The sequence below is a fragment of the Corvus hawaiiensis genome, chromosome 23 (genome assembly GCF_020740725.1).
Source record: "Corvus hawaiiensis isolate bCorHaw1 chromosome 23, bCorHaw1.pri.cur, whole genome shotgun sequence".
In the NCBI taxonomy this organism is placed as follows: domain Eukaryota; kingdom Metazoa; phylum Chordata; class Aves; order Passeriformes; family Corvidae; genus Corvus; species Corvus hawaiiensis.
In genome coordinates this window covers 4416000-4640768 of record NC_063235.1, presented here as the reverse complement: position 1 = coordinate 4640768, position 224769 = coordinate 4416000, and the positions used below count along the sequence as shown (strand labels likewise).

The 224769-nt window shown below is 55.2% G+C and overlaps 14 protein-coding genes across 39 annotated transcripts; 6 read left to right on the top strand and 8 right to left on the bottom strand.

Annotated features, from left to right (window-relative positions):
* The first annotated feature begins 8578 nt into the window (after positions 1-8578).
* Positions 8579-14943, top strand: TEKT2 (tektin 2). 2 transcript variants are annotated; one of them, XM_048326895.1, is made up of 10 exons: positions 8579-8652; positions 9843-10014; positions 10400-10525; positions 11169-11374; positions 11856-11999; positions 12487-12601; positions 12928-13035; positions 13414-13557; positions 13762-13841; positions 14521-14943. In XM_048326895.1, exons 2-10 carry the CDS (start codon positions 9859-9861, stop codon positions 14720-14722), a joined length of 1281 nt encoding a protein of 426 aa, XP_048182852.1. In that variant the 5' UTR covers positions 8579-8652; positions 9843-9858; the 3' UTR covers positions 14723-14943. The 2 variants fall into 2 exon arrangements, with proteins under 2 accessions (XP_048182852.1, XP_048182851.1); XM_048326894.1 differs by lacking the exon at positions 8579-8652 and adding an exon at positions 8728-8846.
* Positions 14944-15074: 131 nt separating this feature from the next.
* ADPRS (ADP-ribosylserine hydrolase) lies at positions 15075-20560 on the top strand. The gene is made up of 6 exons (XM_048327009.1): positions 15075-15322; positions 16707-16803; positions 17557-17764; positions 17854-18038; positions 18129-18229; positions 18730-20560. The coding sequence occupies exons 1-6, from the start codon at positions 15094-15096 to the stop codon at positions 19020-19022; spliced, it is 1113 nt and encodes a 370-aa protein (XP_048182966.1). The 5' UTR covers positions 15075-15093; the 3' UTR covers positions 19023-20560.
* A 1027-nt stretch (positions 20561-21587) lies between these two features.
* On the bottom strand, positions 21588-56329 carry COL8A2 (collagen type VIII alpha 2 chain). Of its 3 annotated transcripts, none has more exons than XM_048327008.1 (3): positions 56307-56329; positions 30793-30977; positions 21588-26346 (listed from the first exon to the last, which is right to left on the bottom strand). In XM_048327008.1, exons 2-3 carry the CDS (start codon positions 30959-30961, stop codon positions 24425-24427), a joined length of 2091 nt encoding a protein of 696 aa, XP_048182965.1. In that variant the 5' UTR covers positions 30962-30977; positions 56307-56329; the 3' UTR covers positions 21588-24424. The 3 variants fall into 3 exon arrangements, with proteins under 3 accessions (XP_048182965.1, XP_048182964.1, XP_048182963.1); XM_048327007.1 differs by lacking the exon at positions 56307-56329 and adding an exon at positions 52164-52217; XM_048327006.1 differs by lacking the exon at positions 56307-56329 and adding an exon at positions 52169-52191.
* A 10289-nt stretch (positions 56330-66618) lies between these two features.
* TRAPPC3 (trafficking protein particle complex subunit 3) lies at positions 66619-72181 on the bottom strand. Of its 2 annotated transcripts, XM_048327286.1 has the most exons (6): positions 72072-72177; positions 70504-70551; positions 69449-69546; positions 69128-69227; positions 68689-68871; positions 66619-68222 (listed from the first exon to the last, which is right to left on the bottom strand). In XM_048327286.1, exons 1-6 carry the CDS (start codon positions 72111-72113, stop codon positions 68103-68105), a joined length of 591 nt encoding a protein of 196 aa, XP_048183243.1. In that variant the 5' UTR covers positions 72114-72177; the 3' UTR covers positions 66619-68102. The 2 variants fall into 2 exon arrangements, with proteins under 2 accessions (XP_048183243.1, XP_048183244.1); XM_048327287.1 differs by lacking the exon at positions 70504-70551 and having other exon boundaries at positions 72072-72181.
* Positions 72182-74476: 2295 nt separating this feature from the next.
* On the top strand, positions 74477-78456 carry LOC125337520 (probable beta-D-xylosidase 2). Of its 2 annotated transcripts, none has more exons than XM_048327360.1 (14): positions 74477-74788; positions 74857-75017; positions 75122-75164; positions 75414-75584; positions 75665-75756; positions 75848-76005; positions 76090-76193; positions 76286-76510; positions 76619-76704; positions 76893-77029; positions 77189-77278; positions 77392-77600; positions 77734-77940; positions 78058-78456. In XM_048327360.1, the coding sequence occupies exons 1-14, from the start codon at positions 74570-74572 to the stop codon at positions 78343-78345; spliced, it is 2190 nt and encodes a 729-aa protein (XP_048183317.1). In that variant the 5' UTR covers positions 74477-74569; the 3' UTR covers positions 78346-78456. The 2 variants fall into 2 exon arrangements, with proteins under 2 accessions (XP_048183317.1, XP_048183316.1); XM_048327359.1 differs by having other exon boundaries at positions 74479-74788; positions 75122-75281.
* A 2735-nt stretch (positions 78457-81191) lies between these two features.
* On the top strand, positions 81192-96503 carry MAP7D1 (MAP7 domain containing 1). 8 transcript variants are annotated; one of them, XM_048327221.1, is made up of 18 exons: positions 81192-81275; positions 87634-88293; positions 88399-88467; positions 89122-89285; positions 89642-89756; positions 91620-91730; positions 93171-93293; positions 93423-93565; positions 93685-93818; positions 93911-94260; positions 94337-94511; positions 94577-94736; positions 95005-95109; positions 95233-95286; positions 95362-95446; positions 95531-95648; positions 95721-95911; positions 95985-96503. In XM_048327221.1, the coding sequence occupies exons 2-18, from the start codon at positions 87651-87653 to the stop codon at positions 95993-95995; spliced, it is 2751 nt and encodes a 916-aa protein (XP_048183178.1). In that variant the 5' UTR covers positions 81192-81275; positions 87634-87650; the 3' UTR covers positions 95996-96503. The 8 variants fall into 8 exon arrangements, with proteins under 8 accessions (XP_048183178.1, XP_048183180.1, XP_048183176.1 ...); XM_048327223.1 differs by lacking the exon at positions 81192-81275 and adding an exon at positions 81283-81431; XM_048327219.1 differs by lacking the exon at positions 81192-81275 and adding an exon at positions 81685-81795 and having other exon boundaries at positions 93688-93818; positions 95389-95446.
* Positions 96504-97113: 610 nt separating this feature from the next.
* Positions 97114-123520, top strand: THRAP3 (thyroid hormone receptor associated protein 3). Of its 8 annotated transcripts, none has more exons than XM_048327213.1 (13): positions 97114-97214; positions 102313-102371; positions 106406-106488; positions 110021-110181; positions 113097-114002; positions 115373-116113; positions 116666-116838; positions 117282-117393; positions 117642-117726; positions 120039-120223; positions 120825-121017; positions 121624-121770; positions 122032-123520. In XM_048327213.1, the coding sequence occupies exons 4-13, from the start codon at positions 110045-110047 to the stop codon at positions 122251-122253; spliced, it is 2901 nt and encodes a 966-aa protein (XP_048183170.1). In that variant the 5' UTR covers positions 97114-97214; positions 102313-102371; positions 106406-106488; positions 110021-110044; the 3' UTR covers positions 122254-123520. The 8 variants fall into 8 exon arrangements, with proteins under 8 accessions (XP_048183170.1, XP_048183171.1, XP_048183172.1 ...); XM_048327214.1 differs by having other exon boundaries at positions 121621-121770; positions 122400-123520; XM_048327215.1 differs by lacking the exon at positions 122032-123520 and adding an exon at positions 121934-122025 and having other exon boundaries at positions 121621-121770.
* Positions 123521-124808: 1288 nt separating this feature from the next.
* On the top strand, positions 124809-127112 carry LOC125337468 (SH3 domain-containing kinase-binding protein 1-like). 2 transcript variants are annotated; one of them, XM_048327226.1, is made up of 5 exons: positions 124809-126059; positions 126184-126245; positions 126332-126659; positions 126754-126817; positions 126891-127112. In XM_048327226.1, the coding sequence occupies exons 1-5, from the start codon at positions 125827-125829 to the stop codon at positions 126927-126929; spliced, it is 726 nt and encodes a 241-aa protein (XP_048183183.1). In that variant the 5' UTR covers positions 124809-125826; the 3' UTR covers positions 126930-127112. The 2 variants fall into 2 exon arrangements, with proteins under 2 accessions (XP_048183183.1, XP_048183182.1); XM_048327225.1 differs by having other exon boundaries at positions 126754-127112.
* A 640-nt stretch (positions 127113-127752) lies between these two features.
* Positions 127753-130309, bottom strand: EVA1B (eva-1 homolog B). The gene is made up of 3 exons (XM_048327227.1): positions 130100-130309; positions 128664-128780; positions 127753-128571 (listed from the first exon to the last, which is right to left on the bottom strand). The coding sequence occupies exons 1-3, from the start codon at positions 130176-130178 to the stop codon at positions 128159-128161; spliced, it is 609 nt and encodes a 202-aa protein (XP_048183184.1). The 5' UTR covers positions 130179-130309; the 3' UTR covers positions 127753-128158.
* A 580-nt stretch (positions 130310-130889) lies between these two features.
* Positions 130890-152611, bottom strand: STK40 (serine/threonine kinase 40). 4 transcript variants are annotated; one of them, XM_048327193.1, is made up of 12 exons: positions 152528-152611; positions 146275-146387; positions 144199-144318; positions 143134-143219; positions 142517-142660; positions 141119-141346; positions 140255-140307; positions 137234-137349; positions 134543-134687; positions 134137-134256; positions 133782-133866; positions 130890-133124 (listed from the first exon to the last, which is right to left on the bottom strand). In XM_048327193.1, exons 3-12 carry the CDS (start codon positions 144308-144310, stop codon positions 132906-132908), a joined length of 1308 nt encoding a protein of 435 aa, XP_048183150.1. In that variant the 5' UTR covers positions 144311-144318; positions 146275-146387; positions 152528-152611; the 3' UTR covers positions 130890-132905. The 4 variants fall into 4 exon arrangements, with proteins under 4 accessions (XP_048183150.1, XP_048183151.1, XP_048183153.1 ...); XM_048327194.1 differs by lacking the exon at positions 152528-152611 and adding an exon at positions 151741-151765; XM_048327196.1 differs by lacking the exon at positions 152528-152611 and adding an exon at positions 149473-149535 and having other exon boundaries at positions 146263-146387.
* Positions 152612-153802: 1191 nt separating this feature from the next.
* LSM10 (LSM10, U7 small nuclear RNA associated) lies at positions 153803-155794 on the bottom strand. Its single transcript, XM_048327353.1, has 2 exons — positions 155757-155794; positions 153803-154390 (listed from the first exon to the last, which is right to left on the bottom strand). Exon 2 carries the CDS (start codon positions 154383-154385, stop codon positions 154014-154016), a length of 372 nt encoding a protein of 123 aa, XP_048183310.1. The 5' UTR covers positions 154386-154390; positions 155757-155794; the 3' UTR covers positions 153803-154013.
* An 83-nt stretch (positions 155795-155877) lies between these two features.
* On the bottom strand, positions 155878-167084 carry OSCP1 (organic solute carrier partner 1). Of its 2 annotated transcripts, XM_048327357.1 has the most exons (11): positions 166662-167084; positions 165066-165095; positions 161474-161628; positions 160158-160325; positions 159686-159766; positions 159019-159122; positions 158548-158676; positions 157937-158006; positions 157341-157480; positions 156693-156756; positions 155878-156379 (listed from the first exon to the last, which is right to left on the bottom strand). In XM_048327357.1, the coding sequence occupies exons 1-11, from the start codon at positions 166885-166887 to the stop codon at positions 156263-156265; spliced, it is 1284 nt and encodes a 427-aa protein (XP_048183314.1). In that variant the 5' UTR covers positions 166888-167084; the 3' UTR covers positions 155878-156262. The 2 variants fall into 2 exon arrangements, with proteins under 2 accessions (XP_048183314.1, XP_048183315.1); XM_048327358.1 differs by lacking the exon at positions 165066-165095 and having other exon boundaries at positions 166662-166852.
* A 1107-nt stretch (positions 167085-168191) lies between these two features.
* MRPS15 (mitochondrial ribosomal protein S15) lies at positions 168192-174627 on the bottom strand. The gene is made up of 8 exons (XM_048327361.1): positions 174498-174627; positions 173567-173629; positions 172884-172959; positions 172110-172158; positions 171481-171565; positions 170491-170549; positions 169138-169329; positions 168192-168390 (listed from the first exon to the last, which is right to left on the bottom strand). The coding sequence occupies exons 1-8, from the start codon at positions 174571-174573 to the stop codon at positions 168250-168252; spliced, it is 741 nt and encodes a 246-aa protein (XP_048183318.1). The 5' UTR covers positions 174574-174627; the 3' UTR covers positions 168192-168249.
* A 474-nt stretch (positions 174628-175101) lies between these two features.
* CSF3R (colony stimulating factor 3 receptor) lies at positions 175102-181539 on the bottom strand. Of its 2 annotated transcripts, XM_048327377.1 has the most exons (16): positions 181422-181539; positions 180489-180584; positions 179893-180192; positions 179685-179808; positions 179422-179591; positions 178556-178710; positions 178230-178389; positions 178020-178102; positions 177706-177919; positions 177345-177533; positions 177007-177108; positions 176593-176739; positions 176251-176391; positions 176026-176116; positions 175786-175867; positions 175102-175660 (listed from the first exon to the last, which is right to left on the bottom strand). In XM_048327377.1, the coding sequence occupies exons 2-16, from the start codon at positions 180556-180558 to the stop codon at positions 175277-175279; spliced, it is 2412 nt and encodes an 803-aa protein (XP_048183334.1). In that variant the 5' UTR covers positions 180559-180584; positions 181422-181539; the 3' UTR covers positions 175102-175276. The 2 variants fall into 2 exon arrangements, with proteins under 2 accessions (XP_048183334.1, XP_048183335.1); XM_048327378.1 differs by lacking the exon at positions 175102-175660 and having other exon boundaries at positions 175813-175904.
* Positions 181540-224769: the final 43230 nt, after the last annotated feature.

Sequence of the window (224769 nt, the reverse complement as noted above, 5' to 3'; positions counted from 1 at the left end):
AACTGAGATTAAATAGCCAGATATTCTTCTTTTGTTTAAAAACATATATATTTTGATGTTTGCAGTTTGGGGGTGGGGGGTCGGGATAAATGGTACCTCATCTGTGGTGGCAGTTTCCAGTATATTTTCAGAGTATATGGATTTCTTTTATTTTTGTACCTGCTCTCCTTGAAAAAGAAAAAAAAAATCTCAAATTTTATGTGCTGTTTGAGGAAATCTTGGGTGGCACAGCAGATCCCCCTCTCTGGCTGGGAGCTGGCTGTGGATAGTCCAAAGAGGGATGTGGGCACAGGCTGATGGCTCTCCTTGCTTTGCAGACACTGGCCTCGGGTTTCTGCCTGTGGAGAAAAGCAGTTCCTGTCTCCTCAGACACTGCACCGAGACTTCACTTGTACTGAACAAGTGCCACTAAGTGCTCCCGTGGTGGGCGCAGGGCCAGGAGCAGCCCCAGGGTATCTCTGGCTGTGGGGACAGACCCCAGGGCTGCTGGCCGAGCCCCTTCTCACCCAGCCAGCCCTGCCCAAACCTCCCACCTGGCCACTGCTAGATCCAGAGCTGGAGAGAATCGTAGAATGTTTGTGGTTGAGGCATTAAACTCGCGACATTTGCCAACAGGAGAAGTGACTCCACTGTAAGTCGCCTTTTTCCCTTTCTAGGGACTTGAGCCGTGGCCATTTGACTCAGGATCGCTGTGTCACTGTTCAATGTGTCATCTGGTTACACGTGTCCAAAAGTTATTTTTATAGGATTCATTCTGGTATTCTTTTGGAAGTTTGGCCACAGAAATGTTTTTCAGGAGTAAAATGGGTTTCTGGAAGTTGTCAGTCAAATTATTTCAAGATGCTCTTGGTCCTAAATGATTTTCACTTCTTCATGTACAAATACTTGTCCTATAAAATGCTCAACATGAGATACCATATAGTCTGCTGTAAAAATTCCAGCTACAAATACTGGTTTTCTACTAGTCTTAAAGTTCACTCTGGTGAAATTCCAAGCTCAAGCTTGAGGCTTTTTTTTTTTTTTCCCTTTTCTTACACTTTCTTCATATCTTGTCCACTTTTGATATTTTCCCTGTTTTGTGAACTGAGCGTTTAGAACCTTACTCAAAGCACTTTTATAACCAAGGAATCAAAAGCTCAGATTATGTATGTTGGACCTGTAAATTCAGTTTTCAAAGGTGGTTGTTTCTAAGTGGCCATCGTGGTCTCTAGTCAGGCTGGGCAGATGCTCTGTCCCTTTCAGTGCTGTGGAGTTTCGTGGCTGCTACTGGCAGGTTGATTGGATCTAGTGAAAAATTCCGTAGGGGTGTCAAAGGGAAAGATTTCTGTCAGTCTTTTCTACCCAAAGATGGTACTTTAGGTTGATGCTGCATGTTCAGAATATCATTTTTGGTTTGACACATGTTGAAATCAGACTTAACGTAGCCAATTCACTCCTTGTTTTTGTAAAGTATTGTGGTTAGAGCTTGAGCTCGTTGATGCTTTCTGCTGGTAGAAGATTTTGTACTTTCTGTAGTTGAGGTATGAGCAAGATGGATACAGGATCCTACATTTTACCTCCCAAGCAGAATCTTAAAAATCCTGATCTCCGTGACACTAAAACCCGAATTGTTGTCCCTTGAGTAGGCAAAGGTGCATATGGAGGGGAAGGAATTGTAAGGGAGAGGCGTGCGAGGGAAAATATCAAAGCATTGGTTTGGCAGGAATGAGGGTGTTGGGGAGACTCCATCCACTTTCCATCCTATGTGCCCTGGCCTTTCACGTCCTGTCTGAGGTACCCCCTCACCTGACATGGGTTGTTACCGTAGGGTCCTTTTCAAACAAAGCAGTTCCACTGTTTAAAACTTGGAGTGACTTTTTTTTTTTTTTAAGCAAGACAGTCCTCAGAAAGTGCCTTTTTAGAAGATGGTGCTGTAGATTTTTATTTTCCAGTTGTACGTGGCTGCAAATTTAAGATAAATTATTGAAAATGCCAAGTGTTTGATGGTATCTTTTAGGTACTTTCAAGCATCAGCTTCTCTGAGTCAGGACCAAGAATAACCAGGAAGGTGTTTTCCTTTGGAGGGAGAGGCATTGAGGAACGATCACCAAATTCAGCTGGTAGGCTGGGGTTGGTTTTGGTTAATGTGATTTACCTCTTCATATTGAGGGGGCTGGGGGTTTGGGGTGTGGGAGAAGCCGTGGGGACACGATTGGTGCCGAAAGGAATCCGTAGCTACCAAAGGATGTCTTTTTTAGGGGAAGCACATTCCCAGAGATGGAGACAAACTGAAAGGTGTCTTAGGAGGGTGTCTTAAGGATGGCCTGGGAGATGGTTGGTCCTCACATGGCTTGCGTGTGTTCAGTATGGATCAGTGGGTCTTCTGATTCCCAGCTGGGAGCTGGATGCCCTGGATGGGAGCAGCTCGGTGGGTAGGCGATGCCACGGAGGGGGTGGGTCCATGGTGAATTTGGTGAGCGTTCCTGCAGTCAGGAAAAGCTGTAGACTAGACTATTAAACACTGCACCTCAGTAACCTTGTAATGCTGCATAAAGTAATAATAATAGCAAAGTTTTGCTTTGATGACACTGTAATGTGCTTGCACATGCCTGCAAAAAACACTTCCCTTTCCTTTGGTATCGGTCTGAGTAGCAGTTATGGGACTTTTCTTTTATGATGAGCCTTGTCCTTTGTTGTGGTGTTTCTGTATATTTATTGGTGGTCTGTGTGCAGCTCATAGGTCTGTGTGTCTGCTCTGTGTGTTGCTTTTAACACTTATTTTTAGGCAGGAGAAGTTTCTGAATGTTTTGGTTTTCTTCTCCAAAGAAAGTTGGCTTAACCAGTCGTGTTTGAGAGGAGACAATTAACCCGCTCGCCATAGGCAAGTGCTTCATTGGTACCTTGTTTCTCTACAACTAAAATGATTTTGTGCATTTTATTACTGTTTATAGTGTTGGGCATTTAAGATGTGAAATAACTTGATGTCAGGATATTTTTGAATATCAGGAGCTTAACCACAGAACTCACTGAATAACTCCAAGTGGTCTCTTTGCAGGAATATGTTCACGTCCAGACTTTTTCTAGTAGTAAGCAGAGCTTCTGGACATCGTCAATGAAATATGTGGGGTTCAGAGTCCCACCACTGGGCAGTGCCCTTGCTGAGTTGCCCACACCTCGTTGTTGAGGGGATGCTGCAGCTCCCTCAGGCACGAGTTGACTCTCTTTGCTCTATAATTTCTTCTGATTCAAGTTCAAGACATGATTCAATGTCTCTTGTAGCTTGTACCAACTTTCTGGTCTTATTACAGTGCCCAATGCCACTGTGTTGGTATTTAAGCTTGCCATGATGTTCAATTATTTTATATTTCCAATTTCTCAGTGTTACTAGGCTGGGGTTTAGAAAGCATTTTTCAGTCTGAATTCTGAGCCAAAACTGTGTCTCCTGACCCTTTTAGTAGTAGCTGTTTCTATCTTTTAGACTAAAAAGGGCCAAAAATCTTGCACCATCAGCTTGCTTGCAGCAATACTCTCTATCTCCTCCCTTGCCTGTCAACCACCCGCTTTGTCTCTCTCCACATTTAGTTCATACTGAACCTGTTGAGATTTAGAAGGAAGTTGCTGCCTCTTCTTTCTATCAAAGGGAATGAACTTGCACCTGATGAAGCAGTTTTCTGTTGGACACAAATCTCTTGCCTTGCTGTCCATGAGCTGCCACATGCGAGGTTTAATTCCCGTAGAAATGTTTCTGTTGCAGTCATTGGAGGGTGCACGATGGTTTAAGGTATCCAAATTAAATAAGAGCTAACAAACCATTAAAAATAGACATTATTAAAATACTTTAAATTGGAAAAAAACCCAGCAAACTAAAACACCTCAAGGAGCAGCTGCAGATGGACAGGGAGGACCTCCTCAAGGAGATGGAGAACTTGTGGGACATCAAGATTCTGTGGCTTTTGGAGCAGCTCTGCAAGGGAAAGAATAAAGGTGTGGGAAGAAGCAGCAAGGGCAGACTCAAAGTAACAGAGCCCAGTAGGAGTTATTCAAACTCCTTTAAAAACTATCAGGTGGGAAAATCAAAACAGAATATTGAAGCTAATGAAGAAGCAGCAGAGCCTCCTTTGCCTCCTGTAGCAAATAAAAAAGCAAAACTTGACAGCTGGTGTTTTTCTTCAGTACCTTTCAGTACTTGAAGAGGCCTGTAAGAATGATGGGGGTGAACTTTTAGGGAGGGCCTGTTGCCACAGGATGAGGGGTGATGGTTTTAAACGGAGGGAGGTCGGTTTAAATTAGATTTAAGAAGTCTTTTACAATGTGTGTGATGAAACACTGGCACAGGTTGCCCACAGAAGCTCTCACTGCCCCATCCCTGGAAACATCCAAGGTGTCAGGTTGGACGAGGCTTGGAGCAACCTGGTCTAGAGGTCCCAGGTCACGGCAGCGGAGTTGGACTGGATGAGCTTTAAGAGGTTCCTTCCCAGACCCAGACTGTTCTGTCATCCTGTGATTGCTAATTCAAAAACTAACACATGAGGGAAAAAGCATGTTCCTGTATATTTTTAGGGGTGCCTGTTCTCCTTCTCCAGGACCGTGCTGCGAGCAGGTGGCAGTGCCTGTGATAGCTGCCCCCTGAAATCAAACTGGTTTTATCCAAACCTTAGAATCCCTTACTTGGGTCAAACAGATGCAGCTTCCAGTGGATCCACTGGTTCAGATAGCACCGACCCAAGCAGTTTTGTGAGCAATATGTGATCCTTCTGTACAACACAGAAGCCCTGAGAGATTCCTGGTTGTCCTGAGGTGTGCCTGGCTCCCAGGAACAGAAGCAGGCAGGTGTAGAGGTCATTTTGCTGTAACACTGCAGTTGCTCTGCTCTTACTCAGCTCTTACCTACCTCCCCATTCCCTGACCAGGGTTTCTCTCCCTCCACTGCCTGTATGGAATTAGCCATGTTGAGGATGCTGTGGCTGTGTGGAGCACAGATCAGCTCTGGATGTGAGGGTGGGGGTGGGATGGTGACAAAAGCCTGTATAAACAAAGGACTGGGTAGGAGGTGGGTGGGTGTCAGATGAGCTGTGATCAGCTCAAGCCTTTCAGGGACATTGATGGGCGCATCAGACATGAGCTTGGGTGTCCTGAACTGTTTGTGTTGGACTTGAACTCACTGAGAGCAAGTATGTGCCTTTTTCTGACCAGGAACAGAGCTGGAAAAACCTGTATTTGCATTGGTAGGATGGTTAGTATTTTTCTTGAACTGTTTTTAAAGCTCGAAGTCCTTGTTCAGAGTAGAGTTGGTTTTGTGTTGAATTGCTTCATCAAAGTGAGCCCTGAATTATTTGTGAATTAGAACTACCCAGAGAGGAGAAGCTTTTATAATAAGTGGTTTCTGGAGAGTAATGTCATCAAATAAACCTACTTTCTGGTAGACTTGCAATTTTTTAAAATAAAATTTAACCTTGATATGTTTATCTAATGAGAACCATTAATTCTGCCTTTATTTGAATGTTGCCTGTCCAGTGATGTCCTCTCTCTTTACTGTGCTCCTGCAGCTTTCCATACACTCCATTGCCTCTCCCCTCTCCACCCATTTGGAGGTTGCAGGGACATGGGGAATGTTGCCCAGTGAATGTCAGGGAGCAGCGCAAAGCTCTGGCTCAGTGGGAACGTGGAGGTGAGGATTAAATGTCACAGATAAGTTCAAAAAGCAGTTTGCCAGTAGCAAGGGGTGGCGATGTCTGAGAACAGAATCGTGTGGTCACTTGGGTGTGGAAAGAGGAACAATCCCCCATCCTCTGACACCAGGTCCCTGTTGTAGACACTGCACTGTGCAGAAGTAGGCACCTGTGTGCTTAGATGCCAGTTTGGGCTTTCAGCTGCTAAAAAAAGTGGATTTTCAGACCAAAATTGAAGAGCTTTTCCAACAGGTTCTATTTGAAGCTGTTTTGAGATACTGGTGAGTTGTCCAGCCAGGAGCTCTGGAACCAGCTGGCTCTGAAGCAGGTTCCCTTTCTGACCTGGGGGAAGCGATTCTGCCTCATTTTTCATCTAGAAGATGTTTGTGAGGATTCACATTACCTTACGAGGGTGAGTTACTGGGTGATCTGAGGGTGAACCATGTTGTGACAGTGGTAGCCTCGTGATACAAACCCGTGCAATTTGCACGTTTGCATCTTCAGTGAATCCAGTTGTTTGGAGCCCATCCCTGCTGGGAGCCGGAGCTCTTCCCTCCCATCCCATTGCAGCTCTTGGGGTCAGTCCCATGTTTGCCATCTTGCTTTCTTTAAACTAATCCATTTGTTGTAAAACAGACGCTCAGAGGGCAAGTTTATTTAAATGAAAGGGGTTTTTTTCATTGCTGAGAATTACACAGGTCTTTCAAACACATTTGGCAGTTGGGAAATTAATGCTGTAACACTATCTAGCAACACAAAAATATGGCTGTATGTTGAGTTTAGGGCCATGCTTGCCCATAAATCATAGATCCACAACCTATTTCAGTACAGGTGTGCAAAAGTTAGCTTTTGAAATAGTTACTAGTAAACTTTCATTTTGCTTACACTTGCAAATCTCTTAAATATCTTCAAAACCAGTTTCTTTGATAGAAAATACATGTCTTGGTAGGTAGTGTCCACTCAGATGTAGTAGTGAAGTGATGCCCCCTGGAGCAATGCTGAACTTAAAGAATTTTTGGATGTTTTGGATCCTGATGGTGTGCCAGCAGAGTGAAAACTTGAGTATTGCTCCTGAAGTAGTGAGGATAATTGAACACCAACAAAACTTGGTGAGAGGAAGAATGCCAGAGATGGAGTTTGGCTTCTGGCAACTTTGCAGCGCAGAATGGCTTCTTCTGGGTACTCGCTTTTGTGCATCACTTCTCTCCTGTGGATGTAGTATTTACTTTTTTTTGAACTTGATTTCTGTTTTTTCAGTGAAATCTTCTCATTTTTGCAGTTTTCAGTGTTCAATCTCACCTTGAGACAGCTACATGTTGTTTTCCTGTAGAAAAACCTGCTTCTAGCTCATTGTGTTTGTTGTCTGTTTGCAGGCAGGTGTGAAAATCAAGCTGCAGCACAGCAGTGGGGCTGGCAGAGCAAGTTTTGGGTTGGAAATGTTGTTTTTACAGACACTGGTGTACAGATCAGGGTTCCAGGGGAGTGATGACACTTTGGGCTCATAGGGTACAGACCCTTCTGCCTGTTGTTCTTGTCTCCTCCCTTGGTATAAGCAGTTCAGCTCTCCAGGTAGCCTCATGGTGGATAAATAGCACTTGGTGTAGGGAAAAACAGCTGTTCACCTGGCTGGAGGTGTGTGATTGTGGACGAGGACATTGTCTGTCAGCAGGTGTTACTTCAGAGCTTTCACATTAATTGGTAGCGTTTGGTTATGAGCCAATATTAAAGGATTTTTGGAAGAAGGTGGCTCAGGTGGCATTGTGTGTGCCATAAACATCACTGGCCAGTGAGCTGTGTTAATTTTGGAGACTGCTGCAAGCAATGTCACGCAGAGAAATTTTGCATATTTAAGTTTTTAAAAAAAAAAAAATGCTGTTTGGGATTCGTTTTCTGAATAAAATTCTTATAAACCAGTCCAGTGGATTGATCCCCTCCCATGTGTCTGCTCTTTCTCATATGCTGGCAACTGCTCCCCTGTTTTGGTCTCCCATTGCTTCGGCAGGAGCGTGAATGTGTTCCCACCGTGAAGGTCCTGGGGGCTTTCGAAGCAAAAGGGAAATGTTTCAAGAATAAAGTAGAGCTGTGACTTGAGACGTTGCACAAATAGATTGTAGATGGATGGCAAACAAACTGGTAAAAGCCTTTATTTTTACTTAACCATCTTGACCATGTGTGCCTCTTTGTACCGTGGGCTGCAGCCGTGCGGGGTGGGAGGGAACGTGTCGGTGTTTGAGACGTACTTGCTAAGCAGAAGCCGTGTCCTCTGCCCCTTCTCCCTTTCCGGACAAATTGTTCTTGCCAAAATTTTCTACCTGTTGCAAGAGTTGCTTTCCTTCCAGCACAGTAAAATGTCGACTTCTTTCACTGTTCCTTCCCTCTCGTAGGCATCTGTAACCTCTGTACGACTGTGTATAGGACACAGCAGTCATCGATCTCTGCTGGCTATAGATACCATCAACTTGAGTGTATTGTAAACGAACTGTATTCATTTGAAAAATAAATTTTTTTTGAAATGCACATGTGTGAAACTTTATTTGTACTTGCATCATTTTGATTTATTCCCAAAGCAAGGAGCAGATGGAGGTGTTGGTCTGGGTCCTGGGATGCGAAGGGAGGCACCAGGCACATCCAAGGAGCGAAAACCATTTACTTTCGATCTTTTTTAAAATTTTATTTTAATGCCATTTAAATAATTTTAAAAAAAAAGGCAAGAGCTTGCTGCAGTGCCCACAGCCGTCCTGGGGCAGGATGGCTGCTGTGGAAATGGGAAAGGGCTCTGGAAGTGGACACCCCCGGCTCCCTCCTGCTTTCTGGGTCATTTTGTGGGATTTTTTTAAACAATATTATTTGTCCCTGATTTGGGCGCTGCTTTGCTGCTGTTTGCGGTGTCCCTGACACCGCTACCTGCCCAAGAGCGGCCGCCGCACCCGCCGGGGCCGCCCGGCAACGGCCCCGCGTGAGAGCGGGGAACGGTGAGGGGAGAGGGGGGAACCGGCCGGGAACGGTGAGGGGAGAGGGGGGAACCGGCCGGGAACGGTGAGGGGACAGCGAGGACCGGCCGGGAAGGGTGAGGGGACGGCGGGGGAAACCGGCCGGGAACGCTGAGGGGAGAGGGAGGAAACCGGCCGGGAACGCTGAGGGGAGAGAGCGGGGATGGGCACTGAATGGTGAAGGGAGAGCCGAGGTCGGCCGGGAACGGTGAGGGGAAGGGGAGGGGGGGCGGAGGAATCGACAGGAAAAGGTGAGGGGAGAGCGGAGGTCGGCTGGGAACGGTGAGGGGAGAGGGGGGGGGGAAATCTGCTGGTAACGGTGAGGGGAGAGAGCGGCCCCGGCCTGGCCCGGCCCTGAGGCGGGACGGGAGCACGGTCGGTCCGGAGGAGCTGAGTGCCCTCACACCACCCGGGGTGAGGTCCCTTCCGAGCTAGCGGCTGAGCCCTTTCCCTCTTTCTCCCCTTTCCCTCTTTCCCCTCCACCTGTGGTCGGGCCCCTGTGCCCCGCGGCCCTTTGTGCCCTCGCTCCGGGTTTCCTTTCCTTCAGAAATTCCTGGGCTGCACATGCCGTCAGCCCTTGGTGTCGGTGGCTGTGCTCGAGGAGCCCCGGCTCAGTGCCCTGTGCCCGCGGGAGCTGGGACAGCCATGGCATATCCCACTGCCAAGGGGGTCCGTCCCAGGACTGCCCCTGACCGTGGGTTTGGGAAGCTGCAGCCCCCTCGGGAGCTCCTCGGACCTTCTGGAGTGGGGTCTGCAGTTTCTGCCTGTTGTATGAGATGTGCTGGGTAAAAAAGAAGCCTAAAAACTGCTGTTCCTGCAAAGCCTTGGAGTCTCCTGGGATCACAGCCCTGGGCTGAGCCTTCAGCGGTAGCACAACAGAATCAGTCACGTCCTCAACCATTTTGTCCAAGCTCAGTAAATACCATATGGGAGCTGGTGCTGTGAGCAGCTCCTTGTCCCTGCAAACAGCTCTGTTCCTAGGGAGGGACAGGTGGACAGGGTTTTCCCCCTGGCCCAGGGCAGAGGATGGCTCCCATCACCTGCCCTTGTGCTTCCCCATTTTAAAGACGTGTCTGCATTAGGCCAGGTGCCGAGTTGCAGCTTGGTGCTGCTTTTCTCCTGAAGAGCTCAGTAGTTTTTGGCTGCAGCTCCATTCCAGGTGTATTTCCATGAATAAACACATAAATCTTCCGCTCCCTTTCAGTCACCTGTTCGGCAAGATGGCCTCGCTGAGTGTAAAGCCGGGCCAGCGCTTCACCATGCCGGACTGGCAGAACAACTCCCTCCTCATCTCGGCCGACGCTGAACAGCAGCGTTATAATTCCCATCATATCCGGCAGGAAGGACGAGCTCTCCGCAATGAAACTGGCAACCAGGTGGGCCCTCTGGCAGGGGGGCTGCTGCCGCTTTGTCAGGATATTGGGCTGAGGAGCTGGGGAGGGTGTCTAGATTTGGGTGTATGGATGAGGGAATAAAGGGCTTTACCTGTACAGAACATGCTAAATATGGACATTTACTCCCTGTAAAACCACCTGCAATGATGTATCTGTACTGTCACGAAATCCCCCTGTGTGTTTCTCACATTCATTGCCACTCGTGTTGTTCTCTGTGCTCTCCATTTGTGTAAATGACTGTGAGACCAAATGGCAATATGTTGTATTCCTGTGAGAGGCTCAGTCAGTCCTGAAAACAGGGAAAGGCTTCAGCAAGATTCACAACTACAATTTTAAAAAGAGTAATGGCATTTCTCTCTAATTCCAGGCAAGATGGGATGAGCACAACACCCGAACCTGCCTCAACGATCGTATCACCAGCGTGGACAGATGGAGAGAGGCCCTGGCCAGATGCCTCACAGACACAGATTTGGAAATTGATGCCTTAACCAAAGTATGTTGGGAAGGCAGATGGCTGGAAGTGAACTTGCACTCTCAACATGGGATGTGAAATAATTGAGGCTTGTCTTGTGCAATGGGCAAGCCCATCTGGAGTTCAAGGGGGGCTTCTCACTAGATATATTTTTATATATTATATGTATATTTTATACTGAGATCCATACTTGATGGAATGACTTCTGGAAAACAAACCACTGTGTTCTTGGCTGAGCCAAGCTATGTCATGCAGCTGTGTATTGCATGCTCCTGTTTGGATTTCTGGGTGGATTTTGTTGTTTGGACTTTTTATAAAGCTCTGAAGGATAATAAGAAATATGTTAACACCATCCTTCAAAAATGTTTGGGTTTAAATACAGAGTAGCAGTAGGAGATCTCTGATACTGTGAGTTCTAAACCCAGAGGCTGCTGCTGCTTCTGGAGTTGTTAATGGCCAGCAAGGTGTGATTCCCAATGCAAATGGCAGGTGTAGAGGACTAAGGTGTTTGGCTCTGGCAATTTTTATTCCAGACTTAATAAAAGGTTTCAGAACTGCAAAGACAGTGTGAGTCCCTCTTAATGATGGTATGGGGGGGTTCCCCTTCCTTTTTCTCTCCCATCCCTAAAAGATCCCCTCCACACTGGTTGACTGCTTCTTCCAGGTGAAGGAGGCAGCAGAAAATGCCCTCCAGGCAAAGAACTTGTGTTTGGATGTTGCCATTGAGTGCCTGACGTTCCGTGAGAGCCGTCGTAACATCGACGTGGTGAGGGATCCTGTGGAAGATGAGCTACTCAGAGAGGTGAAGGTGATTGAGAAAACCAAGAAAGAGCTGCAGCAGCGAGTGGACGAAGCCTTCAAACAGCTCTGGTGAGGAGTGACAGCTTTTGGCCAGTGACTCTGCTCTCCTTGCTTGGCCCCAGATACTTAATGTGCTTCTAATGCCATGCTGAGATGGGCAGGCAGGCAGGGAACCACACAGGAACCTTGGATGATTTTCATGGTCTGGGGTTTTGCAGGGGAGGGTGTGTCAAGGGAGACTTCACAAGCACCCTTTGGAAATTTTGTCCCAGATCTCTTGTGCCACCTGCCTTGGTTTAGGAATCAGTGGCCACGAGGTGCTAAAGCTCCCAGGCCCTGATACTCTGTGGGAATCTGTCGCAGCTCCGTTCTCCAGGGTGACACCAGCCAGGCAGGCAGTGCTAGGCAGGTCGGGCCCAGTTCCCAGGGAGGGTGGGAGCTCATCATTCATTTCACAAAGATGACTGACATGGCGATGAAGGCTTTGGGAATTGGGAGCTGCCCCTGCCCTGGGCCTGCTCCCTACTGACTCCAGCCTGGCTCTCCACAGCCTCTTAAAGGAAGCTCGTCAGCAGCTGAACTGTGACCACCGGCACAAGGTGGAAACATTGGAACTTGATCGGCAGTGCATGTCCTTCAATGTCACTTCTGGCAACATCTCCTTCAAGGTCAAGCCAACACGGATCCCAGACGGGTAAGGAAACAATCTGTCCCTGTGTGGCCAAAACTGCAGCGAGCCCTGGGATGCTTTTTCCTTCTATGCTCTGTCCAGGCTTGATGGGTACGGTTTTGGAGAGAGCTCAGAACAGAAGTTGGCTGTGGCATGGGGAAGCCACAGACTTTTGGGAGATAGCTAAATTGTCACCCCAAACCCAGCGGGGTCCAGGTGCCCTGCCTCCCTCTCACCTGGCTGTAGGTGAGGTGTGGTGTCACCTCTGGCACAGCTCAGGGGGACCTGCTGCACATTTTCACTTGCCTGGCACTCCCTTCCATGGTTTGGATGTGTCCCTGGGTGGAGCAGGTGTTGGGCCCAGTGGGGCTCAGTCTCTGAGGAGATCAGGCAAGATGTGACCTCCAGCTTTCCAGAATCATTTTGTGCTGCCATCCTGGCCTGCAGCAGGTGGTTCCTTTAAAATGTCTTGCAAACACTCAATTTATTTTCATAACTGATTTGTTCACAGAACAACTGCACTTCGTGAGTGGGAACTGAACAGCCAGTGCAACAAGGACCATGCTGAGGCAGAAATGAGAGCCTCAGTTGATCTCCGAGGAGCAATCACACTTAGCATTGCCCAGGTAAACTGCTCCCTTGGCCAGGAATCTGTGGTGTCATTCTGGATCTGGTGTGGGAGTGTGGCAGGCACGTCTCTGGGTCTGTCTGGGGGCAGCTGCCCTCCTGGTTTAAGCAGGAGCTTGGTTATGCTGCAGAGCTTGCAGCAGTCTCAGCAGGCTGGAGGACACGTCCCTGTCCATCGATCCCTGCCTTTTGGGTACGGGGAGAGTGTGACCTGCACACATGTGGCAGCAGCCAAACCTGGCTGGTTTTGCTCCTGGGCTTGTCCCCACCTTCCAGGACACAGACACCTTGTAGCCATGTGTGACTGGAGCTGTTCTCTCCTCAGACAAACAATGAGCTGGATGCTCAGCGTATAGCTACAGAGTTTGCGCTGAGGAAGAGGATTAGAGACATGGAAGGGGCCCTTAGTGAGCTGAGATGGCAGGAGCAGAACGTAAGTGTTGTTTCTTTGGTCATCGACTACAACCTTGGTTGGGAATGGAATCCCAAAGGCTGTTGGTTACATGGAAAGCAACTCAGCCTGAGCAAAGTTTCCACATGTTTGCTGTTCAGTGGCTCACGTGATCCCAACAGTATCCCACCTCTCACAAGTGTTTCTCTGGTGCTGCTTGGCAGCACTGCCAGGTTTGGGCCTTTTTATTTCACCTCTTGTCTCAGCAGCACCATCCTCGTCCTTGTGGAAGCAGAGGATTCAGTCTTCAGAAGCCCTTGAGTAAAATCTATCCCCAGCACAGCAAAATTCCCGGAGACATGGGGGCTGTTTCCCTGTCGGCGTCCCTGGCTGTTGCTTATGACACATGTCTGTCCTTAGACCTTGGAAGAAATTGCTGAAATGGAGGAGGAGATCCGACAGTTGGAGGAAGATCTCCGGAAGAGAACGCTGGATCTGAAAGTGGCTCACACCCGCCTGGAGACCCGCACGTACCGGCCCCACGTTGAGCTCTGCCGGGATCAGGTACCTCACCTGGCATGGTCCCTGCAGGGAACTGACCGGGAAGGGGGCTCTGAAAAACATGGATGAATTTTGGAGCAGCTGAGCAATGGATCCTACAGTGACATATCAAAGCAAGGAAATAATGTCACAGCTGGGGGAGAGGGAAACGATGGAACTGTGGCCTTTGTCAAAGCCCTGTCAAGTGCTGTCCCCTCCTCCCTGCAGGCTCAGTACGGACTGACAGACGAGGTCCAGCAGCTGGAGGGGACAATCCGTGCGCTCCAGCAGAAGCGGACAGAGTCGCAGTGAGTGTCCTGCCCTCCAGGAACAGCAGTGCCCAGCGCTGCCCTGAGGGGATGTGGCTCTGGGTGCTCTGGGCACACCTCCAGCACCTGCCTTTTGGTGCTTGTGGTTCTTGGGCTCGCAAGGGGCAGCACTGTTTGGGCTTGGTGGGTGCGGGGTGCAGGCACAAGGGGTCTGTGCTGAGAGGGGAATGGGACTCCCACGGCCCCTGCTTGACTCTGACCTCGTCCAGGCTCTGACTGTTCCAAAAGGGACAAAAAGGAGAGTGACAAGGAAGGAACAGAAATGCTGCTGTGGCCTGGCAGCTCTCTGGGTGCACATCTCTGCTGCCCTCCCAGAGCAGTGTGTGGGCTCGCTATTCACTGCCCCAAACAATGAGTATCTGATGAGTTTGCTCTTTGTACAGGGCCAAATGCTGCCAGAAAGTGGGAAGCTGGGTGTTTCCTGTCCAGTTTAGAATCATGGAATATCTTGAGTTGGGAGAGACACACAAGAATCACTGAGACCAACTCTTGGCCCTGCACAGGACACCCCAACAATCCCACCCTGTGCTTGAGAGCGGTTTCCAAATGTTCCTTGAGCTCTGGCAGGGTTAGGGCTGCGACCGCTCCCTGGGGAGCCTGTTCCTGGGAAGCAATGCAGCATTTGATCCCAACTCCTGTCCCTTCTGCTCATTCCCAGGGATGCCTTGGACGCTCTTTACCGACAACTTCACCGCATTCAGACCGATACTGGCTACAAAACCAATTCTCTGCAGCTGGACAACAAGTGCATGGACACCCGGAGAAAACTCGTGATCCCTGTGGAGAAGTTGGAGCCAGAAGTTGACGCTGTCAACCGCACCAGGAACCTGCCGAGGAACAGTCAGCTGGAGCTGGCTTAGCGCGCCGGGAATTGTGCAAGCGTGGGGGGAAAACTCCCGGTGATTCAGTTCTGTAGCGAGGAAAAGCGACATCTGCGTCGTGTTTGGGGAAGAATGGAATCCTCCTCCTAGTTTGTTTTATAACTGTCTGGCCCTTGGATGATGTTTATAGCCTCCCGCGCTCCGAGGAGATTTATAAACAATAAAGGGCCTGTCCCCAGTTGTCATCCGCGGTGATTAAATTCATCTGGATTCCAGGAGGGATTAAGGGAACAGGCGGGTGTGCTGTAGGCACCTCGGTCCTCCGGGCCGCCAGGGGGCAGTGTGCGCGGGCGCTGCCGCGCACACTGCCCCCTGGCGGCCCGGAGGAAGAAGGCGCCGCGCGCGGCAAGATGGCGGCGGCGGGTCCGGCCTCAGGCTCCGGGCGGGTGCCGGCTCGTCCCCGGCCCGGCCTCACTCGGTTCCGGGGCTGCTTGGCCGGGGCGTTGTTGGGGGATTGTCTGGGAGCTGTTTTCGAAGGCAGGAGCGTCGTGAAGCTGCCGGAGCTGCTGAGTTTCCTCAAAGGGCTGGAACCTGCGCCGCCTGAGGAGGGAGGGGAGGCGGCGGGGAGCGCACGTGGAGGTGCGTGAGGGAGAGCGGGGAGGGGGGCGGGGGACATCCCCCGGTTCCCCCTTCACGCACCCCGCTGTGCACGGCACTCGGCACCCCAGAGATTCGGGTTAGACCCCAGCATCCCCAGGGCTGACCTTTGGGGTGCGTGTGTCCCCTCCTCCCTCAGCACCTCCAGGACTGGGCTTTGGGGTTTGCGTGTGTCCCTCCCTCCTCAGCACCTCCAGGACTCGGTTTTGGGGTGTGCCCAATCTGCAGAATCCCCAGCCTCACTGCCCCCCCCCCCCCCGAAACATGGGTGCCCCCAGTCCTTACCCCTCCCCTGGTTGTGGGGCATCTCCGCTCTGACTGCCCTGGTTGTCCCCTGCCCTGCTCTGTCCTGTGCCCTGTGCTGTAGGGGTTCAACACCCCTGGCCATTCCTGATCCCCTGGGGATTCCTTAGGGACACCGCTGATGCAAAGGGACCCGTGGTTTGCTGTGCTCGCCCCGTGCTGCTCCTACTCCAGGGAAGCTGAGGTGGAGTGTGCTTGGAACGGGTGTCAGCAGGGAGCAGAGGTGCCAAAACTTGAGGAGGAGAAGAGTGAGAGAAGCACAGAGTTGTTATTTAACTGTTAGGAAGCGATTGCAGCCTTCCAGTGCCTGAGGGGAGTCTGCAGGAAAGATGGAGGTTATTGACAAGGGCCTGGAGTGACAGGACAAGGGGGAATGGCTTCCCACTGCCAGAGAGCAGGGTTAGATGGGATACTGGCAAGAAATTCTTCCCTGTGAGGGTGGTGAGGCCCTGGCACAGGGTGCCCAGAGAAGCTGTGACTGCCCAATCCCTTGAAGTATTCCAGGCCAGCTTGGCCAGGGCTTGGAGCAACCTGGGATAGTGGAAAGTGTCCCTGCCCATGTCAGGGGGTGGAACACTGTGGTCTTTAAGGTCTCTTCCAACCCAAACCATCCTGGAAATCTGTGATTCTGTATTGGCCTGACTCTCTTGTCCATATATGCCTCTGGATGTCAGACATTTTCTCCTGACTTACTAATCTTGAAGTACATTCTGTGTCATTATAGCTGTGGATGCAGCTCCCTGGCTGTGTCTCCTTACTCTGACAACCATGGCAGTGTCGAGCTCAGAGTGCCGGGGAACTTAAATTCCAGACAGGTTTGGATTGGAAGGGACCTTAAATCCCATCCAGTGCCACCCCCTGCAATGGACAGGGACACCTTCCGCTGTCCCAGGTTGCTCCAAGTCTCGTCCAACCTGGCCTTGGACACTACCAGGGATGGGGCAGCCACAGCTGTTCCAGGCAACTTGTGACAGTCAGGCCTTGGAGATGAGGGTGGTGCTGGCAAAAGGCAGGCACAGTTTGTCCCTGGCTGGAGGTGTCACTCTCTGCCCTCCCATTGCAGAGTCGCTGCCGTACACGGACGACACGGCCATGAGCAGGTCAGTGGTGCAGTCACTGCTGGCCAAGCGGGAGTTCGACGAGGTCGACATGGCCAAGAGGTGAGGATGAGGCTTCCTGAAGGTGAAACCATCACTGTGACTGACTGTGGGAGGGGATGGGGGCTGAGGCAGAGTCATTACTAATTTGTGGAGGGGAAAAAATTAGGAAAGAGGTGGTTAATCCTTTAGTTTGTTGTTGCTTTGCCGTTGCCTTGGACTGTGCACCAGCGTCAGCTTCAGTGTGGAGTCTGAAGCTGCCTTGACAGGACAGCGCTGCTGTATGTCAGCCCTGTGTGTGTTCACCTTTGGGGAGGAGAATGCTTGGAGATTCCAGAAACATTTCGTTTCATGTTTATTTGTAGCTATTTATGTTTGTACTGCCCTTAATTTAGTGAGGGCATAGGAGTGAGCTCAGCTTGACTCTGTTTATGATCTGTTTCCTTGTTGAATCCCCAGCCCTGGGAGCATTTGGTTCCACTTAAGGGAAAGCATTTCTTTGTTTAGAAAACTCTTCAATTGAACTTGAACAAAAGACTTTCCTTGTGGTTGTGACCCACGGAAATGTTTCTAGTTTGGTTCTATTTTGAGGCAGAGTTGAGAGGGAAACAAGTGGGTTATGGAAGGTGATGTTTATACATCCTGCTTTCACACTGTTCTTTGGGAATTGTTTCTCTGCCGAACTGAATCACTGAACCCTGACTGTCACAGATTTACGTGTGTGTTACTAATTCACTGTAGCAAGAGGCTTCATCCAATCACAAACCTCAGTAACAGACCAAACCCTCCGGGTGTTTTCCCCCCTGCCCACACCAGGTTTGCGGAGGAGTTCAAGAAGGAGCCCAACAGGGGTTATGGGATGGCCGTGGTCAACGTCTTCAAGAAGCTCCTGAGCCCCAAGTGCAATGATGTGTTTGAGCCTGCGAGAGCCCAGTTCAATGGGAAGGGCTCCTATGGGAACGGCGGGGCCATGAGGGTGGCCGGCATCTCCCTCGTCTACTCCGATGTCCAGGATGTCAAGAAGGTAACAGAACATTCTGGGCTCCTCTGGGTGTCCCTGCTGCCAAGGGAGTGTCCCAGGAGGCTTTGCTGACATTGGGGTTTCTTCGGCAGTTTGCGAAGCTGAGCGCAGAGCTGACCCACTCCAACTCCCTGGGCTACAACGGGGCCATCCTGCAGGCCCTGGCCGTGCACCTGGCACTGCAGGAAGGGCTCAGCAGGGAAACCTTCCTGGAGCAGCTCATCAGCCACATGGAGCACGTGGAGGCGGATGACAAGTCTCTCAGTGATGCCCGAGCGTGAGTAGCTGGGGGAAGCCCCAACCCTGCTGTGGTGGTTTGTTCTGGCTCTTCACATTCTCTCCTCTTCACTGCACTCTCTGTTTGCAGGCTGGGATTTGAGGATTTACCGTTTTCCAGGCGTCTAAAGAAAATCAAGGAATTTTTGGAGCTCAGCAGCATTCCCAAAGCAGATGTATTGTTTGAGTTGGGTGAGTACCTTTCTTAGTACAAGCATTAGGAAAGCTGGAAGCAGGACTAACTCAGCAAGCCTGGTAGATGTGTCTTCCCTCAGATTCCTCTTCAGCCTGTCAGGCACAGAATGTGCTGGAAAAGCTGCCTGTGCTAACCCGACAGGAATTCTGAGTCTCAGCTCAGTGATTCCCTCTCTGTATTAACAGGAAAAAAAGGTCTTATTAAGGAAATGTTATCTTCATAATGTTTCTTAATATTCCAAGATCTCTTAAGTGCTCTTGGGTTGTCACATTGGATGGGGATGGGTATATGGGTATGCCAGACTATATTGGGGTAACTGGGAATTGTTCTGCAGGATGTGAGTGGTACTGGGGAACTGGGGGGTTTCTGAGGCACCAACTTGCACCTTTTCCTGGTAAAATCCATGATATCTTTATGGAAAGTCACTGGCAACAGGAAGTTGCAGTAGGAAGGGAAAAGGAAGGAAGCCAGAGGGTGATGACAGGGTGTGTTCCAGGCAATGGCATCGCTGCTCTGCGCTCTGTCCCCACTGCCATTTACTCCTTCCTGCGCTGCATGGATGCTGATCCCGACATTCCTGACCACTACAATGCCCTGCAGAGAACCATCATCTACTGCATCTCCCTGGGAGGGGACACGGACACCATCGCCACCATGGCGGGGGCCATTGCCGGCGCCTATTACGGGGAGGAGCAGGTGCCCCCGAGCTGGGAGCAGAGCTGTGAGGCTTTCCAGGAGACCCAGAGGATGGCCAAGAGCCTCCATGAACTCTACTGCCAGCGGCTCTGAGCTCCGGGGCAGCTCCAGGGCTTTCCTGAAGGCGAAGGGATGGTCAGCTCTGCTTCTCTGGTCAGACCCAGTGGTGGATCTGCACCATCGGCCAACGCCAGCGAGCCTCACCTGGGAAGGGTGCCTGCTGCTGTCAGCTGGGAGCTGGGAGCATGAGCCAGCTTGGAAAAGAGGGGACATCCCCTTCAGTCACGGATCATCTGGGAAGTGGCTGCACTTGGACAGTTGGTGCAGCTCCCCTGAGTGTACAGGAGTGTCTCATTTTCCATAGGATTTCTGCTTTGTCCACCGTTGTGCCATTTGTCATTGCAGTTACTGGCGGGTGTCTGAATCCGTGGACTTTCTCCCTGTTTTCCTCTGCTCCTGTGTCTATGGGCTGTGTTTTGGTGGTCAGTGGCTTGTCCAGTGGTTTTGGGAGTCTCCACACCCCTCGTACAGCAGCAGGTCGCTCTCAGCTGGCCAGATAAGAGATGTCACAGGAGTCACCAGAGAGACCTGGTGGCCCACGTTGTCACCTGTGCTGACTTAGGATCATGGAGCGCAGACTTCCCTGGGAGGTGTGTTGCCCTAAAGGCAGAATGAGAAGTGCCAGAGAAGGGAGAAGGGATTTCTTTGCATTGCTGATGGCTCTGTGAGAGACCTTTGATGCCTGCAGACGATCCCAGCTGGCTTGTTGTCCCTGCTGGGAGAGGGTGTCACTAATTGCTGCTCCTCCTGTGTCCTTGGCCCTGTGATCCTACAGGCACCTGCTGCACTTTGTGCCCCCTTGCACAGCTGCTCTCACACTGCTGCAGTGTGTTCCTAACCCATGCATCCTGTATTTTTGAAGTCCTGTGTATGCCCAGAGCACCAAGTGAGATTCCTGTTTAAATCACAGAATACCCTGAGTTGAAAGGGACTGCCAAGCATCATCAGAGTCCAGCTCCTGTAGAGTGCAAATCTGGGAGTGGAGGTAGTACAGGGATAGAATTCCTGGTTCAGCTGCAGTCAGTCACAAAAGTGACTTGAGCAGGATGCAGGAGTTAACTTACCACAGTCTAAGCCTTTGTACTTGGTAAGAATTGCCCCAAAATTAAAGGGAAAGGTGGATTAATTGGGGGCATCAATGTTTAAAAGAAGCTAGTGCTGGTGGCCAAGAACATTCTAGCACGGCTGTATTCCAGAATTTTACATTTAAAACCTTTTCTTAGTGGAGCTGATCAAAAAGGGAGAAACAGCTTGGGAATGGCACATCTAGAAAGGGTTGGAAGTTTTTTAATAATTGAAAACAAAATGTCATCATATGGAAATGTTTATAAACTTGAATGTGACAGTGTAACTTGTTATTTCTCCACTATGTCTTGTGACACCGGGAAGTGGCCGTTGTGCTCCCCGGTGGCGTCGGCACGTGGTGGCTGTGGCAGGTTGCATGCACATGTGGGAATCTGGCTGCCACGGGTCCTTCCAGTTTTCCCTGTAGTCTGCTTCCTTTAAGTGCCAGTCTTTTGTGTGATGCTTTAATGGGTTTTCCTTGTATAAATGGATTCTTGTCCTGGGAACGTGTGGAATTTTGGTCTGTTGTATATTTTTGTATTGTGCTGCAGATCTGAGCTGTGAAATATCAGGTTTTCCACATTATTCTGCCAGAGGGGCAACCAGATTCATGGAATTATTTAAAAGAAGATATTTTTCTTTTAAAGCAGCTTTATAATTTTAAATGTTTGGAACTCCTGACAAGCAAAGAGTTCCTGTTTAAAGACTAGAGCTCTTTGGGCCAAAATTTAGATGTGTGCTAAACCTTTCAGTTTCCTTGGAAAGTTATCTTTGTTAAGTCGCCACTGCTCCTGTGTTTTCACTCAAGTCATGAGGTTGTGCATCCTCAGTGCCAAGAGGACCAGGAGTGGTTCTTGGTACAAGGGTGAGTTGACACTGGGCATTGCAGGGAGAGCCTCTGGAAAGGCCCCTTTTCCTTCTCAGCCTGTGGAAGGAGTTCAGGTGCTGGAATCCAGCGTGTGATGATGGTGCAGAGACCAGGGAATTTGCTGGGAGCCCCATGGATGGCAGCAGGAGGATAGCTTGTTCCTTGGAATGAGCTTTTGAAGGTGCCCGTGTGTCAGCTAGGCGTCCCAGGAAATGTTTTGCCTCTGCTGGGTGAGATCAGGTGGGAAAATACATTTTCTTTTCTTTGGACTGTGAGCCTGTGAAGGTGCTTTGCAGGTGATTCACCAGTCCTGAGTGTTCCTGACTAGCTCAGGATGGAGGTTGGCTGTGCACAAGGTGTATGATATAGGATAAAAAAATGGAAAAAAACCACACAGAAGGGAAAGGGAATCCCTAAGACTTCAGCTTGAGTTCCTCAAATTAATAATCACCAGGCTGGAAGGATCTGGGTTTCAACCTTTTCTAAAACAGAATTTCTAGAGACAGGAGTCTTTTCCTTAATCATAAGAAACATGCAATAACTTTTTGCATAAGGATATTATTTAGTGAGGGAATCTGCTGGGAGTGAGGAGATTTGAGGTGAAAATAAAGGGTAAGAGAACTGCATGAGAGCAAGTCCCAGGACAAAGCACAGCTGAGCCCACCTCTATACAATAAGTTTTATTGATGTTTGTCAATACAATCAAGTACTGCAGTTTTAGTTGTGAAGAGCAGGTCAGTTTTGGGTCACAAAGAGTGCATTTTAAACCAGCTTTTACTAGGACAGTGCATGTAATAAGTATTTACAAAACTAAAAACCTCTATATACTAGGTTAGAAATGAAGATACTAGAGGCAAATTTAAAAAAAATAGTAAGAATTTGTATATAAAAATGCACATTGTAATGCAGTTTTCAGCATTAAAAATAGACATACCTCATCCAACCCAACCTTTTTTATTCTTGTGATTGAAACCAAAATCCCACGCGCTCACACACACGACAGAAAATAATCCTTTCTGCTGGCTAATATGTACTCAGTATTCCAGAAAAAAATCCTTCTGGAGAGTGAACAGCCTCCCTCATCCTGTGCATCGTTTTTTTAGCCTAACTATGTGCGTGTAATATCTTTGCTTTCCATTAGTGTGTAAATGTAAGAGGTTAAATAGCTGCGAGGGGTGATTATGGGTTCGCTCTGCACGTGAAGGGAAAGTGGAATTGCAAAACAGTATCTACAGCACGAACTTAATCTAGGGGTGGTTACAGTGAGGAGTTTGGTCGTTGCTTTTTGCCAGCTCGAACAAGAAGTTTGGAGTGAAACAGAACAGGAGATGGGCTGTAGATTAGGCACAGTATAAATAAGTCACTTTGAGGAGTAGGATGAAGCTCCCACCAGGCGTGGCAGCTCCTGGCCCTGTGCGGGTCATGCGCATGGTGGGGCTGGACCAGCTCAAATCCCTCTGTTCTCCACAGGAAAGGAGACAGGTCCCCTCCCAGCACCCTCCCCTACCAAACCTGGGCTTGGAAAAATCATCTGAGCTTCCACTTTTAATTTTAGGGACTGTTCCTGCTGGGAAATAACCTGTTAGGATCACAACCCAAATAGTCCTGACCCCGCCCTCAGGAGTTAAAAACATCCAGTGGGATCAGACACCTTTCAGCTTGAGGAGTTTCATCTCTGCCTAAGAAGAGAAATTCCCAGGGACAAGATCCCAGGGAGGGGACACAGCCCCAACAGGCAGTGCCCGGAGCACTGACCTTTCAACAGCAAACTCTTTATTTCAGGGATAGGTGAGTTTTTAAAAGGAAGGCCTGAATGGCAAGAGGCAGAAACACAGGACAGACTTGAGGAGAAAACAAACAAACAAAACAGAAATAGGAAAAGAAAAGTTGTTTAAATATCTCGTAGAGTCCATCTGGAAAACAAGCCCAGTCCCAGTCTCGCTACATTTCTTTGGCCATCAAACAGGCTTTAGGAAAATGCAAAGATCAGAGCTGGTGACCAAATTGTTGCTGTCTCTCAGGGATGTGCCTTTGCAGAGGGACATGCAGTGGGATATGCACATGGATTGACTTCAGCAGCATGCTCCTGCCCTGGGATGAGCAGCATCCCTGTCCTGGAAGTGGCAGTGACTGTTCTACTGTGAGAAAACCTGCAGAGCCACAGGATCTGTGTGGGCAGTGCTGTCACACCCGGCCCAGAGCCCTGCAGCTCATGCTCGGGTCAGTAATGCTCCAAGCATTAGAGAGACAAAGTGGTAACAACAGGCAAATGTTGATTTCTTTAACCTAAGTCACAGGGTGGCCCTGGGGCTGGTGCCCTGTCACAGGTACATATTGCACTACACTTGTAAGTCATGTTGTTAAATGGGTCATAGCACCGTGGTGAAATCACTGCGTGGAAAGTTAGAACCAGCACTATTTTTTCTTAATTCCAAGATCCCCAGAGAAAGGGGGGACACCAATGCAAGAGTTCACACATCCTGAAATAGACAGGAAAAGCAAGTTGTCCATCAGTGGCACTTCCTTATGTCACACCAGCTGGCAGCACCGTGAGCTAGGCTCGCACTGCCATCCTTGTGTGGGCAGAGATGCTCCTGAGGCCAAGCAAGTCTTTGGGCTGCAGAGACAGACGGGACAGGACCAGCCCTTGGATTTCCCAGCAGGTGAATGGAGAGAGTGGATCGTTGTTCATCGTGGGGGTCCCAGCTTCCCTCACTGCCTTTGGAACTGGTCGTGGCATCCTCCCAGGTACCAGTGCCTGGATGGTTTTATTCCTAAAGGTGCTGGGGGGGAGGGTTAAAAATAATATTTACTTCTTAGAAGAAGGTGCTTATGCAAAGTGTTCCACTTTTTAGGATTATAAATCCAACCACACTGAATCCAGAGTGAATCGGAGAGACTGCCCCAAAGCACAGTCTGGAAAAACAGGCGTCAGTGAGCCTGGAACTTGGGCATCTGGTGGTTTGGAAGGAAATTTCTCAATCCAGCGTGGATCCCTGCTGCTGTATGGGTTTGTGTAAGTGCCTGGGACCCTGTGTCGGTTACCAAACATGCCAGCCATGACACAGCTGGATTTATTTATCTAGCATTCCAAATGGGAAACGAGGGCACTTGATACAGGCCAGGGGGGGGTCTGGTCTTCCAGCTGACCCTCTCTGGATCACAGAGCCAGATCCTTGCCATCCCAAGCACGTTCCTGTGTTTGATGTCCAGTCACTGGGGTAAAACTTATTCCAAATATGCTTTGCTGAGGAAGTCGCTCCCCTCCCTCCCTTCTCCCTCCCCCAAAAAGAGAAAGATGGATAGATGTCTCCTTCCCGATTACCCTCTTGACTCATGGATCAAACAGCATGAAGCAAGGTCCCATGACAATGTCTTGCGCATTCTTCCCAGTGATTTTTCTTTTTTGTATTAATTTTAAAACACTTTTTTATCAAAAAAAAAAAAAAAAAAAGACAGTTTATGGCTAAAGTGGGTGTAAAGGAAAAGTGCCCAACAGCCGTTATGTGGGGCAGAGCAGGAACCCAGAGAAAGAGGAGTGGATGTATTCCGTGGAGTACAGCCCGTTGGCCTGGTCCGAGGGCATTTGTACCCAGACCTGGTCATTCTCCTTGAGTTCAAGCACGGCACTGCCCGAGGCCTGGTCCAGGTACCCCTTTTTGTACTCATCGTAGGTGTAGGTGGCTGGCACGTTGTTCTTATACAGGGCCACCCAAACGTTGGTCCCTTTGACGTGCACGTGGTAGGCAAAGTAGTAGATTCCGGATACGGGGCAGGTGAAGATCCCGGTGACCGGGTTGTAGCCATTGTGCCCGTTATACAAGGTCCGGTCAAACTTGACAGGCATGCCAGATGCGGGGAAGGGGGAGGTGAGGATGGCAGTGAAAGCCGGCGCAATGCGGGCAGCGAGCTCTCCTCGGCCATACTGTGGCTTGCCCGGCTTCCCGTTGCCCAGCACAGCCCCCTCCACGCCACCGTCCGGCAGGTGCAGCCCTGCGATGCCCGTCTCGTCCAGCACTCCTGGCGCTCCTGGTGGCCCGGGTGGCCCTGGTGGGCCTGGTGGTCCGTTCAGCCCTGGCGTTCCTGGCATTCCAGGTGGGCCGATGGGTCCGGCCATGCCAGGCTCACCGGTCTTCCCCTCGCCAGGAATGCCAGGGAGCCCGGGCTCCCCTTTCAGGCCTGGTAACCCCTGAGGCCCCATGGGACCAGCAGGTCCTTGCAATCCCGGGATGCCGGAGGGGCCCCGCAGCCCCGGCTGCCCCGGGATCCCACCATCCCCTTTGGGCCCGGGGCCACCCGTTAATCCAGGCACCCCCGGAAGGCCGATGAACCCTGGTTCACCTTTGGGGCCCGTTGGGCCGGGAGGTCCCAGTGACCCGGGCAGGCCCCTTTCCCCCGGCACCCCCGGCTTCCCCGCGAAGCCGTTCGGGCCCTGGTCGCCGCGCATCCCCGGCATTCCCGGGGGCCCGCTCGGCCCCACATCCCCCTTAGAGCCGGGCAGCCCGTGCTTGCCCGGCAGCCCCATGGACCCCGGTGGGCCCGGCGGGCCGATGATGCCGGCAGGGCCCGGCTCGCCCGGCTCCCCATCAACGCCGGGCTCCCCCTTATCGCCGATGGCTCCCTGCGCCCCGGGCTGCCCGCGGTCTCCTTTCAGGCCGGGCAAGCCCGGTTTCCCATAGCCCGTGGGGCCTGGCAGGCCAGGGAGGCCGCGGATCCCGGGCTCTCCCTTCGGTCCCATGGGGCCCTGTATCCCCGGCACCCCCGCGACGCCCGGGACACCGATCCCATCGATCCCCGGGGGTCCCCGCGGCCCCACAGGGCCTGGCTCCCCGGTGACACCCGGCCCGCCCGGGGGGCCCATGTCGCCCTTGTCCCCCGGCGCGCCCGGCAGCCCAGCGAGGCCGGGCTTCCCGACACCGGCGGGCCCTGGGGGCCCCGCGGGGCCGGGAGGGCCCCCGTTCCCCCGGGGCCCCGGTAACCCTGGCTTCCCCACGCCGTTTTCACCCTTCATCCCTCGTTCTCCGCGGGGACCCGGCTCTCCTTTCGGGCCAGGCTCGCCCCGAAACCCGGGCAGGCCGGGGCCGCCCTGGGGACCCGGCTTCCCATTGACAGAGAGGCCGGCTGGCCCGGGCAGGCCCGGCGGGCCGGGAAGTCCCCGCGGCCCTTGCTCCCCTCGCATGCCAGGCTCGCCCTTGGCTCCGGGCATCCCTTTCATACCCGCCTTTCCGGGGAGTCCTGGGATGCCGGGTTTCCCAATGCCCGAGAAGCCAGGGGGCCCAGCGGGCCCAGGCTGGCCGTGCATTCCTGGCTTCCCCGTGCCCGGTTTTCCTGGGTAGCCGGGGGGCCCGGGGGGTCCACGTGGGCCAGGCTTCCCTGGTGGTCCTGGCTCCCCTTTGAGGTCCATGGGCAGCAGCGGCGGCATGTCTGTGGAAAGAGGAGACACAGTGTCACTAGAGCTGGCGGTCAGCAAGGAGTGTGCAGGTGCAGGATGTCCTTGGGATGTTGGAGCCGGGGTCTCTGCATGGCCTGGGCAGGGCTTCAAGGGGGACCCTTCCACTTAAACATAGCCACAGCAGCTTCCTGGGCCCCCACATCAGCAGGGCTGTCCTGAGGCAAGGCTAAAGCCCAGGGTTCTCATTCCAGCCTCACATCCCTCCATGATGTCAGGTGACACCATGGAAGGTGCCAGCGCTTGCTGTCAGCTCAGGCAGAGCTGTTTTGTGATGAGTTACTGCAGGATGTTTTTGGAGCTGGATTCAAACCTCCTGCTGCCTCACTTCCCAGCAGCCTTGAAAGCACCGTGGGATTCAGTCGCTCCTGCCTGGGCTCAGCTGAGAGGATGGTGACAGAACAAGCCAAGACTGAGGATAATCCCTCACCCCGTCCTGCGAGTCCAGGGCCCTGGGAGACCTTTAATCCTTTTGGATTAAAAAGAAAACTCTTGGACATGTACTCGAGAGCCTGAGGAGGCGATGGGTGTATGGGTTAGGCCATGCCCACAGTGCTTGCTGGCTCAGCTCCCATGTCCAGCAAGGCAGAGAAAAACCAAAAAGGAAAAAAGCTCTGGGGATGGAGGAGAAGCCAAGAGCTGGGAGGGAAATGCAGCCTCAGCTCCATCCGAATGAGTCAGCCCAGCTGGGAATAGGCCGCAACCACTTGACATTTCAAGAATTTATTGAGGTCTTTTGCAAACGGATATAAGAAAGAAACTAATGGGCTGAGAGACTCCAAAGGCGAGGAGAGGCAGATGACATGCCCACCACAGCTCAGCATGGAAAGCACAGATGTAAGCATAAATAACTCCTCGAGGCTGACCCAGGCAGGGTGTCACCTCCCACGTGACACCGGGAAAGGGTGAGAAAGAATAAATCTGACAAACTCTTTTCTGGGCAGTTTGAAATGAAGGAAATACTCGACAGTCACACGTACACGGGACGATGATGAGAAGTGCAAAAGGCAGAGGAAAAGGCTGTGACATCTTGGGTGAATTTAAGTCAAATCTGCCCAGGGTAGATCATTCCAGTTGGGAAGAGATCTATATGAACAAGTTCCTGGGATGGGGATGGATCCTGCCTGGGGTGAGAGCAGGATACAAGGCTGCATGCCACAGTCCCCAGGGTCTGCCAGTCTGGCCCCCTCAGTGAGCCAAACTGGGCTTTGGGAGCATGGACACCAGTGGTGCTGGGATCCGCCAGCATGGAGATTTCCTCTGTCAACGGGAAGAGCTTATGGGAGATTTGAGACACGTGAAAAGAATAACTGTGGCAGCAGCAGGCACAGCTCCCGGAGCATCGGAGGTGGCTTTGCCTGCCCTAAACACAGCAATTAGCTCTGGCCCTTCCCAGCCTGGTGCTGCTGTGTTTTCCTTTGGGTAATGGAAACATTTTTAGAGCTTATCTATAAATCAAAGCCTGGCCCGCGTCCTCAGCTGTAGCTGCGGTCACTTGGCTCTCCTGATGAAGGAAATACTTGTCTGTCATGACACTGCCACTGGATTTCTGCAAACTCCTGCTCTTCACCCCGGAAAATGGTGTGGGAAAGAGGGCAAGGGAGCTGTGCAGTGCTGCACTATTTCTGGGGTTTGGATTCTGGAAAAAAATTTCTCCAGAAAATTATTTCAACGTGTTTTCTCCCCCTACTTTTTCTTTTTATTTTTTTTTCTTGCAATAGTTTGAAAAGAATTAGTTTTCTAGGTCATTTTGCATGGAATCAGAACAAGGATCTACAGCTGAGCCCACGAAGGAAGGAAAAAGCACACACACACTCCTCACACAAGGCAGTGGAGAGAAACGCCAGGCGGGAGCTGCCAGCTTGCAGGCGGCCAAAAAAGCAGACGGGAAAACCAAACCGGGGCCGTCAGCGGAGAGAAACTGGAACACTGCAGCCCCACTGGTGTCCGATTTCAAAAGCCCATGTCTTACCACAGACACATGTCTCGGAGCTCTGCGTTTCGCAGCACCAGCGTGGGGTTCTGTGTTCCCCTCGAAGCATGAACAGAGCTGCCGTGAGTGTTAACGCGGAGCCAGCTGGGGCAGCGGGAAGGGGACAGGACAGGAACCACCCTTGGGAGCTCCCCCCGGGCACCACGGAGCGTTCCACCTCCTGAGGAGCATGGACGTGGCCAGGTGGGTGCTGCAGCCCCTCTGGAGCTGTGTTCATCCCAGTAAGGACCCGTCCTGCCTGAAGGAGAGACCCAGCAGCGCAGACCGGCCAGCAGAGGAATAATCCAGCAGGATGGGAAGTGGTTCCCAGCCAGGAGCAGCCAGCAGCGGGTCTGGCCAGCGCGGCCAGATGACACTGCAGGAAGGAGAGGTTGGCTGCTCTGTGGCGGACCCCGGCCGAGCTTGTTCCAGAGCTGCTGCCAAGCCCTGTCTCGTGAGAGAGTTTCGCAGGCTCACAGGGATGTTGCGTGGGATCAGTGTTTTAGCACCTCTCATACCGTCTCCCCCAGCAGTGGGTGCCCCAGCACAGCACTCGCTCGTGGGTTTACCTGGCTGCAGGGCCATGGACATGGTTTAAATTAAGCCAAAATAAACCCCAATGTGCAAATGTCTGCTTCAATATTCTGAGCATTTCAGCGTTTAGCAGCATCTCCTTCCCTGAGCTCCCTCTGTGCTCTTCTGGGGCACTCATTTTTGGGTCAGAAAAGGTGTCTGGCACAAGAAAAGGTGTCTGGCACCCTGAGGAAACCTGTCGATAACCAGTTGGCACCTGGAGGCAGGAGGGAACCCCTCGCCCCCCAGCCGGGGGTCCCAGCCCCCCAGCCAGTCTGGGGGCCCCGCACAGCTCCCGCCGGGTCGGGGTAACCCGCAGGGGCACGGCACAGCCCTGCGCCGTCGCGGTGAGTCAGCTGAGCTCCCCGAGCAGGGCAGAAGGCCAGCAGGGATTTTCCTTGCCAAATTAGAGGTTAAGCAGAGATGGGAGCTCGGTGGGATCCAGGAGGCACCGGCTTCCCCAGCTGCCTCCGTGCGGCCCCACAGCCGGTGGGTCGGGCTGCAGCTGTCCCTGTGTCCCCCTCTCCTGTTCCCCACCTGTCTTCTCTTTCCCAAGGGTTTTAGAGGAGTAATGTCTAGGGGACTTCCATGCTCTGCCCTGCCTCAGTGTCCCCTCTGTGCCTGGTCTAGCCCCTCCTTGCCCCAGCCTGGCATACTCATTGCTCTCCCCACCATAGGCAGCGTTGCTCAGAGGCAATGCAAGCTGCTCCCATGCATAGGAAGAAAGGAAAAAAATAAGGGAAAACAGCAGAGAGAGATTTGAATCCAGTCCCACCAGCAGCTGAAGTGTTCCTGTGCTACGCTGGAAGGTTTTGGCTCTGGCTGGGATTCAGGGAGCAGCTTTACAACAGCTGGGAAGGGGCAGGGAGGGGGGGCTCATAGCACGCTTCGGCTCTAGGTTTTGCTGTGTGTTTTCTGACACATGTGCTGAACTCCTGATAAGCCATTCAGCCCTGCAGTAAATCAGCCACCGGCGGCCCAGCCTTCTCCAGTTTCTTCTCCCAGAGCCAGTTCTTCAGCTCCTGGGAGGGTCTGGGTCCATGACAACCCACAGGGAGGCTCCAGTGGCTCTTCCCAAGGGCCAAGCACCAACCTGGCAGGTCTGGATACTCGAGCCCAGCAGTGCCCCATCCCGTGGTGGTGGCAGCACTGGGGTGGGTGCAGGCAGGCGAGCTGAGGGCAGGGGGTTACAGAAGGCTGGAGGTGTGAGCCCTGGCTGTGAGGAGCAGTGACCCTGGTGCCTTGGCCCCTCCAGGTGCACATCACTCAGTGGGGAGCAATTTAACACGTGTGAAGTTTCTGGTCGCTGCTCTTCGAAGGAGGAAATGTCTCTCTCCTGCTCTTCCCTTGCCAGGCTGTGTCTCAGCTCCAGCCTTGGCACTCCTTCTATTCCCAGCTGGTGCAAAATGCAGACAGGGAAACGGAATAGGTGGAGGAGTGGAAAAAGCCTTGCCAGGACAGCTCAGGTTTAACAGCAGGGAGAGGCAGAGATGGTGAGTGCCGGGGTTTCTGTGCCTCACAGCTGCTGGGGTTGGGCAGGAGGGTGGGAGCCAGAGGCTGGAGGGTCCCCTGTGTCCCCTGGCTCCCAGACCAAGAGGCCCGGCAGTGCCCTCCCAGCCCCAGCAAAGGGCTTCACTTCTCTGCTGAGCCTCTACCAGTGTCCATCCTGTCCTTTTGCACTGGGTTAGAGACCCAAATGGTCCCTCCATGCTTGGCCAAAGTGTTTTGGACAGCAGCACCCTCAGCTGTGCCAGGCAGCTCCTGGGAGCTCTGACCCTCAGGATAGAGGGTGACAAGTGCCCAATGGCTGTGAAGTGCCATGTCCCCTTCCCACTGACCCGTGTCATCCCACAGCCCCGCAGAGTGCATCCCTTACCCAGGTACTGCCCTTTGCCTTCACGGAACGGGGGTCCCAGGGGTCCCTTCACCATGGGCTGCATGTACTTGACTTGAGCGTAGCCCCCCACGCCGCCTCCCGTGGCCGAGCGAGGGCCGATCACCATCACCGTCGTCACCATCAGCAGCGCCACGACGTCCGGTAGCATCCTGCTCCCACGGCTCCTGCAGGCAAAGCAACAGTGAGACTGGGTACACACCCCCCACCTCACGAGGACCAGCTGGGAGCCTGAGAATGATCCTTGTGGGAGCGGGACTCCCTCGAATTTGTCTTTGTGTGGATCAGAGATATCCCGAACATGTCGCCCTTCCCAACACACCACAGCTGGGAGATGCATGGTAAATACACACTTTATAGAAGAGAATCACAGAATCTCTGAGGTTGGAAAAGACCTCCAAGAGCATTGAGACCAACCTGTGACTGATCCCCACCTTGTCAACCAGCGCAGAGCACTGAGTACCACATCCAGTTGTTCCTTGGACACCACTGGGCTGGGACTCCACCACTTCCCTGGGCAGCCCCTTTCAATGCCTGACAGCCCTTTCCACAGAGAAATTCTTCCTGATGCCCAACCTGAACCTCCCCTGGCACAGCTTGAGGCTCTTCCCTCATCTTGCACTGTAACCAACCAGAGGGGTACCCAGTGGAGTCTTACAGAAGCTGCCCTGAGTGTCTGTGGTAACTCTCACATCCCTTATATATTTTTAACAAACGTAAGAGGGGGAAAAAAGGCAGATGAGATGTGCAGCCCACCGAGCCCAGCATTGCTGTCACGTCCCTCAAGTGAGCAGGGGATCCTCTCACAAGAGCCGTGGCTCCTGTGGCCATGGCTCCTGTGGGAGGCTCAGGCTGCCACCGCCAAGCCCTGCCTTCCTTGGGGGCAGCCGGTGGGTGCTGGATCTCCCAAGTGGGTGCTGAGCCAAACCCACGATGTGGGAGCCAGAGACTCACCACGTTTGTGGCTCAACTGCGGCGCTTCGCGGGCAATGCCGGGAGCTCACGCAGAGGACGAGGGATGGGACATGGGAGCAGCAGCCTCAGCCTTAAGTGCCTGTTTATTTAAAATAAACCCCCTTTATAAACACTCTCTTCCTCCAGCAACTCTCCCTGTCGACTCCACGTGTGGAGCTGCAAACAGATTGATTTGCAAAGAACATTTATTTTTGGAAGCTTAAACAACACGTGATGCCAAAGAGCTTTTTGCTGCTTTTCCTCCTTCTCACAATAATTGACCCATGGTGGTTATTAATGAGAATTAAGCTCCTGGCCTGTCCTGCCGGCAAGCAGGGGCAGGGCTGCTGCGTGCCGGGATTTCATCGGAATTTCCTGAATCGCTTTTGCTGAAGCAGCAGTGAAAAAAAAAACTCCTGCCTAGAGAAAAAACAACCCAAATTAAAACAAAATTAAAGCAAATTAAGTCAAGGGAGCAGGGAGCCCTGGCATGGGATTGTTCCTGATGCCACAAGGGCTTGGCAGGTTTTTGGAGTCTCCAGGGATGAGGCAGCCTTGACAGCTGCTCTCGTGCCTGGAAAATGGTCTTGGAGTCAGCTGAGGGCTGGAGAGGACAGGGATGGCCCTGCCATTAGCAGCACGATGCCTGTGAGGATGCAGGTGACTGTGGCAGATGCTGGAAGGGCAGCTCTGCTCTGCCCATCCCACCAGAGCCACGGGCCCGGAGCAGTGCCATTCCCACTGAGACCCCCAGAGCTGTGACTGTGGGTCGGGTGGCACTGCCAGGGACACGGGTGACAGCCACCCCCGGCCTCCTTGGCAGCATGGCCAGGGCCTCGTCGGCATTATTGTTTTTCTGTCTTCAGGGTCGAGGAGAGGAACGCTTCTTTTTATGAAGCATTATTTTAGAAGGATTTGTTTAAGGGGAAAAGAATCCCATTTTAAGGGATTGCAGCTGTAAAAATACAGTTTCTGTTAAATAAAAGAGGAGAACAAACCCCTGAATCAGCTATTTACTTGTTTTCCTTACCTGGTATGACCCCTGTGCCTCCATCTCTACCTCCCTCCCTTCCTAGCTCTCTCCTCTCCCACCTGGGCTGGATTCTCCCCTGCTCCTCCCATCCACTGGGCTTTTTTCTCGGGATGCTGCCATAGGAGCAGCACCCTGGGGTGGTTCAGCCCCTCGCTGCTGAGTGCTGCATCCCCCTGTCCTTCTGTGACACCTCAGTCCTTGGAGAGGTGTGAGATGCAGGGGAAACAGAGCCAGAGGGAAGGGAGAGGGAGGACAGGGGAATCTGACCAAGGTTTTGTTGTGTGTTGGATGTGAAACTGAGTTCCCTGCTCTGTGTCCTCTGTCACCCAGAGGCTCCAGCCACAGGCTTAATTCCTGCACACTCCTCCTTGATCCAGCTGGGTCATTCCAGCTGCCCCACTCTCTGCAGAGCGATGGGGGGAGCCTGGCCTGAGCCCCCCAGCTACATGTCCCTCAACAAAACGGGTCCCTGGTGCTGTGTGTCCCCCCCAGCAGTGCCTGGCATGGGGCAGGAGGCCTCCTGCTACCCGTGCTCTCCAGGCAGTGATTTAATAACAATAAAATGGAAACATCTGGAGTCTCATATGATGGATAAAGTGTGCACAACGTGCTTGTAGAGAGGCTCTTTCATGCTTGAAATCTCCTGTGTTATGAACCGATAATTAATCACACGGAGCAGCCACACTATGCTCCCATCTCGCCTGGCAGGTCGTGAAGAGTGGCCAGTCCATCATGTGTGTGGGGTGGCTACAGACACCTGGGGGTCAGCTGCTTATCCTCCTGGGGGTTACCTGCTGGTCTTCCTGGGGTCTGGGGTCAAGAACCCACTCTGGTATGGCCAACAGAAATCCCACAAGAGTCATTTTTTTCCCACCTGGAGCAGGGGAGATGCTTTAGGAGTCCTGATTGCAGCCCCTCCTGGCTCACCCCGCTCTGCCTGGGCACTGCAGCCACCAGGCTGGGCACTGTCCAGCCAGGCTGCTGTCCTTCAGAGGCAGCTCCAGCCCCCCCAGCACACTCATGTATGACCAAAACCATCCCTTGCTGCAAAGCCAAGCGCAGCAGGAGCTGCTGAGCCAGGAGGGTTCATACAGGGGCAGCGCTTGAGGGGTCCATGCTGTTCGCTGGGGATGCTGGAGCAGGATGGGGCCCGGCAGCACTGCACTGCTTGGCTCTGGAGGGAGCAGGGCCCCGACTCAGCACCGAGACCCCTGGCACAGCTTCAGAGCCGCCGCCGCCACGCTGACGGTGTGAGTGTCGGCTCCCCTGGCAGGCGGTGAGCAGACGTGTTAAAAACCCCTGGCACGCCATGAAAGCACTGGGAACAGGGAAAAAATCTCACACTTAGAGCATGAGAAAGGAGACAAGAAATGTCACCTTGTTCTCGCAGGAAAACAACCGGCCCGTGCTGCGTCCGTCGCTCCAGAACTGCCTGTGGCTTGTGCTGGGCAGCCTGGTGAGCTCCTAGCGTGTTCTTGGCATGCTCCTGGTCATTCCCAGTGCAAGAGGGCTGCTGCCCCCCGCACTGTCCCACTCTCCCCCCAGAGCCCATGTCAGCACTCCCGTGCCTGTGGACTGGGCAACGTTCCTGTGAACACCATGGCCCCACTTCCCCATGGACACGGCCAGGGCTGTTGGCTGAGCTGCAACTGATTTATGGCCCCTGTTACTTAAATATTAATGAAGGGCCTGGCCAGCCCCGCGCCTGCTCCCTTCAAGGCTAATTATTTTTAAAGTCAATATATGTGATCCACGGGGGATCTGCCATTGTGACTGAAGGTCGGCACAACGGGGAACTTGTTTAAACCCGGCGGTCAAAGCGTGGTCAGTTTGGGGCACAGCATGTGCCTGCTGGCCCTCACCCCAGCTCCATCCTAGGTCCATGCCAGCCTCATGGAAGGGCTCAGGTATGGGGCAGGATGGGAAGCTTGATGCACTTCACCTGCATGCCCAGGCTCACGAGGCCTCATCCCATCCTGGTCCCTGTCCCCATGCCCATTGCTGTCCCCATTCCCTTCCCCATGCCCATGCCTGTACCCATCCCAGTCCCCATTCCGTGCTCTGAGATCGCAAGGCCCAGCCACCACCTCTGGAAGCCATGGCAGAAGCTGGCCCCGGGCCGGGGGGAGCAGTGGGCAGCAGCTCGCACTCGCCCGGGGCGGGGGACGCAGCGAAGGGGAAGCACCGGGAGCAGCCGGCGCGTGTGGGTGGGCTGGAGCAGGCGGGCTTGGCCGCCGCCGTGTCCCATCGAGCCGCTCCATCCTCCGGTCATTTACAATAAAAAATAAAGCAGGGAGGATTTCCAAGCCCAACACGGGGCTGGCCCGGGTCCAGCGGGAGGTCGATGATTTGCTTTGCGCTACACATGCTTTAAAATAATAATAAACCGAGTCAAAACCGAAAAGTTGAGCTATGAAGAGGCAGAGCAGCACGTTGTTTCCGTAGGCCGGGCTGCGAAAGCCAAAGGCATCGGGGAGAAGCTCGGCTGAGCAGCGCCGGAGAGCGGGGGAGACTTGGCACCGGCCCGTCCTTAACTGCAGGACACCCGATCTGATCCAAGGCTGCTGTACGGAGCCGGAGCCGGAGCCGGAGCTGGAGCCGGAGCCTCGCCCGCCAGCAGCCCAGGGAACAAGAAAACATTTTCCTTGACGAAGAAAAAACACCCCACCCCATCTGCAGGGACCTGCTGCCCCCGCACAGCGCCCGCGCCTGGCCCTGAACGGAACGGGATAGGCACGGCACGGCATGGCACGGCACGGCACGGCATGGCACAGCATGGCATGGCACAGAATGGCATGGCATGGCACGGCACGGCAAGGCACAGAATGGCATGGCACAGAATGGCATGGCACGGCATGGCACGGCATGGCACGGCATGGCACGGCACGGCAAGGCACAGAATGGCATGGCATGGCATGGCACGGCATGGCATGGCATGGCATGGCACGGCACGGCATGGCACGGCACGGCACGGCACGGCATGGCATGGCATGGCACGGCATGGCACGGCACGGCATGGCACGGCATGGCATGGCACGGCACAGAATGGCATGGCACAGAATGGCATGGCATGGCACGGCATGGCACGGCACGGCACAGAATGGCATGGCATGGCACATAATGGCATGGCATGGCATGGCATGGCACGGCATGGCACGGCATGGCACGGCACGGCACGGCACGGCACGGCACAGAATGGCATGGCACAGAACGGCATGGCACGGCACGGCACGGCACGGCACGGCACGGCACGGCACGGCACAGAATGGCACGGCATGGCATGGCATGGCACGGCATGGCATGGCATGGCATGGCACAGCATGGCATGGCAAGGTGTGGCATGGCATGGCACAGAATGGCATGGCATGGCACACAGAATGGCATGGCATGGCACGGCACAGCATGGCATAGAATGGCATGGCATGGCATGGCACGGCATGGCATGGCACGGCACGGCATGGCGCGGCACAGAATGGCATGGCACGGCACAGAATGGCATGGCACGGCACGGCACGCGTGGCATGGCATGGCAGAGAATGGCACGGCACAGCATGGCACGGCATGGCATAGCATGGCATGGGACGGCATGGCATGGCATGGCACGGCATGCCGGCGGTGCAAGCTGCCCCGTGGCTCACGCCGCCTGGAGCTGGCGATCCAGGGGTCCGGCAGCGGTGCCAGCACCAGGGGCGGTGCCACCGCTTGATCCCGCGGCCGCCGGGTCAGGGCTCAGCTCAGGCGGATTAGGGAGCCCGGGCGTGTGTGCCGGGAGCGCAGCCGCAGGTCACGGCTCAGGGCTTAATCCTCACCTCCAGCTGTCAAAACTCCTCGGCAGCGCGGCAGAGCCCGGCGGTCGCTGCCGAGGGTGTGCGCGGGGCTGAGGCCATCCCTGAGGAAGGGTGGGCACCGCTGCACTGCGAGACCCAGACGGAGACCCCCGGGACAGTAGTGGCTGGGGCTCGGGGCTGGGTGGAAAACCCTGGCTCGGAGCTGCAGGAACACCAAGCTCCAGCCTGGGGGCAAGGCTCAGCCTGGCTCATGGCATCCCCGGTGTGCTGCAGTTCCCTCACCGAAACACAGCTGGGAAGTCACCCATGGAGGTGAGTGAGACCCAGGGGATATGTCCCCCCTTGCCCTGGCCCCAGCGGAGGGTTTCTGCACCCCAAATCGCCGGTCCCACCCCCCCGCCAGCCTCCACTCCACCGAAATAACAGAGCTGCAGCATTAATAGCAGGGTTCCCTGCCAGGTGCATAGTTTGACCAGTCGAATCACACATGCCAAACCACAGGTATTTTATGAGACGTTTCCTGTTATGAAGACATTTTTGTGGGGATTCATTTTTTTCTTCCCTTCTTCTTCCCCTCTCCTCCTCCTCCTCCTCTTCCCAGTGGGATGGTGGCCTGCCCAGGGGGCAGCTGTGATGCTGTCCCTGAGGGCTGAATGGAGCCCAGTGCCAGAGCTGGGCTGCAGTAGGGATGAAGGTACTGGAGGGTCGCATCCCCTCATCTGGAGCCCCTTCTCAGGGGACTGCACAGGGGCTGTGCAGGGTCCAAACTGCTGAGTGAACCCACGCTCATGCCATGACCTAGCACAGGCACTTGTGCCTACATCCTGGTGTAGGACATGGAGCATTTGCCCAGACACCACAGGGAGGGACAGGGGCTGCAAGCCCCAGTGAGCTGCTGGAGCATTGGGCATCGCTCTCCAGGGGTCCTGTGGTGGCCGGGCCAGCCCTGCTCCAGGGACACATAAATCCTGGTGGAGCAGTGGGAAGCAGCCGGAGTTTCCCCGAGGTCTGTTGGTCAGACCTACTTTGCTCTCGCAGCTCCTGTGCAGCAGTAACGTTTTCTAAGGCTACGGGTGTTTTGCAAAGAAATCTGCTAAGCCTGGAGGGACCCGCGGAGAGCGATTCCCGTCTCAGGGAATTTGCAGGCAAGTGGCCATCAACCGCAGACATTTAAACTTCCAGCCTCGTGCTGGGGTCACCAGCTTCATTATAATGAGCCTTCTGGGGCAGGGTGCTCCGGGCAGCTCCCTTTGTGGGGCTGGGACATGTGGGGCAGCAACATTGTGGCTGTTCCAGCCCTGCCCACCCATCCCACGGGAAGGGGACCCCTGCTCAGGGGGATGCAGTGGGAACCCATAACTGCACTTGGGGAGCCCACGGTGGCTCCGGGTGCAACAAGGAGCCTCAACAGCAGCATCTGTTCTCCCAAGGGAACGACCTGCTGGCCTCACACCATGGCAAATACAAGCTCCAGAGCAGTGGGACAACGTGGAGCCAGCAGTCTCCGAGCTGGCTCCCAGTGTCCCAGGACAGCTGGTGCTACTGGTCAGCAGCTCAGTCCCTGGCACAGCAACCCCACCGTGTCCCCCACATTGTGGTTTTCCCAGCTGAGCTCTCTGCTCCTCCCTCAGCACCTGCCCAGGTACGACAGCAAATGTGTGAATTGCTGTGAGAACATCCCCTCCTGTGTGAAACACCAGGAACATTCCCCATCTCTGCCCCAGCTGCCCGGACGGGAACCTGCCTTGCAGTGTTTATCCTAACAGTAATTTTATTTTAACATCAGAGTTTGAAATCCTGTCTCCTTGGTTTTGTTGGGTCCTTTGATCTCCATTTCCTCTCCTCTTCCAGCTTTTTAGCAACCCCCCAGGTGAGCCTGGCTGGTGCCAGCAGTGCTGCCTCTGCCTGCCCGCCCAGGCACCCCTCGCTCCGGCACATCCTCCCCGTGTCCATCATCCACAAAACCCACCTGGCAGAACACCCGGTGAGACCTGCTTCACCCTCGGAGCTGCATCTCCTTTGGGGAGACTCCAGAGCTCGGCTCCTGACCCCCAACAGGGCAAGACCGTGGTTGGGACACCCCCAACTACACCTCCCGCTCCCCCCCAACCACTGCAGACCCTCCCGGCGTGGCCACTCGCCGGCTGCCGCAGCGCCCTGTCCCGCCGGGTCGGTCACAGCCCTGAGGGACCGCGCTGGCCACGGGCACAACGCCGTGGCCGCAGGTGATGGGAGCTGCCAGGAGCGGTGCTGGGGTGCCCCTGCCTGGGGGCCAGCCTGGGCAGGAGCCGTGTGCCCGGGGGGGTCAGCGTCCCCTGCCGCCGTGTCGCCGAGCCCGCCGGCCCCTGCGCCGCTCCTGGGGTTAACGGGGAGAAAATACTGTTTATGCTTCTCTAATATCGGCCTTCTGTTTTGCATTTGCCGTTTCTTCAAAGATAGGGAGCCGCCTCTGCCAAGATTCCAGAGGAGATATCCTCAGCAATGCCGACCGCGCTCCCCACCGCACTCAAAGAAAACAAATGTCAGGCCAAGGATTGATATGAAATAGTTTAAAAATGAGAAAAAGCTGCCTTACAGCTAGGTTTACATTAAAATAAATTTCAGGAGCGGGAGCTTCGGCTGTGTCCCGCCCTGTCGGGCGGCGCTGGGGGGATGGGGTTACCTGCCGGGGCGGTGCCTCGGTCCTGCCCTCGCCTCGGTGACCCGCGGCCCCGCGCCAGCATCGCCTTCCCCATTCCCTCATCATCCTCACCCCTATCCCCATGCCTTTCCCATCCCCATCCCCATCCCCATCCCCTGCTGCCCCCAGGGCCATGCACCATAAAGGAGCACTCCTGGCACGGCAGCCGTGCGGAGCTGCTTCCCCATTTCCACACCCAGGGAAGGGGATGGAGCGCACGTTTCAGGCAGTATTTATGTTATTTAATTTAATTTAATTTCTGTGAGATGATGTGAGACCCCAGCCAGCCCGAGGTGTTCAGTGGAAACTCTGACAAGACACTCCCATATCCCATGCTCCTGTCCAGCACAGCCTCATGCTCCTGGCTGGATTTCAGGTTTCCCTTGTGCCCTGTAATGCCCATTTTGGGGGGCATCCTCTCTGCCAGGCTGCACTCCTGGAGCCCCACAGCACCGTGGGGCTCCATGCCCTCATCCCAATGGACAACCCCCACGTGCCTTTCCATTGGGACACTTGCGGGTTGTGCAAAATCAAGCTGATTTTTTTCCCAGAATTTTGTTTGGAAAAAATTTGCCTGATGCTGTCACAAGATGTTTCACCATCGCTGAATCAGCTGCTTTGATTTTTCAATTTGAAATTTCTATTTTTTTTTAGTTGTTTTTTTTTTTTTTTTTTTTTTTAGTTTCCACATTTCCTTTGTCTTGGAGCCGACAGCCTCACAGGGAATTCCAGCAGCCCCGCTTTCCTGGGGATTATGCCAAAGCCCCGTGCCCCAGGACCCCATGCAGAGGCAGCGGAGTCCCACAAGACAGCTCCACTCCCGGCCAGCTGGGTGCCGTGTCCTGGGGAACACGAGGTGTCACTCAGTGTCCCCAGGTGCACTCTCTGTTGTTAACCATCTTTCAGCTTCACTTAATGCCAACATGCCATGACCCACAGCCACACTCTCATTTCCAGGCTCCAAATTTCCAGTGCAATTGAGCATCCCATTGAATTTGCTTCAAAGGGTTCCAGACCACCCTCCTTGCCTGGACTCCTGCACCCACAGATGTGTTCATCTTCCACTGCTCTTCTCCTCCCAACGTGACACCATCGGGCAGATCCACCCTGCCCAGGGCACACAGCACCTGCAAAGCAACCAGACCCGGAATGGGTAGCCCAGAGGGAAATGGTATGGATTTCATGTGTCCCAGATCATCCCAGAGGAAAAACCACTTCTGGACCCAGGCTGGAGAAAGAAGCAGCTGGGACGGTGCCGGGAACTGGCTAAGAAAGGCCCAGAGGAGCCAGTGACCTTCACGGCTCCAGAGCATCTGCCTTGGGCGTCACTGTTACCATTGACCCTTTGCCAAGCAAAACTGGGGACTTGGAGCTCCAGCGCCAGTGGAAAGCAGTGCAGAATATATGGAATATTTTCTTAGTAGGACTCGTTTGTTTCTGTTAGAGACACTGGCCCGGGATGGACACGCAGCCGTGTCCCTGCAGTGTTCCAGAGGACTGAGAACGGGATGGAGTCCGGTCCCTCAGGGTCAGTCCCTGCTTTTGCACCCCTGTGCTCCCATCTGCTATATTCAAATGCTCCTGGGGAAGCACTGGGGTGCAAAACTGGACACTGAACCCAGGGACAGGGAGACGCTTATTACAAAACCTTTTGTTTAGGCTTCAAGCTGGAAAAACACTCAGCTCACTCCAAGTTCTCCTCCAGGCTGTGTCATGTGGGAACCTCCCTCGGTCTCCACTCGGGACCCACTGCCCAGAGGGTCTCCTCCTGCCAGTGGCACAGTGCTGAGCCCAGCCAGGACCCCCTGCTTTGGCAAGGGGGCACTCCCTTGTTTGGGCACAGGTTCCAGAGGCTGCTGGGGTGCTCAGGAGGGGGCTGGCATGGTTACTGCACCCAAGGGACCCCAACTGTTATGCCAATCACTTCCCCATGTTAGTAGCAGACCCAGATCCTGGGAACAGACCCAGGCCTGGGAATAGATCCAAACCCGGGGAGCAGACCCAACCTGGGGCACGTTGTTGCCTTCTAGGAAGTGGCGGGTGTGTGGCAGCCACAGTTTGAGCAGGCACTGGGCATCTGCTGCAGGTGCCACACTGCCACACTGGCCTGGCATTTCTGAGCAATGAAACATAGGGAGAAAATTAAATCGACCTACTCAGCCCATTTTTCTAGAGGACAATTATAAAAAAACCCCAAAAAACAGAAGAAAAAAGAAGCCTAAGGAACTCATCAGCCTTCAGTCTGGAGTTGGTGTGGGAAGAGGGTAGGGAAAAGCTCTGGAGGCAGGGCTGGCAGGAGGCAGTGCCCAGGGAGGGTGAGGTGACAGCCCCCTCTGTGCCCTGAGTGTCTGCAGAGGCCACCTGGGCAGCACCAGCCTCACCACTGCCACAGAAATAACCGCGATAAGCAGAGCTGGCTGCGGCTGCAGGGGTGTGTCGGGAGACGTGGGGCTCCATAGGATCCCACCCCATCCCAGCTGCCCTGGCAGGGCTCAGCCAGCGCCCGGCACGCCCACGGCGTGGCCGGCTCCCGGGAGCCTTCCTGCACAAGCCCACGGACATTTTCCACTGCTTTTACAGCGAGAGCATTAAAATGCTGTTTTCCGAAGGCTCGGCACGTTGAAATGTCAGGCCCTGGGTGGAATGTGGCGGGGGCGCGGTGGGAGGAGGGCTCTGGTCGCGGCTGGGCGCCAGGAACCCCCCGTCTGTGCTGGCCCTTGCCCCCAAGGGAGGCACCGGGGGCTGCGGCCGCCTGCATCCCCCGGCACACTGCGGGCGGAGGCGGCTGGTTCGAGGAGCCCTGGACGGGGTCCTGCCCCTGCTCTTGGCTCCTGGCACTGTCTCCTGCCCACTGCCGGGCTCCTTTTGTTGCGAAGTTACGGCTGCTCCTTCCCACGGCCCCCGCTGGGCTCTGCCAGGGCCGGACCATGGCCCTGATGAGCCAATGGAAAGCAAATGCCGTGCAAGGCCAGTGTCCCACGGCCTCCGGCCACTCCTGCCCGCACCGGGTCAGCGCCACGGCACCAGCACGGTGTGCGGCCGGGCAGTGCGGAAGGTGAAGTGGTAAGGCCAGCACTCTCCTCCCGGTTCTTCAGCAACCGGAGATGGCCAAGGGGCCACTTGGCGGTATCCAATGTCTCCTCTGTGCCGTGCCAGCACACACCGTGCCCTAGGGATGCTCCCGCACCCAGCTCCTGTGGCAAACTCATCCCCGGGCACGGCTGGTGTCTGCTGCCCACTTCTGGACATCGCTACTCACTGTGGGGCAGCCAGGTCTGGGAAACGTCCCGTTGGGAGGTTGGTGGGAGCAGGGGTAAATCCCGTCTGGCCAGGGCAGTGTGTCGCAGCACTTCAGGAGTGGTGGCTGCAAGTGGGGCAGGGGAGGGGGACACAGAGGCTGCTGTGCAAGAGCGGCCGGGATGGGGTCGGGGAGCGGGGAGAGCCCCCAGGTGTCTTCTGAGCACAGCGGCCACATGCCCTGTGTCAGGGCGGTGAGGCTAATTCAGGAGCTTTCAGCACCACCCGGAGAGGTGTCCGACGCTTTTATTTATAAACCCACTGGCTCCTGCCCAGCTCCAGCCTCTCACATGCAGGAAAAAGCCCATCGGAGCCAAGACAAACAGAGCCATCAGCATCCCTGCACAGCGGGAGGCAGCACCGAGCGGGCCAAGGATGCTCCGGCTGGACTGCCCGGCCGTGGTGGCCAGAGATGGCCGTGCCCTGGCATCACGGCCCCAGGGCCCGGCTCCAACAGCACAGGCTGCCATGGCATTCACGCAGCTGCCCTTCGTGTGCCGGCTGTGCAGGGGCACTTAGGAGCAAGTGGGGGGGATGCCAGTGGGATCCCGAATGCTGCCCCCAGTGCAGGGGACGCTGCTCATGCCCAAAGGCAGAGAGGGATGTGAATTCCCACAGCTCCTGTCAAGCATGAGGGTGAGGTCCAGCCCTGTCTGAGGGGCCAAAAGGGCTGCCCCTGGCTGGACTGCCCCAGCACTGGCTCCAGCCCCCAGCAGCGTGGCAACAACTGGGTTATTGTCAGCATATGCCAGGGACACGAGTGTGATGGGGAATTCAACAAACCCAGCACTTTTTGCTGGTCCCAGCCCAGGCTAATCCCATAAGATGCCCCGTCAGCACAGCCAGCAAGGACGGACAGCAGCTCCTGGCCCCCCCATCTACCCCAGGCACCATCCAGGGGCAGAGCAGAGCCATGGCCCCAGCGCTCCCAGTGGGCCCAAGGTGGACGCAGACAAAGGCACTGCAAGCGCCAGCTCCAGCTCCAGCTGCTCTGGGGACTCAGCTAATGGGGTCCATTTGCTGGGTAGTTCTTGGAATAGCAAATTGTATCATCCAGAAAAGCAAAACCACAAAAGGGGATCGGCTTGCAGCTCGGCTCACAAAAGCCCCTTGTCTGGAGGCCCCCTGCGCCCCCCAATCTCCCAGAGAAAACTCAATTTAACCAAAATAAACAGCACGCCCAGCCCTGTGCTCTCACGCTCCATGGCAAACTGCGGAGCAACGTGGGTCAACCCAACCCTGCGGTGGGCAAAGGCCATGAGCCGGGCACCTGGCAGTGCCACACAGTGCTGGAACTGCTGACCACTCCTCTGGAGTTCCATCCAGCCAAAACTGAGCTGGCTGGTGCTTGGAGGGCTCTGCACTGGGTGCAGACCCCAGTGCTGTTCCAAACTCCGTCTCCCAGTCCATCCCAGTTAGCAGCAAACACATGGAGGGAAAGGGCAGGACTTGTGCAGGAACAGGGAAGAGCAAGCCGTGGATTTCCCTGCAGCAGGATGAAAGATGAGGGTCAACACCTCCTGAACTCTTTAATCCCCCTACTCATCCCTGCCAGCTCCCTGGCAGGGTGGAGCCCACTGACCCGGTGGGAGGTGGAAGTTTGGGGCAAACAAGTTTCCCAGCATGGCAGGGATGATCCCAGCCTGCAGTGGGACCAGCTGGACTGATCCATTGGCTCCCTCTGGTTTCTAAGTCCCACAGGGATGTCCCCTGCCTGCTCTCATTGCCCCAGGGTCACCCAAGGTCACGAGCTCCTGTTTGCATCCTAAGAGGACACATTGGCTGAGATGCTCACCTGGGTCATGTCCTGGGAGGCTGCAAGAGAGGGAAGGCTGAAGGCAGGGGAGTTATGGCCCTTCCCAGTGAGTCGGGGGTCCAGAATTATGGGGTTTTTGAGCTATTTCTCCAGTTGGGATTGGACCCCAGGGACTAAGCTCTATCCCATGCCAAGAGCCCTCCAGCAGCAGCCCTGCAGAGGTCCTGCCTTTGGGAAGGTGCCCCTGCCATGCCCCAGCGGTAGTGGACGGAAGTTTGCTTCTCCCATGGCTCTGGTCTTCACGCCTTCTCATGCAGGGCAGGAGCACCAGCTCCCAACCCTTGTCCCCACACTGCTTCAGCCCCCAGACCCAGTCAGGTATCCCCAGCCCCAAAAATCACTTGAATTATTGGCAATCTGAGCAGTTCTGCTCAGGTTTTGGACCAGGTTCCACCCGTGGACCAGCTGCCACCAGCCAGGGGACTCAAGCAGACAATCTGTGATGCTCCATCCCACACATGCAGGGACAGCACCGGGCACTGGGATAGGAATGGTCACAGCCACAGCCTTCACAGAGCTTTGGGGACAAACACACCTGGACTCCCACATCCCCTGGGAGCACTGGACGGGATGGGACTGCCAGAGCCCCATGCCTGCATCCATGCTGCACTCCAGCAGCATCTCTTCCCAGCCGAATGCCCCCAGGAAGCCGAGGCAAGCGCAGCTTCAGACTGTGGGCAACCCCACCGTCACGGCCCATCTGCCGCGGGTAATTCGCCGCCTGCCCAGCAGCACTCTGGCTGCATTCCTGCCCTAAGTACCGCGGATTTGCTGTGCTTTATGAAAAATGAGAAGAATGTTTTAAATGAAATTAATTCTGACGAACCCAAGATTTCATAAAAGCACTGCCTGGGCACGGTTTGGCACAGGCCTGCTCTTGTTCACTCTAGTGCCTCCCTGAGGGGAGGAAAATACCAGGCTTGGCATAAAATAATTACAGACTCCTTGTACAGCTCAATTTATGGCTGCTCAAGGAGAGCTGGGGTCTTGTCCTGGCCCGTAGCTGACGGTTGGCAATGACACCACACATGGTCTTTAATGAATGGCTATGGGAGGTGTAATGGAAAAGAGCATCAGCACCAACCATGCCAGGCTGTCAGAGCAATGCTGGACACCTGAGTGTCCCACACCAGGCCCTGAGGAGTCATCTCACACTGTCACATGAGCTGGCACTTCCTAGCACGGCGCAGTGTTGGCACGGACAAGGTCCGTTCGTGGTGCAGACGTGTCTGTGCCGGCAGAGGGAAGGAGCAAGTGGAGGTTCGGGAAGCGGGCATGGAGCCACTGGTGCTCGGCACGGCCGCACCAGCTTCCTTTGGATGCAGACAGGGGAACTGCTGCGGCCCTGCCCGGCTCTCCCTTTCATCTTGACTTTAAAAAGCCACTAAATTAAAACCACAAAGGCACCCAAGCCCTGAAGCGACTCTGCTGTCCCGCCGGCCCCCGCGCCAGGGGATGCTCGGCAGGACGCGGCGCTCGCAGGAGCAGCTCGCGGGGCCCTGACCTTGTTATTTATGTAACATAAAGTTCTTGTCCTCTGTTCATGCACTGCCACGAGCCAGATGCTGGGACCCCCACAATGTGACCCTCAGGGGTCTGAGGGCCCATGGCAGTCACTGGGCTTTGGGATCCTTGAGCCGCTGTGAGGGGCAGGGGGCTGGCCTGGCTGCAACTGTGGAACAGGCTCCCCAGGGATGTGATGGAGTCAGAATCCCTGGAAGCTTTCAAAAAATAGATGTGGCACTTCACAGTATGGTTTAGTGAGAATGGGGTATTTAGCTGAAGGTTGGCCTTGATGATCTTGAAGGGCTTTTCCAACCTTAATGTGTGCCTGCAGTGCCTGGGCACGGGCCTGGTTTGGGGTCTGCCCTTGACCCAGGCTGCCCACCCTGGGGCTGTGGGCTCTGCCCTCCTGGGTTATCAGCTCAGCCCTGCGGGGCCCAAAGCATCTGAAATTAAAGGCCAAGCAAAGACGAAAGTATCGCCTCTGTAATCCAAACCCAGGCCCAGGTCAGGATCTGCCTGTGGGTTGTGAGTGCCAGACTGGCAATATCAGGAAATATGAAGAAATAGCAATAAAAGTCGTCTTGTTCTCGTCCGCTGGCTCACAGCACACGGAGCAGTGAGAAATACCTTTCTGCAGTCGTTGACAATGCATGTTTGAGGCTGGAAATATGCTTCTCTGGCAAAAGCCCACATATTTAACCCCGGTGGGCACCAGCAGCTCACCCTGTGAGTCCAGAGCAAGGCTTTGGGGACAGCAGTGGAACTTCCCAGCCTGCCTGGGCACAGCAGCTCAGGAGATGCTGCTCCAGCCGCTGACACGGAGCAGGATGTGAGGGCGATAAGCGCTGAGTGTTGAAATGAAAGCTACAGCGAGAGCAAAGGACCTGCTGCAGCTCCGTGCCGTGCCAAGCCTCCTGCCGCCTTATCGGTGCTTCCCTGAAAACGATGGCTGTGTTGTCCTGACATTAAATATTCTCCTTGTGGTGATCCATATCTCCTCCATTTCAGTCACAGCAGCCGAACGCTCCAGCCCTGATGCACGCCCTGGATTCACACTCTCGCCCCTGGAGCGAAGCCAAAATCTCCAAAGGAAAAATGCAGCCAGAGCTTCCAAGTTTCGTGGTGAAACCACATGATTTTGATGGGAAGCCATAAATCAGTCCCAGGCTCTCTCAGCCTCCGGTAACTTCTTAAAACAAACCTGGGCTGAATTCTGGGTCTTGTAATGAAATCTGAAAGCAGGTGAATTGGCCGCAGGGTTTGCGCATCACCACAAGTGAGTGCACAGAGCAGCCTTGGCTGCTCTGGACAGCCCTGACTCGTGTCTGAGTGGGTTCAACTATCCCACAATGATGAGGCACAACCAAAGCATCTTCCACCTTCTGTCGGTGTCCGAGGACAGAAGAGGCCTGAGTGCTGCCCAGTCCCTGCAGCACTGCTGAGACTTTCCCAGCTCTGGGGGCATGGACACCACTCTGACAATGGGGACAGGACAGGGAACACCCAGCAATGAGATGGGCAGGACCTGCTGCCCTGCCCTGCCAGGAAAATGGGCATCAGGGAAAGGGGTAAATCATCATGAGGCTGCAGGGACAGGGGGAGTTCCCTGAGGTGGTCTGGCCTCAAGGCCTTAGGTTTTGGCACAAAACAAAGTGAAGGCTCTATTTGGCTAATGTGCCTCCAAAGAAAGGCTCTATCCTTGTTTGCTCCCACTGCTGCATTGTCTGCGGATAAAGACAGGGATAGTTCTCATCTGATACGGCAATATCATCTCGCCCATCTGGACAGGGCTCTTTACAAGACCCTGCTTTAGAATTTAGATCCCTGGGAACTTGGAAGTCAGCAGTGAAACAAAACCCTCCGCCAGAACAATAAAGAGGCTCTCAGCGACAGCCAGAGCTCTGCGGGGCAGGCACAGGAGCGCTGCGAGGTCCCAGGGGTCCAGCATTGCCAGGCTGCTCCGGTGTGCAGCAGGTTTGCAGAAATCTGCTGGTTTGGGGCAATTCCTGGGGCCGCATCCTGCCTGGGGAAGGCAGAACTTGGGCTGGGAGTGCTGCAAGAAATAAGGACTCGGGTTTTTGGTGCAAAACAGCCAAGCTGGGCCAGGCATTACATCGGCCACTGCATCCACAGCAGGTGGACATTGATGTCATTGTCCTTCCTGACTGCTCCCTGCCAAGCCTTGTCCTGGATGGAGGTGCCTGGAAGAGCCTCTGAGGACAAACATCTCCAGATGGGCCAGTGGGATGGGCTCAGCCCCAAGGAAGTTTGCAGAGACCAGACCTGGCTGCTCTGCAGATTTTGGCTGCAGTTGCTGCCTGTGACCTGGAGCTTCGCTCTGTGAACTCAGCTGACACTGGGGCCAGAGGCCATGGGAGCACTCTGCAGCCACCGGGCTGAGGGGACAGCAGACACCCTCACACTGCCACCTTTGGCTCCTTTTGAATTTCATCCCATTTTTGGTAGGACCCATCTCCCACCTGCAGCCCCTGGCCAAGCTCGGGAGTCCTACAGGGAGGCAGCAGCCATCAGGAGCCGTGGGGTCCCTGGTGGGATGCTCCTGTGAGGACATGGGAGAACAGGGCAAGAGGTGGCTTTGGTGAAGGATCCAGCTCCTGCAGCTCTTTGGGGCAGCCGAGCAATGCCCAGGGGTGAGCCAGGCTTTTGGGCAGCGGAGCATCACATCCCACCAGCCGCGCCAGCCCCTGCACCCCCCCGGCCCCGCGCAGATGTTTCCCGAAGCGCTGCCATCCCTCCAGCCCTTCCCAGCCGGGATGGATCCCATTGCTTTGAAGTCTGCAGCCGATGCACAGGGTTACACAGCCAGAGCAGACAGCCCTGGGGAAGAGCCAGGCGGCCAGGGATGTGACTCAGGAACGGCTCCGGTGACAGGGGGAAAAGGAAAAGCGGTTTATTATGTCTGTGCCGGCGTCCAAGTCGCCAACGCAGGGAAGCAACGTGCAGCTGAGCCCTGAGCAGGAGGGGAGAGCTGGGGGGCCGGTGTTGTGGGGTATCCCCCCTGCCTCACCAGCCACCGTGAGGGTCTCAATCCCACTGGATTACTGCAAGACACAGCCAGGTTCCAGCAGCACCCTGCCCTGCTTCCCAAATGTTCAGAACAGGGAAGCCTGACTGCAAAGGAGGGAGTGGGCATGTGTCAGTGTCCCCCCTCCCTTTATTAAGGCAGTTAATTACCCTCTCTAATTAGCTGTGACAGGGTGCATGGGGGACTGGCGATGCTCAGAGCCTAGCTTGTGCCCAGCAGAGTCGATGGCCTGCACCCTCTCCCAGAGGGAAAAAGGTGGGAGTGAGAAACTGAGGGAAGACAAATGCAATTTGGTGCCATTTTATCCCTCCCCCTTCTGAACTATGAGATTTTATTGTAACAGCTATTTTCTTTAGTGCAGAGGAATGGAAACTCTGTTCCTTCCTGGGCTGTGGACAAGCTGAAATAGGAGAGAATGACAGAGGGGTGTGTGGGGACAGACAGGACCGGCCCCATGCCCTCCCCACCGGGTTAATGTCTTTTGCAGGTGCCACTGCCCAAATCCCCTTGATCCGCTGTTGTCGCGGAGTGTGAGGAGACTGGCTACTGCTGGCCGTGGAGTCCAGGGCCCGTGGAGGCGTTTTTGCCCTGACATCACGGATCCAGAGAGCAGACAAAACATTAAAACCAGGCAGTTTCATCTCCACCTTCCCAGGACAGGCTGCACCGCCCGCCAGCAGCCGAGCGCTTGGATGCACCACACAGCGCCGGCGTCCCGTGATGGATCAGCACTGAAAACAACACCCTGCTAATCTGCCTCCCCAACAGCCATAAAACTGTCTTCTCAGTTCCTTTGGAGAGGATTTACAGTGGTTCAAAGCATCCCAGAGCAGCCAGCAGAGGCAATAGCTCCCCGCGGGTGCTGGCCCCACACCTGGGGCACCTCGTGGCATTGGGGTGATGACCCCCACATCTCGGCCCCCAGCCACTCCGCTTTATTCCCCCAAACAAAAACGCTCCTCAACAGGAGCAGGTCAGTGACCCCAGGGTCATGCCTGACAATAAACATCTCTGGGACCTGACCCCTCGAGCCCCTTGCCAAGGTCCCAGCATCCCCAAAAAGGCCCCTCTCTGGGCTGTTCCTGTGCCCTGTGCTGAGGGCAAACACGGCATGCTCTGCCCCGATGGGGACAGCTGGTCAGTAGCTTTGGTCACAGCCTTGGTGACCATCACACGAGGGACAGCACCTCGCCCAGCCATGGGCTCACTAAGACGTGGCTGCTCACCAGCCCTGGGGCTTTCAGGGCATGTGGCCCCTGGGGTCTGAGCCATGACCCCCGGGCACAGCCCATGCCGGGCCCCTCTGGCACCAGGAAATGTTCCAGAACCGGGCAGGGGGAATGGGAGTGCTGCCCCTATGCTCCCCCCGCTCCATATCCAAGTGGGAAACCGAAAACCCAATGCAAGGCGAGCTGTGCTGAGCCCCTGCCAAGAGCCACGGACAGAAATATCCTTGATTTCACCAAGGTGTGAATAACTTTTGACACTTCTAGGGCTTATTGCCTTAAAAAAATCCCCCCGCAGTCCCCATTCACACTCGGCAGGGCTCTGTTTCATATGAATGGAATATATGAATCACTGCAAAGAATTTAAATGCTTCCCTGTACAAAGAAACGCTCCCTCCCCGCCTCTGTGGCCGGGCTCCGCACAGCTTAAAACAAAGGCATGGCAGGAGACGGGACAAATCCCGATCACCAAACTGCTGCCTCCTTGGGCAAGGGCAGCCTGGCCTCTCAGTTTGGCCCAGTGCAGTGCGGCAGAGCCTCCACCACCTACTTCAATGCACAACCAATTGTCCCGGCCACAGCACTTGTGGTTTCTGAAATCCCAATGAGCCCCTGACAGCTGCTGGGTTCACATATCCGTGTGCTGTTTGTGTTTCGGCTCTGCTCCTGCTTCTAAACCCCAGTTTTCAGATTGGAACAGGCAAAGAAAATTGTTTTATTGCCATTCCTCTGCCCAATCTGGGCTCTGGAACAATCCACCCGGGACAATCCACTGCTGCGGGATCGGGTCAGCGGGGCTGACGGAAACCAGGCGAGTCTTCCTGCAAGAACCTCTCCCATTTTTTAGCAGTTTGGATTTTGCTGCTTCTTTTCCCCTTGGACAACAGGGCAAGGAGGAAAAATGTAACTGGAAGCCTGGTGCAGCCCCGCTGCGTTTCCAGCTGTGATGTTTCCCCTGGCATCGCTGCCTCAGCTCCATGCACGCGGTCGTGTCCACAGCCCCAGCGGAGTGAGAGAAGCCAAGACGGGGCTTTCAGGCACCTGGGTTACGTTGGTCCCTAAAAGAGCAGGGACGGGACAGGCCTTGTGCCCCACCATGGCACTGCCCCTGCCCAGGGGGATTGCAGCCACCAGCTCTGCTGCCAGCTCTGTGTCCTAAATTCGTAGGATCCGGCTCTGAAAGGAGCCGCTTTGTTTCCCAGTATCCCTCGCAGACGGATCAAAACTGCATTTTTACAGAAGCAATAAAAATCCCAGGAATTCACCGGCCTTATGATTTATTAAACATGTTCCTTATAGCAAAGCTGCCCATGGATGAGAAATATCTCCGGTAGGTTATTGCCTGGCCTGGGGCTACCGTACAGGGGGGATCTTTCCTGACTTATTGGGAATGTTCAAAGCTGGAGAACCTGGTAGCTCGGGAGCCAATTAACAGCAACACTCTTAAAAAAATAAGCACCTTGTGTTTCCCAAGGTTTTTGTGGAAGGCGCCACAGTGCCAGGACCTGGGAATGGTGCCGGTACCCGGGCGCAGATGTTGGGAGCTGCGGGAGGGGACATGACTCCAGGCAGGGCTGGAGTGGTGAGTGCCAGCAGTGGCTGTCCCAAAGGTCACGGCACTTTCCCCAAAACAGTTTTGTTCTCACAAACGCATTTCCTAACAGCAGAAAGAAAGGGCTGGGCACTGGGAGACGGCCGAGGCTCTGGGGAGGATTCCCCGGGAAAGGAACGTGACCGAGGTAGGTCAGAGGAGGGAGAAGAGATGAGAAAAGGAAAAGTAGAGGAAATCGGGCTCAGACCTGCCCGACGAGGGATGGCTGGAGTGTTCTGCGGTGTTCGTCGGGGAAAAGGCACCAGAACAGCGGGACTCGTGACTGGGAAATCCACGGGATCAACTCCCGCCTGAGCCCGGCGCAACCCGCGGGATGCGCCGGCGAGCGGGGCCAGGAGCGGGACCGGGAGCGGCGGAGCCCTGACCCCATCCCGGCGGAGCAGCGCGGACCTTACCTCACCTCCCCTCGGCACGGCGGAGCGGAGCGGAGCGGCGGGCACGGGCGGCCGCTGGCGGGAGCGGCGGGCCGGGCCGGGCCGGGCCGGGCACCCCGCGGGGCGGAGCGGGGCGGGCGGGAGGGCGGAGCGGGGCCGGGGGTGCGGGAGGTGCGGGGGATGCGGAGCGGGGCCGGGGGTGCGGGGGGATGCGAAGCGGGACGGGGGGATGCGGAGAGAGGGATGCGGAGCGGGATCAGGGGTGCAGGGGATGCAGAGCGGAACCAGAGGTGCGGGGGGTGCGGAGCGGGGCCGCGCCGGGGCGGCTGCTGCGATTTTTCTCTTTTCCCTCTTTTTTCCTCTCTCCCCTCGGCGGTCCCAGCCCGGCCGCGCTGCTCGTTCCTCCGGCGCAGGAGGGAGACTGCGCGCACCGCACCCCCCCGAGAGCGCGGCCCCTGCCCCCGCCCCCTCGGCCCCTCCTCGCCACCCCACGCGGGACAGGGGGCCCGTGGGCACGGCCCCCCCAGGACCCGCCTGCCTTTTCCCGGAGCAGGGATGCCCTGTGCCCCGGGGATGCTGATCCCAGCAACACCAGTCACAGGGTGGGAAAAGAGCCCCCGCCATCTGCAGAGCACCCTGGGATGGGGCACAATGGGGCCCAACCTTCTTGCCAGTATAGCGGCCCAGGGCTGGAGCAGCGTTGCCCCTATGCTCCCCCCCAAACCATCGCCCATTTCCTTTGTGGACACAGGGCCACAGCGGGAGATGCTCCCCACTTCTGTGGTGGGGGAACTTTGCCACCCTGAAAATCCTGTCGCCCTGGGCAGAACAGTTTGGAAATGTGGTGCCAGTGCAGCCGGGTCCTGCTGCCTCGTGTCTCGGCACAGTTTTAAATCACACACCAGGACAGGGGTGCCCCAATCCCAGGGGAGCGGGGTGCCCGCAGGCCCCACCTCCCGCCTTTCCCAGCACGGTGTGCTGCCCATTCCCAAGGCGAAGGAGCCGCGGCGTCCCGCTGGCAGCCGCGTGCCAGGCACAGCCGGGACACCGCCGGCACTGCCGCGGCTGCCGGGGTGCACGGGCCCGGGGGTGCAGGGCCCCGGTGTGCCCCGGGAGGCAGATTAGGGTTGCTCAGGCAACGGGCACGGAGAAAACCCGTCGGGATGGAGGCCGCTGGGTGCACAAGGGTGTTTGTTTTCTGTATTAAGCGCCTGAGCAAGGGGGGCATCAGACGGCTAATCCCCCCTCAATGCCTTCCCCCGGCGAGCAGCCGCCGTGGGGCCGGACCCTGCTCCCAGGAATGCTGATGTGCTGTGCCCTGCGAGGGCGGACGGGGCTGGGGTCCCCTCCGTGCCCTGAGCAGGCAGGGCTGGGGGTCCACCCGCAGCTGGTGCCTTACCACAGTCCCCACCGAAGGCCACGGTGAGCAGCTTAGAGCAGCCCCAAGGCTGCTCCAGGACAGGGCTGAGCCCGGCCGAACCACGGCACATGGTGACCTGCTGCTCGGGGAGCGCGGCCCCAGCAGGATGGCTGCTGGCAGCAACTGCTCTGCCACCACCTGGGCACCACGGCCACAGTATCCCGGCAGTATCAGCTCTCCTGCCCCCGCCCTTGTCCCACCTGCAGCACCTGGGCGCAGGGCAGAGCATGGAGGGGCCTCCACTGGCACAGCAGCTCCCGCAGAAGTGAACCAGCCTTGTTTAACCAGAGCTCTCACTGGCAAAACATTTCCTCTGCTCAGAGACTTGTTTGCCAGCACAGACATTCCTCTGTCCCACAGAGCAAACCATCGGCTGCAGCCTCACTCCGTCCTGGCCTCTGCCGCCTGTCATCGCTCCTGTGCTGGCTCGTTCCTCCGCAGGCCTGTCCCTTCACCAGGATGGAGCCTGGGGTGCAGCCATGGCACCTTGGCTGTGCTGTGCCACTCTGGCTGCTCCTGGCCATGCACAGGCTTCTTCCTGCTACCCAGCAAGGGTCATTTTTGCTCTGGGGTCTTCTAAACCCTCACTGGGTTCTTTCTTTTCTTTTTCACCTTGTGGAGTTACAGCTGCTGCTGACTGCAGCCCCCTGATCCTCTGGTTTGGGTGCTGGTGCACCTGCTCACTGGCAAAGAACAGGGAACTGAAAAATATGTAGGACTTGAATAAACATTACCAAGCAACACCCAACGCATCAGTGTAAAGGCAAAACCCAGCTCTGTACCAGCTGTTGGGAAAATTACCATGAAATTAACTCTATTCCAGCCCAAAATGTATCCAGGCGAGAGCTCACAGCTTGCAGCCCAAGGCCACAGCAATCCCAGCTCCTTGTGCTGAGCAAGGAAAGCGAGCAACATCCCAACTCACCCAGTGCCATAACCCTGAGTAACTCATCCTACTTAAAATTTATTTATTTGAGCTAAACAACTGATACCTCTCAGCACTGTGCTGAGCCAATGCTGAGGGCTCTCCTTCCCGGTGGGAGAGGGAAGCCGGGCTTAGAGCGGGATTTAGAGGCTCCACTGCCTGTATCTCCTGGCAGCTCTGCACCCACTGCTGTGCCAGGGCTCCACGGTGTCCCAGCATTGCACTGGCCCTGCCAGGGCCACACGTGAACCAGCGAGAGCATCGGTGCCACAGCAGCCCCTGGCACTGCTGCACCTCAGGGTCCCAGGCTTACTGCCTCCCAAAATCCCCATCCCAGCCATCCCACTGCTCTGCACAGGAGGAACAAGAGAGAGGGAGGAGACATAATTCAATCTAGGGCTGAAAAATGCCTTAACTTAATTTCGGTGGGTCACGGACATAATCAAATCAGCCCCGTGCATTGGAATATCATTTCCATGTTTCCACAAAGACAGATAATTGTGCTAGGAAAACCAGCCCTTGGTGCTCAGCAGGAAAATGTGCCGTGGGGGTGGGAGGGGGCCAGGGGCTGGGCTGGCAGCACCAAGCAGAGCTGGGGTGTGCTGCTGTGCCTGCTCAGGGTACCAGCATGGGGTGACAAGGGCAGACAAGGGTCTGGGGGCACCTCCCCGGCTGTGCCAGCAGTGACATACAGGTGAGAGGTGGCCCAGGCAGGAGGACACTGGGCAGGGAGTCGGCACAGTGCGGGGCGAGCCACGGCTCCGTGTGGAGCATGGTGCCAGATCCCAGCCTTCGGGAACATTCAGTGATGGATTAAATGCAATCTGACTACCACTGTGGGAGGTTGGAGAGAATTACTTCATACAAATGCACTTCGGAAAGTATTTAGAGTCAAATTTTCAAAAGCCCCTGAACGATTTAAGAGCCAAAATCCCATTTTCCAAAGTCACTTAAATGAGCAGAAAAAGTTCAGTTAAGAAAACACGCGAGCAGCCGGGGCCTGGGGGGACGGGCTGCGGTGGCCACGGGTGCAGCACCACGTCACGATCAGCCGCTGCAGCCCTTGCCCAGGGAGGCATGAGGATGCATTGGCCTCAAAAAACATCCCTGGGTTTCTTCCTGGGGAATCAGCCCGGGATGGGTCCGTGGGTCAGATTGAAGGGAATGGTCCTGCTGGGGTCAGGGACAGCGCCTGGCTCAGCAGCTACGGGGCCACCACTGCCACCGCCAGCTCCGATCGAGGACCCCGCCGGGGCAGGAAGGGTCCCCGGCTGTAACGGGAGAAGGCAGGGCTGCAGCTGGGAACCGCAGGGCTCCTTCCCTTACCCCACAACCGCTGCAGCCTCCTAAAAGCATCTCCAGTTCCCCGCTCAGCATCCTAATGAACCGCAAGGGCAGCTGGGACCCTTTGAGGCAGCAACCATGGAGACTCGACCCCCCCAAAGAGCAAATCCCAAAGCAATTAGCTTTGCAAGGCTCGGCAGGGCTGGTGGAGGTTCCACATTCCTCGGTGGCTGTAAAGCTCTTTACTGGGATTGTTTTCCTGCATGAGCCCTGCCCGGGGTACACATGGTGGCTCCGGCTCCCAGTACCTTTGGTGCATGTCATAAAAAAACACTCTCACGTTGCCTCTGCTCCGGCTGAATCAGAGCGAGTTTATACACTTCCCCCAATAGAAAGCAAAGAGGATCTGAGACAGAATTCTTGCTCCAGGATCCTTTACAATTCCTGGAGGACATTTTTGGAAAGGGAAGGGTTGTATTTACTTTGGCAGCTGACTCTGCTCCTATATACATATGCATGGAAAAACTGCACTCACCTACGGTTTCCAGGGCTCCCTTGTCTGCAGAGCACCAGCCCAGGTGGTAGCTGGCGGCTCCCGGACCTCTGTTTGAAAACGGCACGTGGAATTGGAAGCTGAACTTTAAATCTCTTCCCAGGGCAGCCCTGGAGGCTGCTGGCCCTTCCCAGGAGCGCTGGAGGGGATGCGGCAGCCCCAGAGCTCATCACGGCTCAACACAACCAGAGGCAGGACCGTCCCTGTGATGCCCCAATGTGCCCCCACCACCGCCCTCTCTGGGCACCTCTCCCCACCTGCACCTCCAGCCTTCCCGTGGCTGCTGTGATTAATTCACTGACAGTGGGGTTGGAATAAATCCACTCGTTGGCACGTTGTAAATTCATCACGTGCTGGGGACGCACATTCCAGCCCACCATAAACACCCCTGGCTATGAGCTAGTAAATCTGCCTCCAGAGCTGGTGGATGAATGGAGTCCCTGGGTCCTGGGGGCTGCTCCAATCTGGAGCCAGGGTGACCCCGCAGCACCCAACTGTCTCTGAAGGGAGACAGAAAGGGGCTGTCAGGAGCAGGCTCGCCCAGCTGCTGTCACACCCCCCCCCCCCCCCCCCCCCCCCCCACACACACACTTTGATCCTTCCTCCCTGTGCCATTCCTGCACTGGTGACTGGGGTGGATGCTCCCATGAGTACTGGGGACCCATCCCATGGGATGAGGGCAGGGTCCTGCAGCCTGTCTGGGAGCTGCCTGGAGCACACAGAGGAAGTTTGCTGCCCTGGTGCTCTGCTGAGCTGCTGAAACGTTTAGGCAGTAAACTAGTTGTAAAACAGAAAAAACCCCAAAACATTTTATTATCCACCAAACAGCTGCTGATTCGTTTTATGGGGGTCATTCTCTGAGGAGGTCAGGCTGGCAGAGCAGAGACATTGGCCCGGGTCTTGGCAGGCTCCAGGCTTCTGGCACCCCCAGCTCAGCTCCTCTAGCCCCCATCCATCCCCCAGCACGAGGCTGGCACTGGGGCCATAGTGGACATGAACAGGGAAGGGCACACGTGGCTGTAGGGTTTTATCAGCTGCCCTATTGTTGGGGCTGTCAGCAAGTCGCCTTGGGGAGGGGGCGTGGAGGGCCCTGTTTGGTGGGTGCTGCATCCTGCGGCACCCTGAGATCCATCTGCACGGCCAGACATTGCGTGAGCAGCTCCAGAGGGGAGGGCAGGGACCGGGCAACAGGGCTGGTTCCCATCGCCTTCCCCGGGAGAGGAAGCAGGGCACAGGTCAGCATCCCTTTCCCAGAGGAAGCCGAGTGCTCAGGATGTGGCATTGCCACAGGATGCAGATGCCATCCTGGGGGGCTGGGGCTGCTGCAGGCCCAGCACTGCACGGAGCCTGCTCACCCTGGAGTGCTGAATGCAGGGCTGAGGGTCCCTGGGCACCACCAGGGATGGTGTCCCCATGGTGGGATGACCATCAACAGGGACAGGCAATCATGGGGACATGCCAGCCACTGCCCTGCTGTTCCCTTTTCTCCTTCTCCATCCCTCCTGCCCCCTTTGCCCGTGCTGGTGGGAGCTGTGTGCTCCACATGGGCGGGCCCATTTTGGAGATCCTGGGTCATTGCTTGTGCCAGCACTGGGGAGGGGGCCTGGGGGTCTGTGCCTGCCCCGGCGCAGCACCATGGCCCAAGAGTTCCCAGCAGCTCCAGCCTCTATGAAATAATTTGTTATTTTAGTTGTAAAACAGTAAGTGGCCCCTTTCCAGGCGGAGAAGGGAAAAGCCAAACGGCCCCACTCCTGCTAATGACTGAACCAGTCAGTCAGCACGGGCAGGATTGGCATGGGAGCAGGAGCCGCCTCCACTGTGCCTCCTCCAACATCCTTGTGCCCCCTCCACTACCCCTGTGCCCTCTCTTCCTTCCCTGTGCCCCCTCCACCACCCCTTGCCCCTTCCATTACCCCTGTGTCCCCCCCCCCCACCCCTGTGCCCTCTCCATTGCCCTGCCACAAGGGCTGAACTAATGATTAATTATGGGGGCTGCCACCTCTCAGAGGAGCTGTTGTTCAAGGCCACACTGCCACAGTGCTGCAGTGCCACGGGCTGCAGGGACACAGCCTGCCTCACCATGGTCTTCATCATGGGCTGCAGGAGATCCTCTGTTTCAGAGGTGACAGTGGAGCTCCAGTGTGTCCAGTACAGCACCAGTGCCCCAGCCATTCCCCAGCCATGGCTGTTACCAGGACGTTCCCAGGCACAGCAGTGAGGTGACAGCAGCACAGCATAAGCCAACCAAACCTGTCACAGTCTCAAACCCTTTATGCCCCATGTTGGGTGCTGGGACAAGTTTCCCCATCTGAGCTTCAAAGAGGATGGGAAATCGCAGGAGGGAGGCGGGGATGGATGGGACCGTGTCATTTCCTGGGGCAGGTGTGGGTGGCAGTTACTTCTTGGCATCTCCCCTGGCCCCAGCGATGGGGACACGTGGATTGCCCCCTCCAGTCACTGTAAGCAGGAGCCCCAGGGTGCAGCAGGGTCTCAGCAGGGCCCTGCTCAGGGATTTGACCCCCCAGCAGAAGCAGTGCCCACTCCGAGTGCTGGGTGCAGACAGAGGACCCAGCACCATTTCATCAGGGTAATTCCCAGGATCCCGGGGATCTTGTGGCGGTGCCAGGGCAGCCCAGGCGTCACTTCCAGAATCTGGCAGCACAGTGCCGAGGGCTCCAGGGCTGTGCAGGCAACACCCCTCCCGCTGTCAGGTTATAGACTCGAGTCCTCAAAAATGCAAAAAATGCACTGGGAATCAAGGTTGGCCTGAAGAGTTTTGATCTTTCCGCAATTGCTGCAGTATTGCTGTAAGTGCATCCAGATGGCTCAGACCACACAGACGCAGTGCCCACCGCTACCGTCACCTTTGGGCCACCTCATCCCAGCTCAACTGCCCTGCTGAGTCACCTCGGGTGCTGGTGGGATGTGCCAAGGGGCAGCGCTCGATCAGGTTGAGCTGTGTGTCATTAGGGTCAGCCCTAAGGGGTGGCAGTGGAGTGATCTGTCCCCTAGGGCTGGTGGCTTGTCACGTGGCTCCCAGGATGGCAGGGCCATCGCCCCAGTTTGTACCTGGGATGAGGGATGTGACCTCCAGTTGTTTTGCTAAATGCAACAGAGACCTGAGCACCCTGCAGCCAAACTTCAGAGCAGCTGCTGAGAAGTGATGCTGAACTGTGTCTCAAAACCACTGGCCTTGTCCCCTTGGCTCTGGTGCGATCCCTGCGCAGCCCTGATGGGCTCCTCAGTATGTGAGGTCCCTGCCCGGCTCTGTGACTTCACGGTCTATTTCAGTGAGCATTGTTACTGCCAAAACTTCCGAGAGGAGGGAAGATGGTTGTGGTAGTTTGTAGCTGGTGAGTGTTGTGCCTGCAGGAAGCTGGGGCAGGGCAGACCTGAGCTTATTTTTGTGCTTTTACTGCATCTCAGAGCTGAGGAGGAAGGGATGGAGGGATGGAAGGATGGAAGGATGGATGAAAGCTGGCAGATGCCCTGGCCTCGTGTTGTTCCCAAGAGATGCCCAGTCCCAGCTCAGTGCATCACTTCTGGCCCCATTGAGGGCACTGCTGCTCATCCTCCTCTTCCTGCTCCCCAAGATCTGATGAGCAGATGATGCTAAATCAGCCAAAGGCTCATTTTGACCCACCAGTCACGTTACTCATGCTCAGAGCCAGAGTGGGAACGGGGTTGGTGAGCCAATGCAGGTGCTTGGCCAGGGGTGCTGGAGTGGGCAGAGGGGCACAGGCAGCGTTGGGGGTCTCTCCTGCCCATGTGAGGTCCTCCAGAGCACCCTGGTGCTGCCAGTGCTGACTCCTGGTCTCTCTCCTTGCAGGAGTGGGAATGTATTTACCCAGAGCTTGCTCCTTAGAGAACAAACCCATGTTGGCTTTTGTCAAAAAGCAAGAGCATTTCTAGGGAGTTCAGAATTTCCTTTCCTAAGAGCCAGTTCCCAGGAAGGAAAACACTTTTTCACCAAAAACTGATGCCCAGGTCTGTGTGGTTTAGCCGAGAACAGAGGATACAGTGTCAGCAGTGAGAGTGCCTTGCCCAGCTCTGGTCCTCCCCACTGAGGACACCAGGTCCCCCCGTGCAGGGGACAAGGGGCTGCCAGCGTGGGGCTCATGTGGTACCTGGTGGGGATGCTCCCAGCATCCTGCACGCTCCCCTCCCATCACCTCCCATCACCTGGAGCAAGGTTCTGGTCCCGTCCCTGCTGGCCTCTTTGCCCCCAGTCTTGGCCGAGCACCCGCGGGCCGGTGGCCGTGCTCCCCCTCCCCTCCACTGCCCACCAGACCGAGGAAGTCGCAACCGCAGAGCTCTTGAAAGCGTTTTTTTGGTGGAGACCACCGGTACTGAGAGATTAAAATTGCTGTTGTTTCTTCCATTACTCAGCTTTCCTGAATTATGGGGTGTAATACTCAGGGAGTGGGAATAATTAGGGGAGAACAATGGCAGGCTTGAAGGCTTAACTACGCCTGTGTGGTACTGCCGGCCAGGCCAGCCTGCTGTCACATTTCTCTAGGCCTCCATTTTCCACAGCCTGTGCCAAGCCCTTTCCACTACGGTACCCGCTCCGGCTTCCTCATTCCTCGGGCTCCGCTCCCTGGCCCGGCTGTCCCAGTTAACGCTCTGCTCTCCAGCTCCCGGCCAGCCGGCACCCTCGGCATGGTGCTCCGTGCCCTGCCCAGCCGGGATGCGGGAGCCTGGGGGCTGCAGGAGTGTGGGACAGAGGGACGCTGAACCCTGGGGTAATGGGATGCGGGAGCTCAGGGGATGTGGGAGTGGGGGAGGCTGGGGTGATGCAGGAGCCCAGGACAGCCCCATTGCCTCTCTGTTCCCTCCAGGCTCCTCAGCGCTAGGCAAGCAGAGGTCCCACCGGGTCGTTTCAGTGTTCCATGCTCGAGGAAGCCGCTGGATTTCTCCCCTTGGCAGGGAACACCCTCCAGCTCCTCTGTGGCATCTTGCTCAAGCGCCTTCCCAGCAATGGCTCGGTGCTGAGGGGCCTGGGGAGCAGTGGTAGCCCTGGCCAAGAGCTTGGGCAAGAGGCCACAATGCTGGTCCCAGCCCCAGGCAGTCGCTGGCTCCAGCCGGGGCACGCGGGCAGCTGTGGGGGGCTCTGTGCCTGCCATGGGACGGGGACAAGGAGCCACAGCCCAGGGCAGAGCCAGCCCAGTGCCTGGCAACTTCTCCCTGAGCTCTTGGATGTCAGCACTAGCACTAATTAAAATAAAATCAGTATTTTTTTGCTGTAAAAAGAGACATTGTTCTGGCGAGCACTTTCCCCGAGTCAGCTCCTGTGTCTGTGTGACAGGCAGGGAGAAGCCAACGGGATCCTGGGGCTTGCAAGGAACGTCTGGGGCTTCACTTCATTCAGGGAGGGGATTGGTTTTAAATTTTCAAATTGTTTTCTTGTCTCTCTATTAACTGAACTGTTCGGAAGTCTTGACTGCAGCCGTCCCTGGTCATCCAGGCATCTGGTTCAGTCCTGCTTGTGGTGAGCCACTCGCCGTGGCAGGGATGGGACCGGGGTTGGGGGACAGGATGGGATCAGGGACATCCTGGCTCATTAGGTCTCCACTTTAAGTAATGTTTTCTGGGCAGGTGGCTCCCCTTGAGCTTATCAGAAATCCACTCTGCTCCCAGAATTCCTAGTCTCTCAGGAGCTTCTGTTTCCTCTTACAAACAGCCTCAAGGCTTTATTTTTCTGCCTGAAAAACATCCTGAGTGGAATCATATTTTAGTTACTGAGCACTTCGAGGAAAATTCCCATAGCTACCAACTGGGATTGTGGCTAAGATGGGAATTCACTGATGACTGAAGTCAATCGTCTCACAACCCTGTAACCAGTGGTCCTGAGTGACACCCTTTGAGCTCTCCTGGGCTGCAGCGGCTGCGCCAGGATCTCCCTCAGAGCAGAATTCCTCTTGGAGCTCATCCTGTTTGTGATACCCAGAGGACCAATGATGATGATGGAGCCTGGGCTGATACCCCCCACCCTGTGGGGTTCAACCCTTCACCGTTGAGAAGATGCATCAATGTGAGTATTTTGCTGGACTCAAAGATAATTTCTCACAGGTCTATTTCTTTGTGCAGGCTCTTTATGTCTGTGCTTGTGCACGTTATGGATGTTACTACTTTAGATGTATAATTCACTTAGAATTATGGTTATAGAAAATCCCATTTGAATAATTTTGTGTGAATTAAATTATTCAGTTGATCAAGTGCTGCTATTGCTGTGTTAATGAGGTATTGTTATGATTAAGTGTTGGTAAATCCTTTCGACTTAATCCACTGATCCAGTCTGAGGCTGAATTTAGTTAGGGGATCCTCTCTGCACCTGGTGACTCAGCTTGGGGAGTGTCCCTTACCTCCTTGCATACCTGACTTCTTCCTCCCTTCCTTTTTCTGTCCCCATTTCCACCTAAATCACTGGAGATTGTTTTTAATCCGATTTTCCTTGGTGTGATTTATCTACATCATAAGAAATAGAGTGACAAAATTATAGCAAACCTGCTTTTGCCAGCGATTCATGCCCAAACCTCTCATTCACGACAGGCTCAGGGATACAGCAACCACTCCAGAGGCTCCTTACTCAGAAGCCACAATTAAAATTATTTTAAAAGAAAACAAACATTTCTCATCAGAATTCCTGCCTGTTTCTGGCTCTCATTGTGGGCCAAGGCTGCTGAGCACCAGCAGCTTCCCAAGCTGCCTCTGGGCAAACCCACCATGCTGGGCTCTTGGAGTCCTGGCTGCAGCTGGGAAAATGGAATTTTCCTGTGGAAATTCGAGAAGGCTGGAGTGGCACTGCCCTGCTGCCCTGGGCTTCCTGGGGTCCAGTGAGCTCATGGATTCGGTGTTTATGGTGCAAAGCTGGGGCCTGAGCTGTACGCATCCCACGGGCACTCCAGCACAGTTTTGGGTGGATCCCGGCTCCACAGGACGCTGTGTCCCTGTGCCACATCCTGCACCACCAGCAGCTGAGGGCGGCTTCCAGAGGGGAATGGAGGTGCTGCTGGTGGGACAGCGGTGCTGTGGTTTGAATTCCTGGGCTTTGGGTGTGTGGGGTAGAATGAGATATGGGGGCCTGGACTGTCCCACCGCCGTCCTCACTGGGTGACGCCATGGGGTTGGGAATGGTGGCATGGCCCATGTCACCCTCCTTCCCTGCGACTGGATCATCTGTTCCCATTGCAGCTGGCACGAGCTGCCGCTGCCTGAATGGCCGCATAGAAGAACAAAGCACCACGGAGACCCGGGAGCACGGGCCTGACCAGGGACAGGGCAACACTGAGATGAGTCGTGTCCCTGCTGCAGCCACTCGTCAGCTCTACACGTGCTTCTGGTGGCCTGTCTGTGCTGGAAGCAGGGACGATTCTCCCTGCATTTCCCTTTGCCTAGCGCTCAGCAGACGCCTCCAGCGCAGCATTGGCTTTCACAGGGCTGGATCCGCTCCGCAGCCGGGCAGAGCGTGGGAGGAGGGTGCCGATCCCGCTTAGGAAACACAAAACAATAAAAGAGGAACAATGGAGCTTCCTTCCCATCGCCCCCAATACCAAACGCCACCAGAATGTGGCTCAGCTCCGAGCAGCGCCGCCGGGGCTGCTCCTGTGTCCCCTGACCCGAGGGAGGAACTGCAGACACCTCCTCCTCTTCCTTGCCCTGGCAAGGGATGCTGCGGGAGGGCGTGTGCCAAAGAGCATCGCCAAAGGGCTGCCCTGACCCGGCGCTGCTGCCAGAGGCATTCCCAGCTTTGGAAACTGCGTTTGGGCCAGGGCAGGCGGGGGTGCAGCGTGGCCGTGCCTGGGGAGAGGATTTTGTCAGCTGCCTGGGCTTCCAGGATAGCCAAACACGTGTTGCAGCCGGCCCAGGGGCCCAGGAAGGATTATAAAAACATCCAGACACCCAAACTTCCCAGATCATTATCAGGCAGAGAACACATTCTCATGGATTTGGTGCCTGTGTGGTGCCAAGCATGGGGAGATGCTCAGCCAGGTTGGCCACAAATGGGCATCTGGGGCAAGTTGGATCCGCACCTGAGTGGTACCCACGCCCCGAGTATCCCGTACCTGCATGTGGTGGGTGCTTAGGGACACGGGGCCAGAGCCCCCCGAGGGGCTGGTATCCACCCGCCCCAGCTGGCACCACCCGCACCTTGGCTGCTTGGGGCAACCAGCACCGTTCCAGCCCTGCCAACAAACCCTGTCCCCAGTGCACGAGCCCTCATGGGTGAAACATCTTTTGCATGGCCCCAGGGAGTGCCCGGCACCCTGGCCAAGCACATCTGGCTGAAAGCTGTGGGAGCTACCCCAGCAATGAGGACACCAGCCCGGAAACGCTTCTTTCCCAGAGAGATTCTCTTGTCCCATCCAGGATCCCGGCACTATCCCTCTGCCCCTTCAGCAAGTGCTGGACTATGGGGCCTGGACAGTGCCCAGGGCTGTCACCCACCCCGGTTTGGGTGACAGGAGTAGGGATGGGAGCTCTGCTTCCTGTGGGAGAGTAGAGGAGGGACCACCTGGCTCTGGGCAAGTGGAAAAGTGGGGAGTGTGGCTGGGGCTTGCCACAGCCAAGAACGGCAGCCAGGTTGTCCAGGTTTTCCAACACTGGCCAGGTTGTCCCCATGCTGGGGACATGAACTGGTTTAAACCCTCACCCTAGACCCTGTGAGTCCCGCACAGAACTACAACTCCTGCCAGTGTGCTCCATCAGGACACCAGCCAATGTCCCACTTTCCTGCAGGAGGGAACCATGCTGGAGGAGAACAAGGGCTGGAAAGCTCCTTCCGCCTCTGCAGGCACCGCCGCAACCAAAGCTCCTGCATCCTGTGGCTGCGGGAGCCTAGGATGTGGTTGGGACACGGTGCTGTGGCCGATGCCATCACAGGGCACACGGGGCTGGATGAGGGGCTGGCCCCAGGCACCGGGGTCCCACAGCATCACTCTCCGGCACCGCTCCCGCCCCATGTTCTGCATCGCCCCCTTGACCTGTTGCTATTGTCATCTCCAATATCACACAGGGATGTGAGAGGCTGGAAGTCGCCTCTTTTCCTGCCAGGTTAAATTGCTCACTAGGAATGTCTATTATTCCCACAAGTCAACTTTCCCCTCCGCGGTATGTGTCAGGGGTCAGGGCTGGCACCACATGAAAGCAACGGGTATTCAATAACCGAGAGCCGTGGAAAGGCTTCAGTCCAAGCCCAGCCACGTTGGGGTTTATTGATGCAGATGCCTTTCTCCATTTGTTTCCTATAAACAGCACATGGTAATATTTAGTAGGTTTCAAACAGAGCTTTTTGCATATTCTCCCTTGTCTGCAGTGAGCTGCTCAGTAGTAGACAGTTTTAATTTACTTAATGCAATTTCTGCTTTTTGTTCTTCCAGAAGGTCTGGGCTGGTTTTGACCCTGTCGTCCCAGCAAATTACTGTAATTCCCAAGGGAGCAGGAGTCTGGGATCCACTCTCTGCAGGGGTGAGGTCATGGGATCTCACTCCCCCCACATCCTCTGGGACACAGCCTCAGGAGCTGGGTGCGTGTTGGGGCTGTTTGGGGCTGCCCTGGCTGGTAAGGCCTGGCTCCTGCTCCTGGCCAGACAAAAAAAGCCACTTTATTGCAAAAGCTGCCACTTCCCCGTCCTCAGGGCTGGCAGAGGTCAGGGCAAAGCCCCGGGCGCTCAATGCCCAGGATGGCGCATGACCACAGGGTGACCCCTGGAGCAGGGAATGCCCACGAGCACGGAGCAGAGATCCCACCAGAGCAGGGCTCCTGGGGAGCACTTACACAAGAAAGGGAAGCAGGAACCCCTGCTCCTGGAGAGCAGCCTCTGCTGTTCCTTGTCTCCACACCCCTGGCAGCAGCACTACATAGCTGATACCAGCCATGGAGCAGCACCGAGCTGGCAGATAGAGGAGGCACAGATGGCCCTCCAGGTGATTTTTTGCCACTGTAAATGCCCACGGAGTCCTCCCTCTGCAGCAGCTACTTGGGCTGGTGGCAACAAGTCCCAGACACTGAGTACACAGCAGCATTCACAGACCCCAAACCACCCACACTGAGTGTCTGCCCCCAGTGCCACCGCAGTCCCTCCGTGTGTGGAATACTGGGCAGGTTTGTCCAGGCAGCAGCTTCCAGGCGTGCTGGCAGCCAGGAATTCTTGGTGCAGTGCTGCCGTCACCCTGCCAGCCCTGGGCACCCTGTCACGACTATCACCTTGCCAGCCTCAGGCAGCGGGTGAGCCCCTGCTGCTGCTCCCCAGCAGCACCTGCCAACAGAACACAGGCACGAGGAGACCAAAGAATTGACACCGCGACTCTTTTAATGCAATTGCTTCTAAAATGCAGCTTTAAAGTGACTTGGAATGGTCAACAATGAGAAATAAGGGATGGTTTTGAGCTCTGCAACGCGACCACGTGGCACCTCTGCCCTCAACACCCACTGCCACTGCCGGGCCACCGCCAGGCCTCCGACTGCTCTTGCAGCCACCCACTGTCCCTTCATAGGGCACATGTCACACAGGGCATCCAAAGGGACTCTCTGGGGCCAATAAAGGGACAGCGTGAACCATCCAGTGCCAAATGACCCAATATGCCTCCAAAAAAGCCAAAAAAGAGCAGCACAAGTAGCGGGTTGCTCCCTCTCACCTCACATTCGGGCATCAACCGACACAGATTCTGGAGCTCCCAAAGACCTCATGGGGCTGTGCCTTCATGCTATGTAAAGTGATTTGGGAACCTGATGCCTGACTGCGTTCTCTGGCTCTGGGTGGCAGAGGAAGCTGATGTTCCAATCTCTTGCTTTTTGTTATCTATTGCTTATGTATTTATTTTTCAGAGCAGCAAGTGCCACAGGTCAAGTAACTGGGAAATTCTGCTGCAGCCTGAACACCAGTGAGAATGAACCCCGGCACCGCACTGGTCACACCACGCAGCCTTTACACCCCCCAACAGCAGAACAGTGCCTGGAATGCCTTTAACACTTCCCAGGCCTCAGCCTGAGTTTGGTTCTCACTCCCGTGACTCCCCATGCAGCCCTGGGCAGTGCCCACTGTGGAGCACTGATGCCATTCTATCCACTCTTTCTCCACGTAAAATAGTTCCTACTGCTCCACTGGAGTTTGACTCCCAAGAGGGGAGTGGTGAGGCTTCTGGGGGAGGGACACTGGAAAGGCATGGGACTCTCAGATTTCTGTGGTGCCATGGCCCCCTGAGCAGAGCAGCCCCCACCCTGGTGCCAGCACTCCAACAGCTCTCCCCAGTCACCCCTTTGGATCAAGCCTGCATTTGCCAATGACTTCAGAATCAAGTGCAGGAAGCCAGTTTGCTCTACAGAAACACTACACACTTATCTCCAAACAGATTTTAAACACCTCGTTTAAGGAAGGACAGGGTTTAGCAGGGAATTAGTGGGCTCTTGTAGCTTGGTCTCCAATTCTGGCCATCCAACACCGATCCAGATGTGAAGAGACCGGAGCTCTCCTGGAGTGTGAGCAGCTGTTCTCACACAACTCAGGTCACAATTGGAAACTGAGCGTAGGAAGCCCCCGGAGGGAAAGTAAAGGACATCACCTGATGAAAAAGCTTCAGAATGAACCTGGGAAATAAACACCAACCAGACAATCGTCTTCTACAGAGGATGGAAGTGAGAGTAGAAGAAAATAACACCTGAAACAGTCAGTGAGTCAGTCTGAGTGTGCAGGGGCAGGAGATCCCTATGGATCTGTGAGGAAAACTAATGGCCAAACCCAGCTGGTCCCTCCAGTCCCCAGGGAGATGGGGCCGTGGTTCACTCCTCCCCAGCTGGAAGGTTGTCTTCAATCCTCCTGATGAACTTCATCCGTATTTCTGTGACGCTGTCGCCCTTCAGGGTATCCTGGACAAACTTCACGTCGACAGCCATCTGCACCTAAGTGAGGGAAGAGGAGAGAGGAGCTGCTAACTCCCTCCTCACAGCAGCTTCTCCAGGGACTGGACGATCCTGGAGCACCAGCTTAAGGGCTCTGAGGGCATGATATGACATACAGGATTCTACATAGTCCTAAATTTGAGACACAGCTGTTCTCTTGTCCTGGCCAATTCCCAGCTTGGGCTCACAGCAGCTGCAGAGTGAGGATTTTGAAGCTTCATACAAACTCAGGGAGATACAAGTGCTTGAACTTGGGTCATGAACTGAAGAGGTTCAGGCACCACCTCTGGGCCTCAGCTGCCACACATGACTGCAGCCAAGTGCTCCTGCAGCCCAGCCCTTCTCCTGGGAATGCATCTCAAGTCCAAAGCAAACCCAGAAGTCACGAACATGGACCAGAACTGAAGTATCTGCTGACACCTGGCTATCCATACACCCATCCCAAGGGAAGAGAGAGGTGGCTCACCATTTCCAGGGCACCTCGCAGCACCCCACAGAGCAGGTTGGAGTAGATGAGGGTTGAGTGGTTGTCAGGGAGCTCCACAAAGTCCACCAAGGGGTTGTTTTCCAAAATCAGGGAGAACTCGTCGCCCCCAGGACTCCAGTTGGTGATGCTCGGAGTGATGCCCAGGTACATCTTAAATGCAATCTGTTGTGTCAAACAGGAAGAACAAGAACAGGTGAGGCAGCAGCACATCTTTGGTCTTTGTAAAATTACTCAAGGAGTTTGCAAACACCTCTCCTTTCTTCCAGTTCCCACCAGCAAGCAGTACTTCGGCTAAAGCTTTTTTTTAACTCCCCAAAATCTCCATCAGACTCTCAGAACAGTCCTGTGAATAGCAAATATTCCATCCTCACATGCAAAACCCCGAAAAAACCTGACAAAGCTGTGCTTGGACACTTACCTTTGCAATAACATCCGCAGTTTCACGGAAATCGTGGCATCTCCCAACATTGGAACGGGCCAGGAAGTCCTCGATGAGCCGGACACCGATGTTGTAACCCCTGTAAAGGGACCAGAGCAGCAGCTTTAGAAAGACAACAAATATTTATAAAATAAGACAGCAGAGAAGCAAAGCCTAATCTGAGAAACGTCAACGTTAAATAACTTCAGCCTGCCAGGACTTTGCTCCCGGAGCAGCACGTATGGATGTGGCTGTGATCCCTGCCGTGATCCCACACGGCTCCAGCACAGCACATCCCCTCCCATTTGTGCATCCACTCACATTTTGTCCAGCTGCTTGTTGACGTCGTCGTCGTTCTCGTAGTCCTTGCAGAGCTGGGTGACCAGGGCGCCGTAGGTGAGCGTGAACAGCTCCGAGTTCTGCGCACAGGGAAAGAGATTCACACAACAGAACGCGCCCCAGCTCCGCTGCCTCCGTGTCCAGCGCCGCCACCCTCGGCACGCAGAGGGGAACAGGGACCTGCTGTCTCAAAGGAATCTGGTGCTTAATAAGGAGAGATCCCAGCTCCAATTCTGGCAACAACTTCATTCTCCTTGGAACAGGGCTTGGAGGAACCTGGTCTACTGGAAGGTTGTCCCTGCCCTTAGCAAGGGTGGAACTGGATGAGTTTTAAGATCCCTTCCAACCCAAACCATTCTGGGATTTTGGGAAAGAGACCAACACCTCCTGGATAGCTGGAGGTGCCATGCCAGGGCCCTGAATTTACCTCAACTACTGGCCTAGAGCTGAGATCTTACTCAAACTCTTCCCTCTGTTTTGTGAACATGCTACAAACGGGCAGTGCCTGTTAGGTTCCAGCTCTGGTCCTTCCAACAGGCCCAAAATGCTCCTCCAGTCAGGGATTTATGAAATTCTGTACCAAGAAAAAGGACTCGTCTGGTCCCTAGAAAGTTGTCCAGGCACAGAATTTGCTTCACAGATTGAAATCAGCTCCTCAGACCCAGAATAGGCTCAGGGAGGCCAAACCCAGGCCAGCTCAGCACACAGGTTCTGTGCACGTCCACTGGGACTGGCCACAACCAAAGTCACTCATGTTTTCTTTGTACGATTGTCAGATTTGCAGAAAATTTGTGAAAAAAGGGAAAAGTTCTCCTCTCCCAGCCACCACCTTCGATCCTCACCCTTAAATGATGTCAAAGAGCATTTTTGGGGAGCCTTAAGTCAGACCAGTGATTAATGAGGTCATTACAGGCTGCAGAACAAAACTCTGCAAAAGGAAGTATTTTGGGGAACAAACAAACCCCCAGCACTGCTTTCTGCTGTCAGTTTTGGCATGCAGAGGGATCACAGGGGCTGACCTGGGATCTGTCACCTACCATGAGCTGCAGAGAGGCAGAAGGTGAAATGAATGGCAAATACCAATACTAGAGAATGAAAGCAGCAGCAGGCAGAGAGGGAAAAGAGACAAGATCAGAGTTAAGTGACAACACAGATCACCACAAGTTCACACAAAGCCACAACAAACACACAGAGGAAACACCCCCAAACAAACAGAAATTGGGTTTGTAGAGGACACAGGGAATTCCACCTTGTCTTGTTCCTGGATTAGGAAAAAATTCTTCCCTGTGAGGGTGGGCAGGCCCTGGCACAGGGTGCCCAGAGCAGCTGGGGCTGCCCCTGGATCCCTGGCAGTGTCCAAGGCCAGGCTGGACAGTGGGGCTGGGAGCAGCCTGGGACAGTGGGAGGTGTCCCTGCCCATGGCAGGGGTGGGATGGGATGAGCTTTAAGGCCCCTTTCAATCCGTACCACTCTGTGATTCTGGGATTGCCATTCACAAGGACAACAGCAACCAAAAGGCTTCAGGTATGAAAACAACCAGTCAGGCTGCTTGGAGCTGTTGCCCCACTTTGGATCTAAAGAACTGAACACATTATTCAGGGGTTTTATTTAAAAACTTGCTCTCCTCTCAGAAAACTAAAGGTTGGGCAATTCGCATCACTGGAAGGACAAGGTGGAAGTTCCTTTGGCTCAGCTGGAGTCAGAGACTTGGCAGAGAATTTAACAGACATGCAGAAGAGGTTGTGTTGGTTTTAAGAGTTTCAGTCTTCTAGTAAAGACAGAGGTGAAGAGGGGATGGGGATGGATGGAGGGAATCCAGCTGTCCCCAGCCTGAGGTGCTGTCATGGTGTGAGGCCATGGAAGTGTCACCTGCCACCATCAGCCCCAACACACCCAGAGGTGATCTCAGTTATTGCTGAGACGTTGTTATTAAAGGCAACTTAAGCTGTTACAATAAGGCAAACTCCTACATTCAGATTTGGACAAATTTTTTTCATTTTCAGCCCATCTGATGCAATTAAAGTGCCCAAAACTTCTCCAGTATTTTTATTATTTGACACTGCAGAGCAGTGTACAGTCTCCACACGATGCATCTGTTCTATGGCTACGGAAGTGTCGGAACTCCAGTGAATTAACACCATTTTTTAAGCAATCATTGCATTTAAGGAGCTGAATCCCTAGAAAAGAATTCCCTGGGTGTGGAGAGGCAGGAGGGGGCAGCTAAGCCTGACCCAGCACCTCCTCACGGCCAAAGAGGGAGAAAAAACCCCAGGTTTTATTTTTTATTACTCCTTTTGCATTAAAAATTAATGAATTCGACCTGGTTTGACCCAGAATCCGAGCTCAGCTCCGGAGCTTTGGGCTTCATCTCTCAGTTCCTGACTCAGCTGGGCTGATAACGCGGAATGAGTTGGAGAGGGGAAGCGAGACACGCCAGGGAAGCATTTTGGGTGTGAACTTCCCACAAACGAGAGCGCCCGGTGCCGCTGATGGCTGCCCGGTCCCACCGCACCGAGCGCTCCGGGCCGGGCCCGATCACCCCCGCCCCGGGCCGGTCCCCCGGGTGCCCCGCGCCCTGCGCTCGCCGCGCCGGCCCCTCCGTTACCATTTTCTTGCTCTCGGTGCCGCGCCCGCCCTGCCGCGACATCGTGTCCGCCCGGCCCGGCCCGGCCCGGCCCAGCCGCTCCGTCCGCCGCGGGGCACCAAGGGACCCCCGGGCCACCGCAGGGCACCACGGGACACGCAGTCCCCGCCGCGCCGCCCTCCGCGCCCCGCCCGCACCACTGGACTACAAGTCCCAGAGCGCACCGCGCGCACGCTGGGTTCAATCTGCCCCGAGTCACGTGACTGGAGGACACCGACCAATCCCGGCACGTAGGGGAGGTCAGGTGACGGCAGCGGTCGCCGCCAGGGGGCGCTACTGCCCGCCGCCAGCGTGGTGCCGCCGCTGTCGAGGCCCCGTTGGGCCCGGCCGCTCCCGGGACCGCCGCTCCCGCTCCCCCGGCCTCACGTCCCGAGGTGTCCGCCGGGAGCGTGCGGCCCCTGCTCGGCCGGTGACGGGATGGTGGCCCTGGTGCTGCTCCCTGCGGTCGGTCCCGGCGCTGGCGGCCTGGTGCTGCCGGCTTCCTGCAGGCCTCCCCGCGGCCCCCCAGCCCCGGCTGACGTTGCTGGGTCAGTAACTCCTCACGGGCCGTCGGCAGAGCAAGGGTCTCGCCATGGGAAAGGGACTTTTCCCGGTGCACCTGGGCTGGGCTCCTGCTCCCACCTTGGTCCCACACTGCCACCTTGGAATCGGAATAGAATCATGGAATATCCCGAGCTGGAAGGGACCCACAAGGATCATCGAGTCCAACTCCTGGCCCTGCATGGGACACCCCAACAATCCCACCATATGCCTGGGAGCATTGTCCAAACGCTCCTTGAGCTCTGCCAGGGCCAGGCCCTGCGGAGCCTGTTTCTGTGCCTCCCTTGCCCAGCTCCAGGGGCTCAGCAGAGGCTGATTCCTGGGGAAAGGGTGACTGGTGTCCCTGGGTGGATGAAGTGAGGCCTGTGCTGGCAGGATTGGGCAGGCTCCGAGCCTCAGGCTGCGGCTCAGAACAGGAGCAGGTTTCCAGCCTGTGAGAACTGCAAATAGCCCCCAAGAACAGAGCAAAGGACAGGGTGTCACAGAAACCAGCCTGGCCTGGGGCTCCAGGAACTGCAGGGAATATTCCCTGGAACAACCCAGCTTCCCCTAACCCTCCTCAAGCCAGCATTGCCCCTAGAGCACCAGGTTCTGCTCCCAGACAGACTGTGCCTGCTGTTGTTACTTATTTATTTAATCTCCTGTAACTTATTTATTCCATTATGTCTCTGTCCCAGACCTGTCACTGAGCGAGTGCTGAGCCCTGACCCAGCTGGGTGGTGTGCCGGGGGCAGGACATGCTCTGGGCACAGGGGGTCTCCCCCCACTCCTGCGGGCTGCTCAGGAATTCAGCAGCTGGGAGCTGGCTCGCTGTCACCGCCGAGCAGGAGCGTGGGGACCGGCTGCAGTGACCCGCTGGCATTGCCTTACATGGCTGCATCCCTGGGACACTGCCGGCTGCGAGGTACCGGGCCTGGCACTGGAGTGTGGTGTGGTTGTCCCGGGCTGGGGAGCTGCCAGCGTCACCTCCATTGTGCCAGTAAGCTGATGAGATGTCTGTGCTCCCTGTCTCCAGCCCGGCAGTGCCAGGTCCCCTCCTGCTCCCAATCCCAAATGCCACCTTGTGCTCTCTGCCACAATGGCTCCACTGTGCTGGTGGCTACTGGAGATCATTGAATCCTAGAACACCCTGAGTTGGAAGGGACCCACAAGGACTATGGAGTTCAGCCCTTGGCCCTGCCCAGACACCCCAACAATCCCACCATGTGCCTGAGAGCGTCGTCCAAACGCTCCTGGAGCTCTGGCAGCCTCCGGGCCGCGCCCATTCCCTGGGGAGCCTGGGCAGTGCCCAGCAACCTCTGGGGGAAGAACGTTTTCCTAACATTCAACTAAGAAGGCACCATGTCCCCGGTCACTGCAGAGGTCCCTGGCAGTGTCCCCCCATGCTGAGCTGGAGGGCATGAGGGGCACATAGGCCCGCGCTGGCATCTCATTCCGTGTCTGGCCAAAACGCCCGGTGAGCACATGGAGATCCTTCCCAGGTGGAGCCGTTACTGCTCCCCGGCCCCGGGCAGGGGCCGAGCCGGCCCCGCTGCAGCCGAGGGCACCGAGAACCGGTCTGACGGCGCCGGGCGGCTCTGCCGGTTCCCGCCCGCAGACGGGAGATGCTCCGGAAGACGGGTGGAACCGAACGCCGCGACCTGTCACCGCGGCGGGGCCCGGCTGCGCGGAGCTCGGGGATACATATACAGACCCCGATGCACCGGGCGCATCTCGCAAATCGGCCCGGGGGGCGGCGGGGACCTGGCAGAGCCCCGTGCCCCCGACTCGTCCCGTCCCATCCCGCCGCGCTCCGCCCCGTCCGGTGGGCGCAGGACCGGCTGCAGCGCGCTCCGCCCCTCCGCGCCCATCGCCGGGGCCTCGGGGCGCGGGGACCGGGCCGAGCCGTGCTGTGCAGATCCCGGGAACCGGGCCGGGCCATGCCGTGCGGATCGCGGGGGCCGAGCCGTGCCGTGCGGCGCGGGGCTCGCCCGGGAGCGGCGCTGGGGCTGCGGGTCCTGGTGCTGAGCGCGGCGCTGGGCGCGGGGGCGGTCCGGGCTCAGCCGCCTCCCTTCCCTTTCTGGGACCCCTCGCTGCCCTGGCACCGCCGCCTCGACGACCTGCTGGGCCGGCTGAGCCCCGCCGAGCTGGTGCTGCAGGTGAGGGGGCGGCGGGACCCCCCCCCGGACCCCCGCGGGATTCCCCGCTCAACGCCGCTGCCCCGCAGGTGGCGAGGGGCGGAGCGATGGGGAACGGCCCCGCGCCCCCCATCCCGCGCTTGGGCATCTCGCCCTACAACTGGAACACGGAGTGCCTGCGGGGCGACGCCGAGGCACCCGGATGGGCCACGGCCTTCCCGCAAGCGTTGGGGCTCGCCGCCGCCTTCAGGTACCGGCAGCGGGCACCGGGCACCCTGGGGTGTGGCATGTGGCCTTGTGAGACAGGTCCCCCCTTGCCTACGCCACCCTGACACCCCTGTACTGTCCCCACAGCCCCGAGCTCATCTACCGTGTGGCTAACGCCACGGCCACCGAGGTGAGAGCCAAGCACAACAGCTTTGCTGCTGCTGGCCGCTACAGTGACCACACCGGGCTCAGCTGCTTCAGCCCTGTCCTGAACATCATGAGGCACCCACTGTGGGGGAGGAACCAGGTGCCAGCCTGGGAGGGTGTCCCCTGGCTGGGATTGGACCGTGGCTGACCAGCTGGACGTGGCCATGGCTTGCCAGGCTGTGGGGGTGTGGGGACGGGGCTCCCAGCGGTGACCCGCCTGTGCCTCGGACAGGAGACCTATGGGGAAGACCCGTTCCTGAGTGGGGAGCTGGCCCGCAGCTTCGTGCAGGGGCTGCAGGGGCAGCACCCCCGTTATGTCAAGGCCAGCGCTGGCTGCAAACACTTCAGTGTGCACGGAGGCCCTGAGAACATCCCCGTCTCCAGGCTCAGCTTCGACGCCAAGGTGAGCGCAGCAGGGCCAGGGGTGTTAGGAGGGCAGAGGACTCTCCAGGTGCTGACCCTGCTCTGCCGTGGCGCTTGCAGGTGCTGGAGCGGGACTGGCGCATGACCTTCCTGCCCCAGTTCCAGGCGTGTGTGCGTGCTGGCTCCTACAGCTTCATGTGCAGCTACAACAGGTGTGGAGCGTGGCAGGGGCCACGTGGGCTGGGCTGCCCTTGGCATGGCCAGTGCCCCGCTCTCCCGGCTGCCCCATCCCCTCTCCAACAGGATCAACGGCGTTCCTGCCTGTGCCAACAAGAAGCTGCTGACGGACATCCTGCGTGGCGAGTGGGGGTTTGATGGGTACGTGGTGAGCGACGAGGGGGCTGTGGAGCTCATCATGCTGGGGCACCACTACACGCGCACCTTCCTGGAGACAGCAGTTGGTGAGCTCGCGGGCTGGGCATGGGGTCAGTCCCCAGGCATTGTGCAGCCGTGATGGGAGTTCTCTCTTCTCCCTGGCACGGCAGCCTCAGTGAATGCTGGCTGCAACCTGGAGCTCTCCTATGGCATGAGGAACAACGTCTTCATGCGCATCCCTCAGGCTCTGGCCATGGGCAACATCACACTCCAGGTGAGTGAGGGGAGTGGGACCAGGGGCGTGGGCAGACAGCCTGGGCTGTTCCTACCGAGCACAACTGGGGCATTGGGTTGGGGTCCCCACAGATGCTGCGTGACCGGGTCCGGCCCCTCTTCTACACACGGATGCGGCTGGGCGAGTTTGACCCCCCAGCCATGAACCCCTACAGCTCCCTGGACCTGAGTGTGGTGCAGAGCCCTGAGCACCGCAACCTCTCGCTGGAAGCTGCTGTCAAGAGCTTTGTGCTGCTGAAGAATGTGCGGGGAACGCTGCCCCTGCGGGCCCAGGACCTGTCTGGCCAGCGCCTTGCGGTGAGCCCCTGCAAGGGGGTGGGCAGGGGGACGTGCTGGCTCCACACCCGTGGCACACAGGTGTCACAGGGCTGCTGGTGCCCACCCTCACCCCTCTGCCCTCTGCAGGTTGTGGGTCCCTTTGCTGACAATCCCCGGGTACTGTTTGGGGACTATGCACCAGTGCCAGAGCCTCAGTACATCTACACTCCCCGGTGAGATAGCGTGGTGCCACCTCATGTCCCCCTCTCCTGCTCACTGTCCCTCTCTTCTGGGCACTGTCCAGGGCTGCTGCTGGAGCTGCTTGGCCCTTGGCTGGTGGCCAGGGCAAGGGGCGTGTCCCCATTGTGCCCCTACCCTGGGGCACAGCTGCCCCTGTGTCCTCTGCTCTTCCCTGGTGCAGGAGGGGGCTGGAGATGCTGGGGGCCAATGTCAGCTTCACGGCGGGCTGCAGCGAGCCACGGTGCCAGCAGTACTCACGGGCAGAGCTGGTGAGGGTGGTGGGGGCGGCTGACGTGGTGCTGATCTGCCTGGGGACAGGTAGGTGGGAGCGGGAGGGCACTGGGTGGGCACTGCCAGGGGCAGGGGAGTGCTCTGGGAGAGGGGGGGTGCCCATGAGCCCCTCTGAGGCGGTCAGTGCCCCTCTGCCCTGTCTGCCCAGAGGGGTGTAAGAGGCTGTCCTTGGCTGTCCCCACCTAGGGGTAGATGTGGAGACAGAGGCAAAAGACCGGAGTGACCTGTCTCTGCCGGGGCACCAGCTGGAGCTACTGCAGGATGCTGTTCAGGCGGGTAGGGCCTCTGTGGGACCTCAACCTGCCCAGGTGTTTCCCATCCGTGGGACACCCCAGGGCCATCCCAGCAGTGCCAGTACAGGGCTCTCGGTGACGGCCACCTCCCTGCAGCCGCTGGGCGCCCCATCATTCTGCTGCTGTTCAATGCGGGGCCCCTGGATGTGAGCTGGGCACAGGCACATGACAGCGTGGGAGCCATCCTGGCCTGCTTCTTCCCTGCCCAGGCCACTGGCTTGGCCATAGCCAGGGTCCTGCTGGGCGAGGCAGGGGCCAGCCCGGCTGGCCGGCTGCCGGCCACTTGGCCTGCAGGCATGCACCAGGTAAGGGCAGGGCTGCTGGTGGCACTCATAGCCTTTCCCTGCCTCGGTGGCTGGAGCAGCTGTGGGATGCAGGGCTGGTGCTTGCTTGTGCCTGCCCAGCCCTGCCCTGTTCCACTGGCCCCTTGTCCCACAGGTGCCGCCAATGGAGAACTACACCATGGAGGGACGGACATACCGGTACTATGGGCAGGAGGCTCCGCTCTACCCTTTTGGGTATGGGCTGTCCTACACCACCTTCCGCTATCGGGACCTGGTGCTGAGCCCCCCAGTGCTGCCCGTCTGTGCCAACCTCTCTGTGTCTGTGGTGCTGGTGAACACGGGGCTGCGGGACAGCGAGGAGGTGGGCACAGCTGCTCTGCACTGAGCCGGCTGTGCGGGGTACAGACGTGCCCAAGCTTCTCCCTGCAAGGGGGCTGCTGTGAGGTCCCATTGTGCTGACTGCCATCCCTCTGTGCAGGTGGTGCAGCTGTACCTGCGCTGGGAGCAGTCATCTATGCCGGTGCCCCGCTGGCAGCTGGTGGCTTTCCGCCGTGTGGCCGTGCTGGCCGGCCGGGAGACCAAGCTGTCCTTCCAGGTGCTGGCCGAGCAGCGCGCGATCTGGGCGCAGGACTGGTGCCTGGAGCCCGGCACCTTCACCCTCTTTGCTGGTGGGCAGCAGCCGGGCCAGAAGACGCGGGCGCCCTCGGAGGTGCTGAGCGCGCGGTTCAGTGTCACCGGCACGGCCCGGCCCCTCCGTGGGTGTTAGCGGCGGCCGGTGGCCACGGGGTGCTGGCAGAGAGAAGGGACGCGAGGTACCCTGTGTGCCGCGGGCAGCGTGGTGGTTCTCTGCCCTGCAATAAAGTGCTGGTGCTCCGTGGCAGCTGTGTGGTGCCTCCCCTCCATCCTCCCGGCACGGCTCTGGGATCTCCCCGGAGCAGGACCGCACTGCTCTTGCCCTACCCAGTGCTTTCACCCTTCTCCCGTCGCTGTCGCACCCCGAGGTGCTGCTGCAGCCCCACACCCTGTCCGTGCCCCACACCGGCCACGGGGCAGCGGCCGCCCGGACCCGCGTGTGCTGCGGCCACACGTGCCTGCGCCTCCCGCTCTATTTATAGCTGCCGGGCTGCTCCAGCGCATTCCCTGGGCTGCGGGTGACTGGCAGCCCTGGGAGGCTCGGGAGGGCAGGGCCTGACCGTTCTTCCGAGGTAGGATCTACTTCCCAGGCAGCATCCAGGGAACGGGCAGGATGCTGCAGGGAAGGGGGCAGAGATGCAGCTGTTGGAGCGACCAAGCCCTGCGCTGGTCTGAGGGACAGGTCCAACCCTGCAGCAGCTCGGGGGCTGTGGAACAGCGCTGGGATGTGATTCTGGCAGCAATGCTGGCGGGGAGCCGGAGCCAGGCAGGAACTCCTCCGGATGGTGTTGGAAGACTGTGATCTCCTCCAGCCCCGAGGCCGGAGGCCAAGGTGGGGGTGGCAGGGAGCGCCTGGGGCTGCCCAGGCCTGACCCCATGACATCAGGACACTAATTACAGATGCGGCTTGGGATAATTACAGAGCAGGCACGAGCTGTGGCAGGGCAGGGCACAGCCTGCTGTGGCTCAGCCCATTGCTGGCCCATTTGTCACTGATACCCAGAGGGGATTGTCCTGCAGCAGCCGGGATTTGCCATGGACAGTGGCGTAGCCCCATGGCAAAATGCTGGGGGTCTGGTTGTAGCCCTGAAATGCTGCTGGTGATGGGTTTCTATTGCATCCATCTGCCCCAGGACAGGACACAGGCACTGACACTCGTCCCCAGGATCCTGTTGGGTCACTGCCCCATGGCTAGTGGGAATCAGCTGGAGTGTTTTGGGGACCAGGATTCAGATCAGCCCTTGTGGGCACCATGTCACAGAGCAGCAGGGTGGGAGCAGCCTGGGGCCAGTGCAAAGTCCTGGGGCTGAGGAGAGGTGGGAGCAGAGGGATGGGGAGCAGGTGGAAATGGGTGGGATGGGGTGTCCCACATGGAACTTTGCTCAGAGGTGCAGGCAGGGTTTGTTTGCCCTCCTTATCCCTGTTTGCTCCCAGAGTCCCACAGCGTCAGCTCATGCTGGCAGGGCTGAGCTGTGGCTGTAGTTGTCCTTTGACTTTGAGGTGCTGATCCCTTCGGGTCCCTACAATCAGTGTCAGGGCCAGGTGTTGGGCCTCGGGGTGCAGCCCCCTGCCCAGGCTGGCCTGAGGAATCCCACGCTGCAGGGCTGAGGAGCACAGGGAGTGCTGGGGCATGCAGCAGCTAGGGCTGGGTGCCGTGCTCATCATGAGCTCATCGGATTTTCCATCAGCTCAGGGAGGGCAGCTGTTCCCAGCACCACGGGAATGGGGGGGCTGGACCCAGGAACCCCAACACAGCAGGGCTCTGCCTGCAGCAGAGCAATTGATCAATCCCTGCTTGTATAAGCCCATCGACTTGAGCTGGTGTGGTGCTCACAAGCCCTCTCATGTTGCACTATTGGAGCACAGCCACAGGCCCTGTACACCCATGGTTGCCCCTTCCTCACCATGCCCCCTGCTCCAGACTGACCCCACAGTGGGGAGAAGGACCATGGACATGGCTGGACCCAGTGCCAGGCTGTCCCAGAGCCCTGAGATGCTCATCTGCTCTGGGTGATGCTGTGGGACCCACAGGCAAAGAGGCTTTGGAAGCCACCCACAGACACCCTTGGAGCATGTCATGGAGTGGCTCCAGTCCTGCTCTGCCGGATCCCTTGTGTGCCATGGAAATATGGGGTGGTAGGGCCACCGGAGCCCCTTGGAGGCTCAGCCATGCAACAGTGTGAGTGGGGCTGTTCCCCTTCCCTGTCCCAGGGCATATCCCAGCTTTGTGAGCTCACTGGGACTTTGCACTCCCTGCCATCCTCCTGGGGTACCCAGCTCCCAGAGCTGAGGCTTGGCCATGCAGCATTCCCTGGTGGGAAGTCAGCTGGCAGGTGAGGCTCTGGGAGTTTTGGGAAGCCTCTGCTCTGTCTGAGCCAGGTGAGAGGGTGCCGGCCTGGAGGCTGTAGGAGGGTAATGATTTTAGGGTGATTTGGGTGTAGGGCTACCCCTGCAGCATCACAGAGTGGGGCCACCCCATCCACTGAGGAACTCCCCATCCTTGAGTCAGGGGAATGCACTTCCAAAGGAAAGGGCTGGGATTTCGGTAAACCTGTTTGCCTGGTAGGTGAGGGAGAATGAGTGCCAGGGGATCTTCTGGCCTGTGGTGACATCATCCCCAAAACAGGCATCTGTGATGGGTGCTGCCCGCAGAAAACTAACTTTGCTCATATACACACCCAGAGCCGGGCACTCTGCGGGATGCCTGGAGCAGTCTGGCCCCGTGGTGGACAAGGACGTGTCCCTGGCTCCTGGTGCCCCTGAAGAGCCTGGAGCCGTGTTCCTCCCACTGCTGGTCCTGCCCACTAGTCCCCTACCCTGGCCGTGCCGCTACACTCCCGTCCTTGCAGGGCCGAGAGGGTTTTCAGCCCTGAGCCGGGCCGAGCCGGGGCAGCTGCTCCTGCCCGGGGAGAGGGAGAGGCCTCTGCTGTCTGCCGGTTACCGGGGCAGGGTGGGATGCGGTGGGGGAGCCCCGCGAGCGGGGGCGGCTGCTGGCGGTGACTAAGGCTCACGTGTGACGGGGAGTGGGGGAGAAGCAGCTCCAAGGCCTCTCGAACAGCTGAGGTGGGGCTCGGAAATGGGAAACCGGTGTCTTTTTGGGGTGCCTGAGGCTGGGGCAGCTCGTCCGGGTGGCGCTGGCTGTGCATCGAGGTGCTGCTCGGGGCGGGGCGTTTTTGCTGCGGAGCCAGCGCTTCGCGGGTGACTGGAGCATCGTAAAATGTGTGTGCGAGCCCCAAAATCTGGGAGAGCAGGGGCTGGAGGCGGGCGAGCGGCCGAGCAAAGCTGGGGGATGCTGAGCACTGCGGGGGCAGGCAGCGGGTGACGGACGCGGGGTCCCAGCCGCGGCTGCGGGAGGAGCGGCGCCGGGTCGGGGCTGCGGGGCCGCGTCTGGAGCCGGGGCGAGGCGGAGCATCCCCCGGCCGCTCCCCCCGGCCGGAGCCGCGGGGCCGGGGCGGGGAGCGCTGAGCGTCCTCCCCCGCGGGCCGGGGGGAGCGGGGCTGGGCCAGCCCCTGCGCCTGCCGCGCCATGGAGCGGAGCTGCGCCGGGCGGGAGCCGCAGCCCCGGCCCCAGCCCCAGCCCCTCGGTAAGGATCCGCGGCGGCACCGGGGCCGGTACCCGCTCCGGGGGGCGCCCGGGCCCCCTCCCTTGAGGCGGGGCCGCACGGAGTCGGGGTGCGGGATGCGGCCGAGGGGCTGCGGGATGGGGCCCGGGGGTGCGGGGTCTGCCGGGGGGTGCGGGATGCGGCCGGCGGTGCCGGCGGAGATGCGGCGGCCGGGTCCGCGGAATGCGGCGGAGCGGAGCGGGGCGGCGGCCCGGAGAGGCGGTGGAGGAGCCGGGGGGGGAGGGGGGGGGCAAACGCGCTGCCGGGGCCGGGGCGGCTTCCCGGGAGGGACAAAGCCCGGGCACGGCCCTTCCATCTTGGGGAGGGCCGTAGCGGCCCCGGCCCCGCCGCCGTGGGGGGTGCAAGGAGACTGCCCTTGGGGAGCCCCGAGGGTGGCGGCGCCGGCGCTGCCCCGGCTCGTCCCCGCCGGCCGGTGGGCGATGCCCCCTGTGGGAGGCACCCGCTGCCCCCCGCCCGGGGCCGCCCCCGCCCCGCCGCGTGGACTCGCGGCTCGTCCCGGCAGGGCCGGTCCCGCTGCCCCGGGATGAACCGGGGAGGGCGGCGGCGGCGGGGCCGTGCTCGGGGCCGGGGCCGGGGTTGGCGCTGCCTCCCGGGGCTCCAGCGCAGTGCTTGCTGTGACTAAGCAGAGCTCCGCGGCGAAGCCGCTTCCCACCGCGGGAGGAAGAGGAGAGGCGGCTCCCCTCCCCCTCGGCCCCAGTGCTCCATCGCCCACGGCCCGGGCCCGCGGAGAGGGAGGGATGGCTGCGGCTCCCGGCGGTGCTGAAAACCGGTGGCTCCTGCACCAACCGGCCGCGGGTCCTGGCATCACTGCCCGAACGACGCGTCCTGCGCCAGACATGTTGTCTGAGTCCCGCTCTCTGCCTGCGCCGCCTTCCCGCCCGCCGTGGCCTGCCCACTCGATGCTGTCGCTGCCCGGGGACCAGGGCTGGCTGCTCCCGCCTACCCTGGGCTCCCCGCACACCTGGGTGGGTCATTGGCTGCTCTACTGTGAGCACAGAATGGTGATGAAGGAGCGCGGGCAGCTTTGCACCATGTCCTCCTTCAGGGTCCATCCCTGACCTGTCCCATGTAGGTGACCTGCATGACCGGGCAGCGTGGGCTGCTCCCTGTCTTGCTGCCTAGAGCGGGTTGGATCCACCAGCAGGGATGGGATTTCAGTCTAGGGGCCAGGACCCACCATGGTGTGGGGCAGCCAGTGGCACCGGAGGCCAGAAACTCGTGAAGGGCAGCCAGGGCAGGGTGTGACCTGGGGAGCTGCCCAGGTGGGCAGAGGGATGCAGTGGACAGAGGGACAAGGGCCAAGGCAGGGAGCAGGTAGAGGTCTGTTTGTATCCAGGTTTCTCCCAGCTTCTCCAGCCCTTCTACCTTGGCACGGTGGAGAGGGAGGGTGAGCTGGTTGCCCGCCAGTGCCTGTGTTTGGGAGCAGCAGCTCGGGAGTTCTCCCAGTGCGGGAGCTGCTGCTGTGAAACCGTCAGAGCAACGTGATGCGACGTGCAGAGTGGTGATGTGACAGTCCCGTGGTGCCATGTCCAAAATAGTTAGCACAGCTCTCTCTCCTTGGAGGGCTCTGGGCAGGGTTGGGCAGCCCCACAGGCAGCCTGCTGGGAATGGACCTGGATCCTGCATGGCCCCAGCCCTGGTAGGTGCCACATCCATGTTGTGAGGCACAGGACCTGTTTTTTGGGGATACTGACCTGCTCCCCAAGGGGCTGGATGCTGGCAGGTGCAGAGCCCCATGCCCTGCCTTCCAGCCAGGTTTCTGTTTCCCAGCATGATGCTAGCAGACAGGTTTTCAGGAGCGTGGCTGGGCTGGCTGCCCTGGGCACTGGTGGACCGCCACATGGGTCGCCCCAAGGACGAGGGCACCTCCTGTCGCCACTGCCAGCGTGCCAGATGGATGGTGGGCAGGTGTTCCTGCCCCTGCCCTCGGGCTGTTTGGGGTTGCGCTGTGACCACAGCCACAGTTTGCTTTGGGGGTGCTGGGGCCAGCAGCAGCTCCAGCTCTTTCCTCTGCCTGTGTTTTAAACCCTGGAAACCCCCTGGCTCTGGCCTCACTCTCACCACGAGATCCCAAGTTCCCCTTGTTGCTCTCCAGCTCGGCATGTCACTGCTGGCTCGGAAGTGCTGCGGGAGCTCAATGATCTCTGACCTGGCCCAGGGGCTGGTGCAGTTCCCCCATGGCTGCCCCCCATATGCCTATCCCAGAGCCTTGGCAGGACACGAGCCCTGGGAAAGAGGGCTGGATATGCCTCTTTCTCCTGCCTGGCACCTGGTTATGTCCTCCCAGGGGCCCTGCTGCCTGCCCCCTCCTGCCTGCTCCAGCCTGTCCCCGGAGGCCTGTCCCCCAAAGCGGGGCTGTGGGCAGTGGTGGGGCACCGTGGGCTGAAGCCCAGCCAGCTGCCAGCTGTGTTTCACTGGCTCCAAGCTGGCGGGGAGAGGAGCCAGCCATGGGTGACAGTGCCCGTGTGCCTGGGGACAGGCTGCAGGTGGCTGTCCCCATTCTAGGCAGGGTGTCATTGCTGATGGCGGCTGCCAGGGTGGCACTGGCCACCCCCGAGGTGGGGGCTGCTGGCATTGCCCATGGCTCCCTGCCCAGGCATGTGAGCTGTCACTGAGGGTGCGTGTCAGTGCTGTGCCTGCAGACAGGACACAGTGGGGACGTGTTGGGAATGTGCTGTGGACGTGCCAGGGATGTGTCAGGAGCGCTTGCTCACTGTCCCTGTCATCCAGGTGTGAGTGTTGCTGCAGCACAGGGGAATCCCAGGAGCTGGGTGGGACAGGGCAGGGCTGAGCTCCAAGGCACATCTGAATGTTGAGGCGGGGGTGGGATCAGGGGCAGCACTGGGGCTTGGAGCACCTCCAGGGCTTGAAGCATCCCGGTGCATCCCACAGTGCTCTGGTGGCCTCAGAGTGGCCACCAGCACCCACAGAGCAATCCCTGCCCTGGAGCCACGGCTGATTTCCTGCTCTGCACCAGGACCTGCTGGGACAAGAGACCCAGGGACTCATTCCCGTGGGGCTGCTGTCAAGGCGGGGGAGGCAGCTGGGCACAACTGCACCAGGAAGGGCCCAAGGGTGTATTGTGCACATGGATGTCCCCACGGGCTGTGGGGAGCAGCCCTGCAGGGCCAGCAGTGGCTCTTGGGGCTGGCCTCAAGGTCTTGTCCTTGGCACAGCAGGGACTGGTGCAATGGCCAGGGTGGCTGGGCGCTGTGACACCAGCACCTTTGGGTGGTTTAGCAGTGGTCACCGATGACCTCCACTGCACCACCAGCCCTGCTCTCCTGGCCCTTGGGGCAGGGGTGGGCCCTGGCTGATGACCCCTGCCCTGCTGGGCGCTGCACGAGGAGCTGTGGAGCGGAAACACAAGGATACGGAGCTGGGGGGAGCTGAGGTGACATCAGGAGGGTGCCCCCCTGATCTTATGGGCAGTGCCCTGCAGGGGTGTACGGCAGACAGTTAATGAGGGCCGCTGGTCCGAGCAGTGCCCGTGGGCCTCGATGTGCTCTCGCTTCACGGCACCGGGGATCTGCCTCCGCCTGGCTGAGCATCCCTTGCCATGTGCTGGTCGAGGAACTGTGCTGTGCCGGGCACTGCCGGGCTGGAGGTGCCGCTGGTGCTCGGTGGCACAGGCACCAGTGCCAAAGGGACCCATAGGAGGAGCAGGATGAGCTGGGTGATGCGGCGTTGAGGGCAGCACCTCGCCCTGTGCTGGGCACGGCACCGTCCCGGTGGCAGCAGTGGGGCCGGTGCCATGCAGGCTCGCCCGGGCTGGGTGCTGCGGGGCAGCCGTGCTTGTGTGTCTGGGGGAACCAGAGCTAATCCTTGTGGAATGCCCTGGCTGGGGGAGAGGGGACGCCCGCGCCGCTTGGGCGCAGGCAGCGTTGGGTTTCAGGGCAGCTGCCGTGCTGGAGCAGCGACAGGGACAGATGGCGGCAGGGCTGGCCCTGCCCCACGTTGGGGGTCTTGGCTGGGCCTGGAGGTCTTGGCCGTGCCCACAGCCCTGCCCTGGCCACAGGTGTTGTTGTCTCTCTGGCCAGTGGGGCAGGGCAGATCCTGCCCAGGGCTCTGTGCCTGGCTGTGTGGGGTGGCAGGAGGCACCCACTGTCCCCTGCCAGTGCTCCCCACATGTCCAGGGCTCTCTGAGGTATTTCCATCTGCTCAGGGGATCAGCCTGGCCTTGATGCTTTCGCTCAGCCCTCTGGGCAGCACTTGGCTGTGCCACCACAGTGGTCCCAGGGTCACCCCTCCCAACTGGCACACACGTGGTGACACTGCAGGTGCCATCCTGGGACCTGGCACCTGGGAGCTGCCAAGCCCTGCTGCCTATGGATGCCCATCTGGGGCAGCCCTGGGGGGACAGAGCAGGGGACCCCCCAGTCCCAGCCCCTCATCAGACCGCTGGCTGCCTTGCAGGGTGCAGTGCTGGGGACATGGGATGTGCAGGATCAGGGCCAGGGGATGGGCCGGCTTCCTGCGGCAGAAAATACCCGGAAGGTCGGCGGGGCGGCCAGGGCTGGCTGTGTCCCGGGCTGGCTGTGTCCTCACAGAGTCCAGGGTGGAGGAACCCTGTTAACACAGTCCTGGCCTTGGGGGCTGCAGCAGCACCCCCAGCCCCTCTCTGGGGACCAGGGGACCAGGAGACCTGGGGTGTGCCCATGCTGTCAGTGCAGGGGGCTGGCAATGCCTCTCTGGGTAGCCTGGGCTGACCCTGGCTTGGAGTGCTCCAGCATGGGATGGGTAAGAAGCCATGGGGTGGGTGAGGAGCGGCGCCGGCTGTGTTTGCAGAGCCCACACTTTGCCCCTCGCTGAGGGTTGTGGAGAGCTCTGCAAACACGGCTGAGCCGGCGCGTGACATCAGCTGGTGGTGGGTGCTGCTCGCTGGGGTTCTGCCATCCCCCCTGCAGCTGGGGGCTCGCTCTGCAGTGGTGCCCAGCGGGCTGGAGCGGTGTGTCCTGGGATGGCTCTGGCATCATTCCGGCCAGGAGTGTTGGTGCCGCCGCTGCGTGGGGGTTGGAGTTGGGATCCTGGCAAGTACTGAAGGGTTTGTTTGCAAAGGGCTGATAATGGGGGCCGGGGGAGTCACCACCACTGTTGTCACTGCAGACACTTCCGTCACCACTTCTACAGAGGGCACGTGCTGTGGCATTGCCAGGCGCTGGCACCGTGTTGGGGTGTGCTCAGGGCTCCCTCGGGTTGCCTGGGGGGCATCCAGAACGGGGGTGATCCCCCGGGCTGCCCCACGGCCGGCCCCACGCGGGGAGGGGGCTCTGTCTGGCGGCCTCGTGTGCATTCCTGGGCCATGAGTTCATGGCTGCGGGTCCGTGGCTCGATGGGGGCCGTGGGCTGTCACGGTGACGCCACGGCCCGCGCCCATCCTGCCTCCGGCTGAGCTGTCTGTGCCGCGGAAGCGCTCGACGTCCTCGTCCCCCCGGGGAGAGCTGCAGGGGAATGTGGGGTCCCTGTGCCCATGGGAGGGTCTCTGGCCCCGTGTCCCCCCACGGCAGGGCCAGGCGGCAGCTGCCAGGGGATGAAGGGCAGCTTTGTGGTGGCAGTGCCTGGCGGAGCCCGGCTGTCCCTCTGTGCATTGTGTGCCCAGCGCCTGGCACCCGCCGCGGGTGCCCCCCAGGATCGGGGCAGCAGCAGCAGGGCTGAGGTGGGATCCCACTGCCCTCCCCGGCCTTGCTCCTGAGGGCTGTGTTTGGGGGGGACAGGGCTGTGCCCCTCTGAGGGCTGTGTTTTGGGGGGATGGGGCTGCCCAGTTTAGTGACCGCGTGTTCTGCTCTGCTCCTCTTGCAGGGAAGCCACCATCCCCGATGGGAGACAGCATCCCCCCACCCTCCGCACTGCCCCCTTCACCTGGGGATGCCCTGCAGGGAGACCGCAGCCCCCCTCAGCGTGACCGACGCGGCCCTCCAGATGTCATCCCCTCGGAAAAGACCGTCCCACCCATCCCTGCAGCCATCCCCCCCTCTGAAAAGATTGTCTCGCCCGTCCCTGCAGCCATGCCCCCCTCGCGGCGGCCCGGCTGCCCCCCGGCTGTGATGCCCCCCTCTGAGAGCAGCCCCCCTCAGCGTGACCGACCCAGCCCTCCAACTGCAGCACTGTCAGGACAGCCTGTACCTCCCAGCCCTGCAACTCTGGTTCCCTCAGCACAGAGTGTCCCCCCCCAGTGCGACTGGTCCCCCCCCGGGCCCCCCAAGCCCCCTGGGACAGAGCACCCCAAAGAAGAGGCACTGCCCCATGCCACTGGCCAGCCTGTCCCCGTCCACGCTGCCGCCCCTTGCTCGGCAGAGACACCGCCCCACGGGAGCCAGCCCCCAGCCCCAGCTGCCGCTGAAGGGGCTCCTCCTGATGCCAGGAGCTCCCTGGGTGCCGCAGCCGGGCCCTCGAAAGATGTGACCCCCCGCAGCAACCGCCCCTCACCGTCTCCTGCTGCCAGCCCCCGACCCAAGCAAGGTGGGTGCCAGGAGGTTGTGGTGCTCCAGTGATGCTGCACCCTGTGAGCACCACTGGATGCCTGGTGGAGCTGGGTGCTACCCTGACAGTGTTTCCCCTCTGCAGATGCCCAGAAAGCCCAGGCAAGGCACAAGCAGGCAAAAGAGCGGCGTGAGGAACGGGCCAAGTACCTGGGTATGGGGCTGGGAGGGAAAGTGGATGGGGGGGAGGCAGGGACTAAGGAGCTTTGCTGGGTCATGGGCAATCCCATTAGCTGTGATGAGCTGAGCCCAGGCGGACACGGTGGTGCTGGCAGCTTTGCCCACCAGGCACACCACTGATTCCCCAGCACACTGCTGACCCCTGGGCACACCACTGACCCCCCGGCACACCACTGACCCCCAGGCAGGCCACTGACCCACCAACACACTGTTGCTCCCTGCTCTGGATATTCCCCGGGTCTGTGCAGGTGCCACCAGCCTGGTGCCCAGCTCTGTCATGTGCAGGCAGCCCCAGGCAGCCCCACAGTGGCTGGGGGCAGCGGGCGAGTGGGGCCCCTGCGTCGCGCATGGGGCCTCCTTGTCCCTGCGCTCTTTCCACCCTCATTCCCCCATTGTTCACCGCGCGGCTCGGCGGGCTCCTGGCGGGCTCCCGGCCTCCCTTTTGTCCTGGCCCAAACCCCTCCCTCGCCGGCCGGCCAGCCGGCCGTGATGCTGCCTGCCCCGCAAGCCCGGCCGCGTGCCCTGGCCGCAGCCAGCCTGTGGCCCCACACCACCGGCATGGGCATGCGGTCCCATCACGGGGCTGCCCAAGGCTGTGCCTCCGGTGCGATCCCGCTGCCCCCCACAGCTGCCAAGCGGGTGCTATGGCTGGAGAAGGAGGAGAAGGCCCGACTGCTGCGGGAGAAGCAGCTGGAGGAGCGGCGCAAGCGGCTGGAGGAGCAGCGGCTGCGAGCGGAGAAGCGCCGGGCGGTCCTGGAGGAGCGGCAGAGGCAGAAGCTGGAGAAGAATAAGGTGGGGATGGGGATGGGTATCATGGGTGCAGTGGACAGAGGGCTGGGGCAGCACATGGATTGCAGTCCCTGAGGAGTCCTCATGGCTCCATCAGTCCTTTCAGGAGATGCTTCATGAGCCCTTCGGGAGCTGCCCACTGTGCCCATCCTCTGCTGCCCCTCCTTCATGGTGCAGAGCTTGCACCGTGCCCAGCTCCTTGGCACGTGTGCCCTGGCCAGGGCAGGCATCACCGTCCTGTCTCCCTCCAAGCACCAAGCATCCCCATTGCTGCAATGGCCTCATGCTGGGAGGCTCTGGCTGGCCCCAGCCCCACTCCTGCAGCCACCGGGCTCAGCCTGTCCCTCTCCCTCGGGCAGGAGCGCTATGAGGCAGCAATCCAGCGGTCGGTCAAGAAGACGTGGGCAGAGATCCGGCAGCAGCGGTGGTCCTGGGCTGGGGCCCTGCACCACGGCTCCCCTGCGCACAAGGACGGTGAGTGCCGGGCGGGGCACAGGCACCTGGGACCCTGTGGCTCTGACGGCAGTGAGGGCAGCTGGGCATCTCTCTGCCAACCCTCAAACCCAGCTCAGCCCCACTTGGTGGGGTCATGCTGCCATCACTCTGGGCTGTGCTGGGGACTGATGGGGTGCTGTGGCTGTTCCCTGCTCCTGTGGGGCTATGTGTAAGCTGGAGGCTGTGTGTCACAGTCCCTGTTCCACTCAGGGACCTGCGTGGGGACAGCCCTGGCTGCCTCAGCATGCCATGGCCATGCTGCCAGGTCTCCAGCAGCCATGAAGAGCCCCTGGCCCCAGGGGCTGTGGAGCTGCATAAGGCCTCTGCGAGCTCTGGTTGGGGTCTGTGCTGCGGCGTGTCCCCTTGTTCCCCAGCTGGGTGGGGGCAGTGTTTGGCCCCTCCAGGTCCAGTGTGGGGGTGACCGTGGCTGTATATGTGGCTGCAGAAGCTGGTCCTGCTCCTTGGGGGCTTCTCAGGGACACCCTGCACGATTCAGCACTTGGACATGTCTCCACTGTCCCCTGACTGCTGTGCTGTGCTGTGCTGGCAGGTGCTAGCACTCTCTGGTATGGATGGTGACATAGAGGGGAGCGCTGTGTATTTGGGAACTGTCTGGCCTTCATGTGCCATGGGGCAGCTGTTGTGGCCCCGGCTGTAGCTGGCCAGACTGTGTACAGGTGTTGTGTTCCTGGCTGTACCTGACCGGGCTGTGTACAGGTGTTGTGTGCCAGGTTGCGCGTACTGGCACGGTGTGCCCAGTGCCATGTGTGTGCAGGTGTTGCGTGCCCGGCTGTACCTGGCTGGGCTGTGCGTACAGGCTTCATGTTCTGAGTACACCTGTCTCGGTGCTGTGTGTGCCACTGTGGCTCATGGCACACTCGGGGGCAGCCCCTTGTGTCTGTGGTGCAGCACCTGGCAGGGTCTGGCAAGGGGACACCTTCCCCTGCCACCTCCCATTGGGATGTGCCGCTGGAGCTGCTGCCAGCTGTCACTCACCATCTCCCGCCTCCACCGCCCCTGAGCTTCCCTGACTGTTTTGTCCAGAGGAGCCCGGCCAGGGTGGGGAGATCCCAGCTACTTGTGGAGGTGCTGCCAGCCACCAGCACTGTCCTGGCAGTGCCGTAGTGACCCAGCACTGGTATGATGTTGTCTCGTGTCTGTCTGGACCTGCTGCCCTCACCCTGCTCCCCCAGGGTGGATGCTCGCCTGGTGCTGCCGAGGTCCCCGGCCACCCACTCCCGATTCCCAGGACTGTGTTTGGGAAGACTGTTGTAGCGGGGCCTGGGAGCCGCCCTGGCTCTCTGAGGATGAGATCCCTGCATGACCCCAGCATGACCCTGCAGGGTTCAGACACTGCCATACTGAATGCCAGTGCTGTGTGTTGTGTCCCCAGATGGCAGTATCTCCTCTGACCCCACTCTCTGCTGTGTCCCAGAGTCCAGCATCTCCTGCCCCAGTCTGTGCCATGTCACTGGATTCCAGCATCTCCTGTCCCAGTCTGTGCCATGTCCCCAGACTCCAGCATCTCCTGTCTCATTCTATGTCATGTTCCTGGATTCCAGCATCTCCTGCCCCAGTCTGTGCCATATCCCTGGATTCTAGCATCTCCTACCCCGTTCTATGCTGTGTCCCTGGACTCCAGCATCTCCTGCCCCAGTCTGTGCCATATCCCTGGATTCTAGCATCTCCTACCCCATTCTATGCTGTGTCCCCGGACTCCAGCATCTCCCCTGGTCCTTCCACTTCCGCCCCAGTGCCCTGGCACGGCCGTGCATGCTGCATGTGGGGGGCCTGGCCCCGGCCCCGGGACCTTAATGCCCTTGTGTCTTTTCCCTCCTCCAGGTGCGAGCCGGTGCTCGGTGTCCGCTGTAAACCTCCCCAAACACGTCGACTCTATAATCAACAAGCGGCTCTCCAAATCCTCCGCCACCCTCTGGAACTCTCCCAGTAGAAGTAAGAGCCCTTTGCGTTTGCCCCAGCGCAGGGGGCACAGCCCGGCCCCCGCCCAGCGCTGGGGACCCCCGAGGCCAGGGTCCCCCATCCCCAGGTGTCCGCGGAGAGAGGAGAAGCCGTTTGCTGTTTGCGGGAGGAGGCTGGAACCGGCCGGTGGCTCCTTGAGGCTGTGTGGGCTGGGAGGAGAAGAAAGAAGAGGAGGAGGAATGGCTGGGTGGTGGCAGCCCCGTGGGGCGCCAGGACGGGGATGGGAGCCTGGCTCCCTGCTTCAGGGCAGCTCCAGTGGGTGCCGGTGCACCCACAGAGGGGCTGCCTGTCACTGGCCCTGCTGGGGCTGGGCACAGTGCCGGTGTCCCCACAGGCTCCTGGGGCTGGGTGCCACAGAGCTCTGTGGCCATGGTGCTGCAAGGTCGTCCTGGCCCTGGGAGTGCTGCCCAGGGCTGCAGCCATGCCGGAGGGATGTGTCCAACAGAGGGATGTGTCCAGTGCCGGGGCTGCTGTTGTGTTTCGGGGTTGCCTGGCGATGGGCGCCTTCCCGGATGGGTATAAATAGCCAGAGCAGCTGACGCCGGTGGCTGCGGTGACGCAGGCAGCTCCCACCGCCCTGTGCTGGGGCTCAGCCCAGGGACAGGCACCTGGGGGCTGTCAGCAGTGCCCGGGTGGGAGCAGCATCTCCCTGGGCCGGTGCCAGACCTGCCATCCTGTCCCCCCGCAGCACCCATGGCTTTGTGCTCTCCCCTCCCGGCAGCCGGTGCTGCCCCTGGCATGATGCCCAGTGGAGAGGGGCAGAGGGGCCCTGTCTCCATGGGTGCTTCCCATGCGCCGTGGGGTGTTTGGTGACACGTGCTGCAGGGCAGCCGGTGGCAGCCCTGTGCCCATCTGAGCCAGCTGTGTGGTCGGGCATCGCCGTTCCGTGAGTGCTGTGAGCCTGGTCTGGCTCCTGGGGCATGCTTGGTGATTCAGCACAGCTCCCGCGGGATGAGGGCACACTGTGGGGCAGCTGGCACGTGCCAGAGCCTTGGTCACACAGGGCAGGAGCACAGAGGGATGCCATTGCTGGGCACAAGGAGAGGGCAGAGTGGAAGGGCTGCTGTCATCAGCGTGGCACCCAGCACCACTGGTACACGGTGACTGTGGTGTCCACAGGACACAGGGATCCCACTGTCATCATGCCACAGCGCCGTCGCACAGGTGCCCAGCCGCCCGCGCATGCTTGGGCCCGCATGACCCTTCATCCTGCTCAGCTGTGTGAGGCAGTGGGGACCCTTCCAGCTGCCTGGGGTCGTGGGGACCCCTCCCCAGCACGTCCAAGCTCTGGGCATTCCTGAAACTGTGCATGCGCCATGGTACTGCTGCAGACACATGGCTGCTCCCTCCCAGCGGTGGCAGGACTGGGGTCTGAAGGTTTGTGGCGCACTAATGGCCCCTGTTCCTCCCCAGACCGGAGCCTGCAGCTGAGCCCGTGGGAGAGCAGCATCGTGGACCGGCTGATGACGCCCACCCTGTCCTTCCTTGCGCGCAGCCGGAGCGCTGTGACGCTGGCTGGGAATGGCAAGGAGCAGGGTGAGCCCCCGGGGGTCAGGGACACCCGGGTCCTGGCACAGGCAGGGAACCGGGATGAGGGAGTCTGTAGTCAGTGGGGAGCTGGAATTGGTGCTGGCTCTGTCCTGACCATGGTCACTCCTCTCCCAGTGCCTGTGTGTCCCCGCTCAGCCTCTGCCAGCCCCCTCAGCCCCTGCCACAACCACCGCCTGCCACACCGCTGCTGGGAGCGCCGGAAGGCGGCCGCTGCCAGCCCTGATGTGACGCCGCGCCGCAGGACCGAGCCCTCGCCCGTGAGTGCCACCTCCCACGGGACCCTGGGTGCCAGGGCAGCTGTGGGACACAGCGTGGCTTCCGGCCGAGCCCAGCACCCAGCGCTGACACCATTTCTGTCTGTCCTTGGCCGGGGCAGAAGAAGAAGGAGAAGAAGGAGAAGGATCGGGACAACGCCAAGGAGCGCAGTGCCCTGTCCCGTGAGCGCAGCCTCAAGAAGCGGCAGGCACTGCCGGCAGCACAGCCCCGGCTCCTGCCTGCGGCTGACAGCAGGTCAGGACCTCCTACCCCGAGGCTTCCCAGCCCCTGACCCCACCCGGGGGCTGCCCCAGCCCCACTAACACGGTCTGTTGCTCTGTTTGCAGCCCTGGCCCCAAGAACCGTCCCTCATCCCCTGCCATTCCCAAGAACCGTCCCTCGTCGCCTGCCACCCCCAAGAACCGTCCCTCATCCCCTGCCACCCCCAAGAACCGTCCCTCGTCCCCTGCCACCCCCAAGGCCCGGCCGGCGTCCCCCAGCCCGGCCCTCAGCTCTCCCCACAAGCCACCCCTGCCTCGAAGTGCCCATTCCTCCCCCAAGGTGCGGGCCAGGGCCCGGGAGGAGCGGGGGGAGCAGGAGAGCCAGGCGAAGGTGCGGGAGAGGATGGAGGAGGAGCGGGGTCTGGCACCCGCGGCCCTTCCTGAGCCCCCCAAGGTGTCCGCAGAGCCGACAGCAGGTGGGTACAGTGTGGCCAGGGAAGCCGTGAGGCTGGGAGAAGCCAGAGCAGCCCTGACGCTGCCTGCCTCCCCCAGCACACCCAGTCCCTACGGCCCCCAGCCCTGTGCCGGCCAGCCCCCCAGCCAGACCCTCCGCCGGCACCACGGACCGGGAGGAGGCTGCCCGGCTGTTGGCAGAGAAGCGACGCCAGGCCCGGGAGCAGCGGGAGCGGGAGGAACGGGAGCGCCGGGAGCAGGAGGAGCAGGAGAGGTGGGTGTTATCCCCCTAGCCCCCAGCCCTGGCCTCCTGCCGTGCTAAGGGCTCCCTCCCCGCAGGCGGGCGCAGGAGGAGCGGGCGCAGCGGGCGGCCGAGGAGCAGAGCCGGCGGGGGGCCCTGGCACGGCAACGGGAGGAGGAGCGGCGGCTGCAGGAGGAACGAGAGGCCCAGGAGAGAGCCCGAGCAGAGCGAGAGGAGATGGAGCGGCTGCAGAGACAGGTTGGGGTGACAGGGTGTGGGGGAAAGGGGCTGCAGGGGATGGGGGGACAAAGGCAGGGATGGAGGGGGAAGGCAGGGATGTTCTTCTGGGGGATGAATGGGTGAGAACCAGCCCAGCGCCTCAAGGCCCAGCGTGGCAGGAGAGAACATGGGGCAGGGCTGTGCTGAGCTGTCCAGGCAGCACATCCCATCAGTCCCTGCCCTGGTCCTTGCCCCATCCCATCCCTCCCTGTCGCATCTCATCCATTCCCCCTCTGCTGTGACACAGAAGGAAGAGGCCGAGGCCAGGGCACGCGAAGAGGCTGAGCGGCAGCGCCTGGAGCGGGAGAAGCACTTCCAGCGTGAGGAGCAGGAGCGGCTGGAGAGGAAGAAGGTGAGGGTGGGGGGCTCCTCCAGGCAGGGGCACAGCAGGTTTTTCCCTGGAAGGGATCCTGCCTGGCACCAGGGGCAGATCTGGGTGGCCAGGGCCCCTCTGTGAGCCCCTCTGTGACTGCAGCGCCTGGAGGAGATCATGAAGAGGACGCGCAAGTCGGATGCAGCAGACACCAAGGTGGGAGCCTGTCAACTGTCCCGGGGCACAGGGAACTTGGGGCACTCTACAGAGCCCTCCTGCCCCTGCCCGCAGACCCTCACAGCTCTCCTGTCCCTGCAGAAGAAGGAGGACAAGAAGGTGGTGAATGGGAAAGCAGCTGAGCAGGAAGATATCCCAGGTGTGTGGGCACTCCAGGATCCTACTTCCCCCAGCCATGGTCTGGTCTGGGCCATGGCTGAGCCAGGTTCTGCCATGTCCTCAGGCCGCGAGAAGCACCTGGGGCCAATCCCGAAGGCAGAGGAGCTCCCGGAGACAGAGACCCCAAGTGCAGGGACACCAGGGGGAACGAAGGCCTTGGTGGGCGAGGGGCTGCAGCCAAGGTGAGCACGGGGACACTGGGGGTGCCGGGGGGCAGCGGGGCTGGGGCTGAGCCCAGCCCTCCCATCCCGCAGCTCCAAGGAGGCAGCGGCCCTGGTGAATGGCGTGCAGCCCAGCAAGCACGAGAACGGCTTCTCGGGCACCGAGGGCTCCAAGGAGCTGCGGGATCTCTCCCACAACGGTGGTAGCCCCGGCAGCATCATCCCCTTTGGTGACAAGGAGCCTTTCCTCAAGCAGGCCGTGGTGAAGCCCCCGCAGGTGACAGGTGAGCAGCGGGAGGGGTGTGGGGGGACGGCGCTGTGCGTACCTCAGGCTCACACTGCTCTCCCCACCCGCAGAGGTGCTGTGAGGGCCTGGCCGATGTTCCCAGGGGCCACTGCCCGTGCCGTGACCCCGGCGGCGGCCCATGCAGACCCGTAGCTGTCATCAGAACACGACCCTTGCTGCTCCTCCCGGGCGCCCGGGGGCTGTGGGACCCCGGCAAGGACGCCTGGCTCCTCTCTTTGTTCTCGTTTTTATTTCGTTTTGTTGGGTTTTTTATTTTAAATATGCACCTTATCAGACTGACAGCCCACCCTCGCAGCCTGCCGGAGCCGCCCCAGACGTGTGGTGTAATGATGTAGTTATTTAACTCGCTGGGTACAACGTCTGTGAATACTGTAAATAGAGCCGGCCGGGCGTGGGGATGCTCTGCGGGGCTCGGGGAGGTGGGGGTCACAGCTCCCTGTCCCCACATTCCCCCGCATGTCCGTGTGTCCGGTGTCCCCGGGCCCGGCCGGCACCACGCTGCTCTGTGCCCTTGTGACAGTGTTATGCATCCAGACAACCTTTGACAACAATTAAAAGTGGACAATGCCCTCGGCGTGCCTCTCTGAGTCCGGGGAGGGGACTGGGCGGGTCCGTGCCCGCGCCTCGGTGCTGGGCAGGGCAGGGCAGGGCAGAACAGGGCTGGGCGCTCTGCCGGCCCCCACAGCAGCGGGGCAGCTTCGCCCCCGCGCCCGGCCGAGCCCCCAGCGCTGCCCACTCCATCAGCTCCGTCCCGGCGATGGGCGTGAGCGGCCTCATCCCTGCGGTCCCACCTGCAAGCAGGGCCCTGTCCGAGGGCTGCCCCTCCCCTCCCGGGCCCTCAGGAGCCGCACGTGGGACAAACCGGGAGCCCGCACCGTTAGGGCTGGACGAGAGAGGCCCCGGAAGGCCCCTTCGGCGAGGAACCGCGCCGCGCCCGCCCACACGGCGGAGGACGCCAGGCCAGGCCAGGCCGGGCCGGGCCGGGCCGGGCCCCGTCACCACCCCCTCCGCCATTTCCCGCCCGCGGTCCCGCTCCCCGCCGGAAGGGCTGCGCGCATCGCCGCGCCATGGGCGGAGGCGGAAGTGACGGAACGGCGTGCGCGAAGCCCGCCGGGAGCTATAGTGCGGCGGAGCAGCCGGGCGGGGAGCGCGCAGAGTGGGCCGGACTACAGCTCCCGGCGGCCCCCGCGGATGGGCAGAGCGCGCGCGCGGGCCGGAAGTGCGTGAGGCGGAGGCGGAGGGGGCGCCTGGTGCGGAGGGGCCGCGGCGAAGCGGCGCCGGTGAGTGCAGGGACATCGGGGAGTCCGCGGGGTCCCTGCCCCGCCCCGCGCGCTGCCACCGGGAGCTTTCCTTACCCCCGTCCCCCTCCCCGAGCCATCAGCAGCCGCCTCGCCCCGCCTCTGCCCACTCCCCCCTCCCGCCCCTCCTGGGCCTCACCGCGGCGCTGCACCCCCCCCCCCCCCCCCCCCTTCCCCGGTGTCGTGGCCCCGCATGTCCCCGGGCGAGGCTCGTTCGCTGCTCCCGCGACCGCTCTGGCCCGGCCCCAGCGGCGCCTCGTGGTGGGCCTGGGCCCGGCCAGGCCTTGGCGCCTCCTCGCGGCCCCGGCGCCGGTTGGGCCCGCCCGGGCCTTTCCCGAGGTCGCTCGTGTTCCGCTGGGCTCTTCGCAGACTGTTCCTCTGTCCCATTCCCGGAGATCCCTGTCCTCCGCCTCTGGGCCGCGCCACCGGAGTTTCCTCCCTGCGTCGGTCTGTCCCGGAGGTCCCATCCCGATGTCCGGGGCTCCGCGTGCTGCCGGCGGCTCGGGAGGCGGGCGGGGCCGGGGCTGCGGGAGCGGCAGCTCGGGGAGGCCGCAGCCGTGACCTCGCGTCCCAGCCCCAGTTGGTGTGTGGCTCCCGCACCGGCGCTCGGCACCGCCCGTTTCCCGGTGCAGCAGGAGGGATGTGTACTCTTATGCTGCCTGCTCTGCGTCTTGCTTTAACGTGAAGTTCGGCTGAACTTCAGGCTATGTGGCAGAAGGGGCGTTGCAGTGGCTCAGACGCACATGTGGAGCCTGAGTCTTGATTTTACTTGGGCCGATAAAGGCTTTTTCTGCTAGTTCATGTTGTTTTGGGGAAATGAACGTGTTTGAGGTTTCTGCAAATGCATTTCAAAGCCAACCCAAGGTGATTGTAATTGTCCTCTTGGTTTCTGGGTGTTTGTGTAGAAAGTGACGTGATAAGTTTGGAATAAGCCGTGCTGCATAGAATCACAGAATCATGGAATGGTTTGGGTTGGAAGAGACCATAAAACTCATCCAGTGCCACCCCCTGCCATGGTTCCCAGGTTGCTCCAAGACCTGTCCAACCTGGCCTTGGGCATTTCCAGGGATGGGACAGCCACAGCTTCTCTGGGCAGCCTGTGCCAGGGCCTCACCACCCTCACAGGGAAGAATTTCTCCCTAATCTTTGATCCAAACCCACTTTCAGTGTGAAGCTATTCCCTATGCCCTGCCTTGGGAGGAGCAGGTGAACTCGTGTGTGTGGTGTGTATGCAACAGCATCCTCTCAGGACCTGTCAGAGGTGGGGGACTCCTTGATTTTTATGTGTACAGTGATGTGCCAGGTGCTGTGGCACAAGAACAGGTTTGTTCCTTGAAATAAGCAATTAAAAACCATTTGGAAGATGTTCTGGGTTGTCTTGTAGCAGGTGGTGGAAGAGAAGAGCCTTATTGCTTCAGCAGTGCAGAGGCTGCAGGGTCACGTCAGCAAATGGACGTTTTCAGGCTGCTTTTCCTGAGAGCACAATTAAATCATCCAGTTACTCTCTGGAAGGACTCCTGACAGTTCCCTCTCGTGGGGAGCTAAGGCAGATGCTGTGTCAGTGTGATATGCTGATGGTGTGTGACATTCTTGGTGGGCTTTACTGTGCCGTTGGTGGGTGCTGGGCTGGGAGAGCTGCTCCCAGCGATTGGGTGTCATAACCTTGGCTCCACTCACTCAAAAGGTGTTTCAAAGCTTTGCTTCTCAGGTTTCCTCAAAGGGAGTCAGCTGCAAGCACAGGAAAGCAAGTGCTAGGACACAGCAGTGCCTTCTCATGGAGTCTTCCATGGTTCCTCTGTGTCCTGCTCTGGAACTTCACAGGTGCCCAGCATAGAGCGAGGAAATGGCTGGCTTTGTGACCTCTCTTGTGAGTTGCACAATCTCACAGCAGATAAGAGGACAAAATAAGACAGTTGCTGTAGAGAGCTTTTGCAAATATACTTTTTTGTGTCCTAGGATCCTCTGGAGGGTCTAGGGCATTGTGATTTTTGTCTAACATTTCTTTGGGTGCTGCTGCATATTTTTGATTTGCATCCTTCCTTCTGGGAATATTGTCCCTACTTCAGCAGGAACAGGGAGGGCAAGTAAGAACTCAGTTTGAGCAGTTACCTCCAATGTCCTTAGGAAGCTGAAGGTTGGGAATATGCTGCTTCTGAGGCAGTGCTCCAGTGGATGGGCCTTGGTATCTGTTCCTCGTGAGAGATTTGGAAATGCTACAATCTGGTCACAGGGGTTTGCAGAGTTCTGGGGTCTGAACCCTTCCTCTCCAGTTGGGGGTCCTGTCCCTGGGATGAGGGAGGCCCAGGGCAGCTGAGGGCTTGCTGCCCCTTATCTCATTTTCACATGCTTTTTGTTCAGAGATCCAAAGAGGAAACCTTTTCCCTGTCAGGTTATTGCAAAGGGTGGTCAGGCATTGGAAGGGGCTGCCCAGGGCGGTTTGGAGTCCCCATCCCTGCAAGTGTCCAAGGAACACCTGGACGTGGCACTCAGTGCTCTGGGCTGGATGGCAAGGTGGGGATTGGTCACAGGCTGGGCTCGATGATCTTGGCAGTCTTTTCCAGCCTAAATGAATCTATAAAGAAATGACCTGGCCCTGGGAAGGAGATGCCTTTCCAAGGTGCTGTAAAGCCTGGGAGCAGCAGCAGCTCTGGCTGCAGCCGAGTGTCCGCCCAGACTGTGTTGGCAGCAGCAGGTGCGAGCAACAATGGATCCCTGCCCGTGTTCTTTGTCTGCAGGAGTCCTGTCTGTGTTTCTGCTGAGTTACACCCTGGTGACTTCCTGCTGTTTTCCATCCTTCCTAATTCCCTGCCTCTCCATGAGTTCTGGAAGACATAGTTCTGCTGTCAGTGCTTCAGCAAATGCTGTCTGGGAAGAGGCTTCCCTGGACACTGGGGTTTTGGAGCAGCCATGTGCCCTGACCTTCACTTCTAGTTCTTTTTCATGGAAGTAAGGCTTTATGTGTATTGTAAATAAGATGGGTATTCTGCTGTTGGGGTTATGATAATATAACTTAGCTGTCTGCTGCTCTCTCCAGCTCGTTTAAGTCAAGGAGTGTGTAAAGTATTAAAGAAAACAATCATTTGGGTCAGGCCAGGCATGTGGGCTCACCGTGAGATGTTTGAGGCTGCAGGAAAGCTGGTGAACACTGGCATGGGTGTTGCTATTAGAAAACAAAAAAGATACAGTTATAAAACTCCAGGATGTGACAATCTATGCACATCAGCTGATCTAAATGTGGTTTACCTGTTCCCACTTTCTCTGCTGTCAAAGAAATGTTGCTTTGGGAGGCCTAGGGAGGGCTGAGCCACACTGGATAAGCCTGAGGATGCTTTTCGTTGTAAGGCTGTGGTGTTCCATAGTTGTATCCCTGAAGGAATAGAGTGGTTTTGCCAGAAGTTTGAGTATTTTTCAGCTCACTTGGCTTTGTCTTTGGGAAATGACAGTTTGTCGTGTTGCAACTCGTTAATTGTTTGAGCAGCCACGGAGCCCTTGAACTTTTTCTCCATTTCTGGAAAAGTTTACAGTATCCTGAGCTGTGTTTGATGGCTGCACGTGGCAGGGCAGGAACATGGGGTTTGGGTCGTGTGGTTTCCTCAGAATTATGGCGGTACAGGGAGTTCTTTCGTGATGCAGGAATTTCAGGGTATTTAGCCACACAGTTCAGGCCACAGGCATTGGAAGAGAGAGGAATGGTGGTGGTGGTTGCAGAAGCTGTTCTGGCTCCCCGGGGAGCTTGTGCCAGGTGATGGTGCCAAGCTGTGTGACAGCTGCCAGTGGCAGCGGGGCTGTGGCAGTGCCCCTTGAGCTGCCTCTGTTCCTGGACACGGTGGTGCCTGTGCTGGATGGGCCTGGGAACAAGGCTTAAACTGCTCTGTGGGGTTCTGTAGTGGGTCCTAAGATGAGGAAGTTGTTAAATTTGGCCCTAGCAACTCAGTTTTTGTTCCCACTGGTGCCAGGCCGAATTGGTGCCTGGGAAGGAGCCGGTGCCATTTTGTTTCCGGATGACAGGCTGGGTGTGTGGGTCTGGAGTCTCCTACCGTAAAGGAAACATCCTTCCCCTCCTCACAGGGAAACTGTGTTAGCAGAGCCTGAGCGTGGGGGTAGTCACTGCTGGGAGCTTGGAGAAGTTAAGAGTTCCTGCTTAATTTAGCTTTATCATGTCAGAGCTATGAATAGTGAAATCACGGGATCACATTTCGTGCCAGCTGGGAATGGTGTTTGCGCTGCCTCACTCCATGGTAACCGGAAGCTGCCGGGCCATAAAAAAAAAAAAGTGAAGCTAATGGCACACAGAGGTGGCAGCCGGCTGCACTGGGGGTTGTTTCCTACCCAAGGAGGGCTTTTCTCTTCATGTTCTTGCTCCTGTCACACATGAACACAGCTAGTACCTCTGCGGTGTCCGAGAGTGAGGCCTATGCACAGCCCTGCTCGCGGCTCCAGTGATCCCAGAGCAAGTGCCCTGCTCACAATTTCACCTCCACATTCGTCACCCGGCCATTTTTAGCCTGCCATGATTTACAGGGTGAGGTGGGTGCGCACACCCCAAAGAGCCCCTGCTGGGACCACAGGGTGTGGAGCTGGCTCGGCCGGCCACTGCTCCCGCTGCTGCCTTGGGTCGCTCCTGCCTTTGGCTGAGTGAGAGCAGCAGAGGAAACCGGGGCAAGGAGCCCTCCGGGAGTGTCTGCTCTGGGAGCACTAAAGGTGATGGGGGAGTGTGGCGTGTCAGGCTGGAATTCTGTGCTCCAGGGACTGAGGCTCAGCATTAAGGATGTTAACTAACCTGTGCCTTAACAGGGGGCTGGACATGTGATACCAGGTGGCATCGTGTACGTTGTAATTTACACCTGAAATAATTACAGTAATTGCTCCTGTGGGGCTGTGGGTGAGGTTGGTTTCCCGAGTTAAGACCTGTGTATGCACTGTCTGATTAGATGATGTTATTTTGGTGGCCTTTTTTTACTGGGAATCGGTGCTGGGATGAATGGCTACAATCAGAATCCTTTCCTGTGCTGCTAAAATAGGAGGATTTGCCAGTGTCTGGTTTAGTTTAAATTTGATTTTCCTTTTTTTTTTTACTTAGGTCAATTGCTTCTAAGAAAGCAGCGTTTAGAACCAGATTTGATGGGACACTTGCACAAGGTACGTGAGCACAGCACGGAAAGTTGTTCAAATAAGTTTATTCCATATGTACAGGATTCCTGTGGACAGGCATTTCCCTCTGTTTCGAAGCCTGGCGGAGTGTAGAGATGGCCTGGTCTGGTGCCTTGTGCTTACAATAGTGCCACGATTAAAAAAAAATTTTAAGAACTTCAAATGTTATACCAGGTCATGGAAATCCTTTTCCTTGTTTACCCCCTGAGGTAGCGGGATTCCAGTTAAGGTAGAGATAAGTGAAGTGCTTGCTTGAGAATATGGGAGTAGTTTTGCTTTTTTCAGCTTATAAATGAAATTTGCTGGAGTTGGTATTTTCGTAGGTTAAATGTGTGGAGAGTTGTAATCCCTCAGGAGAGTCGGTTTTGGCTGTAACTGTACTGTGTGTTGCAGAAGAAATTCCAAAGAATCCCCAATCAAACAGTTTTTCTGTTACTTGCTGTTTATTTGGAAGCAGAACTTCCACGTTTTTTAAGTGTGTGTGGAGCCTGCTGCGCTCCAGCTGGCAGACACCTGAGAGGATGGAAATGTTCATCCTCTCTTTGCTGAGAACTTCACTTACACACAAGTTTGAATTGTTTGAGTTAACTGATTTGTGAACACTTTTCTTAAGAAAAGTAAATTGGACCACTTCTTGCTTCTTGTGGGGGTTCCAAAACTCCAGGCACAGATTCCCAGCCCCCCAGCAGTGTTGTCAGAGCTTCAGTTCACATCCAAAGCTGCTCCGAACAGTAGGGCTATGCTGTGAGAAAGCTATCAGTTTGGGGAAAGACCTGATCTTTCTGCTTTTCCCAAGCTGTGTAAATTTGGAAGGAAGAAGCTGATGAATATAGGTTTTTCCCTTTTTTTAAAAATTAAGGATGTTTTGTTCTGTGTTTAACAGAAATTCCAGCTGCCCAGCTTCTGTAACAAAACCACCCAGATTTCTAATCAGCTTTTTCTTGGATTGTTTCCTTGAGCTCCCTGTCACTAAACTGTCTGAATAACAGCATATGACTTTTTAAGCTCAAATATTTATAAAATAGTTTCTCTCAGGTAGCCAGTTTCGGAAAAGTGACTGACTGGGGTTTGTAGCTGGTCAAATTATTTGGAAAGGGATTGTTCAGCACTGCAGTCTGCAGAATCAGTCCTTTCCAGAAGAACCTGTAAATACTCTTCCAACCATTCCATAGAACCTGCTTCTAATTATCTGAACCCAGGAGCTCAGGGTTAAACTTCTTCAGGGATTAGTTTAATGGTGTGAAAACCCAATTGTGCTTGAAGGAAAATCTTAGTTTTGAAAGCACATAGACTAGAGAGAAATTGAAACTGCTGCTGACAAATTTGTGTTTCTCTTGCTGTGGCAAAATAATTCTGGATGTTTTCCCCCAAGTGTGTTTGGCAAATGTTAGAGTAGAACACTCTGTTTTGTGGTTGGGTTTTTGGTCATTTCTTTTAGCAGTTGTCTGGACATCTTTTGGTGAGGAGGTCGGTAGGTGTAGCTGTAGCTTTAGTTAATGTGCATCATAAATCTTCTGAAAACATACACTGAATCTGGGAATAGAAGTCTTTCTGCTTTTTGTTCCCCCAATGAGATTTGATTAGAAATAACATTTTAATTTGCTCTTCCCTGGCTGGCTGTAGGAGCTGTGCAGGTGGTTCTTCCCTTCCCCTCAAGTTGATATCAAGAACATGCTTGAGGTTAGCTTGAAGAGGAAGAATCCAGTAGAAAGTGAGGTGTTAAGCGTTGGGTTCTGAGCTAACAAAGATGAGTCTGCTCTCTGTACTTGCTGCTGCACTTCAGGGACATGGAGAGAGCTGCAGCTCTTTATGAGCTTATTTTTGCAGTGATTGTTGTTGCCTCATTGCACAGAGTGCACTTTGTAGGGTGTTTTGTGGCATTATTCCTTTTTTTTGGAATGAACTAATCTTGTTTGGGTTTTGGGGCTTGGGATTAGGAATTGTAGAGCTGGCAGAAGGAGAATTAATTTTTTTTCTTCCCCGATAATGGAGGGTGTTCAGCAATGAAGGAGCAGTTCAGCTGTTCCTCCTGAGCTGAATGTCTGTGCTGGTGACACCAAATGGATGCCAAGAGGCTCGGGCAGAAATGTGCTCTCTAATGAGGTGCCACCTCATTTACTTTGGGCCTCACAGCAAAATAAACCACAACAGCTTCACTCAAATGCTGGCCAGAAGAAAGCAAATTTTTGTTTACCTACCACGCTTCTATAGAGCTTTCTACAAATGCTTTTACAAGACATTTAATATTTATGAGCTGAGTGTTTGCAAACACCATGCGATAAATGGAAACCACTGTAAGGAATTTCACCACACTGTGCTCGTGTCTGAGGTATGTACACAAGCCATGTCACTTGTTTCCAGGTGTTTTGGGGTTTATGCTCAGATATGAACACATACAGCTGCCTTGGCAGGGAGGTGTGTGCTGTGTTTCCCTCTCCAAGCTGGCCAACAGCCGTGGTGCTCCGTGTGCAGGATCCTCACTGACACCTTGGGGTGGAGTGGGCTCAGCTGGAACTTGTGCCAGCTGGCTGCTCTGGGCAGGGCTGTTCTGCAGCAGCTGGGGAAGGGCTGAAATCCTGACATGTGCTGCCTGAAAGACCTTGAACAAAGGAGTGGAAGATGGAAAGAGTCATAAAGTAATACAGGCCAGTTGGAAACAGGGAACAAATTCCTGGAAAAAGGCTTTTTGACAACCAGCAATGTTCTTCATTTGACCCATGACTTGGCACATGGAAATGTTCTTTACAGTGTTCTGGAATAAGAAACTCCTGGACTATGATTTCTACTTCAGCAGAGAGCGTTGAGCACGTTTCCCAATTTCCTTTCCCTATCTGGAAGAAAGGTTTGCTACTCCTGCCTGTTGTGTGTTGACTTGGTTCCTTTTTCTGTAGTAGTGCTCTAAACACAAGAACAGTATTTTCCTCCAAAGGAGAATCCAGGTTTTGCTCTGTGTGTGGGATTGTACCGAAACTTGGTGGTAACAGTGGTATTTGGGATATAGGAAAAAAAACCCCAAAGCCCAAATGTTCTGTTACAAAGCAAGAAATAATGGGTATGGCAAACTCTTTCTGCCACTGTGAAAGGCTGGAAGTCAAAGGTGTTTGTAAGATATAAGGTGAGATTTCTTTTTATGGACATTTAGACAGATGGACAAGATAACAGTAAAAATAATAAAAAAAGGTCTGGGGCATGCTGTTCTTTGTGGCTTTTTCCCATGATTGGTAAGCAGCATTTAAAAATCACTAACTACACTTTGCAACACCGCCTTCCCTCTTAGGTGAGAACAGGACTTAATCACCAGTTCAGAAAAAGGTTTAAAAGCTACTTGAAAATTGTGCTTTTTCAGTGAAGTAAGAACAAAAAATTAATAGCTTTAAACAAGTCTATTTTATGGCTCAACAGAGAGTAAGTGACAGTCTTGCTGTTAGATCAGAGGTTTAATAACATGGAGTAATTTCTGAGGTTGTGTTTAATGTTGTTTTCTCTTCTAAAACCTCCACCCCTCTAGCAGTGCATGGAAGGATTCTGAAATGTAACTGTAGACCTGTCAGAAAAGCTCCCAGTGGACTGGTGGCTCCCTTGGATGATGGTGATATACTGATGGATGATTTGTCAGGAAAACAATTGTTTCTGTTGGCTTGTGGATTCCTTTAACAATATGGGAAAATCCTTAGTCCTGAGCCCAGTAAGACCATTCAAATGGGCTGAGAGAAATGGCTCCAGCACGGCTGTACAGGTGCACTGACAGATGTGTGTCACAGGAGGTGGGATGGGGCAGGGGAGGGTGGAGCAAGGAAGGAAGAGCACTTAGAATTTTGAAAGCATGAACAATCATTTTAAAAGCTACATTTTTCCATAGAAGTCCATGAAAAAAATTCCTGGTCAACTGCAGTGTATGTGCTCTCTGAAACACTGGGGATCTGATGAACATTTTGGGTGCAGCAGGAGCTTAGGGCAGCCAGTTCATCTCTGGTGGCAGTACAGCAATGCATGTACAAAGGTGTATTTTCTTCTCATTTCAGGTTTTCTTCCTGATTTCATAAGTGACAAAGCTGAGACAGTGAAATCTGACAGAAGGGTGCAAGGTGTGAGCCTGCTCAAGCAGGTAGGCAAAGGAAATAAAATCTTCACAAGAGGTAAAACTGCCTGTCTTGGGATTTGGAATAGATCTTCTTATATCCCTTCTCTTTTGGGCACACTGCAAGTTAAACTGATGGTAGAATTCTGCTTTCATTGATAATGTTGCTGTGCAAAAAATAAGGAGCAGGTTTAGAAGAAAAAACTCAGCCTTGTGTCTTGGAATGTTTGGGCTTGTCTTCCCAAGTAACTGCAAAATATAGGGGTAAAGTAGAACAATTCAGTGAAATAATCTTGGCTGTCCTGGAAGTATTACCTCTTTCTGTTTTTTTAATGCTATATTTACTAATCTTTGGATTTACACCCTGGTCATTTTTGGGAGAAGAGCACTGCTTCTCCAGATACCTTAACTGACCAGATTATTAAACATCACACTGATCTAAGTGTTAAATCCCATATTCTGCCATGTGCCCTCCTCCAGCTTTTGTTCTTTGCTTGAGCATTGCAGTGATTCCAGCAGTGACCTTAAAAGTATTCCTTAACTATTGTGAACATTTAAATTCCAAGGCTGTGGAAGCTCATGGAAGTGCATAGCAGTGAGAGACTCTCAATGGTGACTCTTTTTCATTGCTTTGGAGCAGAGTTGAGCTTCTCTTTTGAGCTTGTCAGGAGGTAAAACATTAACTTTCCTGCCACTGCTTACTGACAATAGTTTGCCTTCTGGGTAAAGTCCATCTGGCGCTTTAGTGGGAGCATTTGGTCCTCTATTGTTTCCATGAGTGGTGTGCTGGATTGCCCTGAGAATTAGGGAATGGAGAAGGCAAAGTTTGCTCTATACAGTGTGGTTTTATGACAGATGAACAAGCTGTCAGGTGTCTGTTTCCCAGGGTGTGATGCCTTACCAGAACTTTTAAACTCAGCACACAGATCACATCCAAAACCAGCGAATGTTTTTGGATGGGAGACTCCACTCCTTGGGAAGATCTGCTGGACAGCTTAGAACTGGGCCTGCAGAAGAAACAAATGGAAAAACAAAAGTAGAAAATCCCTGGCAATGCTTCCAGCAGGACATGCCCTCCAGATGTGTGTAGTCACGCTTGTCTGCTGGGAGAGGAGATGTGGATCAGGCAGCCGGATCAACCTTGTCCCTTCCCAGGTGCAGGTGGAGCTGGTGTTGGGGGGTTCTGTAGCTGTAGGAAGGAAATGGGACTCTGGCAGGGCAGATTGTTAAGGACAAGTCCCCATAGCACTGTGCAAGTGCTGCTGCTTGCAGTCTCTGCTCAGGGCCAGACACAGCATTTCTAGGAGCTGTGTGCTCTGGGCACAGCTCTGTGGGCAGGGGAAAAATGGGAATGGGAGGTCAGCAGCCGCTGCTGTTCTCAGTTTGCCTTTGCTTCACTTATGGGCACCTCTTTATTTAAAAAATATAAAATCCTTTTTATGTATAAGAACAGATGCTTTCAGAGCAGGGTATTTTGCTGAACATATTTTATATATTTCAGTCATTCTTAAAACTAAATGTGTATCACAGTAAGTTTACAACTGCAGTTAACTCAGGGGAGCTGACATGACTCCAGTGTGCAGTTTGTTTAACCTTTTGAGTGCTGATGGGGCGTAGCAACTTTGTTTCTATCCTAGTAGGAGTCACCTCATGTGTTAGGAATGAATCAACTTTAAAATGTTGGCAAAGATAAAGAATCCTTCCAAGACGCGAGCGTTTGGCACACATTGCACACACCAGGGTGATGTTTGGCTGGGAAGTGCTGTGGATCAAAGTGACAGACAAAAACTCTTAAACAGATCAAAGTGATATTTTTAAAATCTATTTTGGGGTCTTCTTGGGATATCCTGAGAGTTAGTGCCACATCTTCTGTATCTTGGAGTAGTTCCTGTTACCATTGCTTTCTTCTGCTCCTCTTCCGTGTTTTGCTTTCCAGTGCTCAGCGTTGGATTTTTTGGCCAACGGAGTAGGAAGTGTTGCTGGTTCAACAGACATACTCAGTAAATTAAAAGGAAATACTTAAAAATTATCCTTTCACACATTCTTTCCCTGAAAAATGACCAAGCACAAGAACAAACTTTGGTTCTTAGTGGCAGTGTATTTTGATTTTCATCCCTGGGGCAACAGGGATTAAAACAGCTATTGTTTCCTGATAGAACAGGAAGCATTAATTTTACTATTTTTTCTGCATGCCTTGTGATGTGGAATATATTGGAATATTTCAGTTGAATTGATCTAACATCTTTAATATAGTGAAAAGGAAGAACAGGAACACGTAATGTGATTTTTTAAAATAGAAGCCAACTTCCCATTTCTAGAAGGTCCCAGCTCTGGTGATGAACCACCACCCACTCTCCCAGCAGCTGCTCCAGTGCTGGGCATTGTGTTCTTCCTGGAAGTGCCTTGGCAGAAGTTGGAGCCTTTGGTAACCATATATGTAATTTTGGAGAGCAACTGGAAGTGAAGGCATTGCAAGTCAGTCCTCTGGAATTTCCTTAAAATGGATATAACAGCAGCAGCACTTGATCAGTTGTGTTTATGTACCTGAATGTCTCTATTTTTAATCAGTGGGTAAAAAGAAGATGAAGTTTGTACTAACATAGTTCATTTTTATTTCTGGCTCTTTCCCATTAGTCATTTTAGCTGGGAAGTTTGTTGATAACTTATTGAATGCGCAGTTAATGCAAATTTCACTCGTTGGTATAAGAGAACAGATCAGGGAGGGTGTAACTGAAAGATTTGTGTGGTCAAACTATGCCCTGAATCATCTTCTAAGCGACTCTCTAACCTTTACCTGGATACATGCCTGAAAATAGCCCAGGTAATTCATAATTATGGCTATTTTGAGTCATTTAGTGCTACAGTGTAATCTCTTCTGTCTCTGAATATTTGGAAGGACATCTGATTTATTTTGGCTGCAACAGAACTCCTGGCTGGGTGATCCATGCTGGTGACTGATCACAGCAACTGCGGGAACTGCACAAGCAGAGAGGACAGGATTGAACCTGAGCAGAGCTGTGCCAACAGGGTCACATTCCTGGGTCTTGGAGTATGAACTCTTTTTTTATTTCCTCTGCAAGTTTAGATAAAAGTTTATGGGTGGGTTTTTTGATGGTAAGCTTTTTTATTTCTTCCATGTCCTTTAAAGCAGTGGCAGCTGGCTGCACAGACAGGGATGTGGCTGCAATTACATGGAATTTTCACTTCCATGGGCTAGTTTGCCTCTAGAGGTGGCCTTGTCTCAGCCAGCAGCGTGGCCCTGCCTCTTCCCAGGTTTGTATTAACTTGGTGCTTTCAGCCGTCATGCTCTCATTTGTGATTACTCTGGGTTTAGAGCCTTTTATTCTTTTTGCAGTTTTCCTCCTTAGACTGAAATAAACCTTCTATTCTAAGCCCAGAACCATTCATCTGTTCCTAGCAGGCACTTCAAACGTTCCTATTTCCAGCCTTATCAAGCTCCGTGTCCCTGGAATCTGTCAGCCTGCCAGGTGCTGCCTGTTGTCTCCTATCAACCACATGCTTCATTTCTCAAATACTTCTATTTCCCTCTTTCCCTCAGGTGCACTGACAAGTGCTTGCAAAGATGTCTAAAACTAACAAATCCAAGTCTGGATCCCGTTCCTCCCGCTCGAGGTCTGGATCGAGGTCCCGCTCCCGTTCCTTCTCCAAATCCCGCTCCCGTTCCCGCTCTATCTCACGGTCAAGGAAGCGCAGACTGAGGTGAGTATGTGCAGCCCTGGAGCCAAAGGGTGGAACAGGGCTTTTCCTCCCTTGCAGGTGGTTTGTCACTTAACTCTTTTCCAGGGAAAGACTTTGATTAGATCCCAGGACAGATAATGTCCTGTGTCTCAGGCTGTTTCCTGCCAACCTCTGCTGTTTGGGTGTTTTCAATGACTTAAGAGAATAAATTGTGAATAAATAAATAAATTAGGAGAGTGAGATGTTTGTCAGCACAGTCAAGATCTTTCTTTTGAGACTCTGGCTTTTTTAAGGCTTTAATGTAATTGATCTCAGACTCAAGGGGCCTTTGCAGACGTTGTGTGCTTTTCCCCTCTTGACAAGTGAATTCAAGCAAGTTTTAATATCAATTTTAGACACTGCTGTGAAAGGTGGGGACAATTCTTGATATTCCTTTGCCCCTCCCCTCCACATGCAGGAGCCAGGTAACAGGAAAGATCCTTCTGGAGGGATAAAGTGGATAAAGATAATTTTGCTGCAGTTAATTTTAAGAAATTATTAATGTATTTAATAGTTGTTCCTGTCTCCCTGAATTGCTTCTGAGCAGGCCAGTTACAGGCTTGTGTCTTCCATGGATATCTGTTTTTTCCTTTTCTCTTGGCTAAGCATTCTGCATCTGGCAAAGCCATTCCAGTTGGATGGGGTATGATGGTGTTCTCCTGCCTTTTCACTCAGATGAATAGCACGTATTCTGAGAACTGCTGGGCTGTGAACGCATGCAAGTGTTACCAGTTAGAGATTCTTAAAGTACAGAGGTTCTAATGAATGTACAGTTGGAGAAAGAAGGACATGACAAAACTAAATTAGAGGCGGAGACTTGAGTCCAACCGGAGCCCTTTGCAGAAGGAAGCTGGAATGCTGGAAGATCAGTGCTCATTTGGGAATATCTCCTAGCTGTGAAGGAACTTTGGCAGTTGGGAAAAAGGCACTCTGTGCAAACATGATTGTTTCCTCTGTGCTGCTGCTGAAGCTACTCTTGCTTTATAAATAACTCTTTTTTAAAAAAAAAAAGTCCAAATGGAGCGAGTCAGCCCAGCCCAGCCCCCCTGCCTGGCCTTGGGATGTTCTCCGAGGTAGGTCTGGTGGGATCTTGGCATAAAAGGCCATTGCTGTGTACTTCAAGATGCACCACAAATTGTTTTATTCTTCCTTTGGTAGGTTTGCTGTTTCTTCTAAGTTACAGTGCTGTGTTGGAGTCTGCCTGATATCTCCTGCTTTCTTTATTACTTTGTTTCTCACTTCTTGTAAATGCTGGGGATTTAGCCCTGGAGCAGTGCAGTGCCAACAGTTCTGGGGGCTGGCAGAGTTGGGGGAATTATCACTTTTGGTGTTTCTTTTACTGTATAACTTTTACTGTATTTTTATAAAAAGATTTCTGGTAAATAGTGTCTGCAACTTTTGGAGTGAAATCTTCCTGCTGCAACCTCTCTAAAAGCACTAGAACAGATTTTGGAAGCATCATACAGGTCCTTGCTGATAATTGATCACAGATGCAGCACTTGTCTGAAAATTGAGCGTCTGTGTTCCTCATGCCTTGGACTAGAGTTTGTTATAACTGGTGCTTGCCTCCTGCCTCTCTGCTTTTCCTTCTGGTTGCTGTTGTTTGAATGAAGAAGTGTCACAGAGAAGTTTTTTGGTTGTTTGAAGGATTGAAAAATCTGTTAAAATGATTGTTAAGCTGTTTGTTAGCAATGATCGGAGTATGAACAAGAGTTTCCTGCTAAACTGTGACCTGTTTGGTAGGAGGAAGACATTAAAACAGAACTAAAGTTCATCTCTTGACTGCACGTGTGTGCTAAGTGTGCAGGAATTCTGACAGCAGGTTGTTCTCCCTTGGTTCTGGGGGTTGGGGTGTGAGAGGTGAGGGGCAGCACTGAGATCTGTGTGAGGACGTTCATGTCCATTGGAGTACAACCAATGTGTGTGTCAGAGCCAGAGCTCGGAAAGCGAGAAAGGGCTGTGGAAACTGTTCCAGTGAGTGTTATTTACTAAAATTCCATTCGGAAAAATCTCTTTTCTCTTTCAACTTCCTACTTTGGCCAGTCCTTCGTGTAGCTCTGGCATCTGAGCTCCAGTGGGACCTTTAAACAAGGTTACACAACGGCAGCAGTTTAACGGGGGAGGCTGTTGGGACGGTCAGCCCCTGGAATCTGCGTTTTTCCAGGGTTTGTGCGTTCCTGGGTGCGGGCGGGGGCGCCCACAGCGCCGCCTGGCGCCTCCCGGCGGAGGTGTCGCAGCGCGCTCCCTTCCCGGGAGCTCCGTGGGGCTGTGCTGTGGGATGCGCCTTTGGGAGCTTAAAACCATAGGGCAGCGTGCCCTTCGCCCCGCTGCTGCCCTTCTGCTGTGGAGGTGTAGCCGTTTGTTTAACTTGCGTGACAGAGAAGCGAGGTTTCATCTGGATTATCAGAATTTTAAAGTATGTGTGAAGTTGAGGCATGAGAGGAAGATTTGGGATCTGTTCCAGTAACAGTAGCATGATTTGCATGAAAAAATACTTCTTTGTGGATGAGTTATAACCATGACCTTGAGCTGTTAAGGGCTGGGTGCTTGAGATCTGTCACTTTTTCTGAATCTGGATAGCAGCCATTTTCATCCCAGCAAAATGGAGAGCAGTGTGTGCTTCTCATGGTCTCTGCAATGATCCTGAAATCAAATATTTGACAGTATCACAGGTACAAATTATTTCTACTGCAGTTTATTCACGGCAGAGTATAATACCTCAATCAGATAAGGGTAAACCAAAGAAATTTCTTTTAAAAGCTTAGAAGTGAGTTTTTCAAATTCTTTTTTTAATAAGTCTTCAAATAAAAAGTTGTGGCAGAAGAATAAACTACAAAAATAAATCATAAAAAGAAACTATAATATAAAATATTTGTGAAATTTTTTTCTTTTATCAGTTCTAGGTCTCGTTCAAGATCCTATTCTCCATCTCATAACAGAGAAAGGAACCATCCGAGAGTCTATCAGAACCGGGATTTCAGAGGCCATAACAGAGGATACCGGAGACCGTATTATTTCCGTGGCCGAAACCGAGGGTTTTATCCCTGGGGCCAGTACAACCGAGGAGGATATGGGAATTACAGGTCCAACTGGCAAAACTACCGCCAGGCCTACAGCCCTCGCAGGGGGAGGTCACGCTCCCGCTCGCCCAAGAGAAGGTCTCCTTCCCCACGGTCCAGAAGTCATTCCAGGAATTCTGATAAGTCATCTTCCGACCGGTCAAGGAGGTCTTCCTCTTCCCGCTCATCCTCGAATCACAGTCGAGTTGAGTCTTCTAAGCGTAAATCTGGAAAGGAGAAGAAATCATCCTCCAAGGATGCCCGGGCATCCCAGGCCACAGGAGATAACCAAGGAGACGAGTCTAAGGAGCAGCAGTTTTCAGGAGCTGGGGCTCAAGATGCCAAGGCATCCGAGGGATCAAAACCGTGGCAAGATGTGAGCAGTTATGGCACAGGCTCCACGTCCAGAGGGTCGGTGTCGGAGCTGAGCCCCCGGGAGCGCAGCCCTGCCCTCAAGAGCCCGCTGCAGTCGGTCGTGGTGCGCCGGCGCTCTCCCCGGCCCAGCCCTGTGCAGAAGCTGAGCCCGCCGCGCTCCAGCCCGTCCCCGATGGGCTCTGCCGCCCAGAGCGGCTCCACCTCCTTCCAGGGGGGCTCCCACCAGAGCCCCTTCGAGCACGGCTCGGCAGGAATGAGCCCCACGAGGAAGAGCCCGGTGTGCAAAAGCCCCACACCTGTCAGTTCGCTGTATGGTGCCACTCCGAAGGAGGAGGGCACAGCTCCCGGGGGAGGAGCCTTCTCCAAGAGGCAAGTGATGCGTTTTGTGGTGCTGGGTTATTTTTTGGGGTATTTTGGAGGAGCCAGCTGCACATGTGGATGCTCCCCATGAGCAGGGCGAGGGGCTGGGGCAGAGTCCAGCTGGGAAGTTGTGCCAGTGCACAGCTCTGGGCCTGTCTGAATTAGGAAAAAATACAGACAGCCCGGAGTTGTAGGAAGTTGGAACTGGTTTTCCAGCTTGGATAGTTCTAAAGATTGTATATGTTCCCTGCAAAAATGTTCATAGCCCATGAACACTTGAAGATTGCCCAAGGAGATGGAAGCTCACATTTCCTGGTTATTTACATGTTGGTTGTAGACATTCTTAGTGTTGCCTTCTGGAATTGTGTTAGGTAATGTAAATTGAAAGGAATTAATTAAATCCTACTGCATATCCTGCTGCAAGCAGCCCGAGGCAGGTGCAGCTGCAGTGCTTGTGCCTGTGTATGTGGATAGGATGAGAAACTAAAGCACCAAGTTCATCTCTAGAATGAAGACAGCCTTCCATGCAGAAGGCATCTGCTTCCATCATTCTCTTGGTTAGTTCACTGCAGATTGTGCCCAAAGGTGACACTTCGTTTTAAAAGATACAGCACCATTCATAAGTGGTTTCAAGTCTTTATTATTTTTAAAGATGTTTTGATCTGATTCTGTATCAAGGATGTCTGAAATTTCAAAAGAGAAAGGAAAAAACTCCTGTGACTCTTTGGGCCTTCCAAAGCACTGAGCTGGTGTCTGTGGGCTTTCCTGCTGTCCCACAGAGACAGGGTTTTGATTTGTGGATGCTTTAAAACTGTTCAGATGCTATAAACCAGCTGAATTGTTCTCACCAGAAGTGTTTTATCTTTCCCAGCAGCATATTCTCCTCTGTTAACCTGTTTGCTTTTATTTGTATTTGCAGTCTGTCATGAAATATTTAGCTTACCTATGAAACTTGCATCCCAAATTTGAAGTAGCTTTTGAGGCTTTTATTTCCAGTGTGTTGTTTAAAGCAGGACAGCCAATTTGAAAGGTTTGATGTGTTGTTCTCCTGAACCAGGTTTGTAAGTAAATAAACGGAGTGGGTAAGATGTTCCTCTTTTCCTTCCAATGCATCTGTGGGTCAGCTGGGTTTGTTTTGTTCTCGAGCCTCATTCCATCAGTTCTGCATATCCATCTCCTTGTACATTTGCTGAATTTAGTGAGAACAAAAGTCTGAATTCAGGCTGAGTAATCTGCTTGACATTTTAATTACTTTAGGGCCTAGAGGCAGCTTTCTGGACATGAATAGCTTGGTGTTCTCTGAAGTTTGACTCTGAACTGAACTATTGACCTTGTTGATCTCTAATAAGAAACCTCCTGTAATGTCTGTTTATGACCAGGTATCTGGAAGAGCAGAAGACTGAGAATGGAAAAGACAAAGACCAGAAAGTAACAAATGCTGAGAAAGAAAAAAGTAAAGAAAAAGGGAATTTCTCTGAGTTGGGATCAACAGATGGAAAGGCAAAGTCTGACTCATACGGATCAAAAGCTGACTCGGAGAAGGGATACCGCGGCAGCCAGTCGCCCAAGCGCTACAAGTTCAGGGATGACTTTGACAAGCTCAAGGTCCCGGAGTTCCACAAGGAAGGTCATTATGGGAAAGATGAAACAGATGAGCAGGACAAGAAAGACAAGGCAAAGGGCCGGAAAGATTCGGAATTTGATGATGAGCCCAAATTTATGTCTAAAGTCGTAGCCACTTCAGGTAAAAGTCAAGAAGAGGATAGGTCAGGAAAATGGGAAGGTGTGGTGTTCCTGCCACCTGGAAAAGAGAAGCAAAGGAAACCTGATGAAATGGATGAGGAAAGCTATTCTGAAAGATCCAAAAAAGAAGAGAGACCAGGATCCAAGAGAGCTGAACCTGGTCACAGGGGTTTTGTACCTGAAAAGAATTTTAGAGTGACCACTTACAAGTCAAGCCAGGAAAAAAGCTCTTCCCCTCCACCAAGGAAGGCTTCTGAGGTGAAGGAGAAGCCAAGCACCAAAGTAGAGGGGCTAACTCCTGGCAAATCCTCCTTTTCCATTACTCGTGAGGCCCAGGTCAATATTCGAATGGATTCCTTCGATGAGGATCTTGCACGGTAAGGATCTGCCAGCTTTTGAGCAGTCTCAGTAGTGATGTTTTTTCCTGTTTGTCTTCCTGAGATCCCCATGTGCTTGCCAAGTGTGAGGAAGGCTAAGCAATATTGCATCACAGTTTGTGGTTTGGGGAGCTGGAGATTTAACTTTTTCCTAACCTTTGCTATGACTGGATGTAAGATTAGTTTAGGATGCACCAGGCTCTGAGAAGAGTCCCAGATGGAGTCAGGTACTCAGTGGCTTTTGGCTGAGGGAAGCTGAGTTGTGCAGGGGAGTTACTGTGCTGCTTAAATCCATTTGATTCTCTGCCATGTGTTTTACTATGCTTATTCTCCATGCAGCAGTAGAACAGTGACCTGAATTATCACAGTAACCTGGAGCAGTGTGTTTAGGAATGTTTAAAGGAGCTCCTTGCTCATGCTTTTGAGTGTTCATGGGTGCCTCCCTAATAACAACATAAACCATCACTGGGCTCCCAGCTTCTGCAGAATTAAACACCTTAAACTGCTCCCCTTCACCCCATTCTTCTATTTCATGGGCTCTTCTTTTTCCAGTCCCAGTGGCATATTGGCTCAGGAGCGCAAGCTCTGCCGGGATCTCGTGCACAGCAACAAGAAAGAGCAGGAATTCCGTTCCATTTTCCATCATATCCAGTCGGCTCAGTCGCAGCGAAGCCCTTCTGAACTGTTTGCTCAGCACATAGTGACTATAGTCCATCATGTAAGAGGTGGGTCAGGAGTCCGTGTGTCCTCGGGGAAGGTTCACTCTTCCCTTGACCAAATAAGTGGGGTTTGTCCACTCGAAATGCCTGGAGTTGTTTTCCAGCAGATATTCCAGAGATGAGACCAGCAGCATGATCATGATCATCTTTATTTACATAAATACTGTTCTGTACAGGCAGAAGGTGTTCCTGCTTTTACCTGAGAAATATTCAGAGTCTGGGACTTAGAATTGTATGTTCTGATGAATTTGTGACTCACTCGAAGAAATTGTTCATTTCACTGAAACACCAAAAATTGAAACTGGAATTTGTCAGCAGCGTTAGAGCTCATCCCCACAGTGCTTCACTGTCCTGCACCTGGGTTTTAACAAGCTGTGCGATGGGTGGGCTTTGACTTTTTACAAAACTGGCACTAATATTTTGGCATTGTTTGTTTGAACCCCTGGCAGAGCATCACTTTGGATCCTCAGCAATGACACTGAATGAACGCTTTACCAAATATCTAAAGAAAGGAATGGAACAAGATGCAGCTAAAAACAAAAAGAGCCCTGAAATCCACAGGTCGGTGCTGTTAGACACTGTCTTAATATTGCAGAGGTATTCCAGATTTCATTTCTTAAACTCTGGAATAATTCCACAGTAATTCAAGTATATAACTAACTTCAGCCAAAAAACAAAAAAAGGAAAAATACAGGGAATTTTAAGTACATTTGGAAATACTGGTTTGCTTTGAATGACATTTGATCTAAAATCTTCAGATTCTTCTTATGAGCAAGGTTATATCTGTGTATTTTTTTTTTTTTCTTTAGGAGGATAGATATATCTCCCAGTACTTTTAGAAAACATGGATTCTCTCAAGAGGAATCGAAAAGCTCCAGAGATCCTGGCTTCAAGGTGAACTGTTACTCTGATTAGTTTAATTCAACAAAATGAGTGCATTGGGCATGAACTTAACAGTGATGTTTTTGTTTAAATTACTCTCTACTTAAGTTTGTGTTTTTCTTTTAAGGATGGGCATAATTCTAAAAATGAACTACAAAGGGTTAATTTTTATTAAAAATGTATCAACAACCTTTGTGAAGTGGTTAGACTATGGTAAATGACCCCAAAATCAATTGAGGTGAGCTTGAGAAAAAAGAGAGGATTTTTGGAACAAGTGCCCATGATGAGAGAAGAGACTTTTTGTGATATTTTTCTGCTTGTAAGTATGATTAACTCCATTGTTACATGCAATATTGCCAACCATGTTTTCAAAGACATGCATGTCAAAAAGAGGAAAGTAAAACTAAATGCTGAGCTAAAGCAGATACACTATTAAGCAGATGATAAATTTTGTTCTAACAACTGACTGTGCCATTTCTGTTGATTGCTGTTACTTTAACATTCAGCACTTGTCTTAGATCCAGAGCATTTGGGATTGAGTGTTTTAGCTTTGCTGAGTAGATGAATGTTAAGCCATTGCACTCACTGTAAACAATCATAAAAAAGGCTTAACGTAAAATGTTTGAGATTTTAACTTTTGTTTATTCACCTTCATACATATTTACATTGAAGAGATTTTAACCAGTCCTGCTGAAACCTTACTTGTTTCATATTTGTTTTCGATTTTTTCCAAACACACTTGTGGCTTGACATGGACGATGGTGAGATGGATTTGATGGGCCTGAACTCTGAGCATCAGCTTGGCAGAGTGTGTTATAAACGTGGTTTCCAAACAGCTCGCCAGCCTTCCGTGAAACAGACGTGCCCTCCCAAACCCAAATAGGTGTTTGCTGTGCCACATAAGGGAGCTGCTGCCGATTTTGTCACTTATCTGTCATCCATCGTGTTGGGAGCAGTTTTATTCTCAGAGTAGAAATTAAAGCTCTTTGCCTGGGGAAAGTAGAAGAGCAAAATACCAAAACAAAATGCCTGCTCTCACTCCTGCGTTATTTGACATATTTATTTAAACAAAAAAGTGGTTAGAAACTCATGTAAGTAAAAAATTTAACAGCTAGAGAATTACTAATCCTTTTGTATTTAATTGAAGATGATTAATTTGATGTATGTTGCATATCAAGTCATACAGTTCCCAGGATGAGTGTTGTGTAAATGCAGTAGCAATGGCTGAGGCTGGGTGTTGGTACCAACATGGTGTAAGGCTTCCTGCAGCCCTCCTGCTGCCCAGTTACCTGTTTGTCAAACCACAGCCACTGTCACTTCAGGCAGGCAGCAGAATCACACCCAGGTGCCACAGGGCTCAAAGGAGGCGCAGGGAAAACAACTACTCCTTTCCCAAAGAAGCTCCTAATCCCTTCTTGAAGTACCAATTTAAATACAGCTCAAAGCAAGCATTACCAGGTGTCTTTTGTGATTGTTTTTAATTAGCAGTGTAAATTCAGTTTTAATGTTTCATGCAGCTGGTGGGTTTTTGCTCTGTGAGACACCAGCTTGCTGTAGCAGACTTGGCAGGACGGTGGGAGACCCACAGTGTGTCTGTGGGGCTTTGTGGCACCTGTCACACGGTGCCCTCCGGCCCAGGGGAAGGAGCTGTAGGTGGCATCTGCATCGAGTAAATCTTCCTGACAGACGTAGTAATGCCTCCCTATCCATGGGATGTTGCCCTTCTCCCAGACCCCTTGGATGCTGCCTTTCATCTGGTTTTCTCCTGCCCCTTGGATCACTAATCTTGGGTATCTCCAAGCAGCAAAGAGCTTTTGCTTCTCCCAGAGTGTCACTTCTAGACCTGGGATTAAAATCCCTCTGGCCCCTGCCAGGTGAGGCTGTCAGCAGGACCTCAGGTGCTGCTGGGCGGGACCAAGCACCCACCGGCTGTCAGACAGCTCTGCCACACTGTACTTGTGATCCATAATCAGCTGGATGGGATTCCCAAGTTGTTCACATCCTCACTGGCTGTGGTGTACAATAAGTGTCAGCTTCCATGTCTCCCTCCCCTCTTCCAGACTGTTTATTTTAATGCTGTTTAAAGAGGAGATTAAAAATTTAAAAAGCAGTGATTTTAAGAGTAGGAAAATTGAATTCTGACAAAAGCAAACTTAATTTAATAGTGCATTATTTGACATCTTAAAGTGGAATATTGATTAGTGCTCAGTTAAAACTCCAGTTCTCCAGAAGTCTGTGCAGTCAGTAGCAAAGTAAATGGTGCTGAGCTGGGGCACTGCAGACCTTGTGTTCAACTCTGCCCTCCCTCTCCCCTGCGTTTGTAGGCTGAAGGGAAATATAAGGACGACCCTGTTGATCTGCGCCTTGATATTGAACGCCGTAAAAAACATAAGGAAAGAGATCTTAAACGCGATAAATCCAGGGAGTCGGTGGACTCAAGAGATTCAAGTCACTCAAGGGAAAGATCAGCTGAGAAAACGGAGAAAAGTCACAAAGGCTCAAAGAAAAAGTATGTAGGAAACCCAGTAGCCATTTCCTTGTGCTTCTCGTGTCTCTGCTGCTCAGGTTGGAGATGACATCGTGTACAACAGTTGTACACAGAGTTGTGCACCTGTGACATAACTCCTCCAGTGGCCTGAGCTACCCCCTCTGCGTGTCGTCTCGCTATCATTGTATCTCTCAGAAACACTAAATAATTGTAAAAGGTAGATGGGAAGGCTCCATGTGTCAGGATGGGTGAGTCACTTTTCCTTCTTGTTCCTGTTGTGTCAGAGAGAAACAGCCATGTTTAAATGAGTTGGCTTTGATGTTCATTTAATCCTTTTCTATTAGCTTAATTTTCCATTTGATTAAAAACTCCATGGATGCATGCTAAGCTGAGAGCAGATGGTGTAAACACCTTAGGAAGGAGCAACAAGTTCCTTCTGGAAAGATCTTGGGCCCTGTGTTAGAGCCTGAGCTCTTACTATGGCTTTTCCTCTTGTAGTAGGAAAAGGAGAGCGTGGCATTGATAAGGGAGTGATAATGAAGTGGTTTTGTATCAGATGGGTCACAGCTGAGTTACTAATGCTGTTGTGTCCCCCTCCCCTCCATTCCCATCACTGAAACAGGAAACACCGACGGGTGCGTGAGAGGTCCAGATCCAGCTCATCGTCTTCATGGTCCTCTCACTCAGTCAAAGCAGAGGAGTATCCTGAGGAGACTGAGGAGAGGGAGGAGAGCTCCACAGGCTTTGACAAGTCCCGGCTTGGAACTAAGGAATTCACTGGTCCAAATGAGAGAGGAAGAGCGAGAGGAACCTTTGTAAGTGTTCTCCACACCTGCCCCAAATGTTCTCCACGCCTGTCCCAAGGGCTGATTCCCAAAGTGGACAGGAATGGCTGTTTTGTTGTTGCTCCTTCAGTTAAAGCTGCCCGGGAGGAGAAGCCCCGAGGCAGTGGCTGGTTGTGGGTGATGAGCCCTAGCTGGATCACTCCATATCTGAGGCATGAACCAGGCTGCTGGGGATGTGCTGTGGGCGGCAAACTCCAGATGGGAGGAGCAGCACAAAGCCTGGAAGCTTCTTTGTGTTAGTGATGCTGAGCAGCCCGATGGGCACACGCCGTGCTTCTGTTGGGGCTTGGCCACACTCGTGTTTGCAGTCCATGTACAGAGGGGTCTCACCTGCTTGAGCTTGCCCTGGAAATGCCTCTACCTGATCTTCAGCAGCTTTATAGGGACTGTGATGTGCTGTGTGATCAGATGAACTAAAAACCCAAAAATGTGCTGTCCTGTTGCTTTAGTGATAGGTTTTAAAGATGTTTTGGATGGTCAGGGAAGGGAAGTTGGACCTCTGGAAGCTGGCTGGGGTGCAAGGGTGCTGCCTCTGCAGCCGTTCTATTTTTCTCCCCTGTGTTGCTGTTGCAGCAGTTCAGAGCTCGAGGGAGAGGATGGGGCAGAGGCAACTTTTCAGGCAACAACAACAGCAACAGCGGCGGCAACAATGACTTCCAGAAGCGGAGCAGGGAGGAGGAGTGGGATCCCGAGTACACGCCTAAGAGCAAGAAGTACTACTTGGTACGTACCTGGGTGCTGAGACACCCGCGTGCTCCAGGTGTGCCCGGTCTCAGGTGCTTTGGGGGCACCAGCTGTCACCGACACACCAGGTAGGGCTTCGGGTGGTGCTTCACAGGAAGCTGCTGGCTCCTGCCTAAAGAGAGCTTGTTCCTGCTCCCTGTAGAGTGGTTCCCATTAAGTGGATCCCAAAGGGCGGTTGCAGAGGCGCGGTGCAGGGCGGTGCCAGCCTGTCTCACCTGCTGTCCTTGGCTTCCCGTGCAGCACGACGACCGCGAGGGCGAGGGCACGGACAAATGGGTGAACAGGGGCCGCGGCCGCGGCGCCTTCCCCCGGGGAAGAGGCCGCTTCATGTTCCGCAAGTCCAGCACCAGCCCCAAGTGGGCTCATGACAAGTTCAGTGGGGAAGAGGGAGAAATCGAAGACGACGAAAGCGGAACGGAAAACCGGGAGGAAAAGGACGCCCTGCAGACGACGGCCGAGTAGCCGCGGGGTCTGCGCGGTTCTGGGAGCCCTGGCAGGAGGGGAGGGGTCAGGCTGGTGCTGGGGTGTCAGGGTGATCCCCACGTGCTGAGCAGAGCCCTGGAGAGCAGCTCGGAAACCATCCCGACGTTATTTAACTGCATTTCCAGAGTTCAGCCTCCCCAAGCACGGACTGGGACTGATCCATCATTTACGCTCGGATCCACTCCTGGAGTTTCTCTTCCCAAAGACTTCCCTTCTGGACTGGATACGGTCAAGCGCTGGGTGAGACCCCAGATTTTTCCCTTCTTTGTGACCTTATGGATGGTCGGTTATTTTTTGGTAACAGGCTTTGAGGACGATGTGGTTTCAATTTGTGCTCACCTGACCCCACCAGTCCTGACATTTTGTTTCTCTTTTATAATTTGACCCAGTGACAGTCGGGGTTCACTCGCCTGCTCAAATTTTCCTCCCCTATTGTATATTCAGTTTTCTAAATTCTGCTTATTTTAGGCCTTTACATACGTAGCAACATCAATTCAGAGATAATTTTGGAAACTATTTTTGGTTCTTATAAATAAGAAAACAATGAAGCATGTGAGTAAACATCTAAACGTTCACTTGTTGGGACCAAACTGCTATGACCTTTTTTTTTTTTTTTTAAACTTTTTTTTTATGTAACAGTTGAGTTTAGGGCCTTTTAAAAATGATTGTTTTCCTTTTCTGTTGGAAATTAACAAAATTAGCATGGTTTAAAAGAGAAAAAAAAATTACACCCTACTTCTGGCCACTGTTTGTGTTCACTATTAGGCCTGGTGTGTGCTGGACCCCAAACTGCTTGTAGCATTTGTGTCTCCTCCCTGCAGCTGGTTGTGACCCGAGTGCCCTTTCCAAGGTGACACAGTTTTCTAAGGAACTTCCGAATTCTTCTTGGGGAAAAATATAAACAGAGATGAGAATTTTTCAATATTTTTTATTAATCTTTTTATAAAACCGAAAGGCAGATTCCTCCTGAGCTGGTTGAGGATGGCCCTTAGGATGCATTTCTTTTTATCTTGTACTTAAAAGATATTCTGGAGCAGTTTGTGGAGGGTTCCCGGCCAGGTCGTGAGCCTGGGCGGGGAGTCACAGTCGTGCCCGTGCTCCCCCTGTCCCTCTCCCCAGGATTGCTGTGCTGTTCCCCACACACCAGCTAGAGTTTGGTTTGTTTTGACTTGAACAGTTCCTGTTTAGCAAAGCCCCGAAGTTTGTTTATGCAAATAAAATACAATAAAATAAGTCGTAGGTGTAACTCTGCTTGGTTTGTGTCCTGAGTTGCCGGGGGAGTCAGGGGCACAACTCCCTGTTGGGTTTTATGCATTAAAAGATCTTTCAGCCCCTGTTCTGGCAGTAATTGCCTGGGGCCAGGGGTGCCACAGCCATGGGCCCTTCCCCAGGCCGCGGCCAGCAGGGATTGTGTCACCTGTGCACAGGACCGGCTCCATCCTTCCCACACCCGGGCTCCTCCCAGGAGGAGCACTGTCCCTGTGTAGCTGCAGCCCCGTGTGCTGTCCTCACTGGTGCCCAGCAACAGCTGCTTTTCCATCGCTGCCCTGGCACGGGAGGCTGCTGTAGGGGCTCCTGGGTGTGCGGCCTTTGGGGGAGTTCAGGGGCTGCCCACAGGCGGAGCAGCTTTCCTGGCTGCTGTGGGGTAACGGTGTTGGCCAAGAGCTGTTGGGACAGTGCCGTGGGTTAACGACTGCTGCTTCCCTTCACACTCAGCCTTGAGCCAGCCTGAGGAAACCGGTGCCCAGTGTTCCCAGCTCCTTGGCCTGAGTGGCCACACGTGGGTAGCACAGCCTCCTGGTCTGCAACGCAACCTCTGTTCTGCCATCCTCTGCCCCAGGGCTGATTCCCAGCCCCACTCCCTGCTCCCCGTTCGGTATTGCTGGGTCAGTTGCCTTTGGCCAAAAGGAACATCCATGCTGTCTCCTGGACCAGGCACAGGCCGGGACCAGCCAGGATCCCTGTGTCACACTGACCCTTCAGGCCCTGCAGAGGGACAGCAGCAGCGTGGCCGCACCACCCCATGCACTCGCGGTCTGTGGGTTTCAGCCCTTCTGTGGTTGGGGTTTCACTTCCCCTCCGTGACAGAACCTCTGTGAGAGCCGGGTGAGTGTGAGCTGTCACCCCGAGCCGGCTGCGGTCCTGCCCTGGCGCCTCGCTCCGCACTGCGCTGGCCCCGGCTCCTCCCGCAGCCCTGGCGTGCAGGGCCAGCACCGAGACGCCGCGGGTGGCACAGATGGCCCAGCCCTGCCCAGGGCCGGAGAAGGTGGGTGGGGGCTCCAAGTTGGGGGTGTCCAGGGGAGACGCAGGGCTCTGTGGGGCTCTGCTGTGCCTGCGGTCCCAGGGCTCGGTGCCCTCCAGTCCCACCCTCACCCAAACCCTCTCCCGCAGCTGAAGCCGGCAATGCTATCCCAGCACACAGAGTCCTGTGAGTCCAGCCCTGGTGTCCATCCGGGGCCGGGAGCCTCGGTGTCCCGCCAGGACGGCCGGGCAGTCCCGCGGACGGGCGCGAGGTGGGTTCGGGGAGGCGGCTGGGCCGGGGAGCCGGAGTCCCCGGTGGGGCACAGGGATGTGGGGTGGACCAGCACCGAGGTGCTCTCTGCTTCAACTTCCTTCCCAGCGCCGAGCCGATTTCCTCCGGCATCACGTGTGCGGTGTGGGCCCGGGGGAGCCTGGCACAGCACGGCACCGCTCGGCCTCGGGGGCAGCCCCACAGCGGCAGGTAAGAGGAAGCAGCCGCAGCTCCGAGGGTGCGGCGCACGGGGATCATCCCAACGGCAGCACCTGCGTGTGATCGCGCTGCTCCAGGGCTGTGCCGTGCCCTGGGGCCCAGGAGGGCTGCCAGTGAGGGGCTGGCAGGATGCTGGGCACTTCTGGGCACCATCACCCTTGCGCCACTGGGAGCGAAGGAGCACTGGGGCCTTGGATAGGGGTGTCCTCATCCCCGCAGCCCTCGGGGCTTCAGCCGTATCTTTGGGTGGGTAATACCAGCACCGTTTTTGGTGTCTGCGAGGCCTCTGTGACAGGGGCTGTGCTGGTGGCAGCAGCAGGGACCAGGCAGCAGCAGGGCTGCTGGCCCACCCTAGGGACATGGTGACCCACCACAGTGACAGCGTGGCCAACCATGGGGGCAGAGAGGCCTGCCATGGGGATGGGGCGCCTGCCAGGAGAACAGGGTGGTCCATGGGCACATGCCCGTAGCCTGATGTCCTGTATCCCACCATGCCAGTGGGCTTGTCCTGGTGTGACCCCAGGGTTCAGTGGTACAGGGATGCTGCTGTGCTGTGGATAGTGGCGGGATGACATCCTGCCCGTGCCGCAGTGCTGGTGCTCAGGGGAGCTTTGCAGCCGCCTGCTCCACCACACACAGAGGAAGCGCCAACCACAGTGGGGCTGGTGCGGGGCTGATGTGGGGCGGGGAGAGGCTGTAACAAGGGTCCTTCCCCGAGCCCCTTCGCTCCTCAGCAGCTGCAACCACAGCGAAGGACAAGGAGGGTGAGGACAGGGAGCCCCCTGGGTGAGCCCTGGGCTGGAGGAGAGGGAAGGACAGGGATGTGCCTGGGACAGGCCCCCTGGGCCAGGGCATGTCCCCAGCAGGAAGCGCTTCCTGCCCCACTCTCGTCTGACAGTGTTATGTCCCAGCCCCAGCCCTGCTCCTGCCTCCTCTCCCCAGAGCTCCCAGCACCAGCGAGGATGGAGCCGACCAAGCTCCCACTCACCAAGAGGATGGCTCCTGCTCCCCCCGTTCCTGCCAAGACCAAACCAGCCCCCATGCTGGCCACCAAGTAAGAAACACGTGGCTGTGCTGGGCTGTCCAGGGCCACTGCGATGTCCCAGTGCCAGGGCCATGTTTGTGGCCATGGCTGGCAGCTCCCTGGCTGTGCCACTTCACACCTCTGCTGTCCCCAGGCCCAGTGACTCCCAGCCCAGCACCTCAGCTGACATGGAGCGGGGCAGAGCTGGTGACCCAGGTAGGAACCAGGGGCCACGCAGGGGGCTGCAGGGTGGCCAGGTCCTGCCTAGCACCAGATGCTGATTCCTGTTCTTTCTTTGGCAGATGCCAACGTCTTCAACATGGTGTCAGTTACCACAGCCAGGCTGAGCCACCCCACAGCCACACGGCCACGAGTACCTGGCCAGCGGCCACCCAGCATCGCCCTGGGGATTGGGGGGAGTCCCTGTGGCGGGGAGCAGCCCCGGGGGCTGCCACATGCTGGGCTCTGTGCCCCTGTTGCCAGCATGGGGCAGGCACCTGTCCTGCCATGGAGCATGGAAGGGCTGGTGGTGTCAGAGGGGTCGGAGGGGAGGTCACTGGCCCTGGAGGACCTGAAGGCCGAAGTCCGGACCCTGCACATCCTTGTGGACCTGATGCGAGTCCAGCACCTGTGAGTGGGGATGGGGGTGCCAGGGGGTCCCCAGTGGCTCCTGGCTGTTTGCTGCTTGTTCTGGCCCCAGCTGAGCCATGCTGGCATGTTGCAGGCGGGACCTGCTGGACCTGCGGCAGGAGCTGTGCCAGGAGCGGGCCCAGCGCCAGGCGCTGCAGGTGAGTCCCTGGCAGGGGTTGCCCCGTGCTGGGGTCCCCTGTGCCCCCCAACAACCACAGCCTCTCCCCACAGGTGGAGATCGAGCGGGTGAGGAAGGGGCTGCCCTGTTAGTGTGGGGGGGCTGTGGTGCCCACCCATGGCACGGGGCAGGTGGGTGGCACATGGTGCCCTGTGCCCCCCCGACCTTGCTGTGCCCAGCCTGGTTCTGCACCCATCGGGTACAAATGTTCACCCCACACCCAGGTACTGCTCCTTGAGGCATAACAGCCCCTGGACCTACAGAAATTGTTTAAAATAAACTATTTTGGGTACAGAGTGCTGTGTGGGGGCTGCTCAGGGCTCTGCTGTTGGCTGCCATGTCCCTGGAGGGCTGGGCTGGTCCTGCCGGGCACAAAGGGTCCCACCATGGCACCAGGGGTCCCACCAGGGCCCGCGGCGGGGCTGGGACAGGGCCTCCTCCTCCCCTTCCTCCCCCTCCACCCCCGCACAGTTTCCCAGGCCAAATCCAGTCCCAGCCCCAGCCCCGGCACATCCTGGCCTCCAGCCACTGCAGAACATCTGGAAAACATCTGGATGCTGCTGGCGCTGGCGGCGGCGGGGAACCAGCCTGGGAAGGAGCTATTTTTATAAAGCTGCCGGGGAGGGGGCAGCGGGGGCCCGCACCCCGCGGGGCTGGGCTGGGCTGGGAGGGGGGCAGGATGCGGCTCAGCCCGGCGGGAGCTGCAGCATCCCTGGGGAGCAGCGGCCGGCCCAGAGTCCAGCGGGAACATCCGCCCTGGTCCGGCCGGAGGGCGCTGGGTCACGGCGGGCGGTGCCGGAAAAGACCCGGCTAATTTTAGTGGGGGCCGGGAAGGGAATTGGCGCGGGGAGGGGCCGAGGCCGCCCCTGTGTCCAGGGCCCCCCAAAACGCCAGACCCGCCACGCTGGGCTCTAGTTCGTGTACAACAGCACCATGTTTGTGGGGCAGGAGCCCACGGCTCACACGGACGTACAGCCCGGCCCTGCCCCACGGGATGAACCCCCCGCCAGATCCCGGCTGAGCCGGGCAGCAAGGGCTGCCCTGTCCTTGTCCCTGTCCCCGCGTGTCCCGGGGCTGCTCGGCTGGTGCCAGCCGTCGTACCAATGGCTCAAAGTGCATCGTGTCCCACAGCGGCGGGGGCGAGTCCAGCCCCGGGGGTGCCCGTGACACCGGGGTCTGGCTCTCCGTGGTGCAGGGACAGTCCAGGGCAGCTCTGCCAGCTCAGGGGCAGTGAGCAGCCCCCCTGTCCTCCTGGTCCCTCCTGGCACGGTGTGGGATCAGCTGTGGGGGAGCAGACACCGTGCCAGGGCAGCTGCCGGGCTCAGTAGTAGTGGACGCGGCCCAGGGTGCCGATGGTGCCGGAGCCCAGGATGTCGGGCTGCCCGTTGCGCCAGATCTCGCGGATGATGCGCTCACGCTCCTCCAGCCGCTGCGCCCGCTCCAGCTCCTCGGCCGATGCGAACACATTCACGGCCAGCGCCCCGTCCCCGGGGCCGTGGCTCTCCAGCGGGATCTCGGTCACCGGCAGCAGCGACTCAGACGCTGCGCGGTCGACGGTGTCCTCTTCGTCCTCGTCCTCCTCGTCGTCCTCCTCGTCCTCGCTGAGGTCGCCGGGGCGCGCCGGGGGCCGCGGGGAGGGCCGGCAGGACAAGCGCAGCACCAGCAGGCACAGCGTGAGCACCAGCCCGAAGCAGACGCCCAGCACGAAGTAGAGCCCGAAGCTCTCGGGGTTGGCTGCGGGGGGAACAGAGGGGGTGAGGGACCTGCCCGCGCCTGCCGGGGGTCCGCGATGGCCCCGGGGGCCCTCCAGAAGCCTCCTGGCTCACCTCGGATGTGGGCGTACGCGGCCATGCTGTTGCTGAGCAGCTCCATGTCCCTCCGGCGACTCTCCATCCTGTGCCTGGCGGTTCTCAGCGGCTCCAAGGACGGCACATGCTTGGCATCTGCGGGACACGGGCTGAGCACGGCTCTACAGAGGACTGGGACCCTCCCCCCCAGTCTCCTGTCCCTTTCAAGGCCGCGCACCCAGGGGCTCCTCGCTGAGCTCCAGCCGAGCAGGGGTTCGTGCCTGGGCTGGGCTGCTCCATCCAGGGCTGGAACCCCACAGATGCAGAGCTGGAGCCGCCCCACTCCCGCCGCCCTCCGTCCTTCCTGAGGGAGCGGGACGGAACGGCTCCTCCTGGACACGGCATCGGGTGGATCTGTGGCACCGGGCCAGGCTTTCTGTCCCCTGCCCGGCCATGGTCACGGGGCAGAGCAGGGTCCCAGCACCAGGCTGCCGGTGCTGCCGGGAGCCGGAGCTGCCCGTGCTCATGTGCACACACGTGCTCCACACACGCTCTTGGGGCAGCGTCCCTGTCCCAGTCCCTGTCCCCCACACTGCTCCGGCCCAGCTCCAGCCTTGGCCTTTTGCCGTGGGGCCCTGCAGTGCAGGGACAAGGCCAGGCACAGTGCAATGGCCACCAGGACAAGACAGCGGTCAGGATGAGAGGCAGGACAGCGGGAAGGATGGGAGGCAGGACAGCGGGAAGGATGGGAGGCAGGACAGCGGGCAGGGCAGGGCGGGAGGAAATTCGGCCCTGGCAGGGGACGAGCTCATTCCCAGAAACGGCTCCAGGGAGGGAGGAATGAGGAAAGCAATGCAGAAAATGTGACACATCAGCAAAACCATCCCGGATAGTCCAGAGCTGAGGGGCCGCGGCACGACCCGGGGCTGGGCAGCCTCCCTAGTGGGACACCCCAAAACAAGGCCACCAGGGTCCCTTGGAGGGGCGGGTGCCCTTCCCGTGGAGCAGCTGCACGGCCAGCCCCTGCCCCGGCAAGGGGCTGCTGTGGGGCTGGAGGGGCACAGCCCCACCATGGGACCCCAGGGAGCCCCCGCCGGTGGCAGGGTGCTGATGAGGGCTAGGCTGGCTGTAGGGCCTTGCGGGTCCCCAAGCGTCCCCAAGAGCCGAGCCCCGAGTCGCTCAGTGCTGCGTCCCCGAGCACTACACCGTGTCCCCAAGCCGCCTGCTCCGCATCCTCAACCGCTACGTCCCCACAGCCCGAGCTGTGTGTCACCGAGCCCTGTGCCCTCAGCCCCCGTGTCCCCGCACTGCGCCCGCGTCCACCAGCCCCGCGTCCCCCAACGCCAGAGCACCTGAGCCGGGACGGGACCGAGCCACGACAGCCGCGGTGGCCGTCGGGGCTGGGTGGCCGCGGGTTGAGGTCCCTCAGGGTGCCCTGTGCTGCGCCCCACGCGGTACCCGGGGCTGGTACTCACCGGGGTGGGAAGGCGGCGGCGGCAGAGCCGCTGCACTTTGGCTGGAGCGAGGGAAGAGAGAGCAAGGTCTGTTTAGCATTAACGCTGCAGCAACAGGAAATAGTTCGGAGGCGGCTGGCGGTCAGCGCTCCTGCCGGAGCCAATGGCAGCTCCGGCCGGTGCTGAGCGGGGCGCGGGGCCGGGGCTCGTCCCGCTCCCCCGGGACGCCACGCTCGGCCCTGCAGTGGAACCGCCCCGGAGCGGGGCCACAGGCAGCTCCAGGCCCTGTCCCAGCCTTGTCCAGCGCCCATCCAGCCACGCCAGGCCTAGGCTGGGCTGGCGGTGCCGGACCTAAGGCAAGCCCCCCGGGCTGGGGAGGCTCGGCCTCAGCTCAGGCCCGGCAGTCGCGATGGGTTTGAGGAGGCTGCCGGGGTTGGTGCCAGCCCCACGGAGGGGGGGGACATGCAGGGTCCTGCCCTGATGGCCCCGAAGCAGCTGTGGCCACGGGCAGTGCCTGGTCCTGGCCGAGGTGTAGGACATGCCAGGGCTGGTGGGGCCAGACCTCGGGGACACGAGGCTCCACATCCCACCAGTCCCCAGTGGCCACTCCAGGCTGGACTGGGCGGGACAGGCTCAGTGGCTGACTCAGGGCACTGGGCCTTGGGGCAGGACAGGGTTTGGCGTCCCATGGGGCCACTCAGGGCCGCTGCTCCGTGGGCCTGGCCCCTCCCACTCCTGTACACCTCCCAGAGCACATCAGCACCCCAAAATCCCCCATCCCACCCATCCCTTCCCTGTGGGGTCGCTGGGCTGTCATATGAAGTTTTATTGCCGACATGCAGGAGTAGTTCCGATGTAGTACAAAAATAACGTCTTTATACAAATTTTTTTCCTCTTTTTTTTTTTTTCTTTTTTTTCCTTACAACAGGCTCTGTCCCGCCGCAGCCCTGTGCCCCCTGCACCACCCCCTTCCAGTTTGCCTTAGCACAAGTGGATTGACCAGTGCTGCCACTGCAGGATCCTGGTGTGATACAGCCTCAGGGAGTCCCAGAATATTGCTTTTTGCTTTAACATTGGGGAAAAACAGTAAAAATAAAGAGGTGGGGACAAGGCAGGAGAGAACCAGAAGGAGAGAGCAGGGCCCTAGTGGGGTGCTCAGGGGATCCCTGCCCTGCTGCTGGTGGCACAGGGGGTGATGGGTCCACATCAGAGGGTGCCGGGACAGACCCACCATCTTCAAAATAAATAAGGCAAAAGAGTTGGGGCTACTGGCTCAGCTGGGGCGGTGCAGGGAGCTGGTCTGTGTTAGTGTTCACGAGGCCCTGCCTGGCCACAGGGCCTTGGCGAGGCGCAGGCAGGACGTAATGCCCGACGTGGCCAGGGAGGTTCAGGTCTAGCCCCCTGTCCCCACAAAGCCACCGCTGGGGTGGCCCAGCTTAGACCCTGTCCCCTTCCCCAGCCCGGGGCAAGAGAAGGCAACAACACGCTACAAACATCTGCTACTCGCTCCCTGCCCATGCCCAGTGTGCTGCAAGAGCTGGGCCCAGAGAGCAGTGCAGCCCCAAAAAGCAGCCCCCAGCTCCAACCCTCCCTGCTCACAGGCCGGGCAGGAGGGTGATGCCAGGGCTGGGAACAGCCAGGAGCAGGGAAAGAGGCAGCTGAAGAAGCTGCTGCCTTGAGCAGGAGCCCTGGCCAGGGCACTGGGAGCCCTGGGAGCTCTGTGTGAGAACAGTTCATCTGGCAAGACAGGCATCCAGTTCATAAATGAGGCTCAGAAACAATCGTTCCTGTTCTCAGCACAGGCCAAAGCTCTTCCAGTGGCACCAGATGACAAGCCAGGATGTCCTTTTCCCCTGCCTTGGCATGAAGGCAGAGGCAGCCCCAGGTTTGGGCTGGGATGGCAAGAAAAGCTGGGAACAAATACAGTAGAGACTTCAGCCAGCCCCCTCCTACCTCTAGGCAGATTATTTTGGGAAGCTTTTCACATTATAACTCATATATTACATCTGTACCACAACTGAGAGGGGGAAATGCTAAATCAGAATTAATGCAACTGTAACTGCACCTGGGATATGCTACTGAAAAATAAGATTAAATCATAGATCCTTATAAACTAAAGGGATCAGTGAGAGGTGGGAAAGAGGGCAGGGGCCCTGGCAGGCCAAGTCCTGTGAAACCTTTGAACTGGGGACAGGATCCGATCCCTGCAGGCGGCACTGCCCAGACGACTCCTCAGCTCCTGCCTGAGGCGGTGGCCGGGCTCTCCGGTCACAATGGTGGCCACACAGGACTGGCCAGCATGGCCAGACCAGGTGGCATTTAAGGACAGAAACAGATTTGATGCAGATGAAGGGAAGTGGGAGGTTTCAAGAAATTCTTCCTTTCGAGAAACCCTGGTAAATCCAAGCTTATTCAAACCACACGGAGCAGGCGCCACGGGCCGGCTCCGCGCTGCACGGCCGTGGCTCTGTGCCAGCAGCTTCACCCTTGGAAGTCTCCTCCTTTCCCACGGGCTTTGCTCGATCCAGAGAACAGCATGGTTAAAAAGACAAGAGAGGTAGATTACAGTCATGATTAAAAGCAGATTAGTCATCTAGGCTTCGATTTTAAAAAACAGATTCCAGAAGATGCCAAGAAGTTGCTGCTTCCAAAACTAGCTTTTCCAAAAGTCTTCTCCCTCCGGAGTGGGTGTGAGTGTGTGTCCCTGGACAGAGCTTGGGATTGCTACATTATTCCCCGTCGTGGGACACCGGTATTGCTGTAGGCTGGAGCAGGCGAGGTGAGGGCAGGCTGCAGGGTGGTGCTCGTGCTCTCGGGGCGTGGGAAGCTACTTCCGGAGGTACCTCTGGGCCAGGATGGCCGCGTCCAAAGGGTTCATGGGCTGCGCGTCGTGGCCCAGGCGCCGCACCGGCGGGATGTTCCCGAACTGCCGCTTCTGCAGAAAGCTCTTGGCCTCATGCAAGGTGTTCTTCTCCTCAGCCAAGAGCAGCTGCTGTCTCATGTAGTTCTCGAACTCGTACTGGGAGCACTCCTCCGTCACCTTCACCTGCAGAGACCGACCTGTCAGAGCCATACCCAGCAGCCCCATGGCTACCACAGGATAACCGGGGTCCTAATGCAGGGATGGGACCTGCTTCTGGGCACGCAGGCAGGACTCCTTGTGAGCCAGCAGTGCCACCAGGATACAGCTCTGGCCACCACAGTAGCTCTGTCCTGACATGGCTCATCCCAACCCTGCCAGCATTGAGGCTGCAGCTGCCTGACCCCTGTCCCTATGGCACCGCCACAGATCCTGCACGGCTGTCCCCGGGCAGCCAGGCCACGGCCGGCACTTCTAGCATGAAACATGCCGGCAGGAAAACAGGATGTTTGCTCCCATGGCAGGACTCACTGGGAGCCAGAGCCAACACTGCTGCCTCCTCCCAGCATTCCCAGCTGTGTGTGAGGGAGTGAGCGCTGCTGGGAGCGGAGCGAGCTGCTCTCATCAGCTCTGGGGCCGAGCTCACTTCCTGGCAGCTCAGCCAGCTGGATGTGCCTCCTGGTCCCAGCAGCATCGGCCTTTCCTTCCGTTGCACAACATGAGGGACTCAGCTGCATCCTCCCCGCCCTCCCCTTCCCAGCTTAGAGACACAATGGGTGCCATCCATTCCCATTACAGACAGCGGCACGGAAAAGCAGTTCCGTGGAAAGCAGGGAAACCTACCTCCTGGGGGTTTTCGGGATTAGCCACTTGGTCATCTATGTCCGGCACCACTTGCAAAGGGCCGCTCAGTGAGGACATGGACTGCCTGGAGGAGAGCACAGCACTGGGATCCAGAGCATGGCACTGGCTCACCCACCCTCACCCAGCCCCAGGGTGATCCCACTGGCATGGCCATGGCTGCCATAAGCACTTGCACAGCCTCTCCAGCTGTATCCATCAGCACACAGTGGTGGACACATGGGATTTAAAGGCTTAGTGCAGTTCCCAGACCCTCTGGTGAGCTGAGCCAGCCACAGCTGGAACAACACAGCCTGTGGCCAGAGACAGCGTGTCCTGTCTCTCCCCTTGCACATACCAGGACGCTATGATGGAGCTGAGGGAATCCAGCACTTCAGAAGCCGTCAGCCGCTGCTGCGGATCCAGGACCAGCAGTTTCCGGATCAAGCACACAGTGTTTTCCGAGACCCGGCCATCCCTGGGAGAGACAACACGTGGTGAGCCTGGGGTGGGCAGAGTGGCAGCAGGATGACATGCTGGGAACACAGCCCAGGAGTTACAGGAGCCACCACTGCTCTGACCCTGCCTCACCTTCCCGCACGCTGTGCCAGCCCTGCTCCTGCTTCCTGGCGTCTACTGCACACAGCCTGTTGTGAGTACTGCTGTGACCCTTGGGGTGCTGAGGGGAGCCCCTCCAGTTCCAGCTGGCCCAGTAAGGCCAAGTAAGCCCCCCCAGCCAGGCAGGAAGGGCAGGCTGTACTCACTCGGGGATGGTGTACTCGGCAGCCTTGATTTTGCGGAAGAGCTCCTGAGGTATGCTGTCGTAGAAGGGGAACTGGCCGTAGAGCATGGTGAAGAGCACCACCCCCAACGCCCACATGTCGCTGGGCTTCCCACGGTATGGCCGGCCTGCAGGGAGAGGGCACACACAGCCTGAAAATCCTGGAAAGCACAGCCTTGGCAACCCCCTTCACCTCCCACAGCAGAGACACATGGGAGCCTTTTTCTAAGCATTAACCAAGACATTTGAGGCTTCCCTCAACATGACCAAAACTCCCTCCAAGGCTCATCCTCTGTGAATGAGCAAATTGTCCATCTCCACACAAGTGTCCTCCTGTTCCCTATGGAGCAGGAATATCCCTGCTGTGAACTAAGGGCATCAGGTAGCTGGAACTGCTGTGCTGGAGTTCCCGGGTCAGTGTCCCTTGCCATCCCATAGAGCCACCAGGCTGCAAGTCTGGGCCAGGGCAGAGGGAATTCAAGGGCCAGGGAGCACAGGGTCGGGAGAGGCAGGAGAGAAGCCCAGGAAAGGTAAGACTGAGCCCATGGAGATGGGACTCTGACTGGGCGATGGAGCTAGCACACAGCCTCTGAAGCCAGATGTAAAGCCATGGAGTGTGCAGGAAGGTGCTTTCCTGCACAAAGACGTTCCTAAGGCTGCTGCAGCCCCAGGATTCACCTGATGGAAATGCTGCTTCTAAGCCCCTTTGGTCACAATAACCAGCACACAGCAGCATGGACAGGGTCACAAAATTAAACCCCAGTGCTACAGCACAGCACAGGATCCAGGGAGAGACTTCCTCTGACTCATACAGTGAGTCACTGCTGCAGCATTTGGTATTTGTACTAATTATTCTTTGCTTTATATGCTCAGAAAAAGGCACCTCTTCCTACTCCTCCAACTTTTCCTTCTGTGACATTTCAGCAGCCATCCCTCAGCAGAGACAGCTTCTCCTGGAGACCCATAACAATGATTAATTCCTCAGGCGTTCCAGCTTCCTCCTGCATAGGAGCACCAGCAACACAGAGGGATGCTCCAAGCCTGAAGGTGGTGGTGATGCCTGGAATGCCCTCAAGTAACTTGTCCCCTGATACTTGGAGGGTAACTGCAGGCTGAGCAATTTTGGGAGAGTGTTTTGGAGAGCACAGGATGGGCCCCATGGGAAGGGCTGTTGGCAGACACCGGAGCTGGGGTGCAGCACAATGGCAGCGAGAGCCAGGCTGGGCAGAGTAGGATGAGTCCTGAGCTAAGGATGAGCCTTGCAGGATCTCAAGCAGCCTCAGCTGTCAGAGATCAGCCAAGACAGCCTGTTCAGTGCCCTGTGGCCAGTTACACTACAAGAGAGCCCTTACAAGAAACATGAGAAGGTAGTTGGAGGCCTGGACAGATCAGCACCCTGGAGCAGGAAGGAGCAGCTCCCTCTAGCCTCCTCCAGCCACTCGAGCCACAACTGCGCCAAGCTCCTGCAGAGCAGTTGACTTCTATCATCCATCTGGTCACAAAGGCCTCAGGATATCCTGCAGAACAGGAAAGGCTTGCAAAAACCCCAGGATCCACCTCCTCGCCTGCCTCTGCTCCCTTCCTGGCTGGGAGGGAAGCGCCTCAAACCTGCCTGGCAGATCACGACAGAAGAGCTCGGCTGCATTTACTGCTGCTGCCTGCAAACATGACAAAAAATCTCCTGAGGGGAGTCCACTGGGTCTGGATGTTCCAGGATGGGCTCCCTCTGAGGGCATTTCTGCAACACAGTTGCTTGGGATACCAGGAACAAGTAACTCATGTGTTAATGCCCAATACCTGGATCTACGAGAGGCTTTGTGTGCACAGTTGCACCTGTACGACATGGGCCCTTCAACACTAGTCCAGCTCACCTGTGTGAGAAGAAAAACGCCCCAAAATGATGCCTGGGTCACTACACTGACAACCAGGACCACCACTGCCTGCTCAAAGGCTGGTACAATAGCAGAGATGAGAGCTCATGGAGAGAAACCTACTGAAGCAACCGGACAGAAGCCACAGCTGTTCCCGATGGTCCCATGCACTGGGAACAGTTAAAGGCAGGAGGACACCAGGGAAAGCTGCTCTGTGCTAGAGCCAGATGCTGCTCAAAGCCTCTGCTGGAGACAATGCACAGGCCAGGCTGCTGGAGAGGGGATCCAGCCCAGACTGCTCTGGCCTGCTCTCATAATTCCTTTATTTTTAAGTAACTCCTCTCTGTTGGTCCAGAAGCTGCCCAGAGGGTCACTAGCTCCCTCCTGGAAGTGAGCAGCAACTGGAGGAACCGCTCCTCTTAGTGCACACAGCTGGAATACACTGACATCCTGGTGGGATCTGGACTGGCTGCCCCTCAGGCCCAGGGAATTATCTGCAGCTTATGGGAAGCCTCAGAACTGAATTCTGACACTGGAAACAGAAAATGTCTGCAGTCAGACTCATCCGGCAACAGCCAGATTTGAATTAGTTTTGAAGTTCAGACAAGCCTTAAGAAAAAAGTCAGGCTTGCTCCTTCCCTCCAGCTTTCCCAGCTGGAAAAGCGGACCAAGTCTCTAACTGGACCTTAATTAAGAGGCTCTCATGAAGGTTCATACGGGAACACAACAGGTGGTTTTATTTATTGTCAGGAGGCACAAAAGAGTGAAATGTGTGTTGAGGTGGGGCTGAGAGGAATTCCTACCGCTGAGCACGTCCGGGCTGATGTAGGCAGGGCTCCCGCGCTGGTCCTTCAGCAGGTCATCCTCGCTCACCAGGTGCTTCCCCAGGCAGAAGTTGGTGATGGTGATCCGGTGAGTCCTGGGCAGAAAGAAGCACAAGGTGTCAGGGAACACAGGGGCCATCCTGCACAGGCCACGCAGAACAGCCAGGAAGTTGACTCCAGAACAGGGACTGTGCCTGTGGGGCTTTCTGGGGAGCTTGAAGTGCTGGGAGAAGACACACAGAGACACAGAGAAGACACACAATCCATCCCAAAGGGGAGGGATTCCATGCCTGCCAGCAAGGCTTGCAAAGCACTCACAGGGGCAGTAAGAGGGTCTGCGACAGCTGTGACAATGTCTGGGTGGCCTGTGTCAGCACGGCTGCAAGCACAGGGTGTACCTGGCTCATCTTGCAGCCACACAGGTACCACAACGGATCACAATCTCCCAGGAGCATCCCAGCCTGCAGCACCAGAGCTGCAGGATCTGCCCCAGGAGGTGCCTGAGCACTGCAGGGCATGAGTGTCAACAAAGCTGAGGTTTATTTTAGCTGCTGATTCTGCCCTGCGCTTCCCCGCTGCCATCTTCTCCACACAGCATTTTCTGGGAGCCAAGGGAAAACACCCTGTGGAAGCTGCCCCGTGCCTAGCTCCTGAGCACTGTGTGTTTGCAGTCACCAGAGGAGCTGCAGGAGTTGTGATCAGACTCTGCACAACCACTTCTGTGTCACTCAAGAGTCTCACACAGGAGCCTGGTGGCAGTTCCACCTGATCCAGAGGACTGCTCTCCATACACAGGTGAGCAGAACACAAAGCCTGATCGACACCCAAAAACCTCCCACAGAAAAGGGAGAGCTGCAGGTACACAAAATTTCTTTATTAATTCATCCCTACTTCCCTACGGTACTGCCAACTCACATTAATGATTTTTTCCAGTGAAAGTGAGCTAATTACAAAACTATTGTTCCATTAATCTTCTCTGTCATTCAGATAATTTGGATTTTAACTTATAATGTAAAGGTGTGAGTACAAAAACACTGTCTGGAACATTTCTTGAAAAGTATTTCACAACTAGAGCCTGAGAGAATGGATTAAGTCAGTCACAATAACCAAGAAACATTTCCAGCCAGTCTCACAGGCAAATGAAATAGAACCAAGTGTGGGTTGGCCATGGAGAGCTGGTTATTAAAACAGACAGATTTGTGTTTAAGAAGTGTTAGCTTCAACTGTCAGGAGACTTCCCTGGCTGAATAACAAGCTGCAGGATTTGTTAAGGATTTAAAAGACTAAGTGCTCTATAGGACACTAAAATGTTCAGGATTGCTTGGTTCTATTTACTCCCTGAAATTTGATCTAATCTGTAATCACCCAACTCCTGCACTGGCTAATGGGGAAACCTGAGAGGCTTTAATGTCTGTGGGGGACAAGGTCTGAGGGAGCCCCAGGTGGGACATGCCTGCCAGGCCCTTGCAGTGCCACATTGTTACCTTCATTCCCTGCCGTGAGAAGGGACCTGGCTCTTTGCGAGCATGGCTGAAGCAGAACAAACGGTTCTGCTCAGCCCTACGGGCTGCTCCTCTCCATGGAGATTGTTCTTACGCCTCTCCCACCCTTCCCCGTGACTCACAGGCTGCAGCTTTCCCTCACCAACGCTGACGGGCTTGTTAGTAAAAAGCAAAAGCAGAGATGTAACACAAAGAGTGACTCTGGCAAGTGTGTTCAAAGCTTCAAATACCTCCCCCTGCTAGTGGGGCCCTGGGTGCAGCCCCATTTGTGGGGTGCTCCCCTGCACTCAGTGCCCAGAAAAGAAGGGAAGTTCAGCATGGATCCTTTAAAGCACAAACCTTTGTCTGCCTCTTCCAGCAAGGAGGAGAATCAAAGCAGCAAGCAGAAGAGATTTATCTTACAGCAGCTCTACAGAAACAACTTGAAACAACTTCGAGGTGGCCCTGAGAAGCAGCAGCTGCTGCGTGTGTGTGTGTGGGGGGAACCAAGAACTTCAAGCTCTGTAGATAAAACCCATTTCCTTTCAGTGTTAGGGAGGAGAAAGCAGCAAGCTGTGAGCCCAGCAAACCTGCAAGCTTTGTAGACTCAAAGCCTGCAAACTCCAGCCTTCCCGCTTTTTATTCATTCCACAGAAACCCAGACAGTGTGAAAAGGATGAATTCCACTCATTCTTCAAGTTAGTGCAAAATATTTAGTCAGTAATGTAATCCTGGAGGAGAGAGCAGAGGATCTGAGCTGAACTAGGCTGCCAGCTAAATAACACAGACCCCAAGGCACTGAGCAGCTCCAAGGAGCCACCAAGCAGAGCCAGGCCACCACCCCCTGCCCTGAGCTCCTGCTGAGCTCCTGCCCCTCTTCTCTGGGCTGGTCCCTCTGGGTCTGCACCAGCATCCAGCACCTGCCAGGCTCCAGAGGCTCCCGACAAACCAGCAAATGGAACAAGGGAGCCATTGCATACGCAAATACACACTGGACAGAAGTGCTTTTGTTTAGATAAGTCAATATTTCACTGCTAGCAAAAACACAGCAGTGCAGCAGTCAGATCTAACACTGCTGGGATTGTAGCACAGCCGGCAGGGCTGGGAATGCCTTCAGCACGATGGAGGGTGAATGATGGGAACAGAACCAACCACCATGCTTTCCTGTTTGTTTTTTTAGTATATATAAAATCAGTACTTCTCTTGCAGGTTACTAAATGACTATAAAATTCACTTTTCAGCAGTTAGAATCCAAAAAAACATCCTGACAAGGGGCCACTAAGCTGGGTGGGAAAAGTGAACTATCTAGGTGGGGCTAAATTCATTTTTGGAGATTAATTTATATAACTTTGAGCTGGATTTGTATTTTTGTACCGCCTGTTTCCCTTTCCCTCACCCTCCTTGAGGGCTGAGTGCACAAGGGCACTCAAGTGCTGCCTTTGGCTGTGCTTGTATTAGAAAACTGCTTCAGGGGAGAAAAAAGACCACTGCCAGGCCAGCAGCTCTCCAGCAGACTTACCTTTTGTTTAGCACCATGTTTCCTAGTTTCAAGTCTCTGTGCACAATATTTTTCTGCAAAAAATATAAGAATATTACATGAGCAAAAGCCTATTTCTTGTAGAAGTATAAATTTCATACTTGGACACTAAAAAGAGCACTAAAAACAAATCATGGCATCTGCACTCTCAGAAATAAGCGAGGTCAAGGTCCACCCTGGGTACTTTATGCCCTTCACTTTTGATTGTGATGAGGAAGAACAAACAAATTTGCTACTTTGAACACAAAGACAGACTTAGTGTACCTAAGAGACCTGAAACTGAAGTGTCCAGGCTTGGTTAGAGCAATGTGACGAGCATTTCTTTAACAGACCCATGCTGCACTGCCCTGCCAAGGCAGGACAAGTGCCCTGTGTCACAGGGAACAAGTCAAACATCAGCAGAATCCATTTTTATTACAATAGTTTCTAGTTTATTGATCTCAAAACTTGTACTTGGAGGTTCTGATCTCAAATCAATTCTTACACTGTGATTTATCTTGCTTCACAAGGAAACAGTTTCTGTTTCCTGTGTTTGATCAGGCTCTGCTCTCATCTTTGACTGCCCCTGTCTGAGGTTACCACACTGTGGTTCACCTGACCTGCCCTCAGCCCAGCTGGCCCCTCTCCACAGCCCACAAACACCACATTATCATCCAGAAACCTGAGGAGCAGGGAGGGAAAGGAATGCTCTTTAAAGCTTGGGGCACGAGGTGTTACACAGAACACTGTTAACACCCATGCCCTGTAACCTGGCCACTGCCCGCCCCAGGAAGTTTTGGAGCATCTACTGTTCTAAAGTGGGAAAACTCTGCCTCCCAGCACTGGAAGGGAGAACCAAGCCCTCACCTTGTGTAATGCTTCTACCACTCGTACCACATCATAAAATATCACCACGGTCTCCCGCTCGCTGAGTCTCTTCTCTTTAATGACATAATGCTGCAGATTGATCAGATCTGCTGTTTTGTCACTGAAATCATGAGCACAGAGACAGTCCAACACCAGGCAAATGCGCTTCTTCATCTTTCTGACCATCCTGTTGGCTTCGAGATCTTCTATGATTTCACAAGCTCGGTCCTGTGGGGAGGCAAACACAGGAGCAACCCCTCAGGGAAGCTCCAGGGCACATGCACAGAGCCTGGCAGAATAAGTAACTGGGTAACTGGGGGGTGATCCCAAAATAAGCAAATCCAATCACAGCGCTTGGTCTTTGCCCCAAGGTAGGATTTGAAAAAGATATAGGAGCTCTATTTAATGAATCACAGAATCCCAGACTGGTTTGGGTTGGAGGGAACTTAAAAGTTCATCTCATTCCATCCCCTGCCATGGGCAGGGACACCTTTCACTATCCCAGATTGTTTCAAGCCCTGTCCAACCTGGCCTTGGACACTTCCAGGGATCCAGGGGCAGCCACAGCTGCTCTGGGCAGCCTGTGCCAGGGCCTCCCGACCCTCACTGGGAAGAAATTTTCCTAGGAGGAGGAGAGCAGAAGGCAGAGGAAGTCTCTGCTATGTGGCTCTGTGTGCACATCAGCACTGATGCTCTTTATGCACACAGACACCTTGAGCTGAACCCAGGACAGCCCTGCAGTGGAGCAGCCTCTGGGAACAGTAGGGATCCAACACACCATTCATGAGAAGAACAGAAATCTCAAGGCACAATTAGCAGCTCTTCCATGACATTAAACAAGACACAGCTGAGCTGGACTATTGGCTTATTTAACATTTAGTACAGATGGTCTCAAATGAAAAGTGTGTCGACAAAATGTAACCAGCAAGTCAGGCAATACCAACACCCAAAGCAGTAATTGCTATCAGCCCCTCACATCAGTGAACAGCCCTCAAGGCACCAACAGCAACACAATTCACTCACACAAAAACTGATCAGCACACTGACTAGTTTAACTTGCTGAAACAATTTCTTGGCTATTTGTTCCCTCTTACAAGTTATAAGCAACACCAAAAAGCAGAAATTTAAAAGGTGCTAATTAATTTGCCAGTGAAACAGCTGTTGTCCTGTTTGAAGGGGGAGTGCTGAGTGCTTGTTCCATCCGTGAATGTTCTCACATTTCCCAAAATCCCCCTGTACTCTCCAGAGCTCCTGTTTGAAGCAGAAGTGGTTAACCTCAGAGTGCTGGAACTTGGACACACAAGTGCAGGGTCAGCACGAACTGTACATTAAACAAAAGCAGCTCAATCCATCAGCAATTCCTGGCATTGCCCCAGCCTGGATGGTGACCAAGTGTACCTGGAAGAGCCCGTGATGATGGACCACTCCTTCCTGGTTGTGGAGCAGGGAGAGAAGAGAATACTCCGTGTGCAGCAGCATCTTGCCCTGTCGCTCCTCCTGGGTTTCTATTCCTTTATCACCCCTTTCTTCTAAGGTGAGAATCTTCAGGAAAAGGGAAAAAGCCTTTACAGTTGCCAGAGACACCCAAATGCCCCCAGCCCTCTCTCATTTTTGGCATTCCCATGTGTTTAACAGCTGGTGTAATTGCTCTGATGGTTGTGTCCTTGCCACAGGCCTGTCTGAACTCAGCACCGTTCATGCAGAATGCACAGCAGCAGCTTCATTAACATGGAAAGGTGGCTGTTTGCAAATATCCCAGGTGCTTTTTTCCTCCTGGAGCTGCCCCATTCAGGCACAGATCCAAGGGCTCTGGGAAAGCAGCACAGCAGCAGAGGCCTTGTCTCAGGGCTGATATGGACACAGATCTGCGCCTGGCAGCACTGCCCTGCCAAGGGGAAGCTGCAGCAGCCGTGTCCGACTGCACTGCTTCAGCCCACACCACCCACTCATTGCCCAAGTGCTTCTGCACAAGAGCTGGAGAGCCCTGAAGGTCTGGGAGCCTGCAATTTGCTTACCTTCAGCTGATAAAAGTCATCTGTCCCGTCCTTTCTTGCCAAACACTGAACAATACTTGGCACAGGGGAGTTACCTAAACGTGGACCTACAGCACAAAGCAGAAACAGACATGTTTTCCCTCCAGCAGCAGTGACTAACCCGGGTTACATCAGCTGTCACCAGCTATGTTTGCTTGCACCAAGTTCCCGTTCCTGCAGGAGCTTGAGTGCACTTTCACAAATCTAAAGCCAAAAAAAAAAAAAAAGGGTCTTGAACTCTGAAACCTTTTGGGACAATATTTCAATTGTTCCCTAGAGAAACATTTATCAAAGCCCACACATGGCCCAGCTGTTTGCAGAAATCCTAATTTCTGCATGCCTGAACCACACAGCTCTTACATTCACAGCAACACCCATGGCAACTGTTACTGCCACACCTGGGAACACAGCTGCCACCTCTGCAGGGACGGCCCAGGGGTGTCCAAATTACCCCAGCTTTCAAGTTAACATACAGTCTCCACTCCTCACTTTAAATTAGTTAGCTCCAATTGATTACCCATTGGTTTCCAATGTAAAGTCTATGATTTCTGACAGTTTATATAACCAGTTCTGAACCAACAACTATTCTAGAAACTCTCCAGAGCTGGCAGAGTGGCCTTGCCTTGACACATACCACTTTGAGTGACCACTAGTGAATTAATAAGCTGTACCCACACTGATCTGACAATACATTCCAGATCAGCAGATTTAATGAAAAAGCCCCCCAATGAATTTGGTCTTTAACAAAGTTTAAGAACAGAGTTTAAAAAATAAAAAAAACTAACCAAAAAACCCCAAGGAGGTAAAATCAAGATCTCATATTTCTCTCCCAAGCCCTGCCTGCCTTGCTGCATTGGCAACCCATGTCTCCTCAGCTTGGCCAGCTGCAGGAGCTCTCAGGCTGCTGCTCTACACATCCAGTGACCCGCACTCTCAGGTAAGACACTGAGTTACACACCTGCTTTCCTCTCATTCCACAGTGCCTTTTGTTTTCAGTTTTGCCACCAGCAGCCACCTTGCCAACTGCAGAGCCCCCTCCCTGCTTACCCAGGATGAAAGGACCTGCTCTCTTGGCGTTATTCCCGGAAATCCCGGCGCACAGAGCCTTTGCCTTAGCGGATGTTTCCCCGGCTCCTCTGTCCGATGCTCGCCGCTTCATCCTCGGCTCTTGAAAGAGAAGAGAGATCCATCTGATGAGCCACCGAGTTATATTCTCCTGCTATCCCCAATTTGTACTGGAAGGCTCTCACCTACGGATGCACTGGTGGCTCTGCCTACTTGTGTGTCTACACACAGCCCTGGCTCCCTGCTGACAGACCAGGGGTGGGCTGCAGGCTCAGAGCAGTTCTCAAGGCATAAATCAGCCTCGTTATTCAGGGCAACATTTCCTACAACAGTTGTTTGAGAGACATAGTGGGAACAAGTCAAGATAATTAAAGCTTGTTTTACAGCAAAAACAAGTTTGCAAATTAACATATTCCAAAAGCTCTGAAAGAAGATGCCCAAGTTAGCCCTGTGTATGGGTGTCTGCTGCTGGAGCCCGGGGGATTTTGGGGGTTCCTCCACAGAGGATCCACACGAGGCATCGCAGCCACCCATTGAGTCCCTCAGAGGCTCAAGTCTGTTCCTCAAACAGCCAAGAATGCACAAAACTGACCACAAAAATTATCTTTCACCTTTCCCAACAAGGGCATAGAAAACAAGCACAATAGTTATTGTGAGATTCAGCTCAGTTCACAACGATTTTTCAAAAATGTATTTTTAGCCTTGAAAAAAGTCCCCTCTCTCCTTGTAGCTTGTTAGGCTCTGACTTTATTACATCTCCATCTATCTACACCTCGTGCAGCTGGAATTTGGAGTCCAGCACATAAAACCCTGTCACCTAAGCTTCCACGTGCAGGAATCAATGCTGTGTTCAGAACTAAAACACTATTAAATGCTCCAATGGACATTCCAGTGAAAGGCAACACTGGTGACAACACGTGTGTTTTCCTGCACAACCACTATGGGCAAAAAACCATTTGATCTATTGAATGTGAATCTCATGGTTTGCATCCAGGAATTTATTCAAGGTCTACACATCACCACTATTCAACACCAACAACTGAAAACTCAACTACCACCTCCTTACTCAGGTAGTGCAGAAAGTCTGATTCCAACATGCATTTTCTGCTGCTCAGAAATCTAAAGAGAATTTGGGTCAGAATTACACAACCAAGACCTAAAGGGCCAAATAGATTCAAGGTTTATGACTAAAACACTTCATTCTCTAAAGAAAAGTCTTGTTTCAGTGTAGCTGGAAAAGCACCTGTCAGGTGAGCTGCTGGGCTGCCCCCGGTGTGCTGTGAGCTCTCCACATCCATCAGCTCCAGCCAATGGAAGCTTTGCTCCCAGTACACCTCCTCTTCACCTAGCTTTTGGAAAATAGCTTCAAAGACTTTTATAAACATCTACACATTCAATGTCTGTGCTCTCACTTTTTAAAGAGACTTTGAGGCGTAGGTGAGAAGAGGAACCAAGCACAGCTCCATTTCCTTACTCAAACTCAATCCTGGAAAAAATCTTCCCTAAGAGGTTACTACAACAGACAGGGGAAAATATTTTTTGGGTTGTACATATTTGTTTCAGAAGAGCCCTGGTGTTTCACCACGTAAGAGACTGATAAATCATCTCCCTCCGAGTGAAGTTCACCCTCAGGCAGTCCCGCCCTTTCTGTGGACACAGGCTGATCTCACTGCATTGATTCATCCAGCAGCACTTGACCAGAATCAGCAACAGCCAGGAGATGAAGGGAGGAGTCTTGCAGCAGACTTTGCATCCTTGCACTCCCAACTGCCAGCACCTTCACACCTCCACAGAGCAGTGTCACCATCCCAGTGAGCTGAACAGGTTCTGAACCCCATGTTCTCCTTGCTCCGTTCATTCCGCATCCCTGACCCAACATCCTTAGAAACTCCTCCACCCCTTGTACATCACCACCTCTGCTGGAAACATGTGAGTAACATTTCCACTGGAGAAACCCCCTGCACAGGAACTCTGGGATTAACCCATTGTGCCATCCGGGCTGGACAGGCCTGCTGGTGCAAATGGTGTTCTAGTAAACAAAACAACCTGAGGACTCACGTAGTTCAGCATCAACTGTATCGTTACTCTTCTTCCAAACTAGGTTTTCCAACGTCTCAGGAGACAGGAGTCATCACCTTGGAGAAGGCTGGATGGGCAAAAGGTCGAGGACTCTATAATGTGAAATGAGACACACTTGATGCTGTGGTTCTGGATTACTCTGATTATGGTAACACAGGATGCACTGAACCTATATGGCCCCAAACATCTGTGTGTGTTTGGGCTTGGAAAAGGATTGAAGCTCCTGGCATCATGTGAGAGAATAAAAAGGCTCTGGAAGTTCAGTCCCTGCACTGCAGGACAAACTCCCACGTCACCAATCTCCAAAGTGGCACAGGACAGACCTTCGGAGCAGGGACAAACACAGGGACAAACACAGGCTCCACTTCAACCCCCACCATGCAGCACCTGCCTGGGCTTAACAGCATTTCAAACACACCCGAGTGAGCACCAAGACACTCCTCGCCACCACCAGCAGTTTTGTATCATGCTAGGAGTTAACAGAGTTCAGGTCAGATCAGTATCTGGTATCACTGTCCCTGGGATGGAGTGTTTTAAACGTGGGTTTATCCTGGTTCCTTGCAGAGATGTAGGAGGCTCTCTCTCAAGACTTACCCTGCTGATGTTAAAATGATTTTTTTTCTTTTCAGTCTCAAGAACTGGAAAGTCCCAGCTGTCTGTGGACAGAGTCATCCCCTCCCCCCAAATCCAAACTGAATCAAACCACCCTCTTCCCTTGTCCTGCCATCAGAACAAAAACAGTCCCTCACACAGACAAAGTTACAAGTCCAGCACAGAAATTCATACTTAGTTGAGATGTCACACACTGGATGTATCGAACATCTCACTGGAGAAGTGTCCAGAGCCTCTCACTGTGCTAGCTATGGCTTTAATAGAATTATGAATCAATTCATTTGGAGACCTAAACGTAATGTCTTTTAATTATGTAGCTTAAGGAAATTGTCTAATTCCTGAATTACTGCATGTCCCGGTGCCCAGTGTAACAACAAAAAACATCAGGTGAGGAAACTGCCCTTTTCATCCCAGAACAAGGAACAATCAGGTCCTGCAGTCCAGCAGCCACACCTCAGAGCTGGAGCTGGAAAAGGTACCTTTGGGGCATGAGCAGGATTACTCAGCAGCACAGAAACCACTCACGGCTCCAGATCCAGCACCCACCTCACTTTCGGGGGGTTCACCTTGCACCAAGGGCACAACACAAGCTCAGTGGTGGCGACACTTCTAGTGTGAGGACTGGGAACCCCAAAAGTGCTCGACCCCGCTGCTGTGATGAGCTGATCATGGTGAATAAGGCAGTGGATGAGCTGGGAACCAGCAGCACGTGACAGAGCCCAAGTGCACCTGCTGGAAGTTCAGGACTGCTGAGAAGAAGCTCCTTCAAGGAGCTCACACCATTCCAGGGACCTGCCTCTGGTGCCCACAGATGGGAGACATCCCGCCACCCAACGCAGCAGCATTCCTGTCCAGCGTTCTCTCCTGAAGCCAAAAGCTGTAGCATTTGGGATGAAGCTGGAGACGTGCTCCACAGGTTTTTGTCCCTCTCTGTGCAGCCTTCATGTTTGCAAAAATGAAGCTAAAAAAGGGAATCACATGAGCAGCATCAGGCTGCACCTTTTGCAACCCAAATACCACAGTGGGCAGTATTTATCAATGAGGGTTAATCCAAGTTCACATTTAAGCCTGGCTCACGGGAAGCTGTGTTGGACATGACCTAAAAAACCTTCATGAACAAAATATTAAATGGGTAAATGCTGGACCACGGCCCAGCTTCCCACATGGAACACCAGCAGGTCGGTGTCACTGCAAGGAGTGACGATCCCAGTGTTGCCTCACTCCTTCCCGGGCAAACCCGGCCAGGAACAGCTCAAACCCGAGTCATCAGCACTCCCAGGGCCAGAGCCTCGGTTCTCATTGGAAAAGCTTCCCTGAGAACAGGCGGAGTTTGGATCAGGCAGGCCTGCGGAGGAGTCACTGACTGGGGGATTAAAGGGAATGTTCACGGGCAGATCCCAAGGAAAGCAGGCTGCTGCATTAAGTGTATGAAATTTGGTCAGAAACACACCCCTTCTGTCCCAGCTGGTCCTCAGAGACCAGGAGCACACCAAGAAGGCATCATCCCACCCTGGGAGCAGGGAGAGGAGAGTTGTCCACCCAGTGCCTCCAAGGGTTTTATAGCTTTTCCTCCTCACCAGGTGAAATTCCTGCCCCCCTAATCTACAGCCCACCCTTATCCTCTTCCTCCCACATCACACACAGCATGATCTAGGGGGGATATTGAGCCATAAAGTCATGTGTGGCAGCATGCACTTCACTAGGCTTATGTGCATTTTAATATTTAAATGACCCTTAATCAGGCAAAAGTTACTTTCTGGACATAGTGTCCTTCAAAGTTTCAGTCACAGGACTTTTGTTTCGGTCTTCAGTGTCAAATCAGGCCCATTCTGTCTGTGCTGTCCCTCCTCCAGCAGCCAGCTCAGCCTTCCTGACATCAGCCAGGCACAATTTCATCCTCAAAGATAATGTGGAATGCACAGGGGAAGCCTCAGCCCTTCCCTGGCTCCTTGTTCATCATCCCACATGGGCATGTGGGGAGGAGGAGCGGGGGCAGCAGGGTGGGCTCCGCTCCCCTCCCTCTGCACAGCATGGGGGAGATTTCCTATGCAGGAATGTTAACATTACTGAAGGCTCTGGAAGCTGAACCGTTCTCTAAGAGAAGTAATAATATATATATATAAAAAAAGCCCATTGGATGAGTCAGTACTGCCTGTGTTCCGCTGCTCTGCCCTTCCGGGAAGGGAAGCCTGCTCCCGAAACGGAGCCCTGACTCACAGGGTTCTTGGAACTGAGCAGAGACTCATTCAACTTCTTCCCTAAGCAAGAAGTTCGCTCAAAACAGGGCACAGCGTTTCTCTGCCCAGAGAAATAGGAAGAATCCTGGGGCACTGGTGCAGCATGAGGGGCTGGGACAGCCCTGTGCTGCCAGAAGGTACCCAGAAAAGTATGGACTTGCTGAGCTCTACAAGCTGGGAGACAGAAACACCTCCAGCAGCCTCTGCTGAACCCCACCACTGGAGAACCTCCTTCCTCAGCCCAACCTGCGGATCAGCTGAATCCCAGGCACATGAACAAGGCACAGCCAGCACCTGGGAGCCCGTATGGGAGCCCAGCACACCTTACCTCCACCCACATCCAGCTGTGGTCAGTCTCCAGCTCCTCAGGGACAAAAAAGGCTTCCACAGGCCAAGTCACACATCAGGGAAAGCAAATTCCATCCTGCCCTCCCACCCCCCCACCACCGGCAGCCGGGGAAACTCTGAAGCACAGGGTTCCAGTGCGTAATTACGGTGCAAGCAACAAGCCAGGCTTTCTTCAAGCCCTTCTGATGCATCAACACATGAGATAGCCAAGGACTCATCTCTGGGAGTTCCCTCTTTGGTTACATAAACACCAGCCTCAGCTTAACCCTTTCGTGCTGAAGCACAGGCCACATCCACCAGGAAAAATCCCCATTCCAGCCCAACACCCTCACAGCAGAAGCCTGGAAATACAGCTGCAGCACTTGAGGCTGCACTGCTGCCCAAGCACACAAGTCCCTGACCCGGTCTGTGCCGGTGGTCAGGCCGTGCTCACCTTCCAAACCCCACCAGAGGTGAAGGGTGGGTTGTATTAGGAGGTTTTATTTCTCATTTATTGCTTATGACACTATCAATATGCCACAACCCCCTGCAGCAGGACCTCTGTGTGCACAGAGCGCAGCGTGACCCGCACACGTGCTGACACTTCCCAGCCAGGTGTGGCTGCAGTTTCTCACAGCGGTGACTCACCTGGCCCTACCTGGAGACAAAGGTGTTGAAGTTACCTGCACACACTGCCAGGCCTATGCTACTGGGGGTTGCAGCATGACAACACGCTGACAGGAACTGCACACTCACCAAAAAGTATTAACCAAAAAAGCCCGTTTCACACAGAAAATGACCACGGACACACAGAGCCTACTCTGTCCAGCAAGAGCTCCCAGCTGGAGCTCCCAGGCAGGAAGGAGACACACACTGTACCTGCCCGGAGCACCTTCACAGGTAACACCCCCCTGAGCTCAGTGGGCAGCTCAGGCACAATCCCCAGGGCTGTTCTTATTCATAGTCACAGACTGGTTTGGGTTGGGAGGTACCTTAAGGACCCTTCCAGCCCTCTGCCATGGGCAAAGAGACTTTTCACTATCCCAGGTTGCTCCAAGCCCCGTCCTACCTGGCCTGGAACACTTCCACAGATGGGACAGCCACAGCTTCTCTGGGCAACCTGTGCCAGGGCCTCACCATCCTCACAGGGAGGAGTTTCTCCCTAAAATCCCATCTAACCCTGCCCTCTGTCAGTGTAAAGCCATTCCCCCTTGTCCTGTCACTTGAGGTTCTTGTAAATAGCCTCTGCCCATCTTTCTTGTAGCCCATTCAGGTACTGGAAGGGGCAGTTACGTCACCCTGAAGGCTTTCTTCTCCAGGATGAACAACCCCAATTCTCTCATAGCAGAAGTGCTCCAGCTCTCTGATCAACTTGGTGCCTCCTCTGGACTCACTCTAACAGGTCAACGTCCTTTCTGTGCTGAATCATAGCACAGCTCGGTGCCTATGAGGCTTCCCTTGCCTGTTCCAAGTTCTATAACATCCTGAGGGTCACAACCCAGCTGAACTTTGCTTTTAAGGAACACAATTATGTGATCAAACCCTCAGCATGGATACCACAGAGAAACAATCAAAGGACGCAGCACAAGCCCTCCAGCAACGAGGAAGTATGTCCTGAACCCTGACTGCTGCCGGCCTGGGGCTCCATGGCAGCAGATGAGTGCTCCCATGCTGTCACTCAGGTCACGCCTCACCTGGGTGACAGGCACCTCACCTGTGCCCCACTGTGTCCCTGCTGCCTCAGAGGAGCCGGCTGTCCTGCAGCACAGGGCAGAGCAGTGGTGGCTCAGCCCCACCACACCAGGCCATGGCCTCTGCTCTGACTTCTTCAGCTCCCTCTGGACATGGGATTGCAGCCCGAGACCCCCAGCACACCTGTTCATACCAGTATATGTTAAGCCCATACATTAAGGCTCTAAGCTAGCAAAGAGCTGAATCCCCAACACCAGTGCAGCACATTCCAGCACAGCCTGGGCAGGAGGGAGCAGCTGGATGGGCACAGGAGGAACCCCAAACCCCCTGTGTCGGGGGGTGGAGATGCCATCCCATGAGGTTCCCGACAGCAGTGAGACCTTTCACACCCTCAGTACTGCACAGGCAGCAGGGCTCCCAAAGGCCACGACCAGAGAAGGACAGCACCCGGCTCTGGGTGAGGTCCCCCATCCCCCTCAACCCCTCGGGTGAGCTCCCACGGGAGTGCAGGGCAGTCCGTCCCTGGCTCCGACACCTGCTGATGTTACTCACCCTCACTCAGAGGCACAGCCCTCACCTACTCACTGCTGAGGCACACGAGGCTCCTCCTCGGCACAGAGGTCCCAAAAGCCTAAATTCAGAGGTTCCTGCCCAGACTGGAGGCAAAACCAGCCCCAATCACGGGTTGTGCTTCCCTCGGCCCCCTGGACCTGTCCCCGTGCTGGCAGCAGCGCCCCAGCCCCCCGAGCTCCTGCCAGGCAGAAAGGGACAAACGAGCGATTTACCAAGGGGCCTTTTCAAACCCAGCCCCGCACCCAGCCTGGAGAGCACCGGTGCACCGGCAGCACCGAGCCGAGCCGGGTGGCCGGGGTCCCCCCGAGCCGCCGGCAGCTGGGGGCTCGCCCGGCTCGGTCCCGGCGGACGATCGGTAACACCGGCGCGTCTCCCCGCAGCGCCCGGCCCAGCCCATCGCGGGGCTGCGGTGGCGCCTCCAGGACACGGTGCCCGACCGCCCCTCGCACAGTGGGAGCGGGACGGTGACGGGTCCCGGGGCTCAACCCCGATCCCGGTTTCCCCCCTCATTCACCGACGGCCCCAGTTTCCTCGTCTCTCAGCCATGGCCGCGGCCCCGATACCGCTTTTCCCCCCCCTCCGCCCCATCCTCCTCACTCAGCCACAGCCCCAGCCCCGGTACCGGATCCCCCCGCTCTCTCTCATCCCTCACTCACCCATGGCCCAGTTCCGGCTCCCCCCGCTCTCTCTGAGCTCTCACTCACCCACGGTTTGAGCCCGGTTCCCCCCCGCTCTCTCTCACCCCTCAGCTCGGCCCCGGTTCCCCATGCTCTCGCTGACCCCTCACTCACCCATGGCCCCGGGCCCGGCCCGGCCCGGCCTCGCTCCGCTCCGGCGGCCGCCTGGCACCGGAAGTGACGCGCCGCCACCGCCCCCCGCCGCCAGCCCGCCCCCTGCCGGCCGCCGCCGGGCCGGGGAAGCGGCGGCGCTGATTGGGCGAGGGCGACAGCGCGGGCGGTGATTGGAGGAGAGCGTGGGGGCCGGACCGGGTTTTGCGGCGGGCTCTGATAGGTTGAGGAGCGCGGCGGAGAGGCCGGCAAGCAGCGAAGGCTGATTGGCTGAGGTGGGATGAACCCGTCGCTGATTGGCTCGGGCCGGGGCCAGGAGCCCGGAGGATTGGTGAGCACGCGGGAGATTCGAACGCGCCGTGATTGGTGGAGGGGCGGGGCCAGCTGGACAGGCCCCGCCCACAGAGGCCCGCGGGCCCCGCCCGGCGGCACCGGGACCCTCGGGCCGGGATCCCCGGGCTGGGACACCCGGACTGGGACACCCCTGGCTTGGGGCCCCCGGACTGGGACACCCCGGGCTGGGACACCCCGGGCTGGGACACCCCTGGCTTGGGGACCCCGGACTGGGACACCCCGGGCTGGGACACCCCTGGCTTGGGGCCCCCGGGCTGGGACACCCCGGGCTGGGACACCCCGGACTGGAAAGTGCTGGGTGTGGACCCCCGCCACAGAACCCCCGCGCTCTGATGGGACCAGCTGGGTTGGAACCCTCCGGGCTCGGCCCACCGGTCTGCCCTGCCCTGCTGCCCAGCCCCAGGCCCTGCAAACAAGCATCCCCAGGGCAGAACCCCCAGCTCTGCTCGAAGAGGCCACACGGCTCCATGTCCCATGGGGTCCCTGTGGGAACAGGTTACAGTGGGCTGCACACTTTGGTAGTACCGCAGATTTTGCGGTGACAGAGGGGCAGGAAGCAGAGGAGCCAGCAGTACCAGCATTCCCTGTGCCCTGGGTGAAGCATGTTCCTGCTTTCTGAGGCAGACAGTGCTGCCCCTTCCCCTGCACATTCACTCCCCTTGATCTCGCTCTCTTCTCACTGAACACTTCCAGAACAGTGGCTCAGCAGGGAGCTGAGCACAGACCAGAACCAGCCCCTGCCCAGCTCAGCAGCAGCAGCTCCCACTCCCAGGGAAGCCACACTGGTGACAGCAGGTCCTGTGCTCTGTGGGCAGGGAAAGGCTGAGCCGGGGGCAGTGGGATGGCAGCTGGGGTCCTTTGGCCACTTGAGGAGGGACATGAGTAGCTGCCAATGAAACAGGAAATGAGCGGAGAGACCACAGAGCCTTTTAAATGGTGTTATTCCTTACAAAAACCAGCCCTGCTCCTCCGCAGACACTGGCGAGGGGAACAGCAGAGCCCCAAGTCCCTGGGCGAATATGTTCCTGGGGGGATGTCCTTGCGTGGGATGTCCGGCGTGGCGGGGGCTGGCAGTCCATCAAAGGGGCATGCCCATCCCAGGTCCACCCTGGCTGTTGTGGGCAGCACCAGGTGCTCACTTGTGCTTGGCATCAAGGAACTCCCTGCGGCCCTTGTCACGGCCCCCAAAGCACCGCACCCTGTGGATGGCCTGGAGCTGCTCCTCAATGGTGGCCTGGATGTCCACCTCGTCAGGGATGTGCACGTAGCGGATGTTCCTGCCAGTCAGAAAGAGCTCATCCAGGTGGGACACGGTGCCCTGCCTGTCCGTGAAGGTCACCTCAGCCAGGCGCACGTTCATGAAGGCGTCCACGCTGGTGACGCGCCCCGCGGCCGCGCTCTCATCACGCAGCTCCACGGTGGTTACGTGGCCGCGCAGGCCCTGCAGCAGGATGACCAGGCTGTTCTCGGAGATGGTGCGCTCCTTCACCGAGTGGCTCACCTCCATGGCGGCTGCGGCGGGACAGGGCACGCAGGGCTGGGGACACTCGCCTGCTGTGCCTCACACGGACCAGTCCCTTCCCATGGGCCAACCCCTGCACAGTCACCTGCCCACAGATCAACCCCTGCACGGGGAGCAACCCCCGCACACACACCTGCACACAGATCAACCCCCGCACACACACCTCCACATGGAGCAACTCCTGCACACGGAGCAACCCCTGCGCACGGAGCAACTCCCGCACACACACCTGCGCACGGAGCGACCCCCGCACACACACCTGCCCACAGATCAACCCCTGCACACGGAGCAACCCCTGCGCACGGAGCGACTCCCGCACACACACCTGCGCACGGAGCGACCCCCGCACACATACCTGCCCACAGATCAACCCCTGCACACGGAGCAACCCCCGCACACACACACCTGCACATGGAGCAACTCCTGCACACGGAGCAACTCCTGCACAAACACCTGCACACAGAGCAACTCCTGCACACGGAGCAACTCCTGCACACACACCTGCACATGGAGCAACTCCTGCACACGGAGCAACTCCTGCACACACACCTGCACATGGAGCAACTCCTGCACACGGAGCAACTCCTGCACAAACACCTGCACACAGAGCAACTCCTGCACACGGAGCAACTCCTGCACAAACACCTGCACATGGAGCAACTCCTGCACACGGAGCAACTCCTGCACACACACCTGCCCACAGATCAACCCCTGCACACGGAGCAACTCGGGCACAAACACCTGCCCACGGATCAACCCCCGCACACACACCTCCACATGGAGCAACCCCTGCACACGGAGCAACTCCCGCACACACACCTGCGCATGGAGCGACCCCCACACACGCACCTGCACATGGACCAACTCCTGCACGCCCACCTGCACAAGGAGCAGCTCTTGAACACTCCCCTGCACGCGGACCAAGCCCTGCACACACACCAAACCTCACACACTCGCCTGCACACACACATCACCCCTTGCACGCTCCCCTGCACATGTATCACCTGTCACACGCCCACCTGCACACGTACTACCCCTTTCACACTTACCCGCACGTTCATCTGCACTCATACCACTCCTTGCACTCCCCTACACACTCCTACCACCCCTCACACACCCACCGCACGCCGCCCCTCTCCCCAATCTCTCCCATTCTCCTCGCCCACCCCCCTGGCACACCGCCCCCGGCCCCCTGCACGCTGGGGCGCTTCGTGTCCCCCTCGCACTCTCCCTGCACCCTCCCCCTCCCCCCCCCCCCACTCGCTGTCCCTCTCCCAGCTCCCCCCATTGTCCCCGTGTCCCCTCCCCTCCGCACACCAGGGCCCCCCCCAGCGCGCGCGCCCCCCGCGCACTCACACGCCGGCGCCTTCCCGCGCGCCCGCTCGCGCCGCCCCGCCCCCCGCGCACGCGCGGCCCCGCCCCCCGCCCCGCCCACGGCTGGAAGAGGCGGGGCGGCCCCGCGCGCTCCCCCCGCGCGATGTCCCCATGTCCCCGTGTCCGCGTGTCCCGCTGTCCGCGTGTCCCGCTGTCCCGATGTCCCCATGTTCCGGTGTCCGCGTGTCCCGATAACCCCATGTCCCGCTGTCCGGCTGTCCCGATGTCCCCATGTTCCGGTGTCCGCGTGTCCCGGTGTCCCCATGTCCCGCTGTCCCCGTGTCCCGCTGTCCGCGTGTCCCGCTGTCCGGGTGTCCCGATGTCCCCATGTTCCGATGTCCGCGTGTCCCGATAACCCCATGTCCCACTGTCCCCGTGTCCCGCTGTCCCGGTGTCCGCGTGTCCCGATAACCCCATGTCCCGGTGTTCCCGTGTCCCGCTGTCTCCGTGTCCCGGTGTCCCGGTGTCCCGCTGTCCCCGTGTCCCGCTCAGAGCCCGTCCATCAGCGCCAGCAAGTCCTCGCCCTTCTCGGCGCTGCCCGGGCGCGGCTCCGCCACCTCCAGCTCCCCCAGGATGCGGGACAGCTCCGCCCGCCGCCCCGGCTCCTGCGGGACAGACACCGCGCTCAGCCACCGCCGGTGTCCCCACGCTGCTACCGCGGCCGGGACTGGGCTGGACTGGGACGTGCCCCTTCTACACCCAAGTCGGCTAAACACTTGCTCTGGTATTTGTCAGGATTCAAGTTTTCTTAGTAAATAATCACCAATTCCACTGTCTTGGCAGAAAGTTGGCCATTACTTAGTTATGAGCTTAAGTGAAATGGGAAAAAATGTATTTTTAAGTCCCTGCTCTGGGTGAAACACAGTCCTTAGCAAGGCAGGGATGGTGAGAACCAGTGATGTGAAACATGTAACATACCTGCGTGGCTTCAATGTTGATAACCTTGTAGGACAACTCCTCTGGTCTGGTCTGTGCCGCGTGTCTTGATTAAAAACATGAAAAGAGTGGTTAATCCCATGAAGATGTACAAGGAAGTGATAAAAATCAGACTTCATGAAGCTCCTGTAGGCACAAATGATGCTCAGAGGATGCTCATAGGGCCAGACTGGATGGGGCTTGCAGCAACCCGGTCTAGTGGAAGGCGTCCCTTCCCATGGCAGGGTGGAATCAGAGGACCCTTAAGGTCCCTTCCAACCCAAACCATTCTGTAATTCTATGAAGTCTGAACAATGCCGCTCTTCCTCCTTGGCAAATTAATGTGTTCACCCCAGTTTGGAGGCTTCTCCCCATCCTAAATTTTTTTGTTAAGTGTAGAAGAGCAGGAATATTTCTGTAGCTGAGATTAAAAGCAGGTAAAAACATCCTGCTAAAAGGGCTGAAGGTATGTTTCTGTCCCTCCAGACAGATCCCAGCCAGCGGCATTTGGAGCAAGGCTGCATCACAGGAGACATCTGGAGCAGGATAACAACCTGCTGGTCTGACCCTAAAGCTGTTGAGGGCCAGCTTTGGTCTCCAGGGCTCCCCACAGGGCACCCCAAACCCAAACCAAGAAGGACTCCAGCATACTCTTCCTCCTCGTCAGTCGTGAACAAGTTCAGCCGAAATCCCGTCTCACCACCAGCGGGTTTCTGGATGTCCAAACCTCCCAGCAGCCGGGCCAGAAAGTTCAGCTCTTCTTTAGCAAGAGGGTTGGGGACAATGTTCTCCTGCAGGAAACAGCAAGGGGCCCGCTGGGCAATTACCTGGGAGATGGGGCTGCAAGGAGCTTTGATATTCTATACATGTCCTTCAGAGGGATATAAACACATTTCCCTGTTGTTCCTGGGACAGATTGTGCAGATAACCAGTAATCACCAGCTCGATATTGGAAATGGTTGCTTGGATTTATAGATTCAGCACAAGATGCTTTTCCAGCTAAATTGGACAAATGAGAAATCTGTAAAGCAAACTTTCTGTTTTCTGAGATTAAAATGGAAGCAAGCACATCCTTGCACAAGCGTGTGGATTCTTTGGGAAAATGTGCCCTTCCCCTGGCTTCAAAGGACTGGGGAGGATTGCATGAGGCTCTGAAAACAACAGAAAAGCTTCCCTGAACTTATCCCGTATCGAGAGACTAAGAATTTGGCCAGTTTAAGCAGTGATAGGTACAGGATGACACTGACCTTCGCCTGGGATGCCAGCTTTTTGGATGATCCCGACATATGTGTCTCCACTGGCCGGGTCACACTGTACCTAGAGGGGAAAACACATGGGGAAGAACAGCCTGTTACTGGGACGAGGTACAGGAACCAGAGGGAGCAGCACAGGATGCAGGATTTTAGGATATTTTTCTGAAGACTGAACAATGGCAATGAGAAGTTACAGCTCAGTGTGGTGCCACAGTGAGGCATTAAGGCGTGTGAGGGACAAAGCTGCAAGAAGGAACATGGGTCTCTTTGGATGGAACATCTACATTAAGGCAAACGTGGAGAACAGAGAGGATTTCTTGACTGTGGTTACATTAAATCCTATTTCACATAAAATGTGGCACCACGTGAGAACATTCTTTCCTCAGCTCCACTGCGGACATAAATCAAAGTTTTACTGTTTTCCACAGCTCTTTAGACACTGTCCACACATGTCCTGGTGCAGGGCAGCACCTTGTAACAAAGTCAACCTGATAATTAATAGCAAAAGAGGCCAAAGATGTGCTTCAGAACAGGGCTGAAGATGTGCTTCAGAACAATCCATCAGCATTTGGTTCAGGTTTCTACATATAACAAAAATTACTTACATATTTGTTCCAAGTTTGAGGACTCTGTCTCCATAAAGCTCAAAAGATCCTTCCCTTTGTGGAGTAACGTAATTCCCAGCAGTGGTGAACTCAGCCCTTCTAACTTCCACTCCTTTGTGATTGAATATCCTTAAAAACAAGGCATTATTGAAACATTTAGTAGTTTTAGTCCTGATTTTCAGTACCTAGTTCCTCTGCTTCCTGCACAAGGGGAATAAAACTCTATTCTGTACATTGGTAAATGCCTGTTACAGGGTAAGTTACTAACAGCTAATTTACTGGGATAGAAAACTCCAGAAGCAGCTCAGCATTTCACTGCTGGGTGACTTAGTCCCAAATCCTGCCCTTTAAATAGTGTTTACTGGAGGTTCAGCTATCCATGCAACAGGAATGGCAGTTTGAGCTGAATTCCTGAGCCCTCTGGAATGAAATGCTCCTCCCTGAGCAGCCCCACACATGGCACCAGCTCACCTGATGAGCCCTGGGACCTCCGTGCCCCACGGGACAGGCCCTGAGATTGGCAGCACAAAGCGACCGTTCGAGTTTTGCACTTTATCCTTCAGAAAGATGGAGACCTGCAAAAGGACATCACAACATCACACCTTGGGGAAAACCTCTGCGGACCTTCCCATCCAAATTCCCTGAAATCTGAGCTTGAGCCTCTCTGCCCACACTGGAGAAGGTTTCCTAGAGCTCTTGATGTGTGTAAAGGGATGTATTTACAAAGCCAGTGATGCGGAATTGTGGTCCAGAGGATGGGCACACTGATCTAACATTAAAAAAACTGTATTAAAAACTACATCCGGTTTGTGCATGTGAGTGTGATCAATTTATTTAGAGAATATCAAGACTTCACGCTCAGGTTTCATATCAAGTTTCTTCTAAAAGGAAAAATGGATTTATCAATCAGCAAATCATACTAGTAGAGATTCCCTTTTTCATAGTATTGTGGAATTATTCAGCATTATTGTAGTAGATGTGCTCAATTTGTGAAATTTGAGTGTAATTACAAGCACATCAAGATGACTGAAAAGCACAATTAACAAACCCAAACCTGCAGTGTTTATAAGCAGATCCCTTTGTACTCCAGCCCCAAACTCCCTGTCATTCTCCCTGCCTAGCTGTATTGGGCTCTTACCCTGATGTGCATATCCTGGAAGAAAATGAGGAGTGTTTGCCTGATGAGCTGGAATTCACCATCAGAGAGACAGTTGTAGGTCTGGAAAAGGAAAATCATCATGCAACGGTTTACAGGTGTTCCATGTCCCACCCACGAAAAGGGGGAACAAGAATATCTGACTATTCTGATCCACAGTATATACAGCATATTCTGATCCACTTGCAGGGGGAGCAGAGATGCTCTAAGAGGGCTGCTGGTCATTATCAGTAATTACTGTCACTAAAACTCTGATTTAATTTCTGCTGAAATCAGTGGAGACTTAAATCAGGCTGAATAAGCAATATATTGATTTAAACTGGACCAGTAGAAAAATAGCACTTGACTCACAGCCCTCCCCAATGTAGTAATTCATCTCTAAGATGATGAAAGAGGTAAAAACCCCATAAAATCAAACCACAGTGTGTCCCACCCTTTTTCTGAGGATTCTTACTTCGATCAGCTGCCGGAAGGTCTCATCCACCTGGTTCAGAATGCCAGGGGAGTCGGAGATGAAATCCTTGATGGCATCCAGGTGGTTGAATGTGACCAGCAGAATGTCCCTGGGCCGAGGGCACAGCAGCACTTGGTATTTGAAGGCCATAGTCATGAGGTCGTACAGCTGCAAAGGAACACGGGAACGTTGGTCCTGTCACACAGGAAACTTCCCGGGGATGGAGAGAGGGATTCAAGCACTCAGGCCAGCACCTGCCTGCGGCACAAGGAACCATTTTAGCTCCGTTTCCTAAAAAGAACAAGACCTCTGCAGTCCCATCCCCAGCCTTCTTGCTGGGTCTCCAAAGTCACCAATGCTCAGGTGAGGTCACACCTCGAGTGCTGGGTCCAATTCTTGGCCCCTCAGGGCAAGAGAGATACTGAGGGGCTGGAGCGTGTCCAGAGAAAGGAGTGGAGCTGGGGAAGGGGCTGGAGCACCTGAAGCGACTGAGGAAGCTGGGGGGGTTCAGCCTGGAGCAAAGGAGGCTCAGGGGGGCCCTTGTGGCTCTGCACAAGTCCCTGACAGGAGGGGGCAGCCGGGGGGGTCGGGCTCTGCTGCCAGGGAACAGGGACAGGAGGAGAGGGAACGGCCTCAGGCTGGGCCAGGGGAGAGTCAGGGTGGACATCAGGAAAAATTTCTCCATGGAAATGTTTATTAAACATTGGAAGGGGCTGCCCAGGGAGGTGGTGAAGTCCCCATCCCTGGAAGTATCCAAGGAATGACTGGATGTGGCACTCATTGCTCTGGGCTGGGTGACAAGGTGGGGATTGGTCACAGGTTGGACTCGATGCTCTTGGAGAGCTTTTCCAACCTCAGCGATTCCATGAATTTCAGCAGCACTGACACCTGGGGGGAGGGCTCTCTGGTAATCCCATTCCTACCATTTTTTTCAGAATTGGCTGCGGATACACTGCTTGCAGGCAATAACTCTAACACCTGTGCCTGCAAGACAGTGGGTGTCAGTACAGAAATACAGATGTTTATCCACACCCACAGAAGTGTATATTTTTAATATATATGAAAACATCTGCTAAACTTAAGGAATGCTTAGTGAACTTGTTCAAATCAAAGATTTAGCTGTTCAGGCAGAAATACTCAGTTCTGAGGTAGCTGATGCCACCATGGATTTTCTTGGCTGAGAACCATTTTCACAAGGAAAGCTGTTCCAAAATGCTTCAACATGGTAAAGCCAAAGGTTAATTATTGCAACAGAAACTGCTGGAGCGCAGCTGGGAAGTGCAGCAGAGCCAGGCCAGGTGGCAGGTCTGTGTTACCTTGTCCATGCTGGCCTGGTTCAGTCTCATGATGGAGGTGTGAGCCAGCCGGTCGTACACAGTGCGCAGGGCTTTCTTGGAATAGAGATCCTGGGGTTTGAATAGCTCCTCCATGAAATTTTTCTTGAACATGGCAGAGATGATGTCGTTCATAACTGCAAAGACAAAGAGGCTCTGTGGTTTGCTGCAGAACAGCGCGTTCCTGGTCCACCCCAGCTGCAAGGTTCACACCAGGGTTACCTGTGCAGAGCAGGGACAGAGCACAACAGGAGAGGGGGAACAGCACCTCCGGATCCAGCACTTCCTCAGTCCCACCTGGGCTAAACCAGCTGATGTCCCCCAGGGCACAAATGCCACGTGAGCTGAAGGCAGCAGTCCCTGTTTCCCAGTGGGAGTAAGGCTGGCTTTGTTGTTCCGGTTTTACAGCTATGCCTGGCACTTTTAAATAATGCTGCTCTGATGTGCTGTTATCTAAAAAGGCTGCAGTTCTGCTTCCCAAGGAGACTGTTTTGCATTGTGGTAGATCTCTGCAGATTGCAGCTACATGGCTGTGCCTGTTCCTCGACACGCTCTGACACTATCAGTCTATTTTTTAACTTCTCAATGGAAGCTCCTGCAGGGCTCTCTGTAATCTTTATTCAAATGGATTAACACTGGCAGGTATTTAATAAAGCATTTATATCCCTGAGATCTCTATCAACCCATTTATGGCTCTCACAGCTGAAACTTCTGCAGGCCCTAGAGTTTCAAATGCAGAACTCCAAACTTCCTGACTTGTGGTTCATTTTTTTCTGTGTAAATTTAGCCATGGAACTGTTGTGTGACTTACTGAAGAGTTCTTAGAGCTCAGGAGTGTTGAGGGTGAGAGCTGTGCTCTGGTTATTGAGCTCTTAATACAAACAAGATGGAAAACACAGTGCAGTGGTTCAAGCAGATGCAGCATCTGAGCTTTTGTGCTGGATCTGCTCCTTTTATTATCTCCCTGATACTCTAGAGTTATCATCAATAAACATTTATTTCTCTAACAAAAAAAAAAAGGTAAATTAATACGTCAGGTCACAGACTACTGTACAAGTGTGGATTTTCCTAAGCAAATGACTGTTATGAAGCCTACAATGCCAGACAATTCTTGTGGATTTGAAAAATCTCAGAATAAATAATTAAAAAAAAAAGGAAAAGGAGAAAAAGTGAACATACAGAGAGTGGTAGTGACCAGTGCTTTGAATTATTGCCCCAGTGATTCCCTGGGGGGTCAGACACCTGGCTTTCCACACCTGTCCTACACCAACAGACAAAGGTAATTTCCCTGTCATTTCACCTCTTCCTAGAGGATTAACTCCCTGGGCACTGCTGGGAGCCTGGGCAGGGAGAGCTGTGTTCCAAGGGTAAGAGCCTCCTGAGGTGATTCTCTCTCCTCCCTAAACCTGCTGGTTACAGGTTCCTCATGCACTGGTCACACACAGCTCAGCAGCCCCTGCGCTGAACCTGACGGGGCTCCCTAGTCCTGGTTTAAACACCCCAAAACCACAGACAGATCTCAGCTCCTGAGCAGTTTGGATCATGAATACACCTAATTGCAAACAGGAAAAAAATTCCTCCTTCCTCCCTTCTTTTCAAATAAACTGGCCATAAAACAATCCCTACTTGCAATCCCAGGCAGAAATCCCCTATTTTTTTGTGGAGAAAATAAAATATATTAGTACTAGTAGATATTAGTATTTAGTTAATTTTGCAGGGAGTCAATTAGGACAAAAATAAGAACTTCTGCTTTATACTGCTATCAAGGAAAATATTTTTCAGCTGCTCGTGTGTGCTGCCCACACAAAGACTTCTCCTGTCTTTGGAGAGTCACAAAGAACTCAAGCCACCAGGAGACAAACATGTCCCAGTACACTGATTTCTCAACAGAATTGAAGGTCTGTGTGAACCATGGGCATAAATTATCTTCTTAAATTAAAACCTCTTGTGTGGGCTATAAAAAGAGCTGAGAAAGACATTAAAAAATCACAGTAAAGGGCAAATTTATAATAAATCTCTCACATGTTTGATAATGAAACAGCAAAGGTCTCAGGGGGGCCCTGGGGAGCTGCTGCTCACACCAGTGTGGCCATGGCAGGTGACACAGGAGCACTGGCCCAAGGACATGGCACAAGCAACACAGAAAAAGCAACTGAGCAGACGGGGGGGGTCATCAGCTGGGATGAGAGGAGGGACACCAGTATAGCCAGTGTGATGGACAGGACTGAAGCTGGGGGTGACGGTGCCTTTGGCCTCCCCACGCCAAGTCACTGGTGACAGGCAGCACGTGTCACCTGCTTGGCTGGGATGCATGGCACGAGACTGGAGCTACGCCTGGGTGATGCTGGTGCTTCCCAGAGGATGCTTGGGGCAGCAGAAGGAACATTCCGAGTTGTGGACAGTCACAGCCTGTGTGCCACAGGCTCGTGGCTCCTGAAGGAACCATGTCACGGCACCATCAGTGACAGCCCCAGGAGGTGACTCCAGGACCCTCCCGAGATCCTCCGGAGCACTGAGAACAGGCAAAGTGTTCTCTCTCACAGGAGAAGTGATGGATCAGCCTGGGACCTGCCCCTGAGCCACCCCTGTCTCGCTACGTCACGGCTCTGGGCGGCTCCTCGTTGTTTTGGATGGGATGGAATCTGTTCCTAGACTTCTGAGATGTTAAAGGCTGGGAAAAGGGTGTGCTTGGAAACAGGATGTAATGGTAGGAAAAAAGCTGGGGCAAGCTCCAGGACACCAGTGTTTACCGTCAACAAATATCAAAACCTACCAATGATGCTTATTTTGCAAAACTTCAATCACAACCTTGATCTCTCTTAAAAAAGGGCTGCTCAGAAGGACCCTGTAAATTCTGCTCATGCTCACAGAGCAAAAACCTGAGATTCAAGAGATTCATTTCTTCATTCCTTAGCACAGCCCTTGCTGGAGGCTCCTGTTCCAGGGCAGATTCCAGAGGGAAACGCGTTCACACCTCGGCTGCTCCCCTGCAACACCCGAGGGCTCAATCCCTCCCAGGATCACTCCAGTCAGGGTGAGCTTGGCTGAGGTGTGGGCATCTGCTCCTTGGGGATCACTCTTCCAGGTGACCACCAGCACAGGTGGGTAAAGCAGCTGGGATGGGAATGCCTTTGATCATCCCTGGAGTTCACCTGTCCAAACCTTGAGCAATGAATTAGACAAAACCTTAGAAAAATGGAATATACCCAATATTCCTGCATTTAAGCAGAAAAACGACCTGCACGATGCTCACACAATTACGTGCTTGCATGAAAATGACAGTAAAGAAATACAAATACCATTTTTGCAGGCAAGACCACCAGGATAAAAAGTTTTGATCCATTTATAGTCTTGGTTAAATTAACAGCTGATTTTTGAGGCCATACGATTTTAAGATATGGTCTGTTTTTTCACTGATTTACGGTCAAAAGTGCATTTAAGGACCAGGTGAGCATTACTGTTCATTTGTGACACTGACTGAAGGCTGCAGGAACAGCCTCAGGTGTTCAGGCACGATGAGCCCCAGGTGTGCACGTGGGGTTGGACTGGTGCATGCAGCCAGCAGTTACTGTACCTCGTTTCCTGTCCACATCTGTCCATTCATCTACACGAAGCATATAAAACAAAACAGCAGTTCAAGATGTAAGAACAAGAGTTGTAAGGAGAAGAAAAGAAATAAACTAAAAAAAAAATAAAAGAAAAGAAAAAATAAGCTAACTAATGGATTTTGTCACTTCTCATCAGCATTCAGCACTGAGCATTCAGCACTGAGCATTCAGAATGAGAACCTCACCCTCCCCTTGGACAAAATCCTGCTGCTTCAGTGCACATCAAATTTTACCCTTTGCACTGAGCTTGGGTAGTTTTCAGCTGTATTTTGCCTTACAAGTAACCAGTATTTGAGAGAACAGCTTTAAGCATCAACAAACACCTCAGTGTGGATGAACCACATCTCGGTGAAATTAACACAACAGTTTTTTGGAAGAAAAAACAATCCATGTGTGGACAAACTAAAACAGTCCAATTCTCCTGCTGAGATGCTCCAAGATTTAATTTAGCTAAAATCCTAAACTTGTCCCTGTATGAACAGCAGTAATCTTCCCTCAGATCATTCCCTCATCAGGACACACATGAATAATTACAAGTGCCCCCTCACAAACAATACAATAATTACACTGTGAACCCTTTATTGTTTAGCACTTCATAAAGGACAGGCAGAAGGGATAACAATACCAAGCTCATATCAAGTTGGTTCTTTATTAAAACATCCCAGAGCTTCCCGAGGCACATTCCCCATCCCCTGACAGAGAGATGCAAGGACTTGTAAAGTAAAGCTGTGGTAATTTGCAATGGTAAATACAGAGGTGCTTGGCTGTGAGCTGGAGTTTCGTGCCCCATGTGAAGGCACGAGGCTGTCTGTACAAGGATTTTGGCCAAATGGGATTGTATAAAAGCCAGACAAGGGTTTCAGGAGCCGTATTGGTATTTTAATTTCACAAAACTGCATGTGCTGTGTCTGCACAAGGTTTACAAATTTATTCCTGGAAACTCCTTCCCACTGCAAAGCAACCTGGTCTGCCCAAAAACAGTCCAGGACCTCGGCTGACAACCAAATCCTGAGTTATTTTGAGTCCAAAAGTGATTTCTGAAGCTTTAACTCCCGAATTTAGCACAGAAACACCGACACGGACTCCAGTTTCTTCTTCTGTGTCAGAAACTCCCAAACCAGCGTCAGCAACACCTTCGGGCTGTTCTTACCACAGGAACTTCACCGAGCCGATCAACGCAACGGGCTGCGCTTCCAAGGGGAGACCACAAACCACTGAGGGCTGATTACTGTGATAATTACCGTGGTAATTACTGCGATGGAGCCCTGAAATCGGGGTAAGGAAACTCCTGCCCCGGAGCGGCACTGACGCCGTTAGCTCGCAGCATCCTCCGCTGACAGCAGCGAGTGTCCCTGCGTGTCCCGGGGCGGCACCCCGGGAACCGGCACCGCCGGGCGGAGCAGCCCGAGCCGCTACCGGGGAGGCGGGAGCGGGGGCAAAGCCCTGCCCGGGGGCACGGGCGGTGCCGCCAGCCCGACACCGCCAGCGGCTCCCCGGCGCGCCGCTGGCACCGGGACACCGGGAGCGGAGGGACCCGTGACCGGCCCGCGCCCGCCGCTCACCTTTGCGCGCCTTCTCTCCGGGGATGCTCTGGGCGCGCAGCCGCTGGTCCAGGATGTAGAGCATCTCCCCGCCCAGGTTCAGGAACAGCAGCGGCAGCGTCCGCGTCGACATGGCCCCGGCACGGCCCCGGCACGGCCCCGCACCCGGAGCGCCGCCGCCGTTGCCCGGCAGCCGCGGGGCCAATCGGGGCGCGCCGTCTTGGCCGGCCGGGGCGCGCGTGCGCATCGTCCACGGTGCGTGTTCCCGTCAGCCCGGCCTGAGTGTGCGCAGCATCCCCGGTGTGTGTTCCCGTCATCCAGGCCTGAGTGTGCGCAGCATCCCCGGTGTGTGTTCCCGTCAGCCCGGCCTGAGTGTGCGCAGCATCCCCGGTGCGTGTTCCCGTCATCCAGGCCTGAGTGTGCGCAGCATCCCCGGTGCGTGTTCCCGTCATCCAGGCCTGAGTGTGCGCAGCATCCCCGGTGTGTGTTCCCGTCATCCAGGCCTGAGTGTGCGCAGCATCCCCGGTGTGTGTTCCCGTCAGCCCGGCCTGAGTGTGCGCAGCATCCCCGGTGTGTGTTCCCGTCATCCAGGCCTGAGTGTGCGCAGCATCCCCGGTGTGTGTTCCCGTCAGCCCGGCCTGAGTGTGCGCAGCATCCCCGGTGTGTGTTCCCGTCATCCAGGCCTGAGTGTGCGCAGCATCCCCGGTGTGTGTTCCCGTCAGCCCGGCCTGAGTGTGCGCAGCATCCCCGGTGTGTGTTCCCGTCAGCCCGGCCTGAGTGTGCGCAGCATCCCAGTCCGTGTGCGCACCGTCCGCGGTGCGTGTTCCCATTATCCCAGTCTGAGTGTGCGCAGCATCCCAGTCCGTGTGCGCACAGTCCGTGGTGCGCGTTCCCGTCATCCTGGTCTGAGTGTTCCCATCACCCCAGTCCCTGCACGCATCGTCCCAGTTCCTGTGTGCATCGTCCCTGGTCCGCATGTGCATCCTCCCCGTCTGTGTGGGCATCATCCCCACTGCGTGTGCAGAGCATCCCGATCCATGTGCACATTGTCCCAGACTATGTGTGGATCATCCTGGCACACAAGCACGATCCCTGTGCATGTACAGAATGATTTGGGTTGGAAGGGACATTAAAGCCCATCCAGTGCCACCCCTGCCCTGGCAGGGACACCTTCCACTGTCCCAGGTTGCTCCAAGCCCCAGTGTCCAGCCTGGCCTTGGGCACTTCCACGGATAGGGCAGCCACAGCTTCTCTGGGCACCCTGTGCTAGGGCCTCTCCACCCTCACAGGGAAAGATTTATTCATAATGTCCAATCTAAATGTCTTAAGCTTCAGTTTATAAATATCTAAGAAAATGTGACAGCACAAACTTCTGGGCTGGCTGTGCTGACAGGACACAGGCAGCCCTTGAGCTCTTCCCACTGACAGACCTGCCTCACAGAGTGACCTACCCAGCACCTGGCCTGAAATTAAACTTCTAAACCACTTAAACCACCCGCTACCCTTCCCAGGTGCTCAGAACGGCGCAGACCACATCACATGAGCAGAGGCTTGAGGTCTTTGGGCAGGTGTTTATTGTCAGCCTGGCTGTGCCAGCCTGGCTGTGCCACTACACAGGAGTCCCCTCCTGTGCCTGCTTCTCTTGCACCTGCTTCTCCTGCCGTGCCTGTGCTGCCCTTGCTCTCGCCTGCCACTCTCTCCTCTGCTTCAGCCTCTCTGCTGCTTTCAGCTTCTGCTTCTCCTGGAATACCTGTGGAAGCAGAAAGGAGAGATAGAGCTGCCTGCAGAGCTGCTCCCCAGGCTGTCTGCTGCAGGCAGAGCGGTTCCAGCAGGAGCCAGATCAAATCCTCCCTCTGTGCCTTCCTTGCTCCAGAGAACCATCTGGGATTACTCTGTTACAGCCACCCAGTCACAGAATCACTGAATCATTCAGGTTGGAAAAGACCTCTGAGACCAGAGTCCAACCTGTGACCGATCCCCACTTTGTCAACCAGACCAGAGCACTGAGTGCCATATCTAGTCATTCCTTGGACACCTTTGGTCCAGTCCTTTGGTTGTAATTTCACTGGACTGAAATTTAGCATTTACAAACCAAAGGCACGTCCAGCTTTTGGTTCTGCTCAGTTACACCAAGATCTACTGCACGCAGCAGTTACACCCATATATTCTGAGCAAATCAGGGCAGACAGTGGGTGCACCCACGCTTCTGTTCCAAACTGCCATCAAATTATCTCATATATCAGTTCCCATACCAGCATTTGAGAAAAAAGCTGGTTTGAATAAAACATTTTTGAGCAAACCAGTAGCCCATCCCAAAGTGCCTGAGTAAAGCATGTGTCAGTGCCCATGACATAAATGTCCCCCATGGAGCCCTTGGCTGAGCTCAGGCAGTTCTCTAGAGACAGGATCAAAGTCAAAGCCTGGCTTAGGAGGACTCAGCTATCAGTCACTTCTAACTTCTACAGAGGGGTTCTTCCCTGTCCAGCCTGCTCTGTACCTTGATGCAGAGAGCCTTCTTGACCAGCCAGCGCTTGGTGACACGGCGGATGTAGGGCTGGGGGGGGCTGTACTGGATGTCCAGCTGTTTGCAGGTGCTCTCGAAGGTGCTGTAGTTCACCCGGCGCAGGTACCCCAGCATCTTCCTCCGCCGGTCCAGATCCATCAGCATGCACCGACGGTTACTTTTGTCCTGCAAAGCACCCAACGTTCACTCCACTGCAGACAGACTGTCCTGCCATTCCAATAAATTACTGAGAACAGACCACATTTTGGCTGAAAGGGAACGATCAGGTTAAGGACAGAGTCTTAGAACAATTTCTGTTGGCAGATGCTGCGAGTACATCAGGTCAGCACAAGATGATCCAAGGAGATATCATTTACTTTGCACTGGAATTGCTTTCTCTGTTTCATGGCTCCACTTTCCCTGAAGACTGTTTTCAGCTTGTGTACAGTTTGTGCCAAAGCTGCAGGGAAGGTCTTCTGGCTAAAACCTACTTCCCCTGAAGTGTGCTGCTTCAGAATAACACAGAAGCATTTACCTTTGTTTCGCCAGAAATTAAATATGAAAATAATCTGTGACTTGGCTCTGACTGTCTGGTTGTTCTCTGGAAGGGCACAAGTGTAGCCTGAGCCACACCAGTCCGGGCAGGTCATGGGAGACGTCTCCCTGTCCTATATGAGTGATTTGTGTAAAGAACGGGCTTCAGCCAAGGAATTACAAAAGGTCTCTTTGCTGCAACTCCTGGTACAGCTTCTGGCTTGTCATAGAAAGCTTAATTCTATTCCCCTGTACCCTTCAAGTTTTCATGAGTAACAATTGTGCACTTCTTTCAGATGCAGTTATCAATCCATTTCCCACCTTTTGCCCTGCATAAAGAATCTTTAATATCTCTTGTTCATAAATTCAGTCGAGATGTCTCAAATTTGGGCCTGAACCCAGGCTGCTGCAGGCAGGGAAGTGGCACATTCACACAGCGTTGTCCACCAAACATTTCCATGAGCAGAACAAGCACGGACTTTGCTCTTTGCTTATTACTGCAGCTGCCTTCATTAATTAGTGAAAACTAAGTTGTGAAGCCACATCTGCAGTGATGAGAAACGGAGCTCAACTCTGCCCAAAGGAATTTGCTCAGCCATTTCCTCCACTACAGTAACAAACCGGAACACGGAGTCGGCGAAAATCCAGCTGTGCCTGAGCCTGCAGCTCCCCAAACTGGCACCATGGAACAGCTGTAACTATTTTATAAACCTCCTTAGGAATGCCATAATCCCCAGCATTAAAATCCTTTTGTTATAAACTGAGAAAACCACCTGAGCGGCTGCTGTGTGTGGACTCAGATCCACGAGTTACCTTGGGATGCCTCTGGAGGTGCTCCTCGAGCGTGCGTATCCTGGCAGTCAAAATAGCAACTGTAAAAGAACAGAGAGAGAGAGAAGCTGTGTGAGAGCAGCAGCTTTCCCAGCTGATCCACGTTCATCTGCCTTGCCTCAAGCTGCCAGCTGAGCACTGTTGCTCCTGCAGGTACCCACAGCAGCACAGCAGGGACTGCCCACGGCAGAACAGTGCCCACAGGAAACACTGTCCCCAACAAGCACTGCCCACACCAGCCACTCCCCACTGCCCACTGGACAGAGCACAACAACCCACAACACACAACCTGCAGAGCTGTGACTGTTATGAGGCTGCTTAATGAGAGGGTAAGATTTTAGCAACACATCATATAAATTTATCTGTGAATTTGTTCCTCTTGCACTGATTCAATTCCCAGTGATTTGACATCCATTTCACCTCACGGGATTTAAGCTCTGGGGAAGCAGACAGCACTAAAGGTTTTTTTTTCCAAGCGCAGCAGCCATGTCCCTCTGGAGGGAGGGGTTGGTGGCATCCTGCAGAACCAAAGGGCTTTACTGATGACAAAGGGGTGGTCAGCGTTGGTCAGTGCAACATGGCCTTTGTCCCTGCACTGTCCCCACTGTGCTTCAGTCACAGCTCTCCGATGCAGAGAAAAATCTGGGTTCCATGGCTGAATTTGGCTCATTTTGGTAACAGTTGCAGCTCAGTGCTTCATGTCACAGAAGCACTCCAAGCAGAATAATGCACACTCTGCCTTTGGAGGGTGGATGTGGAGCAGCAATTTGGAAGTACCCCAGCAGCCTCTGCAAGTCTTCCAGACCTGGAGCAGTCCTGCAGGGCATCCTGCAGGCTCCCTGCCTCCCAGGGGCTCTCCTGGAGGAGATTCTCCTGAATTATACAGCAAACTGGAAGTGCTGGGGTGGGAACAGCTGAACAGAAGCAGAGATGTTTCATCTGCCAACAACATCCTTCCCTTTTCAAACTTGCCTTGCACCTCAAAGGAGCCACTGTCATTGGGAGACCTCCTGACCTTCTCCACCAGCTGCTGTGTCTTTACCTTCATCTTCTCCTTCTGTGGGTCACAGAAAAGAGGTTGTCACTGTCTCAGGAACAGCAGAGGTCAGAGACACTCAGCTCTCTTCCCAAACACCCAGATAAAGGCTTTGTAATTCAGACCTTTACTCAGTGCTTTTGCATCTCTTCAAGCTCAAGTGGCAAGCATAGAAGAATGGTGAGATCTTTGTGCCACTTTCATACCTGTTTAATTTGTTTTCTGGGCATATGGAAAGTAAAAATAACTCGATGAGCATCTGCTGTCCCATGCAGTGGTTTCTAGAACAGAGGGGGTCGGCCACGAGCAGCTACAGAACAGCTCATTGCCCTGTCACCCCTGAGTACTTTCTTCTCTCATTTTCACATGCAATTGTTACCATAAAGAAGACTGTGTGATAAATTTTAAGAGCAAACCAGACTTATCACTGTAATGTATTTCATCACCCCAGATTTACAGTCACTTAAAAATACAGTAAGTGAAAGACATTTAACAACATAGACAAGTCTCACATAAAGGTGTTCATTAAATCTATTTTTTTTCAAGCAAGCAGAATGACACTGACCTGGCTTGCCATTTCCAGGGACAACAGCCGTTTCACTACATCATCCACACTGCAAGGAGATGGCAAATTAGCTTATAAACTAGAAACAAGTCTATTTAACAACAGAAATGAGCTCAGGTTCTCAGAACATACTCACTTTTCTCAGCTTTAATTTACTCTACAAATTTACAGGGACTCTCCTCCCCTCCCAAACCTGGCAGCCATAAACTGGTGCTCACACTCCTAAGCAAAATCATGGCTCAGATTACAGGAGTATGGAGCAGTTTTGCTGCAAAAATATTTCATTTTAAGACTGGCTCCTTCAGAGATCAGTGAAAGTCACAGTCGGGCCACTGGGGGCCCTCCCTGCACCACACAGGAGCAGCTCTGCATCAGAGCACAACAGTGCTGAGCCCCAGATCCCAAATTCAGCAGCAGTTGAGTTCATGTTGAGTTGTTTAATGACACTCTCCATCACCTGAGTTCAAGACAGGCACAGATTATTTGCAAGATGACTATTTCCAGTATTTCAAGATTATTTCCTTTTTTTTCCCCATGGACTACAAAGCCCACAGAGCACGTGGGCAACCAGCATTCGAGCTCACACGGAGTAAACAATCAAGCCCTGACCACTGACTGTGTCTGTAAATTTGACTTTCCAACTGACTTTGCAATTTTTGTGCCCACAGAGCATTAACAATTAATTAGTGAGCAGGTGACAACTTCCACATACCATGGTTATATGTAAGATACAAACCCCTGCAGTGAGCAGCCATTCCCTCTCCCTGTTCATACCTGTTCATTATCGGGAGATTGGCATAATCCTTCTTCAGCAAGGTGGGAGGGAGGTCATCCAGATGGCTGGGGATGTCTACAAAGAGAGAAACATTTGAGGAAGAGCAGGACAAAATCAGAGCTCTGACCTTGCAAATCAGATCAGAGGAAACATGTTCTGAAGGAAACTGACTGTGTGCTCCAAATAAGAACTGAGCAGATTCAGCCAAGATGGCAGGAACGGAGTGAGAAAAATAGGTTCAGTCTCTTCCCTTCAGCACTCTGGACTTACAATATGGTGTACATGTATTTACAACAATCCACCGAGCTCAGAGGCCACAGAATACCATAACAGTTTGTGCTGGAAGGGACATTAAAGCCCATCTGATTCCACCCCCTGCCATGAGCAGGGACACCTTCCACTGTCCCAGGTTGCTCCAAGCCCCATCCAGCCTGGCCTTGGACACTTGCAGGGATCCAGGGGCAGCCACAGCTTCTCTGGGCACCCTGTGCCAGGGCCTCCTGACCCTCACAGATCTCCTGCTACTGACAATCATTCATCTCCCCACATTCAGGAGGAGAGGAATCTTCTGAGTAACTTCTGAGCTTGCAAGGAACTATTTCTGGAATGATTTCTGTGCCATGAGGATACAACTCTGAGCATGTCAACAGTAAAACATTTGGTCCTGTGGATCTTGACGTACCTTTCCTCTTCCTTGTCACACGTCTGGCATAACCCCTGGCTGCCTGGAGCACAGGACTGCAGACTGAGTGGGAGAAACAGAGAGACATCAGCCTTGCGTGCACTTCTCCAGCTCTGTACGTGTCAGATGCTGCTCAGTCTGTCTGAGGTCAGAGCACTGAGCCTCTGAGGTGATCAGTGATCAGACACATCTTTAGTCCCAGAGCAGTGTGGGATAGTTCAGAGTGGCTCTCACAAGGTGCTAAAACAAACCAAGCTGTGCCGCTTGAGAGTGAGCAAATGCTGAGGCCGGAGCGGCAGAACAGACTGCACACACTGAGAGCTGTGAGGGCTCCCTGTGCAAATGTGCTCATTTAGAGGGTTTAAACTGCTCAATTAACTGCTCAATTAATTCAGTCTCATGAGCGACGTGGAGGGGCTGCTCTGGACCACCCCAGTGTCAGACCTCAGGGGCAGAGACACCTGGGGAAAGCCCGGGGACAACCTTTGTCTGACACAGCTCGGTACAGACGGGAATATCATCACCAGCCAGGACTTCCTCATTCTTTGACCTTTCAAGAACAAACTCTTCCAGCTGCTCTTCCAGGGCCCTGCTGCTGGAATCAGGACCTGCTTCTGGCCATTCACCTGTGCCCGGCTCGGCCACCGCCGCTCCAAGGGCGTTCCAAGGGACCGCCGGGACCCTGCCCGCACCCCGGGTACCCCCAAGGTCACCCGGTCCCCTGTCTCGTTTCAGCGGGGACAGACCACGGGGCCGGTGTGTGGTCCCCTGAGTGACCCCCGGCCACCCCCGACCCCGAGACCGCCCCTTTCCCCGCATCCTCAGCTCCCATCCCGGCCCCGACCCGGCTGCTCCCCAATTCCTCCAGCGGGTCTCGCTTTCCTTTCCACCCTCCCTCCCAGCGGCCTCCCGAGCCCCCCGCGTCCCTCACCGGGCTCTGCCCTGCCCAGCACGGCGGCCCCGGCACGGGCCGGCCCCGCCAGGCCGCGGCCCAGCAGCGCCAGCATGGCCCGCGCTCACCGGCACGCCGCCATGGGCGCCGCCATCTTGCCCAGGCGCGACTGGCGAGTGCCGAGACAGGGCGGAGGGAGCGAGCGCCGAGCGCGTCGATGGCTGTCCCGGATTCCGGTCCCCTCCCCGTCTTCGTCCCGGTCCCGGACCCCTCCCTGTCCCCGTCCTTGTCCCAGTCCCTGTCCTGTCCCCGTTCCCGTCCCCGTCCCGGTCCCGTCTCCATCTCATCTCCATCTCCATCTCCCATCTCCATCATCTCCATCTCCATCTCCATCTCCACCTCCGTTCCCGTCCCCGTCCCCGTCCCGATCCCGTCTCCATCTCCATCTCCGTCCCCGTCCCCGTCTCGGTTTCGTCCCCTACCTGTCCCCGTCCTCGTCCCGGTCCCGATACTCGTTCTGTCCCGGTCCCGGTTCCGGTCCCGTCCCAATCCCTATATCCCTGTCTCGGTCTCGTCCCGGTCCCGTTCCCGTCCCCGATCGCGTCCCCATCCCCATCCCCGGGCTCCCGCAGAGGCGCCCGGGTTGTTCTCAACACGTCTCCGTTTATTTCGGAGGGAAAGAGTCGGGAGGGGGCACACACACAGAACGGGGTGGAGCCGGGCAGCGCCCCGGGGTGCGGCTGGAACCCCGCGAGTGGTCCCCGCATCCCGGGGCTCCCTCTGGAGGACCCGGTGTCGCTGCCCGGCTCCATCCCGCGCTAGTCCGCCCGGCACTCGTGCAGCTCCTCGGCCCCGCCGATGCGGAGCCCCTGCAGCAGCGGGAAGGTGGCGGGGGGCTCCTCGGGGAACCCCCAGTCCCCCGCGCCGCCGCCGTCCCCGCGGCCCCGCAGGTTCTCGTAGAATCGAGGACCAGGCTCGGGGAGCAGCCGCTGCCCCCGGTACCCCGCGCCCCCCACCCGCGCATACTGCACGGGCTCCCCGGGACCCTCCTGCCGCACGTAGGGCCGGGTCACCGCCGGGAGGGCGACGAGCAGGGCGGGGGGTTCCTTCCCCGGCTGCTTCCCCGGTTCCCCTTCCAGCACGGTGACCGTGGAGATGGCGGCCGGGCCGGGCTCCCTCGCGGCGGGGACCTGGATCGGCTCCTGGGGACCAGAGGGAGGTCACAGCCGGTGCCATCTGCCCCTGCTGTCCCTCACCGTGGCCTCGCGCCCCGGGGCCATGTGCAGGGTGGGCACTGGGGGGCCAGGGAGCAGCCGGCCGGTCTCACCTGCGGCGCCGCTGCCGGCACCCACTTGCCCAGGCTGCTGTTGGCAGGGTCGGGGACACTGGGCCAGAGCTGCTCCTTCATCCTGGGGACCACGGGATGAGAGGACTCAGCGAGGCGGGCTGGAATGGGTGGCCTCAGTGCTGGACTGGCTCCCGCCAGGCTCCTGGAGGGATGTCAGCACTCCCGCAGACCACCCTGTCCCACCGGCAGCCCAGCCTGGGGCGGGGCTCTGCTACTCACCGCTCGTTCTTCTGGAAGCAGATGAGCAACACCATGAACAGGACAAAGATCAGCCCCAGGGTCAGGAAGAGGAACTGGATCTCAGTGTCATCTGGGAAGTGGGACAGGGTCACAGGGAACTGCAGTGGGCACTGCCAGCTGTGCTGTGCCATGAGGCCAGGGCAGGACCAGGGTCTGTGGGTCCCCTCCCATCTCCCCCCCGCCCCGAGTGGCTGCACCCCTCACCCAGCACTGTGGTCACCAGGGTCAGGCTGGTGCCATTGGTGCCGCCGGCGGCCGTGGATGCCATGATGTGCACCTTGTACAGGGTCGATGGCTTCAGCCCCCGGATGACAAAGGAGCTGAGGGAAGGATTCACGGTGGCACCTGGGGACACACGGGGCTGTTGGTGTGGTGGAATCCCCTCACCTGCACAGCCCCTTGGATCTCTGCTGGCCAGGGCCCTGTGAGACACCCATACAACTCCCTGACCCTCTCTGAGAAGGACACAGGGTCTGCTGATATCCCCACCCAACATGTCAACGTGGGACAGAGGGGAAGGTCACTGGTGCTGCAGGCAAAACTCACTGGCCACATCAGCAATGCTGTTGGCCCAGAAGATGGTGTAGCTGGTGACGAAGCCATTCTGCATATCCACTGGCAGTGGCTCCCAGCACAGCTCGGCCTCTGACTTGCTGATCCTCCTGAGGTGAAGCTTTGGGGCATAGGATGGTGCTGGAAAGAGCAGGACAAGGGGGACCAGGTGCTGAGCAGAGCCACTGCCTCGGGTGGGAACTGGTGGGGGGGTCCCACTCCCGAGGTGTGGGCATCAGGACCTGCCCACGCTGTGGGGGAGCTGAGAGCACCTTCAGAGACGAGACAGATCCAGCCCCTCAAGCTGAGCTCTTTGGCACAGCTCCTGGATTAGGGGTACATGGGGGAGGGGGTGTTCCTCCTTTTGGAAGGGCAAAGTCTTGGTGGTGGGGCACCCTTCCCACGTACCCTTCTGCTGCGAGTAGGCTGTGGTGTGGATGGGCACCCCGACAGTGTCCTCATAGAGGGGGTACAGTGAGATGTTGTACAGCTGGAAAGGCTTGATGCCATCTACAACAGAGAGCAGAGGGGGCTGGGAGTTCGGGGCACTGGCTGCTGAGACCCCTCAGCTGCCCCTGCCTGTGCCCCACGGCACCAGCCCACCTACCCTGGGGGTGGATCCAGAGGAAGGAGGGAGGGTGGGAGGTGGGCTGGGGCCAGGGCTTGGTCCTGGTTTGGTCAGGATGGGTGCCAGCCCCCTGGGACAGATGTCCGGGGGTCAGGGTCCCCTGGCAGCCCCCGCTTACCCTGGATAAGGGCTGTGGTGGCTGCCCCATCACGCTCCATCTGCCAGCACGCGCTGCAGTGCCCAGGCTCTGCTGTCACCCGCTGCCATTCCAGGACGTAGGCGATCACTGGGGCCAGCGGTGCCTCCCAGTGCACCCAGAGGCTGTGCTCGTCCCCGGGCACGGCCCGGAGCCCGGACAGGGGCTGACCTGCATGGAACAAGCAGCCGGGATGATGGGAGAGGGGAGCACCTCTCCCACATCACCCCCTGTGCGCCCCGGGTTGGAATCTGCCCTCTCCTTGCCTGTGCAGCCCACGGCAGTCTGCTCGAGGGAAGCACAGCCCCGGGGGACACGCGGAGGTTTCGGGCACTGCCCTCACCTTTCCTCTGTAGGAGGACGACCTCGGTTGGTGCCGATTCGCCGGCGGCGTTGTAGGCTGAGAGATAGACCCTCCTGGTCCTCGCGGGCACCGAGAAGTTGCACTGGGTGTGGGTGGTGTTGCAGATGGTGGAGGGGTCCCTGCCCCTCCTCCGGGGGCTCAGGGTGACGCGGTACCCCAGCACTCTCCCGTTGGCCTCCCGCTGCCGTGGGGCCTGGGTGGGGCAGGGGGTGCGGATGTCAGTCCCTGCGGGGATCTCAGGCCCCAGGGCAATGCCCCGGCAGCTCCCGCGCCCCTCGCCCGCCCCTGCTCACCTTCCAGCGCAGCTGCACCTCCAGCGGCTCCCCTGCCCCGGCCGGCTGAGCCTCCCACCACGCGTCCAGCTTTCCTGTGGGGGCTGCAACGGGGGGGGATGGCAGAAGCTGAGGGGCCAGCGTGGCTGTGCCCCCAGCGCTGTGCCGCCTGCCCTCAGTGCTGTGCCGCTTGCTCGGGCAGAGGGGACCCCCTGGGTGACTCACACGCACCTTTCTCGTGGGTGGTGTAGTTCCTGCCCGGGCTCCACTCGCTCCAGTAGGCCAGTGCCGACGCTGAGCTCCGCCGGCACCGCATCTGGAAGTGGTACTGTGTGCCAAAGAGGAAGCCGCAGCGCTGCGCGGTGCCGGCCCGGCCGATGATACCGGTGACCTGGTGGCAGCCAGAACGAGGGCTGTGCTGGCTCCTGCCTCGGGCAGGGGCTCTTGTGGGCGCGGGGGGACACTTTGCCGTCCCACTCCCACATGGCGCTCCCACTGCTTGGAGCAGAGGGAGGGTCCCGGCTGCTGCCCGGTCCCACTGCCCCAGCGGCACTCACCAGGACCCAGGCAGGGTCCTCGGGTGCCCGGTAGCGCAGCTCACATTGCAGCTCCATGTGCTCTGTGCCCCGCGCCACATCCCAGGCCAGGGCGATGCAGTCGGTCTGGAAGGGAATGGACTGGATGCTCTGCAGGGTTGGGGGGTCCAGCTTGGCTGTAGGAAGAGCAGGGGAGAGCTGGAGACGTGTGTGGTGGGCAGTGCCCAGAGCCACGTCCTCACATGTGCCTGTTATTAATGCCAGGAGCTGCAGCCAGGGTGCTGCAGTAATAAATGGGGGGAAACCACCCCAAAACATTTAGGAGAATGGCTGGTGGCAAGGGACAGGAGCTGGCATGTGCCACTGCTTGGGAATGGGTAATGGTAGTGAGTGCAATGCTGGCACTGCTCTGCATTAACACCTGTGCAGAGAAAACAGATTCCATGGGGCCTGGTGTCTGGAACACCCTACATTTGGGTCTGCTCGGGGGTGAGAGCGTGGCACAGCCATGGGAGGGCTCAGCTGGTTCCTGGGCAGTCTTTCCCCAGCCTCAGATCAGGGAGGATAAGTCTCTGCATCTGGGAAGGCTCCCTTTATAAATAGTTTATAGGCACTGGATCCATTATTAATAGACCTCCTGAATAAATGGGTAATCAATTGCTGGAGGAGCTGTGGAGTGCAGCAGGTCAACTGGCAGCTCGTAACCCGCCGCACGCACTGCTCTGTCTGTAACGCAGCGCTGGCACCGATTCATCCCGGCAGGACATTCATCATGGAACCTGCCCGTAAAATGTGACCTCAAAGCCCGACGTGCTTTAATGGCGCTTTAATACCCCTGTCACCGGTGATGAGCTTCCCTGGCCCCTGACCTCTGCACCGTCACTCACCCACGTCCATGGGGTCGATGCAGAGATGCTCTGACTCGGCTGTGCCCAGGGCGTTGGTGGCAGACACCCAGATCTCCATTTGCCGGTACAGCTGGAGCAGCCGGCGTGGCACCGTGCAGTGGCTGTGCCCTCCTTGCGGGGTGCAGCCCGTCACCACCTGGGCTCTGCTCCTGTGGCAGCCAGAGCAGTGGGCTCGGGGTCCCTCTGGCAGAGGACGAGGCTTGCTATGGGGTTTAGCAGGGGACCGTGGTCCCGGGACTTACCCGGCGCACTTCAGCACGATGCTGGTGGGGAGGTGGCTGTCGGTTCCCTGCTCCCACCGGCACGTCAGCCCGTAGTCACTGAGGTTCAGGACACAGCTGAGGTTGAGGGGCTTTGCAGGAGGGTCTGGGGGAGAACAGCAGGGAAGAGCCTGAGCAAGTGCCCGTCCCTTCTGGGGAGGAGGGTGACCCATGCTGGCAGCAGACTTACAGCCCGCCCTGATCTCGGCCATGCCAATGCGCTGCTTGGTCCCATTCCACTCCACACAGCACCACAGCCTGGCCTGTGTGTGGTTGAACCGGGGCAGGGTGAGGTTGGACACCTCCGTGCCCCCTGGACCTTGGCGCTGGCTCCCGGCCACAAGCTTGTTGTCCAGCATCCAGATGATCCGGACCTTCCCCTGCTCCAAGCCACGGCAGAGCTCTCTCTGGATGGTGCAGGACGCTGTGACAGCCGAGCCCAGGGGCACAATGGGCGAGCCCACAGCCACCGAGGCGCAGCCCAGTGTCCCTGCAGGCAAGAAAAGCGTGTCACATCCTGGGCACAGCTGTGACAAAGCCATCTCAGCTCCTCAGTGCCCAGGCGGGACACAGGGAGGAGCCTCTTCCCTTAGATGGGCCCCCCCAGCCCTGGAGAGGAAGAGCCGAGCGTTGGGCAAGCCACCGGCACATGCCAGGCCCCATCCTGCCCGCGCCTGCTGCGCTGCCGCCGCTCCTGCCTGCCCCGTGGCCCCGGCCAGCCCGGCTGGGGCGCAGGGTGCCGGGGATGGCGTGGCTGTGGGACAGGACAGGATGGACCGCACTCACCGCCCAGGTGGAGGAGCAGAAGCAGGGAGAGCTGCAGCAGGAAAGGTGTCCCAGCACCGCGTCTGGCCATGGTCTCCTCCGTGGCTTTGGCATCACCTGGAGCGGAGAAAGCGGCTTGTTCTGGGGGTCGGCAAGGGCTGGGGACGAGGTGGGCTGAAGGAGCCGGGCTCCATTGTCACCGGCGCTTCCTGGAGCAGAATGTCCTTTCGCTGTCAGCGTCAGCCCGGCCCCGCAGCCCTTCTGACACCTCCGCCCCCCGCTCGGCGCCCGCGCTGCCACAGCCGCCGGCGTGGGAAGCGCAGCGGAGAGACCCCGCAACGCGGGTCTCTCCACACCGCCGTCACCGTCCCGGCCCCGCACGCCATCCCGGGCACAGCACCCTGTGCCCGGCCGCAGGCACGGGCTGATTTTATCTCCACTATCTCCAGCCGCTGCCGGGCAGAGATTTGCGGTTTGAGGGCGGGTGAGCGCTGGGACGGCGGAGGGCGATAAGCTGGGAGAGGGAAGTGAGTGACCGACAGCAGCAGAGCGGGACTGGCCGGAGCTGCGGGGTCCTGCCCACGCCCGCCACGGCTGCCCCCGTCGGCTGCATCCCCCGCCTGCTGTTGGGAACGGCCCTAGGAGCGGTGGCTGCCTCTGCCCCTGCCCGGCCGCCTCTGCCCGCATCCTCTGCCCCGGGTGGGTCCCAGACACAGTTCGGAGGGGCTGCCCACACTGTGCCCAGTTCCGGGTGCCCACAGCTCCTCACTCTCCAAGCCAACATCCAGAGGGAGACAAAGCACTCGAGTGTGGGAAGTGGGACAGCGGCAACCCCTGAGCACTCGGCATGTGCGCCTGTCCCAAGCAGGGACTGGGGAGAGCAGCCACAGACAAGGTGCTGCTCAGTGAGACCTCAGCACCACGCACCCACCCCTACCTCACCTCCATCCCTACCTCGCCTCCATTCCTGCCTCTCCTCCGTGTCCGGTGCGTCCGGCTGCCGCTCACCGCCGGCTCCGAGCACGGGGCTCCGGCTGCCGGCGGCTGGCCGTGCTCAGCCTGTTTGCTAACATGCTGCTTTCCCCGTTAGTTCCTCAAAACCAGGGCCGTTAGTTGCTGTGACGCTCTGAAGAAGGTGATTGCAAAACACTTCCCTGAAGTCTGCGACCCCCTCGCTCGCCGCAAGCAGGAAAGCCCAGGGGACGCAGACACCCCGAGCAGCGCCCGGCCTCCACCCTGCCCGCTCCAGCGGCCGGACCTGGCACAGCCGGGATGTGGCACAGACAGTTCCTTACTGCAACTGCCGTGGGGCCACCGGCCTGGGCTGGGGGACACGGCAGAGGAGCGTGGATGTGGCAGGAGGCCACTGGCCAGGGAGTGAGCAACTCAAGGGGCAGGAGGCAAACCCAGCCGTGGCTGCCAGCACGGTGTGATGCCACCTGCGAGCAGCTCACATCCCCAAGCCTGTGTCTGTGTCCACATCCACGTAGTCCAGCTTGCTCCAGGGTGAGCAGTGCGCAAGATGCCCAAGGGCAGCCCACGACATGATGTTCCCACCAGTATATCCCAGTACTGACCATTAACCCGTGTTATTTAAACAGCTCCTTGCCCGGGGCCGTGTCAAGCTGCTGTGCCCACCCGTGTCAGGCTGGAGCACAGCCCCGGTGGGGAATCCCGTGTCTGGTGGGATGGGGCTGGCACGGGGGGTAAACAGAGGGTTGCTCAACCCTCCTCACACTCACAACCTCTCGCAACCACGGCGGCTGTTGTGCAAAGAGCTGTTTACTCTGGGGTCGGGGCGGTGTTTCATCTCCACGGAACGCTTCAGTGCTCCCACAGCCCCACGCTGCCAGAGCAGCCCCCCTGGGAGCAGGGTGTCTTGGTGTGGTGGGAGACCATCCTGGGGACATCTAGCATCGCCTCCTGCAGAGCCGGGCGCTGGCCGGAGGGGATGGCCTGGGGCTCTCACCACCGACCTCACAGCCCCGACAGTGCAAACAAAGGCACTTTCCTCCAAATCTGCCCTGCTTGTAACGGGTCTGGCTGCTGGCAGGGGTGGAGTGGGGGCTCAGCACCTCGGGCTGAGGCACGGGGCCGATGCCCACTGTCTGGAGGAGCTGCCCTCGCAACAGTTCCCCGGGGTGTAGCAACCCCCAGTACTTCGGGACGGAAGCTGGTGCCGTGCGGGCTGTTTACCAGCCGAGCAGGAATGTCCATGGGTAGCCATGGCGACGTGGGCATCTCCGTGGGAACCGAGGGCGTAGCGCTGCAAACACCCAGCTGGACACCGACAAGAGCCCGCCGCCGATGGGGCCCCGCCACAGGGTGGGATCCGGTGTGGGGAGGGGACCTTGCATCCCACACCAGCGCACGGCTGCCCTCGGGCAGGGAAAGGGCTTGTCTCAGGAGGCTTCGAGTGTGCCAATCTGCCGGGCCAGCCTCCTGCGAGCGGGGATGGAGCAGACGTGCATCCTGACAGCGCTCTCGGTTCCCCTTCGGCTCTGAGTCACGCTCACAAGCTCACAGATCCCGTCCCTGGGATGAGACAGGAATACGAGGCAGGCTGCAGGGTGCCACCCCTGAGCCGTGGGTCCCAGCCAGCCTGGCAGAGGGGCTGGGCCAGGAGGATGCGTAGGGCACGGGGCCGACCCTCTTGCTGGGGTGCAAGAGCCAGCTGGGTGGCAGAGGGTCCCACGGTGCAGAGGCAGGTGGTGACACAGGCCTTGGTGCAGGACAGCAAGGGGAGCACAGTTTGGAGGGAGGGTGGATGCTCAGGAAGCAGGTTTTGGGGTGAGTGGTGGGGCAGTGGCTCCCAGATGTAAGAGCCTCCCAAGCCTGAGGCCATCAGGCAAGGGGGAAGGTGGAAAGGAGAAGCAGCTGCGGGGTTTTCCTGGGTGCAGGGTGTAGGATGGGGACTGATGGCACTGGGCAGCAGCCCATGGGCATGGCCAGACCCTGAGGGCAGCTCTGGTCTCAGTCCACAGGCAGCAGCCCCACATTCAGTGCCTGGGAGCTCTCAGCTACCTCTGTGTTCCCAGTGCCTCTGTTTCCATCCCTGCCGGGTGGATCATTGCTGTTAAGCAGAATAAAGTACATTCCTGGTGTGTGTCAGCTCCGCAGACAGCAAAACCCGGCTCCTCTAAAGGGATTTTCCCTTTCTTCTTTTCATTCCTTAAAAGAAGAGAATATTGCCAATCATGTAAGATGCAAAATCTAAGTGCAAAAGCTTCTTCAGTCTCTAATGGGTGAGGAGAGCTGGTTAATTGGTGCCCAACGCAGTTAATTTGAACAACCCCTTTGCTCAGCCATTAGCAATGAGGAGGGAGCAGAGGGCTCCCCATCAAGTCACTCTGTGGGGGGCAGAGGTGGTCAGGAGAGGACCCTTGGCTCGGGATGGCATCACCAGGGGACAGGGGGACATGGGCAGCCTGCCAGCATGGAGCCACTCCTGGGACAGAAGCCCATCCAGGACCCTCCTGTGTCTGTGGGCTCTGGTCACCCAAACACCAGAGATGTCCCCGGTGCTTGTCCCTGCTGTGCCACTGGCGGCTCCTCCCCAGCAAGGCAGCTGCAAATTGGAGAGGATTGATGGCAGGGGTCCTAGAGGCTGACCTTGAACAGCTCCCGACACATTCCTGCAATTAATGAGGCAGGAGGATTAATTTCTGTGTGGCAGATCCGGGGAGGCCCTGATGGGCATGGGGAGGGGGAGGAGGGACGGGATGTGCTGCCATTATTCATCTCTACTCTGTGAGGTGCCAGAGTGGTGCCAAGGGGATGCAGCTCCAGCTCGGCAGAGTGGTTCAACAGGATGGATGGGTGAGAGGGAGAGATCTTCCATTGGACCACCTAGAACTTGCTTTCTCCTAAATTCCTGCCTCTGTTGCACAGGTGTCTGTGGCAGGGGAACCTCCCCATGTTCTTTGGCTGAGCCCTGTACCAGCCTCCCACCCCTCATATTCCTGGAAATTCCTGATCTTTTCTGCTGAGTCACTCCAGAACTCGGACTTGTGGAGCATCTTCCCCCTCTGCCACTGCTGAAAAGAAATTTCCCTTTGATATTTCCCCCATCAAACCGCCAGGGCAGGGGCTTTTCACCCCCCACCACACCCCCTCACCCTGCTGTGCCCGTGGTGCCAGGCAACACGTCTGAGTTTGATCCCAGCTGCCGGGGCTGCGTGGCCACTCATGAAACTTCCTGGCAATCAGGCTGCAAGCAAAGCACTATTATTTTCTGCTCTAATAAACACCTCTGACAATAATAGAAAAAACCCAGCTTCTATCAGGAGAAAAGGATACCTGGGAATTATTTACTCAGAGTCAATAGTTGCAGGTAGGGGCTGCCAGCCCAGGCAGGCACTGACAGCTGCTCGTAGCTGGAGTGGCCAGAGCATTGCATGGAAAAGGGGCAAAGCTCTCCCAGCTGCTCCCCCCTTGCTCCTGGCATATGAACCCCCCATCTTGGCTGTGCTGCCCAGGAACACCCCCTTCATTCCCTGTCCGTGTCACTCCGGGACACGCTGCCAGTGCCAGGCCCCTGGAAGGCACAGGGGGGCTCCAGGTGCTCGAGCTGTGGGGTGGGAATGTGACTTGGAGTAGGCACTTCTCTTCCAAGGGCTCAGGTCAAAAAATCCACGGTCAATTGAGCTAATCACAGAGGCAATGAAATGTCTTTGTGAGGTTATAAACATCCCCGCTTAAACCCAGTGACACAGGGAAATAGGAATCCAACCAAGCAGCCTCCAAAAGTGCTTTATTCCCCATTATTTTCATTAGCTGCCTTGTAATTTGATTTGTCCCTCTCCTGCTGCTGGCTTTTTCCATGGCCAAAAGGAGTGACAAATGAAACACCCACAAATGAGTCTGACAGTGTCCAGGGGGGTCAGGAGTGACGCAGCTCCCCTGGCTCCTGGAAAACGGCTGTGTCTGTGCCCTGCGAGATGGGACTGAAGATTGGGGTGCCTGGACCACCCTGACGACCCTGACACTGCCCAAATCTCCTAGCCAAGACTCCCTGAGGCTCAGGCTGTGGTTCCCAGTGCCATTGGTGCCCTGCCTGGGGGGCACAGGGCAAGGGCCCCAGGGCTGGCACTGTGACAGCACCACCACCTGTCTCCGGGTGATCCTGTGCCCCCTGCTCCACACTGACATCCTGTCCCCATTATCTGCAATTTCCTTGAAAGCTGTCAGGCATCGATGGGGCCCCTTTGCAAATGAAGAGAGGAGGAAACAACCAGGTCTGCATTTATCCCACGAGAAATTAATCCCCCCTTCTCATTTAAAGGTATCAGTGAATGAGGCCAAGTTGTTAAGTGACAAAAGAAAAATGATTCTTGCCTTCCAGGGTTATTAAAATCATGTTCTACAATTTTAGCAGCCACAAGGAAGCCCAGATAATGACAGATGATGATAATCCATCTCCAGCACAGCCTGGTCTATAATGATACTGCCCATATCTCTTGTATTACCACCAATTACTCAGTGTATAATGAAAATGTACATCCATTCTGGGGAGCTGCATTTGCTGCCTCTGAATCCAATTTCTCCCTCTCCTTCCCCCAGTTCTCTCCTGCTACAGCTGGAGCCCCCACCATGCCTGGCTCTGGGATCTGGCTTAAGGGATCCAGCCTGTCCTTGGCGTGGATTGGTGCCTGCGAGGGCTGTGAGTGCCCCTCACCTTGGCCTCGAGCTCGGCGGCTCCACAAGGCCTGTCTGGGGACACGGGTAGGACAGGAGAGGCTTTGAAATGAAAATTGCAGGAGGAACCCAAGGAGATACAAAGCAAAGTGAATCCTCTCTGCTGGCCAGAAGCACAGACAGGAGCGCTGGATGCTGCTCCCACGGGCTCCAGGCAGCCTGGGCCACCTCCATGAGCTCCTGGCAGCTGCCCGTGCTGCCAAAATCCAGGTGAAAGTGCCTGTCCAAATGCTGAGATGGCATAATCCTGCTCAGCACAGCAACATCCAGCTGGGCACAGCATCATCCTGCTCAGCACAGCATAATCCTACCCAGCCCCACATCATCCCACTGGACAGAACGTAATCCTGCTGGGCACAGCATGATCCTGCTGGGCACAGCATCACCCTGCTCAGCACAGCATGGCCCCCCTGGGCACAGCACCATTCTGCCCAGCCAGCAGCAGCTGCATGGCCCAGCCTGGAGCAGAGCTTCCTTGACAACCCCATTGTCACCTTCTGATGTCTGGAGGTGAGGGAGTCACACACCTCCCCTGCCATGGACATGTCTCAGGGAAAATGCACCTCCGAGCTTTTCCACACTCTCCCTGGAAGAAGCTGTGCTTCCTGCACCGGGACCAGCTGCATCTCACAGCAGCTCTTAATCCTGTTAAATCAGAGTGGGAATCACTCAGACCCAGGTGGGCATCTGATTGCCACTGGATCCACTCCTGCTGCAGCGCCTGGAAGCGGCACGAAGCTGTGTAAGATTAATGTAGATATATATTTCATCTGGATTCTATTATCTTTCACTTTATTCAGGTCAAAAAGCAGGAGACAACATCTTTTAAGATGAAAACATAATCTTTTGGAAAATTGAAAATATAGATCATTGTTTGGGGAGCAGTCTGCGTGTGTGCTGCCACTGGGGCCTCCAGTGCCGCTCCAGAGACCCTCAGCCCACGTGGGGGGCAGCTGCATGGGGTCCCTGGAGCAAAGGAGCATCTTGTGCTCATGGAGAGGGGCTGGCACTGGGAAAGCTCCCAAAAAACTTTGTGTGTGTGTATGCACACCATATGTGCACGGCTGGCATGGGGGTGGCCCTGCCTGCCCTTCCCAACACCCACCCTGCTGAGCACCAAATCTCCCACATAAAGAAAGACCTCACCACAACAGGGCCAGGCCCCCTGTAAATGTTTTTCCTTGGAGCAGAGCTCCACAGCCAGTTGCCTCGTTAACACAGCTCTCCAGGTAGCAGAACTTGCCTCATTTTCTCTTAAATTAAATGCTTTTATTTTTTCATAACTTTGTGTAATAAATCTGTGTGTGTTTAATACATAATTAAGGGCTCCTCCTGCTCTGAGCTGCTCTGAGCAGAATGCCTGGTACCGCCTTCCCCAGCACAACTTTACATGAGTTATTAAAGAACAGAGGTGCATCTATTAATTATTTCATAAATATTAACAAGCCCTTAATGGCTGGAATCCTGGAATAACAAGTTCCCAGGGAGCTAAATTTTAAAAAGATCATTAACTACAGTGACCGCTGGGCTCTGGGAGCCCACAGGACCCCACGCTGTGGCAATGGCAGCAGGACCAGTGCCAGCACCTACCAGTGCCAGCTGCTGTGCTTGGATCCCTTGGCAAGCTAGCCCTGAACTGAGGACGGAGCTGGGGTCACCTGAAACATGGCTTTAAACTGAAGGAGACTAGGTTTAGACTAGACATTGGGAAAAAATTCTTTCCTGTGAGGGTGGTGAGGCCCTGGCACAGGTTGCCCAGAGAAGCTGTGGCTGCCCCATCGCCCAAGGCCAGGTTGGACAGGGCTTGGAGCAACCTGGGATAGTGGAAGGTGTCCCTGCCCACAGCAGAGGGTGGAATGAGATGGTCTGTAAGGTCCCTTCCAACCCAAACCAGTCTGTGGTTCTACGGGCAATGCTTCAGGTGGGTGTCAGCTGCCGTGCGAACGAAGCGCGTCCAGGCTCCCTCACCCTGCAGGTTGGCACCTTTCAGAGATCTCAGCTCAGAGCAGCCCCTGCACAGCTCCTTAAACCACCCTGAGCCTGTTCTCACTCGTTACCACCCTGCTGCAGCAGCAGCAAAGTTATGGAATGGTTATCCCACATTAGCCGCGTGCCCCGCAGCCGGCAATGCTGGTGGTGCACCTGCGGCTCCCCAGGCCCTGCTCCTCCTGCGTTTTCCTTCCTGGAGATCCAGAGATCCTGCTCTTGGGCCCAGGAGAAGTCATGGGGGCAAAGTGGGCAGCCAGGGCTGGCCCTGCACAGGACTGGGGCTGCACTCGCAGAGGTGGGAGCTGGGAGGAGGATCCACAACCTCCTGTTTGGCAACACTTTTGGAAACACATCCCCAGCGCAGGCTGCCAACAGGGCTGATGTGCAGTGGGTGGAATGGTGATGTCTTGGAAGCCTGGGATGATACTGATTCATTGGGGCAATTAAAGCTCTTTCCGGCCTTTTCTCAGTGGCATTTTGGCATTTGATTCTTCATGAGTTACAGCACCTTCCTCGTGTGGAGACATTTATAGCCATGAATTTTGCAGATCCCAGTAGAGCATAATTACCTTCTGAGGAGAGGCAGGAGATCAGGGCAGCAGCTCCAGGCATGGGCATTCCAGCCAGGAGCCCCTGTGAATTCCCATGGGCTGGGGCTTCTGGAGGCGAGAAACACCAAGCCAAACACAGGGGGTTTGGCATGTTTTCATTCCACCCCGAAAATTGTCTTTTGTTGAGGGAAGATCCCATGGACCAAGCAAGAATTCCGTGTGGAGCACCACTCCAGGGTGCAGGTCTGGCAACATCCCTGCCCCTCTTCAGGCCCGGGGCTGGGGATGCTCCGGCACCGCCTGGAGGGCAAAACCCCCGGATCCGCTCCCGTACCCCGTGGCTGAGGCTGCTTCATCTCCTCCGGGCCATCAGGCAGCGGCAGCCTTGGCTCAGGCACACCCCGACATGAATATTGATGGCCGGCTGGATGCGGGAACGCGCTAATTTAATCAGGGTGACAGGAGCGGGGCTCCCCGGAGGCGCCGCGCTGCCGCTTGCTGACATTAATGTTACTTTGTGTCACAAGGCATTTTTTAATGTATCTTGCCAGTAAAATAATCAGCCTTCTCCCGGGTACAGAGGCACTTGTTTCTCATCCATTATGATACAGACGTCGCTCCTCAGCTGTCATTAGCGCACGAGAGGAGAGTCAGGGCAACACGTCTGGTATTTTTAGAAGTATGACATGGATGAGAAACATATTCTCGCCTTTCAAAGGCAATAAACAACCTCTGTCGTGCAACTTCCCTCAGGGCACGCAGAGGTGACGGGTGCTGCAGCGCCCACCCGGACCCACGGTCTGTCCCTGGGGAGCGGAGGCTGATCCCAGGCCTCAGTGCTGGGGGAGGAGTGGGATTTGGGGAGGTCTGGGGGGCCCTGGGGGACCCCTGTTGCAGTCCCTGGGAGCTGGGTGACCTGCAGGAGGGCACGGCAGGGCCCTGGCAAGGACACCTTGGACCAGAGCAGATGCAGCCCCAGCAGCATCTCGGGGTACAGCACCCACCTGGCAGTGCCGGGGCTGACATGAGCCAGGGCACAGGGCTGAGGTGCCAGTCCAAACACCCCCAGACACAGCGAGGTTTGAAGCCGACTGCCTGTGCTCTCCTGACCAGAGATCTGAGGCAGTTTATCAATTTATGTAGTGAGCTTTCAGCTCACCTTCAAAGCCCTGCTTGTTCTGCTCATGCATCTTTAATCCTGAGTGAAAAATGAGGGTTTTTTTCCTTTTCTTTTCACCGTTTGGCTTCAGAGACTAGGATAACAACATCAAATCTCCTCCTCAAGCAGACCCAGAGGGGCTTTCTCTTCCCCAAAAAGCACCATATTGCCCACTGGGACTGTGCCCAGCAGCACTAGGAGGGCACAGAATGACCCAAACCAAGGGAGCAGGAGCCAGGCAGCTCCTGTGGAGTGGGGATGAGTCCCACATCACGGTCATTTAGGCAGGAAGCACTAAGAGGAGCCAGACAGGCACTTGAAGAGCATTAAACCCACTGATGGGTCAAAATGAAACTTCAGCTCCTGCCCCAGCAGGGTCCAGCTGAGGCCCTGAGATCAGCAGGGAGAGCAGCAGCGCCTGGTGGGAGCACAAGGATGAGCTGGTTTGTTTTGAGTTTACTCTATTATCGGTTTTTTTCCAAGGGGAAAAATCGCTATGGCAACTTCTGCAACTGCGGCGCTCCTGGGAGACTGACTGCGAGTGAGACTTGCCACTCATCATCTGACAATGTTAATCTGCTGGATTTACATAGTAATTAATGTCAAGAGGCAATCTACGACTTGAGCAATCAGAGTTTCTGTGCATTAAGTCAGACTCCGAAGACAGCAATTCATAATTGTGTGTAAGAAAGGCATTTAACCCCTCGTGGGCTTTCCCCAGGGAGCAGGAGGGTTGAGCCCGCTCTCCTGTGTCCTGACACCGACGTGCTGCACAGAAGATCTTTAGACCTCCCTGGTCCTGACCCCCTGAGCTCGGGGCTCTCTGGGCTACACTGGCTGCAGCTTCCAAATCCTGCCAAATCCTCTTTGCCCTTGAACTTCACCAGCTGTTCCCTGAGCAGACAACTCCTGCTCAGGTCCGGCCTTTCCTGCCCAAGCCACACTGCGTTTTCCCTGGATGCATCATTAACTCAGCACCTGCAGGATCCATCTGTAACCCTGCTGCCGTCACACCCCACTGCCAGCAATAACCCACCTTCCCCAGCAGCACCAGAGTCACCCCCAGCTTTGAGCTGAGGAGTTGCCCCAGCCCCAAGGCAGACACCCTGCATCCCCATCCTGCTCCAGCCATTCCCATCCACACTTCCAGGCTCTCTGGGAAAGCCGCAGTGGGAGCCAGGCAGTTCATGGTAAAGAGCTTTGGGAAGGGGCAGTGGAACCCCTGGAACTTGGCCCTGGAGGAGGGAATGAGGGGATTGAGGGAGGACAGGGCAGCTTTCCACACAACCAACCTGGTGTCGAGGGGCTGCTCGCATCCTCCTCTGCATCCTGGGACAGGGCTCAGTCTCTGCCTCCCAAAACCCCTCCAAATCCCTGCCTCAAGCTGTTCCTGCAACCTCCTCTGTAAAGAACAAAGCTCTGCTGAATCCCAGCATCCTTTCTTCCTCCATCCTTTTGGCTGGATCCAAAACTTCAGAGGAGGAATAAAAAAAAATTCTAATTGATTTCTTCCATATTAACAAGTCAATCATTAGGGTGGGTTTTTTTAATGACTCATAAGCAAGCTTGACGTGTCTGTTAATTAAATAGCCATCCCAGCTCTAATCTGCTGCAAGTTAATCATTTGGGGAATTAGAAGGTGTCAGTGCTGAATACCTCATTATTGTAAGTGCTTGCCTGCCCTTGCTGCTGGGAGGAGCTGGGGTGAGGATGGGACTGAGCCCTCGGCAGGTCTAAGCCCCAAACACCCCAAACCTGCTTTCCTGCCCCCCTCAGCTGCCCCCTTGCCCCAGACCACTCACCCACTGTTTCCTCCTACCAAGCCCACCTAGCTTCCCAACACCCACACAGCCATTATCCAAAGGTGACTGAGCAATGCTCCTGCCATGGGCTGATGGAATGGGACAATTTCAGGGGTAAAAAGATGGTCTGTTTTAATTTTGAGAGCAGGGTTGGTGCCTCTGGTCAGGCTCTTTTGAGTATAATCAAAATTGATATTGATGAAGCCACCACAATTTAATTTATTGGCTCAGTGCACAATCCCGTGACCAGCCACGTGCAGGAGCCGATGGCTGAGCGATGGGATGTGGTGGAAGTGGGTCCTTCCCGGCATCATGGGAGAAGCTATGGGGGGAAAAATACAGTGGAAAGCAATTTAAGAGAAATTCCTCCTTCTGTCTTGTTGTGGTTCAAGACCTCTAGGTTTAAAATCCCTTCTGCAGGGTGTCAGCAGGCTGCACTGGTCACGCAGAGGGGCAGAGGATTTACAAGCCCATCAGAGGCTTCTCTATTAAATCTTGATTACAAATTCCTCAAAGCCACTTCTCCTGCCTCCAGAAGATCCTAGCCCAGCCCTTATGCCCCTTTGCCTTCCCAGCTGCTCATCCAACAGCAAATACCTATTCCTTGTATTTCCTGCCTTTCTCAGTGCTTTGTTAAGGTAAACAACAAGAGGGCAAATAGGGTAACTCTGGTGGTGAATGAAGGATGCAGCTTCACATTGCTGTCTGAACTGTATTAATCACTTACTGACGTGCTGGCTACTGGCCTGATGCAAGATAACGAGAGGTAATTAGTTACTAAAATTAGGAGGTGGGCAGATTGCCAGTTGTTTACAGGTGCCATGGTGATGGGGGCAGCCAGGAGAAGGGATCAAAGCTTGTTTTAAAACGTTTGATTCAATTGTGGACCAAAGGCTGAGCTCTGAGTGGCAGCAGGACATGAACCAAAAGTCTGCAGGGTCTCTCCCAGCTACAGTGGGAGTGTTGGAGCATGGGTAGGATGTGTACCCACCAAGGAGTATGGGAACATTCCCTGAGACCTCTGAGCCCCTCACAGTGCTGGAGCTGCTGCTCAGTGCCTGGCTGGAGCATTCCCAGACACTGAGGTCAGGAAGGGGTGTGCAGGAGGGAAGACGTTTTGGCACAGCAAGGGCCTCCCACTGCACCATAACCCACCCTCCTGCCCTCATCCCAAGGGGTAGCCCTGCTCCACTGCCTCTCTAGAGGATGTTTTCACCTGCAGGAAGCATTTCCTCCTCACATCCCCATGCCCAGCACACAACACTCACTGGCGCTGCAGCCTCCCCATGGCTGGGGCAGGAGGAAGAGAAGGCAGCAAGAGCAGCTCAGGTGAAACCTTGAACCTATTCGTGGCAGGATTTAAATCTTTTTTCCTGCCACTGGTTCAGGTATTTCACTGGTGTGAGCTGCAGCATCCTGCATAGGTGAGAGAGATTGATGAATTACTGAGGGCTTGAAGTGAGCATCCTGCTGTGGGTGGTTCCTGCCCAGCCTCCCAGTGAGGTCCTGCTTCTTGTCACATCAACACGAACATGGCAGGTTGCACTGGCCATTGGCTGGCAAAGTGGTGGCCAAAGGGCCAGGAAAGCTGTGAACACATGGAGCTGGGCTCTTCTCCTCCCTGGCCACCTGAGATCCCTGGGTGCCACTGGTGGAGCAAAGCCCAGCTGGCCATGACACGCAAGGTTGCCGTGGTGCCCTTGGCCCCTGGTGCAGCCACGTGGCAGTGCCAGGCTGTGGCTGTGCCAGGAACCACACGCGCCCGGCCATGTGCACGCTGGTACACGAGGCACAAGTGGCATCACCATGGCCAGGAAACCTGCCCTTCACACGCACTGGAACAAGAGCTGCAGGGAGCATTCGATATTTTTCCCTTGTAGATACAACTGATGTGGGCAGAAAATATCAGCTGCCACTTGGCGAGGGGTGCAGAGGCCAACTCCATTAAAGCTGCTGGAATTGGTACATTTGACACGACACTGGCTATAACTTAAAGCCAGAGTATGAATAATAGAGCTCTGCACTCAGACCTGCAAGAGAAATATATCTGATTGTTGGATCGCCTGCTGCACAGAAACAATCCCAAATCAATTCCTGCGTGTCTGGAGTGCGGGCAGAGCCCGGCCAGGCTGCAGCCTTCCCTCCCTCCTCCGCAGCTGCTGCCCCCGAACGAAGAGCCACCAGGTCCCCTCACCGAGGTGTTGAGCCCCTGATTGATCGCTGTGCCCTAAGCCAATTTGCATATCATTAAAAGCAGTGTCTGTGCTGGGTGCAGGGAGCTGGAGCCAGAGCTGGGGCTGTGAGAGGATGCTGTGCCACTGCAGGGCCGGGGCGGAGGGGATGGAACAGAGAGACGGAGAATAGGGATGCCAGAAGCGGCGTGACCGTGCCTGGGATCCTGAGGGAGCCCCTGGCCACCGGCTGGGGATGTGTCCCAGGGACATCCTGCTGGGGACCAGGGGCCAGCGGGCTGCACCTGAGGGGTGACAGTTTGCAGCAGGAAGGGTTAGTTTGGGGATAGTCCATGGCTTTAGATTTTGGAGCCTCCACGTGTTTGCAGGTGTCCTGCAGAAGTGCTGAGCAAAGGTGTCCTGCCCACAGGTGCTGCCCCACCCTTCACCTCCCCACGGGTTTCGGTGAGGGCTGGAAAATGGGGGGCTGCTCATTAACAGGGGCTTGGGCTTTGCACAACCTGGGGCTGGAGCACAGCAGGGAGCAGAGGAGCATCCCTGTGGGCGAGAGGAGGACGAGCATAATCCATTGGTGAGAAGGAGATGCGGGCGGGCACGGGAATTCCCGTCGGGATTTCTCAGGCTCAGCCATGGCACATGGCCATGGCAGATCCCTGGTTAATCCTCTCATTGCCGAGGCGATTAAGGAGGGATTACAGCGTTGGGCTTGTGGTGGATTCCTGTCAGTGTGGCAGTGGCCAAGGACTCCCGTTCTCACAGCGAGGGGGTTCCCTGCGGTGAGGGGGTTCCCCGTGCCGCTGGGGCGGGGTCCGGCTGCCGACACCGTGTGCTACCCTCGATCATTCTCGCTGCCGTGCTGGGTTGTACAGCAGGAGACAGGACTGATCCATCTTGTAAAATGCCGTTGCCGGGCGAGCCAGGGCAGGTTTCAGGTGTGAGGGTGGAATCAGAATGGACCAGGGATGGTAAAAGCACAGGACCTTTACTCACTGTAGTGAGAAGTCACAGCTTGACCCATCCCCTCCCGTTAGGCTGGGCCGGGGGAGTCCCAGGGGAGTGGACAGCAGAGCACAGGGAGCATGGACACTTCCATCACCCTCGAGCAGGCTTCTGCTTGTGGCACTCCTGAGGGCAGAGGAATAGGCACAGGTTGATCTGAAATTAATATTGCTTGAAAAATGGATTTCAAACCACCTGCAACCACCAGGTTTTTTCAGGTTGGCAGCTGAACTGACAGGATCCTTGACATGTCCCTAATTCACCGTCCTTTCCCTTAGGGACTGGGAGCCTGTGAGGGGCAGTGGGCTTGGGCTGCCCCTTCCCCAGCAGCCAGCAGGGCTGGAAACACTCTGTCACTGGGAATTCGCAGTTTGTGTTAATTTAACAATTTGTTTTCATTCTCTGTTTCTTTCCTTTACCTTTATTTACTTTATTTGAGTTTATCTGTTTATTTATTTAACCTTCTTTGCTGAAATCCCAGTTCCTGCCTGGTTTTGAGAGGAGACATGAGACATGTCCGTGGGTCTGGCTGATGTGACCCGGCACTGGAGGCACGTGGCGCTGAAGGGAATGGTGCAGCCTGTCCCGTGGAACGGTCACAGCCTGGAGCTGGACAGAAAGGAGCCGAGGTCAGGATCTCCAGTGAAGCCGCGGTGCCATGGCAGCGGTGCCAGAGGGCTGGGACAGCCCGGCGGTGACAGCCAAGCCTCGAACCTCGCCGCCGGGGGAAGGGACGGCCGCGCCTCTGCCGCTCGGTGCCCGGGGCTCTCGCTGCCTGGCACGGCGCAGGGTGCAGAGCAGGTGTGCGGGACCGCTCTGCCCGTGTCCCCCAGGACACACAGCTCCTGCTTGGGCCATCACAGCCTGTGTCCTGCCCGAGGAGCCATCCTCCTGTCCGGGGGTGCCCATCGGGACCATCCTCAGCCCCCACAGCGTCCAGCTCCAGTGGTGTCCCTGGACTGGTCCACGCTCTGCGAAGCCGAAATGGGCAGCCCCTCGCAGCTGTCCCTGTGCTGCCGCGGGTGCGAGCCCGAGCTCCCGAGCCCCGGCAGCTGCAGGGCTCGGTGCGGCAGCCAGGGAGCAGGATTGCCGCGTGCTGCTGCTCATCGCCCGGCCCGGCTCCGCTGGGGATGGGGCAAAGGAGATCTGTCCGGCGTGCCCTGCCTCGCCCGGCCCGGGGCCCGCCCGGCACAGCCCGGGGCCGGCACAGCCCGGGGCCAGCGCAGCCCCAGCGCGGGGTCTGTCAGTGCTGGAGCCCCGCAGAGCCCCGAAAGGAGGAGCGAGGACACGGTGACACTCAACCGGAGCAGGGACAGGGTGACATTCAACGGCGCGAGGCGCCTCCCGACGCGCCCCCGGCCCCTGCCGCCCTCCCAGCCCCTTCCAGGGAAATTCTTCAGGAGTAATTGCAAAATCCTCTGGTGCATCACACGCAGCGTGCGATGTTATTAACTCGGCAGCCAGGAGCTGGCAGGAAAGCAATCGGGCTGTTTCCCCAAGACTGAGCCAGGGATAATTGAGTTGAATGGGAAGGAATTGCTGCTCTTTGTTAGATGATCTTCCAGCCCTTCCATACTGATCTCATTTTGGATTATTCAAATAGACTTTTGAATTAAGAGATAAAGTTGTTTCAAAACATTCGGAAGCTCTTAGAAAAACTTGGAAATTCTTTCTGTTTACACATAACCCTTCTCCCGGGCTTAAGCATCATCTGGGAGGGTCTCACCCCTGAGAGGTGTGGGGAAGGTGAAACCCAAACTGCCCATCCCATCCTGTCCCTCTGTCCCCCCGCACCGGGGGCAGCCCCATCGCAGGGAGGGGAGCTCAGTGAGGGATCCGTGGAGTTCATGTTACCGAAAGTACAGCGAGCTGGCAGAAAATCAATGCTGAAATATGGCCGGCTGTACTCCCTCCCTTAACTAGCTCCTTTAAGACTGTTTTAAGATGCAATTATTTAAGGTTGGGGAGGTCAAGTACACAGCACAATACTGCTGAAAATTAACTACACAATGTAATACTGCTGAAAATTAACTACACCACGTTATAATGCTGAAAATTTCCCTGTTTGATCAGTTTTGCCCCAGTAATGGAGCCTCCTCCCTGGCATTTTTCTGACCTGTGCACTAACTCATCCTAAATGCAGGAGAATCCAGGGTTCTCCTCCCCAAGCTCTGACACACGCAAAAATCCACAAAAACCTGCACCCCTTGGAGTAAACCCAAGGCAGATGGCAGTGCTGGTGGTGGCATTTTGGCCTGCACTTCACAGGAGCAAAAACATCAGCTGGATAGAAACAATAATCTTATCAAAACACAAGCAGTTCTTCACAAATACATCCAGGTGGGAGCGAAATAGGGCTCTGCAGGAGGAGGGTGAGCCATCAGCTGAGTATTTTGATTGATTAAGATGCCAATCACAGCAGGGTCCCAGCTCCTGCCAGTGCAAATGAAACCCCTTCAACAAAAATGTCTGTGCAAGATGAAGCTCCCCAAGTGCTCCCTCAGTTCCCCTTCATTAGCTGCAAATGCTCCTCAAAACACCTGCAGCCAGGTGGGACCAGGAGAGGGACTGGGAGCTCAGGGGCTCCGTGGGCTGGGGCCAGAGTCAGGCCCGGGCTGTTGATAACAGCAGGTGAATGTATTGGGCTTGGGCACAACAAGAAACACTGGAAAACCACCTGGAAACAAGCAGTTGATTAGAAGAAATTGATGCTGAGGCAGCACAGGACACAGAAAGGGTTAAACGTGCAGAGTGAAGGTGTTGGACCCACTCACACCCAACCAGCGCTGACTCCCTGCTGCCAGCGCTGCCAGCCCAGAGCTGATGGAAACGGAGCATTTATACTGAGTTTATTAATTTTTCTACATAAAGGGATGCTGCCAGGAGAACAGGCTCTTCCTCCCACTAATAATAAAATCCATATTCAGGAAGTTTGGAATTAATTTCTCTGAATTCACACCTTAGCTGTCAGCAAAAACCAGGTTGTAAATGGGAATTGGCTGTGCCAGGAGTGCCCGGGGGGGCTGTGGGGGCTCCAAGGGCCATTTATGCTGGGAACAGCCAGGGCAAAGCTCCCCCTGCTCTTTCTCTGAGGGTGTGAGGGACCCTCACTTGTGATGACATTTTGTCTGTGAAAAAAATTATTGCCCCTTTTGATGCAGTGCCCCAGGTGGGGGGTCCCTAGCGTGGGGGCTGCTCAGCCCCTGGTTCGTCCCAGGGTTGGTGTTTTCCACATCCTCATTTGCTCCAGGATAGTTTATCTAATCTATCATCTCTAATTAAAGATAAATAAAATCTTGCAATGACAAAAAGTAATAAAAATCTCATCAGAAACATGTATCCATCCTTGAGGAGGTGCCAAGTCTGAGAAACCACGTGCCCAACCCACTCCCTGAGACCCATTTTCCTTCTGTCCTGGTCTCAATCCATCTCAGTCCTTCTCATGGTTTCCATCCCAGCCCTGCTCTCCTGGCTCTTCTGCTTGGAGGAAGAAGCTCTTTATCCCCAAAACTCCTCATTTTGTGGCCCTGGGAGGACCCTCAGCTGCTCTGGGACCTCCACGGCCTCCTACAGAATCAACGACAAAAAAGCTGGGGCCTTGGTTGAATTAATTTTGCTTCAAATCTAAAAAAAACTTGCAAGAAAAAGAATTAATTATTCACTAAGCTCTTAAGATAATAAAGATAAAAATTAAGCTTGGATTTCAAGACAGAAAATAGTTCCTCTCCTGTTCAAATATAAATTAGGAGGGCAGATAAATGCTACACAACTCAAAATTCATTTTAATTTCTAAGCAGCCATACAATATTCACAGGCACAGAAGTGATTCCTTGTCTCAGCCCTGAGACGACCGCATTGGCACCGTGGGTAACCAGCTCCTGAAACTCACCTGGATGAGGCAAGGGCTGCACAGCCCCTCCTGGACGGGAGGCTTCATCTGACAGGACAAATCGTAGAATCATTTGGGTTGGAAAAGACCATTAAAATCATCGAGTCCAACTATTCCCTCAGCATTGCCCATCCACCACGAGCCCATGTCCCCGAGCGCCACATCCACATGTCTGTTAAACCCGCCCTGGGCTGCTCCCCATAACAGTCCCTGCCAGCCCTGCTGGCACCCGGGCACTGAGGCTTTGGAAAAGCAGAAGGAATTATTGGATGCTGGAGTTTTATATCACTTGACAGCTGTTGCCTCCCTTGGTATTCGCAGGGCAAGACCTCGAGCTGTCCCTTGCCCTGACAGGACGTTTTCCTGCCTGTGGAGATTCCAGTGCCTGCCCCTGGCTCTGGAGTCTCAGTCATGATGGCCCCAGACGCAGGGGACAGGTCCCTGGTGGGAGCAGCCTCTGGGAGCAGCAGTCCCAGCCAGGGACTATTTCATCTTCCAGCACCCAGCCAAAGGTTTATCTACTTACCCAGCCTCTGAAATGGGCTGGAGCAGGGAATTTATCCCACTTGCAGCCCGGGTGTTTCCCTCTGCAGCCTGAGCGCGATGGAGAAGAGCTCGGCTGGGCAGCGCTGGGGGCACGGGGCAGGCTGGAGGCACTGGGAGCTCTTCCCTCTCCGCTCATCCTCCCGGCTCTCAGGGCTCCCTGTGCCCTCTACAGGCACCGGCCGTGCCCTCAGACGGCTCCAGTGGGATTTCTGGTGGTTTTCCAGATGCTGGATCATTCCAGATGCAGCTGGTCTGGCTGTCGGTGGGAGCAGTGTGAGGCAGGAGCCTTGGAATGCTCCAGCCATGGAATCATGGAGTCATTAAGGCTGGAAAAGCCCTCCAAGATCATCAAATTCAACCCTCAACCAAACGCCCCCGTGCCCATGAAACCATATCACAAAGTGCCGCCTTTGGGGGTGCCACCGAGTGCTGCAGTGTTTTGTCTCTGGAACAGCGTGAAAACAAGAACGGGAAAAAAAAAAATCTGCATTTTTGCCACGTATTTTTGTAAGTGTTGTGCAATAAATGTGTGTTGAACAAATTAGTTTGTGGTGAGACAGTCGCCGCTGGAACGTTCGGCTGCAGATAGCGCAGGGAAAGCTTTTGAAAGCCAATGCCCAGCTGCACCGACAAGGAGATTGCCGTAAATGCTGCTCAGAACAATTTAAACAATTAATTTCAGCATTTAATGGGCACTTGCACTATCTGCTGGAGCAGAAATGAGAGCGTGTCTTTCATTACCTGCCACACTTCCCCTATTCCTCATCTCACCACCATTCCCCGGGGGCAAAACAAGGCATATGGTAATTGAAATTGCAGCACAGCTGCAAAAAGAGGGGGAAAAAAAAAAAGGTGGATTTCAGGTTTTTGTCGACCCTGGTTTCCACAGTTTCCTCAGGGGGAATGTGATACTTGACTATTTACAAGCATAAAAGTGTCAGGGGATACTGGGGCTGCTGGAGAGCGAAAACAAGCAAACCGCAGCTGCATGTTCAGCCAATGGAGGTGGAAAGTGAACCTGGATGATTTTTGGCTGTTAATCCATGTAAATTGGTCCCTTATCTATGGGGAGACGGGAAATGGGGCAGGAAAATCTCCATTGTGCCTTTCCCCCTTTGCTGTCCCTTTGCAGGGGCACCCGCTGAGCCATGTCACACCTGCAGCCCCGGGAACAACGCCCAGAGGCTCCTGGATGCTCCAGCCAATATTTGGGGCTGGAAGGTGTCAGCTCGGGGATGAAACACCACCCCTGCTCTCATCATCCGCTGCCCCTGCCTGGTCCCTGCCATCCCTACCTGCACTGCGAGCACTGTCCAGCACTGCCCCTTGCGGATCCTCCTGCCCCTCCCTGGTCCCCACTGTCCCCTTCTGCAACCTCTGTCCCTCCCTTGGTCCCTGCTGTCCCTGCCTGGTCCACCCCTCCTCCCCCTGGACCTCCTATTCCCCCCAGTCCCCTCTGTCCCTGAGTGATCCCCGGTGTCCCTCCCTTGTCCCCCCTGTCCCTTGCCCCTCCGTTGTGCCCTCTGTCGTCCCCTGGTCCCCACTGCCCCTGCCTGGTCTCTACAATCCCCCTTGGGCCCCTCTTTTTTGTTTCCTGTCCCTCCCTGGTCCCCACTGACCCTACCTGGACCCCCTGCCTCTCCTTGGTCTCCCCTGCCCATCCCTGGTCCCCTCTGTGCCCCCCGGTCCCCGCTGTCCCTGCCTGCTCCCCTCTGTGCCCCCCGGTCCCCGCTGCCCCTGCCTGGTCCCCTCTGTGTCCCCCGGTCCCCGCTGTCCCTGCCTGGTCCCCTCTGTGCCCCCCGGTCCCCAATGTCCCTGCCTGCTCCCCTCTGTGCCCCCCGGTCCCCGCTGTCCCTGCCTGCTCCCCTCTGTGCCCCCCGGTCCCCAATGTCCCTGCCTGGTCCCCTCTGTGCCCCCCGGTCCCCAATGTCCCTGCCTGGTCCCCTCTGTGCCCCCCGGTCCCCGCTGCCCCTCCCTGGTCCCCTCTGTGCCCCCCGGTCCCCGCTGTCCCTGCCTGCTCCCCTCTGTGTCCCCCGGTCCCCAATGTCCCTGCCTGGTCCCCTCTGTGCCCCCCGGTCCCCGCTGCCCCTGCCTGGTCCCCTCTGTGCCCCCCGGTCCCCAATGTCCCTGCCTGGTCCCCTCTGTGCCCCCCGGTCCCCGCTGCCCCTCCCTGGTCCCCTCTGTGCCCCCCGGTCCCCAATGTCCCTGCTCCCGCCGGACTCTCGCTGTAGGTGGCAGGAGCTGCCTGCGCTGCCTCAGCACTGCTCGGTGACACTCGGAGCAAAAGCTGCCCTGTGGATGAAAACAGGGGCTGGAAAATGGTTCCTGGCCCTGGGCAGGGGGCTGGGAGGGTCTCGGGGACAAGGAGAGCAGCTGAGGGGGGCAAAAAGCCAAATGTTAGTTTTCTGTTCAACTGCAATTGCCCTAATTTTCTTCTTTCAGTAACGAGGGGCAGGCTCAGGAGTCCTTTTGCTCCTGCCATTTGCTCACTATCAGGATAGCTAGCAAAGCCTCTTTGGCCTGAAAATGATTATTTTTCTTGACAAATCCTCCTGCTGCTGCTTTTTCTATTAATCTCCCTCTGTCTCTTCAGAGCAAAGAGAATTACAGCGGCTGCTCAGAGCCCGTTGCTCGGCTGTCCTTGAACCCGGCTGGCAGCCTGTTGTTAGCAGAACTGAGCAAATAGCAGAGAAAGGAATTCCTACAAATATTCTCTCAAATTTGAAAGGAAATTTCCATCCAGCAGCACAAGCATCTCCTTTGTGGTCTTGTCCCAGGAACGTCACAGCGTTTGCCCTGAGCAAGCAGAAACACAGGAAGTACAACTCACGCTTCTGTCGACTCAAACAGAAAGTGTTGTTCTGACTAAAATTACTCACTTTGAACAACGATTAACTGGTGATTAATTTCAGAGTGTGAGGAAGGGGGTGGATGTGGCCATGTGCCTCAAGTGCCACCCCAGCACTAGCCCTGATGTCTTTGCCACCAGTCAGCTGCCAGGACAGACCTTGGGCATCCTTGTCACCACGCCACGGGCTCCAGCACTCCACAAGAGCCTTATAAAACAGAGCTGTTTGGCAATTCACACAAGACAGGCATCCAGAATTTGGGATCCAGGTTTCAAACCCCTATTACTTTCTGCTGAGCACTTAGGAGAGCCTAATCCAATTGGCCATATGGTCCTGGGCTCCCTCCAATCTAATTCAGCCATCCCTTGGGCATATTGAAGGGAAAAGAGGGGGGGGAAATTGGAAAAATGTAAATCACATTTTAATAGACTCATAAAAATACACAAAGTGATGACCGAGAAAACTTATCAGATTTTATGGGCATGTGGGTTGCTCGACAGAATATGGAAATGCCACTCAAACGGCAGAGCTGTCCTCATCGGAAACTTCACAACATAATCCAATTTGTGCCGTTCGCTAGACAGAGCAGCCGGACTCATTCAAGCCGTCTGCATCACTGTCACCTCTGCTTCCCTCTCGTGCCACTCAGGGCGAGTGGGAGCTCGGTACAGCTCTGCACAGCTTGGTACAGCTCAGCCTTTCCGTATGGCCAAGTGGCTGTTGGCAGCAGGAGAACCCCAGGGTGGAGGGTCTGGCTGCTTCCCACATCCCAGAATCCTGGGGGGTCTCCAAATTCCAGCATCCTGGGGTCACAGAATCACAGAATCATTCAGGTTGGAAGAAATCTGTGAGATCATTGAGTCCAACCTGTGACCGATCTCCACCGTGTCACCCAGCTCAGAGCACTGAGTGCCACGTCCAGTCGCTCCTTGGGCATCTCCAGGGATGGGTCCCCATGGCCCAGGTCCCAAGGATCAGTCCAGCCACGGTGCAGGTTGGGAGGGAGAAGGGGAATGGTGTCAGGCTTCCCTGGCCACAGCAGTGGCATCTTAGAATCATAAAATCGTGGAAAATCCCAGGCTGGAAGGGACACACAAGGATCATTGTACCCAAACCCTGGCCCTGAACAGGACACCCCAACAATCCCACTGTGTCCCTGAGACTGTTGTCCAAATGCTCCTTGACCATTTTCCTGGGGAGTCTGTTCACCATCTGGGTGAAGAACCTTTTCCTAATATCCGTCCTAAACTTCCCCTGACACAGCTCAGCCATTCCATGTTGGTTACCAGCACCCAGAGTCTGCTCACACGAGAGCCAGCTGGAGGGAAGGAAGGTGTTAAAACAAACACGCAGATGGTTAATCTCAGGGCTGCAGGGAGGGCAACAAAGATTTCCTGTTCCTGTTGCCACACACTGGTACCCCCGGAGCTGCCACCGAGGGTGGGGACAGGGGCTGCTCCAGCAGGGGACATCCAGCCCCACTGAACGAGCACTGCCCAGTTTGGATGCTCTCCCCACTGGCACACTGGTGTTTGCAGAGCCCAGTGGAGACATGAGTATCATCTCCTGGGTACCAACATGGCCAATGCTCAGAGGTGCAAATCATTTCTCCGGGGAGAGCCCATGGGGAGAACAATTTTTCTAAAAAGTGCAGGATTTGGCCAGAAATGAGTATGCAGAAGCCTTTGGCAAATGCGTTGAGACACCATTCCCAGATTCCTGCTGGCTGTAGGGCTGCACAGTGTTCTTGCTGATGGTAATTCAGCCAGTGACTGTTGTTTGGAACAAAGGAAATGTGTGAAGATTTGACAGACAATTGTAGAGGAGAAAATAGGTGTTGTGCAGGTGAGCTGCTGAAGTTCGCCCCTCTAATTGCTCTGTAATTGTGCTGCCTCGCAAAGGAGCTCTCTCCTGAGCCTGGTTTGCTTGAACACGCTTGCAAAGAGCTATTTTGTTGGAAGAATTTAATTTTTGCCATTATGTTGTCCAGCACAGTCCAGCTCTGGGTACTTACCACCAATTATCCGTCTGGTGTAAAGCTAATGTTGACACAGAGGTCCTCGATGCATCGACTCTGGGAATCTGCCAGGAAGGCTGGTTTCAAGCACAATAATTAGTGGGCACGGATATCCGTGTAAGATGCCCTTGAACTGATGGACTATCTTTATTCACTGGGATGTGATCAATTCTGAGGTTTTTCTTTTAGACAAGCCCTTGAATTTAATTCCATTCTCTACAGTAAGGATTTCTTGTCTGAAATTCACTTTGCATCAGGAGAGCCCTGTCTGAGCTCCCCCATTAGCTATTCTTTCCCCTCATTCCAGTCTTAAAGCACTTTACATGGATTAACTAATTAGCTCTCTTCATAACCCAGGCTTTAAGTTAATTTCCCCATGTGCATTATAAGGACGATGCCAGGGAACAAATCTCCCTTCCCCCAGTATTTTCACCCCCCACTGCTGCAGGTAGCTCTGAGGTGGTTGGGGTTAGAGAGAAAGGAGCCCAAAACCCCATGGGAGGGTGTCATGACACCAAGCAGGCCTGAATCCCACAGTGCCTGTCCTACCCCGCATCTTCCCTGCTCGGGGTGCAGCCGGAGTGCTGGGGAAGGGAGAGGAGCTCCCTTAGCAATCCAGGGCCAAACACGTTGTGCAAAGGATCTGGCAAAAGAGCAGTAGGAAAAACCCAAGGGCAGTGTGAGAAATGAGGGGAGAGGAGGGAGATCCTGCCAGATTGGGGCATTTTGCTGTGGACAGGGCGTTTAGGCAGATCCCATGCTGGGAACTCTGCCAAGAGGCCAGGTCATGTCCCGCCCGTGTCCAGGAGCACGCTGGGCTGAGCTGTCACAGCTCCGACGGCCACTGCTGCAGCAACACTGCACTGGCACCGGGGGTGTGTGGTTTCAAGGAGGGGTTTGAAGATGAAAATCGAAAAGTACGGAGAAATCTGTCAAAGAGCAAAGCCACGGCATGGGGGCTCTGGGCCAGGCAGGGGCTGCCACCTCCTTGTGAGGTGGTTCATAACCTGGGGTGTCCCCTAAAGCCGGAGTTCCTATTGCCGTGACCACACCTGGTGATGCCTTTTCCTGGTCTTAAAATCAAGAGTCATACACGGTTAGAAGGGGAAAAGGGATTTTACCTTGGTATTTATTGTAAGGATCCTTAGGTGCACACGTCCAGGTCAAATGCATCGAGATGCACCCCACCGAGTATGTGTGTGTCTCTGTCCCCCCCTACATCGGGTATAACATTCTAGGTGTTACTAATTAGCAGATCTATCAAAGATTCCCCAAGGAGAGGCTCAAGTGAGCCCCCCCTCCCCAAGGAGCCTTCCCCTGGATGGTTCTATCTTGGCTTACAGAATGTGTTCTGGAGAGGACCTTGGGCTCTGGGGCACACTGATCCCTGGCTACGAAGCTTCTAAAATGTTGAGTCTCTTAGCTTGACAAACAAGTCCAAGAATGGAGGCAAAAAGCACTTGGAATACAGGAGTTGTAAAAAGGTATAACAGGGGTATAAAAGAAAAGGCAAAAATCTTCATGGCATCACTGGGAGGGTGCAGGCTGCCTGCGGGGACACGGGCTCCCAGCTGCCTGCAGGATTCCTCTCCGGAGGATCCTGGGTGAGGACAGGCTGCTCCAGCCGTGGGGAGCACCCGCCCGGCTGCCTCCTCTCCCCCATCCCTCCGGCCTCCCGCACCTGGGAATTGCTGTAACACAAAGGCTACACACTAATGGCTGCCCACCCGCAGAGATGAATATATCCATTTAATATCCAGCTGTGCAGCTCCTGCGTTCCCTTTGGAAATGAGCCTCAAACGTGTGCAGCAGCCAGGGCAAGGCAGTGCTTGGTGATTCCCAGCCCCTGGCAGAAATGCGGTGACCACGTCCGTGTGCACACAGCGAGGGGGAACACCCCAGCTCGGGTTTTCTCAGGGGCAGCTCCCTGAGGCCAGTAATTTGCGCATTTTAATTTTATTTATGTGCTGAAATTTCTCCTGCTGGCATTCACACGCAGCAGCTCGGCTTGGTGTAAGCCGAGGGAAAAACTCGTGTGTCTGTGCCTGTCTTGTCTCTCCCCTTCTCTTCCCAAGGGCTGTGATTTTATGTTTAGAGATAATTTCACCAGCCCCTGAGTTTACCAACTGCTCTGTCTCCCTGTACAGGCAGGTCGCTGTGTTGTGTACGTGGAGGGCTGTTTACAGCTGCTGATAGACTCTAGAGGCAACAGGAACAGCCACTGCCATACATTAAATGCTGCAGCGTAAAATAGGAGGAAATTAATCTTTTATTTCTCTCCCTTTATAAGCTCCTACTCACGTTCTATTGCTGTTCTTGTAAGTTATGAAAAGGTTTATTTTTCAGTAAGCATGTTCCGTTCTAGCACCCAAAAAAAAGAGCAACGTGTAAAGCAAGGATAAAATCCCTCCTGGCAGATCCTGGGCATAAGGATGGGGAGAGATTTATCTGAAGGAGGAAGGGAGCGAAATTAAGAGATGGGATTTACACTAAACAGCAGGGAAATGTGTGAGCAGGGAGAGCCCTCAGGCACGGAAGAGCTTCCAAAGACAAGGGCTGCCATGCTGGGATTGCAATATTTGAGAAAATATTGTGGAGTGCGGGAAGCTGGCAGGGATTTTGGATCCCAAATTGCAGGAGGTTTCATTTGCAATAAATATTGGGAGCAAACAGAGACCTGTCTCCTTCACATCCCCTTCCCTCTTGGCTTCAAAACTCCGTGGAGTTAGGAAGTCCCTGGAAGAGGTGAGCAGTGACACAAATCCCCTGGGTCCCTGAGGGTCTCTCATGGGTCACAGGGAAGTTAATTCTCCCCCTGCTGAAGCCCTTGGTGACGGTCACTGCTCTGGGGACAGGCTCAGTGCAGGTGGAGCCTGGCTGGGGCGGAAGCAGGTGGCTTGGTCACAGCCTCATCATTTGTGTCTCTAAAAAGTGACCTTTCCCCACCTGGTCGGAGGGGAATGAGTGACAGCACGGGGCTGATGGCAGCTGTAAATCTTGGCCCAAGAATGAGTTAGAGATGGAAATTCATTGCTGCACCTTCAGCAGGTGGTAAAACCCATTGTAAATCTCTGAAAGGCTTGTCAGGACGCTAATGGATTGAGCTCCTGATGCTTAAATTTCACAGCTTCCAGTTCTCCCGAAATGTCACCTGGAGGACTCTGCAGAAGGACAAGGGGACAGAAAGGACCCCCCTGAGCCTTTGGTGAACCCTGACAGTGGGGACAGCCCCAAGCTCTGGCACTGGAAGGGAGAGATGGGGACTCGTATCCAAGATACAGCCTGGGGCTTGCACGGGGAGCTTGGCTCCTGCTCCAGCACCAGTCGAGGGCCAACACAGGGCAGCCAGTTTTGGTCCCCACCTCCACTGCCTGGGTGGACACATCCCCCAGGTCCCCATGTCCACTGCCTGGGTGGATGTGCATCCCACTGCTACCACTCTGCTGCTCTCTCCCCTCCTGTGCTGCCTTTGGGCACCGGGACAGGGCTTCCCCCAGCTCCAGCCCCACATCTGGGGGCAGCTGGGGGTGGTCAGACCTCACCATGCCCCTCCCAGCATTCACCCTATGGATTCAGCAGCAGACTGAGGAGTGAAAAACCAAACTCCTGCCTGGCTTGGCTGCCTGCAGCACAGGGAAGGTGTCGGGGCAGACCTGGAGCCCGGCAGCAGGAGACAAATGGGCCAGGGGTGAGTGGCATTAATGTGCCTGTGGTGGCATTAATTTTACCTCTGCCTTACCCAGGTGAGCAGTGCTGTGGCAGCACCTCCCTGAGTGGAGGAATGATGATCCCTATTTATCTTGCCTGGCATCTCAGCTCTGGAAGCATTTTTAATTCAGTTTCTCCATTTTCCCCTCTTTTTGTCTTCCTAGATTTAGATCCCATTAAAATCTGTCTTGTTGGCTGCTTTGTTGAGCCCGGCAATGGCAGGCAGGGGAGAGGGATTTCAGGTATTTCTCTTCTGAAGGTCTGTCCTGACTCAGAGCAAGTTAACCCATTGCTATTTCTAAGCTACTCCTGTTGTGTTCTTTAATTTCTTTGAGTAAACAAAAGGCAAAGGAAGATTCTGCTCTTGCGACAGCCCTGAGGTCAGAGAGCTTGCAAAATTAAAGCACTGTTGCTTTGTTTAGTCATGTCTCTTCTGCAAAATCAGATGTGGATTTGCTGAACAGATCAAGGGGGTGCTGGGTGACTCAGACCCATCCCACTCCTGCTGCGCTCTGTCCAGATTTCCCAGCGAGTCCTCCCTCACACCAACGGGGAGGCAAGGGATGCTCTGCCACAGCTCTTCAGGGCAAGTGAACCCCAGGGAGTCCCTTCCTGGAGTCAGTACTGGCTTGAAGGGGGGCTCAGGAGTGGGGGGCTGCTGTCAGGCTGCCGGGGGGACTCAGCAGTGGCTCGGGTCAGGCAGCAGCAGGACATGGAAGAGGGAGCACAATGCATCCACTTAGTAAAAGGAAACTTTTCCCCTAGGCCTCGTTCTAAGCAGGAGCCCCAATTCCTGCCTTTCTGCCCCTCCCCACAGCTCAAGCTGCTGGCAGAGAATGACCTAAAAGTGCATTTTACAGCGTTGATGTCGCTGTTAAACTGCTGCCAGCTGGGAGGTTTCAGTGCATGAACTGGCTCTGGTGGGGCTGTCAGGATTTGCAGTGAGCAAACAATAGGAAACAACATTTTTCAACAAATCTTCTGTAATTTCAACATCATGCCATTGATTTTGAGTCCCTTGGGCTGCAGTAGTTGAACCATTATTGGTTTGTGTCATTAAGGACTGGGGCAGGGGAGCTGTGCGAATCCCCGAGGCAAGGGAGTAAATATTAGGGCTGGTTTTTCTTTTTGTATGTTACTGCCTTCCTTTCCAATAAGTTGCTACACCACAGGAGACCTCAATCAATTAAAATAAAGTAAATTAAGAGTGGAAAAATATTAGGCATAAAGACACAAACTGAAGGGATTTGCTGGTGCTGCCGAGGGTCTCAGCGGGAAGCTCCGGAGCAGCACTGGCAATTCTCCCTTTCCCCAGATTTTGGTGCTGATGTCTCAGCCTTGCCAGGGCTGATTAGTAGCTGCTTGTAGGGTCAGGATAGATTCTGAGCAGCCCAAAGGCATCCCACAATGGGAAGCAGCCCTTGGTTGCTGCCACACCACAGCACAAAACCAAGCACCAGAGAGCAGCCGCTCCCCGCTGTGGGGGCCGGGGCATTGTGCAACATCCCCTTTCCAGGTGTCCCTAAACACCCCCAGTCTTCCCCAAGCATGCAAGGGGCCACAACACCCAGAAGAGAACCCTGAGGGGCAGCAGGAAACCAGGGCACCTGCTGGGGCAGTGGGCAACATCACCTGGGCTGGGACATAACGTTCAGCCGGAGTGCAAACAAGCTGCCAGCAATGAATGGATGCTGGTGCGCAGGTCGCCTTCTGCACAAAAGGAATATCATAGCATGCAAATGTCGTTTGTATTGTGATCATTAGCTCGAGCTGTGGGAGGTGCCTTATATCAGTTAAATTCTTCCCGGGGCTCCCGCAGAGCTGCCGAGAACTTCTTAAGTGCACAGTGGCATTTAAGAGATTGCTGCCTGCTCCGAGCAGATGTTGCATGGATTAGACAGCTCAGTGTGCAAGACAGCTTCAAATTAAAACAAAAAAAGATGCAATATTTATGGGCTGCTCTGCGTGTGCTGGAAATCTGAGAGGAACACACCGTGTCTGGCAGTAAAGGTACAACCAGAAACATACCTGCAAACACCCGGAGTTTGGCTTCAAAGGCAGAGCAGCAGCAGTGGAGGCCAGTGCAGGGATGGCTGAATTATCATTTCCTGAATATTTACAGTAATTTACACAATTCTTCCCTGTGAGGGTGGTGAGGCCCTGGCACAGGCTGCCCAAAGAAGCTGTGACTGCTCCATCCCAGGAAGTGCCCAAGGCCAGGTTGGATGGGGCTGGGAGCAGCCTGGGACAGTGGAAGGTGTCCCTGCCCATGGCAGGAGGTGGGACCAGATGAGCTTTAAGGTCCCTTCCAATCCAAACTAGTCTGTGATTCTCTGATTTCATTTATCTGGACAGTGATCAGCAGCTTTGGCTGAATCCATGACAGTTGTGGCCTGGCCCTGCCACAGTGGCAGACTTGGGGCTGCTCAGACAGCCAGATTTTCAGAGATTTGTCTTTGTCTTCGGCAGCACAGACACAGACAGAGCCTGTGCCCTGCACCTTTCCTCAGCCAGCCTTCCTGGAGTGTGCACCAGCACGTCCCCAGCCTGACCAGAGCCCAAACTGGTGCTGAGGAAGGGGCAGCAGCATAGACAGCCCCCACCTGCCCTTCCCTCCATCAGAGTCCATGCAAGACTCAGGCAAGCAGCTGATGCTGCCCTTTTGTCCCTCAGCACTCCTCACCCACACCTGCTCCTCTTCCTTGTGCTTCCCTTTAAATCTGCTGCCTGCAGAGCTGCCCTCTCCTTCCTTGGATGCGTTTTCCCGTGCTATTCTTTACCCTCTCTGCAGGGGCTGAGCTCTGACTTCCAAGGCTTCCTACAGGAGCTCTGGCGTGGGTGCTGAACGGAGCAGGCTGGGCACAGGCGAGCTCTGCGCTCAGGTCTCGGGGCGGGGAGCGGCCAAGCCTCCTCTGTGCTCCTGGAAATCCTCTCCAGGGGCTCCTGTCCCGGTGCTGTGCCCTGCGTGCGGCTCCGGGCCAGCCCCGGGAGCTGCTTGCTGCTGCAGAGTCGCTATAGGTGGCAGCATTGGCGAGCCAGAGGCTCCTCGGCTGCGCTCACTGGGGTGATTCAGACACAGAGGAGCAGAAGGTGTGATACAGGTAATCCCTCGCTGGAGCTGCACCTCCCGGAGTGGAGCTGCCCTCCAAGGCTGGGCTTTCTATCAGGAGCAGCTGAGAACGGATGCACCGGGCCAAGGCTCCTGGGAGCCTCCAGCTCCTCTGCCCTGAGGTTTGGGTCTCTGTCACCTTCCGCAGGGAGGTTTTCTCACCCAAAATCCTGCTCAGAGGCAGCCCTGGGTGAAGGGATGCTGCCATGGGCGGTTTGGGAATGCTGCACGGAGGATGGAGAGCGAAGTTTTCCCAAGCCCTCGTGTCCTCCAATATTTATAGTGACTGGCGGTAACTCAAATACGGTTTGTGGTTCGACCTGATGAACCCGAAGCCCTAAATCACGCGAATCTGCCAAGTGAAGCACTTTAACCTCTGCCCTCGCCGCCGTAAACAGCGACGGGCTGCGGCTCCCGGGAGCGTTTAATGAACTGCCTGGTGCTGCCAGCAGACTCGCTAATGCTCCGTGCCCCTCCTCTGGAAGCCCCCTGCCCCCTTCCCCGAGCTTTCTAAAACCTTCTCCTGTAATAGCTGCCCTTCTGCTGCGCAGAAGGAGCAGCTGGGCAGCCGATGGGCTTGTGAAGAGCCACTTCCCTGGTTATGGCCCTGCGAGCTGGGACCTGGGACGGGCCCAGCGGTGGCCGTGCAGGAGCAGGGGAGGGGAGGTTCCTTGGTTCCCCACGCATCTTGGAAGGGAAAAGGGAGCAGAGAGAGACGAGTGACTCTTTGGGGACAAGGGACTCTGATTTGTGCCCCACAGGGGAAGGCTGCTGAGCAGCAACAGACAGAGACAGCTTCCCAAAGTGGGTAAGGGGAGTAAATGCCGTCTGCAGGCACCGACTGTGAGAACAGAGCTGTGAAAAATCCCATCCAAAGCCTCCGTTATCTCAACAAGTTTCCTATTTATTTTCCAGGCACAACACACTCCGTAACCTCCTGCTTTACTCAGAAGGGAAACCCTTTCTATTTATTTATTTATTTAAATTGAGAACCCTGGTGGAAAACAGGCTTTGCTTCCAGGAGCAATTACATTCCATCTCTTAACTGGATTAGGTAACTTGATAAAACTCCAGTGGAAAAATATTTGCTCATATTTAATCATTTGTTGACTTGGCACCTCACGAAATAAAGCAAAATTAAATAAAAATGTGTAAAGGGCAACCCGCTTGCTGATAAATCCAGCCCACTCTGAGCAGTTTATTACAGGAGCAACGATCCATTAGCTCACACATAAATTAGAATCGTGCATCCCGTTTATGGAGTTGCAAATTGTTGGCGGCTGCTGTTGTATCAAAACCAGGCTGTGCCAGGAATGAATCACGGCTGCTGTCGGGACTGCCTGCCCTCAGCAGTTTAGGGTTAGGCAGGATGAAAAGCAAAAGGAATTAAAGCCCTTTGTTTAATTTCATAGAATATCATGGAATGTCCTGAGCTGGAACGGACCCATAAGGATCATCCAGTCCAACCCCTGGTCCTGCCCAGACACCCCAACAATCCCACCCTGTCCCTGAGAGTGTTGTCCAAATTCTTCTGGAGCTCTGGCAGCCTTGGGGCTGTGCCCATTCCCTGGGGAGCCTGGGCAGTGCCCAGCACCCTCTGGGGGAAGAACCTTTTCCTAATATCCAACCTAAGCCCTCCTCTGACACAGGACCCTGTTGAGTCCTGTCCCTGTTGCAGAGAGCAGAGACTGGTGCCTGACTTTTTGTGCTGCTTGTACAAACAAAACAAGCAGCACATTTGCATGGTAACAGGATCTGCAGCCGTGGAATGAATCCTCTGCTGGTGCCCTGAAAACCAACCCTGTCCATCTATTGATCACAGCTCTGTGCTATCTGTGCCCACGTGTGGGAATGCAGCCCCTGAAAGGAGATCCAGCCATCAATATTCTCCCCAGCTGTACCTGCCGCTGTGCTCCTTATTGCAGGTCGGATCACCTCCTGAGGAGCTTCCCATTATTTCTCAGCCCAAAAGGAGGGATTACTGCCTGACACAGCTGCTGCTACCTGTGTGCTGCTAACAGGGAAATGAGAGGTTGCAAGGTTACCTGGAGTTCCCAGGTGATCATTATACAGCTCCAATGGCAGGAAAACAATTGGTCTGGGGGGAACTGCAGCAGGAATTGGTTCAGCCAAGTACTGGCATCATTAACCCTGACAAGGCTCGCTGATGTGCAGCTGGGCTGAGCTTTGGCCTGGATGGGATTTTCAGGAGCATCAAAATGAACAGCAGATGAGTCAGTCTCAGGTGAAGCCCATCCCAGAGCGATGAGCTCGGCCAGGCTGTGCCCTCCTCTGGAGCACCTGGTGCAGCCCCCGGCAGAGCCCACCCCCAAACCTGCAGTTACTGTTTGGCCACAGGCTTTGGGATGTGGCTGCAGTGATCCAGCAGCTGCACAGGCTGTTGGGATGTGCTCCTACAACGCTCAGCCTGGCAGATGTTACACACAGAGCTGCAGTGGCTCAGCACAGGGCCCGAATGCCTTTGGGTGGGATTTTTGCCATTGCCAAGGTGACCCGAAGGACTTTCACTCCTGCCTTTCCTGGGATCTCAGCTCAGCCCACACAAGGGGGGTCAGTGCCTGTGGTTCTCCAAGAAACCTGCAATTTCTTCGCTAAAACTGTGACTGTGAAGAGCAGCATTTTGAAATCTGCAGTTTTGTATTTCCTGAGATTGTGAGGACTTCTGAGGATGAGCCTGTGCTCTGTCCTCTGTGTGCTGTCAGTGCTGTGTCCCCTCCACGCCTGTGTAACTGCAGGGGTGTCAGATCACAATGGTGGGATCTGGCACAGGCTCCCCTGGCCAGGCCATCACTCCAGCTGATGCTCTTGCAGAGGTGTAAAGACCTGGAGAGGGCAGAGCCGCAGGGAAGGATTGCACAGGTTATTTTGGGTTCTTTGGCCCCACATGGCAGTGCTGTGTTTAAGCTCCCCCCAAGGCCAACACCACCATTCCAGGGGCTTAGCTCTCCCTTTGCTGGTGGCTGCAGCTGCTCAGGGTCTGTGGAGTGCCAGGGCTGGGTGACCCTCTCCTTCCAGATGTGGTGATTTAAGCAGTGGTTAATGACCCCTGCTCACCTGCACAGCCAGAAGGAATGAAATAAAAGAGGTTCTGCTTTATTTATTCTTCTTAATATGAAATTCATGCCCTGATTGCCTTTCCTCTCTCCAGCCAGGCTTCTGGGAGGTAAGAGATTCAGTTTATGAATCTGAATTTGGGGAAGCTTCATCTTTTGAGCTTTCTGTTCAGGGAAAGTTACTTGATAGCCAGAGAGCCAAGGGGGAAATACATTATTGAAAGAAAAGCTTCCTTTTTAATCTAAAATTCAGCAGGATCTTTGAGATGAAAAAGGTTATTTCCAAGAGTCTGTCCAGCATATCTTGAGGGCTTCTCCTTCCCGTACAATAAGCAGTGAGTGGGAGGGAGGCAGAAAAGAGCCTCAGTCAGAAACAGGCTGCTGTTCTCTCTCAATTACATAGGCATCCCATCTTCTGACAAGGGAATAGCAATTCCCCCTGCAAAGAAGTGCTTGGAGGCTGGCTGGAGAAAGAGGAGAAAGTAATTATGGCTAAACTGTGCAAACAGGGACTCCTGGGAGCAGCCTGGCAGCTTGCAGGGGCTACTCATAGGAGCAAATTATGAGTTAGAACACTTCCACCCGGGAAAGTGCTTGAATAGGAGTCTTTGTCCCTTTGAACTCAATTTGTTGAATGCTGGTTAAGAGCATCTTGAAGCCCAGAAATGGGAATTATGGGATTTCCTGAGGACAGGTGGATGCTGGGGGGTTCACACTCCAGGGGATTGTGGGTGGTTGCCAAGAGCTCCCTGCAAGAGACACATGTTTTTGGGTGCTCAGTGCCTTCCGTTGTGTTGCTGTCCAAGAGTTTTGGAGCAAGGCCAGGACAAGGTGCCTTTTCCTGTGAGATGCAGACCCTGTTCCCATCACCCTGCATCCCCCTGCCTGGGGATGGGCTGTTGAAGCTGGTCCCTGTGTGAGGTAGCGGAAGAAAATCTTGCCAGAGTCAGACCCATCCTTGGGAGAAACATATTTTTCTCTCTGACCTGGAAACGCTCCAGCTTTGCTTCTGCTCCCAATTTAAAACCATTCTCTTGCCACGGTCAATCATTTTAAATCCTCTCCCTGGACTGTGCTGTGCTCGAGGAGCTGCAGGAGCAGGAGCTGTGTGTCTGTGTCAGCACAGGCAAACAGGGAGGGACAGGCTCCAGCTCCTCTCTGGGGATGCCATTAGGTGGGATTTGTGTGCGGGATGGAAATGCAGCAGCTCTGCTGTCAGCAGTTCTGTCCACAGCCACGCTCCTCTCCACTCCTCTGGGTGGATTTTGGGGTTGTTGTGCTAAAGGGAGGCTTTAATTGTGCCGCTTAGATGACAAATACCAAATGAGATGTGCTTGTTCCAAAAGATGTCCGAGCCACATCTCCCTGGGTCACATCCAGGCTCTGCTGTGCCCCCACCCAGCTCTGAGCATCCACATCTCAAAATCCCAGGAGTTTTCACAGAATCCCAGAATTACTGAGGTTGGAAAAGCCCTCCAAGACCATTGAGTCCAACCTGTCACCAATCCCCACCTTTTCACCCAGACCAGAGCACTGAGTGCCACATCCAGTCGGTCCTTGGACACCTCCAGGGATGGGGATTCCCCCACCTCCCTGGGCAGTCTGTTCCAACCCTTTTCATGCAGTCTCAATTCCATTTATTTTGAAATGCCATTAATCTTGGAGGAAATGTAAACCCCTCTGTTTGTGCCAGAAAAACAGAATGACACCAATAATGTGCTCAGAGCAAATTATATCTGCTACCTGCTTTTGCTGGGAACAAAACCTCAGCCTTGGGATTCCAGCCCCCTGGAAAAGCTAATTATAAGATATTCATAAATTTAAAATATTAGTTATGCAAAGAAGTTTCTAAAGAATATTGATGTTGCTCTTTCCTGGGAGAACAAGGAGTACTAAAACTTTTTGGGGCAGTGCTCCCACGTACACTCTCTGCTGTTATTCCTGTTGTTATTTTAGTGCTCTCTACATCTCAGGAGCTCAGGGAGCTGCAGGTGGATTCCCACACCATCCATCCTGCTTTTGCACCTTCTCCTTGCTCCGTGAAGCCGGAGCGTGTGGAGTCATGTGGACTCCAGCAATCCAGGCCACTTCTGCCTCATTTCTTTTCCAACCTGCAGGGAGATTCCAGCTTGGGAGCTCGGAGCTGCTGCTGATCATGTGTCGCACGGGGCAGACAGCACATTATTTTGTAATAGTTCAGGACAGTTGCTCACATTTGCTCAGCTGACAGGACGTACCACGGGGCAGCTGTGAGAATGTGGATTTGCTTGGGAATCTGTGCACTTCTCTGCTTCCCCCTGTCCTGACACCAACACACACAGCTCCACAGAGCTCCACCCATAGAGTGGGAACACCGGGAATTTTGGACAAGTAGTTCCCTTCCATGTCTCCTCATCCCAGTTCTTGCAAAAAAAATGTAGTTTTCTTGCAAAACAATGTAGTTTTCCAGTGTTTTTATTCCTAAAGTCATCACCCAACAAACCCAAAAGGCCAAAGCCTTTATCTGAAGGGAGGTCTTGGTTAATATTGGTTAAAACAGATTTTTCTGAGGACAGAATATAGCTTTTTTTTTTTTTAAGCACCTAAACTGAAAAGTGATGCCTTGAAGATGAGATTAGTTCATTATTTATAAAAGCAAAATCCCTCAGAATGTATTAAATATGAAAACGTTGTAAAGGGTGTAAGATTTGGGAGGATTAGGCTCTGAAGTCTAGACATTTATCTCCGACCGCATCACATTTGCATTCATTACGTGTCCTGCTGTACCTCTAAACAGGAAAACTGATCTGCAGAACGGATGATCAAAGCAGGGAAATGCAGATCAGAAAACACGCTGTGTTCGCTTCGGAACAAAAAATGGTGTAAAAAAAAATAATTGTCTGATATTCCGGTACATGAAACTCTACCAGGCCCCCAGCAGCGAGGGGGGGCTTGGGAGAAGCTGCTGTTGGGTTTGGAGATGCTGCTGATGGGGCTGATGTTTGGACAAAGTTCCTTGGTGGGGACAGGTGTGAGGGTGGGGGATGCCCCACAGGGCAGTGCCCTGGGGTGATCCAGCCTCTGGCAGTGCCCACACGGCCTCGGGCACAACCCCTGTGCCTCCATGCCCAGGAACACCAGCACCTCACATCCCCATGGTGAGAGCAACAGGTAACAGTAGGCAGAGGCTGCTCCAGCCCACCCCTGGGTTCCTCATAACCATGTCATCACTTCCTAGTTTTTCACTAATCAAGACCTTTCCACTCCTTGCACTGGCTGGATGATGCATTAACAGACACACCACAGCTCTATTCCCACACCTTCCCCTTTCCAGCCCAGACATGGCATCCGCCTCACTCTGAGCCTCTGAACTTCATGCAGTCCTCTCAGATTCGTTGAAAAAGTAAAAAATCCGTATGACTGATGCAGAGCCCCCTTTGCCAGGCTTTCAGCAGCCATTGGATGACCAGTTCTCCAAATCAGTAAAATTTAACTTTTTTTTTGGCATTACTAATTGCTGCTGGACATTTCCCTGAGCTCCTGTTGGATGGAGGTCTGTCGGCATTCCAGTATGAACCTCTGGCATTCTCCTAAACAGGAACCTGGAAAACTTGAGTATTTCTGCCTTTTCTGTGGGAACACTGCATCAGACTCAAAAAAAGCCAAGAAGTCTTTAGCTAAACCCTTGAAAATGGGTGCAATCTCAGGTGAAATTCATCTAATTTTCAAGGCGCTTTTATTCTACACCGGGACTAATGCCAGGTCTTCTGGAAACATTCCCAAGGTTCACAAAGCATTCCAGCGAGTTTGGAATCACTTTAGGATGATTTATATGTTTGGAAAGAGACCAGGCTCCCAGGCTCCCTCTGCCTTTGACCTGGACACTGCTCCAGCCTTGATTTATTCCCTGATTTATAATGTGTGTTTTCTGCATAATTTCAAATCAGAATAAAATTTGAGTCCACAAAACCATGCAAAAACTGACAGCCTGGTGTAGGTTACGGGGGTTCTGGGGTCCAGTCGGGACGGCCGGACGTAGACGGTGACGGATGGAGACGAGAGATCTCTATAGGCAGGTCTTGGGACACAGCCGGTTTATTGTAAAGGGCGTGGGTATTGGGGCACTGCTCAGAGCTGGTAGACTCAGCTCTGAGCAGGCCCAAGAGAGCAAGAGAGTGAACGGGTGAGAGAGAGAGAGAGAGAGAGTAGGAGCATGAGTGGAAGTGGAAGAGAGAGAATGAGAATGAGAATGAGTAGAAGAGAGAGAGTGAGAATGTCTGAAGTCCTGGTTACAATACAATAAATCATCTTCTGTACTGAATATTCTAATTGTCACTAACCAATCTAATACAAGATACAAGTCCTATAGCATTTACATACAGCCTATAAGAGTTCTTATATTACCATAGAGTGTTACATCTTAACTTCTAAAAACTACTCTTTGGACCCCTTCTGCTGAGCTAGTAGGGTCTGCTCTGACCCTTGGACCTGTTTGCAAGCAGAGGGTATTGTTCCATCAAGAGGGGATTACTTCAGTGGCCATACCATTGTTTTCTAGTTGTTCAGTAACTAAGACCTGGTATTTCAAAAGTGGCTTTCATTTCGATGTTGCCTGTAGTTTTCATATTCCCAAAATCTTTTGTCAGGCAATCATATTTCCAAGGCTTTCCTGTTTCATCTTCCCCAACAGCCTGGTCTACAGCAATCCCTTCTGGATGATTCATCTGCCTTATCTCTCCAGCGTGCTCATTTCCCAGCCCAAAGGCATCCAAATCCCAGATCAGAGGTTCCATTGTTTCCAGGCTCTGTCTGCTCCTACAAAGGAAAGCTCATTACGCCCAGAGCCTCCGTATCTGTTTAGTGTGACAACAGAACCACTGGAGCACTGTCACAGCTTGTGCAAACTCGTACCAAACTCTGCTTTTAAATCAGAATCCCCTTTCTTAATAGAAATTTTAAGTGACAAATCCATGGAATGGATCTGGTATTCATTGTTTGCAAGAGAGAAGAGAGGGGGTTTAAATGAAGCAGATATTCTGTGAGGAGCCTCAGGAAGTCATTTACCAGCTCTAGTAAGAGGGGAGCCATGTTATCAGCAGAATTTACGTTACATTAGCCAGGAGTAGGAATGCTCATCTTTCTATCCAAAATCTGTTTGCAAAATTAGTGGAAGACTTTTGCTTTAATGCCTTTTTCTTGTCACCAACAGTGTAAATCTTCTCCCCTTTGCTGGGAACCAGAGAAATTAAATTTGTGAACTACCGTCCATACCCGAGATCACACTTGAGTAGAGGCTTCAAGGTTAAAAACCAGGGAAGTTTCAAAAAAAAAAAAAGGAGGCATTTTTAGCCTTTAAGAACTGCTCACACAGCAAGTGCCAGAGAAACAACCGGTGTTCTGTCCTGCTGCTGCTCCATCTGGATCTGGAATGTGAGTGCAGAGAAACCTGAGGTTTGACACTGGCTCTGCTTCTCCCTGGAAACAGGGCTGAGGATGGACAAACCAAGGTGGGTCTGGCTTGTCAGAATCCTTCAGGTCATGAGTCTGAAACAGTTTCAAAGTTAAATGGTAAATGAGTGGAAATATTTTCTCCCACCTCTCTCATTACAAACGTCGTTGCTTTTGACTCCGTGGGCCCAAAAGCGAACTACCAGGGTCCACACGTAAATCTGAGCAGGTGAGTGCCAGCATGGAATTCAGTGGAGCTAAGGATGTTCCTGTGTTTGGGATGCCCTTGGAACCAAAGAATCATTAAGGTTGGAAAACAGCTCCAAGATCACCCTAAGTCCCCTTCTGCACTGCAGCCCAGGTGCTAAGATTTCTCATACTCAAAAATCTCACTGTGAATTTTCACTTAATGGAAAAAAATGGGAAAAGACCCCCACTATTCCCTGCTTAGACTGCTTCTTCTCAACAGTAAATCCGTGCTTGGCAAAGCAGGAGCAGGAAGTGCCAGTGGGAAAGCCTGAGTGTCCATCCAGCACAGCTGGAAACAGGATTTTTCATGAAGGCAGCTGGGAATGTCTCCCATGCAGCTCAGCCCAAAGTGGCTTTAGGTTTTTATCCCTAAATAACAAAACATCTGGAGTGAGGACAGCCAGCAGCGAGGCAGAGAGGGGAATGCTGCACCCCCAGTGTGCCAGGGGGTTGTGGGACGCTGTGCCCTGTGCTCTGGGGGACAGTAATGCCGTGGGTGGTGTAGTGTGATTCTGAAGAGCTTTATGCTTGGATTAAAATGGCCTAATTGAGTGTCCTGGTAGGATAAGACACAACTCCCAGTGGCCTGGAACAGAGGCAAATCTGGACCATGAAATATGCTCAGACCTGATTTTCCTCTGTAGCAAACCACTGCCCTGAAACCTCTTTATTCCTTCTCACAACGGCTGAAAGCTATTTCCTGGCACCAGATCCCCCAAATTTCCAGTTAATAAGCAGGCTTTGTGCTCTTGACCTTACACATGCTGGCACAGCCAGATTTTCCAGCAGAAATGAGAGGCCAGCAGCCAACTCGTATTGCATTTTAAAGCTCTGCAGCTTGGAGAGGGAAAGGAAATGATCCAGCGGGGCTGCAGGCACGGCACGGTGACTGGCACCCTCGGCGGAGCGCGGTGGCACCGGGACACACTGCTGAAATTACTTTTGGATGCTCTGTCAAGCACAAGATATAAATTGCACAATGTTTTTAAATGTTTTGGAGAGATTGCCTTTTGAGTGGCACCCTCCATTCCGGTGTGTCCAGTAAGGTGTAGAGAATTCATTTGCATTTTTCATTTTTATCGGCGTCTTTTAGCCAGCCTGGACCAGGAGAGTGAATCCAGCTGTGTGGATGATGCCAGGAATGGCTCAGCCTCCATCTGCTCAAAGATACAAATTTGATTTCCCCTCATCTTTATTTTCATGTCAAGAATTTTCTCCACTTTTTCAATATTCTTTTCCTTCCTCTTTTATCCCTGGTGTAAATCCTGACTATCAAATGAAATGAAATGGAAGGGAATGGACTGCCTGAAGCTATTCACGGCACGGGAACTCACTACACCTCCTAATAAGCCATTCCCTACTTATTTTTAGCAGCATACCATCCCTATCTTTCCTGTTACTGTCGAATACTCAAGTGGTGCTGCTGCTAAACATTATGACTTTCTTTCCTTTGCTTAATTACGTGCCAATCAGTGTAGAGCAGAGTGTGCTCTCAGCTGGTTGCTGGATAAATATTGAGTACAACGCAATTCCAGACGTTACTACGGAAATGGGCATTTTCAAACCTTACATTATTGAAGTTGTGCTGGAAGTGTGTGCCAGTTGTGTTTCTGGGGAGCACTGGGAGCAGCTCATGGCTCACCACGGACAATTTGGAGATTTCCAACTTGGATCATCCCCCACAGGGCTTAGAAGAGAGTGTGAGGATTTTTGAATCTAATAATCACCCCTCTGTCCATATTTTGGTACCCAGGTGTCCAGTTTTCAGCTGGTTCATGCATTTTTACCTGTTTGGACAGGAAGGTGAGCATGCCCTGGATAATCTGCCCTGCCCTTGGCTATTTCTGTAAATAAGTCCCAGGTTCCAAGAGGTGCCCAATTTGCACCAGCTGCCCCCAGCGATCGCTGCAGTGGAGCTGCCTGGGGATCCACAGAGAAGAAACAAATCAGCTGCTTTCCTGCATGTGGACTTTTTTTGTGTGTGTCTTCTAGTGTCTTTGCTCTGCTCTTTGTTGTTGTTTTAACATAGCTGAAAATATACTGTCTGCTGCTAATGAATAGCATGGAAACCATACGCTTCCACGGCTCTGGGGTCGTGCCGAGTCGGCTGCTGCTCCCCATATACTGCTGGGATATATTTGCCAGCATTTCAATTAGATCATCAATAACCCAGTGCAGCTGCTGCGAGAAGAACTCAGATGTTCATAAATGTTATAGTCCATTAAGTTCAGATACTTCAAAGGCAGTTTGGAAAGAAAGTCATTTGTTAGGCCGAGTGTCAGTATAGTGGAATGCAAATCATGCTGGATGCCAAAGAAAGGGATTAAAAATGGAGTTTAAAGGTCGAATTAACTTAATTTGACCACTTCTGACACATAATGCTACTCCTTGACTTTTAAAATATTGCAGCCTTGTGCCAGGGTAGGGATTCCTCTGGAAGGATGCAAACCCTGGGTGCAGGATGCTCAGGGCACTGCCAGCAGCAGCACAGGGACACCACAGGGACACCCCAGTAGCTGGGGTGTGAGGGCTGTGGGGAGCCTGGTGTGTGTGTGGGGATGTGAGAGGGATGTGTGATTGTGTGTGTGTAATTTCCTCATTCAAAATCCGTGTGATATTTCCTGCTCTCTAAAATCTGAAAAGCAAGTCAGTGCTTCAAGCACAGCAAATATTGAGATAACTGATTATCATGAGAGATTTTCACATTTTAAAATTATTTCATTTTGGAGCAGGCAGAGAACCAAAGCTCCTTTCCCAGGATGTTTTCCTGCAGCCTCCCTCTCCCCTCGGGTGTGTGCATGAGGGAGAAGCAGCGTGATTTGTGATGCTTTGGAAGGAGAGAGGAATGCAAACATCAGGGTGAATTAACAGCTGATGGAAAACGCGGCCAGCTCACCTCGGAGGAGGGAAGGCATGACAGGGAGAGAGAGGAAAACACTACATCACTGTGGAACTGCCAAACTACAGCTGAGATTCAGCAGCAGAAGAAATCTGGGCATGGCATCTGCTTTCAGCAAGCGGAGCTGCATCCCAGGCACCGAGCAGATTGGCACCGACCGGGGGGAGCAGCACGACAGATCCTGCCCCAGGAACACAGCCAGGATGTCCATGAATTGGAAAGACTTTTCTGCAAAGGTGGGAGCTTCAGGAGGCATAACAAATGCTTTCCCCACCTGGCAAGGGCAGAGACACGTGGATAACCAGGGAAATCTGTCCTTGGTGCTATGTCCTTCATGACAGTGCACATATGGCCAGGCAGGGTCACCCAGTCTGTTCCCAGCTGCTGCTATCCCACTGTCCTCCACAGAAGCTTGGGATTTGGGCTGGATAAAGCATTTCTGTGACTGCCTTGCTGGAAAACTAGTTTTTTTGTTTAACAGACAGTTTCCCAGCAAATACCTGCTGCTATGAAACAAGTTCCATAGTTCTGGATATTTGTGGCTGGTGAACCAGTTACATGAAGTGTCTTTGCCAGATTTTGACGTCAAATGGGACAGTTTTTAAAATTCCTTAAAAATCAGGCCAGTGTTTCTCAGAATCCTGCCCCAGCTTTGTCCAAAGCTTCTGAACCTTGGCATCTCCATCTGCACGGAGAGGGACAGCACAGCTGGTCGGTGGTGACCTGGGTTCGGGGCGGGGTTAGTCTCCACTGGCAGCGCTGGCAGTGCCAGGACTGCCCTGGTGGCAGGGACTGGAGCCAGGGAGGGTTCGTGGCACTTGAAGAGATGGTGATGAGGATCTGCAACGGGACACATGAGTTCAACCTTATGAAAGCTCAGTAGACAGGAAGGCAGTGGTTCTCCTCTTGGGAAGAATCTGTTTTTCCCTCAAGCTAGCTTCTTCCAGACAGCACAGAAGGAAGATCCATGTCATGTTCTCATTGTTTCCTTCCTCCGACGAGCCCCGGGAGGATGCCTCTGGGAGATCCCCAAGGATTTCTCTGAGACACCCCCGGGGATGCCTCTGAGACATCCCCGGGGATGCCTCTAGGCGAGCTGGAGAGAGGCAGCCTCTGGCTCGCCCTTCCTGCAGGGAGCTGCGGCAGCAGGGGAGGAGCTGGAAGTGCCGCTCAGGGAATGGATGTTGGCTCCCTGGGGAGGCTGGTAAGATCACAGCCGAGGCAGAATCAGGTGGCTGCGCTCCGGGGCTGCCTGCTGGGCTCCTGCGGGAGCCTGTGCCCAGCTCTTGGAGCTGCCAGGAGCTGCCGGGGTGTCCCCTCGCGCTCACTCATGTTTTTAAGTCAGGCAGGGTGGCAGGAAAAGTCCCTCCTGGAAAGATTATCTAAATGTCTGGTTCATCATTCATTCATCATTGGTGATACCGTCTGTGAGTAATTAGGGGAGAGGAGGAGGGAGGCAAGGACGAAGCTTTGGAAGTGACTCAGCAGGATGTTAATGAAGGCAATGCAGGGGCGGAGGCAGATCTTGGTGACTCGTCTGGTGACCTCTGTGCCCTGTCCCCAGCGCCTGTGACAGTTCAGAGAAGGGCAGTGGGGTCACTGTGGCAGATTGTGGCATTTGGAGAACTCCTGGATGGAACGGGATAGGATCACAGCAGGAACAGGAAGCAAACAAATGCAGAAGCTCCTGGGTGCTGAACCAGCTGAGGCATCCAAATTTCAGGTGGCTCTTGCAATGAGTGGCACTGCCGTGCTCTGTCGCAACTGATCTTCCATCAGTGAAGCTTTGGGAGAATTCAGATCAGGTTATCAATTCCATCGGAGTCGGGAGACAGAAGGGAAATTTGATAAGCGCCTGCGATGGCTGATTAAGATGGAGAGAAGAGGAGCCTCCGGTTTAACTCCCACCTGACCTTTCGAGAGGGAGGCAGTGTGTTGAAAAATGCCATTTGCAGCTCTTAAAGGTTTTATGCCCCTGAACACCTCAGAGCTGTTTAAGGAGAATGATATTCAGCTTGCTCAGGCCCTGCCAGCTCCTGCTTCCCCTCACAGCAGCAGCTGCCCCAGTGGGAGGCTGAGAAGGATTTATGAAAGGTCAATATTTGAATGTGCAAAACTTACTAAGTCTATCAGAGCATCGGGAGAG

What these genes read in the sequence shown, in the direction of transcription:
- ADPRS (XM_048327009.1), top strand. Translation starts at nt 15,094, where the DNA reads ATGGCGGCGGCGGGTCCGGCCTCAGGCTCCGGGCGGGTGCCGGCTCGT. An exon ending in ATGTCCAGGATGTCAAGAAG is followed by an intron (nt 17,765 to 17,853) that starts GTAACAGAACAT and finishes TTTCTTCGGCAG; the next exon opens with TTTGCGAAGCTGAGCGCAGA. An exon ending in TCTCTCAGTGATGCCCGAGC is followed by an intron (nt 18,039 to 18,128) that starts GTGAGTAGCTGG and finishes CTCTGTTTGCAG; the next exon opens with GCTGGGATTTGAGGATTTAC.
- MRPS15 (XM_048327361.1), bottom strand. Translation starts at nt 174,573, where the DNA reads ATGCTGGCGCTGCTGGGCCGCGGCCTGGCGGGGCCGGCCCGTGCCGGG. An exon ending in AATCTCCCGATAATGAACAG is followed by an intron (nt 172,159 to 172,883) that starts GTATGAACAGGG and finishes ATCTCCTTGCAG; the next exon opens with TGTGGATGATGTAGTGAAAC. An exon ending in AGAAGGCTCTCTGCATCAAG is followed by an intron (nt 168,391 to 169,137) that starts GTACAGAGCAGG and finishes CTGCTTCCACAG; the next exon opens with GTATTCCAGGAGAAGCAGAA.
- LSM10 (XM_048327353.1), bottom strand. Translation starts at nt 154,385, where the DNA reads ATGGAGGTGAGCCACTCGGTGAAGGAGCGCACCATCTCCGAGAACAGC.
- LOC125337468 (XM_048327225.1), top strand. Translation starts at nt 125,827, where the DNA reads ATGTGCCTGGGACAGGCCCCCTGGGCCAGGGCATGTCCCCAGCAGGAA. An exon ending in GCCCCCATGCTGGCCACCAA is followed by an intron (nt 126,060 to 126,183) that starts GTAAGAAACACG and finishes TGCTGTCCCCAG; the next exon opens with GCCCAGTGACTCCCAGCCCA. An exon ending in CTGATGCGAGTCCAGCACCT is followed by an intron (nt 126,660 to 126,753) that starts GTGAGTGGGGAT and finishes GGCATGTTGCAG; the next exon opens with GCGGGACCTGCTGGACCTGC.
- LOC125337520 (XM_048327359.1), top strand. Translation starts at nt 74,570, where the DNA reads ATGCCGTGCGGATCGCGGGGGCCGAGCCGTGCCGTGCGGCGCGGGGCT. An exon ending in CCGCCGAGCTGGTGCTGCAG is followed by an intron (nt 74,789 to 74,856) that starts GTGAGGGGGCGG and finishes GCTGCCCCGCAG; the next exon opens with GTGGCGAGGGGCGGAGCGAT. An exon ending in CTTCCTGGAGACAGCAGTTG is followed by an intron (nt 76,006 to 76,089) that starts GTGAGCTCGCGG and finishes CTGGCACGGCAG; the next exon opens with CCTCAGTGAATGCTGGCTGC.
- TRAPPC3 (XM_048327286.1), bottom strand. Translation starts at nt 72,113, where the DNA reads ATGTCGCGGCAGGGCGGGCGCGGCACCGAGAGCAAGAAAATG. An exon ending in GCACCGAGAGCAAGAAAATG is followed by an intron (nt 70,552 to 72,071) that starts GTAACGGAGGGG and finishes TTCATTCTCTAG; the next exon opens with TATTGGTATTTGCCATTCAT. An exon ending in CTGCGGATGTTATTGCAAAG is followed by an intron (nt 68,872 to 69,127) that starts GTAAGTGTCCAA and finishes TTGACACAACAG; the next exon opens with ATTGCATTTAAGATGTACCT.
- CSF3R (XM_048327377.1), bottom strand. Translation starts at nt 180,558, where the DNA reads ATGGCCAGACGCGGTGCTGGGACACCTTTCCTGCTGCAGCTCTCCCTG. An exon ending in CTACACCACCCACGAGAAAG is followed by an intron (nt 178,103 to 178,229) that starts GTGCGTGTGAGT and finishes CCCCCGTTGCAG; the next exon opens with CCCCCACAGGAAAGCTGGAC. An exon ending in CAGCATTGCTGATGTGGCCA is followed by an intron (nt 176,392 to 176,592) that starts GTGAGTTTTGCC and finishes GTGTGTCCCCAG; the next exon opens with GTGCCACCGTGAATCCTTCC.
- TEKT2 (XM_048326895.1), top strand. Translation starts at nt 9,859, where the DNA reads ATGGCCTCGCTGAGTGTAAAGCCGGGCCAGCGCTTCACCATGCCGGAC. An exon ending in AAATTGATGCCTTAACCAAA is followed by an intron (nt 10,526 to 11,168) that starts GTATGTTGGGAA and finishes TGCTTCTTCCAG; the next exon opens with GTGAAGGAGGCAGCAGAAAA. An exon ending in TGAGATGGCAGGAGCAGAAC is followed by an intron (nt 13,036 to 13,413) that starts GTAAGTGTTGTT and finishes GTCTGTCCTTAG; the next exon opens with ACCTTGGAAGAAATTGCTGA.
- OSCP1 (XM_048327357.1), bottom strand. Translation starts at nt 166,887, where the DNA reads ATGCGCACGCGCGCCCCGGCCGGCCAAGACGGCGCGCCCCGATTGGCC. An exon ending in TCCAGGATATGCACATCAGG is followed by an intron (nt 159,123 to 159,685) that starts GTAAGAGCCCAA and finishes GTCCTTTTGCAG; the next exon opens with GTCTCCATCTTTCTGAAGGA. An exon ending in GAGGTCCCAGGGCTCATCAG is followed by an intron (nt 158,677 to 159,018) that starts GTGAGCTGGTGC and finishes CTTGTTTTTAAG; the next exon opens with GATATTCAATCACAAAGGAG.
- EVA1B (XM_048327227.1), bottom strand. Translation starts at nt 130,178, where the DNA reads ATGCTAAACAGACCTTGCTCTCTCTTCCCTCGCTCCAGCCAAAGTGCA. An exon ending in GCCGCCGCCTTCCCACCCCG is followed by an intron (nt 128,781 to 130,099) that starts GTGAGTACCAGC and finishes CGTGTCCCGCAG; the next exon opens with ATGCCAAGCATGTGCCGTCC. An exon ending in CGCGTACGCCCACATCCGAG is followed by an intron (nt 128,572 to 128,663) that starts GTGAGCCAGGAG and finishes TTCCCCCCGCAG; the next exon opens with CCAACCCCGAGAGCTTCGGG.
- STK40 (XM_048327193.1), bottom strand. Translation starts at nt 144,310, where the DNA reads ATGAAGCGGCGAGCATCGGACAGAGGAGCCGGGGAAACATCCGCTAAG. An exon ending in ATGACTTTTATCAGCTGAAG is followed by an intron (nt 142,661 to 143,133) that starts GTAAGCAAATTG and finishes CTTTTCCTGAAG; the next exon opens with ATTCTCACCTTAGAAGAAAG. An exon ending in TGGTAGAAGCATTACACAAG is followed by an intron (nt 140,308 to 141,118) that starts GTGAGGGCTTGG and finishes TATTTTTTGCAG; the next exon opens with AAAAATATTGTGCACAGAGA.
- COL8A2 (XM_048327008.1), bottom strand. Translation starts at nt 30,961, where the DNA reads ATGCTACCGGACGTCGTGGCGCTGCTGATGGTGACGACGGTGATGGTG. An exon ending in AGGCAAAGGGCAGTACCTGG is followed by an intron (nt 26,347 to 30,792) that starts GTAAGGGATGCA and finishes CTCTTTCCACAG; the next exon opens with ACATGCCGCCGCTGCTGCCC.
- MAP7D1 (XM_048327216.1), top strand. Translation starts at nt 81,738, where the DNA reads ATGGAGCGGAGCTGCGCCGGGCGGGAGCCGCAGCCCCGGCCCCAGCCC. An exon ending in CAGCCCCCGACCCAAGCAAG is followed by an intron (nt 88,294 to 88,398) that starts GTGGGTGCCAGG and finishes TCCCCTCTGCAG; the next exon opens with ATGCCCAGAAAGCCCAGGCA. An exon ending in GGAACGGGCCAAGTACCTGG is followed by an intron (nt 88,468 to 89,121) that starts GTATGGGGCTGG and finishes TGCCCCCCACAG; the next exon opens with CTGCCAAGCGGGTGCTATGG.
- THRAP3 (XM_048327212.1), top strand. Translation starts at nt 110,045, where the DNA reads ATGTCTAAAACTAACAAATCCAAGTCTGGATCCCGTTCCTCCCGCTCG. An exon ending in AAGAGCCCTGAAATCCACAG is followed by an intron (nt 117,394 to 117,641) that starts GTCGGTGCTGTT and finishes TTTTTTCTTTAG; the next exon opens with GAGGATAGATATATCTCCCA. An exon ending in CCAGAGATCCTGGCTTCAAG is followed by an intron (nt 117,727 to 120,038) that starts GTGAACTGTTAC and finishes CTGCGTTTGTAG; the next exon opens with GCTGAAGGGAAATATAAGGA.